A 278,108-nucleotide genomic window follows, 5' to 3' on the forward strand; every position below is an offset into this window, starting at 1 on the left:
TAGACCATAAAACACTTACAAGCATAATTAACTGCCAGTTAGTAGTGGCATCTGTTTAAATCTTTGCTTCTGCTTCCCATAGCATTATTGGAGGGTGTTTATAGGAAACTGCACTCCAAAGCAAGAATGGTCCAAATAAGCCATGCATGTGGTGTGATTTATGATGTGAAGGATGTAAACTGTAGTTCTGGGGTACTTGCTTGTCCCAAGTGGGATGTCTCATTCATAGTGTCAGTATCTGTGGGGCTCCCTGTCCTCCTCTACTATAGGAAGGAAAAGACAAATCCAGTGCATTCACTGAGAGCTACAATGCACGACTATTCTGTTACTTTAGAGTATGGTAAGGAGAAACAACCTCTTTTACAAACCTCATAGATCGGCTATCAAACTTTAGGATGCGCAAACTCTTCAGGGTCATAGATCAAAAGAAAGACATATGTGCTTTAATGCCCACTGTATGTTTTTTCCCAGCATTGTTGGCAGCTCTAATAAAATATATTAGCTCTTTTGTGTTTAGGGCAGAAAGAGCAGGATCCTGTCACAGTGATTAGGAGTGCACTTCATTAGTGGAAAGTTTATTAGTTGCCTCAGGAAGAAAGAAGTCTGAATTTTAATGACAGCCTTTATGTAATTTTCATTAGGGCTGGAGTGCAGAGGCTTAGGTCTGGAGGCATAAAGCTAATTTTGGGATTCAGCAAAGATAAGATGCAATTCTGTTGCAGAAATAATCTGGCTATGCCAGAGGCCAGCACTGTGGAAGGCAGTGAGGCACTTAGCAAGTGATTTGTGAGCACAGGACAAATTCCAGTTTGCCTGTAGCACCAGAGGGCTCTGGAGTTGTCCTGATTGTAGTGCCTGGTTCTGCTGGCTGTGGCATTAAGCAGGAGGAGTGGCAGAAGCAGGGCAGAGTCTGGAGTCTGGAGTCCTTGCTTGTATTCCCAGTTCTCCCTTCAACTTCCTGCATGATGAGGTACTTGATTTCCAGCATTAGATCAAGGAAATACATGTGTCCTGAGCTTTTGGAGGGCTCCTTTTATTAAAGCTTATATCTTGAAATCCTCAGATACAAATTGCTAGAGTACATCCAGTTGGTAAGTTACAGCTCCCCAATGTGAATCATAGAGTAACCTAACGTTGGTGCTTGTTTGACACTGAAATTTACTAGCATACAGCTAATGAGATGTTCAGAACCTATTGAAATGTGTAATCCAGGGCAAGTATTTTATGGTTTTTTTAGTTACAGTTTTTCTGCTGAAGAGTTTTCATATGATTCCAGAGATGATCAATGTCTTTGCTGCTGCAGCAATGCGTATAGCAGCAGTCATATGCATTTTACTGCAAGAGGCATGCTTGTTCTGCAAAGCATATTTGCTAAAATCAGGAAAATATTGAATAATATGACACTTTGGATTTTATCTAATGGGCTATTCCAGATGGTCAGGTGCACTGAATAACGTGTTATCAGCACTTAATGTTCATCCACACTGGAAAGGGTGTTTTCTTGCCTTTTTGTCCTTAAGTTTAATGCATTTTTGTTCCTCTTGTAGGTGACTTTGCACCCGGCTGTGAAGAAACATCTCACAGAGGGGATATATCACATCCTTGACCTTTGCATTGATCAGGACATCAAATTCTTAAATGCATCGCTACCAGCAGGTGTTAGGGAGGTCTTTAAGGATCTCTACAATGATTACAACCACTACCACAAAGCAAAAAAACAGGGGGAGAAAAAGTTCACTGCATGATTAATTCTATCCAGTGCCACGTAATCAGTTATGAAGTGATCTCACAGTGCACAGAAAATCCTGTTTTATGTGACCAACCTTTGTAAGTGGGATGGGGATGGAAAATAGTCCCGTTCTGTGCCATGAGTGGCTGAACTGCTGCACCTGTGCAGGCCCCAAATGAACCTGCTGGGAGCGTGCTGCAGTCTGGCAGCAGATGTCAGGTTTCAGGCTCTGGCACATCATGTTACTTTTCAGTGGAAGCAATAGTCTGGTGTAAAAGCCTACGAGGGCTATAACTCATATATACAGTAAACAGAATTAAAGCAGTTAGAATGCTTATTTTTATATGCTGTTGCTTTACACTTTTTTTACTGAAGAACTTTGTGAATGCTACACAGCTGTTGCAATACTGCAGAAATACATGTTTTTGAAATTCTTTACTGTATCTTCTTATGTGGTTGGTTTTGCTGTTGAGTCCAGCCCTGAGCAGTCCAGTCTGACCTATTGATATTCCTTCCCACCGGAATTACCTTGTGATCCTCCTGATAATCAGAAAGACCGACAACTTAAAGCTCTGGTCAAGTTACTGTCATAAAGCAATGAACAGTTAGTTACCTGGGCTGTGGAGGCCCTCACTGTGCATTTTTATCTCGTGAGATATCAAGACCTATCTGAGACCTCTTTGGCCTAAGCTGGGCCTTGTTGCTTTGCTTTCACTCAATGATAAGAGTGCTCTTATAATCCCTGGTGGATGTGCCCTGTGGTCATCTCTTGAGCCATGCCTCCTGCCAGCCCTGGGGCAGCTCTGACCCTTCCAGGTGCCTGCTACTGTTGGCTTATCCTGTGCCATTTCTGTGATTTATTTCAAAGCTGAAATGTTGCTGTGGGGCAGAGCTGGAAGGGCAGGTAGTGCTGCATTAAGCCCTTGGGGTTGTGGGACAGTACAGCGCCTGGTTGGTTCCAGAAGGGAAATGAGTGTGAGCTGCACTGATCTGAATGGGCTCTGAGGGAGGAGGGCTGCTGATAAAAGGAAGACGGTTATGGACAGTGGGAGAGGATCTGGAAAGAGCAGTGAAAAAAAGGAGAACTATGTTTAAAGCGGGGGAGGAAGGAAGTGAGGTAGTAGCTCTGGTTTGCAAGTGTCAGAGCTCCCTCGATGTAGCCATATGGTTGCAAGCCACACATGCAGCTTAAAAGCTCCTGAGTGCAGACCACAGAGTAAATAACATCTTACTCATCGCTGTACAGGAGGTAAACTACTTGACTTGGTATCAATTTTATTTCATCAATATTAACTCTTTAATTATTCTAAACATTATCTTGGCTTGGAAATGTGAATGTGTAACTGCCTTATGTGGGCACTGGTGACAGAAATAGCAGACTTGCAATAGAAAGGATTCAGGGCTTGAATGAATGCAAAATGAAAACCCTGCCACAATTAAAGCTTTATTTCCAGCTTGCTGTGTGATCACAGCTTATCCCGCAGTTCTCTTCCTTCTCCAGCCTGACCAGCAAAACTCTCAAACACAAAGCAGTGTTTCGGTGTAGAAGTTACAAAGGAGTTAAAGATAAGACAGTATTTCATTTGCCAATCCCCTCTCTTTGTCCAAGAGCTGCTCTGGGTTTTTCAGCTGGCATAAATTAAATCATTGGCATAGGACCACATGCTGAGAAAGCAGGCTTTGTTACCGAGTACATTCCCGTTGGGTGTAGTGTTCCTCTTTTGTCACACGATGGAGCCATCCTGCAGAGATACAAAGGCACCTCAGGAAATCTTAGTTTCCAAGTCATTTTCTAGGCTGCAAGCTCTGAGCACCAGGCAGCTGGAGGACTTGCAAGAAGCAAACTAAAGGATGAGATTTCATCCTTCCTTCCAGCCAAGCGTTAGTTGCATGTTCTTTGCAGTTACCTTGGATGGATTTCCAACTGTTGATGCAGTGCATCTTTTCCAACGGTGCTGCTGTGCTAACAGGAATCCCTCCCATAGGCAGGCTGGTACATCAGGTCCCAGTGACTGTGCCGCAGGCTCGGCGTGTGCCTTGGGTGTGGTGCTGGTCATTTTGGCCTGGGTTTGTCATTTATACCTGACCATTGCTCTGCTTTGCCAAAACAAACTCAAATGTGAAGTAAGAGACACGACGGGCAAGAATGACATTCGTGACTGGCAAAGATCATGTTGGTTGCATGTAGCCCTTATTTTTATGTAGCTGCTGTGAAAATCAGCATTTTCTGCTTATCAGAGGGTGGTGCTCGATGCTTAATGTATCTTACTATATAGGATAGAAATGCCAAAAGATGGTGCAAGATGGCAGAAATTATTCTGCTGGTTCAGAAAAAAAATGATTTTTTTCTTACCTTTTGAGAGGAGACAATGTTCTGAGTTCAAAACAGATCAGTAACTTTGGTTTATTTACCATTATGTGGGTATGTGGCTTGGCAAACAGAGGGCTCCTCCCAGAGCTTCCTTGTTGGCTGAAACATAATAGCGCAAGTAAAGGACTACCTTGAGAGATTCCCACATCATTATTATTGTACCACTGGATGTCTGCAGTGATAATTGCTGTACTGGGGCTGGACGGTCTTTTTGTGTTGCACTGACTTGTAGGTACACTTGCCTTGAGGTGCAGTAATTGCTTTTTTGCTTGAAACAGATTCTAGCTGTTTGGATGGAGAATTGTGTATTAAGCAGTATTTGCAACCAAGGGAATATATATATATATATATAATTTTCAGCAAAATAACTGCTTGATTTCTTTTTTTCCCCTAATAATACATGTAAAAGTGCCATTGTATTGCTTGTTGGCTGTTTTGCCACTGTAGGACAATTAGTGAAGTATTCTGCAAATGGTTAAGTCTTCCAAAAAGGACGATGCTTGTGTTGATGTATCTACACTGTAAGATTTGTCAGACATGAATAGAACTGAAACCTGACTTGCTAAGGAGTAACACTGATTTGTATTCAGTTTTTTAACGTACATTTTGAGGGGTGTTGGCAGTTTTAAAGCCTGGGAAATTTGTGAAAGAAAGTATGTCCTTATAACCTTCTCAGAGCTTTTAGTCTAGGAGAGCCCTCAAGCAAACCCTTAAACAGTTCTTCACGAGAATTTGGAGGAATGAATTATGGCACCCCAGGTGCTTAAGCTGTGCTTCTATCCCTTCCTTCCTGAAAAAGGATGCTGATTTTTTTGTCTACCTATTTCTAAAGATAGTGAGGAGTGAAGATGTCAAAATTCACTTTGTCTTTTGCAGGTAACTTCTAATCCAAGGCTGAAGGCAAGGGGTACAGGCATGCAACAGTTTGTCAGCAGCAGCTGCATCATCCTTGTTCAGTATAGTTTTTAGGTCAGAAAAACCTTATTCTGACACATAAGTTTGACATTTTTAAGTTTGGTGGAGATCAACATCTGCCCCAAAGCAGCTGGTGTTGTTTTGATTGCTTTCTGTTGCAGTTAGATTCACAACTGCTTCCTAGAGGGACTGTTCCGTGAATCTCTTGCCCTCAGCCAGACATCTCATGGCAGATGCCAAAGCGTTGGGGCCAGTGGAGAAGTCTCTGTAATGCCTTTTCAACTCTTCCCCGCTGCCAGAGGACAAGAATCTTTCAACTGATAGCTGTAGAGTGGATTTGGAAAGCAAGCAAAGAATAAAAGAAGGGAGGAGTCAAGGACATGTCCCTTGTTAGTTCATTAAGCAGCTGAGTTTTCTGTTAGGTTCAGGAACCCCTTGCTTTATTCCTGTAGCCCTCACTTGTGGGGTTGGTTTTTCAGGCTTTCACAGAGCTGTGTTGTGGCTTCTCAGAAAGAGGGACAGAACTGAACATCACTGTCCTGAGGATTGAGGGTCATTGGATGGCTGCTGTTGTGGGGAAGAAGGGAAGAAAGAGCAAAAGCTCTTGGAGTGCAGACATATTATTGCCAAAGTTCTTTGCTGTTGAGGTAACCTTGTAAATGATCTGATTTGGGGTAGGAATCAGCAGCTTAGAAGAATGAAAGAAGCTCCTGGTAGCTGAAAGCAGAGCAGCTTAGAAAATCAGGCTGCTTCTGCTTGTCAGCGCATCTTAAACTTCCTTTGCTTTTGCCTAGAATCCTCTTTTGATTGCAGGCAGTTTGTTGTGTGCTGCAGTGTGAACTGTGAGCAGGCACTCGCTGTCCTTACACACGACCAGGTGTGAGAGACAGAGGGTGGGAGAAGAAACAGTACTGCAGCGAGAAGTGACTGGTTTATGTTTAGTTTTTCATGCCAGTTTTAGAGCAGCGTGTGGGAGTTCCCTTCAGTAACCCCAGGGAGCAGCATTGCTGGCTTCAGCTTTTGTTAATTCTCCAAGAAACAGAGTGAAGAGTAAGTGCCCATGATACAAAACAATCACATTTTCATGTTGTGGCACAAACAGACAAATCCATAAAAACAAATTGGATCTGTTACTGCTGTTGGTGAATTACATGGCCCGCACAAACAAGGCCTCAGCTTTATCAGCTTGGGCATTAATTTGTGGGGGGGGGGGAAAGGCTGATTTATTACTCTTAGTGCACTCAATAATTGTCAGCCCATAATCCCCACAGGGAAAGTAACTGTCCATGCTTATCACCAGAGAAAAGACACGAGCAAACAGCTACTGATGTTAACCTTGTAAAGTTGGACACAGGCTGTCCAGACACCAGTAACTGCTGGTTGTTCCTGTCAATGGGTCACAGTGATGCAATGGATTTTCAGCACCCACTGTTAGGAATACTACGAGAGTGGTTAGGCCCTAGAACAGGCTGCCCAGGGAGGTTGTGGATGCCCCGTCCTTGGAGGTGTTCAAGACCAGGTTGGACGGGGCCCTGGGCAACCTGATCTAGTAAATGTGTATGTTTGGTGGCCCTGCCAGGCAGGGGGTTGGAACTACATGATCCTTGAGGTCCCTTCCAACCCGGGTCATTCCATGATTCTGTGAATTAAGCTCAGGGCTTTCGTTTGGCTTCTGGCCTAGGCCATGTTTTCTTTGGCCCTTGCACAGTTACGAGTCTTCCCTTGGTAGGACTTGTGAGGTTCACAGGTTGTGCGGTGCTCTGTGGGTACCTGGCTACGCTGAGGGTGTGAAGTAATAGAGCATCATTGCATTTATTCACAGAATCCTAAGTGATTGTTGGAAAACATGTAGACTGACAGCATAATTCCTGTCCCTTTTGTCCTCCCACTAGACATACATGAAACTTGCTGTTCTTTTAATGTGCATTTTACTTTCCTTTCTAAGACTTGTCAAGTCTGCTCAGTGTTTTCAGGAGACAGCTATGCAAATGTGTGCTTCTAGTACCTGATTTCTTCAGACTGACATTTTAAATTACGTTCATTAAAGTTTTCATAACCTAAGTCCATAACAGGGAGAGCTGAGAGTATGCACCTTCTGGTAACACCTCCAAAGGAAATGTGTGTCTAAGAAACCTGTTATTAGCAGCTCATATTTTGTTGTGCAGTGACAACTAGGAGACTTTCTAAGCTACTTATTTTCTCTTGCTGTAAAGGCAGGCTTCGTACTGCTACAAGGGGCAGACCTGTTCTTCAGATATCAACATGTGCTGCATTGTCTGGGTGAGGAGAAAACTGGGGAGGAGAAATACCTTTGTTCCTGAACCACGGAAATTTCACCAGCTGGAAATCTTTGACCCAAGAGTTCTTTCCATGCAATAACCATGGATTATCATCTGCTGTTCCATTGCCCTCACTTTTGCTCTAAGATGCTGCTACTGTAAGACCATCACCAGATCTTTTGCATCTCCTTTGTTAGAGAGGGTTTACGTTTGAGGGGAGACGGAACATAACTAGGAGTTGGAGAAAATCTGTTAGTGTGAATGGTAAGAGGTGGTGGTGTTAAACTTCCGATGCCTTGAAATTTCAATCCATTCTTCCTAGCTAAGTACAGTGGTATCACAGCTAGGCCATATATATGGGCAGCGTGGACAACTTGCATTAAGTGGTACTTCCTAGCACTCTTCTGTACCTGTTTTTGGAGAAGAATATGTAGCCATGTTGTCTTAACACAGAAGCAGTTTCTGAAAGACATAGGTGCAGGCATTGAGAAGACGTGTGTCTTTTTCCCTGCCACACTGCGGTAGTGGTAATGTTTAGAATGAACTCCCTCACACAATTCCTAGGGATTTCTAGGGGCAGAAGTGTGCCCTTGGAGCTCATGGCACTTCTCGTCTTCAAAGTGCATTATAATCATTAATACATTAATTAGGCATTCTCCGCTTCCTTCCTGCTAACAAGGTTTATTAAGCTGAATGTATTTATCTTTGCGCAGCTTCTGCAAGCAATTGAATGAATAATTTTCCTAATAACTTTAATAGCAAAGACTTGAAAGGGAATAGGGATAATGAGAAGAACAGGGTACAGAGGTAAATAAAGCAGCAGTATGAAAAGAGGAGCAATTTCATTCTGGGTGTAGTTCCACCTACCCCTGCAACTCCCACCTGGCATCTGTGTAGCCTTTGTTGCTTCTGTCTCCCCTAACCTACATGTCACCACACATCGACCCGACGTTTATGCTAGCACGGGCAATTGCAAAAAAGGAGGTCATGGTTGGCTGAGACCTGCAGCAGGAAAGGGGAATGTAAAAATAGCTTGCAATTGCAAGGTGAAGAAAAGCCTATTTGAAAGCTTGAATTTACATACACTTAGGATGACTTAGTTGCTTTTATGAGAACTGGCTTAATCTAGCACATCATTTCACAGTGGATGAGTTGCAGGACTCAGGAGGTGGACAAAGGTCATGAAAGATTCTGGCAGGAAGGCTCGGGCGTTGAAAACTTGCAAATAATCTAAACCAAATGTACTCTTGCTTTCCTGCTCCATCTTTATCCCTCAAACACTGTCTGTTATTCTCTCAAAGTGCACACAAGTATGCAGTAAATGGATGTTACCCATTGATTTAGTGGGTTGAGTGCTGCACTATCAGTTCAGCGATTTGCATATGGTGCAATGCTCTGCTGCTCGCTAAATGATTTCACCTCTGTCTCCTTCCTGCCCCGTTTATTTAGATTCACGGGTTTAGAAACAGGAGGGACTAGTAGATCATTGGACCAGACCTCCTTTGTATCACATTACAGACCATTGAGCTTGATGTAGTTGCTGCTGTAGGGAGCCCAGTAACCTCTGGGTGGCTGCAGCATGTCTTCCACAAAGCCAAATTGTTGACATTAAGGTCTTCAGGTCAGGAGGTGTGTGTTCTGTCTGTTTGTGAGTGGAGCTTCTCAGGAGTGCTATTAAACACCAACACCCAGAACGACAACAACAAGGGTGATAACAATAATGTTAATTAAGAATTCTATTAATATTTTATTGGGTTCACAGAGACTTTTAAACTGTGAATCCAGCTACTGTATGTGAGCTGTAGCCTTAGAATTATGAACTGAATTACTCAGTAAAGGGGATTGAGGGGAAAAAGAAAACAAAACAGAAACCCAACCAACTGACACATACAAACATAGCTAGGAGCTGTATTCCAGCAAATGCAAATCTGCAGTAAGGTGCAAATATCTATTGAGCTCTGTGAGGCAATAAAGGAATGAAATGCTACAGCAGGTGCCAACCAGGGTAAATGCCATCAGTCTGAAATGTAGATTTCATTAAACTACACAGATGATCAGCTTTATATATCTTAATTCCTAACTTAAGGGTCAAGTAGTCTGCCTGTGCTCCTCTGACAGAAAGTGGCAATAAAATAGAGCAATTGTGCTTTATGTTTATTTTTGTAATAATTCATTCAGCTAATGTGAATTTGCTACTTGAACTCCATCAGACCAAGAGGATGTTTGTCATCATCCTCTTTTGGTAAACTGGTCTGAAATCTGGGGAGGAAGAAAATACTGGCTTAAAATAGAAGCACTTGTGTCAGGATGGGAATGGAAGTGATCCTTTTTTACCACCTGCCTGGTTGTAACAGGAGCTCATCTCTTCCCTTATGCACTTTTGGCTGTGTAGTTTGCCATCTGTGAAAGGATCTGGGAAGACAAACAAGTACACAGAGAAGTAACCTGAGTTTATCTGCTACAATAGGAGCAGCACTCACTGCTGCTGCTGGCAGCAGCTTCTTATAGCCCTCTGATGGGGGACCATTTGCTTTCACTGGAGCACTTTTTGCTCTGAAGCCCCAGGATGCCACTCCAGGTGTGGCTCTGCTCTGTGCAGAACCTCCTGCCCTGCTTAGTGGCTGTGCTGCAGATGGAGGCACCCAGCACCAGCAGCTCTCACGTGCCTTCCAACAGGTGTAAGTGTTCCAAAATCAGCCCATTATCCTTTGGGTAGGGCTGTCCTCTTCCCTTTGGCCTTTATTGTTGTAGCTCCACAGGTGATGCTGTCAGAGCTCCCTTGATTAGAGCTGGCTCAAGAGCAGCTAGAAGTACTGTAGTCACACCACAGACCAAGCTTATGTTGATTTAAAGACCTTGCCTTAGGCTTCTGTATGAGAATGGATACTCTTGCAGCAGCAGCATGGGAGGATGAAGTTTATGGTTGTATGGCTTGTTACATAGTTTTCTCTCTGTAACAAGAACTGAGCTTTCAGCTCAGTGAATAAGAGGATGAGCCACCTTATGTAACGCTGTGCTTTTTGGGAACCAAGTAGGATGGGGAGGCTGTTCTTTCAAGACCATCTTAAAATGGAACATGCAGAGATCCAAATGCAGGTATGTTTCAAGAGTTGCTTCAAAGCTAGTAGGAAGTGTTCAAGTGGAAAGCATGCAGAGAGACAGCAGGAGCAGATATTCCCGAGGCAGTTTGGTTCAAAGCAAGGTCTGCTCTGATTTTCTATTTATAGGACTTTAAGAATGTGTTTATTTTGTTATTATGAGACAGCTGGAATGGGAGTTGCAATGTGGAATGGGACAGATTAAAACAAAGTAGTATTTCAGTAGTGGCCCCTTCTTGCTTTTTCTCTTAGAGCCAACATGGAACACAGGTGAGCAATGCCACAGAGACTAATTCCTTGCAGCTGACAGGTGTTAACTGGGGTTGTGTCTTCCAGAGCTTTGAAAAGTGGGTCTTGAAAACTGCATGACGTGCATTATAGTGTGGGTGGTTCCATTCCCCTTGCCTTGAATTCCCTCAAGATGCATTGCTCTTCCCCATCTAGAAGTTTAGCACTGCATGTGAGCTGTAGTCAACTGTGGGCTGTTAGTAACAGCAGTACAAGCTGGGATATGGTGAGTGTGGGCTCCTTGTGTTGTACTGTTACGTAAGGTAAAGCCTTCAGTGGCTCTTCAGTCAAAGTCTGAGATGGTTTTGTGCTCAGCTTTTCTGGGTATCTTGGCTTGTGAGCCATTGTCTTGTCTTGCTTCTATTCTTCAGTGCTGGGCATGGCCATCTCTGACAGGCTGCTTATCTTCCATGCTGAGCACAGTTTCCCAGTGTCTGCAGTATTTTGCCCTTCATGCTCTTCCTCTGTTTGCACAGTGATGGCAGAAGTATTTTTTTGCCTGCTGTACAGCATTCCTTGGGCTCCAGAAATGCAGGCTCTTGTGTTTGTTGAAGGAAAGCAAAGCTGTAGCTCACTGCTTGGTGTGAGATGTTCCTTAATCAGGCTTGCTAACTTTGTTGGTAACTCTCGGGCTTCTGAGATGTTAAACTGAGAGGTTAATATGGCACATCAGACTACTAGGGGGGAAGGCAGGCTGTATAGCAGACTGCTCAGCAGCTCAACCTGCTCTAAATGCACTGCCTTTTTCAACTGTATTCCCAATACACGCCTTCGTGTTCTCTCATTCCTCTCACAGTTTCTAGGGGTCTCCAGCAACAGCATGGGAAGCTGAAGCCCTGCTGCTTTCAGTCTGCTGAGTGTCACGTTCCAGCTGCCTGAAGCCATGTTGCTCCTCCTGCCTTGGGTTGGGTGTTTCTGCACGTAAGAAGTGAACAAATGCGCTAATCCACGTTTTGGAGGCCAAGAAAAGATTTTCGACATCTGCAAGAACCCTGCCCAATCCTTATGGGAAAGGATAATGGACCCCAATGGTTTGATGCCATATGGTTTTGGCTGATTTGTGTCTTTAATCATTTTCTTTTGGCAAGGGACTATCCAGCTCTGTGTGCTCTCCCTACAGGAACTGACTCTTGCAAATGGAGTTTTCCCCCAGTGTGCTGGGAGACGCATCTCTGTGTGTGAGCAAGCTTATTAGCTAATGTGCAGATGATGAAGATCCTAACTGTAGGGAAAACCCATATGTGGCTACTTTAAATGAAGCTCACTTAATGCATCAGCCAGTTGCAGGTTCATCTATTCTAAATCAGATATTTATTTGCCTCATTGCTCACAAATTGCATAGCTTGTGACCTGGATGCTGGTACTTCAGAGTTACCTTATGGCTGGTAGCGGGTAGAAGTGATCAGATACCATGATGATAACCTTAGTATATAAATACACACTGTCGGCTAGTGGTTCTGTCTGTGCAGGTCCCATGCCCTGTGCTGGTTAAACAACATGACCTTTGGCATTATCATGCCTAGGTTTGAACATGGGATTTATGAATCTAAAAGCACAATCCATTACAAGCTGGGGGCTCAGACAGGCAAGTGCATCATGACCAAATGCAAGGTAAAGCATATTTGCTTAAGCCTCAGTGAAAATGATTTAAGCAAATACGTTGTATCTTGCTTCTGTGATAGGCTAAGCGTGTATGCAGTCTGCTGCTGCAGCTCAGCAGATACGCAGTGTCTTTTGAGCTATAGCAACTCAAGTATCTGAACCCAAAGCTGAGGGGACCGTCTTAGTTACTGCCAGACTGTCTCCACACTGTGATCCAGCTTCAAGAGTGAGCCTTGCATAGAGTGTGAGCAGGTTGTGTTTGTGGGAAACAAGCTAATCATAAAAGAATCATAGGCTCATAGAATGGCTTGGGTTGGAAGGGACCTCAAAGACCATCTAGTTCTAGTCCCCTGCCAACCATAGCAGAGCTCTGTGTGGGTGCAGAGATTGATGTGTTTAGGGTCCTTATGGGATGAGTGTCTCTGGTGTGTCAGAAGTGTCTTTGCACAATGCCTGGTGACCCACCTGTGCCGTCAAAAAGCTCTTACTTTCTCTGTTCTGTTTGTTTTCCTCTGTTGTAGGATTAGGTGCGTCAAACAATGAGCGTTCTCAGTGTCCTCAGGAAGTTCTTTCCTACCTTTGAAGATTAATGTCATGGATTTTTTTTTTCTTTGATCTGCCTTTCACTGCCTGCCTCTCACTGGATCAACTCTATCTTCTTATTCCCAGGGCTGTGGCAGGAGATGTAGGGTTTCTTGCATCAAGATTTGAAGGAACAATATCACCGCTGCCCAGCTGTGGGGTGGTTGTGGATGGCCAGGCTTTAAAGCAGCGCTGCCTTTCCCCTGAGAACTGAAAGCCTCCTGTGTGTAGTTGTATTGTCTGCTGACCGGCCCGCAGATCCCTGGTTACAAAATGTTCCTGTTGTATGCGATATCTACGTAGCTACAGCCCTAAAAGTTTATCTGTGTGCTGTTGCACATCACCAGACTGTGCTGTGGCTAAATCCCCTGGCATAGCAGGGCATTAGCTGACAAGCAGGTGATAGGCAGAGAACAAATGGGGAGCACAGAGGGCATTTGTTAGGCTCCTAGGGCTGAAGAAATGCGAATCTGTGTTTAGGAGCAAAGATGATTTGCATTTAATTTCTCTGGGCTGCAGTACTGGCGACAGTGGTGGATGTTCATCTGCAGCATGAAACCGCTGTGTGGCCTGGGCTGAATGGCTGCTTTGTTTCGGGCTGCAGCAGCGCTGCAGGGCAGCACCCCAGCACTGTCACAAAGCTTTGCCACAAGGATAGGAGGGAAAATGTCTGCTGGTAAGGCCTCTTCATGTCTTCTGCAACCCAGAGGGTGTGCATGGTGGCTCTGGGGAGCCCTCGTCATCCTTGAGTGACTGCTGGGGCCTACCGTCAGTGGCCGCTATACTGGGGTGCTTCTGGCAGGCACTTGAGCTCAGACAGGGGTTACGTAGCGGCTTGTGTTCCTCTCTGAGCTTGGCTTGGGTCAGACCTACTTTCTTGCCCTCTAGGGAAAGGTGAGCTGCTTCTGCCTCACCTACCCCATTGTACTGCACTTACCCTGCCAGTCAAATTAGAAGTAGTGTTAATTGCACTCTGTGCTCCTAAGCTTCTTTCTGTGGCTTTCTAGAAGCTGATTAAGAAAGAGAAAGTAAAGTGGGGATTATTGGGATCCTGGTGGGTTAGTGGGGTGGGGGGAGAAAAGAAGGAAATTCCTTGGAGAGGAGAAAAGAGGGATTTGCGCAGCTGATGGCCTCTGCAAACAGATAGGGAGTGAGGCAGCAGATGGACTCATGCTCGCTGGGCTGCTGCCAACGCATCAGATTGATTTTAAAGATGAAGCATCCACTGCCTGGGAAAGAAAGCCAGTAGCCCTTTGAGTAGGAGCACTTCCTGGCAGCTGTTCAAACACCGACTGCTTTACAGTTCACTTTTGGTGCACCAGGTGCCAGTGAGAAGCACTCGGAGGCTTGGGATATGAAATATGACCAGTGGGGGAGTACAGACCAATAAAGAGGTTATTTTTTTGTATGGAAGACTGCACGGAAAATAATGTCTGTTTGCTCAGGAAAACCAGAAACTTGCAGTGCACAATTAAAGTAGCAGAAGAGAACGAAAGGCCATCAAGTTGAGCTCTTTGTCCACTAGCAGGATGAGTGCTGAACATTTCAAGCAAAGGTGTGGACTTCCTTGTGGTTCAATTCCAGAGGGAATTTTTTACTGGACTTTGGCTGTAGACTTTGCTGTAGTTGAGCTTATGTCCGAAGATATGACATTAACACTGTCATGGATGCCTGCTATAGTGTGTTTGAGCTGTGCTCACAGGACTGTGTATCCTGGCAATGGGTTTGGATACATCCCTTGACAAATACCTCCTTATCCCACCTCATCCATTTCCTTCTACAGAAACAACATGGGCTGGAGTTCTTTATTATTCCCTCCTGCATCTTTCTCAAATTGAAATGAAATATCCTCCGCTGATGAAGTAGGACTACTGAATAATAAAACACACGACGTCCATGTTCAGTAAAATAAGCATTTTCACAGCAGTTCATTCCATCACATTCTATATATGTATTTGCAGTATGGCCTGATGGTCTACCTAATTTATGGAGGCTATTCCTTCTTAATTTCCCATTATGTACAATTTGGTTCTCCATTAAATATGCCACACACTGTTTTTATGGTACCTGCAGTGCAGAGACACCAGCTCAGGCCCTCAACTGGTGCCAGCTCCCACATCTTGAGTTGCCCCTTGAACATAAGCTTACGTAAAAGTTAATCAGTTTTTGGGCCGACTGTACGACATGTGCAGTTATGATTAGAGTCTATATTTAAGACTTGGCTGCCAAAAAGACTTCAGCAATGGCAGGCTTGGAAGTCTTTCAGCAAAAAGCTCTTGCAAACAAGGGGTAGGCCAGGAGCGCCATGCAATTTAGGCTCTGCTGTGAGGAAATGACACCCCCAGCCAGGGTGCTTGTGTTGCTACTTCCTCCTCCTCCATCTTGGGATTTCTGATTCAATCGAACCCAGAGTGAAAAAACAAGTATGATGCAGTAGGCTTGGGGAAACACAGCTGTGACAAACGGCAAAAAAACAGCAGAGGTGTGATATTGAGGGATGATATCGAGGAAGTCATGGGTGGAGGTGGGGAAAAACTGAAGAAGGAGCTGTTGGCTCCCATCGGTGAGGAGTTCCCAGGTCCCTGTGCTGTGCTGACTTTCTGCCTGCAGGCAGGGAGGGCTGGAGGAACAAATGCTCAGATGTCACTAAGTGCTCGGATGTCACTAAGCACTCAGGTTGAGCTCTGTCTCTGTGTTGGAGCAGGGCCTTATGACATCTGAATAGCTGTGGCCTCACTGGAGCCAGAGAACCTGGCCGGAGAGGATTTTCAGTCAGATTGTCAGCTTGCAGTTGACTAAGAGTCTTATCTGCTTGCTTTGCTGTGACAACTGTCGGTGCAGGGCTGGGTGGCACGGTCTTTCCCTGCTGGGGCACTCACTCAGATGGGAGTGATGTGAGCGGTCTGACAGCACTGCCGGCTGCACGGCCACTGGTGCCTGGTGGAGAATAGATGTGGTGATCCATGGAGAGACAGCAGGAATTTGGCACGGGAACCGTGGATGAATGTCACTGAAGCATTAACTGAATGATGGTGTATCCAGATGTATCCAGCCCAATGAGAGATCCCTTTTCTGCCTCCCCAAAATAGCATTCCATTAACTACAGGCCTCTCTTCATCTGCTTTACTAAAAGACTGTAATTAAAATGTTAAAGCAAAAGTTCCTTCCTCCCGTCCCTCAGAGCGAGACTGTGCAGCCCTTACCAGGCTGAGCTGTTCTACCCAAAACACACAATCTGTTCCTTGGGCTCCCCTCAACTTACTGTTCCTGAATGTGGTGTTATCTCCTTGTTCTGCAGACAGCTTTAGCTGTGGCTGGTCCTTGTACCAAACACAGCACCTCAGCCTCGTCCTGTTGTGTCCCAGATGTGGCTTTGGCATGATCCCTTCCTGACTTCACTCTGAACTCCGTTTCTAACTCCAGTTGGGAAGATATGGGATCTGGAGGCAGGTTTTTGCCCTCTTGGTAGCATTATGTATGCTTCATCCCAGGCACCTGGGCCACCAGGATGCAAAGTCTGCACCGTGTCATTCAGGCAACCTGAAACAACTTGAAGGGGCCATGCACGCTGGGGTGTGTGTGATGTGAATGCAGTCCCCTGTTGTATCTCACCAGTTCTGTACCGCTGCCTTCAGCTAGGGGCAACATCAGTGTAGGACTGTGAGGGCATGGTGGCAAATTCAGTCCTGTGTTTGCTTCAGCAAACTCATTTAATGAGTTTCTAGAAGCAGGAGTGTCATGGTGACCGACGAGAAATATGTCAGGTAAGAAGTGCCAGGTGTCTGACTGATAGCCAGGCATGTTAAAGATATGGGTGTTTATTTCCAGGGAGAGTTACTGGGGCAAAATATTTTACGATTCAAGGAAAATAAATGTAAGCATATAATTATTTTGTTTTACTTTCTCCTCTCCTGGTCACCAAGGATGCTTGATTTAAAATGTTACCTACCTGCTTAGAGAGCACAAACATCTTCTGGGCAGATTCTGAGGTGCAGCACCGAAGTAAACCTGGAGTTGTGCCCCAGTGCTGTCTGTGGAGCTTCTTTGCCTTTACACCAATGTTGTGGATCGGCTTCTGGCTCACCAGAGCAATCAAAGCTAATCGACGTGGCTGGAATCAGAAATTTCAAATGCTTCCACTGAATGGTTCATGAGCAATCTACTGGCTAGGAATTATTTCCGGAAAGTATCCAGCAGTTAATTTCAAATCCCATATACATTTGAGATGTTCATAAGCTACTTGCAGACAATTTGCAAACAGGAAAAAAAAAAGAGGCTAAAATTCATCAAAATAAATGATCGGGCATGAATTATTCATTTGGCTCCCATCAATCATGCCCAACGTCTCCCTTGTTGTTAGTCTCTGCAAAGAGATCAGGGATTGAATTTAGCTTAGAGACAGAAGTCTGCTTTCACCCCTAGAGGTGCCTCTTCAAAGCAGACTAGCGGCATGTAGGTGATGAGAATAAGAAAGCTTCCACAGCACAGACCGTTCCTGCTCTGCAGATAAACAGCAGATTTTAGCCAGCAAGGCTGTCAGGCAGGCTGCTTCCACAAGGAACATTGCAGAAACAACAACAACAAAAAAGAATCAACCCAAAAAACCAAGCCCCGAACTTGAAAGGGTGGAAGAGAGATGTTGAGGTGTCTCTGAATGTGCTGTAGCTGGATGTTTGTTCTGAGCAGGACGGGTATCATTCAGCCCATCCTCGCAGCAGGCTGCGGGTAGCTCTGTGTTTGAAGGTAGAATGGAAGAGCACAGGTGAAGTGAAGGCTGGGTGACTGAGAAATCCAAGAGCAGACTTCAGAGACCATCAGGCACCAATACCACATCCCTTTCTTGTGTGAGCGATTGGGCTGTAGTCATGGGCATGCTGCAGCGTCAAGCAGAAGGTGGGCAGCTGGAGGTGGGTGAGTGGTGGCCATACAGCATCTGCAGAGAGGCTGTACAGAGGAAGGCTCTGCAGCTTGGTCAGCAGAGGGGAAACCATCACCAGGCAGCATTTATGGGAGCAGAGGTGGCTAATTAAAGAGAAAGGAACGGATTCACTGCTGTTTACTCAGGTTGACACCAGAGAAATACAGCTGACACCAGCTGCATTTCGATAGATGATGGTAGCATTAGCACAGATAAGAGCCCTAAGAATAAATAAGCTGTCTAATGTTGAAAAAAATCTGGATTTGATTCCAAGGCAATATGTATAGCAGTGTATGTCCTCAACAATTAAAGGATCCTCATATGAGGATCTCATAAGCTGGCTTTAGTTGCACATGCACGTATTAGCCCTGATTTTTGGATACAGGCATTGCTGTGGCTGCATGTGCAGTAACAAGTCAGACCCAGCTCTTCAAAGCCTCAGCCCATTGTCCGAGGTGCTAGGTTATAGCTTTTAAAAATTCAGAAAATGGAAATAAATAGAGTGTGATGGAATTTAGGGAACAAAAAATGCCACGTAGCTGAAAGACGGGCATCAAATAGTAAAACTAATCAGACTGTGTATTGAAGTAATCTCTTTGCAGTTCCATTGACATCTTGTTTTTCTTGCAGACTGGTGCTGCAGAGAAACGATGCTCATGTCTCTTGTGCTAGGCAAGCCCTGGTCTGGCTGTTGTTCCTTTCTGCAGCCACCTCCGTGCTCTGTGCACCTAAGAAGTCCCAAGAAGACTGCTGCCTTCCCTTTCCTGTTGCTGAGCCTCCTCTGTTCTAAAAGGCTTCCAAAAAGGTACAGGGCAGCTCTTTGAGCTAAACTGACTCCTTCTTGGTCCCCTCCCCACATTTGCTGTTTTCTGCCAGAAATGGTGCTGGTGGGGTGTCACTGATTCCCCAGGGGAGCCTATTACTCAGAGGTTGACCCAGTCCTAAGAGGGGCTGTGGGGACAGGTTTGAACTGCTGATTTGACACTCCCACTACGCATGGCACATGAGGAAGGCTTCTGTGGGCCTCCGGAGCTGTGTATTTTGGGAGGAGGGAGTGGGAATGGGGCAAGAATGGCTTTTTTTTCTGGCTGGAGGAGCAACTCCATACCTGACTCAGTGCTGGAGCCCGTCTGGGCCGGGCAAGGGCTGAGGGCTGGTGGCAGTGCTCTCGTATTGCATCTGCTGGGAAGGGCTGGGGACACAAGAGGCTTGGTAATACCAAATTACTTTGCCATTAGTGACACAAGCTCTGTTACCTCAGTTACCTCGTGTTTCATTTTAAATGCGTTTGCTTGCAGACAGCAGTTTTGCAGTCTCACTTACATTGCCATAGAAACAATCTTTTGCATTCCTGTATTTGTTGTGCATTTTTGTTAGAGGCTCTTTCTTCTTTACTTATCTGCTCCATCTTTTCATTTGCCGCTACTCTCTTCATTATGTCGTTCCAATTCCCTCACCTTCTATCTTAATGTGCTGCAGCTAAATATTTTCTCCACAAAGGTACTCGGCTGACAGCCCCTACCTGCCTAGTTGTAAAAACCCAGTGGTGATAAATCACACAGATAAGGAAATTGGGCTAAGTGAGTGCGTGTGTGAGAGTGAGTATGCATGTGTATGCACACCCACAAGTGGCAGGATGTAGAGAGGAGAGGGAGGTGGGAAGGAGCCTCATAATCTGGCATCAGGCTGTTTACCCTTGGCAGTAATGACACCAATTTAATTTCAGCTTTGTGACTAGAGAATGGGGCTGCCCATCAGATAAGGGCTGTGGGACTCCAAGGGATTCCTCGCCTGGTTTGCTTACACTGGAAAGGAGCTCAGCATACAATGTCTCTGCTCTACATAATTATAAGAAGACAAACATCTTGGGCACGCTGATTAAACATAGAGATCTGATGGTGAATCACTCTCCCTGGTGGATTGCAGTTAATTGTTTTAGAAAAGGAAGAGAAGGGGAAAGGACAATGTTTATGGCTTCTTTAATTGCAGAGGGTGACTTTTGCTAACACCTGGATTATATTTTATTCTTCTCCTCCTCTGCTCTAGTTGGCAGGAAGTACCCCAGAAGATATAAAAAGCCATTCACGAGACAAGAAAACAGCAAATGCATTCAGTAACTGATCACATGTAAACAAATATGGCTCTTTCCCCCTGGCTTACTCATGGGTGGCTGCTCTACTGCCAGCAGTACAGGCACCCAGATCACCTTGCACTGCAAGGGAGAGGCAGCAGCCAGCACTGGCTGTGTTGGGACACTGAAACCGCATCAAGTATCCATAACATTCTTGAGTCCTGAGTCTTGCTTGCCTGTGTGACAGAAGGGCAAATAAAACCAGAATTCCTCCTTTAAACAGGGCAGGAGAAGAAGAATAAACAGCTGTAACAGTGTTTAGATTCACCATCAGGAAGCCACGCACACAAGTTCTGTTCCTTCCTTCCCTTGCCTTTAGTGGATCCTTTAGGTGCAGCAATGACAGGGGTGGATAGAGACAGAAGGGGGTGAACGGGACAGGATTTAGCTTAGTTCTTCCCACCCATCAGAGTCTTCTCTCAAGAGTGTGCTCAGGGGAGCTTGGTTCCTGCTTTATACAGATACACTGAGCTTCTCTTTGTTTTACTTTTATTTTTGTTCGCATTTCCTCTTGAGGAAGCTCTGCACCAAAATCTGTTTATAGTATGTAGTTATTAAGACCAAATGTAACAGTAATAGTACATGGCAGTCTTCTCTTTTCTGAATCAATTTGTACCATGCATGAATCTTAGTCCTGTCAGATGAAGTGAAGTGTGACACCGTCTATCCATCTATCAGGACAAATTGAGCTCTACATACATTTACTCCCAAGGCAGCTTACTGCGCTTAAGATTTATCCCTATGGCAGAGTAGGGCCAAATGTAAGAACCGTGGAGTCAGTAGGTCTCTTCAAATTGAGAGAGCTGCATTGGCTGCTTTAGTGTTATCTTATTTGGCTTCCCTCCAGTGTTGCTTGCTCTTTCACTTTCTTTTTTTTCCTCTTTAATTTTATTTACAGGGACCTTTATTTACAGGACCAGCCATGTCTGGATGTCATTTGCACAAACTCCGAGTTGACCCACAAAGATGATTCAGACACTATTAGCTCATGGCAGCAATTAGTACTGCTGGGCTGCTTGTGTGGCAAGGCAGGGTTTGTGAGGATAAACACACACACAGATTTTCAGCCTGATAATGATGCAATAGATATTCATTGTTAAAAGTGAGTTATGGTACTGGAAAACTGTGAGAAGCCTGGGAACTTCATTGTGCTTGAAATGTGTATTAGCACAGGAGCAGAGCTGCTTTGCCCTCCCAGGAGAGCAGGGCCAGCCACTTTGTGCTGCTGCATGTGGTGAAATGTAAGTATTTCCCCAGCAGAATCCAGCGTTTCTGAGGTTATGTCCATAGCCTGACCCCCAGGATATGAATTCCTCTCTTGTACAGTTTCATTTGAAGTGGCAGGTACCATGATCTGACCCTTAGGTGTTGGTTCTTTTGTGTAAGAGTGTCTATTTCTCTATTAGAGAAGCTCATGGTGCTTGTTCCAGCATCCCAAATCCTTAAAACTCTTTAGCCTCTCAGCTGTGGCTATTGATACTTTTCTTAAGTTATTTTTTCTTATCTGTCTTCTCTGGGGGCTTAATTACACAAGAAACAGCTATAGAAGGGGTCCAGAAATGATGCAGAGTGAGCAGTGCTTCCAAGCCACAGCATAGTGGCTTCAGTGCTCCTTGGTGCTCCAACTGTAGGGGAGCATCCTGGCCAGCTCTGACCTCCATTTCTATCTGCACTGGCCTTCCATGAGCACAGTACCCTTGAATAGAGGTTTATTGATGTGGTGAACCGTGTTCTGCTTCTGCTCTGTACATCCTTTATTGGCATGGTGAACCGTGGCCTGCTCCTGCTTTATGCATCCTTTGTGGTGTGGCAGCAGTGAAAGGGCCCTATATTGAGATCCATCATGCCCAGTAAGATGATTAATGCTGTATACTAGAGAGGACACACAGTAGATTTCTAGATGAACATCAAATCATTTCAGTTGGAAGGGACCCTTTAAAGGTCATCTAGTCCAAAGGCTCTGCAATGAGTAGAGTCACCTACAGCTAGACCAGGTTGCTCAGAGCCCCATTCAGCCTGACCTTAAGTGTCTCTGGGGATGTGAGTAACTGGGACTGAGTAACCTGATCTACCTGTACAATGGCAATATTTGTTGCTATTTTTAAATTTATTATTATTGTTGTTGTTGTAAAAGAGGTTCCATTGCTCAGGCCGAAGACAGAGTGACTCCTTGACACAGCAGTGTTGCCTTGGCCAACACATTGCTGCCCTTGAAAGACCCAGCCCTGTGGCCTGAGACTTCTGATGGAAGCATGTACTTCCCTCTGCTGCCACGGTCCTCCTGGAGGCAGTAGCTGTGGCCTGGGCTTGTAGCTGGGTAATAAAGCAGAAGGCAGCAGACCCACAAAGTACTGTGGTGTGTAGAACGAGAGTATGGGCTCACTCTCTTACGCTCATTTACAACGTTCTGCACCACCCAAACTCAGCAGTGAGCCACGGTAAATCATCCTTTTATATCCTGACGCTTCAGTTAAAATGTTTCATTAAGCAGCTCAAGTTGAATGTCTGGAAAAGTTTACACCTCCCACAAATTCTCCTCCGCTAATGGAAAAGTCATGTAAACAAGTATCGCTTTATTATAGCCATTGTTCCAATAATGCCCCTTTCCAAGTGGGAAAGGCTTAAATCAAAACAATTTAGTCCTTGTTTCAATGTAGCTGCTCTTCTGGCCAGTTTTATTGGCGGAAGAAAAAAACAACAAACCAACAAACAACCACCCTGAAAACACATCCACAGTTGCATGTCAGTAGGGAAAAACCGTACCAGCTCACCCGCTGTGTGCTCTGGGGAAGCCTTCTGTACAACATGCTTAAACCCGGCTGCAGAGCACGCATCGCTCCCTGGGGTGCAGGCACCCGCAGGGCTCCCTGCCCTGCAGCTCTCAGCCAGGACACAGCACAGCCCAATCACTTCAGCTGGCTGCGGTCGATGCCAGGCGCTGAGTGAGGCAACATCAGCCCAGGTCGCCCACCAGCCTGCAGCAGGGCTGTTCCCACTGACCCTGCCTTCTGAGGCATGTGTTTAATGGGAGCCAAAGTTAACCCTGAAGGGTGAAATACACAGGGGCTCATCCTTGCATGAAAGCCGGTGGAGCTCCGTCTATTATAAATGCAAAAAATCACATCCATTGCATTCGTTCTTTCCCATCATTTCTGATGGATGTGTGCAGTGACCCTGCTCTCGCCCCACGTGCAGGGCTGGCTGCATATTCCCTGGGCTCTGTACGTGTCTGTGCTCGCCTTTAGATACTTTGGCCATGAGCTGCTCAAAGCCTTGCTGCTAACCAGCCCCTGCTTTTTGCTGCAGAGCTCTTGGTTGCGAGGTGAGATCAGGTCTCCAGCCCAGCTGCTGTCTCTGATGCTTTCCCTCCCACCTTCTCTTCAGAGCAGCCTTTGTATTTCTTGCACTGCCAGAGGGAATGCTCCAGCACATCTCCCTAGGAACTGCGCTGGGGCTGCAGGGCAGGACCGAAGGCACAGCTCCTTCCTCATGTGCCAAGGACGGGCTAAAGGCCCCAGCAAGCAACGCTTTCCTTTCAATTGTCTGAACCGTGAAGACTTGCAGGCAATTTCCCAGCGGGGGTTTGCACTCAGAGCTTTTAAACTCCATCCCCAGCTCTGCTCTTCAGTTTTCTCAGTGACCTTGCAAGGATCACTGTGCTTCCCAGGTCCTTCAGCAACCTTGCTGTGTGAGCAGCACCACGCTGACCCTGCTTGGCAGCCAGGAGGGAGACTGCAGGGTGCCTGGCCTCACGCACCTGATCGCTTCCTACAAATCACCATGCCAATCTATTGCAAAAGGCAGTGTTACTGCAGCCCCCCTTTCTGAGCCTTTGATCGCTTTCAGACATGAAAAAAGGAGAACCAGATGCTGTACTTTTATAGGATACTTTGAATTCCCTGCTCTGTTTTGGGGAGGGAAGGGGGAAAATAAGATCAAGACAGTTACTGGAAGGCAAGCCGTGTGCAGATGATAACTATGCTACATATAAAATATTTAATTCCACAGTATGAGTCACTCTGACTAGGCTGCTATTGACCTGGGTAACCTTAGTGAATATTGCATAAAAGGCCCTCTCGTTTTGTCACTATAAATAAAGTCTGTGATTATTCATGGGGAATGCTGGGTTTCTGTTACCATAAGCAGTTTCACAATGGCATTACACTTGAAGATCAGGTTGCATTCATAGAGCTGTGGGTCACCCAAAGCTGCCACTGTGAGTTGGAGCACTTCTGCCCTCAAGCATCTCAAGGAAGAGAGGGCTGTGCCCACCAAGAACCACCAACGCTGACAATATTCAGCTGCAAAGAAAGGGTGTGACGATGGAAAAGAAAGAACCTGAGGAAAAGAAAGGGAAAGGAACTAAATATAGGAAATGGGAAAAAGCAAAAGAAGTCAAAATATCTCCCTCCACATTCCCCATCACTGGGCTAAGTTTAATTACTGGCACAGTCTGTGTTCTGTGGCACAGTCACCTCCTGCTCCATGTGTTGTAATTGGACTGCCACTTGCTATATACACCCTAAGGGAAGGCAACAATTATCTGATGGATAACCATTAAGTCAGTGTGTTGGCTGGTGTTTGTGATGAGTCCTGTGTCACTACCTGGCCCTGTGGGTGGCTGGTTCTACACCAGACCTGTGATCCTGAGCGGTCTCATGCAGCTTCCTCCCCGCTCAGGGCATGGATGGGGATGTGCTTGTTGAGTGCTGGAGAGAGAGATTTCAGTGTGCCCAGCAATGCTGTGAGCTGTTGCTTGTGGTGGTAGTTGTACAGACCAGGTTCAGCAGCAGCCCCAGGCAGGACTGTGCCTGCATGAGCTCCTCAGCCCTAAAAGTGGATGAGACCTTGAACAGGGAGAGGGAAGAGCAGAGGGGCAAGGCAGCAAAGCAGGGAGCTGTTAGAGTACATCAGAGCTGCCCTTTCTTAGGTTTTTTTCCTGTATTTACAGATGATTAAACACTGTGGAATGAGAAGGCAATTAGGTACTTAGCATAAAGTATGGCCTCTTCATTTTTGTTTGAGCTGTGGCACTTGAAAGGAAGTCCTTAATTGCCTTTGTAATTGTCGGGAGAGCAACACAGGCCTGCACAGGAGACATCCCTGTCCTCCAACAAATGTTGGCAGAGAACAGCCATGGGCTGAGAGGTACCTGGCGGTTGTATCACAGTATTGCAGCTTGATCAGGGAATTTGAGATGGAGACGTGTTTTATGTTGGTGTGAGCTTCAGCAGTATTGGGATAGGGGAGTGACATGTCCATCAACATCAACTTTGAGTCTGCTTCCTTGTTGTGTGCCCTGACCTGGGCCTCTACAACATCAGGCCTTCTCCCCGTCCCTCCGGGCAGTGCTGCACAGGGGGCATCCCACCACCATACCCCATCCACCCCACATTCCTGTCCTGCACATCACAGCAATGTCCTATTCAGACCCAGTGCCTCCCAATAGTGGTTCATTCCCAGTTCCAGTGGTTCAAGGAATCACAGAATTGTGTTGGAAGGGACCTTACAGCCCACCCAGTCCCAACCCTCTGCTGTGAGCAGGGCTGACCCCCACCAGCTCAGGCTGCCCAGAGCCCCATCCAAATGGCCCTGAACACCTCCAGGGACGGGACATCATAGCTTCTCTGGGCAGCCTGTGCCAGAGCCTCGCTGCCCTCCAAGTAAAGGATTTCCCCCATATGTGTAACTTAAATCTACCCTCTTAAGTTAAAGCCATCCTAGCACTACCAGACTGTGTAAAAAGACAGACACCCTCCCGTTCATACCTGCCTTCCTCCGGTTGTCTTCACTAGCTGTGTAAATCACTCTGTCAGGTATCTCAGCTGCTCAATTTGGTCTTCACAATATGTCCCCACACAGATGGTGTACCTTGTGGCAGATGAAGGTCTTCTTTGTTAATTACTTAACTCTTCAAGCCCTTTGATGCAAACATCTCCATCCACAAGCCAGGTAAGTGGATGTCATTGGCTCATTTCATGGCACTGAAAATTAAATCCATGTAGTGATCAGCAGGATTTAAGTGGAAAGAGACATATGTTAAATGACTTTCCAAGAACATTAAAGAGCTCGTGTCCCCAGAGCCCTTGGCTTAGATTCACTAGCAGAGAACATTATTATAATAGAGTGGCAGTGGATTGCTTTAAAACTATTTTCATGTTTGAATTAAAAGACTTTACAGATAGAGCCTGAATATTCATCTGAGGGGATGGACGGGAGTGGGTGTGTGAGGGGGGGAGGATCATGACAAATACAAGCATGCAACTACCAGAGGATCACAGCATTGATCTGCAAAGCTTTTCTTCATGTTATTTACCAAAGGTGCTGGGACTGGGGCTAAAATACAAGCTAAACCCTTTGCAATTCTTTTTCTCATCTATACAAGTTTTCCTGTATGCATCAACTGCCACTCACCAACAGTTACTATTTTCCTGGAAAGCTGGAAATAATGTTAAGCACTGGGGCATGAGTAGCCAGTGGGAATTTGCTGGGGTGATGTGATACCACTACATGGACAGTTTTGCTGGGAGCTCAGATACAGCTGAAGTCTCCCTGCTGCTTGCACAGCCCCAGCTAAACTCTGCTGAATTAGCCTCTTCACCTGCAAAGCTCATCTGATGCATTTCTAACTCACCTTTGACTCCTAAATGTTTTTACACCAAATAAGCCACTCTACTCTGCAAGCATTTACACAGTGCCAATATTATTGGTACAGTGTACACATATATACAGAGGGACATGTTTTTGGAAAGTGTGTGTTTAAGGACAGAAGCAGCAGCATAAGATTAGCTGCAGTTTTAGGCATGAGAAGGCAGCAAAGCCAATGCAGCTCTGGGGTGGGGGGAGCAGAATAGATCAAGAGAGCAGGTTACTGATGCCAGCACCAACATGGCCCTGCTGGATGTAAACTAGCACTGGCACTTGGCCTGCTGACCCAGAAGGCTCTGAGGTCTTTGTCAAGAAGTCTCAAGTGCTATCTGAAATACTGTGTGCAGCTTGGCGCTCAGGAAACATGGAGATGTGGCACTGAGGGACAAGGTTAGTGGGCATGGTGGGGATGGGCTGACTGTTGGACTAGATGATCTTAATGGTCTTTTCCAACCGTAATGATTCTGTAATTCTATGAAAGACAAGCCCTGTTAATAAGCAGTACCTTGCTCCAAATGAAATCTTTTTGCCTTGCTCTTCTTTCTTTATTTTGGATGGTTATTTTAGAGATATTCCATCTTCACAGAAAGAACAAAAGCAAACTCTGTCCCTGAGCAAATATAAATTCATATTTCGACTGTATGTGCATACACTTACAGAAACATAGGAAAAAAAAAAACAAACTCATGGCTTTGCTGGGACTTATGTAGACAGTTTTGGCAGTCTGTTTTATTTATTGCACTTCTATTTTGAGAGGAAAATTGGATTTGGGGCGGTGTCTGTCTCTGGGAGTGCATTATTTGAGTCTGAATCTACATCAGGTTGTAACAAAGCGCACCCCATATCACAGCTTCTGCTGCATTTCATATGAATTCTGTATTTCAAGAATGTTTGTGTATGTAGAATTATTGAGTTTGGCGGCAGAAGTGTTGCATTTTCCTTTTTCTTTCCTTCTGTGGGGTATTACTACTTGTTACTGATTAAATTGATGTGGTATTCATGAAAACTCAACTTACAGAGTTGGTGGAAATATATATGTGGGTTGGTGAATGCTCGTTTTTAAAATTTAGCAAGAGTTAACTCTGCACCCCTTTTTCTGTGCTTGGGAAAGGCTACCAGGGTCTGAGAGAAGGAGCACAGGCTCTCACTCCAGATACTGAGTGGGGATGACCCCCCCATGGATGGGGATCCCCAGTGGTTTTCTTGCTGCAGCTGTATTGTTTTTTTTCTGGGTTACAAAACCATTGGTGCTCCTGACAGCTCTGACTAGTTTCTGTTAAGTTTTTGTAACGATGTTTTAGCAGAGAGCTTCCTGAAGGGAAGGGCAATAGAATCTATATTTCATACATTATTACGTCTTTATTTATCTGAAAAGGATCAGCCAGATTTCAACAAGGACTTGTCTAAAACTTCTATGCCCATCTGTGGTTGTGTACCTGAATTTTCCACCTGACTCTCCCCATACCCAGCTCCTGCAGATACCTCATACCATCCTAGACTAGGCATCCTAGTGCTACTGAGCTCTGTCAGATTCCCTTGGTGGCAACGTTTCTCCCTTGTGCCCTAGAAAGTTCTGTCAGCTGCTTTACTCTCATGACAGTACGGCTGCATTCCACTGCGAACGAGATGCTTTCTTAGCGGTGTGACTGTAAAATACTTTGAAACCCTGGTGGATGAATGATGTTGTATCATAAATATAAAATGAATATTGTTTTACGGTTCCTGAAATATTAATTGGTGCATGGAGCTACTCTTGGAATGTTTTTTTACTAAACGTAAAGATCCTTTTGAGTCCTGAATGTCCTTGCTTTGGTTTTTATTATTAATATTCCCTCCAGGAGACACTGACTTTCCCTTCCCCTAGACATGCTGACTCCTGTCTGCCAGAGTGATTCAGCAGCTTGCCACTCACTTTTACAGGAGGAAACTTTTCCCCTGGCTTTTCCTATTGGCCTGGTGTGACCATGGCTGGCTATCAAATGACATATTCCTGCGAGTGCTTGCCAGGCTGATGGCTCTGTCCTTTACTTGGAGGAGGAGAGCACTGCAGAGAGAACCAGGGTGGCCTCACAGCTGGATCTCTTCCAGTGATGTAACCAAAAGTTATTTATAATTGGGGTTGGCTGCTGACCGACACAGTCATGTGGGTGTAAAGGAAAGTCTTTAGAAAACGTTCAGTTGTTTAACTGCAATGAATGACCATAAAAAATTCAAGGCGCAGAGTATTATCAACATTCCATTTTCTATCTTTCCCGTGCACAAAAAAAAGATGGAGATAGATCATTGTTTTTGATTTAAGACGAGTAGAGGAACCGCACAATATTTTAATTAAGTTTTGATTTTCATTATAAAGTGTCAAACAACTGTCAGAGGCTAAAATGCAGAACCTAACATGAACCAAATCACAGCCACGGGTGTATATATCTGCCTTCATGCCAGCCGAGAGGGGTGTCTTGCTTTATTAAAGCATGGTATATGGAGCTACTTTATGTGCGCTTTACGGACCCCTAAATGACATGTTTTTATTGATCTCTTATCACTCTTAAAAATATATCACAGAGAAAAGGAATGTAGCCTTTGATACTGAGAAAGAAATTCAACTGCAGCACATAAAAGATCTGGGAAGCTATAATTCAACGTACAGGGCTGACACAAACCTCAGTGTAGCTGATTAGTCTTAAAATTTCCCCATCACTTGTCTTTAGGGACTGTGTAGGGGCACAAGGCTGCAGTCATTCAAGGGACAGCTCTCCCAGATGCCCTAAGGTATGTATTTCTTTGTGTAAAGCTTTTGTATCTTCCAAACCACCTAAGAAGCATGTCAGCCTCTGATCTGGGAAGCAGAGACATGGAGTTTGAGATCCAGGAGCAGTGAGAGCCAGCTTTATACAGCGGCATCCTTTTTGAAAGCCTGGCCTTTGCCTGGGTCCCAGCCTGGGAGGAAGAGTTGCATCTGCATGTGGACTGTGGTGCTTGGAGGCCCTTGCTCGTGCTGCAGGAAGAGCATGGATGAGAAAGGGGTAGGGTCAACAGAGTGTGGGAGGCTGTGCAGCACCAGGCTTGTTATCCTGTCAGTTTTTGATGTAAGACATTACCCTATCCCTGGAAGCACCCAAGGCCAGGGTGGATGGGGCCCTGGGCAGCCTGAACTGGTGGGTAGCAGCCCTGCCATGCCAGGGGAACTGGCTTTAGGGTCCCTTCCAATTCAAGCCATTCTGTGATTCCATGACTCTTTGCCCTCTTGTAGCAACCTCAGCCAGGATGGAAATAAACCCTGCTCACAGCAAATAGCAAAGGGCTGCAGGTGGAATGCAGGGCGATGCAATATGTCTTGTTTGCAGGGAGGAGGTGGGATGAAGGAGCAGTGTGTTGGTACTGTTGCACATGTGGAATCTGGCTGGCAGCTGTGGTGCGTCTATTCACCTCCACGGATCATTACCCCAGGCGAGGTATGAAGTGATTCTGAGCAATCATTTTTATATCTTCTCAGAAATTAGTCTGCTTCTCTAGTGGCCTCTTACTGTTGCAGGAATTCAGCTGCTCACCCCAGAACAGGCATCGCTGTTGATATTGTTTGATCTCATAATGTGAAGCAAACCAGATGCTCGTGTCTGATAGACCTGAACATAACCTCAGTGCTGTCTGTTCTTAAAACAGAGAAATGCCTTAATTTTACCTCTCTCCAAACCTGATTTTTTTTGTGTGTGTGTGCTGGAATAGAGACAAATGTGAAATATGTACTCATATCTCAGGAGTTGTTTCTGGTACTCAGCTACTAAAAATTCAGCTGTGGCCTTCATAAGTTATTACTAACGTTTGAAGTCGCTTTTTCACCTTATCTGTAAGGAGCACCTGCACCGTCATATTTACAGAGAGCATGAGTATTTCTTTTGTTTCTGCAGAGAGATTTAAAAGAAGGGATCGGGCCAGTTCATATGCTAATAGAGGTACAGGCAAAATGTTAATAGCGGAGACAAACAATAATGGAAAGCAAATGATTTCAGTGGGTAGTCTTAAGGCTGAAGGCTGGCTCTCTGGTTTTGAGGGCCTTTTCACCCCAACCTGCCTGTCTGACAGCCAGCTTTCATCCTAACACAGCTTCCAGTGAAGGGAAGGTATGGGTGTGGCTTGAACAGTCCATCTGCTTTGAAAGTCTATTGAAATTCAAGAATTCTGTATTCCAACAGCCCTTCCCCTGTGTTTTATGATTTGTGTCTCCAAACTGGATTGTTTGCAACAAACTGAGACACGAATGCACAACATTTGAAGCTTTCAGAGATGTGAGTGTTCTGTGCAAGCCTTGCTGTCGCTCTTATTGCTTTTCCAAGTACTCTGGCCCATGAGCAGGACGGTGTCCTCAGGACACCTGGTTCCCTCTGTCACCCACCCGTGCAGCCCACCCCTAATGAGGCTCCCACTCAATTCACATTCTACATCCATTTCTCCCTCACACTCTGGTGTGCAGGCTGTGGCTGCCCAGGTCTGCACAGGGGAACATGGACTCCCAGAGCAACCATCCCGCTGCAAGGCCCACCACCCCAATCCTGCTGGTGAGTCAGAGCCCCCAAGCTCAGTCCTGCCTCTGAGCCTTCCAGTGTGCCACACTGAACCCCCACACCGAGTCATTTCTTCCCAAAGAGATGATGTGGTGACACATGCCCGAGGCTGTCAGTGAACCTGGGAATGCTAACGAGAACCTGATCTTGCTGACAGGGTGGAAATGTGCCTGTGAAGGGCCTAGCACCTGGTGACTCATCCTGTCAGCCTTTGATGTAGGTAGGACTGTGCCTGGCAGGAGGGCTCTTCTGAGGACACGGCACATCAGCCAGCTGAACCAGGACAGGTAAATCCTTTTATCACTTGTTCCCTCCCCTCCCCTGGCCCCAAAGGAGGAGCATAGGATGTTTCTTCCAAGAGCTTTGAGGAGAGGGTAAGGCCTCGTGACAGTCTGAAATAACAGTGGTAGTTTTCCCAAATGGAGGGTGTGCTCGGGGGACAGTGTGAGAGATTCTGTGTGCCCAGGAGAGGAAAGTGGGGAGCCCACAGAAACCAGGAGTGGGATCAGCAGAGCATGTCTTCAGCAGTGCTTAGAAAGGTGCTGGGAGCCTGACAGTGAAAGAAATGCCCAAGGTAGGAGATCTTCTCAGTGATAGCTGTGGTGAGCAGGAGGTGATCTCCTCTTGTCTGAGTCTTACAGAGGCCAGGGATCTGGGTTTTTAGCAGATAAAGCAGGGATTTATCAAAGACACAATGGCTTGTCACTGCTTCCCAAAGAATGGAAACACCCTGCAGAGCCATGAGCTTTGTTGAGTTGCTCATGCTGGGAGTAATATCAGCAGCAGAGAACAAGAAGCACCAGATGCTGTTTTCTTCTCACTCTTGTTGTGGCATCAGAGAGGACATTGCTTCCTCCTTCCTTAGGCCAGCAGTTCTTCAGAGATTAGGGCATAAGTGAGGGCTGCCTCGGATACCAGCTGCAGAAACCAATGTCTCCATAGCACTCTCATATCGCACATGCCAGGAGATGTTCTCCCACCTGTGGGAAGAAGTCTGGCTAATGCTGACAAGCTCAAACCTCATGTATATGCAGGAGTGATGCATTTAACAGTGAGGGATGATGAGGTGATGAGTAGATGCTTTCTCATGCACAAGACAAACAGAGACACGCACCAATCTCTCTGTGCTGACTCCTCCTCTTTTCCCAGAAGCAGAAGGTGTGGGGTGACACTATGAGCTGACAGTGTAGGACAGGATCACTAGTTCAAGCCTGCCAAAACAAGTGCTGGAGACAGGCTTCTTCCAGGTAAATCTCCCCAGCAGCAACAGTAAAACCCCTGGGAATTTTGTTTATTGCCATAGGCATCTAGAAGCACTCCTTGTGGAGCAAAGCAAGAGTGAGGGCCTGTGAGTTGAGCCACTCCACACACACACCTGGATGGGAGGCAATGTATCTCACAGCAGCAGCCATACAGATCCTATCAGGGATGATATCCTCATGGAAGTTACTGGAGCAGATGCTGAGCCTGCATCTCACTTCTCCAGGGCAAAATTTCACCTGAAGGCCATTGCTGGGGATAGTGGTGGTGGACACAGTTGATTTGTTGGTGCTGACCCTGTCCTGGTGTGCCAATAAGAAACATCTCTTCTTCTGAAAATAAGATTGGTTGAGCAAAGCTCAAATGTTTTTCTGATATCTGCTAGGTGGGAGGATGTAGGAAGAGTTGTTCAGAAGGAATAAAAAGAATACTGAAGGGGAGCTGAAGAAGCAAGGATCCTTTAAGCAGCAGTGTTCAAAGCAAACGCATACTTATAAAAACACATTGCAAGTTACTTCATTATTATTGTAAAATCCACTGGGTGAAACCAGTTACAAGCAAGTGTAATTCAGGATGCTACACCAGAATCTTGCATCAACATGAGTTGACAGGAGGCATTAAAATCAAAGTGAAATTGTATTTGGATTCTGAACATGAACTCAGCCTATACCACTGGAGATAATATATACCCTCCCCATCATCCGCCTTCAAGGAGTTTACACCTCCCTCTGTCAGTCTAACTCCTACTTGGGCAGTGCATGAGATGCAGGTTCCCTTTGAAATAGTCTTTCCCAGTCAAAGGCCTTTGGAACAGGGCACTGTCTCTTTAGTCTGCAATTATGGCATTCATAGTAGCAAGTCTAAGGAATTTATGTTCAGAAACCATGCACTCTTCAGAAATGTTTCATGGAAATCAGATTGCAAAGGGCAAAAATAGCACAGAGACTGCAGAAGGTAGAGATCATTTGCTTCATCCATTTTCCCAGTAATTGATTTCTCCTCTGGCATAATTTGAGGCATATACTATCATCTTTCATTAATATACTGTCTGTCTGCTAAGGAACATTCTTTCAATGGACTTTTTAAAAGAATGCACAACTTTGATCAAGTGCTCACCATAGATCTGACTGAACAATTTAATACTGCTGAGCATTTTCCTTGTAGGACATTCGATAGTTTTTCACACGTAGTCAAATCCCAGTCTGGGGTAAGTTTCGTTTGGGTGAAGCTACTGGAATTGCATTCACTTCTACATGAGCTACATGACCATTTTTTTGCACAATGTAAGTTTCAGTGACTCATAATCAGATTGTATGTGACTAAACAATAATGCCTGTGGAAACATAATACAGAGTGTTTTAATCCTGGATGATAATAGCCGTTTTCCTACCAGACTTCTGTCACAGAAGCTGGTGAGTCTCTGCTGATTCAGGCCCTGAATGTTTCTGCCAGTCTTTTACCTCTAAAAGAGAGGAGAGAAAGACTGAACAGTCCAGACACGTTATTAATGTCAAAAATCAGCTGAAGCTTTTTCTGGACATAATGCTGTTAGATTTACACAGTCAGGCTCAACAGAGGTGAACAGGACAGAATCAACAGCCCAAAGTGTGTGAGGAGAGTGTCTCAAAGAGTCCCTTCCAACCTTATACTCCAGGAACTGATAGAAAACCACTTCCTTATTTTCCATAAGACTATGTAGGACATACCTTTGGCTCACCGTTTGGGCTTCAAAGCCATCAAGAAAGATACTTTGATGCAGATCTTTCTGTTTAAAACTCCTCCTTGTTCCTGAAGAAAACCCATTTCCTCAGAGTCTATTCGCTAGTGACAGCTCTGTGGGGAACTGTCCTTTGTTGTTAAAGACCAGTGCAAGGTCTTTCTGGCCTTTCCTGTTCTTTGCTTGACATAGTAATAACTGATGTCTCATCTCAACCACAAGTTTATGTAGTGAACTCAGACATATGCCACCACTTCTGTCTTGATATAAAATAGCAAGTCTGTTTTTTGAAAGAAATCATAACATCTTTATCTGTAGGTTGACTTTGTCCTCAAAGTTCAGCTGGTCAAATGCTGATTTTCATTGCATCCTTCACATTACCCATCTCACAAAGGACTGAGCCTGCAAGTTGCATGACAGCTGTTTACAACTTTTTCTCCTCGTAGAACTACATTTGGGGCCACGGTCTTCATTCAGATGGCACTTTCAGGCTCTTAGACTCAGGAAGAGTTGCAGCTCATTGCACAGGAGCCTCTGCTCAAGCAACAGACAGAGTCTTCTTCGTAAGCAGAAGTAAAGTGATAGATACTGAAGCCATTCAAATGGATTCTTTGGGCATCTACAGCTTCTGCGTGGGTGACACTCTTTTTTTCTTAATGTGAAAAAATAAATAAAACTAGTTGAGTCCAAATGGCCCATATGAGTCACGAAGAAAACATTCTTCCTCCCCCTGAGGCAGTTAGTCACCCTTTCCCTACCAGAAGGCGGAATTTGGGTAGTTGCATGTGTACAGGAGTGAAGATATGGAAATTGTTCTTAGATATAGACAACTATGTTTATTATGTCATGAGATGACCAGAATCACCTTTTGCATGAAGCTAGTACAGTGTTGCTAGAGAATGGCATTGCCTAATAGCTTTTGTTTTAACTGTATCTCTGAAAACTCTGATTTTTAGGTTATATTTTGAAGAACTGATGACATGGAAGATAGTGGAGTCTTTTATGTAGTCTTTATTGCACGCTCATACCTGAGAGTATGAGAATCCTGTCCAAATCCTACTTTTTCAATGGCTGTTGCTTCAAAGAAAACATTCAACACTTGCACCTCAGCATTCCAACTATGAAATGGGAATTGCAAGGGGAATTAGAACTGTCCTGTGCCACGGTGTTATTCTGTGGCTGAATTAGTCAGTGTTTGGAAATCACTTTCAAGCAATAAAGTGCAACCTTTTTAATAGCAAAGTTGCCCTTTTCCTCAGGAGCCGAATTCAGAACCTCTCAACCTTGACAATAAATTGAAATTGAAACCTTTTGAGTACTCACATGAATACATTATCTTAATTTTTTGAAGGGATAAGATTTTGTGCAGAAAGTGATTTTGAATACTTAGTAACACAACTTTAGCTAAAGCTTTTTCTCCCATAATTATGGTTTTTAATACAATTCTCTCAACTATTTTAGATTGAAAATGAGGAAATATCCTTTGTGCCCAGTCCTAAATTGCCTGTTTTTTGATATTGTTTCAAAGGATAAAGATCTAATTCTCTCTTACCCAGTATACTTTGTACTCATTTACACATGTAAAATGCTATCGTTCTCTCCTGGAAACATACATCAAAGTGCAAATTACTCTACTAGAGAAGCTAGCATCAAACTCAAGTACTCCAGAGGATAAGGGCAAATGAGCAGCCTAATGTGAACAATCCAGAGAGTGAGCTTAAAGCCAGTCAAGTACTAATCCATGGTCCTAATCCATGTTCACAACCTTACTCTATAGCAAAAGAAAGGTACCTGACCTGTGGAGGAAACTGAGCTAAATACCTCTTACTCAGTTCACTCAGTGCACACAAATGATTCTAAATGCACTTCTGATCTTATCATTTGGCAGTTCTTCTGTTGGTCCAGACCCTCAAACTAATCCACCGCAAATGTCTTTGAAATATAAAACTGCAACTTGCTGTGTAAACTCACTGCACACATGACCTTACGTATATCAAAAATCAAACAGTGGCTGGCACTCAGTTTAACAGGACTGGTTACTGAGCACACTTCAGCAGTGAGCAGAGCCAAAGACATGCTAAAAACAGGCTTGCATAGCTAGTCCTTGTTCCCACTTGCAGACTCTGCCTGGGCTGGCCAGAGGAGATGGGCTCAAGGAGCAGCTTACTGCTGCCTAACCAGAGCCCAAAGAAATGGGTTGGGTTTGGTGCCAGCCTTTACAGCTCCTGACCATGGCCCTTCTCCCGTTTGGCACTCCTCTAATTAAAAACCTGCACCTGGGGTTGAAGGATTGTAGGGTACAGATGTGCTCTGTCCCTTTCTGAATGTTTTCAAGAAGAGGATTAATATGACACTTAGGGACATAGGTTAGTGGGTATGATGGGAGAGGTTTGACATTGGACTAGGTGACTTCAATGATTTTTTCTAACCTTAACGATTCAATGATTATTTTGGGCAGTCAGGCTCCCCAGGTAGAGCTTTCAGTTGCAGGACAGGCCCAGGCCAGCTGGGCTTTATTTTCCTTTTAGAGCAAATACGTTAAACCCCAGCCCCCTGCTATACAGGGCTGTCAGAAAACATCAGCCAGATGGGCTTTTCTGCTCTCTGCCCACCACGTACTTCTCTCAGCCTGGGGCGATGAATGGACCAGAAGAAGCAATTTGGCATGAAAATGGGAAATAGACAAAGTGTCTTGTAAACCTGGCCTCTGAAAAAGAGATATGGAGAGAGAACAGAAAAGCAATTACTTCAGAAAGCCAGGTTTCTCCTTACTCCAAATTAGCAGAACTGCTCAGGAAAAAAAAAAACACAACCCAAACACAGATAAACCTTTTGTAGGTCAGCTGATGTCTTTGCTAAAGGTGCTCTGCTGCCAGTGAAGCAGCAGTTTCCTATGAACGTGCTTGGTCAGGTCTCAGTGCACAGGCCCAGGATCTGCGAGTAAATGACATGGGGCACCTTCCCAGTTTTAATGAGATCTTGGAAAGATTTGGGTGGGAAAGACACCCAAATCTGAAGGAGGCCACACTGGCACTTACTGAAATCCTCACTGGAGTGGGACAGCCATTTTCTGATCAGCCGCTTCAGAACCTGGTCAGGTCAAAACTTGGCCCTGCTGATATTTGACCCCATATCCAGGTACCCACACAATTGCCAGGCTTCCCAGGCAATGTAGCTAAGTCTCTGACCACCTATGCTTCTTCCTGAAGTTTGTGAAAGTTATTAGTTATCAACAGCTTTCAGGGCCAGGCTTGTGATCCTCACTCGAGCAGTGGTGGAGATATCTAGGAATAATTAATATATGTATCATAAATGCATTTGATCTTTTCTTGATGTATGTGCAAAGAAGTATTTTTGTGATGTGGCTCCTTGCCAGTGTTCCTGAGAAAGTCACAGATGCAATTTTCCATCTATAAGTTGATAAACCACTATAATTAGGTTCTGAAATATTTCTAAATCTTTCTTTTTTTTCTGTAGTAGTTAACTCCTATCTGTTAAGAAAAAGAGAAATAACCATATTTCCTCCTGAAGCCCCAGACAAATAGCTTGGTTCTCTGTCCCCATGACTGTGGTGCGTCATTAGGCACCAAAAGCTACGTGCCTTTTCCTCTCAGAGCTCTCGAATGACAAGTTTGGCAGAGGGACTTTGTCAGAGAGTTTCCTGACTTTCTTCCTGGCTTTCATTTTTGATTTTAGTGCTGTGCTAGAGCAAACGTTTTGCATTTAATAATAAAGTTTCTGGACTATTTCTGATCTCATTAGATTAATTCCGACTTTCTGCCCCTTGGTAGCTGGTTTGAGTGTAACAAATTAGGTTTGGTCTATTCTGGCAATTGGCCAAATCAGCCAGTATCCCTAATTTGCTACTTGTCCTGTCCATCTCTCGAAGAACAAATTAAAACACAACTGTCTCATATGTCAGTTGAGGTCTTCTATCTTTCCTTTTGCTCCTTTCTTAATTGATAGGATTTCTTTTTTCTGTGCTGTGCTTACGAAGGCCTCTAGATTTACTGCTCTTAAAGTCAACGTACTTTGTCTACAGATCAAGTACAGTAAAGACGGCAGCAGTTTTCAGATTACCCTGCCCATCTATCACAGTCCCGGAGGGGGCCAATTTATGAAATGAGAATTGGACATTCTCTGTGTCTGCCTCTTCTTCTGCTGAAGCTGCGGCCGGGGAACAAATCACTGGCTATTTCAGGGTCTAAGGGTGGCAGAATGAAAACCTGGACTTCAAAAAAGCAGATTTCAGCAATTTCAGAAGGCAGTTAGGCAGCATCTCTGGGGGAGAAATTCTGAGTGAAGAAGTGCAGAGAGCTGATGGCTGTATTACCAGCAAATTGGCCACTTGTCTTGCTGCAAAGGAGCAGTAGAGTTTGCAGTTAAACCTGTATAGCCGCATCAGGAGCACTTCATTACTTGAAATCAAAAAAAAAGGAGTTTTGCAAATAGCAAAACCCAAGCAACAAGGCAGCGTAAACAATATTTCTGAATGCTTAAGGAGCAGCAGTAAAGCAAAGAGAGATGAAACTCCATCACTTAATTGACACAGAGAACAAATAAAGTGTGACAAAGAGATGTTTGAAGTATTCAATGCTTTTTTAGTTGAATCTTCATTAGAAAAAAAAAAAATCACCCTGAAGTAGCATTCAAGTTATTGAAAAAATGCACTAACTGGCTCGCAGAGTGCTTGTGTCAAATTGAGAAGGCATTTCATGTCGGATTCTACAGGGGAATTTTTTCCTTGGGACTATTTCTGTTCACTGTCTTCATTATCTGGGTGGATGATGGAAAAGACTTCATAAGCAGCAGACACCAAGCTGGGAAGGAGCTATAATGAGTTTGGAGGACATAATCAGAAAAAGAGTGATCTTGATGAGATGGAGAATTGATCTGGGCTCAGCGAGATGGAATCGTTCTGGGACAAGTTGAAGGTATTACACATAGAAATCAAATGCGTACATACTGCTTGCACAAAAGCTGCTGAGACAGCAGCGCACGAGAAGGGGAGCAGGCAGTTTGGTGTGCTACAGTCTGAGTGAGCCAGTAATATGCTGCTGTTCTGATGAAGGTGGATCTTTGGGTAGGAGGTGTTAGCGGGCAGAGTGTATGAGAACTGCTGACATCCCACCCGGTACAACGTGTCTGGATTTGGATATCGTACCAGAGGCAATCAGGGCAAAGCAATAGGAAAAGAAAACTTTCAGGAAACATGAGATGACAGGGATTTTTGTTTTGTCTAGAAAATGGTTGACTGAGGGGAATCACTTTTTCTTTCCTCCTTGCCTCCTACAGGTGGGATGAGAAATAATTGGTTTAATGTATAGCAACATACCCTTAGAGTAGGTGTAACCAAAGATTGTAGGAGAGCCACGTGTCCTGGAAGGAACAAGGGAGGAGATTACAGCATTGCCTTCACTAAAAGCTTTTCAGAGCAGATGAGAGGGCATAGGCAATGGCCAAGCACCTCTCAGGATATCTCTGATCTATGGAACTGGGAAGATACTGACTGTATGGTCCATTCCTCTTCCCCAAAGTACACCTAATTGCAAAGCATTAATGTGTGTCAGGAAGCAATGCAATAACGATTAAAATAACTCCACAAAATAGGAAATAATAGTTCTCACTTCTATGAGTCATGGGAGGTTACAGCAGTACGGTGCTCTGTAGGTCAATGATTTGTCTGTATTAACCTGCAGCGAGGAGTCATACCAAAAGAGAAGAGAGAAGAAGAGTCAAGCTGGGATAAAACTGAATATGAGGAAAAGCTGTTTGCAGGAACAAGATGAGCCCTTTCCCCCTTCAGGAGATAAGCACTGGCCTGGGAATGAATATATGCCTTCCTGAGCTCCAGGTCTGATTTGTGGCAGACATCATGGAAGCTGGCAGGAGGTGAGGTTCAGCTTCAGAGTATGCTATGAAACTGAGAGAGATGCTGGAGGCCAGGGCAGCATCAATAGGTACTGTCACTGGAAACATGTGGAAGAGTGCACATACACATTGGAACTTGGTGGAACTTGGTCATGGCCTCAATAAATGCTAGAGACAGACACAGGGTGGATTTTGTCAGCAAGAAGGTGGTGAATGCAAAGGGCTTGTGTTTATTGACTGTGAGATGTAAACTGTTTGCTCTTGAGACAGAGGATGGTTCATTAGTTCCTGCAAACCTGGGTACAAGCAGAGCTGGAACATCCAGGGCAGGGCACAGGAAGGCTCAGTGGGGCAATGTGAACCTCTCTCACCAGGCGCAGGATGGAAGCTGGCCTCAGCCTCGTGTTCTTCATCACACTTGTTTCTCATGATCTGTGTTTGAAAAGAAAATAGATTTTATCTTAATGTACTGGCATGTATATTGCCCTAGAATTAATTATTCATATAGGATGGGGTGTGCAGAGTTACTCTGGAGAAGAGAGGAGTCCCAAGGAAACTTAAGCATGAGTTTCCAGCTTCTCAGTTTATCCCCACTTTGGCTGCAGTTATTCCCATATGGCAGTTATTGCTTTCAAAGCCAGTCCTGCTTTTCCCTGTGCCTGAAAGGCCACTCCCCCAGTCCTGTGTATGTGCACCAGCTGGCTCTTTTCCAGGCACTGCACAGTGAAGAAATGCCTGCTTGCGTACCTGCTGCAAGCTATTTACATCTCACTTTCATTGGCAATAAATTAGCTCTGCAGAAGAGCTCCAAGCAACAGTTGTTCTGAGCATGGAGGGAGTCTGGATTCTGTGATGGTGTTTAAACAGCCAGCCCTTATCATCGCAAATGGAGGAGCGCAGGGAGCTTGTTGATGCAAACCAACATCAACTGAACTATGGCTGCCAGCAGAACAGCTTCCCATGTGAAAACCCTGAGTGCCTTCTTCATGACAAGGCTGCAGCAAAGCCAAATCAAGGACAGTCTCTTTTTCCCCCCAAACCAGCTGTTAATGGAATAAGTAATTCTGCCTTTCACATCTCACTCACTTTATATGCATTCTAATTAATTCTGTCGGGGAAAATAATTGGCTCAGATCAGGTCGATCCAACTGAAGTTCTAAATAACTTTGGTTGAATGGTATTTATATTTCAGAAACTAGCTTGGGTGAAATGCTCACATGCTCGGCATACTGATCCTGTGCTAACTTGGCATAAAAATAGTGCTGTGGTCCATCAAGTGGCATTAAGTTCCATCTATAAAAAGACATCCAGCTGCCTCTGGAGTGCAGCTCTCTGAGGATGGAGAGGAGTAGGGCAACCTGTGTCAGTGCTGAGTGGTGGGTAGCACAGGCACATTGCCTGCCGGGGAGGTGGGATAGGAATTGCCCTGTGGAGACAGTGTGGAAACACAGGAGCTGGTGGGCAAAGAATTGGAGGATGTGGTCGCGTTGGGACAGTACCAAAGCAGAGATCAGGCAGTAGTGGGGAAGGACAAGGATTTCAGACAGAGCTGGGAGTTCTGATGTATGGGAGGTTGAAAGGGGAATTACATGCAAATAGAAAGCTAGGACTGCCCTCACCTGAGGGACAGAGATAGTCAGAGATGATGGACCCAGGTGCTGGCAGGGAGATGTCATTCTGTCAGCTGGACGGCCATGGTCAGTATGTGAATACACATCCCATGAAGTGGGATGCTCTTGTCCTTGATTATTTAAGGCATGAACATCTTGGCTTAAGAAACACGCAGATGGACAGCAGGTGTTGCTGTGCTGAAGGTCAGAGCTACACTAAAAGCACCTTCAGTTGTCTTCATCCTACAGTTTCTCTGTGAACATTTGGGCCAGCGTTTCTCTCCCTCTCCACCTGAGAAATTTCAGTTCTGAAGCTAGATCCTCACTCTGTAACTCAGCTTTCATCTCTGCTTGCCACAGCATCAGCCCACTCTCTTGGATCCTAGAAAAGCAAATTCATCTTTCCATCTGGTCCTCTTCATCTCCTTATTGAATAGGTAGCATTTGCCTCAGATGGCTCGCCCCGTACTGAAGAACAACATGTTTCACACTGCACGGAGAGTCGCAAAAGGCCTTATTTCCATCAGTGAATCATGTAAACTGGCTCTCCTGCTGCAAACCTACTCTGCTCGCCTGTGTTGGCTGCGGGGCTCCCCGGGGGAAGCCTGGGTAAATGAGCAAGTGTGAAGTGCAGTGCCACAGCCTTCTGCACTTCCTTTCTCCCAAGTGCTAAAAATAATATCTCATTTGTAAATAAAGCAGCTCCCAGACTATTTTTATAGTCCTTTGGAGATGCGTTGGATGAACAAGCCCACATCCTGCTTTCCTCCTGCACCCCAGGTCACACCCAGCACAGGCAGCTGCTGCACTAGCTGTGTCAGATCGCAGCATGCAGCCGGCATGTTTCCATCCTGCTCTGGAGCAGCCACCCTCTCTAATGAGAGCAGCTTTCATTCCAGCTGAGTTCCCAGTTTCTCTCCCACTACCAACAGGACCTGCATGCAAGCAGCTTCTGATCATCACAGAGAGGACACCCATCTGCAAGGGCTTGTTCCCAGGTAGGAGGCATAGAGCGTTTAAGCAACTGGCACTGTCACACTCTGAGCCAAAGCAAATGGCCAGCTGGCAAGGTTTGCCACCACCAGGGCAATTCTTGCTATTGCTAAAGAGCCTTTATCACGTTTCTCAGCCCTGCAAAGAGGCACACTGGCAGGAACGTTTCTTTCAGCTCCCGTGTTGACTCTGTGGTTAACTTCCCACAGGAGTCAACTGCTCTGAAATTGAATCAGCAAACAGAAACACGGGAGGTGAATGACGTAACATCCAGCCCACAGGCTACACCACGGGCTGTTCCTCTCTGTGTGCCTGCTGCAGGAGGTCAGGCTGTGAGGCGGCACAGAGAAAGGCTGCTCAGAGCTGGTGGTTGTTCCTTTTCCTTGCTAGACTAAAGGAGCAAAAGGGATTGTAATAAAGCTACTAGAGCTAATGAATGGTGATTGCAGCAGTCACAGGAGGAGTGGAGCTAGTCTTAATGTGGCTAATTTGTATACCGCTAGCAATAAAATCACGGCAGCTTAGTACCCAGGATGCAGTGTGGACAAAGCGCCTGAAGCTGTAGTACTGCATCCTGTAACACTGCCACTTCTGTACTTGAGTTAACTTTGCTGACTGTGTCTCAAGTGCATGCAAAGATGCCCATAGCTGGTTTGTCTGCAGTGAGAATGGGTCCAGCACCAAGAAAGCACTAAGGGACTAAGTTTCAGCCTTCCACAGGTCCTAGAGCCTTCAGGAACAAAAAGGAACCTGCCCTTCCTAAATTCACTGTGAAGTAATAGGTCAAAGAAAAAACCTCTGGTAATGATGTGAAAGGGATCCAAGCTGGTGGGAAGGCTCAGACACCCTGCCACCCTCCCCAGGACCCTTTCTACTCCCCCCAGCTCCAACGGCCGGAGCAAAGCTTGACCATGGTGCATTCACTGCCCACAGGATGAGTTGGATGAAATCCTATGACCTGTATTAGAAATCAGGCCCTTTCTGCCTTTAGTTTGAGTCCAGGAAAATAAGCCAGGATTAAAAATGACCTATCTCAGGAAATCTCAGTGAAAGCCCTACCTGTTTCTTACTTTCACTTAAGTGTTTTCACCCATCCATCCCTCCCTGTGCTCACTTAAAGATTTATTTGGTTTCTCCCTCTCTCCAGGCTCAATCTAATTAAATGCAGAAAAAAAAATTAACAAAAAAGAAAAAAAAAAAAAAAAAAAAAAAAAAAAAAAAAAAACCCCACAAAAAAACAAAGGATTGCTTCCTGCTTTCTTATTTAATCATTGTTTGTAACAATTTATCAACTAAAGAAAAAAAAAAAAAAGAGCTTTATTCATGTGAGTGTTCTGTGAACTTTACTCAGGAAAAGTGCTGAATACACCAGAAAACAGAACCATTTTTATGTGACTATGGTCTTTTTTTATGGGATTTGTTTCCTTCTTGCTCAGCAAAGCCCTTTTCAATAAAGAAACGGCTGAAACCCCATAGTTTGGTGCAGAAGATTCAAGCTCGATAAAATGACAAAAACATGAAATGTTATTTTATTGGTCGCTGAATTCCTTTTCCACACTGGGAGCATTTCCGTAGAAGTGATTAACAAAATAAAGCCCTGATCCCTTGAGTTTAAGGAGCTTTTAAAATTGCAAAATTAAGCTTTTAGACTATAAGTTAGGCATAGGATTGTCTGGCAAGGTCCACGTGACTTCCATTTCCATATGCATTATGATACCATCTTTCATCTTGAACCTATGTTCTTGTATAATAGCATTTCCTTGGGAACCTTTCCTACGTTCATCGTCCAAAATAAATGGTGATCTCACAGTCAGGTATTTCACACTTTCCGTCATTTCTCCTCATTATTCAGTGTGCATCTCATGCCTTATTTACAAGCTGTGATTAAAACTGTGCTGCGGAGGAAATGGGCTGCAATTTCCAGATTAATTTTGCTGCATAACGTTTTGTGGTAATGTCCATGTGCTTCCCAAGTCTTCATGGGTTTGTCTTTGTGAGGTCTTGTGTCTGCAGGGCTGCTGGAGGCAGTGGTGTTAGAGAGAGGGTTGGGAAACAGGAATGCTAAGAAAGGGCATTCCTAAGGCAGCGTGGAAAAGAAGAAGCGAGGCACAAATTAGTCACAGTGCTGAGAACAGAAGGGCAGGATAAAGGAGGGAGTCAAAAGGATGACAAGTGCTGGTGAACAGGGGCTCTGGGAGGGCATTCTGGGAGTGCTTGGTGGCTGCACAATGTTGTCTTTGAATGAGGAGACAGTGCTTTCCAACCCAATAAGTTGTTTGCCACACTGCAGTAGGTTTACAGGCACAACCACATCTCACTCGGTTCCTCCCATCTCACTCCTAGGGATTACAGTTGCACAGAATCACAGAATCATAGTATTTTAGGGGTTGGAAGGGACCTCTAGAGATCATCAAACCCAATCCCCTGCCAAAGCTGGCTCCCTACAGCAGGTACATCAGGTATCCCATCCTTCCCCTTCCACCCTCCAAACTCAACCATGTTTTTTCTTATACATTCATGGCTGTTCTGCTTAAAGCACACTTCAGCCAGCAAGTGAGAAGGAGGGGAACACCTCGGTGCTGGAAGAGGCAGGGGTTAGCAGGACGGTTTCTCGTTGCCTTTCTCATGCTGCTGCCAATTGCACTGCATATTTTGACACCTCTGGTGGTTAAAGCTGTGGATATGCTATTCCCCAGTGGAGGCTGTTTCTCAATTAAAAAGCCATCACATTTTGTTAAGATGAAAGAAAAGCACCTCTAAGTACTAATATTTGCAGAGCCACATAGGCAGATTGCAAATACAAGTTGAATGTTCTTTATCAAAGCACACTTTCAGTGTACCTTTATGTTTGTGCACTGGGCATGGGAGGTGCATGTATTTGTTTGCATTTTAAGGCAGGTAGGTAACTCTTACTGATAACAGAACGTGATCATTCCTGCTTTTCTGATTCTGTTATTCTACTGCTTTTCTAAATCCAGCGCCTTATGTTTTAACCCTGATATGAGGAAATACATTCAAGGTTGAACCTTAGGCAGCAAGCTGTCAAACAGCTGTATTTCAGCAGAATTAGTGTTATGCCTGGGTGACTGTGTCCCAGAGCTAAGCTCCCTGTCACTGCAATACTGTGGTAGAAAATGTCGTATTGGAAGTAAGGGTCGATGACGTAATTAACAAAGTGGCCTTATGCAGCGGGGAGTCAATGCATGATGATGCCCAAGGGTTTTCCTTAAGAGAAGGCTCTACGGTAATGACTGGTAATGAGGAGAACAACAGCATATTAAAAAGGATTTTTCCAGCAAGCCCACTGCGACTGAATTTCCAGGAACAAAAGAACTTGCCTCAAGCTCATGCCAGGGTTTGTGTCACCTAATACATGGGCAATATCAGGAGGCTGTTCTGACCCCATCAGCACAGATTCCCTTTCTCCTCTTGCTTCCCAGCAGGCTTATGGACAGTGTGAGCACTCCTGAAGACCAGGCAGTGAAAGGCAAACAGCAGGTCTGCAGAGGATTTGGCACAATGAAGCTGTGAGCAAGGCTTTACCACCAAGCCATAAACTGCTCCCACAGCATACCCTGGCTGTCTAATGGCGCACCTAATAGACTGAGTGAGTACACATGGATTCACTGACTTGAGAATCTCTGTCATTATTATGAATGCACCGAATGAGGTAGAAGCTCAGGCTCTGCAAGGCAAAGTAGATAAAATAACATTAAGATCTAATCTTCTCCAGATTCCTACAAGCCTCTGGGAGGATGTGGGATTCATGATGGGTTTTTATTTTCCGATACATTTCTAGTCATACTTCTGTTGTCTCCTATGACGCACATATATGATGTTTCTGCCTCCTCCACCATACAAAAAAAGAGAGAGAAAGAGAGTGAGAGAGAAAGTGAACTGGGGGGAGTCCAATTACTGGAACTTAATTAAAACAATTTAAAAATGACTTAAGCAATTATCTAACAAGTGATCTCTTTGGTAGCAGCTGTACACAGGCAATTTATTAGTTAGTGAGGCCAGCCCTGTTTTTTTTTAATACAAACAGACTAATTAATCGGTGGTTAACTCTTGTAATGACCAACTCTGGCATTTAATTATTGCTGCTGTCATCAAGCATAATCACTTCTTTCCCAGGGTTATTATACCAACTGCCAACAGTGACCAGTCCGTGTGAAGTTTAAAGTGCTTTCCCAAATTGTCTCTCATTTCCACATCCTCTGGACTTGTTTAGAGCACACGTTTTTCCCAGTGTGAAAGGTTCCACCCAGCTTTTTAGCTCGGTGCCAAATTTCCAGGAATGCTGAGAATTTTCTGGGAAGAAAATCTTCCCAGCTCTTCCATGCTTTAGTTGCTGGAGCGGGAAAGGAGAAGGAAAAAGTATTTATTTCCCACATTAGAAATCATACAATGATAGAACCATAGAAAGGCTGGAAGGTTAGAAGAGACCTCAAAGATCACCTTGTTCCATCCCCCTGCCATGGACAGGGCTGTCACCCATCAGATCAGGCTGCCCAGGGCCCCATCCAAACTGGGCTTGTACACCTTCAAGGATGGGGCATCCACAACCCTCCAAAGGAAGCACAAGCATTAGGTAAGGCACAACAAATCTCAGAGGTGAACCTGCTTGCCTAGAAGGCCCATCTGTGACCACTGAACAGGTGCAGAGTGCTGACCCAGTGTAAGCTGTGTGCTTACGCTGCGATTACCCAGTCCTGTGCACATTTCTGGGAGTTAAAGATTTTGTAACAGATTTAATAAACCTGAAATGCCCGGCAACAGATGCCAAATTTGATCATCTCGCCAGAGCTGACAATAAAGAGGTTCATACAAACTCAGTGGGAAAGCAAGCAGAGAGAGCAGAGGAACTATTAGCGATGGCGCTAGCATGAAGCAATTGCAAGCGGCAGTCAGTAGGGCAGTAAAAGCTAATAAAATCTTGATGTACAAACCAGACTAATCAAAGAGCAAGTCCCGTGTATGTCTCTTCAGTCTCCTTGGCCTTCACACTGCAGCCAGTGGGAATAGCTTGATTGCTTCTTTAGATAAATGGATCCCAAGAAAGCAATACCCGAGCATCTCTGTCAACCCACTGGACTGAAACAAGACTTCAAAACTGCTGAAATGAAGCAAACAGCTTCCTCGAGTTTTCAGGCTGTCAGCTCTCCACAGCCTAGTGATAGAAAAAGCCCTGGGTTGGCTTTGAAGGTCTGAGTCAGCATGGGGGAAGGGAGAGGCTGCCTTTTTCCAGAGCACGCCTTCTGCAAAGGGCAAACAAACAGCGCTGCGCTCTGCCCTGCAGAGCAGGGCAGGAGAGTGAGTCTGGATCCAGCTCTGGTCATGCAGACGCAGTGTGGAGCTACCAATGGGGACTTATGCCCAATATGCCCTGGGGAAAATGGGAGCTGACGTGGGACTCTTTTGCTCACATTTTCTATGACCAGACTTCTTCCCAAAGCCAGACTCCGGCTCTGACCATGCAGTGAGTAATAAGGGAACATTTTTGTGTGAAACCTCCCTTGCCTTGTGAATGGCAGACGTGGTCCTGCAGTGCTCCAAATGAGGAATACAAGCAGTGTCACATCAGTGCTGGTGAGACAAGAATTGGGTGATAAAGCTGTGATTTGCAAAGCACCGGCCTATTAGACAGCCTGCATTAATCTGATGAATGCAAAGGGAGAATAGGTAGGAGTTGCTGTAATAAACCTAAGCTAGTAAAGACCCTAAATCCCCATCTGCTGTAAGCACCTTTGTCTAATTCTTAGGCTGAAGACACCCAGTCCTCTTTCTCCATCAGATGAACTCCCCCATGTCTGCACTTGAGGGGAATTAGATCACATCTGGGGATCACATCTGGGTCTGCTTCCTCAGGGCTCTGATTACACATCAGCACTGGTCATGATGGGACTGAAACCTGATGTAGGCATCCAGCCCTGCTCCTCCACCAGCAAGGGCAGAACGGGCAACTTTAATGAGCACTTTGAACTGAGACTGTTATTCCTGGCATGGAAATGGTATTAAGTGGCTGAGCATCCAGACCTGGGGTTAATTCTGCTTCCATCTAACTTAAACAGCAAGCCCAAAAGGGAAATGAACATCAGCTTTTCTGGCTGAAAACACTGTTTTTGTTATTTTTTTGCTGGCTGGTCATATTGCAATAAAGCAGCATATGGCCTGACAGCACAGGCTTTACTACCCATCAGTGCATGCATACACAGCTGTAGGCAGGCTGCTTGCATGCCAGCATGTGCTCTCCTTGGTGGGGAAGAATCATAGACCAAACCTTTCTCTGGGGTCATGCTGTCACCAGGGGTGACAGAAGGTACTTTGCTGGCATCAGTGGCTTTCTGCAGGTGCAAAAGCAGCCTCCTTGTACAAAGGCAGAAATAACTCCTGCAGCAATGGATCAGGCACCTGAAATCTGAAATCTTCCAAGCACCACAGAACAGCAATGATGTGTGACCTACCCATGATCTCTGGGTTAGTCTGTGCACCAGGCAGGACAGCAGATGCATTTCTGGGCCTGATGACTAAGAAGTTCAGAGAGGAGAGGGCAATCATGGCATTATTTCTTGTTTCTGTGCCACAGGATGACTCTGGGAGCACAGGTGCTCTTGCGGCTCTTGATGTTGGTGGTGCAGAGATTAGTCTGACCTCAAACATCAGCTTTATGCTGAGCGCTGGGAGATACTGTTCCCTCCAGGTGCCAGCAGTGCCAAGAAGTTTTGTAAGCAGTGTTAGTATCTCCCAGCAGAAAGCGCACAGAAGTAGGGCAGCCATATATTTCCTCCAATTTGGCATTCAGCTACGGGCAGAGAACAAGCATCATTTCCATGCCAGGCTGGAGGTGTAATGGGAAAGCCATCCAAAGGTGAAAAATGAAGTGGCCCCTGACACATGCAGATACTCCCTCCCACCTACCGCATCCTTCCTCTGCTCCCTGGCATCTCTGTAATATAAACTGTGCTCATTTTGCAGGCTCACTGCAAGTTGAATAGCTGTTTATTGGCCCAGCCTGTTCTGCAAACACCTGCAGTCCTTCATCTCCAATGTGGGGCAGCGTTTCCCTACATGCTGCAATATCCAGGCTGCTTGCAAGCCAGCGTGAACTGCAGGTGCTGCAGAAGCACAGGCTTCAGTGCGGGCTGTCAAAGCATGATAGGGTTCTGGGTATATCCTGGTCAAATGAAAGCCAGGCTCCTTCAGTCCCACTGCTGTTGGCAGCTGAGCCAAGCAGCTCAGTCGTGCCTGTGCTCATCCTGGCCACGCTACTTGGCAGTGGATTGGATGTCCTGAAGATGCATTTGGAGGACAATCTTAGTGATGGCAACACAGTACTTGGTGGGCTGAGCTTTGAGCTAGCAGCATCCCTGGGGTATTGTCCATGAGGGAGCACTCCTGCAGAGCCTTCACCATCTTTGTAGCTCTTGTTTGGACACTCTCTAATAGCTTTGTGTCCTTCTTACATTGTGGTACCCAGTGCTTCACACAGTCCTTCAGATGAGGATGCACCAGCACAGTCCCTTCCCTCAACCATCAGTGCAAGCCTGGTGGAATCACTGTCTTTCTACAGTCAGCCACTTTCAGATATATCTCATCACCACCAGGGATGTGTTCCCTTGATCCTAAAATCATTTAAATGAGTTTCATTATCAAAAGAGTATCTGCTTTGAAAGAGGTTATTTTATTTAACACGTTACTCTTTGTAGTTGTCCTATCTTGGTACTACAGCCTTGTTTTTGTAATATTTAACTTCAGCCTGTGTGAGCTGCCTGTGCTCTTATTTTGTCTCCTGGTATGCCGCACTTCCTCACATGAGTATCAACTCACAGTGAGAGCAGTCTTATTTTTATATCTTGAGTATGTGCTGTTTTGATTGCATTAGTCCCTAGAAGGGCCCTGCTATTTTAGTAGCCGTGTAAGTAAACAGCAGTGGAAGCTGGGACAGGTACATTGGGAGGAATACAGTGATGTTGCTTGTCTGTGTGGAGATGGTGTCAAGAAGATCAAGGCTCAACTGAAATGGGATTTAGCGAGAGGTGCAAAGAAAAATAAGAAAGGCTTCTACAAGCACGGGACAGACCTTATATCAGGGTCTGTTTTGATAGGACAAGTGGAAAGGCTTCAAACTAAAAGAGAGGATATTTAATTTGGATATAATAATGAAGTTTTTTACAATAAGGTGGTGAGACTCTGGAATAGGTTATCCAGAGAGAAGGTGGATGCCCCATCTTTGAAGACACTCAAAGTCAGGCTGGAGAGGTCTCTGAGCAACCTAACCTATCTGTAGATGTCCCAGTTCATTGCAGGAGAGTTGGACTAGGTGACCTTTAAAAGTCCCTTCCGACTCAAATGATACTATGTTGATTCTTCGAATTTGTTCATCTTCAAAACAAAATGCATCCTTAGACCTAGACCAGCATAACTGATGAGCAAAGTGATGCTGTCACTGTGGCTTGATTTGACTTTACCATTTAATATAAATGCATCTGCTTTGGTGAGGCTTGCACAGTTTTTCTGCCGACTCCTTAGTAGCCATTACATGGTGGAGCTTGATTAAAGGAATGTGGATTTCAAAATCATGTTCGTACACACGTTCACTTCAGTTGAATGTGAAACATTTAAGTATGCCTGTCTGGATTGCCTTCATGCTAATCAGTCACCGAGGGGAGCTGACACATTATCTGTCCTCTAGCCAGCTAGGAAGCGTCACTCACACATTTTGAGTCCAGTATTGGGCGAGATGGCTGTCCATCAAATGTGAATAATAGATTGGAGGAGTTAATGGTCTGTTCCAAGATATTTTATGAACACAAAAAATGCCCTACATTTATAGAATCAATTATTCACTATGAGCAATTCTCCCCATTTTTCTCATTCAAAACACAAGGTAGTAAAATACATGCCATTATCCTCACTTTTCTAGATTCATGTATCAAAAGGCCAAGGGGGTAATTAAGATCATCTAGGTTGACCTCTAGCTTAATACAGGCTAAAAACTCTCTTCCGATTATTTCTGCATGGAGACCATCCTTTCTGCTTGAGCAACAGCACATCTTTTAAGAAGACAGCTAATTATGATTTGAAAGCATCATGTGCTATGGAATCTGGTACATCCCTTTAAGCTGTTTGTATAATTAGCCTCGTTGCCAACATTTTTATCTTGTTTCTAATCTGAATTTGTCCTGCTTCAGCTTTCAGCCACAGGATCTTATTAGATCCTTACATCACTAGATTAGAAACCCCTTTCATAATGGTGTTTGTGAGTCACCTTTTATCTGCTCTTGAATAAGCTAACAACATAAACTTCATTGGTCTTTTATTATACAGACAGTTATCTGATCTCAGATTATTCTTGCAGCTTCCATCTGAACATTTACTGGCCTTTGCTTTTATGAAGCAACAACAAAATTTCCTTAGAACTGCCAAGAACCATAGCTGGCAATTCCCTTTGTGGGGATGGCATCCAGCCTCGCGGAGTTCTGAACTAGACTTTAACTTGACAAGAAAAACTCTTTGGGTACGCAGCTGAAAACTGCTGGTTGCTGAAACTCGGGTGATGGTGGATTGAGAGTCTGCTATATTCAAAGTCAGCAACACGTAAATATTTCACAGCTTAGAAACCCAGTTTCATGAAGCTGCAAAAAAGTGCCAAATTATCTTGGAGAAAGAATTTAACAGGCAAGATATCATAATGGTACTAGCAGTTTTTGTTTCCTTACATCTTTAAAAGAGAATAAGGGAAGAAGAGAGGTTCAGCAAAGGACGAGAAAAGTGAGCACAAAAAAGGCCAAAATAATTTTGTTCAGCGAGCAATTAAATAGGCGAAACTGTGTCAGCTTGGAAAGCAGTTGATTGAGGAGCAAGCATTATGGAATACAACCAAAAATGATGCAAAAAAAGTGATTGGAAATGACTGCAAATGAGGATGAGGAGGCTCTTATAGTGCCTGTGCTGCTCTGTTGTACGCACCCCAGGCAAGCTGGCTGCTGCTGGAGGCTGGCTTAGTGGTCCTTTGATCATGCCTGGTCCAGCTGTTCTCGCCTTCCTAAAATGTGAAGTGTAATTGGGAATTTTATGCAATAGTTTATTACATGCCCCAAAGCCACACAGCTGCCCAAGTGAGAGAAAAAAACTTACACTGGTAAAAGGAAGCAAGCTAACTTGAAGTAAGCGAATGCAGATGAATACAAATGCACATACATACACACATAGGGGAAAAAGAGGTAGTAGTGAATACAAATTAGAAGGGTGGAAAATCAGAAGATGTCTTTGTGAAGTGACAGGACACAGGGAAAAAACCCAAGGCAAGAGAGCTAATGACTGTTAAACTAAGTTTTTAATATGCCTCTTAATACTACAATATCCTGACAATGATTCTAATCTGCACAAACATGTTTTTAATGTAGAAATGGCAGATAGATTCAATATATCTCGTTGCTCCAAATGTTTTTTGAGAAGTCTGCATGAAGAATTCACCAAGGGTGAAGATGAGATCTGTTCCCTTCCAACTTGGCAATGTGCTAAATGCACTAATAAGCTGGCTGTTTTTAACCAGTAGGGCTGGTTGCAACAGGAGTTTTAAAGGGGCTGTGTGAGGAGAGCTGCAGACTATTAAGCCAGTAAACCATGGGGACACTAGAAAAACTTGCTTGTCTGGCGATACAGAAGATAAAAATAGTGATAATTATAGGCACGCTGACATAAACAGTGATCGCCAGCAAAATAGTGCAATGTCATTAACAACAAGGCAAAAACAACAACAGCAACAACAGAAAGAAAAGAAAATGAAAGAACGGCCAAACAACTTTTTCTCAACAGTTATCAGCTTAGGCTCAAGGGAAACAAGTTGCTCAGTATCAGCGTAGTATCATATCTGTCTGATGATAGAAATGTTGGGAGCAATGTGTTTCTATTTCTCTCAGCCGTTTGTTGCAGTACTGGAAGACCTTTATTTATCAAGAACTACTCAAATGACCATGTCATGGTAAGTGAGACTAAAAATAATTGAGTAAACTAGGCTCAAAACACACTGTTAAATGTAGAGCTATCTTCAGTAGGCAGCCTGTGCTTTTCACAGGCCTTTTGCTACCTAAATGACCTAAAAGAAAATGTACAAATATTGCTGGAGGCTGAGGAGAAAGGATGGTGAAGAAGATATGCCACTGAGCTGAATTGCTTCTTAAAATGGGAACCTGCAAATATTCCACTGCAAACAAATTGAAGCAGTTTGCCCCAGGAGAATGCAAGTAGGCTGCACCTACAGAAAGGTGATACCCACTGCCTTGGGTATCAGTGGCCCTGGAGGGACTGGAGAGCTGGGGTGCAACGTCAGCTGAACACAAACCTCCACTTGCTTTTCTACAATGAAAACAGCTGTAGTCATCCTTGGCTATAAAAAAAAAGGCTTGCTTCTGCCAGCAACATCCAGTTCTCTTCATGTGCCTAGTTCTGGAAGTGTTAAAGGCATCGAGGAGATCTACGGTAGTAGACAGAATCACTAGAAGTGCTCCATGGACCAAAATTTTCCTAAGGAGACCAAACTGGGCAACTGGTTTCTACTGCATAAGGAGCCAATGTGTGCGAATGGCTCTGAGCTGGCCTCCCCCTCACTGCTTTGTACTGAAAACATCTTTGATGATTTTTATGATTTATTTCAGATGAAAATATGAAACAAGGATGGTTGCAGACCGATTATAATCAAAGAGCTTTATTGTCCAGTCTAATTCTAAGTCTAAGGGCACTAGCTGTTGGCTTGTGATTTTGAGCTCTCTTGCTGAGGTGGCAGGTGATCCATGGGAAGTCCTGAGCCTATGGAATGGGCACAGTGTGGTGTATTTGAAGTGCATGGGGGGCTGAAAATGAAAGCTGAAAGATAAACAAGCTGTAAGATTCGTTATGAATTTTCATAAATCCTTTCAATCGGTATTATCTTTTCATATCACTTCATAATTGTGTAAACCAGTAACTGAGACCTTCTTTCTCCAGCCATGGGATGACTTAATCTGAATTGATTTGATTTTTGTTTTCTCAGATAAGCCCTACAAGATTCCACAGTGATTGCTCAGAGGCGACTTCAGACAGGTGAGAAGAAATAACACTTCTTGAGCCCTTCTGGGCAGAGCGCTTAGGCTCGTTGTGAAAGGTGATGTAAATTAGCAATGTTTTTCCATTGGAAAGGACACATTTACTTTCAGACCCAGCATTTCTCTTTTACCAAACATGTTGAAGATGTGAATTTGAAATCTGTTTTCCTCATTTATAAACAATATAATTCCTATAATAGCATTTGCAAAGCTTATGACTATATCCATTTTATATGGGCTACGATCGTGATAAAGTGGGCCAAAGAAGGGCAAAGCACTCCCAGAAATGGATACAATATGAACGACCCTGCGTGGCCCACAGGAAAAATGTGGTTGACAAATTCTTTGCCTCCCGCGATGTTCCGGGTTCTTGGCTAACCTCAAGCACACATCCATTTCAGCTGCATGTGGAAGGCAGGATTTTGTTCACATCAGCACTGTCTGACCTCTCCCTTTCTGCTGAATATCTGTGTCCCCTACTGACTGCTCTCTCTGTAAAATAATCCTCCTTAAATTATTTAGTTGCATATTCTGCCTGCCCCTTGGCTTGTGTTCTAATTCTGGTGAGCAAAATGACCTCAATTAGAAATTCTTGCTTAAACATACAATATCATGGAGATGGTTTCAAGTTGTCTCGTCCCTTCTTCATTTTGTTCAAGCCTTGTTTTGTATGTTTTTGTTCATCTGCAACTCGTGAACTCCTGTCATTTCCTTGCCTTAAAACAAAACTTACTCAAAGATAATTATTTAATTTGCAGAAAGGAATTAAAAATACCATAATTAAGGTTGCAGTTTTCCTTTTTAGATCTTGAGGGGATAGTATCTGCACTAATTGTATAATCACACTAAACCAGGCTCCATATAAAGATACATGCATTTTTAATATCAAGATAATTTATTTGGTTTCATTAGAAATGCTTGTAATTTATGGTGGTAAAAATGAGAGTGGTATTAGGGCCATTCATTTTTTAACCTGGAGCCTTTTATTGTTGCTCAGGTTACTGCACTAATTGAGGCACACAGCACTGCATGTCTCTTAGCCACTCTGTTTTATTATTTCCATACTGTATTATATATATTATATTTCCAGATATGTTTTACATATTATTCTTATGTCAAAATCAGTAATAGAATCACTCCAGAAGCAGTTTATTTCCTGACAGCCAGAGAGAAAGGACTGCAGCTTACCAGTTCTTGAAAGAAAATCAAATTTCACTCCAGCATCCACTTACTTACACATTTTTTGAGTTACTTACAAATTATCTGGCACTTAACACTGAAATTAAATTCTATATCTCAGCAAATATCTTACCACACTTTTATCTTTTAATTCAGTGGCAGTAAGCTTCTGGTGCTGCTTCAGTCATTCTTTGCTGCCCCTGAGAAAACCAGGGTCCGTAGTACTGAGTTCTGACCTTAAAACAAACCATAACTGGACAGTAATTTTGTGGCAGCCCGTGGCCGTGACATCCACATGGTCTGGAGTTTATGTTAGGGGAGAATTTGGCTGAATTTTTACCTCATCTTTCCCAAAGACAGTAATTTTGTGGAGGAACCATGTCTGGCTGACATGATTTGCCTTTCAAACAACTCTCCTGACTCATGATTAATAAATAATTCTCTCAGAATGTACAGCTCGTGGTCCAACTGTTTGATCCCCAATCTCCAATATTAACTGTGAGTTAACTCATACTTGCCTGGTGTTTTCTGTCTATATCTTACACAAGAGGGTCTTTTGCATGTTCATTCATCTCCATAACCTCCAGTTCATGCTAGTTAGTACCCACACATTCTCTGCAGGCTGTTAATATGTTTTCCTAACAAATTCAGAGGCAAAGAAAACATTTAGCTCCGCTGTCACATTTTCCTTCCTAAAGCTCTATTTATTGACCCATTATTTTTCTGCAGTTTTCATTCCTCTGTTATATTGATGGTATTTCCCATTTTTAAATATTTATGTGCTTTCTTCTTGGTTTCTTTTTCTCCCACTTTTCTCTTCATGTTCTACAATTACTTATGTTTTTGCTCACAGACTCCTCAGATTGCTGCACTGCTTTTCTTTGGACCCACAGTTACACCATGGCTTCTTTACTGGAATACTCCACATATGGCCGAATTCCACCCCAACAGGATTTGTTGGATTTGGCAGATGAAAATCAAACAAACCACATCTGGCATCGGTTTAATACACCAATAGATCGCAAACTCATTCTTACATTCACGTCAGATATTTACTGACATCAAAGGATACCTTTCTTTTTCTTCTTTCCTTACCCCTCTCCTTTCTCCTGTAATACAAGAGCCCTATATACTCTATCTATCCTAAATCACTGCATGCTGAGCCCTGGACAGTGTTGTTGGCAGCACCTCTCACATCTTATTTGGGTGGCTTTCTTGCTCGTAATTCCAAATACACCTTCCTTGCTCCTGTTTAAGAAGGCTCTTCAGACACCAGGGTGACAAAAAGGCAGTGGGACCTGACATGGAGCTGCTTAGAATCATAGAATGATAAAATCATTAAGTTTGGAAAGACCACTAAGGTCATTTAGTCCAACCAGCAACCCATGCCTGTGACCATTCCAGACCATCTCTCTCAATGTTACATCTCCATATTTCTTCAGCTGATGCCAATATCTGACCACTCTTTATGAGAAGAAATTTTACACAATATCCAACCTGAATCTCTTCTGGCACAACTTAAATCTATTGCCTCTTGTTCTATTGCTATTTACCTAGGAGAAGAGGCCGATCATTGTCTCTGTAAAAAGGAAACAAGGCATTTTTTGACTCTGGAAACTGTTCAGATTTGAGTTTTTTCCTGTCTTTCACTTCTTCTCAGTGAAAATCTTAAAAAATTATCATTTAATGAGAAAAAGGGATTGATTAAATAAGGTTATTGTGGTAAAAATTCTGTAAAAAAATATATTTGCAGGAAAAAAAAAAAAAGGAAAAGAACTATTTCAAGCTCAGTGCAATGAAGATGACTTTTCTCTATTTTGTAAAGCAAAGTCTCTGATTTTCTATCATTTCTAGAAGCATTCAGGAAGAATGCTGATGGGAGAAGAGATTTATCATGGAGAAGTGTTCTCTATGGCCAAAAATATGGGTAAGCTTTCTTGCTGTCCACAAATGAAAGTTGTCTGAGATGACACAAGCCCAGCTGCCCGCAGCCTGTGGTGTATAACTACAGGAGAATTGCCTGGCAGGTTTGTTATCAGTGTAAACTTACCACCCAGATAAGTGTAGAAATAGTCGAACTTGTGCCTGGGTACACAAATGTTCAGGACCTTGGTATTCCCACTGCTGGTTACTGCATCCTGTACTTGTGAAATCTCCCACTTGCAACAGCATTTCCCATCAGTTTTCTCCACCTGTGGGAGAGCAGGAGTGACAAACCAGAGTGGGCTACTTACACCTACTGTCAGTTCTGGTGTACTTATGGTGTTCTGTCATTTTGATTAGTGACAGAACTTTGAGACTCCACTGTGTACTGAAGCCCCGCTGTGCTATATGCTGTGAAAGGACAAATCAAAAAGATAATCCTTGCCCTGAATAATTTACCTTTTTTTTTTCCCCTTCTTTTTTCCCTTCTTTTTTCTTTTCCTTTAATAAAAATCTTTCCAAAGAATATAATGAAGTAAAGGAAGAACAATCACCGGAGCAATGGTGAAGCTTGAGCTGATGGGATCAGGGTGCGGGTGTGCGCAGCAGTAGTCATTCAAAAGAACGAGGACAGGATTTCTTTAGTCAAGTCGTAGCTGTAGATGTTGCACCAACAGAGATGTGAGAAGATAAGGAACCAGATAAGATTATCACTGGGTGATTGCCTCATATTCTGTTAGATAAACTATGCAAAATGAATCTCCAAGTCTTTCATAAGCTGGTTATGTCAGAAGTGACTTGGGTAGATGTTACACTCGCAACAAGTTGAATCAGTAAGGTGGTCTGCACTGATTAAGCAAGGGATTTCTCAGGATGTTTAACAGAGTGGAGGACAGAAGAAGTATCTTATTTAGATGTCTGTGTGTTGAACTGACATCTGAAATGGAAAACTGGCCATGATTTTAGTCTGGACTTTAAGAGACAGAACTGGCATACCCAGTAGATGTGGGAATGATGAGGAATGTGAATTCTGCTTGCAAAAGGAACCACACAGAGACAGAATGAGAGAAGAGGGTGGGACAAAAGGTAGAGCCTTGAAACCAAAATAGCTGAAGGAAGGGCAAATCTTCCCACCTGAAGATGTGGGGAAAACACATGAAGGGAAGAGAAAGGTGTGGTTGCTGGTGTTGGGTGCGATGGGCAGGCCATGATAAAGGATGATGAGGAGGGTGGAGTCCTGCAGTCCAATACAGAACAGATCAACACTTACTTGTTGGTAAATACCTTTGCTTACCTCTGACCCTAGTGACACCTGTACAACAAAACAATGCAGTGTCCATGCCCTCAGTTGCCATGTGTGAGGCAAAGTAATATATTTACAGCTAGGTAGAATAAGCAGACATCAGTTGGCTTCAATTTGCTGTCTTCTCCAAGGAGGCTGTGCAGCACCAATTCTGGACAGAGATCTTGGCCAGAGGCAAAAGGCGCGTGACTGACATACAGCCAAAGGCTGTTTGCTATGATCTTGCTCTGTTAATTAACTACCTCTGCCCCAAAGCCCACGTGTGAAGCAGTCCACTTTCTAGCCATCGTATATGTTTTTAAACTTTCCACCAATTGCTATTTACACAGGCTTGGTGACATTTATATCCAGTTCTGTTTCTCTTCTCTGTTTCCTCAGATGTGGATTTACGCTGCTGCTCTGTGTTGTGTGAGGTGGGGAGAGACTTTATAAAATATATAGAAGACAATGTTTGTTAAGAAAGGGAGAAAAAATGGGAAGTGAATGATTTGGTACAGCAACTCAATAAGCCATGACATATTTTACAGAAAAACAATCGGCAGTCATGTAGTATAACATCACATGCTGAGTAGGATTCGTGGCTGTGCATAAGTTAGAGCAGTACATTGACAGATAAAAAGATTAATGAAACCTCCCTCCCTACTTGCAGGAAAAAAACAGTTCTCGCAGATTCCTTCGTATCTTCAGTCATTGCTGAACTCCCCTTTTCCTTCTCCGTGAACTCAAAAGCTGAGGGTGAGAAAGCTTAGAGGAATGTTGCCAACCTCCAGCTTCATATTTTCTGGCATCAACATGTAATTATCTCTGCAGGAATGTGGCAGGCAAATCTGTTGCTGTACAATTTTTATATACAGAGGATGAAATTTCTTGTGCTGATTAGAAGGTGACACCTGAGGTGAGATGAGGAGGTTCACTGACTTTTAAAATAATTATATGTGCATCAGCGGTAGCATGTAGGATGCTTAAGATAGGAAATAAAATCTAGCTCCTGGTGGCTACTTTGAGCCTTTGTGCTGGAACTGCGGGACCAAGAAGGAGCTTGTCCCAGGTAACTCTGGGAATCTCGGGGCTGGCCCTTGCCTCCTGGTGAGGACAGGTTTTAGATGCCTGCAGGTTTATGGGTTATGTGGGCCAGGTGGTGCTGAGCCAACAAGGTGGGCACTGAGCTGGCCCAGACGGTCCGGCTTTCCTCTGGCACTGCTTTCCACTTCCAGGCCACTATGATAACACGAAGGACAATGATGGGAAGAGATGAAATATGAACATGGCACCCATTGCTTTTCCCTGGGCAGGACCCAGCTGCTAGTTCTACCGGGTGCCCTGAGTTGCTTAAACCTTGTCCTCCTTCACAGCTGCCCTGTTTGCAGCTCTATGGACTGGCAATTGATTTACTTATGCTTTTTTTTTTTTTTTTTCTTTTCCCCCAATGCAAGAATAAAAATTGGAGTATTGAGCAGATCAGTTTTGTATTTACAAGAGATAGACGTGCCGGCAGAAGGAATAGCTACCAAGCCTGCACTGCCCTCCTTGAGCAGTGCCTTTTTGCCCCCACCCATCTCCCTCCCAGCCCAAGGTCTGTGCCATGCTGTCACTGTGCACACAGGAAGGCGGGGTGGGCTCTTCTGATCTTTGATGCACTTACCCAGAAGATGGAGCTGATGAATGGTCTTTTGGATACCACAAAGCAACATCTGCAGTGTGACACACAGTGTCAACATGGCTGGTGTCACACAGAGAAAAGTAGGTGTTCTTTGACAAACAAAACCCAAAAGAGGACAGAACTTCTGAAAGGGACTTTTGTCCAACTTTAGTTTTTGATGTTAAAACAATCCCTTTGGTTTATTTGGAAAGCTCTTCCCCTGGTAGACTTTATTTTCTTTTCCTTCTTGCACACACACACACACACACACACACACAAAAAAAAAAAAAAAAAAAAAAGGGGAAATAAAAATGTGAAAATATGGAATGATGTATTTTCCCTCATAGAACAAACCAGAACTGAATATTTTCAATCAATTCCCCTAACTCACAGAGAAGCAGAGACATGCATGGCTCTTTACAATGAGAAGAGAGTGTAAAAACGCTTAGCAAGCTCTTGCCTAGACAAATATAAAGCTCTGAGCCCAAATTTTCCATCCGGGTGGGTCATGCTGTTATTCTGGTGTTGGGGTGGGCTGAATGCCAGAACCATTTCTCTTCTACCTGACTGGATCTCCTGTCCATGCACAGCCTGCTGCTGTGAATCCCTGCATCGCCCCCCAGTTTACTGCACAAGCACAGGGTGTTTGTACTGTGTGCTGCCTGAGGAAGGTGCCAAGGCACCAACCTCAGGTTTTCTATGAGCACACTGGGTAAACATCTGACAGGACAGCATTGGGAAGGCTCAGAGTATGCTGAGACTTAACAGACTTCATGATTTGCTGGGTCCCCACAGCCTTGTGGTTATGTGCGCTCTCCATGATACTCTTGCCATTCTGGGAGGCCACAGGAGGTGGCCATTGCCAGGACAGTCAATGCTGCCTGGTCCCCACAATCTTCTTTCTGAGATGTGCCTCCAGACCAACTGCAATGTGCTGCCTATTGTAGCTGGCCCGAACAACTCATTCTTGATCATTGTAGTCATTCTCAAGAGAAGAGGTACTGGGAGAAGGCTGTGGGCTGGGTGAAAAGTCCCAATGGTTTGTGTTTGGTCTAAATATGAACTGTCCGTTTGGTTTGCAAGATGTGGGTGCCTCAGAACCTCTCCAGGTGACACACAAAGGTCAAATCAGGAGTAATGCAGAGTAATAAGAGTGGAAGAGACCCACAGTTATAACTGTCTTGCGTAAGCCTCACTTCATGAGCCACTTGATCTAAGATTTTGATGGTGGATTTGGGGATTTTGTTGCCATTTCTCTAAGGAGTTAGTTGAATAAATATACAGTGAGGAAGCTGTCCCTGAGGCGGGAGGTGACAGGATGGATGGCACTAAACTGGAGTGGCCAGTAGCATGCAAGTTTTCTCTTGGAAGAACAGGAAGGGCAAGAGTAGATGAGGGATGGGGTCAGAGGTATGAGGAAGGGCAGTGACAGTGCATAACAAGGGTTAGGATGTGCTATAGAAAAGGGAGAAAGCTGGTACATAAGATCCAGACCTGTAGAGGAGAAGGGAGGGTTAGATTGTCAGGAAAGGAAGGTATCCATTAGAGTGACTTATGTGTGTGGTGGCTTGGGGAAGGATTATGATTGTTCTATGGAGATGGGGATGAGGTGACAGTAACAGCCTAGAAAGTGTTTGGCCCAGTATGAAATTGCAAGCTGTGTCCATAAGTTTTAATCACTCTGGGAAACATCTGGCTGTGATTAGCATGTCTATGGCCAGAGTAGCTCCATTAGCCATCCCTTCAGGGAGGGAGAGCCAGCTGGGTGGCCATGGGTGGCACAAAGGGAAAGGAAGGGATAAAGGCTGAAGCTCATAACACAGAGCGAGGCTTCCGCCAGGACCTCCAGGCAGCAGAGTTGTTGGATGCTGTTGCCACTGCCACATCAATGCCTGAAAGTCTTACTTTTCTTAAGGGTTTGTTCACCTACACGGTCTGCAGTGAAAGGGTGACACAAGCAGCAGCAGCACGTTGATTGACCCCAGTGTGATCTGAACAGTACTCGAATTTTCAGGGCGCTTGGTGATTGCATGTAGTGGAAACCAGCAAATGGTTTCCATATGCTATTCATGTTCTTACTGTTCATCTGTCAGGTGATACCTTTTTTCCATTGAAATGGTATCCCCTCATCATCGAGCTGTGGGTCTGTGAGGGGAAGATGTGGTCTGTTCCAGTTAATTCTGTAATTACAATCTAACTGCTGACAGAAAGCGTTTGGAAAGCTTCTTAAGCAATCCTAATGGTTTTACATTGTGTACACCTAGAAGAGCACTCAGCCTTTCCAGCTCCATTGGTGCGTTAACATGTCATGTAATGAAACCATTCAGCTGAGATTAGAGGGAAGCTGGAAGAGCAGGCAGTGGGGGAATTGGTTAGATGCTTGGCTGTGTCTTCCTGACACATGTATTACCAGGGTCACTGACACAGGTAGAGTGGATCATGAAATGAGTACATTGCTGTTAATTTGTTAAACAAAACAAGTTGATATTAAGCTGTCAAAAGGAGAGTACCTTCATCCAAAAAACAGCTGTTGCAGCACCACCCGCATATATACCTATACAGAGGTTTTTGCCCCAGGATCTTGAAGCACACCTTGCCTTAAACACTGCAGCTCTCAGTTTGCAGATGGGGGTCAGGATATCAGGTTTCAGTTGTCCACTGCTGATCCACAACCTGAGAGCAATACTGGGTTTCTGTGCAGGGTCTCTGTGCTGTTTCAGTGCTGAAACTCATTGGTCACACTACTTCACTTGCTATATAAATGAGCAACAAATCACATACCTAAAAAACACCCCTCTTGTTTAGTGATGACTGTTCATTTCAGACAAGTATTAGAATTTCTGCATGACAGCCACCAAAGATGCCTATAGATCATTAAACTGCAGTGGAATTAGATGGCAGTTTTTGCTCCCCAACAGAAGCCTCCCCCACGTCCCATTATTAATAGATTTCAAATGTTGAAGTTAAGTCAACAAAAATGCAATTGTTTTCCCTCAAATCTTCCAGCCAAGGGAGGGAGGATTTACACAGATATTGCTTGGACTATTTGAGAAAATATTTGTTTGTGGTTTTCAATACAGGACAGCAGAGCAGTCCTGGGTTATTTCACAGTCCTGTGCATTGGGAATTTGGCCACAATGGAAGACGAGGGCAACCATCTGCAGCCTCACAAATACTTTTGCTCCCATGAGTCTCTCCCAGTGGATTCAGGGGACCAAATGTGTGAGCACCACTAAATACTCGCATGGATTTCAGTATTTTCTATGGACAATCTGGAAGGGAAAATTCATAGAGAATGGAGTGGTTTCTGTGAACAGAAGAAAATGTTTCTCTTTTGTCCATTCATTCATTCAGTCATTCATTCTCTTCCTTCCTGCCTTTTCACCCTCCTTCACTTCCTTTCGCTTCTTTCCCTCTCTTCTTCAATGCAGAAAAATGAAAATCTGTCACTTTGGAGTTGCTTTGTCCCTTCAGAAGGTTCTGAGCAGTGATTCCAAAATGGCCCTGTCTGCTCTTTTAGTCCATAGTTCATCATCCTAATTATTGCTTCCTCGCTGCAACCCAGATACTCAGATGCAGCATTAAGGAGAAGAAATCAAGAAAATGTAAAAGGAACAAAAGGAAAGGTGGGAAACCATCAGGGTATATTAGAAATAATAATAATGATAATAATGATCCAGAAGTCTCCTCAGTTCTCATGCAGGTGTTCGCTTGCACACCTTACACCCTGGCATAGGAGTTTGCATTGCTATGTGATGAACGCTCGCAGAATTAAGCTATTCTCAGCACTGAGTGCCTGCTGTGGCATTACACCTTAAGCCATGAGTCAATGGGCGGAATAATGTGAAGACAGAACTAAGAAAGACACTAGAGATGGAGTTTTGCAGTTGCAACCTCTAATCTGCCTTTAACTTTAGTTGGATTCAACACTGGAAGTTGCAGCCTAGCATAAGCTCCTCTCTGTACTCTGCACCAACTCCAGCATCAGGGGAGAGGGCTTGGGTGGAGTTATGAGGGGAGACAGCTAGAAAGCCAAACAGGCAAGAAAGAATCCTGAGAGATGGAATAATTGCATTAATATGTACAGGTCTGACTGCCTGCTCCTGCTCCCTTTGACGTGAGTGGAGAATTTTACTGTGACTTCAGGAGAAACAGGATCAAGGATGAGCAGATCAGGACAGGGTACAGAAAGCCTGGAAATGTGATATGAATTCTGCTTGTTTCTGATAGGCCCATGCAAGGATGTCTGAGTGATTACATTAGAAGACAAGATTTTCAGGTCTCCTTGGCAAGAGAAATGAAACAGAGAAAGCCATGGGGTTAGGAAATGTAGTGATTATTCATTCATCCTGCCTATTCCCTTATGCGTATGGTGCTCAGATTGGTGTTGTGCTTTATATAAACTGGTTTTAGTTAGTCTTGATGCTCTAAATACTGCCAGCAAAAAGAAATAAAGACAGTAGCACACTGACAGCCTTTTAAAGGCTTGCTCAGCTGTGAGAAAGAGGGGTTAAGTCCTTGAAGTCCTTGATCCAATAAAGTGTTTGAACATACACCCTTATTTTAAGCACGTGAGAGGGCCCTTTGATTTACACTCAGTAGTCCTGGGCCCCTGGCTGGGAAGTGTAGCCGTGCACATGTTTGGCTTTCCACTTGTGCAGTCCTGTGACTTTCCTAAGGAAACTCATGTGTTCAGCAGGGCTGGGCCAAAGGGGTTCTCTGGGAGGTGCTCAGTGCTGCACTGGAGCCAGGGCTGGAAGGAAAAATGTCTCTGCTCTGCGTCTCTGGCTCAGCCATCACTTCTCTTCTGGCTGTTGAACTCTGTTCAACTACTCGTAGCTTTGGGATAAACAATAACCATTGAGAGAGTTCCTTAGGAAAAAGAAACACAAATTTTTACTCAACATTTTGGCACTCAACAGTTCTGGCCTTCAGCAGGCATGGAAAAGAGAAGATGAAGCCAAGAAGTTTAGAGTCTTGAAGGAAAAGATACTATAAAAGTGGCTTTAATCAGGCAGGGGTGTTTCAGGAAGCAGAGAGGAAACAACAATTTGGGTCTAATTCTGCTCCTTCTGGCAGAATAGCCTCCCCTCTGCATGAGATCACTGGTATGGCTCCTCTTCAAGCTGATAACAGCAGTGCCTGCCTTGTACGCCTTGTTCACATGCTCAGATGAACAAACTGTCAGATTTGGAGCCAGGAGGGAATTTCCCCTCAGGTCAGGCGTGCTGACTTGGTTTACCCCTCCCCTGCTCCTTCAGAATCAGGGTGCTCCGCCAGCTGTCTTCCTGGGGCCATTTGTGGGAATAGCTTTTAGGCTTTTACTGCAGAACTGAAGCTTATAATAGGATTTTGGGAAGATCCACAGGGTGGGGTGGGCCATCCTCCTGCGTTGAACCTCACAGGACATTGCCTGGGAGGCCAGGGGCCTGGGCTCAGCAGTTCCAAGATGGACCCTTCCCACCATAGGCTTCTAACATCTAACTAGGCCTAGATCTTAGTGGCAGGGAGTAAGGCCTGCTAGAGAGAGTAGCTGCTGGGTGTCTGAGGGTAAATAATACCATAGGAAGGGGACAAGCTGAATACACAGCACGTGTTTCGTTGAGTCATTTTGACAAGTGAAATATCTTCAGATTTGCTGCTCATGCACGAGCGGAGCTTTCCTTTCAAAGCAAGAGCCAAGTATCTGCACAAGGCAAGTCACCACCTCTTTGGTGGGAGCCAAGAGTGAGTGCTTTGAGCAACCCACATGGGGAAGATGGATCTGCCAGCAGGAGGAGTCAGGGGTGCTAGGGATGGAGGACGGTGGAGCTGTCTGCAATCCCATTTCCTTGGGCCTTGCCCAGGCCTCTGCAGTTTGTTTATACTGTAGTAATCCCAAGCACTTCACGTGACAACTCCCCGGTGATACATTTTAGAGGAGTTAGGTTGATTTACACTGCTGGAGACCTTGGCCCATATTTTCCAAAGGATTTTCCAAAATTTTCTAATGAAAAATACCAGAGTGGTCTAATCAGCAGAGGGCTGGATTACCATGGTCCCTGGCGTTGGATGTGCAGAGACCCTCTTCCCCTGGCCTCCCCTGGGACAGCCCCAGCCCCAGCATGCTGAGTGTACAGACTAGGTCTGTGGGCACCAGGGCCACATCTGAGGGGTCTCGCCCCATCTGTGATGCTCCCATTTGAAAAGCTGTGGTGAACCTCTTGGCAGGCACCAGGTGTAAACATCTTGACGTTAATTAACTCCTTCAGCATCCCTCACCACTCTCCATCTCCTTGCCCAGGGCTTGCTATCTAGACAGGAGAAATGCAGTTCTCTCGTTTCTGTGGAGAAGGGTTGCAGGAGTGGAGAAGGGCTGATGAATAAATAGAGTATAATCTGAACCATACTGTTCATCAGGATTCTGAACTCTGTCTAAAGTTATTATTAATACCTTGCAAGGCTTGCTTATTTTTCTGTCTTCCTGTTACAGGATTGCAAAAATCTTTTCCAAACAGATTTCTTTCTTTCCTGTTATTAAAAGCAACAGAAGTTATTTATATGTACATTAGAGAAGTTGGGGTCATACAAAGAGAAAAAACAGCTGTCCTCTCCTGCACCTGTATATGAACTTCCTCTCCCTTCTGTATTCTTCCCTGGAGGTCAGACACACAGTGAGGTTGCTGTGGATTTTGGTCCTGCTGTCATAACTTAAGAGCATGCATGGACCCAAGAGGAGCCATGATTTGCCTTGTTTAAGGCAAAAGCCCTCTCTTTTTACTTTGCTAGCTGGGAAAGGCTGAAATGCTGAGTTAGAAATATTACTTGCCTACATGCAGTGAGGTTCAGTTTAAAATTCACTCCACTCCCTTGTCCTTGAAGACAGATTCCCAGAGGCTTTTGTTGACTAACTCCCTGAAGAGCTGGAAGTTGGCTTTCTTAAAATTTGCCACCCTGATTTTACTTTTTGCCTGTCTGATATCCCTCAAGAGTGTGAAACACAGCATTGCATGGTCAGTACAGCCCAGGCAGCCCCCAGTACTGATGTCACCAATCAGTTCACTCAAGTTGGTAAGCTACAGGTCCAGCACTGCATATTCCTGATGGAGTTGTCTATTACCTGGCTCAAGAATTTATTCTCCTGGATTGCCTATAACTCCCCATGCTACTTTTCCAGCAAATATGAGAGTGATTGAATTCCCCCAGCAGGACAAGAGCCTGCAATCATGACACCTCCTGTAGCTGAAGGAAGAAGGCTTCATCAACAGGCTCCACTTGATCAGCAACCTGTATTAGATATGAACCACAAGTCTCCCTTTGTTGCCTTGGTCTCTCTTGTGGGACTCTCACCCACAGACTTTAGTCTCACAACCATTATTTAGGGACAGCACTTTACACTCTGTTCCTTTCTTGACACAAAGAGCAACTTACGTAGAAGTGTACAGCCACTTCAGATGGGCTGCCAGCCTTGTTGCTTTCTTGGAGGATACCTCCTTATTTCCTTTGAAGTACTTTGAAACTGCTGAGTTTCTTGGTTCCCTTATCCTATTACCTCAACATCCCTAGGCTCATTGTCCTAAGATTTCTCAGGGCAGTGGGTTGAAGGCCTTTACAAGCACCCTATCCCTCTAATCTAGCTATGCTGGTTAGACACACCTTTTCATGGACAGGTTCTTTAGGGATCCCTTGTCCCCTTCAAACCTAGTTTAAAGCCCTGCCTATGAGCCCTGCCAGTATTTTCCTGGGCCTGATGAAGCTTGCAAGTCAAGAACAGCACATTCCTGAAGTGGAAGCTCAATCAAAAACTGCCTCTGTATCTCTGTTCTGTATTCTCATCTTCTGTCTGAACCAGATAGTGATTCACCAGCAGACCGAGGTCTGGTGTTGGCTACTGCAGACCACAACCAGGGGCATGAACCTACAGACCCTGTGTGGTGACCTGGGGCTCTGCTCACCACTTGCACTGTGTCCATGTGGTGGGAGACAGGTCAGACTTGACTGAAGCGGAATTCCTGAGGTGAAAGGAGTGCCCAGGGAAGGGATTTGTCAGGCTGGAGCAGAAGTTAACAACAGATGCTGTACCTAATGTGGGTGGGAGGATTTTCTATCTGAGGTTGGCAAGGGTACGCTAATGAGTATCATCAGAATTAGGTAACAGCGCGCTTCCATGTAGGGTTGCCTAACTCTCTTGCTGTGCTTTCAAGCTGAACATATGTTTTCAATTATTAACGTGATTAATGGGAATGAGGTGACTTGAATCCCAATGAGTTCTATCTTGCCATCGCATCCAGAGCCAGCAATATGATAACAGTTACGCAGTGTGGAAATGTGTAATTTCTTTCATTGAAAGGGGTCTTCTGAGTTCTGGGTGCCTAAGTCTTAGCAATTTTAAAATTTCTCTATTAAAGCCACTTGCTATATAAATCCCTGGGAGGCTCTTTGGTACTGTGACCTGCAGACAACCAATACCCAGATGGCTCCCACTTCTGCCTCTCCAGGAGTACAGGATTTGGAAATGGCTGTGTACGAGCCAGTTCACACAGCACTGTCCCAGCCTGGTGTGGTTTTTGGTCCCATCAGAAGGACTGGGAAACGTGAAACTGTCTTCCATCATCATCTGAGACAGATTCCAGGATTCATAAACCTCTGGTTTAGGTAAGTCTCTCCCACCATTTTGTGTGGGCTCTAAACCACCCTGTCTGCTCTTGATGGGCAAGTGTTCTAAGGTGTACATCATTTTCACTACACCCTGTGTCTTTGGGAAGGGAATAAATAAGGCTCAGAATGGGGAGCAAAAAGAAAACAGACTTGGAAATTCTTGTATTGCTTAATACCTCTCCAGCTGCAAAACTCAGAAGTCATAATTGCACTTGGACCATTTTTCTCCCATCAGTTAAGTCCTGGTCTAATTTTTTCTGACATAAATAAGTACATCACTCACTCTAAGTATGAAATTCTCTCTGAAAGGGAGTCATTCAACCCCTCACAAGCAGAAAAATGTTGGGTATAAGAAGTATTGTACAAGATGAGCTTGTTTGCTGAATGTCCAAGCCAGAAATTGACAAAGAAACACTGTTCAGAAAGACAGAACAAAGCTGAGTTTTGAATGCTGGAACTGATAAAGCCAGTAGTCCCGGTGTCTTGTGTCTGGAGGTTAAGGAGAACCTTAAACTTCCCTAAGATTGCTAGAGTTTTAAATTTGCTTTATCTTGCAAATTCTGTTGGTTAAGATGAAGGTAGTTCATATTGTATCTTTTACATCGGGCATGATGTATGTTGGGGCTTTCTCTTGTCCAGATGCCTAATTTTATGGATTCTGTAGGAAACACATTATCTCCAGGTGTGGTTGATGCTGTTAAAAAGGTTTGGAATTTCAAGGAGAGTAAGCAGGCAGGATGAAGGATGATTTCATAAATCATAATTTCCATGGGAAATGTGACTAAATATTGCTATACAGTGCAAGCACAGATGGTTTTTGCAGTACCAGCAACATATGCACATGTGTGTGTGCAGATATACAGCGTCAGTCACCATCAAGAAGCTGTGTGACTGAATCTCCTTTTCAGTTTTGAAATATTCTCTCTATATATGTGCATATGGGCATATGCACTTACATATAAATGTTTTATCCTTGTCTGTCTCTATGCATACATGTGTGTACGTGTGTTTTTCAATTAGAGCACTCCATATATATTTAGACAGAGTGCATAGCAAAGTTGGCTGGTGTGTGATTATTTGTCCCACTGTGATTCGGATATGGGCCTGTTCTTTTCTGATTAATCAAATAGGTTGCATGTAAGGACCCTTAAATTCAACAAAAGAGGAGTGTGTGCATGCTAGAGCATGTGAGTGTGTGTGTGACAGGCAACGAGTGGCCATACAAAGGTTGCAGGAATTTACATGGGAGACAGAGACATAAGGAAAAGCAATAAGGCCATCCCAGGTGAGCACCTATGGCCACAGCACTGACCACAATCTGAATACCGGTATGCTAAGGGAAACTCCACAGTAACCTGTACATTTTTTGTCCTTCTGTGAGTAAATTTTACTATTAGCAAGCCCAAAAACTGTGGTTAGGGGAATGATCTGAGAGTGCTTACAAGTGGAATTTCCATGTGTGACTGTAGCTGTGATAATACAAATAAAAACTTGCCTAACAATAACCTATGAGTTCCCAAACTGTAAAATACTTAAAACTGAATCTGCAGTTGCTGCTGCTGTGCTTCGGCAAGCTGATGTGGAGGAGACTGGAGAAACGCTGGTTTAGCAATGGCACATTAGCAGGGAATGCACTCCCTGCCACCACTGATCATTGTGTGCAATCACACAGACATTACTGTCAAACAGTACCAATTTTTGATAATTGCCAAGCATGGTGAGAGGCAGCAACACCCTATATTCCATTACCCACCATCTGAGACGTCCAGTTTTGCTGAGGAAGGGATTTTTCAAAACTGTTTTTAAGGTCAATTGGAGCCTGAAGAGATTCCTGTTTTCTGAAGCTGCATAATGCACAGCATCTGTGAAAGGCGAGGTGGGGGATCTGCTCCTGCACTGCACTGCGGGCAGGGGAGGCTCTGCAGGTGAGAAGAGACAGAGACCTCCACGTACTGGAGCCAGCTCTCTGCATAACCAAGGTGCAGCGCTGGGGCAGTGCCCTTACCTACCTCATGCACTTCTGCCCACATTTGGCACCCATCCCCAGATCCCCCAGCAGTGTGAGTTACAAACCTCTGTGGGTGCAATTATAACAAGGTGCATATTTTTGACCAGTAAGTTTTCACTCAGTAACTCATGGAACGTGTGGAAGAGAACCAAACTATTCCTGAATTTCAGTCAAATCCATCCATCAAATCCCAAGATTTCAAAATAGTTTGTGTTCCTAGTTTGAATTTGAATGTTTTGTTTGGGGAAATCTCATGGAAACCTTTATTATTATTGTTATTATTATTACTACTAAAGGGTAACATAATTTGAGACAGAAACAAAATATTTCAAGTGAAGCAAAACATTTCTGGGGATGATATTTGCCTCACAAAAGTTCTGATTCATTCTGATTTGCTTAGATCTGACCTCAGATTTTGCACCACACCAAAAAACCAGGCACAGCAAGCACACATCTTTCAGCTCTGTTTCCCCAGTTTGTACAGCCCTCCATGAATCCTGACACAGCTGGGGCAGACCCTAAAGGAAAAGGACTCACCTCTGATAGGCGGGTTTTGTCTGACACCTGTTCTTCTAGTGCACAGCCTCTTTGGAAGGAGCCTATGGTCTTCCTACAGGAGATCCTAAGTTCACTCTCATGCCCAAATTTTGGCCTAGGAGCTGTTGTCACCTGGTGGAAGCAGTTTTGGGGATCCTTATTATCTGGTCATCCAGTGAGCAGGGCAGGAAAGTCAGGAATCATCCAAAGGAAATTCTGTGTTGGAAATGGTGTGGGGGGATAAACATTCCTCTCTGCAGAGGGATGGAAGACAAGACCCTATAGCAAGTGCTTTTCCAAGAGATGACTTCTGCACTTTCTTTCCTTCCTGCGTTTGTTTAGCTTGGAGAAGAGAAAGCTATGGACAAACCTCATTGTGGCCTTCCAGTACTTGAAAGGAGCCCACAAGCAGGAGGGTGACCAACTTTTTATGTGATCTGATAGTAATAGAACAATGGGGAATGGCTAGAAACTAAATAAGAGAGATTCAGATTAGATTTGAGGCAGAAATTCTTTACTCAGAGGATGATGAGGCCCTGGCACAGGCTGCCCAGAGAAGCTGTGGATGCCCCATCCCTGGAGGCGTTCATCACCAGGTTGGATGAGGCCCTGGGCAGCCTGATCTGGTGAGTGGTGTCCCTGCCCATGGCAGGGGTTGGGGCTGGGTGAGCTTTAAGGTTCCTTAGAGCACAAAGCATTCTGTGATTTTATGATTCTACCAGTCTTATGATTCTATCATTCTATGATTTTTTTGTTCTGTCACATGCAGAATAAATTTCTCCATCTGATTCATAGAAGCACTACTCTGTCTTCTGCAAATCTCACTTCAGTTGTGAAGCGCAGTCAACTGTTCTGAGTAAAGTAAAGGGCCACAGAGATGATAAAGGGCCTGGAGCATCTTTTGTATGAGGAAAGGCTGAGTGACCTGGGTGTATGGTTACTGCTGAGTCATGGCCTGAACCACTGATTGAGCACCTGGGGAAAGGACCTGCTCAGCCATCGGAGCACAGGTGAAGGCAATTCAGCTGTGAGTGGAAGGGGTGGAGCCCGGCTGAATTTAAGACCTCATTTAAAGGCTGACAGCCACTGGGTAAGGGTCTTCTTCTGGAGATCTCCTTTTGGTGAAGTTTTTCCCTGTGAACCTAGACTTTTCTGATATGGGTGAGCAATCTTCTCTTCATTTGCAGCACCTTTCTACATTGATGGTCCTTCTGTTACTACACCTTTGTTGTAATGCCTTTCCCTTTATGTTGCTCTGTCCTGTTGCTACACCTGGGTCTGTTCAGCCTGGGGAAAAGAAAATGGAGTGGGGGGTCTGATTAATATTTATAAATATCTAAAGGGGAGTAGGAGATGAAAGGAGGAGGCCAGGCTCTTCTCAGTGCTGTATAGCAATAGTATAAGGAAAAGTGGCCTAAAACCTGGACATAGGAAGTTCCATGTGAACATAAATAAGAACTTCTTTATGATGAGGGTGACAGAACACTGGTGTAGGCTGCCTGGAGAGGTTGTGGGGTCTCCTTCTATGGAGGCATTCAAGATTCATCTGGATGCCTACCTGTGTGACTTACTGTAGAAGACTTGCTTTAACAGGGAGCTTTGACTTGATGATATCAAGGCCCCTTCCAACCCTGGCAATTTTGTGATTCTGTATAGTTAATACCAGCTTGCTCCAACTGGAGCTCACCTGCTTGGCCATAACCCTGGATTATTTATCTCGCCCATTAAACTTATTGATAGAATTTTGTCTTTTGTGGTTTGCATTCACTTTCAAAAGAGGAGTACCAATCCATAGAAAAATCTCTTATGTCAGTATCCTGTGACTAGAAATCCCTTGCTTCACTGCAGCATTTTGGAAGAAACAGGGTAGAAAGGATAATTTCTGAGATGGATGTTGTTCCATCAAGGCCTTTGTGCCTTCTTACTCATACAGCCTTTTTATTTTCTCCCAGACCTCTCTCACAAATAACAAGCAATACACTGTAAGCAAGCCTGGCAGATCACCAAGACGCGAAGGTTGGGCTGTATGTTAAGGGAAGAATTCAGATATCTGTAATGCTTCACTCATTATCTCTAGAACATCTTCTGTTTGCTTCACAGACCTGCACTATAATCTGCCTGATGACTTATTGACTATTTGACCCACCATAGCCTCAAATTATTGTTCTTACTGACTTAGAATAATAGGTATGAAGTAACAATTGCCTTACTATAAGCCTACAATGGAAGTGTATTTAACTGTGCTGAAGGCAAAGAGTTGTATCTAAGGGAGTCTCATGCACAAGTTATTTCTGTGTATCTCATGCACAGATCACTTCCATGTATCCTTCTGGTTATTCTTCAGATTTTGTTATCATTTATTTATTGAGCACAGCCAATGTGCACAGTTTCCTACACTGTGTAGGAACAGTGTTCAGTGTTTGACTCTCTGCCAAATTAAACTAGAGTGTTGTGCTCTGGTGAGTTTGAATATCGCTCCCTTATCTTCAGGGCTTACCATCAAAAGGTTTTGTACAGCTGTATTAAGTACCAACCTCGTCTTTGTTTCATGTGCTAGTTCTACATTCAAATACCTTTGGGAATCTGGCCCTGCTGAGAAACTGGGACTTAAATCAGCATCAGTGGAAACTCCAGGACTTCATTCCTAAACCACACTGGCCTGGTTTTTCTGTTATTTTTCTCTTTCATGTTTTTTTTTTTTTAATTTTTTTTTTTTAATTCCCTTTCTTGTGTGTTGTATGTTATGAGAATTAAATGACACAAGGCTTCTCTTATTCTTATGAACACAAAAGCAAAATCCTCGTGGGCACAACTATCACGTGATCAGCTTTTGGAGATGAGAGCTGTTACTCAAAAAGTCAATCTTCATTACTCTCTTTCTGCCTGGACCCTTGAACATTGCTCACTGTGGGCTGTGGAAGGTCCCGGTCTGCCTTGGGGAAGGTTGTTTCTTTATGAGCTCTGTAGGGAGCAATCATAAGTCTGTGAGACCAATGCCCTGTACTCCCAGGCATCTGGGGAGCTTTCAGCAAGGATGTGCTTGGTCACCAGTGAGCTGGTAAAAGGGTGCATTGGGAAAGGAGTGCACTCCCTCTGCCATCGCTTTTAGGCAGGATCATTTCTTCTGGATGCATTACACTTGGACTGCATTCCAGCTGGGCTGCTTCATTACTTGGAGTGTTCTGGAGCAAGATGTGATGGGAGAAAATGAAGGTATCTAAAAGCTGCCATGATCCAGTCATTACTTTGGGACCCATGCTGCTTCTGTCAGTTGTTTTACTGCGTAATTATGGCTCGTTTGGGCCTTGAGCAGCTGTTGTAGCACGAAGGTGAACTACCATTAAGCCCCCGTGCATTTATTAGGATCTTAGGAGGATCTTGCAGTCTGTACTACACCCTTCAGAGCTCTGGTCCCACTGTTAAAACTGAGCTGACTGAAGTCTGGGTGTCAGGGTCAGCTGCAGCTGTGGTATGCCCATAGCCAGGGGGAAACTTCCTCCAGCTGCAGGGATGCGAGCCAAATCTGGGAGCTGATGGGAAATGTGAGGGCTTCTGTGAGGACAACAGCCAAAAGCAGTAAATATATAAGTAAATAAATCAGTAAGTGGCTGAGGAAATGTATCCCTGGGTGTAGTAACTAAAGGAAGTGGAAGAAAGGATAGACTTAAAGAATAGGGCTAGAAGAGAAGTGAAAGAGATTGCATGTGTGGGGGGGAGTGAAATTGATTGAGTTCATCTTTCTTAAGGGAGGCTGGGAGGGGAAATTAGGGAATGGGTAGAAAGAAGCTAGGGAGAAAAAAGCTATTAAAGGAAGGAGGAAAAAAAGATACTGAAGGGGGCAGAAGGGAGGATATTCTCCAGCCATAGCAGAAGCCCTGTGGGGTGATGCAAGCAGTTCTCCTGTCTGTTTACCTGGGTTGGCTGTGCTCCCAAGGCTGCTATCCAGCTTTATGCTCTGTGCTAATTGCATTGCTGGGGTTTTTAGGGTTGTGAACAAAATTATTTGTAAAAGCTACCGTGAAGCAGGGCAGATCAGCCTGCATGGTCCTCCTTCAGCTGAACTGTTTCTCATAATTTAAAGTTATCTCACATGCAGTGATGCAGCACCACAGGCTACAGCACATGGCAGAGCAGATCCAGGCAGTGGCTCATGATCAATGCAGCACCTGCACTGCATCCAACAGGTCAGGCTGTGAGGCAGCAGCATTTTGGGGGCTCAGGCTTTGCATTCAGTAGGGTGGAGATTGGGGCCTGAGGGTCTCCATGGGCAGCTGAGCCCTAAATAAACCTTCTCTACTTTCCACTTTCAGGATGACCTGGAAGCTATTACAGGTAGAGTCCCAGCTCGGAACAATATCTGAGTGTTTGGAAAGGAATTAGGTGTGATCACTCAATTGTAGCCATGCCGTATAGCTGGTAGCTGGACATACAGTGCACTGGGGAAAGAAGAGGGGTGGAATGCAAGCCCCCGCAGCTCTCACTGCTGGGAAACCAATGTATGCAAGCAAGGAGCAGAGCAAGATGATAGGAGTGCTTCTTGCTCACCTAGAGCACAAGAAAGGAAAGGTGTCTGATTCCATATTCATAACTGCCGAAGAATTGAAGAGACAGAAAAGCACCTGCAGCTGAACTTTAGCTGTATGCAGCTGCAAATAAAAGCTATTGGATGGAGCTGCTGATGAGTTTGAGAAAGCTGAGGTGCTGGATGAGTGCACTGAGCCCATGTCTCTGCTCCAAGGGGGATTGAATACACCTTTAGTACTGACAGATCTTCTCCTAAAGTCCTCCACTAGCAGGGAGTCCCTAGCCTCTTCCAGAAGATTTTTATGTGATGCTATATTTCCTATGTAGGGTTGTTTTCATGTCTGCAAATCCCATGAGCTGAGTAATTCCCAAGGATTATTAAGCAGCCTTGGATTTTCTGCCAGTATCTGACTTAAATGTGTTATTTTGTAGGATCTAGTTGATTCATTCCTGAAAACTAGGCAAAGGGTGTAAGTGGTGGTTGTCCCCACTTGAACAGTTTTTCACATACTGGTAAATTATTATCCAACATCCCTTTAGAGCTTCTGGAAGAATCAACCTAATTATCTGAGCCGTTTCTGACTGATCGCATTCTCTAAGTCCCTTATATTCTTGTTGCTCTTTTTCAGGCTTTGCAGAACTAGATCTAGTTCTCCAGCTGTGTGAGGACCAGTGCCCTGCAGAGCTGAATAATCCTGTTGCATACGATGCTCATGTAATAATATATCAGTATGAGATTTGCCTTTCAGGAGATTTTTCTGCTTTGCTCATATTTGCTTTGAGTCCTACCTGTAGCTCTCACATCCTCTTTTTTTTTTTGGCAGTCTTTTCACCTCTTCCGTGATTCTGCATTTTGTATTTGTGCATTTGATCTTTCATTTTCTGCGTGCGGTGCTTTGTATGGCTTGTTACTGAATCCCATCTTGCTCATTTTGGGCTATTTCTCTAATGTCTTGAGATCATTCTGAATTCTGATCCCATCTTCTGAAGTGCTTGCATCCACTCCCACCTTCATGTCATCCACAAATTTTATAAGTGCACTCTCCACTCCATCATCTCTGAAGATGGTGTGAAGATATTGAGCTAGGTAATAAGGCATCCTTTTTTTAAAAAAAAAATCTTGCTAAGATAAATAGTGAGTTACACTCTGATAAAGAACATTTGAGGGTAAAAGAAAAGCTGTGGGTATATCTTAGTTCTATGACTTTTAATCCCTGCTTGTGTGGGCAGTTCACGGGTGCTACATCCACCACTGGAGACTGGAAAAGCAACCCTAATTTTTTTGAGAGGCTTTCATCCCTTTCTAGCATGAGTGCAAGTGAAAAGGAATACTGACAAACAAAAGCATAAAAGGAGCCATATTGTACAGCACAAGGCAGTCCTAGAAAGAAGTTTAGTATTCTGGGAATATATGGCACTAAAGTACTTGTCAGTGTTGCGGTATTTTGACACATAAGTGGGACACATCTGAAACCTTATCTTTGCCCTCCACTGCCTAGTGCAAAGAATTGGCACAGTGACAGAATTCATCTCGCTCAGGAGTCAAGATGTTACAAGAACCATCTTTAGAAGGGGAAAAAAGGAGAGGGAAAATAAAGAAAAGACAGAAGTATCACTTTTTTTTTTTTTTTTTTGAGTCTTACAGCCCTGGGTTGGCAATTGCCGCTTCTATACTTGTGACAAGCCTGAGAGATTTTTGTCTCAACTCAAAAAACGTACAATTTGTGACCTTCCTCTCTGGGGAAATGTCAAGAAGCTCTGAATGAAGAGGATACTTTCATTAGCCTTTGGGACGTCGCCAGCGCTCCCAAACTGTTGTCAGCTTTGCCACTGCTCATAAGATTTTCCCATCTGTGTAATCAGTTGTCAAGATGCATCTTTTTGCTTCCAGAAGGTATTTGTTCTGCCTATACCTGATTGCTATTTTTCCTGTGTGGGGTTGTTTTCATGCCTGAAGTTCCAGAGGAAATAATGAGCTGAAAATGCAGTAAATTCCAGTTGCATCTGTTTTGTTATTGTTAATGGTGCTTTTTTTTTTTCTATTGGTCCTACTTAAATCAGTGTTTCTGAATGATGCTGTGTTAACAGCCTCTATACTGATGTCTTTCTTTTCAGTAGAGCAGATACAGGATCTGTGTAGGCTTTATTAAAGGTCTCAGCAAGACTGAGAGCAGAATACACCCTTGGTTGTATTCTTGCAACAACTAACAGTGAAGGAGGCTATTTATTACAAGTGCAAACATTGTTCATAACATGTATTGTAGGCTCTGATCCACCACAAATGGCCCAACAGAAGCCCATTTCACAGCTCTTCCAACAGCAGAATGGGGGTCCATTTGTGGCTGGAGCTCTGAGTGCTTCATAGGGAAGTCATAGGGAAGTCTTAGCAGGAAGACTTAAATGAGATGACAGTGGCTGGTTGTGTATTATAGAGAGGCCTTGACCCAGCTAACTGATTTATTCAGACTTACCTCAGCTCTTGGTAATGTCACTTTCCACAGGGAAAGTGACACTTTCCAAAATCCACTACTACGGCTGTGCTTCTATCTCACATTGGAGAGGTCTCTGTATGAAGAGTTCATTCCTCTGGAATCAACACAAGTCTAGAAGAAACTCCTGCATGTGATGAATCTCAGTGCAGACCTCTCGTGTCTGTATAAGTGTGAGCCCTTTTTGCATTTCTTCGGCTGTCAGGAGTGTAGTGACTTATCTCAGACGTTTATTAGGTACTGCCTTCAGTTCCCACTGGGACAGTGGGCCTGAGGAGCCAGAGAATTGCAGGATCACAGAGTGGTTAAGGTTGCAAGGGGCCTCTGTAGGTGATCTGGTCCAACTGTTTGACCAAGGATACTCAGAGCAGACTGCCCAGTTCCAAGTCCAGGTGGCTTTTGAAGACCTCTGTGGAGGTGACTCCACAGCTTCTCTCTCCATAGCAACCTGTGCCAATGCTGTTACCCGCATCCTAAAGAATCTTGTCGGACTTCTGGTATTTTATTTCAAGCCTTCTTTTCTGTGCAGTATCTTTGTGCAGTTTTTCAATAACTGAAAGAATGACATGTGCAGACTGACCACGATGAGCATTCGAGATCTGAATCCGTTCATGTCTTCCAAATGCAGACATCTTTCCTCTCTCTCATTGCCAGCAATTATATGAGCTCATTGCTGATCAAATCCAGCAAGTAAAATACCAGTGGGACTCTGAACTAATTTGGTGTCTCAAAAAATTCTTTGATATAGCTGTACAACAGCTCAATGTTTTAGTGAGTAGAGGTTAAAAAACAAAACAGAAAGCCACCAAACAGCAACCTGCTCTCCTGGGTGTGTTGGGCCTGCTGATGTTTTCTTGGCTTTTAGAACAGAAGATCTAACTAAAATAATAACCATGTGAACTACCTCATTCTTTCCTATTTATTGTTACTCAAGCACATGGCATGCCTTAAGGTAAGCTAGCCAAGAAAGCAGTGTAGACAAACTGAGAGCAAGCAAGTGCTATGGAGAAGCCAGCGTAGAGCATCATGATCCAACCCGGGGAAACTCCAGCTGCTGGGTTAATTATTGTTATTTAGTCACATGCCAGAAAGCATGTGATTAATTGCAGAGAAAAAATGCACCGTCCTTCATTGACTTTAAAAGAATTCTGCCTGCCAAGGAGAAAAATGAAATCTGTGAAGTTAATAAGCTGAAACATTAAAAAGGAAGAGAGAGATAGAAGTTGATAGTGGTTCTGCAGCAGGTGAGGCTTCCCAATTGCATCCAGCCCTGCCAAGATCCCATTAGGGAGCAGGAAAACCCTGGCACCCAAGCACAGGGAATATTGCTTTTGTTCTGGCTGAAGTCTTCTGACAGAGTTTTGCAGAAGTGTGGGAGTGCAGGGAGTTATTTCTGAAGCAGAGGGTTTGTCAGTGGTGTGTAGATGTGTTCCTGGCTAGAATGCTGTGATATGAGCTTCTTCCTGATGGGATCTTTGCCTTCAGGTGTGGCAGTGCACACAGTTTCCTGCTGCCAGCTGCTCTGCTCTCTCGTCAGCAGGAGCCCCAGGTCTGACCTGCTCCGTGGCACTTTGCAAGCGTGATGCTGAAAGGGCAGATGACTCATATCGTGGTTTGAGTAAGGTGCTGCTCAGCTTGGCGGAGATTCTGCTGTTTAGAGGTAGAGTTTCAACTATACTCCGTGTGGCATGCGGCTGCCAAGGTCAATATTGTATGTGTGCATTTGTCTCTGCTCTGTCCTACTGCACCTCTGCAGGCACAAGTGTCTAGTGAGCTCTTCTGTAGCAAGGACACGTAGAATTTCTGGTTTTATACTGTGCAATGCAGCCAAAGATGTTTGTTCCTGTAACATTATCCTGGGACACTCATATGGAAGGTATCACTCAGGTAAGGCAATTGAGAAGTAAGCATACAGCAGAAATGCTGCTTACAAAGCTGGGGAATCAGAAACAGCAGTTTTCTTGTTCAGTATCTCAGCATTCCCAATTCCCAGCATTGTAGTAGAGAGTGCTTCCTAGAATGTGGGATTTTCTCCTTCACCAGCCAGCGATGGTGGAAGGCTGCAGCGTGTAGACAGGTCTCTTGTGGTGGGCTGTCCTAACACAGTCAGGATATGTTAGCATGTGCCCAAGAAGAGGGCATGTCCTCTCTTTTCTGATGCTCTCACTAAGAAAGCTGCTTAATCTTCTCTACTTACACCACTTCCATCCTGTTGCAGAGAAGTGGCCTTCTGTAGAGTTGGTGCCCAGTTTACATCAGTGCGTGTGAGATGACAGCTAGAGCAGGTATCTCTCTCAGACTTGTAGAAGGAATAACCTTGTTGGAGAGTTTGACTGCAAAAATATGATTTCAGCTGAGAAGGCCTCATTTACACCCATATGGGCAGGAAGAATCTAATTTACAAGTAAAAGTCAAATCATTATCTGGCCATCTCTCCATGTGGTTCACGTCTCTCTCAGTTCAGCAGAGTTTTGAAAGCCAGATAAAACAGCGCACGGTGCTGCAGTAGAATGAGAAAGGAAAAAAGATGTAGCATCAGTTCACAGACCTGCAGTTCTTCAGCTCATAAAAACATGATGGAATGGTCTTTTATTTTCTGTTTGTCTTCTTGGAAGAAAACACTTGCTACCCTACCTGAAACTCTTGAAAGACCAAAGGGCATGGAAAATACATGGTCTCTGTGGGGCAATCCTTGTTTCTCTTTTGAATTATGTTGTGTGGTAGATGCTGGGGCCAAGTTCATCGTGGTTCAGAAGTGTTACACGGAGGGTGGATCTGGCTATTGCCACGGGAAGGGGAACACTGTAGAAGTGATTTCTCATGATTTGCTGGTTTCAGCCCTGTTTTCAGAAACAACCTCTTTTGTGATTTCAACAGATGATGATAAAGGTTTGAAGCCAAAAGGGGTCACAAAGGCTACAAAGGGGAGGGTCAATTTCCATCCCCTGTGGTGAGCGAGCCTATTTACTGTCTGTTCCAAGGTACTGAAAGATTAAATTTGGGAAAGATCAATATATGACTTCTACAGAGTATGTGAACTGAAGCAGCTATGAGCATCTCTTCTGCCTTACACAAAATATGCTCTTAAGCGTGATACAGAAGACCCATGTAATTTGTTATAAAGACTGTGAGATCTAAACACCGTGTTTTATGAACTGGCAAGTATGCAAAAGACCAGGATAAAATGGCATGTTTGTTTTTAATGTGCTGTGGGAAGAGACTTTTAATTGCACAATGCAAAATCATCTTGAGCAATATCTGGGAGTACAATCTAGAGTATCGATAAAAATGAATCACTGGGATTTATTCGTTTGGCTGTGCTTGTAAAGGGAAAAGCAGGCATGGTGCTACGGCAGGTGAGTCTCACTTGTCAAACATGGAGGAGTCTTTGGGAATGTGCACCCCTTCTGACCATCTGAGCTCTATTCAGCCTGTCTGCTATGGCACCTCTGGAATTACCTTGTCATTGTCAGCAATTAGGGTGCTTCTCTAGGAAGCGGGAGACCTGCTTTCAGTGGCTCTGGCTGAAATCACTTTTTTAATGCCTACCATAAGGGAAGTGAGGACAAAGAAAGGAGGTATTTTCCACTATCCCAATGGAACTGAAATATTATATAGAAAGAAAAGGTTTGCTCTCCCTACTCTGCTGAAATGTGTACAGTCACTGAAGAGAAGCATTTACGGCACCTATATTAGGTAGTTGATAAGCATCATCCTCTCTCTGTTGTCTATGTGAGAAGGCAGGGTCTGACATCCTGGGAAGCAGGCCATCTGAATCACCATTCACCCCACTACAGATGCTGCAGGCAGATAGTGTGAATACAGCCCTGTGATTTTGAAAGGGAAGGCCTTCCATGGCTTCCTTGTGCACTGAGCTCCCTTCCTACCTGTCTTCCTTCATTCCTCTTTCTGTTTAGTCTTCTTCATTCTCTTGTATCTCATGTGGTGAGCTGGTGTCAGTGCAATTAGCTAGGAAAGATTTAGTTAAAGAGATGAGAAAAGCTGCTTCTGGCAGAATGCTTTGAGTTGGGGAAACCTCTTTCCTGTTCTCCAGGAATTTTGCTGTCAGCTGATTTAGCAGAAGTTTCTGTGCTTTTTCTGTATCATGGGTAGCCTCACGTTGATCTGGGTGATAAGTTTGAACAAATAAAACACCAGCTGAGGTTACAGAGACATTGTGTGTAGAGTTCACATCCATTTTTGTTGCTCAAAACCAGACTGCTGTATGCATTAGCACTCTGTGTTCACCCCTAGCCTCAGGTGCTAGTATATAGTGCTATGGCTGCATCCCACTGTGACACAAGTGCTTGGGAAGAGAGGAATTTCCTGGTGATCTACAGTATGAGGCAGGGCAGTCTTCACAGTCCCTGGCAGCAATGAGGAATCCAGCATGACCCTGAGAATTCAGATAAATGCAATGAATGGGGTTCAAATTACCCCAATCAAAGGTGAGGTCATTGCTTCAGCAAGTCTCTCTCCACAGCTGATTGTCACCCACCTATCATCACTCTCCTGTGAGAGATGCTTCTGAGCCATATCACATTTGGAAATCTGATCACCAGCCTCCAGAATGCTGCAAGAGGGGTTTTGTGTGTGTGTGTGTGTGCTGCTGAAGTTCAGTCCGACTCACTAAGTGACTCAGCTCAGGAAGAATAGTTGGCAGTGTATCTGTAGTTTGTACTGGTTGCTGCCATCCTTAGCAGGAGGCCTACGGAAGGCTGAGTTGTTCTTTCTTTGTCTTGTTGTGGTTTAACCTGGCAGACAGCTTAGCACCATGGTGCTGTTTGCTGTGTCCTCCCACCGCAGTTTGGGGGAAGAGAAGTAGAAAAATAGTGAAACTAGTGGATTGTTAGAAAGACCGTTTAAGAGGACATAGAAGGAAAGGGTGATGATAATAATGACAGAAGAATATGCAAGACAAGTGATGCACACAACAATTGCTCACCATGCTTTCACTCTGCCCACTTGGTTCCTCAGTAGTGGCAGCTCTCTTAGCCAGCTCCCCCAGTTTTATTGTACTACATCACCCTGTATAATATGGGACATCCCTTTGGCCAGTTTGGGGCAGCTGTCCTGACTCTGTCCCACCCCCTGTCTCTATGTGTGTTCCCAGCCCATTGCTGGCAGCCCAGAACCAGAAGCTGAAATGTCCACAGCTTAGCGTAAGCACAGTTTAACAACTTAAGTATGGTTGTTAGCAACACGTACTTAAAACCTAAATCCAAAACATAGCACTGAACCATCTACTAGAAAGAAAGTTAACTCTGTCTCAGCCAAAACCAGTTTAGCCTTCACCACCCACAGGGGAAAAGTCCATTTCCTCTGTTCATAAAACAAACAAACAAAAAACCTTCAAGGAATGTTGAACTTTCAAATTTAATAGAGAGGAAGAACTTCCAGATTTGGATTATTTGCCTCGGAAGCACATGAGCTTAAGGTGATGCTGTAAACCTTTGCGAGAAAATACAGCATTTGCTTTACCTACATCTCATGATGGAATGCATGGTTTGTTCTCTAGTGAGGAAACAGCATAAAAAAACCCTGCTTCCAGGGGAAATAGTGATTGCTTCATGCTTTAAAAGCAAAGATACTGCCTTATTGATGTTAAAGTCTGCAGTGAGAGAGAATTTCAGCTCTAATGGACCTGAAAGTACTCCGGCTTTGCAGGGCGTACTCTGTGGTCAGGCAGGATGACACGCTGTTCTCGAGGTAAAACTTGCGTGATACAATATTTGCTTCTTGGGGTTTTAACAGCTCCAACAGCGTTCTTGGAGGGTAACAAGATTTTCTGGAAGTGAGCCACTCCAGAAGCCTGTTGCCAGCACGTCTGCCTACTCTGGGTAGCATCAGAAACTGCATTGAAAAATTAAACAAACACAGTTCTTGTCATCTTAACAGATGGGAAAGGACACGTTGACTCCCATGTCTTTTACTAAGGAGGTAGGCTGTGTCTCATTGTTACCACTGTGCAGTGAGGAATTGCAAAACACCCACATAGATTTTCAGACCTGTTAGCTGCACTTAACCTTTAATCCTGCAAGTACTCAGCCATGAGCGTATAATTTTAAACATCTGAGTAGTCTGACTGACTCCGGTGGGAATATGTGCTGAATGAAGTTAAACATTTGCATAAACGTTTGCAGGTTCAGGATCTTTCACTACAAACACGATTCTCTCACTACAAACACAAACTCGGAGCGGGCTGAGTATTCAGCTCAAGCTCTCTATGTATTAATAAACCTTTATCCCTGCAGATGTATTTTACATCTCGTGTTAATATGCGGTTTCTGTGTTATAGCACGTCTTACATCAGGCTAACGAGTAACCATTTTCTTGAGGGAGAGGGAATAATACACCTTCTGACATAACTGTATGGCTTTGAAACAATATAATCTGAAATGGATCAACTATGTGCGTTAGCTTCTGTATACCAAAAAGGTTCAGGTAGCTTGGTCAGAATCTGGGCCTTTTAAAGCGTTTAAAGCCTATTTTCTGGGTTTTAGACCTGATCTGATACTCTTCACTCCCATCTTTCCAGGGGCAAGATTGTGTGCATGAGTAAGGGACGGACTTGCTTATTCCTAGAGAGTAGGACTGCTTTCTGTTCTCGCTGCTGGAGGATTCATTTACCTCAGGCTAGGTCATTTCACTCCAGAAAAGGATGAGCAATGTTTGTGGTCTTTAGTTACAAGAAGGTGAATGCTGACACCCTGAATTAACCTCTGATCTCACTTGTGTCTGTTTCCATACCTGCTCTCAAGTGCATGTGGCAGAATAACCTCTGGTTTACGCCCTAGCTAAGCAGAGCAGGATTCGGCCCATTGAATCTAGGTGCCGCATTACAGATCAAAGGAAAAGTTTTGATGACTCCTTCTGCAAATTTCACCCCTATTTGTACTCTCACATGATTGATCTCCCTTTTGTTTAAAGCACCGCGGTTGATACAGAAGCATTTGGATTCAGTGAATCACTCTAGCAATGCTGCTCTTGAAATATGCTAATATTTTCTTTTGAAACGAGCTAGAAAAAAAATCAGTTTTAAATGTCTTACATTTTTTGTCTCCGATTCCTTCCTTTAATTGAAGGTTGCTTTTTTGTGTGTCTTTTTGTTTCTTCTTTTGTGTGTGTCTGATTTGCTTTGCTGACTAAACACGCCAGGACTTCTGAGGCAAAGAGGTATGTGCATGCAAACGTGTCGTAATACAACAGGCAGCTTTTCCTAGACTTAAAGCTATATAACATTTCCCACCCCAAACCTCTGTGTTTCCTGTGGTCACTGAAATACAAGTACTTCAGAAGGAAATCTTCCGGCTTTTTGGGCTTTTTTCCAAATGTGAGTAATTTGGAAGGATTTGAACAGAACTGGTTCAGCCAGTTCAGAATATCAGGAGGGGGTGGGGGTGAATTTACACCCAGGAGGGGAGTAAACTCTTCAAAAGGGCTGACAACAGCAGGACACAGGGAAATGTTTTAAGTTAAAAGAGGGAAGATTTAGGTTGGATGTTAGGGGGAAGTTCTTCACTAGGAGAGTGGTTAGGCCCTGGAACAGGCTGCCCAGGGAGGTTGTGGGTGCCCCGTCCTTGGAGGTGTTCAAGACCAGGTTGGACGGGGCCCTGGGCAACCTGATCTAGTAAATGTGTATGTTTGGTGGCCCTGCCAGGCAGGGGGGTTGGAACTACATGATCCTTGAGGTCCCTTCCAACCCGGGTCATTCTGTGATTCTGTGAGGGGGAAGTTTCTTGAGCTAAGTAGATCCTTACAGCATTTCTTGAGCTTTATCAGTAGAAGGCTGAGAAGTGAACTCTGACATGGAAGTAGCCTTCCTTTAAGTAGATGTGCCTTTGCTTGTTCAAGAGGAAATTAGTTTTGATTTGGCTGAGTTATAAGCCTTTGAAAACCACGACTGGGCATGTGCAGTGGATTATTGCAGTAAGCTTGTGAAGTGTGCAGCCACAGAAGGATTTTCTGTACATGCTTGGCTGGCTAATTTTGCTGGAAAGGGAAAAAAGTCTATCTAAGCACATTGCTAAAGTCAGTGAAATTACCTGAGGCTTCAGGAGGACCTTTGAAGGCCGTCTCAACATCTTTTAGACTATGAAAAGGGCAAAAAAAGATTCCATAGGCTTTGCAAGGCATTTGAAGAGTAAGTGGCCTGCAGAATGTGTAAGGTTAAATGGGATTACGGCTCCAGAATCGAGTACTTGACACATCCGCGTGCGATGCTTTCTGTGCAGAGCCATAGAAGGAACAGTGCACATCTGGCCGGTGAAGGAGTCCCCACGCAGCAGGGGAACTGCTTCACCATCTCACCTCCAGCCGATGACACAGCTGGAGTTTATCAGCACGTTGACAGCCTTGGGCTGCCGATACCGCTGTGAATTACACTGCTCCATGCCCGGCTGTGCCCGCCATGCGCGGCGCTCTCCTCCTCAGGCTGGGGGCGTCGCGGCGTGCCGCAACCATGGCGACGCTGCCGGCTCCTCCCTTCCCCGCCCCCCGCGGGGCCGGGCGGTGCGGGATTGGCGGCGGGGCGGGCGCTCGCCCTCTGCCCCCTGACCCTGCGCGGCGGCGGCGGCGGGCGCGGCGGCTGCTGCTGCTGCTGCTGCTGGCCGTTTCCTGGTGGCCTGGCGGCGGCGCGGGGGACGATGCGGCGCAGGTCCCGGCTGCTCCTGTGCTTCGCCTTCCTCTGGGTGCTGGGCATCGCTTACTACATGTACTCGGGCGGCAGCGCCGCGCTGGCCGGCGGCGGAGGCGGCAGGAAGGTGAGCGCGAGGCGCCGTGCCCGGCTGCGAGCCCCCGGCGGGATAAGGGGCACCGCGGCGTGCGGCTGGGGGGGGAGCGCCCTCCCGCGCCGCTTCTCCGCACCCTTTCCCCTTTATTTGTACGTTTCTCCTCCCGCCCCCGTTGCGTTCCGCGGGGCGGGCGGCTGCTCGGTGGACTTGAGACCGGCTCCCGCCCAACCGCGCCGAGCCACGTCGCGGGCCGGGGGGCAGCGGGGCGGCGTTCTCAGCCCGGGGATCTCCTGCTGGCCGCCGGAGAGCCGGGCTCATCGTGGGCCGGGGCTGCGGCGGGCTTTCCTCCCCCCCCCTCGTTGTGTTTTAATTGTTTTAATTATCATTTCCCCCGGCGTTGTTCCGGGAGAGCGTTTGGAGGTGCTGCGATGGTCCGTCGTTGAGGGAAAGAAAGGGAAACCGAACGTTCCGCCGTTCCCATCTGCGCGGGTCAGAGCGGTGTTATGTGGCACGGCGAGGTGTGAGGCAGCGCCATCGCCCCATAACTCCTTCACTTCGTGACTGTGAATCCGTGGATTTGCATGTGCCTCCCCTAAGTCAGGAGCTTCCAGAAGCTGTGTGGCAAAGCCTCTGGGAAGTGAGATTTATCGTAAAAGATCCCCCCAGATCAACCCAGAGATGGGCAGAGGGTGAGGAGCTGGGCGCTGGGCGGCTGAGCTGCGCTGCTTGCTTAAAAATGGCACTGTGCTGTTGGGTGAGCGGAGTCGTGCTCCTCCATCCGCACAGCCACCGGGATCTCGGTACAGTTACTTTGATGCTCATTGGTGTGCGTGTTCCGAGTGAAAATCTGGCTGGCTCCTGTGCGAGCTGTGGGAGCAGAGCTTGCATGCTGACTTAAGGAGTTACTGAGGTGAGCGGGGATCTGGGGAGTTGACTGCTCTCTGGCTACCTCCACGCTCTGTCTTGTCCTCTTCTTTGCCCCCTATGGCCTCAGGACTGTGGCTGTCGACACAGTATGTTCAAGTATAAAGCATGTATCCTACGTACAGGCTCTCGGAGCAGATACAGTAGCGGAAATAGATGAAGCGTGAGATAAAAAGTAAGGCAGTACCCTAAAGCCTCTCTTGAGGAACCACCAGAGTGTGTTTAGAAACTAAAAGCAATCTTAGGCTGCTGCTGATGCATAATGGGATAAAGCAAAGCTATCAAAGGCGCATATATCTGCAGATAGGGAAATAGATTTTTAACTCCCGGTATGTCTCTTTTTGAGTTCCCAGTCAGATTTGCAGTTGAGCTCAATTCATTTTTACTGCTGGGGAAACGGCAGCGTGGGGATGGTGATTTGCACAAGGTCACCTAGAAGATCAGGTGAGAATAAAACAGAACAGAAACCAGTTTTTCTGAGAGCAACTCTGGTGCTTAATCTACTAGAACCTGCTGCTGTTCCTTATTGGTAGTAGTACAACTTGCTGTGGTGGGCTGACGAGATCTATGATCTTGAGATGCTTGCTTCAGCCTTATAACTTGTCATTGTTCTGCTAGAAGTTTAATATACCTCACCGATCTGGGCAATTGGAGAGTTTTAGCAAAGATGAGTTAAAGTAAATGAGATATTCTGCATGTGTGAGCCGAAGCTCAACGCTGGGTTTAAAAATGTGGAAGCTTAAACTAAGGTTGTGGTAAGGAACAAAATAGGTACTGTGACCATGAGAAACAAGTGGGGAAATTAACAATTATGTGTGGATTGGTGATTGAGGATTCTATTTTCTGTCAGCGAAGCGTAAAATTTAATCCTGGGCCTCAGAGTAGGTTAGCAAATGTAAGTATGGGAAGATGTGTGTAATGTAATAGCTTTTGAATCTCAATAAAAGCCTTATTAACTTAGTGTCAGACCCTGGTACGATGCAACAGTGCAAACTGCCTTAAACTTATGAACAGAAACCCTGCTGTAGTAAATTTCTTGGTTTGTATGACTTCGTGTAGTTTTCATTGCTTTCCCACTATTTCAGTGCAATGAAAACAGGGTTGCTTACAGAAGAGCATCGCTTCTTATAAACTGAAGTCTATGCCTTGTTGAGTCTCTACAATTACAGAAGCCAGAAGGGGATCATTCTTCATTTGTGTGAATAACTAATTTGCATGTTAATTACAGATCTAGCTAGACAAACAGAATGGTTTTTCCATAAGGGTGTTTTTTTTTTTTTCCATGTTCAGACCTGATGTATTATCTGGACACCCCAGACTTGTTTGGTACGACACCCTGTGCTGTGATGGACATCATCAATTCCCATTTCTTTTAGAAGAGGTGAAAGTATTTGCCCTTTTCCAGGATTGCACCTGAGAAAGATAGATGAATGCTTTATTTTTTTTTTCTTAGTAGAGGAGTGTCAAGTTGATATCAACTTCTTCATATTTTGGTTCTTCATTTATAACATTTCAAGCCATTTGGATGCTCCAGCATGCAGTATCCTTGCCCAAGCATTCGGCCTCTGTCAGCAGTGGTGGGAGCCACAGCCCTGTGTGCGCTGCTCTGGTTAGGTAGGCAGTGGGAGCTGAGTGTGCACAAATGGAGCTAAAGCACGCAAAGTAAGAGCTGTCTCATTAATAAATATGTGGATAATAATAATAACACGCAGGAGAGATGTTTCATGTTTTGGAACGAGGCACAAAGCTGTAGTAGGATGAAATTACTTCTTCCACTTCTGGAATTTAAGGTATGAGAGCACTTTTTTCTTCTTTTCTTAAAAGGAAGAGGAGGGGCAGAGTTGAAGTTTTTTATTCAAAGGTACTTAGAGGTGACAGAATCACTTCTCCTTCATATTCTTTTTCATCTCCAGTGAGAGTGACTGTAAGTATGAGAACCAGGGGTTCAGCTTGCTCCTTGTCCAGCCAGGTCACTGGGTTGTAGATTGGAAAGAGTAAGTCTGTCTCACTTGTTTAATGGTTAGTGAAATAGTTTCCTCAGACAGAGTCTGTGACATAGAAGCAAGCAAGTTGCCAGCCCAGCAGTTGTGAGACTGAGAAAAACGTGGGTTGCTCTTGTGCTCATTAATTGTACTTAATATTAAACAGCCTTTGGAGTGGAGACTGGAACTTTCCTTCTTGTGGGCAAATGTCTTAACCCATAGCAAATGGGTTTGTTTGTGCTCTGTGTCCTGGAACAAAGTAGAGTGGCTTCTTCAGCGTGGTTAGAAGTGATGTGTGCCCTCCCAAGCTGGAGTCATCCCGGTGATATCCCACAGTTATATCGCCCCAATCTTCAAGGAGTGGCGTGAATCAAAACCCGTGTATTTGGAAATCATTTAACTTGTTTCAGATTTTGTTTTGAGTCCTTTAACAACTAAGTTGTTCCACAAATGAGCGACGACTGGGTATGAAACGACAAAACAGCTTGTCCTTCCAAGCATTACAGCAGTAGGCCTGCTGAATGGAGCCCTTCAGGCAGGACACAGGAAAGCACCAAACACCTCACTGCTGCCAAGAGTGAAATCCTCATAGGCGTAGCCTGGAGGAGACCCGTAGGCACTGTGTGTTGTAAGCAGAGGCATCAAGAGGAGATGCCTGCTAGGTAAAGCTTCAGCCGAAGCCAATGTTTGGTGTCTCCTGGATCACACTGATGAGCTTTGGTTTTTGTTTCTATGTGAAGGTGGTGGTTTTGGGTTGTTGTTGTAGTTTTTTAATGTAGACCTCTTCTGCTTCCTTCATTGCTGTGCCTCCTCTCTTCCTCTCCATGCACTTTAGAGAAAGAGAGTAAAACAGTTATTAGGTAATCAGAGCTGGATAACTTCTGCCATGTTTAAAATTAGAAACTGCTTTTTCATTATATCTCCTTTTCCAAAACCAAACAAAAACGGAGAAAAAGGAAAAACAAACCCAGCTCTGTAATGCTTAGGACTAAAGGTCCATTAAGCTTCTGGCTTGTCGGATTTTTTGGGTGCAGTGGAATGAGTTGCAGGAATTGATTTTAGCTGTGCCACAGGGAGGCAGACTGCTCCTGCAGAACTGGTTACGACCCAGTGTGTTGTGCTGCTCTGGGGTTTTTCCTTCAGTTCCCTGACTTTGTGTGTTTTTGGGGCAGGGAGGGAGCAGAAGTGCTTTGTTTTTTTTTTCCTTTTTTTTTCTTCTGTCAGCTTTTGATAGTGGCCGTACCATGAAGTTAAGGCGGAAGAAATTCAAAGGTCAACTATGATATGTGGAGTACAATGATTGACTAAAAGTAACTCAGTCATTTGGGGAGAGTAGGGGGAAAATGAAGGCAGCTGCTTTCTTCGGGATTTTACAAGGATACAATTTTTTAACAACTCCTTCCATCCTTCTCTTCCTCTTTTCTCCATTTGGAACACACAAACTATTTCGGTTAGCATTAAGCGAGGCTCTTAGGTGTACCATTATGTGTGTATAATGACAGGAGGAGAGCAAAGGGAGCTGCGTGTTTGACAGACTTAGTGCACTTGAGCTTCTTTCTGAAGGTTAAGGTAGGAGGGAAAAGAAAGTGTGTTTTAACTGTAGGTGCATTAGCCAGTTTTTGTCAGAGAGTGGAACAGTGGAGTGCAAATTCGATTGTTTTTCCTCACGGCAGGAGAACTCCTTTTTGGAAGGGGACTGAAAGTAACGTCAAATCTGTTGTCTCCTTTTGTCTAAGGAAGATGTTGCCAGTTTTAATGGCTAAGTACTGAAAGTTTAGTTTATTGCATCCTTAAGGGTAACTGCAGTGCCTTATAATGATGCCACATTGGATAGGATTTCCAATATCTCGATCTTTAGACAAATGAAGACATGCTGTCACGTGGATTTGCTTCCTAGGAGGAGCAAGAAGACAGAAAAGGATGTTCTGCTGTTTAGCGGGTAGCTATTTGCTGTCCCAAAGGTGTTTTTCTGCTATAAATAAGTCTATAACAACTGAATGAAATGCCTTGGCACTTTGATAAAGCTGTCCTCCTCTTGCTGGAATGTGAAGTCTCCGAAGTTTGTCGTGTCTATGCTTTCTTCATTTCAAATATCACTTGGAGAAATTACTGCCTTGTCTTTGTGGATTGTTTCTTTCATGAATTTGAGTTGTGAGAAGGCAGCCACCTGCAAACTGTGTGCAGCTTCTCTAGGTCTGTGGTTGTGTGAGGCTCTTCCTCTCCTCGCCCATGCAATCTGAAATGCTTCCAAGTCGAGGTTTTTATGTTTTTTTTCTTAGACATGAGAGTGCTGTGTCATCCCCCACAACCCACCCATCGGTGTATCATCACTGATGACTCTGGCTTTGGTTTGGATGCTATTGCTCTTGAACAGTTGAATCTATTTTTGCTGCTTAAACAGAAGGGGAGCACGACTGTAGGGATGATGGAAGGGACTGAGGAAACAAGAACGACTTACTCTTAATGGAGTAGTTAAGCTGCTTTTCCACTTTTCCTACTGTTGTAATAGTTAGCTGTGCTTCTCTGTGTTATTCCACTGCTGTAGTTTGTTTCTTAGTGTGATCTCAGCGTACAAAACTTTGTAAATTCTAATAATGATGTCCTTTGAGAGATGTAGGTTAAAAAATTAAGTAGAAAGTGAACAGAGTGCCACGTATTCTACCTGTTTTTGTCTTGTCAGTCATGCAGTTTGAAATGTGTTGTAAACAAATGTCAGTCATTTTTTCAGTGTATTCCAGCTGCTTCCAAAAATACAACTTAAAATGTAATATAATGACACTGTTTTTTTTCCTAATTTAGAAAAAGCACAATATGACTTCATGTTAAGAAAAAGAATGTTCAATATCTATCTCAGTTGTGACTAACAAAATAGTCATGGCTTGGTCCTGAGACCAGCCTAGAAAAGTAGAACATTGATACGTGATGGAGAACTTCAATCCCTATCTTCAACATTACATGATTATTTCATTTTGTTTTTCTCTTCTCTTGTCCACTCTTTTGCTTTCCTGCGTGACGTGATATCTAAGCGCTTGTGCGTAACTGATGCTGTTTATCAGGTGATGAGAGGTCAGATAAGAGATGGGATATGATCCGCTAGAAAGCCTGCTCACAATGCTGCTCTGTTGCAGAGAAGAGATGCCTTTGTGTCTGTACTGGCTGTGATGAGAGGGTAACCCTAGTTGCATGTCTGGAAACTGTTTCAGCAATAAGACCTATGCATGGCCTAGAAAATGTGGTTTTACTTGATTTTTTTGCAACTACTTATATTTCTGTGAAGAAATATAGGGTAAAAGTTTATCTATTTGGAAACAAAATGTTAAGCTGCAACTGATCCTGTGCAGCTCAGGTGATGAATTCAAGCTGCTCAGGTAGTCGTTGCCAATGATAAATATTCGCTTGTGTTTTGAAGTTGGTTTGGGCCATTTAAATCTTTTCTTAAATAACCTTCTCAGGTGGCTGTTTAAGTTGTAATGGCACCCATCAGCGTGTAGCCAGGTGGTGTACAAATGTTCCTTCAATGGACTGGGCATTGATAGCTTGTTAGTAAAAGTGATTTTTAGTAGGAGCTATTGGAGGAGCAGTGCACTGCCAGTACGTTGGCAATGCCATGTGTTGGCAATAGACTTGGATTCTAAAAATGAATCTGCAGGAAGTAGTGAGACACTCTCATCTTTTTTTTTCTCCTTCAGTAATAAGGAGTTGAATGTCACTGCCTGCATATATTGGGGTGGGGGGAAGCCGGATATCAGAGTGGGTGTTGCATAAGGTCGTTGTGTTGTCATCATGTAATTCAAAGCGGTGGCATCTTTGGCTACATGAATTTTAAAATCTGAGTGTGTTCTCTTATGCTGCTTGTTTTGAAGTGAGTGTGAGCTCATCTGCTTTTCCCTTTGCTTCTAAAGAAGTAGGGGATGAATTGAGGAGGGAAGATAAATCACTGTGTGACTGGTGCACACTGAGTGCACGCTTACCTGTCATTCCTAAGAGTTCCTTTGCCAAACAATCTTACCATGAATGAAGCAGGAGTACTTACTGAATGCTGCAGCAGTTATTAATAATCATGAAAGCGAAAAATTCAACATCTGTTTTCTTTCTTATAGCTGTAACTTATGCTTCCCCTGTTGGAATATAGTGCGTTTTCTTTGCGGATTCACGGTAGGTTTTGTAGGAGGGGCTTCTCAGTGTATTAACTTGTTTGGTAACAGTTTGTTCGTATGATAGCAATTTTCAGAGGCTGTGTTTAAAGCCTGTCAGTGCTTTATTTTTCCACATGTTTAAACTGTTTACTTTCACCACTTTTTTAAACATTGGGTTTGTTAATTGGCTGGGGTACGTTTATTGTCATCTGAGTGAGTTAAAATACTAACTTGAATCCCTGAACAACCTGACGGAGCAGAGTCTATCTGAAGGGGCCATCTATATGAAGAGACCATCCCCACCCATAATAGTTCTGAGCTCTGCTTATGAAACTCAAATGGAAAAAGGAATGAGATAATAAAAGAACACAGTCTGAATTTTAGAGCATTCCGTATATCCACAGAAATTACTATGTACTATACATCAAAAGCAATCATTTGGATTCGTCATCTTTATAGCTGTGATCTCTTATGGAAGGAAGAGCCTATTGAAAAGTTTACAGATTCAACTATTGAATAACTTTTAGAAGTAGTAAAGTAACCACATAATGTGGGCGCTTGCTTTAAGGAAAACAGAATCACAGAATGACCCAGGTTGGAAGGGACCTTCCAGACAGCACCCAGAGATTCTACTGTGTTTTGGCATTAGCAAACTGTAATAGATTGTCCATACTGAGTAAAGGAGCTGTTTGAAACAAAAAGAACTTAGTTAGGGAAAGATCTGACAAAAAGTTGGCGCTGAGCTAATGCTATTGTGAACAAATCCTCCAAGAGCCATGACTTGATGAGAAGAAAATGTTTCCTCGTCGTATGAAGTTTCAAAAGTTTAACCACCCTGAAAACAATCTGTGCAGCTGAAATTACTTTTGGTTACTAAAATAATTTGCTTTTGCTGCCCTGTTGGTTTAAGGACGGTCAGTGTGTGGGAATGGGTACGTTTTAGTGAGGTGAAATACTAGTTTTTATATAGCTTGACTTTTTTTTCCTCTTCTTTTTTTTCCTTTTCTTAAATGGAAAAGTCTGCTCACTCAAATACATCCAGGTTCTCTTAAGACCTCAGTAAGGAAAATGTCCGTATTTCATTTGGTAGCTAGCTGCTACCAGCTAATGGTGGATTGGCCTCTGTGATTACTGGTCTTTGTCCAAGCACTGGGGAATGTCCCTCTCACAAAACCAGTACTGTGGGAGGCAGACCTATCAAAAGTGTGGGGGCGATTGGATTACAGTATTTTCTGCTGGAGTATTCCATGAAATGAGGAGTGCATATGTTGTCCAGACAGTGTATTAACTCCTTGTTACGGTGCTCTCCTGTTACAGTGTGTTACAGTGGAATGCTTCAGACTGTAGCAGACCGTCCATTAACAGCAAGTCTGCTCGCTTTCTCCTGCATTACCTACTTGGGAACAACATGTATTCTTTAATCCTCTGACCTGTGCTCGCACAACACAGCATACGTTGGGTTCTTGCCCTGTTGCTTTGCCAATAAAACACCACTGACAGAAAAATGAGCCGTGTCATTTAGACTTAACAAATGGGTAACTGGTGTTCTAGTGTGTAGAATAGTTATTACCCAGATACATGGTCGGTTGGTGCTTTTTCAAGTGTTAATTTAGAAATGTTGTTTGTTTTGTTCAACTGATGGCAGCATCTAGATTTCATTCAGTGTCTTGTAGGAGATGATGAGGAATAGTAATGGTAGCAAATGTAGTGAGAGAGCTGGAGCTTGGTTCTCTTCCTACACTCTCAAGAGCTGTTCTTAATACCTTTTAAATGGGTAGATGCCTGTGAAAGACAACCTCTGCCCCATTTGCTTAGCTGTGTCAGGTTGGTTAATGAGCACATCATATGTTGCAGGTCTTGCTAGTTATATTAAAAAGGCATTTAGAACCAGAGAGAAGCGTTTCAACTGAAAGTAGTTGGCAGCAGCCAAGCAAACAGTAGCACTTGTTTGTCTCTTTAGGTTTTGTACTGAAGCTGATGTGTGAAAAGTGAGGGGAGAGGGAGCTGAGTAGAAGTGTTGGTGCTTCTGCTGTGTGACTGTGAGTTAGAAACACATCAGGACAAATAAACCTCTACTGATCGAGGGAGGGGAAAAAGAATTCAAGGACTCATCTGCAGTGACTGTCAGGGTTGTGAGAGATGTCGCAGTGGTGCATTTCCTTTGGTTAAGGTGCAGTTGTTCAGTTATTCCCAGTACATACTGAACATTCTCTAGTATATATATAAAAAAGAAAAGGCAAGAGATTGATCTTAATGCTCACGTTAGCCTGGGCATGAAGTACCTGACTTGATATACAGTGAAAGCTGTTTGCTTAAAAATCCATTTTGGTTACCTACTGTGGTAACTAATGCAAATTATAGTGGTGTTCCAGGAAAACACTACTTGCATCCTGGGAACAATAGCTAGAAAGGCAAGGTAACCTCATTCTGCTCGCACTTAGTTCTCTCTCCTATCTGCTTGCCATCACAAGAGCAAGAGACTTAGGCAGATCCTGTTTTTATATACATGCATGGCCTTGGGGTGTGAGTTGTTTTTTTTCTTTTTTAATCTTTTAATCTTTCCTTCATGGTTGTAAATGTTTCATATGAGACCATAATCGTGTCTTCATGTAATAATGTGTTAAAATAGTTTTTTTTTTTCTTTAATGAAGCATGCAGCAGCTATTTTTGATTTCAAGAAGTGGATTCTGCTAAGTTGTCCGTGTGTAAGTAGTGATTTTTTTTTTTTTAACAGCTCAGCTGTTGCAAACAGTCTCTGACAATATTGGAAAGATTGGTGAAATTCAGGAGTATTTTGAGTGTTGTTTGCCTTATAGCACTGTCTGGAGTCCTAGTTCTGTTGTGCGAAGGATTGAGTGGTCTTGACAGGCTCTTTCTACGGTGTGAGTTTAGAAAAGGGCTTTTTCCTAATGGTTATTTAGATATGGGAGTGAAGCTGTGGTCTTACAGTCAAAATTCTCTTGTGGTTGTCTTTTAGGGGCTGTCTTTGGTTCCAAACCACCCTCTTTGTCCATGTATTTCTCAATGAGGTGTAGTTGAGGGTTGGCTTGAGTGGGTTAAAGCTCAGTAATGGAATGGACTCCAACAAATGATAATGTCCCAGTTTGTACTCAAATGAAAAAGGATAACTCAAGCCTTTCAGGCTTTGGTATTGAAGTGTGATGTGACCTAGCATTGCTAAGCTTTGAGGAAAACAAGACTGGACTGTATTGTGGATCTGGGTACAATACTGTGGGCGGCAAGCTGTGCAGACAGCCATGGATAGTGCCTAATCTTACGTAGCTGATGTTCACCACTTCTGAAACCTTCAGTTCATGCATGTTCAGTTTTGTTTAGGATTGTGATATTTCAATGTTTATTTCAAAGAGCAGCTACGGCTCAGATGCAGGCGATGGTTTCGAAATCTTTTGGCATTTGTTCTGATTAACCGTGACTGTGGTTGTCCTTTCACAAAAGTGTTGTCTCAGAAAGTTTCCAGTGACTGATTTGGATAAATATGCAACAGAATTGCTGAGTTTTGTGCATCTTATAATGACTCCCCACCTTACATAATAGAAATGCTCTTGGTGTTCCAAAAGTTATTTAAAAACAGCCACGCAAAAAACAAGAGGCAATTTAGGTAAGTTGTTAGATAATTCTTGTAGTATGAGAGTACTTTAGATGTTACTTTCTTTGAGTACTTCACAATGCCTGAACCAATTGCTCTTCAGTTGTATATTATTTTGAAGACTTTTTTTTTTGGTGAATTCCTGCTTGAGTGACTTTGTTAAGTCATGTGAACACTGATGAAACCACGTGGAAAAAAAACAACACAGAACAGCTTTAGTAATGAATGAAGTTTGTAATGAAAGCCAGTTCCTAATGATGAGTAATCGAGGTGTTGGTTGGATGGGTGTTAGTGGGAGTATGATCTTAATAATATTATTATCATTTTTTTGAAAGGTATGACTAGCATAGACTAAAGGAAATACCTTGTGCTTAAAATAACCATTTCTGTGGATTATGAGGAATCATTCAAGTACAGAAATTACATCTTAACCTCCAACCCACCTTCACACCCCCCAAAACAAACCGACAAAAAACCTGTGAGCATTCATTTGTATAAGCAAAACAGCTAAAAAGTGTCTGCAGTTTTGCTTCCATTATTAATAGTTTTCTGTTTTGAGTGTCACACACCGTGTTCTTACTTCAGGTCCATCGCTAATTTCCAGTAACTATATAACTGTTTCGCTTTATTCTATTAGAGTCACGATTCATTGTGAGAACATCATGACACAAGGTAGATTTTATCCTAAAACACACTGTCTTAGTGAAAACAGGTTTTTAAGTAGAGATTGTATTTTAGTACACAAATGAGGATAGATGTAAAAATGGTTTTGCCAATTTTTTCTTTTTTCTAGAGAACAAATTATTTTTTTATGCAGTGTAGATACTTCACTGCTGTTTCTTGTACAGTATTAGAACAAGGTGACTTCGTTCTTTTTGCCTGCTTTTATAGGTTAAGTGGTGCTTCTCTTTATGGAGGTGGAAGAAGGAGCGTTGAATGATAAGTGTGGAAGATGTATTTTTTCTTAGGAATCTACCAGAATTACTGTGGGCATTTAGTTAAAATTCTTTTGTTTTTAGTATGATCAGTTAGTGCTTGTGGATATCAGTTTTCTAGCACCAAATGTGTTTAGCTGACTCTTCTGCCAGCTGAAGGAAGAGGAGTCTCCAATGGGAGAGATTTTGGAAGTACAGCAGCGTAACTCTGCTCCTGGCAACTGTGCTGTGTTTTCATCTAGGCTATTCTCATGTTCCTACTGGCAGTAGACAGCAGCAGCTGGGATATCAGGATGTTTGCTTTCTTGTGATGTAGTTTATTCTTCTTTTTCAGGCGTATCAGTTTAAGATAATAATTTTAGTAATTTTTTCTTTATTTGAATAGCCTTTTGCTATTATACAAATAAGAAAAAAAAGGCAATGGAATGGAGGAAGTGCTTGTGTTTCCTTTCTAGTTTTGGAAGCTACGGTAGCTATTGAACTTCAGAGTGCTATTTCTTGCCTGTAGTTTGATGATCAAGCTGTTGATTTTCTCCTTCCCTTTCTGAATACTGCATTTTGGTAGAAAAATAAAACTATCTTCTTCCGAGTTCTATCAGTAAACATCAGTGCTTGCCAATTGTTGCAGTGATTTTAGTATGGGTAAGAACTTCAGATGGATGGGAGCTGTCCCAGTCAGACTGTATCAGCTCATACGAACATGGTATGGGCTGTGTTTTCTGCAGCTCCTTTGGGTTCCGCTGTGCTCAGGTACATGGCCTTAGTTTGCCCATGTTAACTTCAAGATTACTTCTCTGAATACTGAATCCAAGAGTATTTTTGTTTGTGTTGGGGAAGTAGCAATTATTGGCTCATGCCCATTAGAGATGCAGGTGCCTTTTAGCATCTTATAGTTTGAGTAATTAATCCTTACCATGGTACTTGTAGTCAGTCAAAGTCTAGGATGTGATGGTGGTCGGCTGGAGAGAAACAAAGTGCATCTTGTGTGAACATTCAATGGAACTGTTTTCTCATTCACTGGGGCTTTGTTGCAGCAAATAGTTGCAACAGTAGGAACAGGCTACTTCCAATTCTGTCCAAAACAAGGCAGTTTCCTTGGAGGAAAAAGGGCTACAAGAATCTAATCATTTTAATAGTATCTGGAATGCACCAACACACATCTCATTTGTGTTCTGCAACAGAAACAGGAAAGAGGGTGATATAGGCTGCTTCTTTGTTTTTGAAAGCATAGTGTCTGCTGTACGTAATTATTTCATCAGTTGCTAACAATGCATCCCGTGTAAGAAAATAAAGGAATGGGGGCAGATAAGCAGGAGGTCAAAAAGGGGAGAAAGATATCCTAGAGAAGCTCAGCCTTTTGCTTCCCATCTCTTTGTCTCTGAAAATCATCCCATGCCCTAAGAGAATAAGTGCACTTCATTCTACCCTTACCATTAGCATTGCAGGCTGCCTGTGTTACTTGTTTTCTGCGTGGAAGTCATAACTGGTTCAACTGAAGAAAGTCTGCAGAGAATACCATGCTGCAGATTAGTTTGTTTGCTTGTTTGTACTGGCAGCAGTGTATACTTTCAGTTATCCTATTAAATTTGCTTAGCTTTGAGGTTTATAAAACAATAAATAGTCTTTCTGTGAAGAGCAGCAATGCACTTTTAGAATAAGCTGTTCAGTATGCCCGTTTAGGAAGTTCACTTGCAGACAAATACAAATATTTCCCATTAAGAACAAATACGAGTAGAAAACTGTTCTTTTCATGTTTATATGTTGTTGTTTATGCTGTTTTATTCCTTTTCATACTGTTTGCTCTCTACTTGACAGCTTGACTCTGATTTATTTCTTTTTCAGTTATGTTTGGATTTGAGGATTTGAGTGGTGACAATTACATTTTATTTTGTCGGCTTTGAATACCAAGGACATGGAATCTTTCAGCTGCCTTAGATTAGCATGAGTAGAGGAAGAAGCTTTTAGAAGCAGAAACCACCTCCATATTAATATTTCAGAGTCTTCTTGCAAATATAAGATGTGGTGTATAGAGAGGTTAAATATGTGGTACCCAGATATACAAAACTGAGGAAGAAAGATATTGGCTGGTCATGTTTCTCCATCTAGGATGCTGTGCGCTCTGTGCTATACCGCTTCTGGGGCTCAGCTTTCAGAAAACTTTCAAGCTTTAATGATCTGTGAAAGTCAGAGTTTTATGTAGCCACCAATCACGCTTCAAAATCACTACAAAGACTGAGTTAAGTAGGAGAACTTGCAAGCCAAGTTATGGCATGAACTACAGCAAAACCATATAGTAGGGAGAACCCTCGAAGAGAACTTGCAAGCCAAGTTATGGCATGAACTACAGCAAAACCATATAGTAGGGAGAACCCTCGAAGAGAAGGGTCGATTTCTTCTGTAACCATCACTGGGACTCTAGTCACTGAAACAGCGAATTTAGATCGTCTTTAAAGGTAGAATATGTATCTGAAAACTAAAAGTATGCCACTTGTTTTTCCATTGATGACTTAAGAATTTGTAGTAACTTAACAGACCAAGTCTACTATTTAAGTGAAGTTGTATTTCTTAAGACAGTACGCATTTACCAAGGTTCTGCTTTCCAGCTGCTTTGCTAGTGATGAGGTAATTCTGAGTGTGTTACGTGTTCATCATCCCTTGTCATCCACCTTTATTATTTAGAACAAAACCTGTTTTGTCACATCGTTGTAAAATAAACTAGAATGGAGATTTCTACTATCAGGACAAGCAATAAACACCATTTGTTCTGAAATACTCTTAACATTCGATGTAAGCTCTTGATTTTACTTATAAACACTGTGTGGAGTGAATGTGGAAAGTATTATGTCCTTTATTATGTCCTTTAAGAGCAGATTAGCTTTTCTTTGTTTTTTGCGAGTGTGCTGTTTTACAGGATTCAAGGCCTAAAAATACTGGAGCTTGTTCCTTTTTGAGGTTGGCAAAATGTCCTATTCCCTCTTTCACATCACCATATACTTTATGCTACTGTTTGAAGCAACAGCAGGGTGGTGTCAGAGCTTTCAGTTCTCTATGCGTGCCTGTAGATCACCATCTCATTTTCTAGATCTCAGGCTATGAGATGGCTGTGGTTGAACATGTTTCCCCAAACAGGGAAATGCTGACCTGAAGCATTGTGAAGATATGGCCATAGAAGTAATTTCTTCCATGAAGGACTGACAAAATTAAATCTGCTTGAAAACAGGTTTTTGTACTTTATTTTTGTACATAGGCAAAAAATACTTTTATGGATTATCTTACGGTGTGGTCAAATGGCCATGATTTATGCACAAATAGACATAATTAAAATTACTGATAACATTTTCATTTCTTTTTGCTTGCCTTCCTAGTTGTGAAGTGCAAACTAATAGGAATAAACGTCAATCATCTAAATACCTGCAGGTTTTCTTTGAGCGTTAAGAGAAAACAGGAGTCTTTGGGAGTCCTAAAAGAAGCCTGCTGTTCTTCACAACTACATGGGTCACTCAAAGTAATGCCTCCTATTTATTTCTACAGAAACTACAACAGATAGTCTGCAATAACACTATTTGATAGAGCAAATTCTTAGCTACAAAATGCTGTTTTTAACACAGTCATCGTCAAGTTGAAACAGATGTTCATTTTCAAGCTGTTCCTTAAATCAACCCTCTGTTCAGAGGGTCATTGCTCTCCTAAGGAGCACGGTCAGCTCTGTTCTAGGAAAGGGATTTCAGTTTGGTCTGTAAGGATCACTGAGTAGCAGCTTCGGTCCTCACTACTTGCTTTGCATCCAATAGTTGTGTTGTCTCTCTGACTTCTGTTTTCTTCCATCTATCTGAAACCTCTCTTTTGCAAACAAGAAGCTGTGTCGTTTCTGTCCTCACAAGTTTTTTCTTTCTGTGTCTTTGCACAGAGCTATACTGTTTTGTTGTACCTGGCTTTTCAGGCATAGAGCTGCCAATGGAATTATTGTGGACTGTCTATTTTATGGTAGTGCTTTTTTCTGATGCAAGCCATGCATTTAATCTCTGATTTCACAGTGGAGTTATGGCTGTTGAATTTTGTTGGATGGTGGTGCAGTCAGCTACCCTCTGTATTTCTGAGGGGAGAAGTTGAGTAATAAGTATTATTGTAATTAAACAAGAATAATTTGTCTTCTTGCTTAGAGAATTCTCAAATCAGCATGAAAGGGGGAAGTTCAGAAACAAAGAGAAAGAAATAACACGCTTGTTTTCCTGCTGGAGGGAAAGCGTGACATAGTGCTATGCTGATGGTAATCAGATCCTGAGTAAATAAATGGTCTTACAGAAAAGTAGCTCTTCAGACTGTGGGTTTTAGGGGGAAAGTGATGAAGCTTCCGTCTACTCTGTCAGACAAACCAACACAACTTCAGTATGGATTTATCAAGGAGGCCTTTTTTCTCTTTTTAATTGAACGAGGGAGTGGGGGGGTTAACTTAAAAATGGCTTCACAGTTTCTGCCAAATGTGAACTTGTAGTCATTGTGGGCTTTCTTTTTCCAAAGGAATCTGTTCTAGTAGCATTCTTGGAGTCTGTGTTTGGTGTGGCGGAACTCCAAAGCGTTGGGAATGCATTTCTGAAGAGTGGTGATGTAGCTATTTCTTTATTCTAATCGCATACAAAATCAACCGTCTTTGTTCTGCTTATTCTAATATATTCATTCCATAAAATAGATATAACCCTCAGTATTTTTCCTTGAAGCTTCTCTTTTCTTTGTGACATTTTCAATTGCTTGACTTGAAAGGAAGGGCTGGCTTTCAAACCCAGAGATTTATATTTACTGGATATAAAACTACATTTCTGCTTCTCCTATCTGAGATTGGTCCGTGGAAGGTACTGGCAACAAGAATATAGTATGTGAACAGAAGAGTAATATGCTCCGTTAGCATAGATTATCAACAAAGTAAATGTATTAGTAGAAATTATCACAGTGCAGAACGTCCCCCCTCTCTAATTTAGCCTCTGGCGACGAAGCTGTACATCAGCAGCTGGATGCAGGAGCTGAAACATCGCCTGGTGTTTAGAAGCAGTTGAGAACAGCTTCTGGATTGTAACATCTTATTTTAACATCTTTGACTTTAAGCAAAACCTTTGTCGCGTGTCTGTTCAGTGTAGCCAGTGTAAGCATTCGTCTGAGGTGAGCAAAGAGCAATCCATTCAGTGTCTTACGAAAAAATAAAGACAGCAGCACGCAAGGATTCTTCCCTCCATTATTTTCTGTCTATCCAGACAGCTGTTCTGAAAGATTTTTGACAACCTAATGCAGTTTTTTCAGTGGAGAGGTCAAATCTTTCAAGCAGTCCCTCCTCGCCATTGCCATAATGGTGGTATCCCTTTGCTGTGCCATGCTGAGTTACTTGCTGTCTGATCAGAAAGCAAGTCATCACGGCGTGGCTGCTTACTGGTACAGTGCTGAATAAGTGGCCTCAATTTGCACAGAGGGTAAGTAACTGTCAATCGTTGTGTTCATAGGCAGATTACAAATATTCCTAATTTGCTGTGATTATCAATGGGCTGGTTCAGTAACTGGCTGCTTCTCCAGGATGTGCAGCCAGTGGCCTTAGCCTGCTGGGGAGTGCTCCTTGCCTGGAATTCTTGGGAAATGTTACACCATTTATCAAGCAGCCACTGACTCTTAGGGTAATCACACTGGAAAATAAGCGCTTCTAAACCAAGAGCTTTCTAAATTGTCATGAACTATCATATATGTTTTTGTAAAGGGGAAGAAACCAAAACTTTTCCTTACCCGGAATTTAATTTCTTAGGAAATGTGTGCATTGGGGGCAGTGAATTTCTGAAGCTGAATCACAGTATTGATGTTCCTGTGTTCTTAAATGGTTTTGGGTAGTTTTAACTATTGCTGTGCTTCTGGTGAATGTGTCTGGAACAGCTGAAGAATCTTTCACGATTGTTACAAGACTGAGAATTTTCACTACGTTTGAACTTCTCGTTACTCCATATCCTCTTTTAAGAGAGAGTGAGAGCAACTGTTCATCTGTACAGGAAATGTCTGAATGAAGCTTTTTCTTTTGAGCAACCGTATTGAGCCCATCGCATTCTTCTTCCCACACATCTCCTTCCTCTCTTATTTGAGGTGGATTGAATTGATCACTTTTAAGCAGATTTTAAGATACGGATCTTTGTATTTTGCTGTGGAAAAGAGAATATCAGGAGAGCTGAAGAGTATTATTAAGTACAAGGGGACGTCTTGTGTGTTAAACTTACTGTATTTTCTTGGTGTGTCTTGCTCAGACAGCTGTGCTTGATGGAATATGTTTTTACAAGCAACTATGAAGTACTCATTCTTTGAGGGGAGGGTTGGTGAGAGGCTTCATGGTTGCATGTATTCTTTTCAGCAGAAGAGCGTATGTGTGTATATATAGATCAACATGTCTTCAAAGTTCAGGGAATAAATCTGTCATCTAATACTGGAGGCATTTTGACACTTCTGAGGTTTCCTCCTTGGTGATCTAGATTTTCTTTCCCCTCCCATTTTGGGGGTATGCAGTATGATTGGTAGCATCCCTGGTTAGATTCTAACAAGCAAGTCCATGAGCAGTTTCACAAATAGTGTGATTTTTGTATTATGTTGGAAGGCCTTTTGCTTTGACTCTAAAGGCAAATGTAGAAGGAAGTTTTAAAACCAAGCATGCAAATTTATTTTTTTCTTTGGTTTTGCTTTATTGCATTGTAATATGCTTAATCTATAGAAAGTATCTCTTATTTTTTAAGCTCCTACTTTTAGTTTTTCAGTAATGTGATGATTTTCCATTTTCCTGTGTATGCTCTGATATGGAGAGACCATGAACTCTCGCTTCCTCGTATCTGTAACGGTCCTGGTATGTGCCATTGAAAAAGGCTATTGTGGTTTACACTGGCAGGTGGCTTAGCACCACTCAGTTGTTTACTCACCCTTTGTTGGAAGAGGAAGATTAATTCTTACCCTCTCTAAAACTCCTTCTGCTTGATGTCATATAGTGGGGAATATCACTTTGGCTGGCCTAGTTCTATTCCCTTCCATCTCCTTGGGCCCTTTGCTGAGAATGGCCTTGGCTCTGTACAGCACTGCTTATTAGCAACTATATTCATCAATGTATTATCAACACCGTTCTTCTCCTAGAACCAAAACTTAGCATACCAGTCACTGAAGGAAAATCCATCTCAGCTGAAACTAAGACAAAGGCTGTTATAGGTGGGAATATGTCACAGTCATTGCTGTTGCTTGTTGATTTGGCTGTGGTTTGTGTGAGAATTAATTGTGGAGGACAAAACTGCAGGACCACTGCAGCAGATCCGGTGAAGGTCTTGGACACCTAACAGCACATCTGTCTTACAGTGGAGGTTAGTGCTGCTCTTCCTGTTTATGAATGACTGAATGCTGTTGTCCTTGGCTCTCTGAGGTGAGTGGGATATATATTTTGCTGTTCTTTACCTCATTGAGATGGATCAGGAATAGGTTTTTAGGATGTGGCTCACAAGGTCAAACAAAAGACTGCATTTGGATGTGAGAGTGCTGCAGAATAAAGTTATGTGGGGTAGAAAGGAGATTCTAGAAGCAAGCATGTTTGAGGACTATTCATTTGTGGATGAAGTGAATGAATATCACTGTTCGTTCAGCTGTGCTCTGCAAGTAGGAAAATGTCTACATACGTTGTATTTTGTATTGCCATGCCGTTAAAGCTTTGTTGCTGTGCAGCCTGTGCCGCTAAAGTTTGTATGGTTTTCCAAGAATTTTGAGCCAGTCCTTTTATCTTTGTCTATAAATTCTGGTGAGGCAACACAATTTGGAAGCAAAGCAATAGTGATAAGGAAGCAATTTTCTTTTTTACCTTGACTGTCAGACTCTGTAAATGCAGTTTAGCTCAGGTGAGTGCCCTGTGTTTTTTGTTGTTAGATTCAGCTGCAGCCCTAAAGCAGAGAGGGAGGAAAGTCAGAGTTGGCGAGGGGGTGAAAAAGAGGGCTCAGAAAAGACAGTAAGGTTGAAGAAGGGCAAAAGAGGAAAATAGGAAAGAATGTATGCCAGTTGAGTGTCATCAACACAGCACAGTCAGAAAGGCTGCTCTGCTTTAGGAGAAGAGTTGGCAGAGCGCAGGGAGTGGGCACTGTAGAGATGAAGGAGCAGATGGGTCTTGGTGAAAAGCGGGTAGAACATAGAATGAATGTGAGCGTGTTATTTTTGATCTTGTGCCTTTAAAGTGGCAGTGGGCAGACCAACCACCTGTTCTTTATCATCACTTCTTAGAAAATGTAAATAAGCCTAAATGTTAATTCACTACTGAAATTTCATGTCAGCTCACTTATAGAATATTTGCTGGTGTGTTTGCTTCACACGCAGATGGAGAGTTTTGAGGAAAAACTAGAGGTTTCTGTGAAGACGAGCCTGCTGACAACTTGCTGTGATATGGGATAAATTAAGTATTAGTTAAGAACCCATCTAGGTATTGGCATATGTGTAGCTCTGATGTAATAAACGGGTTGGGTGCAGGTCCTTTTGATTTATGTGGTGAAGAGTCTTGACTGCTGTGTTCTGTTGTGATTCTGGGTTTTTGTGTTCACTCTGCATTTTTCCTCTTAGTGAAGTTTGCACTAGCTATCAGTTCTAGGAGTGCACTCCTAGGGTGATCTTGCATCTTTGTTACAAGTGGGGTCCTGCACGTAGTGGGTGGTGGGACTTGAACTTTGTTTTCATTCAGAGGGAGAATGATTCAAGCATACTCAATTTGTTCCTTAGTAGGGACAGCAAAACTCCAAATACAGACATGAAGTAAGCTTGCACCAAGGAGTACCTCTTTGACATGCTGAATCACTGTTGCTGATGCAGCTGGCGTGAGCTATATCTGCTATTTAAGTGTTAATGTTTTCAACCAGCTGTAATCTGCCTACTGAATACTACACTTGTTCCAGATAAGCAAAGCAGGAACATGGGGGACCCTTGGGAAGAGTAGAAGCTGTTGAGACACTAACTTTACAGGGTCAGATGTGACATGTTTCGAAGCTAAGTGAGGTTGAGATTGTTGGGACCTCCCTTAGAGTTCTTCCCCTGCAAAAAGTTGATGCCAAAACAGTGTTGCTAGTTAGGCTTAATAGTTGCTTCTGTCCTATAGAAATACAGGGGGTTCAAGTTCAACATTCACTATTGATCAGATGGGAAATCTGTCTGCATTTATTATGTCATTACATCTCTCTAAACCTTATTACTGAATTTTCTTGTGGAAAGGGAATTGCATGACATAAATTTATTCAAGTCTTGGGGCATATGTTTTGCTTGGTTTCTGATCAGGAGTAAGGGGCATAGTTGAGAACATGAATCCAGTCTGAACTCACGTATGTTCTTAAACACCAAAGCACTCTTTTTCTTAAAAAGAAAAGGGTTGCTGAAGTTAAATCAGAAAACTTAAAATGCAAATACAATGGCAAACACATTCCCTGAATGTCGGCTTTGTATGTTGTTTGGTGCCTTTTTTTGTTTGCATCTGTATGTTCTTTCGTTAGCAATCAGTATATATACTTAAGCATAAACCTTATGGATTTACATGAAGGAACAAGTATCACCTGCACTTGATCATTTGCATCTTCAGAAACTTCTAACTCTAAATTGTTGTGTTAATTTCTGTAAAATTAGGGCTCTGAGGTGTCTGTAAGGTACTTCTAGTGTTAAGCTGTGCAACTTGAAGTCGCAATTTTTCCAATCATCCCTGATTACATCTTCGTTTCTTGCATAGCAGGAATAATTAAATGTTGACTGACTATAGTACTTCAGATTTTGCTACCAAAATCTGTTCTCGAAAGTGCAAATTTCTGTTCCAGTTAAGTCTTCCAACCTATATTTTAACACAAAATTATCACTTGCAGAGTTGATGTCAAAGCAAAAATGAAAGCATCAAATTTTGCATGCGTGTCGGCAATCTGAGATGCAGTGAAACTGTCTGTCCCCTAACTACAGTAAGCTATAGAACTAGCTGCCCTCAAATGGTGGTACTCATTGGGCACAGCTTTCTGTACAGTACTTCTTTTTATACTTGTCAGTTGCTTTCTGGGTGTCAGGGGAAAGTTCTTCATAGAGATGGTGGTGAGGTGCTGGAACAGGCTGCCCACAGAGGCTGTGGATGCCCTGTACTTGCAGGTGTTCAAGTTGATGGGACCTTGAGCATCCTGCTCTAGTACCAGATATGGAGGCTGGTGACCCTGCCTACAGCAGGGGGGTTGGAACTTGATGGTTCTTGGGGTCCCTTCCAACCCATGTGATTCTACTTTGCTATCCTAGATTTGGCATAAGAAAAGGATCAGGCCAAAGCAAGGAGGTTTTAATTTTCACCAGTGGAATGTGGAGTGTTGTCTAAGTGGGAGAGCTGGGTGAGATGGTGGGGGTGTCCCTGTTGCCTTTCAGTAGTTTCACAATGTTATTCTCTGTCCCCTGCCGTCTCCAAATACTAGACATACCTTTCCTACATTTCTTAGTGCTATTAAGAGACATAAAAAGACTGAAGTTCTAGATGTACTTCTTTTTGAGGAATCTGACTGCTACAGTTGAGTGTTTTCTGCAGGGAGCTTAATGGCTGAATTCAAGTGATGGAACGTTCAGTTATGTTTCATGAAACAGCAAGTGAATTTGTGCCGTGCAGCAGCCATAAATCATGTGTCTACTTGCAACTTAGTGAGGAAACACTGTGCTTTATTGTGCACAGCAGCTGCCTGTGGAAACTAGTAAACTGGTTAGTGCTTAAGGACATCTATTAGAAATACAGGATGAGCTTATTGTGAAGCTCCTCAGCATCATAAAGAGTAACGCTTCCTTTTTGGTATGCAAGTTGGCTTTAAAAAAACCCTGAAGTTTTGAATAACTTGAATAACCTGAAGATGAATTTCTAGACGAGTAGGTGAGTTTTGGGTGAGTTCATACCGCTCTTGTTGATGTGCTTCTGTAACGTTCTCTTCATTAACGTGGCACATGCTTTCAGGAGTTAAGGCAGACACTTAAAACATGTCTTTAGTTCCCATAAACTAAAAGCTGTATGAAAATGCAGTTGTCAGTATCTTCTGCAGAATGTAGTGAGTTACCAGAGTTAGAATCATTTTTTAAGTACAAACTCACAATCTCATAGTATTTCAGTAATGATTTCTAAAAAGTTGTATCGTATATAGTCTTACAGAAAAAATGGCTTCTCTTACTGTGAATATATAGGGTTCTAATTTTAGGTAAAGGAACATACTCTTGACGCTTGTGATAATGCATCTTTGGTTGACTCAGAAGAGAGAGATTGCAGTGATTTCACTGCAGAACAACTGCAGAAAAGTTATTCTTAGTACTGAATCAGATTTGAGTGTCAACTTTTTGTTTTGCTGTAGGATGTGCTCACAAGAAGTTGTAAAAATAAAGCTTGACTTATCTAGCCATACTGTTGTGTTAGAGGAGTATTGATTGTTCTTTAATTGATTTATAGACACAGCTTGCTGTGTGCCTCTGTGATGACTACATACAATCTGTAGGTCTGTTCCAAATGTTTTTCAGTGTTTGTATCACAGACTCCCAATTGTTTGAATGATGTTGCTGTTCGTGTCCTGCCCAGAAAATGGGCAGTGCTATGTGCCAGCTGAAGGACTGATACAACATCCCCCCTCTTGAGAGTGGGATTTTCAAAGCAACTTCTAATGCTTCTGTACTAGGCTCTGAAAGCATCTTACTGCCATCATAAATGCCTCCCTATTCCTTAGCAGTCCGCTTGTAAAATAGTATCAATAACATTTTCCTTGTCGAATCTTATGCTAAGCAGATCAGTTATCTTGTTCCTGCAGTTTCAGAGCTGCGCTTTGTCTTCAACTAATAAACAGGAGAGACACTTGCACACAAGTCTGCCCTTTTCTCAAGATTGTTTTGACAATTACATTTTGATCTCTGTCTCTGAAGTCAAATGCTGTGCTTTTTGTTCTGTGCTAATATCTCTTGAGTGATAAGCTTCGAGAACTTTACTGTTTGTTAAAGTAAAAGCCAAGTCCAAGTACTGTGGGTGGGAATACAGTGGAGCCTTTTTGGTATGTTTTGGTTGGGTTCTCTGAACTTGGTGGCTTTTAACTGCAAGATTACAGTTGGCTCTATGTACTCCAACTTGCTGTCCTGTCATTAACATCCTGCTTGCTTATATTCTGCTTTATTTTTCATCTTCATTCTCATCCTTAATCACATTATTCCCTTCTCTCTGTCCTTTTCCTGCAAGAAGAAGGCCTGGTAGTTGTGTATGGACCACATATACTTTGCTCTACCCTCTCTTTACAGATTTTGTTGGCACTTTCCATACTGGGTGTAGAAGTACCTGTGTTTAGCCAGGCTCCTAATACTGCCCCCCAGCTTCATTGGATCTTTAACAGATCTTTATGATTTTTAAGACTTCTCTCCCTTTTCCAACTTCTGATCAAACCATTGGAAGTGGTTTTTAATCTGGGGAGAAATGGGTTCTTCCATCACCTGCCTGCTGGCTTTCAGGAGGGTTTTTCAGTTACAGCACTTCTTCCAGGTTCTGGGGGCAGCTGTGACATCCATCTGAACTCCACTCCGTCTGAACAGTGAATGTGAGTGTTTTCTTCAAGGCTACTAGGAAAAGGTCTCTAGTCTGAAAAGCTGTCATTGGTTTTAATAACTGCTTTGGAGCTAGCTAGTGGCCAGATTTTTTGTAGGTTGCACAGTTTCCCAGATGACTAATGACAACATCTTTCAAGTCAGTAAATTTGTATTTCTCTAGTGATTCTGGCAAGTTTTGAGTGACAATATTGAAATTTGAGCAGGGATGCTTCACTGTGAATTTGCATTCTATTAATGCCTAAAAGACTACAGGTAGGAAACAACCACTCTGTAATGAGCAATCCTCTGAAAGGAAGTCAAGACTTGTCCTGAGTCCCTTTGCCTTTGTTTTCTGTTATACTTCTGATTCTAACAGCCTTTTGTTAGGAATTGTTAGGAATAATGTTAAAGATATTTTGGGAACTTGTAATCTTTTGAAGCTGTGATATCTACAGTGGTTTGGATTCTTGGTTGAGAAAGCATTTGTTCAGTGCCTCACTGGTAAATTAAGACAAAGCTTCCTCCTTTGGCTTGAGCAGGAAAGGAATGTTGTTACTTGTGAGGACTCAGTGGTGAGGTTAGCTGGCCTAAAATGTGTCTCCAGGAATGCTTGTTAACTTCTTTGCAAGACTTTTTAAGAATGCATGGTATTATATACCTTTAAAGATAGTTAATCTGTATCTTCCTGGAGTTTAAACAATTTAATTGTTCAGCGTTTATGAACTGTAAATTTATGTCTAACTCTTACATGTATGCTTATAAATCTCTGTGGTTAACTTGCCAGCTTGTATATTAGGCTGTGCCTTCTACGAATCCTCTGCCTGATTTCCATATTTCCTTCTTTGTTAGATGAATTTGAGTTACTCTGAAGACAGAGCAGAGAGGTCAGGTTTTCCCTAAGGCAACTCTGCAGAACTGCAAGCTATTAGGAATGCCATAGTACTAATCTTCAGTATTGCTTCAGCAATTAGGTGGGTCTTAAGTGCCCAAAATCCCTTTGCTGGTTAATGAGGACAGACTTGTAACAATGTACATCTCTGAAGGGAGTTTTAGGCTAAGGGCCTACTTTTTACTTGACAAATGACTTCCAACATACTTGCAGAATTGGTTTTGGGGTGTAATAATTTATATTAAAAGTTGAGGATAAACTTACACCAAATAGACCTAGTATAAACAGTATTTAAGTTTTGCTTATATCTATCGTTTATTTCCATTAATTACCAGGCTACAAGTATCTTAACTTTGGCACTGATAAGGCTCATTTACATTTGTATTTTGGGTGGGTATGTATGTACCAGATATTCTCTACTTCCATTCCCCCCATATTTCTCAGGATTAGCACTTAATTTTTAAATATAAATAAATTAAATTCTGCCTTTCACCTTTGCCTCCTTCCTGAATCACTTATTTCCACTAAGAGCTCTGCTGTAGCAAATCTCTATAGGCTTTATTCCTTAGACACCTCTCTTATTGAATTTCACCTGACTTGAAGTTCAGCGTATTACATCATACGGAGAGTAATTAATCTTTTCTGACTTCAAACTTCTTTCTGAGTTCTGTTCTTCTGCAGCTCAGTGTGGAAACACTGCTATGAATTCTGCCCAAAACACAATTTTCAGGATTAAGAGGAAATTGAGCTTTTTCATGTCTGTGTTTGTGCTGGCAGACTGGTTAACAACTTAATTCAGCTCTTGCTCTTCACTTAGCTCTTAAGATAAATACAAATTGTGTTGCAGTACCTTGCTGTTGTGCCCTCGTTCTGAAGTCTCTACTCTCCATGTAAATTTGGGCAATAAAAAGAATTGGGAAAATTCTAGTATTAAAATGTGTATGTAAAAAATTCAGTGTTGGTAACTTGCTTACGTCCTCGACTCAGTGCCAGGGTAGTCAGAGAGGTAGCCTGTATTAAGTGCAGCTTTATCTCATGAGCAGTTGGAGCAGTGTCTGCAGCACGCCTTCCTGCCAGTGTCCTTCTCTTCAGTCACCTTCTCAAGATGGAAAGAACCACTGCCTAGATAAAATTGCTATGTATGAATTAGATGACTCTAACAGACTAACCAAGTTAACTTTTTCATTGATGAAACAGAATTGTCATAGTAGGCAATGCCCTAATCCATAAACCAAGAGGTGCGTAGCTAGTGAACAAATGAATCTGTAGTTTAATAGAGCATTTTTCAGAATTGGAATCTTGTCAAACCACAGATATTCATGCACACGGAAACGAGGGTTAGCAAGTGGCTTTTTTCCTATCTTAGTTTGATAAAGCGCTCTTTTCTTGTTTACGTCTCTATAAATTTTATCGGTAATGTAATTAAAAAGTCATTTCAGGGATGAAATTTTTTCTTTGCATGTGAGTCATTGGAAAGCTAATACAAGACCATGATAAGATCATTAAGTAGGAGTAAGAGGAAGCCAAACTTGGTTTTCTTGTGCTGCAGCAAAGCTTGGCAGCCTGAGAATTCTAGACTTTGCATTCCTCTATTAATATATTTCTCATAATGGATGACATGCAGAATGTTCCTTCAAGGATAAGAGAAGTATTGATTGCCAGCACTATTTCACTTTATTCTCTCTTGTAATTCTTTCTTCCTGTGAAAGGAATAGATTTCATTACAGTTTTCTGGTTGTGCATCACAAAAAGATGTTCATCTGATCTTTTGTTGTTGTTGTTGACCAGGGATTTTTTTTAGACTTCTGCTGTGGCATTTGGCTTTATCGTAGTAGCATGTGGGACCAACTTTATTCATCAGATTTGACCAGTGTGATTTGTTAGTGTTGCAGTATGACATTGAGAATTAATTCTTATAAATTAATTCTTATACCCTGTATTAACTTCTGGAAAGGAAGTCTGAGAAGGAACCAATTTCTTCTTTCACTATTTTTATTTTCTTGTTTGTTTGCTTTTTTACTTTTAAACAGGGATGTTATGATGGAAATTAATTAAACACATTCTTTTCCTAACAATTTTACAAGATTTAAGTATAATTTCTAGAAAGTTCGGAGCCCTGTAGTTTGCACTGGTACCCTCAAAAAAAGACTTCATTAGGGATGCAGTCCTCCTCCTTTTAAGGAGATGAAAATGTAGGAACTCAGCTATGCAAAAAAAGAAATAACCAACTGGTATTTTATTTTGTCTCTGAAGGAATGATTTCATTAAGAGAACAAGTATTTATTTTCTGTAATCCGGAATATATATTATTCATACCACTTTACTGTCTACTTTTTTTGGATATGATTAAGATTTGTGTTGGGCTTCAGAAGTTCTTTTTTTTCTTGGTAGTTTGTTTCTACTGGTACAGAACTCTAAGTTCCTTTCCTTTTTGCTGAAGCATGATCTCTGCTGCTTTCCAAAAGCAGAAATAATTTCAAGATGTGTTTATTTTCCATAATTAAACCTGAGGGTAGAACTTCTTATTCGTCCTTTGGTGTATGAATCCAGGGTTTGTGTAAACTGTATTTTATCTCTTCCTTCTCCCAACCTTATCTTCTCTCTAGTGTGTTCTAGATGAGGCCCTTCTGGATAATCTCAACAGCATACATCAGTTCTGTAAAGGATGTGTTTTTTGCCTCACAAATTCTTTCATTTTCACTGTCACTATAGACTATTCTAGAGCTAGACAGGTAAAACGAGACATGAAGGACTAATTTGGATTAAAAAGCAAGAAACAAGTTTTTGTCAGAAAACCCCCTCCCCCTTTCCCCCCACCCTTTAGTTTAAAACCATTCCCACTTGTCCTATCACTATCCTTTAAAAAGTCGGCATCCCTCTCATTTATAAACTCCCTTTAAATACTGGAAGTCCAGAAGCAGGTTTACCTGCAGCATCTTTTTCTCTAGGCTGAGCAAACTGAGCTCCTTCATAGCATAGATGCTCCAGCCCTTTGAGCATCTGCACGGCCCTCCTCTGGACCCTTTCTAAAAGCTCCATATCTTTCCTGTTCTGGGAGTCCCAGACCTGGATTCCAGATAGGCCTCATGAAAGCAGAGTAGAGAGGAACCTACTGGCCATCCCTCTTCTAATGGACTCAGATTACAGTTGGCCTTCAGGGCTGCAAGTGCACGCTGCTTACTTATGCTAAAGGAAGCCAAGAAGTACAAGGTGCTCTTCCTTATTCAGAAGGCTCTCAGTGAGGTTGCCAGAGAACTAGTTCCAAATGCTGAAATCACTTAGACAAGACTTGAATAATTGCAATGCTTCAGACTCAGAAAGTCAACTTTGCTCCTTACTTGCAATGTTGTCAAGCCCATAAATATAGTTTTACTGTTTGTTAAAACATTTCTGGAGAACAGTGCAAAAGAATACATGAAAGTCTAAAAACAAAATTGCCTTGTTTGTATTCAGTAATGCTAGCAGCAGTCATTCATAGGTAGGGAAATAAAATGGTATTTATTGACAGTCAATACCTTCTCTTGAAGTGACGTGAACTGCAGTATACAAATTTTGGTGTATATTCCTTTGCCTCAAGTTGATTTCTTAAATACGCGATCTTCCTGTGTCTATAACTAGTCAATAAACCTATATTAATTGCTTTGCACAGTAACCATCTGGTGAACCAAGGTTATTCTCAAGGTTATTATTTATTGTTTTGTGTTTAATAAGGCATTCTTACTATCGATTCTGAAATGCATTTAAACTAATAACCTGATTAAAAAAAATAATTAAAAAACCACTTGATTAAAATGGTGTTCAGTAACAGAAAACCTGTTGTAGGTTATCAATTTAACATATTAAATATTTAAATCATTTCCACCTACCCAACTCCATTTGATAAAAAATAATTCCCTTAGTAGTAATGAAAGCAGCTGATAATGAAATAAACCCAATAATAACGTTGTACAACAGGTGTTCAAAAGCAGCTTAGAATTCTTGCCCTTATGAAGGGAAGCTGTTGTCCAAGAAGTGTACCACATGCTTTAATCAGGAGCATTTCTTCTTGTATGAGAAGACTTAGAGGCTAAATATGTTTTAGATCAACTCAGCATTGTCTCTAAGTCTGCGACGCTGGAATTGAAGGTTAGCATTGGGCGTGTAGCTGATAAAGGACTCGAGTCCTCTGCCTTTAGTGTGGATGGTAAAGGAGTCACCAGCACAAGAAATAGCAACATGGTGCTTTTTTTTAGAGCCATGGCCTCAATATGTTGGTTTTTCAGGTGGTTCATCCTCTTAGAGGGGGTGTGTGTGTGTTTGCATGTTTGACTGAAAAGAATGAAAAATGGAGAAAAACCTGCATCCCACAAAGAAAATGTATTTTGGCTTTTGGAAGTTAGCATTCAACAGCTGGAGAAATTAACATGGTAGATCAAGTCCCGTGTTCACACATTCCCCTCATCCCTCTTTTTTTTTTTAATAATTTTATGAATGTCTCTGTAAAATTTTGTGTAAATATAAGGGATTTTAACTCAGAATTTTCTGTAGCTCTTCTTTTTTTTTTTTCCCAACTTTAATCTAAGCACGTGAAGACTATCCATCAGCAGAATGGCACATGCTTTAAGAGCAGGTGACCTAATCTATGTCCCTGTCCCTTATCAGAGTTTTCCTGCAAGTGTAAAATAAATGAGTTTTCAAGGGGTCTATCTTTTCAATAATAAACCTTTTAAAGTCATTTTTATCTGAAAGGTGTGCATCTAGTAGGGAGAATTAAATGTCAAAGAAATATTTGCTTTGAATTGTTGCTTGGTGGTTCTGAAACTTCTGTTTATTTCTCTAGGGGCTCTTCTGCATCTGTGTGTATTTGGGTATTTATTAGCCTACTCTTCTTCCTTCAAGAAAAGTCCTTTAATGGACTCTTTCTTTCCTTCCTTGTTATTCTTTCTCCAACCATTTTTAAATCTATTGTTCAATTCAGAATCAGCTTCAATATTCTATCCTGTCCGGTTGCAAAGAGCTTGACAGGGGTTGCAGATAATTGCAAATGGGATTATGACTTTTCCAAAGGAACAGCTGTATGGTGAACCAAAATATTTATAACTCCTTATGGGCTAATACTGCAGAGCCCTGTTTCTTATGGCCTCAGCACTATAAAATGCTGACACTTGTGTAGTTTTTTTTCTGTTCTAGTCCAATAGCAGAAATAGAAGTAAAGTTGCCTTTTAGACTGTATCTCAACTATTTATCTATCAATGTGAATCAGAATTTAAGAAATGTTGACAGATTGGATTTACTCATTAGTTTAGAAGTTGCTTTTGAATTATTGGTGGGGGTTAATGAGAAGCATGGCTGTACTATCCCTCTGATACCCAACTTCATTTTGTGTGCTGTGACTTTGTTGTGCTATTTTCAGATGCAAACGTGTTTGTTCGCTTTTAAGAGCGGTATGTGTTGGTTTTAAATCTGGCCTAAAAATTGAAGCCACTTAACTCTACCTTCTTAATTTCTCTGCACTATCCGAAACAATTCATCAGGAAGATAGGGCTGTGTCTGAGAATTTCTGACTCATGCAGTTCTATTCAGCCTGAGTTTGATGAACAACTTGTTTCTTGTTCTATCTTCTAAATCTTTCAGGTGAAACAAACTGTTCTAGGACTTGGGAAATATCCAGAAGAGATTGACGATTTCAAGAATGTTATCAGTTGGCCTTGAAGTGAAAGAACTGGCGCATCAAAGCTATCACTTCAAAGGCCTCATTGTGATGAGGAGGAGTTACAGATGATTCAAAAGAACAACAGACAAAGTAGATTAAAAAGTAAATGAAGCAAATGTCTCTCAATATCTACATCTGTTATCTAACGTTACTACCTGTTCCCTTTATTCTCCTCTAGTCTTAACTGCTGGAGCTGAACAGCTGCTCTGTGTGTTTGTAAAGAATGAGCCTGCTTAAAAAGCTACGTACAGTGAGTTTCTGTATAAAACAGATTAAACTATACAATCAATAAAAGTGGAAAAATACTGCCATATCAATCTGACTGCACGATCTAGTGTTTAAAATCATTTCTTGTTCGATTTTTATTTTTTTCTGATGAGCTGTATTTGATGAAGTGCCGCTGTGTTGACTCAATTTACAGTGGAGAGACTTCTTTAAATACAAGCAGTCACCTTTTTAGTCAGAAAGAAGGTTGCTGTCCAATGGAGATGATGATATAGTTGGATAGCAATTGGGAAAGACCACATGAGTGAGATTTCTGGTTACAATGAAGTTACTGCTGTGCAAAACTGAGGACTGTGTCTGCAGTTAGTGGAGGCATAAATAAAACCCACTTCAGACTAATGCAAGGAAAGAAAACATCACCGCTAGAATCATGTTTTTATTGAGTGTTCTTTGGTATTAGCAATACTAAAATAACCCCTACTCCTTTTCTGGCACACCAGCTATTTCATTCTGCCAGTTGCCGTACTGCTTTAACTTACAGAAATTAAGTGAAAAAGCAGTGAAAAATATGGAATCTGCTATTAGTGAAACATGAATTCCTTATCATCATGAGAGCTGTGCTGCTTTTAAAAAATGATTTGTAATGTTAGATACTTATTGCATTACTTGGTTGTATATGTACTTGGTTGACTAATAGCATATGAATAAATTAGTAAGTCGATGCTATTTCACATGTTCATGGTAGCAGAGCTGCAGCACTGCAGTGATCTTTCTAGAATATGAAACCTTCTGTTCAGTGGAAGCATCGAATTGATGACTGTATTTTTACTGGAGCTGATTTATTTGGAGCTGTTTTCTAGTGTAAAAAACATAGTTTTTCTTAAGTATGATGCAGTCCTTACTCCCTCATTATTTATATATTTATTTTTAATAAGCACTTTTCTAAACCCTTATTACAGTGTATTATTTTTGGTAGCTGATGACACTCTTGTTTTATTGGCTAAATTTGAAAACAGTACTGTTGTTTAGTTCAAGACAGTTGATATTATCTTGAATTTTTTCCTTTTTTCTTTTTTCTTTGGTGAGATCTTGCTTTACTCTTATTTTTGTTTTTATATTAGAGAAGTGTCTCTTAATTTTGTTACTATTTTCCTATGGTTAGGTTTTCAACTTCTATCTCACGTCCAGACAGTAAGTGCTTTTGTATTCTGGTGGTAGTTCAAGTTACTCTTCAGGATTTCTGTTGCAATTTTAAAGGTGTGCTTTGTGTATAGGCATGAATGCATATGGAGTTAAGGACTGCTTCTCCTGAAGGCTTGTATTTATAATTTTGGGATGCCTTCTATCTCAAATTTCAATGTAAATACATACCAGATAAGAGAGTGCGGAGAGCTTGTTACAGAATTCAATGTGGTTTTACTATTATGGAAATAGAAGATCAATTTGATGTTTGTTTTTTGTTATCTTTTTTTGTACCAGTCATGAGTTCCAAAACAGATGATAGCTTTGACTTCATCTTATGGCATTTACAATATTAAGACTAATATTCTGTTTCTAGTTTGGTAGTAGAAAAACATTTGAGGTAATGAAGCTTAGAACATGGTAACTCATAAAACCCTGCAGTAAGATTTAAATGTCAACTTTGAAAACTTTCTAGTAGTTTGAGCAGTTGTTCAGCAGCCTTAGAGTAGAATCTGCGTGTATGAACTTTTTCTGTTGCAATCTTTTGAGTTGTTAAATTCCAGGACACTTGTTATTGACGGATTTGAGAGCGGCACAAAAGCTTTTCTGTGTTGCACCTGGTTTATCCGTCATGCTTGGATCAGTCTTTAGTTCTGTTTTATTTCCTTCTTAGGTCAGTTTCTATTATAAAGCTTCTTTTGTGGGGTTGGTGTGTGATTTCATTGAAGAGTGCGGGGTTGGTGACCTCTCCTGAGGGATTTTGGATGAATAGGTCTTAACTTGCGCAGACTTGAGCTCCCATCTTCTTGCTAGGCCTTAGCATTCAGGAGGTTTCTAACCACTTTTTAGAGCCAGATTAACTTTAGCATGAGTACGTAGTTTGAAGCTGGCTTCCAACTTGACGCTTTCAAATGAGCGGGATTCTTGGGATGCTTCAGGAAAGGGCTGGGATTGTTTCTGAACACCTTCCTGCCTGTCCCAAAAAACTTGTTTGGCTATGAACTGGTTTGTGTGCTTGTAGCTGCCTGTGGCACTAGGAGCTTATGTTCTTGCAGGCCTTAGAGATGCATTATATATACTGTGAGATTTTGCACACAGACCTAAACCATTTCTGAAGGGCTTCCTTTATAGAGTTCCTATTGAACTTAGCTGCTTCTCTGCATTGTGCCTCACTGTTTGTGCCGGACTGAGCAAATGGGGCTGGGGCTCCATCTGCAGGAAGTGCACCTTCTCAGAAACTGGGGGCAAACTAGTGAAGCAAAGCTCAGTGGAAAAGCAGCACAGAGTGCTAAGAGCAGAAACTACAGCAGTTATCTGAAGTAAGTGGTTTCCTGCCTTAAAGGTGTGGGTCTGTATGTGCTTTACATTTCACTTAATGGTGATCTGTGAGTTTCTTAGAACAGTTCACACCCTTTGAAAGTTCAACAAAGTTCAACAACTTTGCCTACATCTGGCAAAACTGAGAGACGTTACTGACAGCTTTGCATGAAATTCATACTATGGAGCCTTCAGTGTTTAACTGAGTTGGTGGATATTGCTTATTGACTGGAATTATTGTCAGAATTCTGGAACTATACTAACACTGAATGTTGGCATTGTTTTTCATTTCTAATTTTTTAATTAGTATCTGAACTGCGGATTCTTAATAGTGATATTGTGTGTACTACATCATGTGTCCAGTGTTGCAGAGTTGTTTGTAAAGACTAATGTTGGAATGGAAGGGGAAAATGTAGAGAACTGCTGAAGGCAGAAGCTGTCTGTCAAACTTAGCTTGTTATAAATTGATTTCGTTAAAGGAGTTATGAAGGTCTACAGATAAAACTTTTCCTATCTGTGTTCAAAAGACGTCCTTGAAAGCGGTAGAAAGAAATGGCTCCCATGTTCTTCAAAGGCTCATTTCCTGAACAACCTGAAAATGAGCTTTTCCCGTTCTTTTAAAGTCCCCTTACTTTTTGCTTTCCAGTTGCTGTTTTTTTTTCCCAAGGCACTGCAAAAGTACTTTTGCATGCTATACAAAGGATTTAAGACTGGTTGAGACAAGGCAATTAAAGCTGCTATCTACAATTTGTTTCTGTACCTGTTTTAACCTTCGGTTAGGTCTGAGGAAATAGTGGTATAAAGTTTTGTTCTTCATTGTATCATAATGCTGCAGTTCCAATCCAGCAAAGCACTCAAACTGTCAAATGCATTTTTTTTTCCTTCCTCTCTACCTCCCCCTCATGGAGTAGCTCTCTTGGATCCTATTTCTGTGTTGGTTTGTTGCAGTAAGTCACCTTGCTCCCTTTACTAACGAACCATGGATGTGACTGCAATAACAGTTCTGCCTTTAGATATACTTGTATATCTAATAAATGCATGTATCCTTTTGATCTCCATTTTGTTTGCAGGCTTAAATATTTATAAAACAAAATTAAGCTGAAAAGTGTATAGTTCTGATTGCGCTCCTTGTTTGTTTTAACTTCAAGATGTGTGAAAGGCATGATAATTTTTCTTCCATTCTTATTTTCTGCCCAGCTGTTTTCTGTGTTGCTGATGAGGAATTGCTTTCTGCCTCCTTCAGAAGTATACAGAAGGGAAATTGGAAATACTTGGGTTATTGAAATAATTGTTATTGGATTCGCACTCTATAAATTGAGATCTACCTGCTTATTCAGTCCTTAGCTTACTACCTGGGAGCTCAGAAAAACTGGAGTTATTAACTGGAAGAAAAAGAGGCTTTCTCATGTGTAATAAATCAAAACACCACACCCGTTGCTTTCTGTGCTCAGAGAAACCTTTTTTCTCCCTTCCCCCCCCCACTTCTTTGAAGAAGTTAGTCTTGTAGGTAAGAACAAGCAGTGATTATTTGTATTCAAAGAGGATTAGAGACAGGACTTTGAAATGCAGGCTAATTTATTGGGCATTTCTGATATTGTAGAATTAACAAGGTTTGGCATTAAATCGTGCCTGAACGTTTGTTGGAGTAATTGTATATTTTTCTGCTTGAAAGCAGACGGTGGTTTTGAGTGATAGGGTCGTTTAATGTTGTAGCTAAACTTTTAATTCTTTACTTGTGCTGAAAAGGCTTTTCCCATTGCCCTTTTCTCATCTACCCTGCATACTCTGCACACCTTCAGCTGCTGCCCTTCATCAAATCACATAACTGCGGTTGATACGGTGGTTTAAAAAAAGCCCAGCCATTGAAGTGGTAGGTACACATGTACTTCTCTGCTCTGGTTCCAAAGCTCACTGTTCACTGCTGAAGGAGGCCAGTCAACAAAGCTAAGAGCAGCAGCGTCTGTAAGGGGAGAAGTGGGGACCATCAGCAGTTGGTGCAGGGATGTGATGAATGGCTGTCAGAGAGAGCTGCCCCAGCCACACGCTCGCTGTGCAGAGCAGGGCGGCTGCTGGAGGCTGTATTGTCATTGGATTTCTTCCTCTTACTGGTCTGCTTGTTCCATGGGATCTCTTTGATCTGTGGGACAAGCAAATCAAACAGGGGTTCTGGCATACCTGTTATCCCTTGGATCTAAATTAAAACAGGTGTACTTGTGTTAAGCTACTTGAATGTTTGGATTTCACCTCTTGCAAAGCTCTACGGTGAGAAGCAGAACGTGTGCAGTAACGCTCAAATGAGAATGATGGACTTGGGAAGCAGCCTTTTAATGCTTCCTCTGTAGCGTTTCCACTGCATTTATGGTCTTTCTGGTGTATGAGGCCTTCCCCTCACTTCAGCTTTCTAGGGAGAGGTAACTGTCCCAACCATAAGTTAGAATGAGACTGATTAGCTTTCTTGTCCTTGGGCACTTCACAGCAAGTGTCATTTGTGTATTAGGCTGTGCTGAGCCTTTTGCTTGGTTGGTCAGACAGCTTTAGGCAGGGTAGTAGATTAAGGTTAGCTGATATTATTAGAAGTAGCCTCTGATAAGAAGGCGCGTTCCTACCTACAGTTAGTTTAAATGAGCAAGTATGTTAATATTATTGCCCTTACAGGACTTCTTCATCTGCAGAGTGAAAAAAGTTAGGGTTTGTTGTGGTCATTGACTTGTGTTTTTGTGTGTTTGTTTTGTTTTCATTTTGTCATATACTAGCTTGCCAATTTTGGAAGGCAGGCAGTACTTAATTTTCTTCTGATAGATGATAAGGTTGACCACTTAGTTAAGGCTCTTGATGAAATCTCTGTGCAAGAGAATATAACTTATCAGAAAATCAACATCTTGTGATGTCAGATGCTTATGGAAGAATTTACCATTTGTTGTCATGTATTGCAATACAATAAAAAACTGCATAGCATTTACATACTATTCAATCAACCCAATGCATATTAAACCAATGCGGGGATTTGAGGCTTAAAACACACTTTTCATTTCAGGCTATCTTCAAATTCATTTCCCCCCCACCCTCAAAAACAAATATACAGGAATGCAAATCTTTGTATTAAAACAGTTTACTCATATCTAAAATGCTACTCTGCCCTGACCTGAGGCTTTTCTGTACCTGTTGTCACTTTTCAGTGGAATAAGTTTATAATGTCCAGGAATCTCAAATTAAGCTTAACCAGATCTTCCAGTTTTTGCCACTTGCTGTACAAATAAGTTTTTCTCTGCAATGTTGGATCAGGCTTTCCTCAGAGAATGTGGTTGTATATGCCAGAAACTTTAGAGAAAGCATTATTTTTGTCTAACTTGATCTAAGTTTATGAAATGTCATGTCAGGTTTTATAGTTGTTCTGACACTTCAAATAGTGCCTGTAAGCACTAAAATATGTGCTTTGTCCTGACTAAAGGTAAACTTTACAGATAAGTGGGACTCAAAGGGACTTTGTTTTACAGTCTCGAGACTGCAGGTTATAGTAGCAGGCACTATCAAAATGCTTCGTGTGTATTCACTGAGCCTGGATCTAAACATGTGGAACTATCAAATTATAGTTTTCATATTTCATAAGGATCTGAAATTGCCTTCTTGTATGCTTGTGTGGTGATCGTGTGTGGTTTTGTTCTCTCGTAGAGGAAGCTTCTATTTTACTTAAGGTATTCAGGCGTATGAAAAGAATGTACCTTTGGCAGTCATTTAAGTAAAGAAGGAATTAAGAGGAAAAATAAGTTTTGCTGTAATAATATCAGACTGCTTCTTACAAATATGTAATCAAATTTTGCAAGGTGTTTTCAGTGCTTGTTGGGTTTCTTACATTATGCTTCTTGATTTACTTGGAAATGTTTTACTAATGCTAAGTAACTTGGCATCCGCATGAAGTCAGCATTTGTTTATGGGATATTTCCTGTCTGTTTCGCTTGTAAGAATCACCATTCTAGGCATTATTGAAGTATGCTTTGTCTGCTTCATACAAAATGTTTTTGCTGACAAGGGAAGACACGGATGCTCCTTAATGTAATTAAATGAAATTGCTAGAGTACTTGTCTGGCATGTAGGAAAACTAGGCTCATTTACTACAGGAAGAGACTTGAAGCCTTATTTCTTGAGACATCCTCTTAGATGGCAGCAAATCAGAAAGCAAGCAGATGAATTTGATTCTCCTTGCTTAAGTTTCTGTAGGACTAGGAGTGGCTGGTGCTTCAGAGCCTGAGTAGCTATTCTATGTGCATCTCATGTGATGTCTGTTAGTAAGCTTGTAAACTGGGTTGGGGGGAAAAAAAGTAGCAATCAAGATTGGACTTTTGCTGCATCCATGTATAGCCAGCTTTGAATCCTTTCTCAGGTATCAAGCTTCTGCAAGGAGCCTTGGTCCTTGGTGGGGATCTGAATCCTAGCAGGTGCTGAACTGTTGCAGTGCCAAGTACTGAGCTATGCGTAACATCAAGGTGCTTATGCATGTATGGTTCCAATGCACCACTAGAGCAGAAGTATATGGAGTGCTGGGAGAAGTGTCTGCTTCAGTGAGAGCACCTATTCCAAAATCAAGTAAATTCTATTCTGCATTGAGCAACATTGAAATGTTGTGTTGCTGCACAGTGATGAGCTAGGGTGGTCTTTTCCACATTTGACATGCATCTAAGGTGGCTGGATGGCATTAGGCCATGGGGTAGTGCTGTGTGTTTATCCATGTGATGATTTTTTTCTGTGTTGCTGCCATTTCCATCTAGGAGACAGTGAGCGGCTGTCTTAGTAGTGTGTGGTGCAGTCACAACTCCCAAACATCTCCTGTGCCTTAACGCTGTGTAGTGTTCAGCATCAGGGTCCGCAGTGGTAAGAAAGACTGGAGTTGGATGCATGCTGAGCTTCCAGTTGATATTTTTAACCACAGGAGTTTTTCTGTTGTTTGTGTGGACTTGTCACTTATAAGACGTGTGAGATCTTGACGTATCTAGCAACTTTACATGTTGGAAAATTGTTTTCTTGGCGATGGGAAGTCAGTGTAGGATAGAAATCCTATAATGAAGTCTAATATATCACAGTTAAATGTCAGATCTGTGGCACTTGAAATGTGAGTTTAAAGAAAAAAAAGACATAAATAGGAAAAACAGTAGTACAGCTATAGAACAGCAATACCTAGAGATTTGGATTAGTTTAATGTCTTTTTTGTGCCAAGTGAAATAACAATTGGCGATACACTAATTGCTTTGAAACACTTCTAAGGAATGTAGCAGTAGATGCAAATAAATATACCCAAACCAGAAGGGGAAGCAGTCTGGATGATCTAAGTAATGCTAATGAAATGATCCAATAACGTATGTCTCTGTGTAATTACAGCTTTCTAAACTGAAACGGCACTTATCTTACTTTTCTTGCTGCAGATGATGACATCTTGCAGTAGATGTGTAAAAACGCTGTAAAAATGAGTTTGAATCTTCCTTAGAATTTTTACTAAGTGCCTCATCCTCCTTTCCCACCCACCACTCAATGAAGTCTTAATTTGTAACTAATCATTTGACGAAGCTTTTTTTTTGATCTTCGTAGAAATGAGCTGAGCGTCTGAACCCTGAGGCTGAAATCTACTACTGCGCCATTTTTCGTATTACAGATTGAATGTACCACGTTGTGTTAATGGACTGGATGAGTTGAGCAGGAAAAGGGGCAGTGGCAAGGCTTATGAACTAATGTATGCTTTTTCAGGTGTTAGGGACATTTTAACTTATTCTGAATCAAAAAGTTGCTGTACTTTATTGATTAATCAGCCTTAAACATAATTAAAACAATAAGTGTGTCATTGTGTTACTCCATGAAGAAAAAATGGCACCCACTGGCATTCATGGATGCATGTTGAGTGTTTCTGGAGACCACAGAGCAAATGTGATCATGGTGAGGCTGTGGGTGGTGTGCTTCAGCAGTGGTGACAGGGGTTCACATCCACTGTTGCAGACTGTTAGGAGCACAGCATGCAGGCTTTGGTGAAAATGCACAGCTACTGGTGGTGACTATGTTAGAATCACAGAACAGAGTCATAGAATCACTCAGGTTGGAACAGACCTTAAAGATCATTGAGTCCAACTGTGACCTAACCATACTACCATAACTAACAGCCCTCTGCTAAATCACGTCCCTGAGCTCCACATCCAAAGGGTTTTTAAACACATTCAGGGTTGGTGACTCAACCACCTCCCTGGGGAGCCTATTCCAGTGCTTAACAACCCTTTCTGTAAAGGGATATCCAACCTAAACCTCCCCTGGCACAACTTGAGGCCATTTCCCCTTGTCCTGTCACCAGCAAGAAGAGACCAACCCCGCTCTCGCTGTAAGCACCTTTCAGATATTGGAAGAGAGCAATAAGGTCTCATCTCAGCCTCCTTTTCCCCAGACTAAACAGCCCCAGTTCCTTCAGTCTCTACTTGTACAGAATATTCTCTAAGACCTTCACAAGCCTTGTTGCCCTTCTTTGGACCTGTTCCAGCACCTCAATGTCCTTTCTGTACTGAGGTGCCCAAAACTGAACACAGTACTCGAGGTGAAGAATGCAATGCTTTTCTGTGATGACAACATAGGAATGAAATCTGACCATATGTTTCATTTGTGTTGCATCGAATTAACACTGTGAAACAATTTACAGTTAGAGATCCAAAGAAACTGGTTGATCCTGGTATATTTATATCTATGGAATTAATGTCTGCTTTCTTTCCTTTTCATGCGCTTTGAGCTCTCTAAAGGACATAATGTATTCTTTTTCCCCTTTAAAGGCATTGGATGTCTACAGTTATCTTCAAAATGCTTTATTGGTTGAAAGTTTGTGGTTAAAATAGAACATCATTAAAATAGACTTTTTTTTGGAGAGGAAAAATACCACAAAGCCTTAATTAAAGGCACGAAGGTTAGAGGTCAATATTCCATACTCTGCCATCCCTGTTCTGTTCGATAGCGAGACTGAATACCCAGCAATCTGTGTTAGGAACTTCCATCCTTTCAGTGTAGCTTACCTGAGAATATCTGTAGGCTGTACCGAAATAGTTGGGTAGAAGTCTCTTATTCATAAGTATTCAAAATTGCATTCAACTTTTCTAAGTCTAACTTTTGTCCTTTGTAGTTTAATTGGGGAGGTGGTTGGGGAAACAAGGGAAAAGAGCTTAATATATAATCGTGCCTAATGACATATGTTCCTATGCTGTTAAGCTCAGTAGGAATGGCAGAACTTTTTCCTAAAGACTTTAAAGGTGTGAGGGTGGAAGAAAAAAGAACGAGAAGGCACTCAATGCCTTTCCTTAACTTAATGAGAAATCCCTCCAGTTTCTTTTGGATGCTTAATTGATGTTCAGCTTTTATTTTTCAATTAATGTATTTTTTGTCTTGGTCTCATGGGGCAATGAAGAGCCGAGTAGAATTTCTGCAGAACTTGACGTTCTTGTGCTGGGAAGATTTTCTACCACCTACAGTTGATATTTGTAGTTATTCATAAAGTGTTTCCGTAGTGCTGCCGTCTTTAAAAATGGCATGGAAAATCAAATAGCTACTAAAATCCAGATATTCTAGAACCAAAGAAAGCTTTTCATTCGGCGTGCTGCTGGGGCTTAAAGCACACTGAGGTGTACTTTCATTCACCTACATGAGCAGTGATAATTCTCTTGACATGTGTTTTCTTATTGTCTTAAAGTTTTTTTTTTTCTTTTTACTGACATCCACAGGGCCTTGTAGCTTGAAACACAGACTGCATGGCAAATCTAGTATAAGGACCTGAACAAATTCCTTCTCTGATATCCTCGATTCACGATTCTGTGAAAAACATGCATTGATTGCACTTCATTTTTAACTTCAGTGTTTATATAGCTGCTTCTCTAGAAATGATTACTAGCAATAAAACATCAACGTTGAGTTTTGCATTTTGGTGTTTTAGAAATATGAGACATTACATTCAAATCTCCAGTTATTAGTTCTTACTTAATGTAGACAGTTAAGCTGAGTTTACATTGGGAAGTTCAGCGTTTGTGCCTGGGGACATGCTGAAAAGCTGTCATTTCTGGTTTAAATGTTCTCCAAGCTGAATTTGGCTCATTCCAACTACTTATTATTCTAAAGACGTACCAGATTCAGCTTAGGAATTACAGTGGTTGAGACCGCTCACAGTAGGCAGCTTGCATACCATCACCTTATTCTGGAGGCTTGGGCGGATTACTAGAAGAGGTGCAAACAATTCTGCTGTTCATAGTGAAGATGCTGCCTTTAGCGCGGTTGCCCCCCAAAAAACAAAGCTTATAATTAGAAGTTCTTTGATGGAGAATATAGAAAGGGTAATAAAATTTCTTTTAAGTGTCTGAGAGAAATAAAAGCATCTGGCTCTGAAATCAGTTGGCTTAGTGTGCAGATCAGCATACCATTCCTAATTATCTTCTTTTTCTAAAATTTACACTGTTATCCAAGTATGTAATATAATATGAACCTGAATTCCACATTCACGTTTTGTTTTTACAGTAAGGAAATAAGAGTATGAGGTCATGGTTTTTTTCCCCCTATTGAAAGGAAAATGAGACTTTGAGAATAAATGTTGGAATTTGGAGAGGGAGGAGGAGAAAAATCTTAGTGTTTTTTGTTTCCTCAGTCTCTCTAAATGGGTATTATCCATATTCCTTTAGTAACATATCCATCAGAGTTGCCTATAGTAACCTATACCTAGAATAATCTTGAAAGAACATGAAAATTATACTTTGTGAATAACTACTTGGGAGGCTTTCCAGTCAATCAGAAAACTGCCACTTGGGATATTACTGCTAGATAAACTGACTTCTTTTTGAGGCAACTTTCATGGTTGTGTTATTCCTTATTGGAGGAGTACTTGATTGCCTGCCTTGCACATATTTCTGGTCAAAATGTTGTTGTTCTATTTTTACTTCTTAATTCTTACTTCCTCTGGGCAAGCATTGTTATATATTAAATGCAGAAGTCTGCCTCGATATTTTGTTGATTTCTTCATTTTTTTTCAGCAGTAGAGGAAATGATCATCTTTTATCTTCCAAATTCTAAAGCTGGCTCTCTTGGACTACTAAATACACTTAAAATGCAGAAGCTTAGATATTGCTGTGTACTTTGAAAACACAAAATTAAATAATCTCTAAAATAATATTCCTGACTGGTATACTTTATTTTTCAGGAGGACCCAAATGACATAGATGCCAAAAGGAAAGATGTGCACATCAGCGATGGGGAGGACAAAGCACAAAGTATGGAGACATTACCTCCAGGTATTGCAGTAAAGTTTTTGATGAAAGATCCATAGGCATAACGTGCAGCTACTTGATAGCCATAAAGCAAACCAGTTCTTCTGGTTCTAATCATTCTTTGTAGTTTGGAAGTGATAGGTTTAGTATGTACCTCTGTTCTTAAGGCGTCAGCTTCCTTAAATCTTCTTACTTGCTTCACTATTCCTTTGGGCTTAAAATCATAGGAAGAAAATTACTCTTTGCTGGTACGTTTTTGTCATCTTGCAATAGGTTTAAGTTGCTGTTAAAGCATCTAGCAGAAAAGTTGTCCATTTCTCTGTGGACGGTGCTGTCAGGAAACAGGCAAGACACCTTGGATCTATGCTTCTGACTGAAGATTCAACCAAGGTTCTGGCTTATTTATCTATTTATTTATTTTTGCTTCATGTAGCTTTTGTGACAAAGGTATGATGTAGTAGGTGTTTTCTTTTTTGAGCATGATGATGATTAGCCTTATTTTCCCTTATTTTTCCTGAGTGTTCTTCACATATTCACAAAGAAACAGTGCTGTATGACTAGATATTTGAAAGAAGTCATAACTTGAATATGAGATGGGATAGTTAAATGTTACAGAACCTTCACTTGATGCGATTGCCATAAAATTTCTTCTGCTGCTTAACTGCTTCACATCAATGAGATTTAACGTATTGCTGTAGCTAGGAGTGCAGAAGGGCTGCAATGGATTTAAATGTTTTACACTGTATTAAAGTGCTTTACAAAAATGACACCTGAACAGATTGCTTCATAACATTTTCTTTTTTTACTCTTTCAATTAATCCTTTTTTTTTTTTTTTACCCCTAAATAAGCCAAGCATTTGAATTTGTTTGAAATCTTGAGGAAGGTCCTGACTAAAGTAAACTTCCTTTTAAGCAACTGGAAACTTCCACACTCAATCATATGACTTGTGATTCTTGTTATACAGTGATAAAACCCTTTCACTGGATAAGCTGTTTAAAATTCATGGCGTTTTTATTCCTGCAGCCTTTGGATTGCCTCGTCTGTTGCTTTCTGGAGAGGGGAAATGAGGCTCTGGTTATGTATATGTGCTTTTTGGCCTTTTTTTTCCAGCCCCACTTGGTTTCTGGCAGACTTTTCTAAATACTTTGTCTTGAACAGAAATCTCTGCAAATTGAAGGAATATTTTTTCCTGAAACTGGGATTACAGGTTATCCAGTGCACATCTTCCAACTAGAGTTCTTCTTTCCACTAATATTAATGTGGAAAATAAGACTTAAAAAATCATAAATGTTGAATATTTGTGTATTTTGAGCCAAACCCCATCCATGCCTTTGAAGATCTTCTTTTTCTATGTTGCTCAAATTAGCTGTTTGAGTATTAAGAGATGGGAAGTATTATAGGTCAAGAGGGAGAGAGATCAGAACCTGGTAGGTTAGAAGCAGAATTAGATGTAAAGTAGGACAGGTCAGGACTCCTTTTTAATCCATTGATTAGCAGTCTCTTTAAGTCTTGATTTAACAGGCTGGATAATCGTTATTGCAAGGTAGCATGAATCTCAAGTCAGACATCAAAGGCTACTCAGAATTTTGCACTCTGGAGTCACAATTTTGTTCATTTTCAATTTGAGTAGGTGACTTTTGAATTCATACTTCTGCAGATACTTTTGGGGTGTTTCAGAATGAAATGAATCAAATTTTAGGAGTGATTTGGTTCAAAACCGTCTTGCGTTTTCCACTGAGGTTAGGAGACACGTTATTTAGGTTTCACCACTATGCACTATAGTGTCTTTCAGAATCTATACAGAGTATTTGCTATTCTTTAAAATTACTTACAAAAACAGTAGTTAAATCTTTCATACAACCTTCCATGCAACCAAGTATATAAATCTTTTGTCATTGTATGACCTATTCGTGTTGCAAAACTGTATTTCTTGATTTGTACAAATAGTGGTGTCAGCTTCTGTAGTAAGAGTGTCTGACCCTGAGCTCTCTGGATGAGTAACAAAAGCAAAACTATATAACCCGTTCTTCTTAAATCGTTTTTTTTCAGCCTTGAACAAGCAATGACAGGAGTTTCAGCAGCTAATCAGCTAGCTGCTTCTGTTAGTTAACAAATCTCTTTATGTCTGTAAGTCAAAATGATCATATTCATATTAGGTATCCTACTGCTTTTAAGCTCCTCTCATTCAGGAAGAGGGAGCATAAGCTATTTGTAGAATTTTGTGTCTATCCATTCCTACACTTTGAGGCCTGCTGCTTGGTTGCACACTAATTTATCTGCTGTGTTTTTTTCCCCTCTGTCTGACTTCAAGCTGCTTTTACTGTTATCTGAGTTTTTCTTAATGGATCTGATATGTAATATATATTCCATGCAGTTGACAGGATCTTCTGTAGGAGCCAGAGTTCTAATGATATTCCTTCTGTGTGTATCAGTGTACCGTAGGATATGCCTGAACTTCAGTATTTGCCTATAAGGTGATCCTAAGTATATTATATTAGAATATGAACTCTGCTTTTTTTTTTTTTTTTTTTTACAGATGGTATAAATTTGCTGTAGGTAACAAAAGTTTGACTGTTAGTACAAAATAAAAAAGAAGTTTAATCAAAAGTAAGAAATAAGATCTTTGATGCATTTAATATTAAACTGTTTTACAGCTGAAGGTGAATATTATGAAATTTTGATACAAAGGAATGAGTGTTAATATAACTTCCAATTTTAGGTATATAAGTCCGAGTGCCACAGTCAGTTACGTAAATAATACCCTCTTTTTTAAAGAGTAATTAATCTCTGATTTGTTCTTAATGTAAAGAAGGTTGCATTTATGTCATGTAACTCATATTGAACAGCTATGTGGTTCTCTGCCTACCTGACATGCTAGCTTTTAAGAATAATCTTAGAATCATAGAATGGCCTGGGTAGGAAAGGACTACAGTGGTCATCTAGTTTCAACCCCCCTGCTATGTGCAGGGTCACCAGCCACCAGACCAGGCTTCCCAGAGCCACATCCAGCTTATGTCTTCTTACACTTCTAAAAGCCTTGGTTTTTGAATGGTTTGTTTGCTGTTTGAATAATGTGACAGTAGTAAATTAAATTAGAATGTCTTTGAAGCCTGGACCTTTAAAAAGATCTACTGTCTTAAAGTGTATGAATATTCAGAATGCATTAAATTATATTTTAAATTGAAGTTGTGGTTGTAGGGGCAAAACCAACAAAATAGTGGATAAGATGATGCGCGGCCATCTGATGATTAGTTGTGTGAGCTGAGAGCTGTGAAATGGTTCGATTTTATTAATTCACTGGGCGTTCTGGAGCAAGTTAATGTGCAAAAGTGAGTGTGACACTACAGTGTTAAAAATACTGTTGGGGATTAATTACTTCATTGCAAAATAAGATCAGTTATATTTGGATTTCTGAACTCTCTTGACGTTGCAGAGGTTAAGCTGAATATTTTCCTGTTTTTCTCTTATAGGCAAAGTTCGGTGGCAAGACTTTGATCAAGATGCTTATGTTAGCGCTACCATGGTGCGATCTGGTCAGGATCCATATGCTCGCAATAAGTTCAATCAGGTAGAAAGTGACAAACTACGAATGGACCGAAACATTCCTGACACGAGGCACGATCAGTAAGTTCCCAACTGAGCTGTGTTTGGCTTGGATTAGCCTTTTTGTTTGCATATTTTGAGCAGAGAACTGTATTCCTGTAGCAGAAGTTCTCCAGCTTTCAGGATGTAAGGAACAGTAAACTGTGCTGTAATCCTTAAACAGTAAAGAACAATACATCTTGTTCAAGTTTTTCCTGTTTCCAGAACTTCCATCAGTGTGCATTTGGTATCAGGACTCATTTTGTCCCTGTTTATCTGATGACTTTTCTTGGTTTCTATATTTGTAAAGGATTATGTCTTAGCTTCACTCCAGTGACTGACATCTCAACAAACACAGCTCTGATCAGTATCCCTGCAGTAAAATGCTAACATTATTTCTGGTCTCTAGAGACGTGTGGCGCAGTTCTTTACGTGGAGTTGGCTTGCAGATCTTTCCCACACAGCTGGGCTGATTGCTGAGCCACTTTCCCATTTCTAAGGGAAACCGCAGGCAAGTTGTTGCTGAGCATATGCTATTAAAATAATTACTTCAAAGTCAGGTGGATCTGACATGTTCTTCTAGTATATAAACTGTCTTGTGTTTATGGCTTCAGAATTCATACCAGTGGTTGAATTGTTGTGTAGCTTGGGAATTGTGCTGGATTGATTGCTCAGTGATGACAAATTTGTTTCCCCGGGTTGCAGGATTCACCATTCTATATTTGTGGTGATGTTTTCCTCTTGCTGTAGGAGCAAGGTAGGCAGTTGTTGAATGTGGTATTCCATCTATTAGACCACATATATGTAAACAGAAGGATGCTTTCTTCTTTCCCCAACCACGAAGTTCATCTTACCTGCTTCTGAGAGGGTATGGAAGCTTGCTGTGTGCTAGTGTGGCTTTGTGGATTCTCTGAACCTATGGAGTGGAATAAGCAAGTACAGAAGCTACTTCTGAGGGTGACCAATGTGGAGCAGGAGTCAATACAGGGTCCAATACCGCTTAATATTTTCATTAATAACATAGATGGTATGGCAGAATGCAATCTCAGTAAGTTTTCAGATGACGCAAAGCTGAGAGAGAGTGACAGGTATACAGGAAGCACAGAGTCCTTAGGAAGAGATAACCTCATGCACGAGTACCATCTGGGGTCCAAACCTCAGATGCTTGAAAGCTGTTTCCATATCTCTCTGCACATAATACTTCCTGAATCAGCACACTTCAGAGCAAGATAAAAATGTTTTTCTCATCTGGAGGAAATAAAGGAAATAAAGTCATTTGGACCAACCTTGTTTAAGCAGATTTGATTAATATCAAAATGACGGATGATCATTATGACGTCAGTAACTTGAAAAAAGAGTTGGATTTGATAATTACAAATATTAATATTTTCTTTTAAAAACAAGGCAAGTACAGCCTCAAAGCATGAAATTAACCAGCTGTGTGTAGCTGAATTGCCTAAGTAATTCTGCAGCTAGGATGAGTGTACATTCACAGCTGTGTGTAGATGAAGCTAGAGGAGATGCCAGAGAGAGAAAAGGAAGGTGGCATTTTTCTTCATAATGCTCTCTTGTATGCGGTGGTACAGCAGAGGGGTATTTAGAAAAACATAGATATTCATTATGTAATGTTAAATGCCTTGTAATAGCGTGGTTTTAGGCTCCCTTTGAACATGCAATATTGCAGATGGCATAAAGCAAGTCTTGTACAGTCTGGCATTGGTTAACCTGGAAAGTAAGAAGAATCCTGTGTTTTATTTGTTGCCATGAGAGCACATGAAAATATGATGCTCACTGAGTAGTAAAGGTTTTTTTTATTATTATTAATTACTTCATAATTGTCTTTATTAAATATACATTGTTTTTTGCACAAGAAAACCATTCAAACTGGTTTTAGATCAGTGTGGTTTCCCCCCTCCCCTTGCTGGTAGGGAAGCTCAGCTGTTAGCATCCTGAAACTCTCATAATTTAGGCTGTGTTTGGAAATTTCATAGATATTTAATTAGATATTAAATATTCTCTAAGGGGGCTCTAACAGACAAATGCTATCCTTTGTTGAGAAGAGCTTAGATATGAGAGATGACAGGAGACAAATTATATTACAGTAGCTGTGGTTGTTGTGACTTTGTGATGTGGCTTCCTTATTTTTAATTTTTAGTTTATTCTTTTTAAATGATCCTAGAAAAGAGCCTTGCAAAGAGGTTCCAGGGGAAAGGCTGCATCTGCGCTGAGCTTATTAGACTTTGCTATGAAGCAGATTTAAGTGCCCATCAATCTGTAAATAGTCATCTTTTTAAAGAAAAGAAAATTACTCGAGCAGTAATTCCTGCAAATTGTTCGTGGTGCTTTCCTTGCTGTCTTGCAATTAATTTTCCTTCTATTTTGGCAAGGACGGTAACTGCAGAAGCTGAAAACACTGCATTAAATACTGGTTTGAGATCTGTCTAATGGAAAGTGCAAGAGTAATAGCCATGGAAGGAAGAATATGTTAAAGAACCTAGCATTTGACACTTGGAAGCATGTTATTTTCAGTAAAAGCTGAAGGCAACTGTGGTATTTCCTTTGGAATTGCTACAAGATTTTTCTTCAGGAAAGCTGAGGAAATATTTGTTTCTATATATGCAGCTTAACTAATTGACGACTGTAAAGGCTATTTGACTTTAAAGTAGCTACATAATAATGTCTTTATAAGAGCTGAAATTGTCAAGGCTGTTTAGAAGATGTTGAATGTGTAAATACATTTCTTTTTTTGTACTATATTGTTTAGGCTTTTCTGGATCTGAAAAATTTTTACTAGCATCAAGACAGGTTTTCTAATTGATAATTCTGTGAAAGCTTGTCAGCAGTACTGGAAAACACTTTGGTTTGCTCCTTTAAGCTGCTTGCCATTGTTTAAGTAAAAGGGAAAAGTGAGAAACAGACAGATTCATCATCTGAAAAGTGAGGTCTGGAGGAATGTGAGATGATGCTCGTGGCACTACCACTTTCAACAGGTTTGAGAAAGCTCTGGGTTTCTTCTGTTGCTGTCTGTTTATAACATGTCTCAGGCTGAGAACTGACCTGATTGTGGTAGAATTTGGAGACCCAGAAGGCGATTGTCACAATCATAATCAGAAATCTCCAAAGCCATCCTTTTGTCAGTGTAAAATAGCCTTCCAAGTAGGAGCTGGGTGGAATACTCAATGCTTTTGGGTCTTCTGAGGACCAGTACCTTCCCACAATACAGATCAGTGTTTTTTGGTAATGTCTCTCACCTCGTATCTTGACATGATTCTTCATCAATTACTGGCAGATGCTTTATTTGGATTAAACTTCTTTTTCCTGGACTCTACAAGTATTAGCAGGCTCTGAACTCGTGTCCAAATTTTCATTTTAAATAGACAAGAAGCAAACTTTGCTATCTCATTAGTACCTAGATACCATCTATTGTAGTGAATGTGTCCTTGGTTAAAGCAAATTTTTCTACCAAAAAGTAATTTCAACAAAGTTCAGAGATTTCAAACATTTGGCTAATGATATGAGCTAGCTCTGACTCAAATTTATGGGGAAAAATATATATATACTTTATGTATCTCATTAATTTTAATAATATTTTCTAAGCATTGAAGGTGTAATATGATATTTTCAGTTCAAGTTTTATTTTATCAAGGTAATCACTGCGAGTTGAGGGAAGAAATTCTGCATCCCAAAACTGATAATGCTGTTTCTTTGGTTTGCTGAGTTTAACTGCGGCATTATTGACACCAGCATAAAAGGAAGAGAAGTGCTTAATTGAAGCATTCCTCCCATTTTATTTCAAAGTCTAAAAATCTTTTCTTCCTCTGAAATACGTAGTACTGTTGTTCTCCTGAGGTTGTTTTTTAAATAAAAGGCTTCATTGCCATGAGTAATTACCTCTTTAGATGTGCTCTTTTATGCAAAGAGAACAGTATAACTATTATTATTATTATTATTATTCTAATGCATTTAATTTAGCATTATGACTTGCTTGCAATAGACTTGAACTAAATTTACTCACTTTCCTGACCTTATTCTAAATTGGTTTGATACAGTATTCAATTAATTCTTGTCATGCTAAATTGTGATCTTCTAGGGTCGCTTTGAATTACTGAGCGTGACTTATGATGCAAGTTTCAGTGGAACATTTCAGCAGATTAAAATTTCAAGTTTGGATTCTGAGTGCTCATCTGCAAAGCACCAACCTTCTTGATCTGTGCTGTGGCTTCGTGGAATAACTGTGTGCACAGCAGGCTTGTCTTCTGTGGGCAGTTTGGAAGATGCCAGAAAACAGGATAGTTCTTTTAGCATTGTAGGCTTTTGTGTATGATAGCTGAATTTCTTTCAGCTGTTTAGATGAATTGCCGAAATCTCATGGGAGAGGAGAGGTTTTAATTCTTTACTTTCCGTGTATGTTTGTGATATATTGCTACAACTTGGGTGCTTGTGGAAATGCTGTCTTGTACACCCACCACTGGAGGAACAAAGCTAGATAAAGCCTTGCTAATCTGACATAGAGCAGTTGTAGGTTTGGCACAAGCTTTGTTTTTCTTCAGGGCAGTGAGATCACAGTGGCACAATAGCATTTTGTTTCACTACCAGTGCAAACATTTGTGTGACCTTATGGACCTGTTGCATTGAGAGCGCTGTACTTCCTTGCGATTCTGGAACATGGATGAGGAGAAGGAGCAGACTGCACACTTTAATTCCTTGAAGCTAAAGGTTGTGTGATTTATGATTTGTAACAGGTGTTTCATCAGATCTTTTATAGAAACATTTGGCTCGTTTTAGAAACTTGGGTAGTAATACAACTTTTTCTCTCTTCCCATCTTCCCTTGATAGCTAGTTTGATTCTTACTGCATAGATCACAGTTCCTTAGTGACCTTGCCACAAGTGTTCGCTAATTCAACTGGGATTGTTCCCTCTGAAGGTGTTTAGGCCTGTTGGAATTCTGCCCCAAGTGTTCGATAAAGCATGTGTGAAGAAATACATCATTCGTGTTACTGCATGAATGAAGATTATGAACTTGGCTTGTCAGACAGCAATGATTTTAACACAAAAAAACTACTGTTTTTTAGTATGCTATTCTCATTGTGTGAGAAAGAGTCCTTTCTTAGGTTTATTGTAAAGATATTCATGTAGCTTAATTTTATGTAGATGTAGAAAAGTTAGTGTGTTTTTAGAATTGTGGGGTTTTATTGCTTATATTATTTAAAGAGAAAAATGAGTTAGCATAGATGGACTATTGAAAGTCTCAGTCTTAAGCTAATGAGAAATCACATACACAAGCAAGACTAGGATGCAGTATTAAAAATAAAGGGAAAGTGGATGAGTGCTTTTCTAAAGGAGATATGTACAGCTTGTGAACCTCTGCTTTTTTTATTAATGTGCTCATTTACTTAGACGTATGAATTGGTCTTGAAGTGAAATAGAACTCTGGTTTCATACTCAGTTGGATGAAAGGTACGTACAATAAACTACAGTGATTGTAGTATGGTGACACTTATCTACCCAAATCTCACACTGGCTTAGTTTGTTGTATACAAAGACAAATAAGAGTGGTAAAAGAGGAGCTGATTATAAGTCATCACATTTGAAAACAAGATACATTGTTCTTTCTAGGTAGATACAAATGTGTACACAGCTTAGGAAATAGCTGCTTTTTGATGAAGACTGTTAAGACTGTATTGTAAATATTAGATTGAAATGGCAGGTTATGTCTTTCAGGTGTCAACGGAAACAATGGCGGATAGATTTGCCAGCCACTAGTGTGGTGATCACCTTTCATAATGAGGCAAGATCTGCTTTGCTTCGAACTGTTGTCAGGTATGCCTGGGAGGCGGTCCTTGATTTTTATTTTATTTATTTTTTCCCCACAAAAAGCAGTTTGTGCCAGAATAGCTTTTGGTAAAGAGAAATAGCAAATCCCTTATCCAAAGCAATCTGTTATGTTTTTCTGTACCAGTTGCAATGGGTAAGGCTGGATCGTAATTTCATTGATGCCTCCAGTTCTTATATCCTGAAATAATGATCTTAAACAAACATATATGAAAGTGTGAGATTAATTGCAAGAAGGTATTTTGAAATTGGTTGTATAAATGGTTTCCAGAAAAATATGGGGAAGATGGATTTTCATGGGCTACTTTATCTGAGGATATCTGCAAAGCTTCCATTTTCCAAGTTGTCTAATTTGCTGATTTCTGGAGGCTGGAAATCTGAGGGAGAAACAGCTCCGTGTCCCTTTTTTCACAAACTCTTTACTGAATAAGCCAGTAGCTGTTGTAGATAGGATCTTGGACTAGATTAAACTGTAGTAAGTTCTTTACTAGAAGAGTGGTTAGGTCCTGGAACAGGCTGCCGCAGTGGAGGTTGTGGATGCCCCGTCCTTGGAGGTGTTCAAGACCAGGTTGGACGGGGCCTGGGCAACCTGATCTAGTAAATGTGTATGTTTGTGGCCCTGCTAGGCAGGGGGGTTGGAACTTACATGATCCTTGAGGTCCCTTCCAACCCGGGTAATTCTGTGATTCTGTGATTCTGTGATAGTTTAACAAATAATGTCAATAAACACTGCTTATGGGAGTGGAAACTGCTTTGTATTGAATGCTTTTTTATCTGTTTCAGTGTCCTTAAAAAAAGCCCATCACATCTTATTAAGGAAATCATACTAGTGGATGACTACAGTAATGATCGTAAGTACTTTTATAGTGTCCAAACGTTAGTTTGTTTATTTTTGCTGAGACTTTCCGTAAATGAAAGTAGGTGACTCAGTTGGAAGTTAGTCATATGAATGGGAAATCTGCATGTCTGGTACTAAACCAGCTCTTAATTCTTTTGTGTTTGTCATTGTGGAAGCATGAAGAGTTCTAAAAATACTTCGATATATTTTATTACTTCCTGTTAGCGGAAGAAGCAGAGTTTAGAGTTGAAAACAGCCTTCCTTAGTACATAGTAATGTAAAAATAGAGCCCATGCATTGGCTTTGCACTAAATATTTCTTTGCAGTTTTGCTGCTCTCCGTCACTTTTGGAAAATTTCTTAGTGAATAAAGAAAGTCAAGATTTTAAAACTTTAAGGATATCGTAATGGTAATTTGAGCAGTGAACCTCTGAGTAGCACTTTAATGGAAGTCAAGGTCTACCTTTGCAATGCTGATTGATACTTTAGGTTAGTTTAAGCTTTAATGTAACTTAAAAACTTACATATAAGCAAAGAAGACACAAATTATATATATGATCTTTTTTTCTTAACAAATGTAGAACTACTCAAGGTAAGCAAAAAGAGCATTGATTGAAAACAATACGAGTGTAAAATAAAATTAGTTTAAAATAATATAATAATGGTTGTATTTCTTAGCCTGGTCACTTTATTTTCTGAGAAACAAACAGGCATTTTGTGAGCATAACCTTGTAACCATTTGTAGCCATGATGACTTTCCACTATGAAATTTTTGTTCTGTTTTTGAAGCAAAACATACTTGGTGGTAAATGGGACTGTTTTTGATCACTTTATTTTATTATTTTTTTAAGCTGATGATGGTGCGCTATTGGGAAAAATTGAGAAAGTGCGGGTTCTTCGAAATGATCGTCGAGAAGGTAGGCTTGATTTGGGCAAAGGAAGATGCAAATTCCACCCTGTTTCCTTATCTGCTGATCTACATCAAGTCTTCTAAAGGAATGTTCTGTATTGGAAGGGAGGTTTTTCACTTCATAAATCACCGTACAAGTGGAAGGAATAAAAGCTGTTGTATTTGTGTGATTAAAAATAGTAATTCTAATTAACTTGCTGTTGTTGTGTGCATTTGCACAACATGACGACTTGATACTTTGCCTCTTATCCTCAGCCTCTTGTTTTTCTCACTCCAGTAAATCCTCTGTTAAGCTGCTCCAACTGTATGCAAGGTCTCACTGTAAGTTGTATGCAAGTCTGCAAAGATCCAGCTTAAAAATATCCCTCTTCTGCTGGTTCCCTATGAGAGGTGGTTTTAAGGATTCACTTGACGGACAGCCTGTCAGACTGTTGGGCAAACTTGAGTTTAAGCAGCCAGGAGGGCCGGGGCCACGTATGCCGCTTTTCTTGCTCTTCTTCCTTTTTATTGCTTTGCACATTACAGCCTCATATCACTGAGCCCTTCAGTCACAGCTTCCTGGCTGTGTAGCTTAAAGTATTAGAGGCAACTGTTATTCTACAGCTGTTTGAAATAGCAACTAAGATCTGACGGTTGAAATAGCTGACTGAGTTAGCAGATACGTGCTGTTTGTTTTATAGGCACTGCGTCTTCTAGGCTGACGGGGAGAGGACAGCTAGAATGATTAGATTGTCAGAATGTGGAAGTAGCATGCACAAACCCTGTGTTATCCTATAATTAATGACTTACTGGGGATTCTTAGTATTTAAGCATTTGTTTGGAATATGCTGGTAAACAAAGGCTTGTTAGGAAAGCAGGCCTTTTGACTTACCGTGGTTTCGGGGTTTCTGAGAGAGCTGATCTCAGCTTTCTAACCAAAGCAGTGTTTAAAGCCTGTGATAGCAGTAATGGAAAAACTGACTGAAATAACACTTTGATTTTTTTTTTTTTCCCCTGTACTATAAATATTCTGTACAGTAGATACAGAGTTTTCATTCATACTTCAAATAAGCACTAGGATGTGTGGAAAGAATACAGTTTGACCAGTCTTCCACTGTCAGAATTGAAGGTGCAGTGCTAGTTTACTTGGTGTTTATATGAGCACTGGAGTTGAAGTTATTAGCCATGAAAGCTACTGCACTGTTTAGGAAGTTTTTCCTAGATGTGAGTTTATGCAGCCAGGTAATTTTCTTTAATGAAAATATTTTCTGATTACATTTGATTTCTACACTGTTGTGATGGAGCTTAATGTTAAGTTTGCCTGTTGTTTTCGTATGAAGACTTTTACTGGTATCTCAGGCAGGGATGCCACTGGCTACTTATCTTTCAGAAACAGGGGATAGTAGCTTTAGATTTCATATGTAGGACCAATTTGCTATGGGAACAAATACATCTTGGGGTGTCTGGTATGACTGAATGATCAGGGGAACCTTTTGGACTCTTGCTGCTTTATGGCTCCTTGCGATTGTAGAGGACTTGATGACCCAAATGGTAACTTCCACGTTCTCCAATGTAGAACAAGAGATTGGCTTCTATAAAAACAAAAGCTAGAAATAAGAAACTCTGAAAGGAGGAATTGCAGAGCAAACATAAACAGTGTGCTTGGGGAATGGTTTGTGAAGTAACTGCATGGAAAAGTGCTAGGGTTGGGCCTGAGGAGAGAACGTAAGTGTATCTGATTAGCTGCAAATGTACAACAGGTAAAATAAAAAGCACTGACATGGAGCATAACCACAGAGCGTATCTACAGTACCAAAGTTCTCTTATGATAAGAGAGCACGAGGATCTTCATAAAGCTGTTTAGTTGCTGAATGTTGGGCAGAGCAAGCTAGTTCAATAGCTATTTACTCTTAAGCTTTTGTTCTCTTTGGCAGTGGTATTTTGCAAGTTTATTTTGTGAAGAGGGTGAAAAGAAATGGTCAGTAGTTTCTCATTTGGTTGTTCAGTTTGTTTTTTCTTAATTGAATCAGTTCTTAAAAAAAAAAAGAAGCAATCAGTGTATTTTGAAGAGTAATAGAGGAAAAACAGGTAGCAAATTTGTGAAGGGGTGAGGGCATGCTCACTTCATGACTGAAGAACACAGTGGGTTGTTCTAGGTATGCGTGTGAATGTTACAAGGGAGTTGAAGGAATGGTGAGGTCGTTCAGTGAGCAAATAATAAGGGTGAAAGCAAGAAAGAAATAGGGTGAATCAGTAAAGGGATCTATGTAAGTGAGGTGCTGAGAAGAAGTAGACAAAAGAATGGACAGACTGTTCCTGAGAGCTGTTGAAACAGGAATGGAGGGGGTGCGGAAAGATAGGTAGGATCTTCCGTTCTACTATACTGCCATAGAGGTAGGGCTTTTTCATTCACTCAGCACTAATCCTTCAATTGTGCTACTAAAATCAGGTGGTGCTGTATCCTATTGTAGATATTCAACCAATAATAATAATAACTTTCTGTATTGATGTTAAGTAACATTTCTCACTATCAGTGACATCGGCTGTATTGTGTTACTTTTTTTTGTTTTAAAAGCACTTCAATTCTTCGGTTTAAATAAGATTAGAACTTGTAAAATTGGTTGCAGTAGTTAAAGATGAAGGCTTTTTTATTGGGAATTGTTAAACAGCATCTTTTCTTAAATGGAACTTGTGTGTTTATGTCCTGAGTTAGAGTAATTAAATTCATTACTATCTTGGAATGCAATCATTTGTCTCACTGCTGTTGATTGTTTTCTTCCAGAACTTACTTCAACTGTTGTTTTTTTTTCCTTCTCAGGCTTGATGCGCTCCCGGGTCAGAGGGGCAGATGCAGCACAGGCGAAAGTACTTACTTTCCTGGATAGTCACTGTGAATGCAATGAACATTGGCTGGAGCCGCTTTTGGAAAGAGTAGCTGAGGTTAGTAAAGAGTTCTCCTGAAGTAATTTCCTGAAGGAGTAGCTTTTAAATTTTAAAGCCATCTGGTTTATACTACATTAATTTTATGCATTTTTTCTAAAGAAGCTTTTTCTCTGAAGTGAGATGATGGAGGTGATCAGAATACTCCATGATTAAAACTCGCTTTTTGTTCATTTAATCTGTGAACACAGGAACATAAAATGTGAATATTTATTATTACCTTCAAAAATAATTCAAATATATGCTTCTTTGGTTCTTTAGGGACCTCCTCGGTAATCTTCAGAGCAAAACATGCTTCCCTTCAACCAATATCGTTTCAGTGTAATTCAGTTTACCCTGAATATTTATGCCTCGTTAACATTCAGTGTGATAATGGGAGAGAGGTTGAGCTGTAAAACCAAAATTCTCATGGAAATTAACAGGGACCGTGGGCTCTCAGCTTCTGTGAAAATGATGTTTTTCCTGTGTCCCAGAAAAGCTAGTGACAGGGCTGAGAGTTATATGTTTTTTTCCGTGCTCTGGAGGAACTCAGGTGAAGTAGACAGTGAATCACATGTAATCACGGAGTGCTCAAAACAACAGGGCTATTTCCATAATTGCATTTTCTTTCAGGTGAACGCACTTTCTGATTTAACATATGTTAGTCTGGAAAATCTTTCCTTCAAAGTCTTCCTGGTCAGAATGGTTTTACTCTGTACAGTTAGTGCCCAATTTCTTGCTTATCCTCCATATGCTTTCCTTTGCATTTCCTCCAAAAGAGAGGGGGAGGATGAAGTCATATCCTCAGTATGCCAGGAAGAAAACCAGTCATCACTGTCAACTGGGAAACTTCTCTTACTCTTTTTGGTCCTGCAATGTTTTATCGTGTATTCCAAAATGCTGTAAATTGTCTAAGGCACATCAGCATTTAAAATACTATTTTAGGGGAGAAATAACTATAATGAGTTTAAACCTGAATACTTTTAAAGTATTTGGAGGCCTCACGAGCAACATAATGCTTTGCAGTCTTTGCATTATTTTTTTTTTGGCCGATATAGTGTTGCAGCCTTAGAAAGGGTAGATCCTATATAATTATTAACCAGGAGAATAAACTCGAAGGCATTAAATACATTTCAGATTGTTTTGACTCTAGGATGCGGGATGTGTTTTCAAGTGTAATTTGTTTGAACCATCCACTTCTTTGAGAAAATAGAAGACAGTGATAGTTTTGGCCAATAAAGCCTTGCATTTAGCAGGACAAATATTTTACTGCTTGTCCTTTTTTTTTTTTCCCCTTTTCCTCTTGGCGTACTTACTCAGCTTTCTGAAACCGATCTGGGATGTGAAAGTGTTCATCATATCAGAATCTAAAACTTATTCAATTGCTGCCAGATTAATAAAGATATGGCATTATGAGTGGTATAACTGAAAGGAGAAATTGGTGCATGGGGCTTTTGGTTTTTTTTTTTTTTTTTTTTTTTTTTTTTTTTTTTTTTTTTTTTTGCTGTTTTTGTACCAGCCACTTTTAGAAGGAATTATTAGATCTTTTAAAACTTGCTCCTCACAATTGCCATGGTGATAAACACTGGTTGTGAGCCATTCCTCATCGTTGTTAAATTAATGATACGGTTTTCCAGTTTGCTTTTACCTGGGAAGGTTCCCAACCAGCAGTTATGAAGTTTGAACAAGCAGAAAGCTTTTGAAGTACCTTTAACAAATCATTAGTGTATCTATAGTGCTTGCACATAGCCTGTGATAGTTCCTTCTTATTTTAAGTGGATTAATTTTGCTCACAGTGCAGATGGTATGTTACTTGATATTAATCAGCAGCATTTTCTTAATGGTCTTGATGACAAGAAGCTGAATAGATACGAACTCCTTACCTAACTTTGAGGCTGAGGAGTATTTTCATGTCAGGACTACTAAATATTTATGCAGGGTTCTCTAATGCTCTGCTGCATCTGTTCTCTGTGTGTAGCAGAAAGGTTACCTTTTCCTTCAATTTCAGAATTGCCCTCTTGGCATTTAATTCTATGTGAGTTTTAGGAGTTTTATTAAGTGTTTTACAGTATAAAAATGTAGATCTGCCAGAAGCAGTCTTGACTGGAATCCATTCTGCAGTATGCTAGCTGATGTGCTGTGTGTTTCACTTCTCATGTGATCACCTGAGGCACTGAGATCTCTTCAGTTGAAGAATGATCCATCTCAGAGCATACTTCTTGAACTAGTTTCCTAGTTAAAACGTCCTTGATCATTGTCCATTCTTGCTTGCCATTCCTGGAGGGGAATCTCCTTCTAGGAATCTAGAAGGATTCTCCTGCTAGGAATCTCCTTCAGCAGTTTGAACAAAAGCCTAAAGCAACAACAACATAAATACAAGGTGAAAATTTTAGCACTCAGGATGGACAGATATCTGTTCAAACTGTAGCTGGTATGCCTTCTTCCACTTTGTTCCCTACTGCAGAGACGTTTTCTGCCTACTTGCACAGGGCTACCTTTTGTATGTTCTAGGTGTGTGCGGGTATTAGGGGAGATAAAACACACAGTCTTGAACACGTTGGTTTATTTCATGAACATTTTTCTACTTGGCTTTTTCCACTTCCTATTTCTAATCACTTTGTTCTATTCTTACAGCATATTGACTACAGAAAAATAGAAATTGGAAGGTTCCGATGCAGAACTGAACTCATCAGTTTTCATGGCATAACTATAAATCGTCTATCACTTATGATGATATTCTTAAGCAAAAACATCTTGAAGAAAGAACTAGGATTAAGAAATGATATGTGAATTCTTTTCTCGTATCTCTTAGATTCTGTGACCTTGAGCGAATTAATTCCAACTGCTGCATTGATGAAAGGAAAATATTTGTATTTTCTGTGAAGAGTTTTGTTAAGTTTAATCTTTGAAGTGCTTTGTGATTTTTGGATACTAGATTGGGGGTAGAACAGTGTATTCAAAATCCTGAGAATAATTTCAAATTGTTTATGAGAAAAACGAGTAGTAGTAGTTTAACCCTCTAGAGAATGTATAACCTCCTTATGAAATATTAAAATGAAGGTCTGCTACACAATTCCGGTTGCTAGAGACCTGCAGTGTTGACAGGCTATTTCTTTCCATTGGTATCACTGAAAAGCACAAGGTTTCCCAATGCTGTGTTCTATTATGGACATGGTTTAGTGGGAGCTATTGGTAATAGGTGAACGGTTGGACTGGATGATCTTTTAGGTCTTTTCCAATCTTGGTGATTCTATGATTATAAGTTATAGTATGAAACCTTCAGAACAAAATGATAAAGGGAGTTTGTTTTTGCTTTTATTTTTTCCAAAGCACGTGTCAGGTTTCTGCTGTAATGACTATGTGGACTAATAGCCATTGTGCTTGAGAACAATTTAAGAAGAGCAGGGTTTTGGTATTTTAAGTAAATGGTTTTGAACTCCATCTGCCTTAGAGACCCACTGGCTGTTTTAGTAGTCTTTACATTAACAATTCTGCAGCGCCCTGCAATGTGTCATCTTAGGGACATGTAAGTGAGATTTGTCTGCTTTGCTGCTGAACAAAGGTATTGCTTTGAAGCATGGAGGGGGCAACATGTTTCCAAGGCCAAGAAAGTGGCAGTTGTACATCAGACTGAGTGGCTGCAGGCTTAGGTATTTGTCTGGCAGAGAAATAACGAAGTTATTTGCCTAAGTAACACATTAAGTGTTGCAAATGGTGCTAGTTTGCCATTGCGCTGATATTGACAGAATTAATCAGACCGACAGCGATGACCTGAGGAAATCCTGAACGTGTGGGGACTGTGCTGCCTGCTTATTCAGTGTTGTGGGGATGTAGTGGAGATAAGCTGTAGCCTCACTGAAGCTCTCCCTAATGTGACAGACGATAGGCAGTCTTTACCACCACATTTAGCTGTATCGAATATAATCATTTGAGAAAACACAGATTTTTGCTGGAGGAGATTTTTCTAGATGGGCATGGATATGTATAAGCCAGCTCAGTTTCAGCTGAGGAAGGAAGAAGAGAGAAAGGGTTGTTTCATATTCATTTCTGTTTCATGCTGATGGGTGTATTGTGAATACTGGGTAGGCTGGGTATCTTTAGCCCTTAAATAAAGGAATTTTCTAGTTTTGACACTGCATATGGATATCTAGAACAGGGCCATGGGTGCACCTGAATTGTTTTAGTGTTGTAGGAAGGCACAGCAGGAATCTGTGTGTTTTGCAGTTCAGATGCAGTCGATCATAATTGCCTCCCAAGTGAAGCGCTGCTAGTAAAACCATATCCTCGCATTACGAACACGTAGACTTGGGTCTACAGCTAACATAAACGTGAGCTGAAGATGTAATCAATGGCAGGATAGGACAGGATAGTCTTTTATTTTTGTTTCTAATTTGGTTTAGGCCAAGATAATTAGTATCTATGAAAGGCATGATCACATCTTGCATTATATCCTTCATAAAGTGTCACGTGGTATAGCTCAAGCTCTGCTTAGAAGTAATGTAGAAGCAGTAACAAGTTGCCAGCTTTTAGCTCAGTCTTCAGCTTTTAGCAGGAGACACAACTCAGGTTTTTCATCTGGCTAATACAGGGGGAAAGTGACCTTTTGTTTACTGATGTAGAATGATGCAGTGTATGTCAGCTATTTGATTTAGGTTTACTAAAATCTGTACAGATTGAGTAATTAAGATAAGTAAACGAGAATGGGAGTTTTTAATGTCCTTTTTGGACCAACATTTGACTAAAAGAACTGCTTTCAAGCCTCCTGTTGTAAGTTCACACTATATTCTCCTGGTAGTTCAGTACCAGCCTGTTCTGTATAATACAGCTGTAGCAATGAGGATGCACTGTTGAACCCATTTAGAATATTTGTATTGCTGTTTGGAGCCATACTTTACAAATAGGTTCTTATAGTGGAGACATTGAGGTTAGTATATATTTTTTAATCATAAGAAAAGTTTCTCTGTCAAGTAGTTACCAAAATATCCTGTCTGTTTAAAGCATTTTTATATTCGCAAAGTTGGTATTCTACTGTTCTGAAGTTGCCTATGCTCTGCTGCTAAATCACGGTGTTTAAAGTTCTACTTTGAACACAAACTACCATAGAAGTTAAACTTTAGTTTGTAAATGCATCTTTTTCCTTTCTTTTCTTTTTTTCCCTCAGGAGATACCTCATGGAGAAGAACTGGTTTAACCACGATACTGTGTTTCTAATATTAGATGATTCTCTTTTAGAGTACAGATGTCTTATACCAGTAGATGATGCATGTGGAGTTGCTGGAAAGACTTTTTTTTTGTAACTTAAAAGCTATTTTGACAAACACATGAGCTAAGGTAATTAGTGGTGCTCAGAATAGCATACGAGACCAAGTTCAGACAGAGGAATGCAGAATCCATGCCACTGGAATTTTGGCTGCCAGAGGTTAATAGCATTCATTAGTTTAAGACAATTTTTCCTTTTTTTCTTTTTTCCTATTTTGTATTTGATTGTGGAGTGTGATTCTTCTCATGTGACATCTGCTATCATTAACCTGAGACTTTTTTGATTGTAGAAAGGCCAAAATGTCCCTTCAAGGTTAGAGTAAATAGGACCACAGTACATTATGGGCTAGGAATTTGCTGTGAAAATAAGAATTATCCACATGGTTCTTTTCTTTGCACTGGTTTGAAAAGTAAGACTGAAAGTGCTGTTTGTTTGTCTGCCTTTTGAAATACAAGCTTGCTGCCTTCTTCACAACTAAACCAGAAGAGGCTTACCTATGTATAAGGTAGCCTGGAATATAAAGGGTATTCTTAGCTATATTACGTGGTTTCTGCTCTCTGAATGGAGTGGTGATGAGCAGTGCTACTCAGAGCCAGAAGCTGAAGCAGGGGAAAAGCTGGGGGAACAGTATTCATGAAATCCTGCTGAACTCCCCAACATCTCATCCTGTCTGAATCTTTACATGTTGATTTCGTTATTTCAATATCACTTTCTAATATTTATTTTAGGACAAGACCAGAGTTGTGTCTCCTATTATTGATGTAATTAATATGGACAACTTCCAGTACGTGGGAGCGTCAGCTGATTTAAAAGGCGGTATGTACCTCTGCTGGAGTACAAATATAATGAGAAGCATCACAAGCCAAAGCTCATAGTCACAGCAGTTGTGGAATGGGCAGTTAACACACTGCTCTTCTTTTTTGCATATCTAGCTTAATTTCTACATATCAACTGTTTCTAGGCTTAGATTTTAATTGCATTCTACTTCACAACAGTTTGTCTTTATTATACCAATTCTTATTGGTTTATGCTGCTTTTTACCAGTATGCATGAGTCACTCCAGTGTTTGCAACATGCTGTAAGTGTTAGAAGCAGCTTATGGTCAGAGCTTACAATTGCCTTTTTACAGAAGACAATTTAATTGCTCTCTTGTTCAGAAGTCCGTCAGCACTGCAGTGCCTATGAGTATTTTTTAAGATGCTGGTTTGCTTAAAAATAAATCTCCTGTGAAAAAGCAGAAACCTCAGGAATGTTTGTTTCTTTAAAAAAGGAAAGGTGTTTTGTTACCCGTGATCTGTAATTGTGAGGAGAATAAAACATAACCTTGGTGTTTTTAGTGTTTATATCTTTACTGTTAGAAAACTTCCTCTTAAATTCAGTTTAGAAATGACACATTCTCATTATCTGGTTAATGCAAACTCTTAAAAGCAAATAGTAAAAAGCCTTGTGAAACCCTTCAGAAATGATTATTTCCCTCCTTTTCCAAAAGAGGAAGGACAGCTTTGCAGTAAAATTCTTATATATAAAGTTTTTATATTTAATATCACTATTAGCAGGTGTCTAGCATTTAGAATAGCTGTCCCATAACCACTCCACAATATCTGTTCCCACAACCCTCGAAACTGCGCTGTCTGTATAGCAGATGTAAGATAAGCCACAGTATTGAAATTATGCGGTACTGTTTCCACAGTATTTCGGCTTATTTTGAATGGGCTCTCTCAAACTATGTAGGAGAAAGCAGTTTTAAGCTCCTTCAGTATGTGAAATCCTAGTTCATAACTGGCCACCAAGTGTTTGTTCCAGTAAACTGAAGTAATATTTGCATAATTTTGCATGTCCTTCAAGTTCCAGTCATGATCTGGAGGTGAAAGTTTATGTATCCTTTTAATTAGTGTTCTGAAAGAATGTCTGCCATGGATATATTCACAATATGCTAATACATAATACTGTGCTATTATCTGTCTGCTAGCTTTATTAAAACCTTAAGGCTTTTGCCCAATCTATTCATTTTGTAGCAACTATGGAAATCTTTATACCATTATGTAGTTCTTATTGTTGTCTGCAGTGGGAGGAGGAGTTTGCATTGAAACCTTAGATTGGTTCCTGTGGGGTTCATGCTCTTTAGTTCTTTCCAACTGAACTGGGAGAGGATTGAGCGATCATTCTACTTGTTACTGCTTTTCATGCTTCATCTATGAAACTATGTTTCCCAATTTTTTTTCTCCTTTTAGTGCTCATTTTCTCTTATACACAATAGATTCTTTAAAGCGCATTGAGCCTCTGTACTTCTGGACTGAGAAGTGAGAAGCTGCCTTTTTAACAATAGAAATTTTTCACATAGCAATGTCTAAATGCTATTTCGTGGCATGTTCAAATGTGAATAATATATTCCCATTCAGCTCCCAAAGGACGGATTAGCACATTAGGGGCACTACAGCATTTGGCATCACGGGACACTTTCATTATGGCCAAGTCTAAACATGGAAATCAAACCGTGCTTTCAACCTTAGATATAGTGTCTATGTGGCTGAAGCATGGAGAGTTGAGACAGCTGAGACAGTATTTGTGCCTGCTCTGCTTTGCAAGACTTAATCACCCAAGGCAAGCAATCTAGCAAATTCTACAGACTAAAAAGTGGACAGGACTGAAATAATTCCCATGTCTGGCCACTATTAAATCCATGCACTTCACATTACAATTTTTTTTTGGAAGAGAGGAGGTTTACAAAACCATTTACATCCTGAGTAACATTTTAATTACTGGAATAAATTGTAGTTAATGGAGATCTAATAACTTAAGTTATGCCTATTATGAAGTTTGCGCATGATAGAATTTCATACTGGATATGCACTTGTGTTTAAAAATATTCCTTTTACAAAGTTACTGATACTATCTCATTGAGTGCAGTCTTTTTCCCAGACTCAGTGAAAATGGAGACAGAAGAACGGGTTTTTTTATGAGTAGACAATTTATACACTTGTTCTGAGTTTGCAATGCAGTGCTGTGTTCCAAAAGAGACCCCTTGTGTTCACTATGGTGTACGTAACTCTATCTCTACCACTTGTGCTGGGGAACAGTGGGTTTTTTCAGTTCTTCCCACATGTAAGTAATTTTGCTGGGGATATATGATGAAATGAGATTTCTTCTTTTTTTTTTTTTTTTAACTACATGGAAATATTGGAGTTGGTTTTACTTCTCATGCTGGAGGCTTTGCAGTTCTATCAGCTGTGGCCATTTTAATGCTTTGAAACTTGGAGTTTTAGAGCATTTAGATGGTCTTTTGTTTTTTATGGTGTAACTCTGTGCAGTTTTGCAGCTCAGACCTGCAGAGAAAGAGTTGCCATGCATGTTGTAGAGACTGTTCAAGATAACTTCTGTGAGATAGACATATCTTGGGAGTTAAAAACGAAGCCATTTTCATTTTAGCTTTTCACATCAATCTGTACCATGCGCATTTATAGATCCAGACAAACAGTCTGTTGCCTGCTTAGCTTAATTTTTTTCCCCACTTTCCCCAGAAAGTGAAGCTTTATCTTCATACTGCAGAGAGAAAACTATTGACATCTGCGCAACAGAAATCTGGAAATCGTTTATTACATGACCTCATAGGATCTAAATTCTTTTGGCAGCCTGCAGTCTTTGGAAGGCTGGTTCGCTATGCGTACTGGGAGAGCACTGTACAGCCCGTGGAGCTGTTTCAACAGAGGTTCATACCTAAAGGCGTAACACAGCTCAAAACCAGTTAGTGTTTCCTATAGGAAGTTTATCTTGCACCTGCTGTGTTGGTTTTTTTTGGTATTGGTGCCTAAAGGAAGGCAGTTCAAAATGTTGTCAGGTAGAAGGCTGCTGGAAGTGACTCACTGGCCTTGCCTGTTCTGGTGATCTTTGTGCTTCTGTATTTAACTTGCAAAAGAACCAATCTCTTGTGTGCATGCAGACACACGTATGTACATGTTTAGAAGATGAGTAAGCTTTTTGTCTCTGTAGCACTGATCTGGATTTAAAAAATCTTGCACGTAGAAGCATGCAGTAGGAAGGGATGCAGTTATATGGATGTTAATGAGAAGTGGGAACTATGTAACCTGCTGTACACTAGAGATAGGTAGTGTGTGATTGAGAACTGATGCTGAAAGAGTAGAGCAGTGGGTGCTGTATAAAGTTTCTGTAGTCCTAAGCATGATCACACGATAACATCTGAGATGTGACAGTACAGTAAGAACTATTAAGGGCAATTCTAAAGGGATGAAGATCTTCACATGATGTTTGATATGACTTACGCATGAATCCATCATTTCATGTATTTACAGCTTATGCTTTCTCATCTGTTGGCTGGGTTTCTTACAATTGTGCAATAGATATCAACAAGAAAAATCAATATTTTTTTAGATTACTTTTTCTATTGTCCTGTTCAAGTTTTTTCTTTCAGGCTTCTCCTCATTTCTTTTCTACCTAATAGATTCTACAAGTTTAGATTTCCTTCCCAGTGATTTTTGTTTGATATTACGTTACTACAACTTGAACAATTACCACAATCTTAACATCCTACTCTGTTTTCTTCTTAAAGGCTTTGACTGGAACCTGGTATTCAAATGGGATTACATGACACCAGAGCAAAGAAGAGCACGGCAAGGAAACCCAGTTGCTCCCATAAAGTATGTCTACATCACTGATTCTTCATTTGATAGATAATGCTTTTTTTTTTTTTTTTTAATTAAAAAATGTATCGATTCATCTGCATAGGACTCTGTTCCCGTCAGATATCTTCAGTGCAAATAGATTAGCATTGGCTGGTTTATCTGATTTAAATGCATAATAGAACAGGCTAAGTGTAATATTTCTATAGGACATGATGAGAGTATAGCTTGAAGCAAAGTCTACCACTAATACTGTTCTGTTTTTTAACTTGGGAGTGTGTGGCTTAGTTTTGTGCATGTCACTGTCTCAGAAACTAAAACTGATATTACCAGTTGGGAAAATTCAAATGGAGACAGTTAGTGCAGATAGTCTCTATTTTTCAAGATTAGAGTTTATAATAAGCAAAGTAGTACAGAATTTGCATCCTTTCTGTTGTTGCTTAAGGGAATTTCATTTAGGCTTTTTTTTCCTATCTGTAGCATATTTTCATATTTCATATTTTACTGTAAATGACATGCATTGAAATGTAGCAACTGTATATTTACAGTTAGACTTGACATATATAAAACAGAAATGAATCCAGGACCAAGTAGCTTAGGACTTAGCAGAGGTCATTTTATCAGTCTGGAAATGAACCTCAGCTTTCAGGAATGTGGTAACTTCATTCACGTTTGTGTGGCCTTATGATACTCTCAGAAACAGAGTGTTTAGAAAAAGCAATACAAAAAAAGAAAACAACAAAAATCCCATCCAGCTTTAAAGTTCCCCTGTAGGTTATTTAACCTTAAAAAAAAAACAACAACATGTCATTTTTGTGTTAAAATTTGATGTTTTATATGTTTTGACAGCTAAAAATACAACAAAAAAGTTTTTACCATTTTACTGCTGACACAAGTTCCTGTCTTTCAAATAAGGGACTTGGGAGCCAAATGGGGATGTGGAAATTAGTTTCTGAGGCAGTGGGTGATTATAATGCTGTACACGCCATAGAAATGTTGCATGATGATGTGCAGACAGGCTTTGATGTGATGGATGTAAACTTAGTTGCCTTTGAAAACACTACAGCTTTTTTTCAAGGAGATATTAACCTTGACATGCAAATCGGTTACCTCCCAGTTCATGGTTCTGTAGGTGTTTAATTTAATTTTTCTTGTCTGCTTAGGACACCCATGATAGCTGGTGGGTTATTTGTGATGGACAAATCTTATTTTGAAGAACTGGGGAAGTATGACATGATGATGGATGTATGGGGTGGAGAAAACTTAGGTAAGTGCATGGTTTAAGTTCAGATCAGTTTTGAAAGAAAAGCAGGTTTCAGCTTTGCTTTTACTTTCATGGTTTCATGGTCTTCATGGTTTTGTGCAAAGAGGATTAAAGAACAATCAAAGCTTCAGGTGCGTTATTGGCAAAATCCAGAAGGTTTCAGTGTGTAAGAATTAACATTTAGCAGTTTTATCCTATGAGGAAACAGAAGTATTTGCTTACCGTGCAGTTAAGGAACATGACAGGTAAAATGAAATAAACTATGGATGCAGATAGGAAGTTCTCTTCAAAAATGATACCTTATTTGAAAGCTATATCATCCTCTAATGTTATTGATTAAAATACCATGTTTAAGTGCTGACAATTTAAGGCAGGTTTTAAAATGTTGGTGAAATTTAGTGACAAAAATCAGAGCACGGGAGTTCATGAGTTTAATGTTCTTAGATGCTCTATAAGAAATCAATCAAAACATCTGTCCAAAAAATAATCTTTTTACCATTAATCCCATTATACTGCCTGGCTTCTAAACTTAGGGTTTTTATTTTATACCCATTTTATAGCTCAACAAGATAATTATGCTTGGAAAGGCATTTTTTGTTGGAATTCCTTATAGTCAGATGCTTAAGTGGGATTTGAGGAAGAAGGATGAGGGACCAGGAACTTGCACTTTAGCCATTACTTTGACCTTGTGGTTAGATTTGACATTTGGCTCTTTGCATTGCAGTATTATCCCTCAGCTAAGACTAGTGTATTTGTAGTCAATGAAATATTTGGGTGAACTCTGCGATTGCTCGTGAGTTACAGTATGTCATTAATTTAGTTTTTCAAGGTAGAGATCATCTCAGGCATTCTAAATGGTGTGTTTAGGAGCAGTTCTGAGGATTAAAATGCCTCTATTGCTGTGCTAGTTGTGAAATCCTAAAATACCTTGAACTTGTAAAAACCTCATGAGTGTTTTTAGCTGCTGAAATATCTGCATTAGGCACATGTTGCCTACAAGAAAGTGTCTGTTTTATCTGGTACACCTATAAATACAGAGAGGTATTTGCTTAACGCTCACATAAGGAACAGGAATGGTGGACATTCATCCTTACAGTGTCCTTTGTCTTTCCTGTGCAGAGCTCACTGTTATGTATTCTGAGCAATTACTTTCTCTGGATTTTACTCCCCTTGCTATTTGGCTGCATGTGGCTAAATTGTATTAATTTCGAACATCATCATTGTTTTTCATGTTTTAAAATGTTCTGGAAAGTCATTGAATAAATTTACTGCAGCAATACTTTTATCCTCTGAGAACCTCTTCTGACACCACAGCACTTAAATATCTGATTAGCTGTAAGCATGTACTTGAATCGCTCTTTTTTTTCCCCCTGTAAACTTAGCAACTGCTCGTATGCTTTGATAATTGAGGATTTTATAGTAATAAATGGCACAAGCAACAGCTCATTACTCAGTGTGAAAAGATGGCAAGCAAAAAGCTTTTTGTTTCCTCTGTTGCTTTCAGTTTTCTCTTTTCCGCAGAGGGAGGGAGGGGAGATGGAGCCTTTGGGGTGCATCTTCTCTGCTCCCTGAAAATGCAAGGTCTATCAGAGCAGACAGCTAATTATTTGTTCATAGCTGCCAGGTTAACTGGAAATGAATAAGAATTGCATGGCATATGATTTAATTACTGATAGATCACATGCACCGGATAGTGGAAATCTGTGATGTGTGGTTCAAAAATCTAATATGCGTATTTGTACAGCCTCTTTATTCTCAGGCATATCGCTCCATCAGTCAGTTGATGTTACATGCAAATAATCTTCTAGGTGGAATTGTAAAATAGATCTAAACATACTTCATTTAAATTTGCATTTTCTTGTGGGCGTGTACAGAGCAGTTCTTCACATCAGTACAGGTTCAACTATACTCATATAATAGGTGCATCTGCTTGCAGTATTGTGCCTAATGTAAATCCTGTAGTGTAAATCCTGAGCTCTTGCAGGCTCTCCTCAAGAGAGAGATGCTCCAGTCCCTCCATCCCTTTGTTAGATTCTTGAAGTTACATCCATGTCTCTTTTACTGGCTGGCCCAGAACTCTTTACAGTATTCTAGGTGTGGCATTGCCAATCTTAAGTAGAGGGGACAGGTCACTGCTCTCAAGTTGTTGGTGGTGATTTGCCTAAGGAAGCTCAGAATACTATTAGCCTTACTAGGAGCAAGAGCATGCCTCTGCCTTGTGTTCACCTTGATATCCACCAGAACCCCCAGGTCCTATTTTATAGATCCTGCTTTCCAGCTGGGTGGCCCCCAGCATGTACTGGTGCCTGGGGTTGTTCCTTCCCAGGTGCAGGACTCTGCACTTGTCCTCATTGAACTTTGTGTGATACTTTTCCAGCCTGTCAAGGTCCCTCCGAATCAGACGCTCACTCCAGTTTCATGTCATCTGCAAATCTAAGGATGCACTGTACACCATCATCCAGATCATTAATGAAGATGGTATTGATGTTTTGGATGTAGCATTCAAAATCCATCATTTTAACAAAAGCACTACATAACAGCACTTTTTTTTTTTGCTAGTTTAATAGAGACACTGAACAGTCATTTATTGTAGTGCCCAATTTTTGTCGTTCTTAGCACAAAATAAGAGATAAGAATCAAGTCAGTGCTGTGAAAAATGTGTGGTGAGAATGCCATGTTCAGTTGCTTTTAAAAGTCATTTGCCTATCCTCCCATGTTAATTTAGCTGTAATATCAAGGCCATACGTTACTGCCAGAGATAGTGCTGTTGTCATTAATATTTTTTTTTTTAAGACTGAATGTCTGCAGATTGGACTGTGTTGATTATCTAGACTTCATGAATATGACTAACTGGCCTTGATTCAACAGAAATTTTTACTGAAGTAAAATTAGAAAGAATTCTTGCAAAGAGCAAAGATCATCCAGAAGAAAAGCAGTTAACTTGCCTTGTCTTAGTCTGAAATGACAGTGCCTATTCTTCCTCTGGTCAGACCAGTCAAAAGGGAGCTACAGGGAAGAAGGGGACAGACTCTTTATCAGAGTCTGTGGTGTCTCTTTATCAGAGTCTGTGGTGATAGAACAAGGGGAAGTGGTTTCAGGCTTAAAAGAGGGCAGATTTAGGTTAGGTATAAGGAAAAGTTATTTTACACCGAGGCACTGGCTCCAGTTGCTTAGAGAGGTAGTGGATGCCCCATACCTGGAGACTTTACAGGCAAGGCTGGATCAGGCCCTGGGCAACCTGATCTGGCTGTGCATCTCCCTGTTCATTGCAGGGGAGCTGGACTAGATGGCCTTTAGAGGTCTCTTCCAAATCTAAGGATTCTATGATTGAGAGGACATGCTTGCTGCTAACCTTTAGGTTTTCCTGCTTTAAGTTTTGAAATAATGACGTTTGAAGCCTTTTTATTTATATATGTAAGAGGAGGGCTTTTGGAAGAAGAATAGCACTTAGTATTGTTTGAAAAGTAGAATGTGACTTTGCATTACAGTTGCTTATTTTTTTATCTTTAATCTATGGAAAGATACTGAATGATGATGAGCAGCCTAAGGGTAGGAGATGGTGACCTGTTGCAGCTGCTAGACTAAAAAAGGGAAATACATCAATGTTTAAACATTGTTTAAACACTGCAAGCACCCTTGTACTTACTTCTCATGAATGAAGACAAGTTCTAGGTCTTGCACTGGGTGACTTCTGCTGTCAGAGGTCTAAGCTGAGAAACATGCAGTAGATATCTAGACCTTATCTTCACTACCGCAGTTAGCTTGCTAGATTGGTTTAGAGGAGTAGTGTCCATAGCCATTGGTTTATATAAGCTGATACTCTACTCTGTGTTCAGATTGAGATTGGCTTGGCATAACTCTTTTCACTACCAGTACTTCAAGCCAGGAGCTCAAATCTGTTATTTTATCTTACCTTGAATTTGCTTGGCATTCTTATTAATCTTCAGCTGATTTTTTTTTTAAATTATAGATTAGATAATTTATGCTAAATTAATCTACTGTTATTTATCATTTAGATAAATCACAGCAATAGAACACACAAAGTTTACTTATTCTGGCAAATTTCAGCATCATTTGTGAGTATTGCTCAGATGAGAGAAGGCGTGCAGTTTTGCTTCTAAGCTAATGCAGTCATTTCTTCTGAGTTTGGAGAATAATAAACTAAAATATGCCTTGGTTTTATCCCAGATTTTCTCAGAAATCGATCTTATTGATCTTCTCAACAATTACCGGTTTCTTTGTTTAAAAACAATCGTACACAATTACAGTATTTTGTGACGTATTTTTGATGTTGGTCTTTTATGTTTTCACTGCAGAGATCTCATTCCGAGTTTGGCAATGTGGTGGGAGCCTAGAAATCATCCCTTGCAGCAGGGTGGGTCACGTATTCCGCAAGCAACATCCGTACACGTTTCCTGGTGGGAGTGGTACTGTATTTGCAAGGTAACTCTTAAGCTGATCTTCAGCTAAATAGTGATATTTTGAATTTCTTCAAATGATCAGCAGGTGGCAGTAATTTAATTTTAGGGACCTTTTCTTTAAAAGAAGCACCCACACAGTCCCTTACATCTTCATTTTTTTAGAAACAATTTCGTTATTCTCTAAGACCCAGAATACAGTACGTTAGGAATTCGCTTTATTTTTGTCCTTACAGAACCAGTATGAGATATACAAGTGATCCTGTAGGCTAATTCTGGCATTTATACCAGGCTGTTGGATGCTTAATTCTTCATTGTATCTTCTTTTCTCATAACGTGATTAAAATGCTTTTTGTGTAAACCTAAGAAACAGCACTAGTAAGAGTTCTTCCGCATAAGTTATGCCAGCAATGCCACACTAATCAATTTAGTAGCCTGGTAAAATAAAGTCACTGTCGTTGCTTCTTCTAGTAGTCATAGTAGAGATTTTCTTGGTACCCTATGATTTGAATTCTATGTGTTCAGTAAAAATGAACAAAAACTAATAATGAAGTACCCTCTCTTAAGATGCTACATCTCTATACTAATAGAGAATCCTAGAATATCCCAAGCTGAAAGGGACTCACAAGGATTGTTGAGTCCCAGCTTCCAGCTCCACTTAAAACTACCCAAAACTCAAACCATATTTCTAAGCATCATCCATATGCTTCTTGAACTCCAGCAGGATTGGGACTGTGACCTTTTCCTTACACCCAACCTGAACCTCTTCTATTTATGTATGTCAGTAGGGTAGAAGGAACAACTGAACTATTACATAAGTCTAGGAAGAGACAGTATTATAACAGAATTACATAGGTTATGATTATTATAAATATTATTACATTATTATATTACAATATTATGATTTCACAACCAGGATTGCGCTCAATAAATAAATCAAGTTGTGCATTTTTCCTAATTCTCTGCAGCTTTTCTGTCAGTCTGTTGACAAGATGCCTCTTTTCTTGTGCTATTAAGTAGGTACTTACACATAACTCATCTGAAGAGCAAGAAAAGGGGCTGGCTTTGCACATGCTAGATTAGAGCATGCATCACAAATGTATCATTTACAGTGGTTGAAGATTCTGCATTTATATTGGGATGGCAGCTTTTAGATTTTGTTGTTATTAAGTCAAATAATCGCTGTGATTTAATCACTCAAATTTCCCGTCAGCTACTGTGACAGATTTTTTTTGGATACGTTTTGTTTTCCTGTTATTTGTGTTCAAAATGACTTTGAAAAGAGATACCACCTGCACCTGAATGATGAGGACAAGTAAAGCCTGTGAACTTTCATCTTGGGCACTTGCATCCCCTCTATCCAGATCTATCTTTCTCTGCAAGTGGTTTATTGCCATTGTCCTTGACTGTCCAGCTGTCTCAAATTCTGATACGCCATTAAAGTTCTTTGTTTCATTGGAATTATTTTTCAATTGACCTAGAAAACTTATATATCGTTTTACAGCAACTTGCCAACCTTGATTTTAGTTGAAGGTTGTTTCTTTCTCAGACAGCTGCCTTGTGTGTCAAACTAATATAACAAAATTCCCTTAAAAAAAAAATATGTATTTTTAGCAATGAGAGAATATGAAACCCAAGGTAACAGGATACCCTCATAGTGCAGACATTATCAAATATGTGGAGCCATGGTGCCAAAAAAATTTGGTGCGTGGAATCAGTGCTTGTGCAGTTGGGACTCATTAGCTTATACAATCATCTGTCCCTTGACTGTATGTAATTTGTTCTGGAGTGCTGTGGGTAAGCATCCTATTTTTAGCTGACTAGCCAGTATGCCCTGCCTTTGGGCAGCCAAAACAAATCGATCCTGGATGAGAGACTGGGAGTCGTGTGGCACAAGAGGAGAAAAGGGGTGACATCCTGGCTGTGTGGTGTGGGCAGATGCAGTTTGCTTCTAGCAGGATGTATTAGATTAGGTTTGCTTTGCAAATATATATGCTTTACTGCTTGAAGGCCATCTGCTTTAAAACACAATTTCATCTGAGTTAATAAACCTTACAGAACCTAGTCTGGTGTGTGCAAAACTATCTCTGATGGCATGATGCGAAGTTTCATCATTTGTGGTTTAATCTAAGTGCTGAGTGTTCCCTACCCTGTGTTCCTCAGTACTCTGGCTGCTTTGGGGTCTTACAGATTTGAGCAGTTCTCAGCATCTATACTGTTTCCATATCCATACTGCACTGTGTCTGAGTTCTTAATCTTTGGTTGTGTAAAAGTGTGATGCAGAGATGCATACTGGCCTTGGAAGTGCCTTTTGAGTTGTTAAACCCCCTGGAAAACCAATTAGTACCTCTCCCACCACCAAAACTGGTTTAGCCTGTGAATAGATAGCCAAGCTGACTGCTGAGTGACAGTCATTAAGGCCTGACAGACTCCAAATGAATTTGAACTGAAATAGTCTGATCTGGATTGAATGGGCTTTTGCTTACCAAAAAAACACAAACCACAAACAAAGGAATCTTTGCAAGGAAAATATTGGTCCTCAAACAGCAAATGATTGAAGTCTGCCTTGTGTTTTTTTGTTTTTATTTTTTTTCTCTTTCCCCATCTCCTCCTCTCAGCAACTTGCAAGAAGAACTGAAATTGTCCTGCCTATTTCTGCCTTCTAATTTGGAAAGAATCATACCAAGAAGTTGCTGGCTGACTGCATTTACTCTGGCTGCTTAAGACTGAACTTACTGCCAAATGTAAAATAAGCTTTAGAGCATGACAGTTGCAAGGGAAGTAATTCAATGAAATTACAAACAATAGAAGGAGATGAGTTTTACATGGAAGCCAGGAGACGGGGAAAAAAACACCTTATAATCTCACAGTCCAAAGGGAGCTGTAAACACATGGGTTGCCTAAATGCAGAAATTTTAGTCAGCCATTTGATTTGAGGCAAATAATCCTGCTTAGCTTTTTTTTTCCCTTTACATTTACTGCAGTAATTGATCTCTGAATCTTCAAGTATTGAAACATTTTCTAAGCACTGCCTCCTCTGTTATGGTAGACTTGTTTGCTTCATAGCTTTGAATGTCACGACAGCTTATGTCTTCTTGGAATGTTGAGTGCTATGCTGGTAATAGTAAGATGCGGGCTGAAAATGTGTTGCTGAAGTTAGCATATCTGTTTTCAGCAAGGTGAAATACATCATTAAATATTGCCAATTGTTGAGATTTCGTGTTTCCAATTAGTTTGCTTATTCAGGTGAAGACTCACTGAATTTGGTCTGTCAAATTGTATTAAACAGCAAAACCAACAACGTTCCCTGAAGCTTACAGAAAGAATTTCAGGACGTATATTAAATTCCAGATGAAAATATGAAGCAGCAAAGAGTGTGGGAAAGGCATTAGTTCTAAATTTATTGATTTCAGTCATGTGATTTTTTTTCTAATGATTTTCTGTTACTTGGGCCTTTAATAGGAAATCTTCTGCCTGGCTTGAGGCAGCTGATGATGTAGTACTAAGAAGGATTAAAATCAAACCAAGAATAAATTACATTGTTTAATTGCAGTTGGGGGAAAATATAACTTTTTTTTTCTTTTCATATGATTGTCCCTAGAAATACACGCAGGGCAGCAGAAGTCTGGATGGATGAGTACAAGAATTTCTATTATGCAGCAGTGCCTTCAGCCAGGAATGTACCTTATGGCAAGTAAGTCACAATTACTTCTTCCTCCTCCTTCAAAAAACAGTGGCTTCTGAGGTGTAAGTAGTGATGACACTTATCTCCTTAAGATGTAGATCCTCTGAGAAACCTGGGTTTTGTTTATATTCATTAATGCATACAAATACGGCATCCAGACCTTGAAAATCATTCTTCATTTCCCCTTTCTAGTATTCAAAGCCGAATGGAACTCAGAAAAAGACTCAGCTGTAAACCCTTCAAGTGGTATCTTGAAAATGTTTATCCTGAGTTACGGTGAGTTTCATCTGAATCGGGGATGATGTGGAGTTTTGGTTTGTCTTCTGAAATCACTGGTTTATCTTTCCCCTCTCTTGGAAGTAAAATATAATTGTGGCTTTATTTGCTTTTGATATTGTTTTGTTCTAATTCCTAAAAATCCATTTTATTTAGGTGGTCTTCTTTTCCACTTACATGGAATTGCAGCTGTAGTTGCAGTATTTCAGAGAACAGCATCCAAAGCCCTGGACTCATTTGAGCCTGAAGCTGGTCTTCTACATTGGCTTTTTTTGCTTGAGGGTGCATTGTTCTCTATCCTGTTGTCTTCCCTTTTGGAGTTTTGCCTTCACCAAGGCATATGACTAGCTGAGTGAGAAAGTGCTTACAGCACTGACATAATACATGATAGAAAGGGATAATTTTTGCTGTAGAATGCATTCCAACTGATGAAAAATCCTCAAAGAAGCATTTTTAGCACTTCTTAAATGATAAGATTTGTGTTCAGTAATTTGTTAGTAGGTATGTCTATTGGGTCACAAAATCACAGTGTCTTGAGTTAAAAGGGATGTGAAAGACCTTCTAGTTCCAACCCTGCTGCTTTGGTATCTGACTCTGTAAGCTACTTTGTCTTCTGTTGACATAATATTGGTTGCACAATCGTGAGATACTGTGTGTGTGATTCATAGGAATACTTGCTGAGGACACTGCGTCAATGAAGTTGTGTTGTTAGTAATGGAATACAGGCTTGGAATGCAAGAGCATCAGCCATTTCAGCCTTGATATATGTTGTACAAAACCACATGTGCTAAAGAGTCTCATGAACCAGGGTAGTGCTGAGGAGGAAAGTTATTCTGTATTTCTCTTATTAAAAGTGCCAGAGGGTATTTATTTATGTTTAATTTATCAGAAGAAATATGGCTTGCAATTTTTCTTGGGAAATATGCTACAATAAGCATTACTGGGGTGTAATGTTATCTTATACTGTGTCACCTCCCTTGTGCTCATTCTGCTGGGTTGAATTATTATGTTCTTATTATAGTCAAGTTTTAAAAGGAGTTTGTGTGCCCTTGCTTTTCTGTTTAATATGAACTTATGGTCTTTCTGCCCTACAAGGGTACTCTGAATGTGTTTGCCCATGTTCTTCCAGACTATATGAATTTCACTTTATTTGCAACTGTTTAAAAATAAGTATGAGTAAAACACTTTTTTTTTTTTCTCCTTCAACCCCAATTACTAACATTTCAGTAAAAAGCAGTTTGGGACAAAAGTAGAACATTTCTGATGGCTTGCCTGGAAAAAAAACAAGGTTTGCTTATCTGAACTGATAGCATGAAGATATGAGTGACCTCAAATAATGATGTTGTCACCTTTAATTTGGTCGTTATGCTGAGTTTGTAGGTTCATCCTTGTTTCCTATTTTTGTCCTAAGCTTGCAGGTTTGTGTTTGATCAGTTACTGATCAGAAATTTGTCTTCTATCTTCAAAAGATGATTGGAATTTCCAAAGAGTAGTTATCACTCATATCTCTCATCTTAAAAATACTTGGTGAGGAGCTAAAAGAAATATCAAAGATAAACTGATTGAGGTAGATATTTCTGGTTTTATTTTAGGGTACCTGATCATCAGGATATAGCTTTTGGGGCTTTGCAGCAGGGTACCAATTGCCTTGATACGTTGGGCCATTTTGCAGATGGTGTTGTTGGAGTTTATGAATGTCATAATGCCGGAGGAAACCAGGTCTGTATGATTTTTGTTTGTTTTTTTCCCCAACATATGTGGTCTTAGTATTTAAAAATAAATTGAAACTAACTCAACCATTTACTGTGTGATGGCGATAGCTATGCAAACTCAGATGAACAAATCACTTATTTAGGCAGTNTTTCTCCCTCAAAGGCAGTTTTGCATTTTCAGGGTTAGAATCTGAGCAGAGAGGTTTGTTCAGTACAATCAGGTTACCTTCTCCTTTTTGTCTATTAGTATTTATTTTTATTCTAGAGGCCAGTAATCTTTCCCAGGAGTTTTAGGCTTTCATAAAAAACTTTAATCCGTTAATTGGTACATTTGATTTTGGAGGAAGTTTTCCTAAGCAAAGATATGGATTGTTGAGCATGTGGCCTAAGGTCAGCAAAATCAGAAGAGCGCTTTACTGTGATGCCGTATTAAGTAATTTCCAGTTTGTGGTAGTGGCATGTAAAAAAAGGCTCAGATTTCTGTTCAGCTCTTCCAGAAAACAGAGGTGTCTAAACTTTGTCTCCTATTTGCTCCCAGTAAAGGCAGTGTTCCAACAAAATGTATCTGATCCTACTTTTACTTGGAAATATGTCACATCTGTAGATGGCGACATTATTGTAAAGAACCTAATTATGCAGTTATTGACAAAGTATGTGCGTATGTACTCACTGTTTTGTGTGGTTACTAAACATTTCAGAATGAACGTGATTATAAATGTAATAAATTTAAAGCTAATAATCAAATGTACATGTTAAATCAGAAGCCTGACCAACTGCAGATCTACTATTGAAAGAATGATTGTATCAGGATTTTATGCTCTGATTTAGATTAGAAGGGGAAAACCCTATAATCAGATAAAGCCTAACATAAGTAAGTTATTTCAGGCAGTGTATGATGTTGATTTGAATTGCCATTGTACATCTGAGATGTGTCTTCCATATCATTAAAGGGAATATAATTGGGAAGGCATTTTATCTTTCTGAAAATGAATGTGTCTTCAGAACAGCACAGGGTTTTATTTTATTGTATTTTTTCAGAAGAAAGGATAACTGTGCCAAAGAATTGCCTTGGTGCAGAAGTTTTGGTATTTTCTGGTTATCCTGTATATTCTTTATAGATACGTGCAGGCTTCGTTCAGTCCTTCTATCGTCCAAATCTGAAGCACCTGTACATTCTGTTTTACACTATGAAGGGCCTTCACATAGATATTTCCAGCTGCAGAGCCTGGAAGTTGTGTGAAGCTGTAGCTTTTGCTTTTAGATGAGCTGGTGGCTGGTTTGTCTGGGCCTCTTCGTGTCTTCTTATGGAAGGATAAGGATGTAAAAATCGGTATCTTCAAGGCTTTGACTTCCTTTTGCAGCCATGCCTGCTGCCCTGGGCAGCCCATTCCATGCCCACCGCCTGCTGGTGCAGAACCTTTTCCTAGTATCCAGTCTGAATGTAGTGAAAAAAAAGATGCACTGAGAGCAAAAGGAAAAGCTTTCAGCTTTTTGTTTTGGAAGGCAAAAAAAGGGATATGCAGATTTGTTTTTCTTTTTTGTTTTGCATAGTCAGTTGTTATTATTTTAGTGGTTGCATAATATGGTGTCCATCTAATGATGTGCTACCGGGCTCGCTTCCTGTACGATGGTGATTACTGGTAATCACATTGGAGAGAAGTTCTAATTGTTTCCTGAGCATCTGCTCTCAAAGGAATTTAATCACTGTTAAATCTACTGGGTTTAAGTGATCGTGCAAGCTGAACATCAGTTACAGTACCAGAAAATAAGCTGAAAAATTGGATGGGACTAGGCATCTAATTTCTTTCTGAAACTCTCACTGCTTACAAAATAACACTAAATATAGCCAGACTTGAGCTAGTATATCTAGGTTCTTGTGTTACACAACCCTGATTCCTTTGAGCTCACTGGAGTGAAGTTAATTTTTCCTTTTTAAGTAGCAATGAGTAAGAGTTAGACAGTGTGGATCTAGTGAGAAAGGAGATAAACTTCTTTTCTCAAGGGATAATGAGACACACAGAGACCAATCTGGATCCTGGATACCAAACTTTAGGGTGACAGGCGTGCAGTCTGAACATTAGGGCAGGATCAGGTAGGAGGACACTGAGGTAAAACCAGCTGGGCAGTGGTGCGTACAGAACAGCTTTTCTTTGCTCATCATTTAAGAAACTGCTTGCTTATATGCATTTAAAGAAAATTCTATTGTACACTTCAGGATGAAAGTCTCATTCTCCCGTTATCTCTGAGCTTGGCTGCCTTGTGTTCTGCTTTCTGGTGACCTCTATCATTAGGAACTGTTTTCCCTAACGACACGCGTGCATTACCTAGTGTGTGGATAGGGTGACTGGTGGCATTGCAGACCAAGCTTGCTTTTTTTCATATATGTAATGCAAAAGTTATGTATAACCTACATAGCTATAGGTAGATACATAAAAAATGTAGCTTATTAGATAACTTGCCTTAAAGGCTGACCCTAAACTTGCGGAACTGTGACTTCCCGTTGTACCTCAATAAAGACAGTAGAGGGAGCAGTCAGCCAGCCCAGCCTGGCGTCAATTTGGGGCCACTGGATAAATGAAATTACTGTTTGAAATGTACCATTTTTCTCATCCCCTTCTCTGTCGGAAAACAATAAATTGTTCTAATGCTCTTACTGAGCCATTCACAGGAGTTTAACCTGTGTTATGGATGCAGACATGGCAGGTGCACCTCGTGCATAGCTAAGTATGACTGGTTTTGTATACTGCTCTTATATTTTACTTCCTTTTCCTAGGAGTGGGCCTTAACAAAGGACAAGTCGGTGAAACATATGGATTTGTGCCTTACTGTTGTGGACAGAGCGCCTGGTTCACTAATAAAACTTCAGGGCTGCAGGGAGAATGACAGCAGACAGGTCAGTATGTCCTGAGTGCACTCTATGGATAGTGGGAAAACAAGGGTTGTGAGTGAGAGCGCAAGAGCCCACACTGGTGTCTGTATTCTGTTCTAAAGACTGTACTCTTTGCTCTGCATCATTCTTTGCATACATAAAATTTGGATACGCGACATCCTGCAGAGCAGCAAGAATAATCTTGTATATTGACCTTTCCTTTTTATAAACCAGTGACAATCGTAGAATAACGTATAGAGCTGTTATCTCCAAATTGGCCTGATATAAAGGCTTCACCCAGCAGCACTGATGTGTGGCAGTCTTCAACCATCTCGTCCATTTTCTGAAATAAAATATGTGTTTCATGATGTGTATTTGAAAGGCCTTCAGCGAAGTTTGAAGATAATGTAGTCGGTCTCAGGAGGGTGGGTTAGCTTTCCTTTCTTCTTTTCAGCCGTGACCTGTTTATAACAGTACTAGACTCCATTGCTAGGCTCCTTATTAATGCAGCAGTGCTACTTCATCCATCCCCCACGCCTGAGGAAAATCGTGTTTGCAGACTTATATCATCTTTTTGTTGTTGTCAGTTGTCATGTAACTGATCTGTTTCTGCTAAGTCATCGGTTCTGATTTTTTTTTGTTCCCTTCCTTGTTTCCGTATTTCAGTATTTGCAAATATTTGCCTAAGATGTTGATGTCTTGATGAAGAAAAATCATTCTTGCCGCTTTTCAGATAAAGAAACCAAGGAGGTGATATTTTCCTGATAAGGCTTAAAGGCAGAATTCAAAGGAAATACAGCAGAAAGTCTTTTCACATCTTATGTTTTGTATTTACTCTGCCTGTCCTTGGCATCACCTTGGGCAACAGTGCTTCTGGCAGCACAGACCAACCAGTTGGTGTCTTTGTAACTGAAAGGCATCTGGCTGATTTCTAGATTCCTCCAAGCTCACCTTTGGTGACTGTACTTCTCATTTCTTTATGTTCTGAACTGTAGTAGTAGTGGTGATATTGTGGATGGGTTCTGTGACTTACTTTCTTCCTCAAACTGAAGGCATTGGAAAGTCAAATATGGTGTGACAGCATATTTGAGAAGTGCTGAAGCAGAGGAAAATGGTTTGGTGTATTCTATATCTCGTGCAGTGCATTAGCTGAAAGAAAGGTTGCTTTGGCAAGGCTTTCTATAATGTACATACCCTTAATCAAGGATTGTCTAAGCTGCATTACTGCAGTATACGCATCTCTCCTAAGCACAAGCCAGGAAAGCACATGAAGATTTCAATTTATGGGATATAGAATGCAAATTTTTCTTTATTTTTAAGGCTTAATAACTTTATTCTCTCTTCCAGAAATGGGAACAAATTGAAAGCAACTCTAAACTGAGGCACGTTGGCAGCAACCTCTGTCTAGACAGCCGAAACGCCAAAAATGGTGGTCTCACTGTTGAGATTTGCAGTCCTTCCTTATCACAACAGTGGAAATTCACACTTAATCTGCAGCAGTAGAACTTATGAGCAAAAATGCTGTTTCAACTCATAGACATCGGGCAAAGTTTTGATTGAATTACTGATGTATTTCTTAAAACTTTCCACGGAACTTATATACCTCAGTATTCCATCTTTATCTGAAAGTAGGAGAGTGCTGAAGCGGACGCCAGGGAACCGGTGGACTCGGAGCACTGCAAAGATTTCACTGAGCTTGGCTGCAGCACAGCTCCTTCTCGGTGTGAAGACTTTAACAGTTCCTTTCTGTCTTCAGTTACGTACTTGCACAGCAGATAACTTTAACTCTAGGAACAACCGATGTATGATAGCAAACGGATCTTGAAAAACGCCTGTGGGGAACAGGGTCTGGGAGGGAGGGTGGGAAAATTGCCAGGAGAAGGTCATTTGAAATCTCCATTTACATAGAAATGCATTGTTTGTTGTTTCCAAAAACAGAAGTGTCATTTTGAACGTTTTTTGTTGGTTTTTGTTTTATTTTTTTTTTCCTGTGTGTACTTGGTAATTTGAATATGAACTTTTCTATGATGGACTCTAAATATAAATATATAAAACATATATATTGCCAGCTCCCAATGATTTATATCAATTTTCATCGCCCTATAATTATCAACGAAGTCGTTGACGTATGTTTAACCAGAAATTGGATCGGAATGCTAGGAGAGTGAATCTTAATGAAGGTGTGGATTTTGTGCTGCCGAGTATGATGTCCGTGCTAACACTGGATGCTTTTGCTTTGCAAACTGGATCTACTTCTTGAAGCTTCACCCTCACTGGAGATCATGAAACTCAGGAGGAGAAAGAAAATAGCAGAATAAGCCAATGCATCTGCACAGATGATTGCTCGGATTGTTTCTTCCAGCTTGGAAATTCATTACATGTGCTCTGGATATCGTTAATCTTGTACTTGATATTTGTGTTGATGATTTCTGTAACATTATGTCCTGAAATATTCCTCTTCATTACCAGATTGTACAAACGGTGCAGATCTTGCACAGATGCAGCCATGTGGGTTCAGCACAATGTTATTCTGGGCCTTCATCACAAAAAATTCCCTCGTCTCAAACTCCCCTTGAGTTCTGAGAGTAAAATGGAAGGGGGCGTCACTGTTGACAGCACGAGGTCTGAATTTTGATTTGCAAGGATGAGCAGTTAGGTAATATCTCTGAATTGCACTTACTTAATTTATAGGCCTGCTACTGGGGAATTTTCTTGCTTTCATTTGTTTCGTTTCATTATACGGGGCTTTTGGGTGGATTCAGGTTCGGCTCTGGGAATCAGTCTGGATACCAGCAGATCCTATGTGGTGTTTTTCACCATAGAGCCCATGAGTTTTACAGCTTCAATTCAGCTGATGTCATTTTTATATTAAAACAACACTGTCAAAGTTAAATCAACTTTGACCTGTACTTTCTTATGTTTGCATAGACTATGTACTTTTTTTTTAAATTAAAATAAATAAATGCTTGAATGACCTTTTAAAATGAAAAGTGAGTAGTTTCAGCACTGATAAGTGACACAGCATTTGTGGGAGGTGAAAAAAAGAAATAGTGCAGGCATGCAGTGCCAGGAAGTGGTTTTGGTAAGATATGGATCTTGGGGAGAAATGTAAGTGTTGGTTGCAAGGAGATGAAAAGCATCTGCTGTACTGTACAACTCCAGTACAGTCCCCTTTCTTTATTTCTGGAGGTAGAGTAGCTCCTTATTCTTCTGCTTCCTTTGGCTGCATCTATACGTTAGGTATAGGGGTGGTATCTGGTCAAAATGGCTCTAATTATGTCAGTGTGCCACAAATATCTTGTGTCTCTGAAGCTATGACCTGCAAGTATCTGCGTAACTTTTGGATGTAGACATTAAATCCAACTTCTCTCATCCATCTGACTTTTTGTTTTTTAATATGTGGGTAATTAATGTTTTTTTCTTTCTTTTTTTTGGTTGTTAACAGTCTATTTTGTCCAAATCTAGCCTGTTTTAGAGGCCATGCAGGAGGTAAACTAGTTTCCATCTTTTTGTCTCTCCCCACCTGTAGCCTTTTAACCTAGCTGAGAACTTGAAGAACATGACTCATAACATAGAAGTAGGTTTCTGATTATTCAGGAGAATAAAAGCTGAAATGTGGGCTCAGCAGCAAACCAGTTCTTGAAGTTTTGGGGAAGCAGAATTTAGGAGAAAGCACTCGGCTTCTACCATGGTTATTTCCACTTGTAACTTCGATCATAGTAAACAGTGCTCAACTGAGATCAGAAGTTGCAGCTCTGAGCATTGACCTCTTAAGTCTGAGGTAGAATTGGAAGGGGAAAAAAAAAATCTGTATTCCACCTCTTAAGTCTTTAATGCCAACTGGTATCATATAAAGTAGGAATCTTTTCACTAACTCCCCGTGGATGCTGTGCATAGGGGCTTTAGTAGAGGAGCTGTATGTTAAAAGACAGCGTTACTTTTCTTTGAGAGAACAGACAGAAGAAGTGTTATCCTTTTGTTATGTTTACATGACGGTGTGCCAAAGGTAATGACTGTGATTTTAAAATGCTTAAAAGATTTTAGGAAATCGGCCCATGCGAAAGGTAAATTAAGAGCCCTCGAAGCAAATTGTGTTGGAGTCTTCTGAGAACTTTTCTTACCGTCTTCAGAGCGAGAATGGTGATATTGTTTGTTTTGCAGATTTTCAAAACTTAGTTTGGAAACTGTTTTTTGTTTTTCAGTTGGTTTAAAAAGTCTGCTGTACAGAGCTTGTACTTTGTTCATTTTATAGATGGAAACCATCCTTGAAAAATTGTTTAACTTAAATAAAGAAGAATGCTTTATAGACGTTTGTGTGGTGGTTGATGCAATTAAGCAAAACCAAAGGATCTGCCTGAAGCTTGGTTGGTTTGTAATTGTTCCTGTTATAAAAGCGCGTGTACATGAATGTGTATTTGTATTTAAGAAAAGAGAATCTGTATTTAATATGATAGCTTTGAGGAAATCCTTATTTTCAAAGCTGTTTTCCATTGGGTGAGTTTACTCTGGCAATAGTTACCTGAAAATACGTGGTTAAGGCACGTCCCCTACCATGACCCAGTTAGATCTGATCTTCTCCAGACTAATGCTGTCCCTGTTTCCACTTCCAGAAAGTGCTGTTCCAAGCACGGCAGGGCTTGCTTCAGCCTGGTTGGACTTAAGGAAGATGATTGCAACAATGGCTCTTGTAGTTGATTGGCGTGCCTGTCCTCATCTGCTCACACCGTGAAGTGTACCCAAAGAAGGGCAGCAAAGATGGTGAGGGGTCTTATGGGGAGTGGCTGAGAGATCTGGGATTATTTAATCTGGAGAAGAAGAGACTCAGGGGAGACCTTATTGCTCTCTACAACTCCCTGAAAGGAAGCTGTGGTGAGGTGGAGGTCAGCCTTTTCTCCCGGGTAACAATGATAGGATGAGAGGTAACAGCCTCAAGTTGAGACGGTAGAGGTTTGGGTTGGATATTAATTAAAATTTATTCTCTGGGATAGTGGTGAGGCATTGGCACAGGCTGCCCAGGGAGACAGTGCAGTCACCACCCCTAGATGTGTTCAAGAACCGTGTGGATGTGGCACTGAGGGATGTGGTTAGTGGGCATGGTGGGGATGGGCTGACAGTCGGACTAAATGATCTTAAAGGTATTCTCCGATCTTAATGATTCTGTGATTCTACATTTCTCTCTGTGCTTAATCAGAGATTTCTTCTTTTGTATGCTGGGTGGTAATTCAGGTGTCTGTGGTGGTCTTGAAGCAAGATCTGAAATGTGGTCAGAAACAAAACTAAAAAAGACTCCTTTATAAAAAAGAATTTTTCCTCACAGGTGTAGTTTAGAGAGCTTTCAAATGAAGTGTCACAATGGCCCAATTGCTTTAATTGTACCAACGGGGGAGGATTTTTGCCTATCAAGCTGTATGGAAGGAAAGGAGAATTGTTTGGTGTAAGCTCTCTGCGTGCTGGAGGTAGGTGACTGGTTGGCACCTCTGAGAAAGTTTAAATGAAACCTAAATTGAATTTTCTATCAAGAAAATAGACCACTGATTAATATTTATGGTTGGAGAAAATAAAATTGCCCTGTCAAACTACAGTAAACAGAAGAAAACATCTTGTATTTACAGATTGTATTTGAGAATTCAAATGAGGGTTCTCCATCTTAAATGCCTTTTGACACCTCTGAGCTGACAGGTAATGCTAAGAAGCAGTTATGGTTCTGAGGGTAGTACCTTTGCAATCTAATCCAGTGATAAATGCGGAAGTCTGTCTCATGTCTCTGTAGAGCCTTAAGCTTTTTCTGTGGGTGCTTTTCCTAGTAAGTTGCTTAATGTAAGAATATGAACTGTCCAGCAATTTCTGCGTTTCTTCTGACTAAAACGTCATTGTTTCCTTTGCCTTATTTCCAAATATATATCAAAGTTTCTCATCTGCTGTAACTTCCTGTCTGGAATGTCAGGTCATGCTTTTTCACCTGTCTGTATGCATGGATTTTCTGTTTGCCTATCACTGTGCTCACAGGCAGATATTTATACCGTTTTTACAAGGGGACGTTACATCTTTTTTTCTTCATGTTTAAATAAAGTGTATTTTAAATACATGATTTTCAAGGGGATCCCTGACTGTATGTAGCTGCCCTGTCCTTGGAGGTGTTCAAGACCAGGTTGGACGGGGCCCTGGGCAACCTGATCTAGTAAATGTGTATGTTTGGTGGCCCTGCCAGGCAGGGGGGTTGGAGCTTCATGATCCTTGAGGTCCTTTCCAACCTTGGTCATTCTGTGATCTGTGAGAGATTATAATGCTAAACCGCTTGAGATAAGGGTGGTTGTCTTAGTTGAGGTGGATCCTGTAAATTGCTGTCCAAATCCTGCCTGAAATAGGACAGCCATAACCTTAGTTAATTTTAAGTTACATTTTTATATGTGGATAAAGTCTACACTGCTCTACTTGTATTTATATTAAACATAGATATGCTATAGATTAGCGTGATCCAGTTGCATGCATCGCTCTCATCCAAACTGAACTACAGTGAAATATTTCATACCAATAATTACAGACTGCTCTAACGAGAGGCTTATTCCTGTACAGAATGACTTCAAGTGAATAGAAGCCACTAAAAAATACAGTCTGGGATAATAGGCTGTGATTACAGAATGAGCAGAAATGTTGGAGTTGTATCTCTTGTTAGACTGCACATTTTATTTACAACTTATCATCCAGCAGCTATTTTAAGCTCTGCCAGTAATCAAGCTGAAAAATTGGGAATTAAGTCAGTGCACAGATGTTCTCTCTGTACGCCCCTCCAAGAGGTTGTTGGATGAATGGGTGCAAAATACCCTTTGAACTGGATTTGATTTCTTGCATAGAGAGCAATAATATGCTCCCCTGCTGCAGGAAGAGGGGCCTGTTTGATTTCAGTTGGTTATTTCTACCCAGCAGATGCATGACGTTGTTTTAATTAAAAGAGATCTTGAAGTAGGAAACACCTATGTTTACTGCCATGCTCACGTTATTTAAAGGAAACGAGGGTCCAAGTTTCTTCTGTCTGCACCCAAACTACTCCGTTGTATTGGAGCTTCTGGAGTCTGATCCTGTCATCTCTCAGCTCATGCCCTTACAGGCAGAGCCCAGCAGCAAACAGGCTTTGCAGGTCATGATGTTTTGCTCCAGCTGCTGTTCTCTGTGCAGATGGAGGGGTGATGAGGAATGACTGTCCTCCTGCTCCAGCAGAAGTAGAATTAGATCCTTACAGCTGTTACCTGTCAGATGCCCACCAATGCTGACCACTCATGTTGTACTTTGGAATTGGTAATAGAGACAGAGGGTTTTAGTGTGTTCTGAGAAGCTCTGAATCAATGATACTAAGGGGATGGCAGAACTTCCTTGACTTCCAGAAATCCAGCACAGTGGTATAAATCAATGTTCCACCTTCAGGCAATAGGGCAGGTTTGTGTGTGCATGTGCAAGCAATAACCAAAATGCTATTGTGTCACAGCTGGACAAATGTGTGGATGCACAGAGAGCAGCATGTGAGTGCATCTCCAGGAACGGGCAGGGTGGCTGTGCTGATCGAACAGAGGAATAAGAACTGAGCAGCTGGTATCTAACGTGCTCTGTAGAGCATCCCATCTCCAGCTCTTGTTTCACATAGCTTTCTTTTGCCACAGTTTACCTGCAAAGTCATCTGTTTAACATCATGCATAAAATGCGAGAGAGGGAAGGCAGCATTTTCAATAGCATCTTGGGTAGACAGTATCTTTGACATTCAGGTGTCTCCTCATTGCACAGTCCCAGAGGATCGGTTTCTGAAGAAAACAAAGTTTTATGGACTACTGAAAACATGCCATGGAATTTTCCACTAGCATGAATGCAATGATCTTTGCTGTGCATCTGAATTTGGACCTTTATCAGCAGTGCTTGGAGAGAGGCTTGTATGCATTTCTCGATATCCTTACCTGGAACAAAAAGGGAGTCTTGGCTGAAGATAGGTTAGTGGTAGGATAGGATGAGAGGTAATGGCTTTAAATTGTGCCAGAGGAAGTTCATGTTGGATATTAGGGAAAATTTCTTCTCAGAAAGATTGGTGAGGCTCAGGAATGGGCTGCAAGGGGAGGTGGTGGGGCAAAATTAGAGCTAATTTCACAGGGTGACACAGGGATGTGTCCAAGCCCAGGTGAAAGCTGACTGCTGGGCCCCCCGAGGCAGCTCGCTGTGCTCTGACTGTGCCTGAACCTTTGGCCCCTCTCACGGGGAGGACTTTGTTGTGCCCAGGCAGCTCAGCTCTCTGAGTCAGCGCCTGGAGCACGAGCTTCCTGAGGAAAGCCAGAGATGGCAGCAGGACAAGTTCCCTGCTGCTTCCCGTGTTCCGGTTTCCTCCTCTTGGCAGAACAGAATTTGATTTTTCTCACCACGATTATGGGCTGCGAAGAACAGCTCTTAAATTAGCCCTGAGGAGGTGGAAAGGTAGAAGCGAGCTCACCACGGGGAGCTGGGTTTGACGCATGCACCAGGCACACGTTCTACCTGACCTGACTGATGAGCTGTGCTGCATGCAGGCTCCTCTCCTTGGTTTGTTTTTGTTGTTTTAATTAACTTCTGGCCTCTGTGCCAAATGCTTGTCCTGTATCTTTCCAGCTGCTGCTGTGCAGTTAGTGGCGATCCTCAGCCAGATCCCAGCTCAGGTGGCACGGCTCCATTTTGGGAGCACCCCATGGATCTCAAGGCCTGTGTGAAGGCACACAGCAGCCAGCACTTGCCAGATGTCTCCTGGGGACCCAGACAGGGCTGATGAGCTGAGCCTGTGTGCAGACAAGGGGCTGATAAGGGCCTGGTACGTGAGGTGGTACTCTGATGCCCCCCCCTGCACCGGGTAGAGACTGGGCCTTCCTCAGCAGAGCTCTGGTATTGCTCCGGAGGGAGAGATGCCCTCTGGGGTGCTTCAGCCTTTGTGCAGGGCCACACAGCACAGCAACAGCAGCAAATCAGTGTTGGTTTTTGTTAACGAAATGAGAAACTGGGTTAAGTACCTCAGGCAATGCAGTCCCAGGGGCTGCTGTGAGGCTGTCGTTGCCGGAGAGCCTGTCAGCTGCAAAAGGGCACTGCTGCCTTGAAACAACCAACCTAACAACATTATAAATAAATCCTTGTTACTAGAAAATAAATGGCAAGGTAAAAATTCTGTTCTAGTTTTCTTCCTTTGGGGGCAGCAACAGAGCAATTTGGCTATTCTTTGCAGAGGCCAAAAGTAGCAAAAGGGATAGGCAACAGTCAGGGCATGTAGGAGAGTTGCACAAGCAATAGAAAGCTGGTGCTGGCTCCTGCTGCATCCTCTGAGGTGCCTACATTCAGGATGGACGCAGTTCCTCCAGGACAAGTTGAGGGCAGGTGTACTTTATGCAATGTGAAAGCAGCTTCTAAAACTACTGTAGTGCACAACGGCTTGAAACTGACTGCTGTCACCACAGTCAAGAGAGAGTGCTGCTGGATATGTGCGACATGTAACTAACTGCCTGGTAGCTGCTTACTGTGCTAGCCCTGACCCTAAAGGGAATATGAAGGTTTAGTGACTGGTCTGAGTCCAACTGGAGTGCCTTTCAGATGCATCAGAGATGCTTTTGTCCAGCTCCTGGCTACAGCAACACATTTTCTTGATTAAAAGTGCTAGAGCCTCTCATATTTTAATCTGTTTGTTGAACCTGACTTGCAGTTATTTAATGGCTCTGGCTGTGGGTCACCATCTGTATTTGATTTAGAAAATGCTTGATGTTATCTGTTGTCTGCAAGGATAGTAACTGTGGGTTTCTGCTGTGAGTGGCATCTTTGAAAGTGCTTTTTTGAGCAGAGCCCTGTCTGCCCTACATTAATAGTAGAATAGGAATTGGGATGTCAAGTGACGATGCATGTACAGGTACATTAATTCCTGTTTGACTTTATCTCCAGCAGTTTGTGTTAAAAGGCTTTAGGGTATAGACAAACTAACAGGCAACGCACCTCTCCAGCTTGTGAAATTATTCTGGCATGGCTGGCTGCAGATGTTGCAGCAAATTAAAGGAAGGTTTCCCACCTCCCTGTATTCCCTCACAGACAGAGTGTTATTTGGAAACTCTGTCTGGCTGCTGGAAGCTTGACAACTTTTTCTTGTTATTTATTTTAAATATTGTGTTTCTGTCTAAAAGAGATCAGTGTTTTCCTTCACTCTTTCCTCAAATGACAATGACATGCTGTGATTCTGCCTTGTTCTTCTTGGCCAGTTCCAATCTGGCAGAAGGAATATCTAACTCTTCATTTAAGCTTGAAATCCAGCCCCCCAAGAATTGAAAATATAAATGAGAAAAATTGTGAAGGTAGGGATGCTGGAATACACTGGGGCAAAGATAGGCAGAGGTGCCCCCATAAGGGCCCTCCTGTGTTGGAACTGTTTTTTTTCATGCTGACCCCAGGGTCTCACATCACTGAGCTCCTCAATTTTCATCACCCTTTTCCTTTCTTAAACCCTCATTGCCAAAGATGAAACTGTTGCTGGCTGTGCATCTGTCCTGCTCTGTAATCAGAGGAAACCAGAACATGGAGATGGGCTGTGCAGAACGGGGATGACTTTGCTTTGTAGGGGTCTGATGAGATGCAGTTCATTAATGCATGTCAAGTGATTTTCTGAGCCTTGGATGAAGGGGCTGTAGCGGTGCCTGGGCAATATGCAATGCCTGTGACTTGGCACCTCTTTCACTCTGCATCTCTCTGGGGATACAGGGGCAAGTTGAGCAGGGTATTAGAAAGCACTGCAAAATGGAATGCTAAGTTTGGCTTAATTAAGAAAGACTATGTTGCTGGAATTACTAATTGCAAATTCCGCTGAGAATAATTTAATGGGAGATTGAGTTACTGCAAGGCCTTGGCCTGATCTGAATGGGTGCCATTGTTTTAAGTGACAGCGCTGAGGTTACACATGTGTATGTGTCTCGGTGTTAATCAGATCCTGGGTTTCATAATTCCACAAATTAAATTCCCTGTGTCATTCAATTAGCGTGCTGAAGATGACTCGTGCTGCTGCTCGCGGCTCCGATGACAGCCTGATTACACACAGCGTCAGCTCAGGTCACGGCGCATCCAGGGACCGGTGAGCACAGTGCTGGGAGCACTTCTACCACAAGAGCTGCTGAGCACACCAGACTCTCTTCCCCTTCCCTTATTGATAGTAGGGGGAACAACTTGAGAAAAACAGCCACATAATAGAGGCTGGGTCCATGGTGATGTTAAGTAGCTAAGGTCAAGGCATGCACTGCCAGTTGCCTTTGGTCATGTTCTACGTTCACTAAAAATCCGTATTTTTCTTTGGACAATTTAGATGCAAACTAAACTTCTTCCCATGGAAAATACTGGTTGCTTGGAAGAAATGCACCATGAGCAAGCTGAAAGGTACAGCAGGCACCTGATACATCCCAGCAAGAGGTGAGTGCTGAGCCACACACACTAGACAGCCTGGTCCTTGTGGGGGACACAGGCACATGGCATGGGGGAAATCTCATCTTCAGTTGCTAGCAAAGAGATACTGTGGCCTCACTGAAGTTTTCTCTTGCATGGTTTCTGCTTCCTTTGTGGATTGGGGTATCAACCATGTGATGTGCGTTTAGCTTTTTCTGCAAGTGCCACACACTTGGCATGTGGGTGATGGTTCCAGTGGGTACTACTGGTGGTGCAGATAAAGATTGGCAAGGCAGGGTCACAGCAGCAAGAGGCAATGCCCAGGGTGTTGAGGGCAGCAGGGCCGCTCCCTTTCTGTGTGCAGCCTGTGCTGGGGGCCTGGGGCTCTGTCTACACTCAGTTCTTTCAGAAGAACATGTATTTGTACTCAGTGTCTGGGTAAAGGTGTCAGGTTTTCAGTCTATAACAGTCTGAGAGTGAGGATGCGTAATTTATCTGTGGGTATTTTCCCCAGGTCCTTTCACCTACACAAATTGCCAAAGCTATTCTAGAAAAGAACGAGGCAGAAAAGCAATGGGTAATATATTCTGACTGTATTTCAAAGTTGCTGATTGTAAACAAACATCGTTGAAGAAATAAATTCACATGACAAGATATCAGAGTGATACTATAAATCCATTTTGTTATTGTTGCCACACTTCACATTTTGTTTTTGGAACTCAGAATTTAGCTCATGGTGTACAAAACTTGTAAAAATTTATTGCAAGCGTGCCTTTGTGTAGAACAAAACTGGTGTCACAAAAGTAGTTCCCTGTCCCCATGCAGAAACACAGCTGTGGATGGCTCTGCGAAGAGCTCACACACATGCATTTCCCCGAAAGACGTGGCTGTTAGAAAACTGCTCGGAGAAATGAAAAAAGGAAAGAAAGCGATTGCAGCGTATGCTTCACCTCTGGAATTTACATCTGCAGCAGAAATCTCTGGAATTGTTAGGAATATGGACCTTTGCAACAGAATTGCGATCGCTGATGTGAGCGCAGCCCGAAGGAGCTGTTTTGAAAGCGTTCTGACCGCTGAGGCCAACCTTTGCGTTTGGTGCAGTTGCCGCAATAGATGGAACGTCGCTTTAACATTTTAAATAGAAATTAGAATGAGATGGGGATGGGGAGATTCCTTTTCCAGAATTCCCATTGCTCCCATCTCTTCCTACAGCACCCCCTCAGCCTCCCTCCCTCACACTCCTTGCTCTGTGACTACCGATGTGCACAGTGTAAGCAAAGGCGTGGAGTGGCTGTGCAGAGTGGTCGTATCAAACATCAGCCTTTTCTTTTGGACTCAGGGCAGCAGGGGAAGGGGAGTGCACATGCTGACAGATAAGTTAGAAGGGATCACCTGGCTCCTCTCTGCATGCCCACCTCTTCTATTCCCTCTGCCTCTTCATTGCACTAATTAGCCTCACCTGTGGCAAAAATCTTTGGTTGCCCCTGATCTCTCTTCAGAACACAGGGTGAAGTTATTTTTAACTTCTGTACTGAAATGCCAGGCAAACATTTGGCTTATAAACAGAGGAAAAATCCAGGCTGCGAAAGTAAGTGTGAGACCTGTAATTTGTTTTCTATCAACTGAGTAACTTGGTTTCACAAAGAGATGCAAACAGTTCAACACGCTTTGCACACACCTTGGCACAGATTAATTGAAGAAAAAGGACTACATCGTGACTTTGACACCGAGAGGGTTGAGGCTCTGGACAGATGAACCTACAGTGTACTGGGCTCTTCTTCATTGTTTCTAGGTTTTTTTGGTAATAAGTGAAATTGAGCGCTCTGTTTGAAATCCAGAGCATTCTTTAATTCTTGAAGAGTAGAAGTATTTGCAGGCTTTTTGATTCTAATGAACAGAGATGTTTGGGCACTCATTTTGCCTCTCTCTGCTTATCCTATTGGATCCTGAATGTCCCAGCCCTACAGCACGGTGCCATGGTCCCTTCCCATTAGGTTCTCCATCCAGATTCCCCAAGCGTTCCAGGATTGTTGCAGTTACATCAAATGAGCACTTTTGCAGAGTAATGTTTTCACGGATAGAATTTTTGCATTACACATGGCGTGGACCACTTTGACATCTAATGCTAGCAGTCATTACTTCAGAAGAGTGATACAAAAGGGATTTACCACGTAAGGCCTTTCAGTGATACCTAACAGCTGCTCACCAGCCCTATCAGACTGGTAAGTATGAAGGGTTTAAATAAAAGGTGAGGGGGAAAAAAAAAAGAGAGAAAGGAAAAAGAAAACCAAACCACTGACAAGAAAAACAAAACGTAATATCTTGGACAGTGCTGAGAGCTGTCACAGCCATTCCAATGGGAGCAGTGGGGAGGTGATGCCGAAATCTCTTGGGCCCACGTGAAACCTGGTGGGGCAGCACTAATGGGGCAAAACAGGAACACCTTCACAGTGACTAAATGACTAAATTTAGCAATTACTAAAGGCTTCAGAAACGATACCCTGTTCCATCTGTGATTTTCAGAATGTCAGGAAGGATCAGTTGAAGCAATACTACAGAAGGAAATGGAAAGGCCAACTCTGTGTTGTCACTTCTTCTAGGTGGTGAACTGACCAAGAGCTGGGGGCATGATTGAGATGAGCTCCAAAGGCATTGTTGGCCAGGGAAGTCCTTCAGGGCTAAATTGTGGAAGAATTTAGAGTTTTTGTGTGGAAGCGTGGATATTTCTCAGCTGTTCCCCAACAGTGAAATGACCACATAAGGGCCGTTCCAGTTTGAGTTCGTGATGCTTCTGGAAAGCAAGGCAGGTTTGGGAAGAGCCTTTACAAGAGGAAATATATACTGAGTAGCATTGGCAACAGGCTTACAGCCGAGATGGATTCTTGCTCTGTGCAAAATAGCCTAGTTAATATGAAGGCCAAATACATAAATGTTTTGAAGCTGAAGTTTCTCACCTTTCAAAACATTAGGAACGTTTTTTTGACACTTACATGCTTTTCTCAACCGGACTGAGATGTATTCATGTTTAACAGACAATCTCACACCAATCATAGCAATCAGAAATTGCTGTGGTAAATTCCACAGCAGGGATGGATGGAAGACTTTGTACTTTCCTCAAGACTGCCTCAGTAATTATTTCTCTGAATTTTGCACTGATGTCTGGTCTACAGCAGAGCTTTGGATTCTGTGTTTATTTCCCTGCTTCCTGCTCCCCTTGCAGGTTGGGCTGCTCTGTTTTATTGAGCTTTCTCTTACCTTCAGCACAATTTGGTTTTGACTCATATAGGCCTATATATACAAAGAACTAGTGCTGTGCTCCCACAGCTCTTGCTGCAGAGCAGGATGATGTCTGTCCTGCTCCCAGTTTTAGTCTGGAAAAGCAGATCTGACAAAGAATGAAGTTGCTGAAAATGCAGAACATGGACTTAATCAGCAAGAGTGCAAGCCCTGTTTTACAGTTTCATCACGCATTTATCTCTGCTGTGCCTCACTGATTATGAAGGGGAAAGCTCCTATAAGAAGGGATAATGGTGTCTGATGACTACCGCCGTCGTAAGAGCACTTTCCAAGAGGTAGGCACACAGAGCTATCACTGCAGCATAAACCTCTGCTCATCACTGAAATCAGCCACAGGGCCAGTGGATACCGAGACATGCAAGACACAAAGCCGGTCGAGGACTTACCCACCAGCTCAAGGCAGTCTGCTAAATGCTAGAAGGAAAAATATATATATATCCCTTCAGCAAAAATAAAAAGCCACAACCACAGAAGCACAGCTGAAGGTGATGAAAGGGCTTGGAGTTGCTCTCTTTCATGCCAGTCTGGAAATGGGTAAATGTATTTTTCTGAAGAAAACAAAGTTGTACCCTATTAGTGGCACTGGGATGTCACTGTAAATGAAGAAGAGCTGGGGCCAGAGAAAAGAAGTTGAAAACAGCAAAGAGGTGACTTTAAATTGTGCCATAGTGTCAAGTGCACAAATGGGCTGAAGTAAAAAATGGCAGAGTTTCTGCAAGCCCTTGGAGCGTTTTTCAACTAAGACAACAGCAGTGGAAACCGTTTCATGGTGGCTTCTGAGCTCTTGTCATATTGTTATATTATGCACTAGGAAAGAAATGCTTTCCAAGTATGGATCGTGGCAGGACAGAGATTTCTCGAAAGAAGCACTGTGCATAGAAGGTGGTCAGTATGTCTCACTGATGGTCTTCGTACTCTGGAACAGAGTTTGCATACCATACTTAAATCATGTTCAGAAGTCCATGCGAATTAACATTCAGTTCAGCAGGAGAGACACGAGCCTTCCTGCTCCCGCGTCTACTTCAGCTTCAAACCCTCTTTCCTAGAAAAATGTACAGAAGTTCCTCTGCGACCTGGTTGGCATTTCAACTGTATTTAGCCACTGCTGTAAGAGACCTTAAGAGACCTTCTCACCTGAAAGGTCTCTTACCCAGATTGTCTCAAGGATACAAAAAAAACCAAGACAGAAAAACGTGGTGTCATTTCACAAGCCGTTGCACAATTAACATACACGCGCACAGTACAACTAGCATCCTTGCACTACTTTGAGACTAAACCATTTTTTTTCCCCTTTACCTAGGGAGAAGCTTTAGTGTTACAGGTAGGTGGGAAAACCAAATCTGAGTCAGCCAGTTTGCAGTAAAGGAAATGCTACAGATTCTAAGCTGCGAGAAGCAAACTTTTACTTTATAATCTCATTCAATTTCTTCCTTAATTACTTTGCTGTTTTTTGTTTTGTTTTTAATAGTAACTTAAAGAAAGTGCAAGATGCTTTTTCAACAAGGAGAAATCCTAACTTCCCTCAACCCTATCCACTCCAAGTCAGCAGATGGAGGAGATAAGGTGGAACAGTTATCCGTGGGTATAAACTATGCTTTGGTGGGTTCTGCTTGTTGGCTTTCAGAGCCAAAATTCAAACATTTTGTACATATAAATATATATAAATATTTTTGCTTACTTATGGAATGTTTGTGCATGCTTTGGGCACCAGTTCAAAATGATGAAAGATGATTAAGGCTAAGAAAATGAAATTCATTGCAAAGCTATAATTTTGTTTAAATTTTTCTCCTTTGCAAAAGGAGACTAAAGCATCTTCCCTGTAATAGTCAGCCACTGTGTAATCCCCCATCAACACCAATTCTAGGGAAAACTACTCAGGACCCAGTCCCTGAGGCAAAAAGCGAGGACCTCGTCATTTTAGCTCAAGTAATCCACATAATTAACAACGTAAATTAGTAGAAAAACTCAATGTTCCAAAGCCTTGGACCTACTGACACCTGAAAAAGAAAAGGCATTTTCTAAATGGGAAGGCATAGATCCAGGCCTTCAAGCATACACGGAAATGATGTAACAATTTGCAAAGAGCTCCAGCTCTAGCTGAAGGGGCTTAGGACATAGCTGGAGAGTGCTGCGCTTGCTCCTCGGACACACAAAGCAGCTCCTAGGAAGCCCTGCCAGCCTCTCTGTTGCTGCTGGGGGCATCAGCATCTTGCAAATGCTCTGGTCTAGCAGGGGAATGAAAGGAAGCTGGGCTCACAGCAGCTACTGTTCATGCAACATTTGACCTGCAGAGTTCCTGCCACACCTTTCCCTTATGATCCTAACTCTGACTGCCATATAAACTTACAGGGCATAATGGAGTTGTCACCATGCATCCTGTCACAATGAAAGCTGGCATTGCCTGAGCAAAGAGCTTGCAACAATAACGCTGTTTGCCTTCAGGTATCTCTGTGGAGTCTCTTAAGAAATGGAAACTGAGGGCTGGACGTTTGTTTTCTATGTTTTGTGTTAGCCTCACCCCCGCCAGGATATTAAGACTGGAAAGACCCAGCCACGCCACACATTCAGTCTGCAGAAGGATCATCTCCATTCCCTGCTGGGACAAGGAGATTTGAACTCATCCTCAGGGTCCTCCATAGCCCAGCATTACCAAGGACTTACAGTGGTACAAACCCTCCCCTTCCTCTTGAGCCTCTGAGGCTTCCAGTTGTAACCTACACAGTTGTAACCTCCACTATTCTCTTTTCCAGGATGGAGATGCTGTGGACTGAGAAGTGAAAACAGGCGCTTAATAAACCTGCAGTTTGTCACTCATCTTGAGGCTGGCAGGCAGAGCAGGACAGGTGGGGTAGTTTCCAGGTTGTACTGCAAGCAGAACCACCGAAGTGTTGGCTGTCCCTTTACTTTCCCTGCAACCAGGTGAGATCTGTCTAAGCTTACTCCAAAAATCAAGGTGTTGGTGGAAACAGAAAGCTGTCAGTGCATGGATTCTCTTTGGGCCAGTCAGTGATTTACCAGCCCCTGCTGATTTGCACATTGGGCATTTGCAGTGCTCTGGCATCTCTGATGGTCACAGCAATTGAAATCAGAGAGCTCTGAAATTCATGTTCATGACCCTTTATATAAACTGGTGAGGTTTATACTGATCATTACATCAATCGATTGCTCCATTCCTCTTAAATCAGCCCAAGTCATTCTTTCGTAAAACTTCTCAGGAAATGCTAAGCTTGGAGACCAAAAATCAGTCGGTCCCTAAAGCAATGTGGTTTATGTCCTGTAGGTTAATACAATCCTGTCTGTTTCCATCACTGCTAACCTTTAGAATACAGAAGGGTTTTTTGGTGATTGAGTTCTGGACTGAAATCAATAACGTGTAGAGAGCAGGGCAGTATTTCACCTCCATATCAATTCTCTCCTGTTTCAGCCAAGTTTCCCTCTCTCTCCACTGCTTCCCAAAGCTTTACTGCCTTCAGATTCCACCAACGCCAAACTGCAGCCACTCAGCCACAGGCACCAGCATGTGACAATGCTTGTCCTCTACAGTGTGACTCAGACCAGGTGAACTCATTGGGCTTGCTCTGTTTTAGTGATGTTTAACTTCTGTCTGTAACTGGACTTCTTTCTTTTTGCAAAACACAACACTATGTTATTTTGACAAACAAGTAATCTGCTTAATTACAGCTACTGCAACAAGCCCTTTGTTCTAGTGAGAAGAATTCCTACAGAACATCCCGCAGTGATAATGCGAAACACACAGCTATTTGTGGATTATTTTCTTCCTGCCAACTGTGTGCCAAAATGAAGTTCCAAAATGGACTGAAAAGCCTTGACACTTATGAAAGGAAATTAAACAAATTGTTTTTGTTATCCACTTAACAGTCCATTAGGTTAGACTTTAAAGCAACATACAAGACAGCTGAAATCAAGAAAAAATATGACTTATGTTCTTATTTCTGACCTGTATACCAACTGTGGCAGTTGAGATGTGAGGCAGTAGTAATTCACTCACTGTTCATGTATAAAATGTTTCATCTTAGTTTAAAAAAAATGAATCTATCATGTTTTTCTATTTTAAATGTACTCATGTATTTGGTTTCTTCTAATCTTGCTGTGTTCTATGGGGGATCAAATTGCCTTATGCTTTGGAAAGAAAAAAGAGAAAGAAAATAGTCTTGACCAATTCTCAGTTCCTGGCTGCCTGCCTTAAAGTTTTTGTTTGTCAACATGCCTATATGGGGTTCATGTCTTGGAACTGCTTCTTTTAGCACACTGTGAGGACAGCAGCGATTCCTACAAGGTGGTTGGCACTCTCAACCACAGCCCACGGTACAGACTTAACACTACTTGTACCAGAATTGAGTAACTCCAAATAAGGTACAGAGTTCTATGCAATGCCCACCTGGGCCTGCTGAGCTATCTCAGCTCGTGGCAAGCACTGAGCCCAAGCAGGACTTCACAAGATGACCCTGTTTAATGAATAGCATTGAGAGACAACTAATTTAAGTTCATTTCTGGTGTACAGATACCCACAGGGCATTCGCATATGCAATTCTGTGTCAGCGTTTCTTGTGGCACTTTCTGCGGAACGTTTACACATCCAGCTGCTACTAGGAACAAAGTTTCCACCTCTCTAGTGGCATCACTTGGTGTTTTTGGATAAGGACAGCACTGGTGGTGTCAGAAGTTCCTTCCTTTGCTGTTCCAGGTGTGGTATTTTCTTCCGCTTACCTTCTACCTCTTGCCTATGCCACCAAGAACATTACATCAATGGGAGGGTGAGGTGTCTTCCAAGCCCAGAAGCTCCTTTACAAGTCTTTCACCAAACTGTGCGCGGCTATACCTCGTCACGTGGTAGGCCTCTGACATTTTGTAGAGGATGTAGGCATTGTTTATAGCAATGCTGATGGCAAACCAGAATACTTGCTGCCAGGTCTTGTTCGGCTTGTGGGAAATAAAATACCTACGAAGCCAAGAGAAAAGGCAACAAACAAATAAATGAACAGTATTCAGCCATCACTTTCATCTGAAAGGCAAGAAATAACCCTAGGAGAGGATTATGCAAAATGGAAGCAGGACCAGTACTTACTGCCAAGTGCAAGTATGATCTTCAAGAATTCTGTACTTTGTATTTGAAATCATTTACAGTTAGTTTCCTGTCTCTTTCTATTAGAAATAAAACTTAGCGGCATTCACCTCTGCACACAGCAAAAAAAACTGATGCTATACTCCTAGAGCTTGCATGTGATAAACGCCCAAGTGCTGGAAGCCACTGGTCTAAATCCCTTAAGACTGTAACTAAAAGAAAAGACTCAGGCCTGTTAGAATCATAGAATTACCCAGGTTGGAAAAGGCCTTAAAGATCATCAAGTCCAACCACAGCTTAACCATAGTACCCTAACTCTAACAACCTTCTGCTAAATCATATCCCTGAGCACCACATCCAAACAGCTCTTAAACACATCCAGGGATGGCGATTCAACCACCTCCCTGGGCAGCCTATTCCAGTACCTAACTACCCTTTCTGTAAAGAAGTGTTTCCTAAAGTCCAACCTAAACTTACCTTGGCACAACTTGAGGCCATTTCCCCTCTTCCTGTCACCTGTCACCAGTTTAGGGAAGACTGCTGATGCCTCTCCTCTCAGTTATTTCAATTGTAAGAGAAAAATTATTTCAGCTGTTGTCAACAGTATGTGGGAGGATATGGAGGCAGAGACAGAGCACCTCCTCTCCATAAGGCGAGAGAACTAGGACAGACTGACAACCTTATATTTAGGTTCTGACTAATTCTAGGACTACCAGAACATTCTCTTCAGTCATAAGATTTTCCAGTTTTCCATTTTCTTTATTTTTTTTTTTTAAATCTACTACCTCATCTCTTTCTTTGTGCTGCTTTCCACACACCAAATTCTTGCTACTTCCCTCAGATTAACTTAGAAAATCTCTGCTGCTTTTTCTCCTCAGTATTTAGCTCATGAAATCATCTGCACCTCACTGCTACTCCCACTGCCAAGCTTCCCTGCTGCTGTTCTTATCTGTCTTTGTTTCTCTGTTCCACTAAGAGCTAGCAATGAGCACACCAAAAGGAATCCAGGAGCACAAACACCTGTACTCTGCTCTCCCAGTTCACCTGGATTGGCTCTGTATTCACAGCTCAGCATCTTTTGGCTCAGGGTGGCTCAAGTATCACCAAGACAGATCATCACCTCCTGTTGATAGGAGTGGAGAGCTGGGATGTCCTGAGAGACTTGGAGACCTTTGCTGAATTCTCAATTTAGCCTTGAATTTGATGTGGCCGAGAACATCATCAGCCTCTTGGCTCATCTTCCCAGCTCCTCTTACAAGTCATTTTCAAGAAGCTAAGAACACGAGACTCATAATTTTCTTTTTTTGGACTGGTAGGTATGTGGGTAGAGCCAAAAGGAGACTAGCAGGCCTTACGAGATTATTCAGAAGGTGAAAGGAAGCGGTAAAAAAATGCAATGTGCTTAATGATGAGTGCTCATTCATCTCTGTATTCCTGCAGAGATTCCCTACAGCATGGCTAGCAATGCAGCTCTCACCACTGTGCAGAGGCAGATTCTGATCTCTGACTGGAACAAGAGTTTTGACAGAAATGAATTAAGTCAAAGCAGGAGTGTGCTCTCAGCTGCAGTTCCACATGGAGAACTCAGTCCAGCCATGGGGAAGGATTGGAAGAAATAAACTCCCTCACACCCAACCCATTCTCACTTACTTGCTGTATTTGTCGTCGTATTTGCAGATATAGCTAAGGTGAGCAGCAAATGCTTCAACAGCCAAAGGGCATGGAATTTCTCCGCTTTTTCTCTTAATTATAACCCCTGCATCAATTAGAAACATAACAGTTTTAAATCCACGATAGGTGTGGCCATTGAAAGATACAGTTTACATACACTGAGCATCATAAAATAAAATTTTGCTAGTTTCTGTCCCAAAACCAGGAGGTGGCCCCTCTGTTACCTGGAACACAGATGATAATTTGACCAATTTTTTTCATTGATAATACATTGAACAAGGGAAAAAGGAAGATGAATCAATATTTAATTGGAGGTGACAAGGTGTTAGGGAGACAAATGTTCTCACCGCATTTCAGGTAAAAACCCACTACCTTAGTCACATAGCAGCCCGCTACCAATAGTGTATCAGTCTCTCTCCTGTAAGTTCACCGTGAGTTGTGGTCAGCTCTAGAGCTGTGACTTGATATTTCCTGCTTTGAGCTCTAACAGTCCTAAACAGTGAAATGCATCCCTTCTTCAGATCTGCCCCTGAATACCAAGAGCAACAGGGTGTCCCCACTCCAGTGGGTGCTACTTGGCAAAAAAACCCCACAAACTAAACCAAACCAAACACAAGAACTGCCTCAGTTTATTCAGTGTGTCTTTCTCCTGGCTTCTTCCAGTGCTACCACAGTATTTACAAGCCCAATGCTCTCATAAGAAACTGACCCAGCTCTTTGCTTTGTTACTCCAGTCTATAGAAGGGAAGGATGAATGGGGTAAACTTGTAGTACCTTATTAAGTCTGTTCCCTCATTTCCTCATTTTTGGCTTCAGGTTCCTTCAGCATTTGATAGTCAGGTCTACAAGGCGTGGGCCACCTCTTCCTCCATGACTACAGCTGTCTAGGGATGATCCCTACTCCCTGCTGGGCATAAGAGTGTTTTTCTCCAACTCTAGAGATGCAAAGGCTTGGCTGCATTCTTTCTCAGCAGTGTTTCAGTACAGATATGATCCTGGGCTGCTTCTTTCTTCAAACTCCCATTTCCTTCCTTCCGCCAACTCTTTTACAGCCATCCCTAAAATGCTCCTCACGTTTTTGACTGCAGACTTTACCATTTCATTCCTTCAGCTGGAAGTCTCATTCCATCTATAATCTCTGTCAAACCCCCCGTGCTGTCCTAGCTGGCAGGCTCTATTTTGAAGCAAGACTTGTCACACATACAAAATGTCACATTACTGCTGAGCCATGCAGCAATTTATCTGTGGTTTTTAAATTCTGATTTTTCAGGAATCCAAAACAATATCACCTTTAAGACATTCAACACTCTCACCTCTTCTCCTCCAGAACAGGGTGTAAATGTCCCCTCTCTTCTCCCCCTCCTCTCTTCCTTTGGAGAATTTCTGTTTCCTTTGCAATTTGCTTTGTATTCACAATCCTTAACAATGCATTGTGACGGCAGCTATGTGGGCACCACACACTCCCTCTCACTTTCTATTATGTTCTGCACAACGTTCCTCAGTACTGAGAACATTAAGTAGCTTCATATGCACATTATTTTTACGTCCTTCTCCAGGCAGCCACAGGGCTGCCCCTCCAGGGAGGCAACTGCTGGAGTTGGGTCATTCCTAGCTGAAAGTCTCTGTGGCAGGAGGCCCTAAGCAAGCTGACTCACCTGCACCTCCAATGAGTTATTTCCCCTCCTGGTCCTCCCTCAGTATCATTGTGCTCAGTCCTTGGCAGCCTCCCAGGGGAGCACACTGCCTGCGCTGCAGCCGGCGCCTGCCCTGCTGCTCTGGTGCAAGCTGCTGGAGTCAGCTTTAGGTTTGGATTGTTTCACATTCCAAGTGCCACACGACTTTTGATCTGGATGTAAATTTGTTACGGCGCTTTCTCAGAGCTGCAGACAGGAAGCTTCGCACGAGGCTTAATTTAAGTTCAAGGGGTTGCCCTCGTTCCATCTATCCCTCTCACCAGACCTGAATACAACCCCATGATTTCAATCTCACAAAGGATATGTGTAAATTTAAGGTTATAATCCTAGAGCTTCCCTGTCCTGAAGCATATTTTTAAGCATTCAGCATGCTATCAACGCCCTATGATTTATTTTCATGGTCTCCAGCAGGCTGGGAACACCACACAGCACCAGGGACCCTGAGGCTCCCCATTCCCTCCACAGGCCAGAAATTCCAGGATTCCCTGAGTTCCTGGTCATCCTGCTGTGCAGCAAGTGAGGTTGCTGCCTTCACTGTTTTGCTTTGTTAAAATAAATAAATAAATAAATAAATAAATAATAGGAAAGGATTTTTGTTATTTCTAGAACACAGCCCTTAAGATGCGTGGAAAGCAGGATCCAGATAACTGTAACAAGAGTAACTGTGACAAGAGTAACTGCTCTCCCATTGCCTCTGGCTTAGGTGGGATTTGCCCTCAAGGTATATGCAAGGTTTACCTTCCCTGCTTTCCTTTAAATTGCAATACATAGCTCACTATTAGCTCCACTCACCTCTATTCTCATGCTAGGTTTTGCTCTGTCCATCTCATTTTTTATGTTTTCTTTTCATGGCCTCTCCACTCCCACTAATGTTTATGCTCAGTGTGGAAATGCAGTTTACTGTCAATTAATCCCGCAGGCTCCAGTCTCTATCCGACTGCTTCATGTAGGTTTCACTCCCATTTACTCCTTACTCCTCTCCCATTTAACACACTTGCTCAGGAGGTCTGTGCTTCAGGCTTACCTCAAGGAACACAGATTTCTTCCTCCTCTGTGTTTCCATCATTTAGAAGAGACTATGGTGGTCAAGTTGCCTTCATCCACTCTTACTGCACTGACTTCAGAGATGCCAAATTAGAGGCAAGCAATCTGGTCTCATACCCTCCTGCTGAACCTCCATCTGTTCTCAGATCTTCACCGGAGACTCTCTTCTCCCCAGCATAGCTCTGAAAAGCCCTCTCGGTTTTCTGCTCTGATTCACCCTGAACTATCTTGGCTGTCCCAGCAGGCGTTTGGTGAGCACTGTATGGTGCAGGTCTTGCCCAACACATGCACAAGTCCTAACCAAAGAGCCTTAAACCACCTTGCACGTGCAACCTACAATACTGCTCATGCTACAATCTGCCCAAAGTCATTAACAGACAGAACTACTCACACTGCTGTGTGCTGCCTGGGAGGGCCACCACCAACTCCAGCCTGCTCATGGCCCCTCTCTGAAAGTGGCAATTAGAACTGACCTTCACAAAGAGAACAGTTTTCTAATGAGCTCTTGTCAGCACCATTTATGCATTACAACTGCAAGCTCCACGCTAGCACAGACTATTTGACATTTAGTGATAACTCTTACACATCTAGCACACTTGACAAAGTGCATGCAGGAGGCAGCACAAATCCTGACTGTGTCTGCTCTCATGGGGCAGCACTGTTCCAGAGACTGGCTCTGGAAGCATTGCTGAAGTGTCGCTTCTTATTGTTTCTAAATGGTCTTTAAAGTATTTATGTATTTCTGAAATGGAAAAGATTTTAGTCATCAAGAAGCTTTTTTGTCATCGTTTGAACCGTTCAAGTTACCTGTTTTTGTTTCTTTTCATCAACTGCTAAAATCAATTTAACATAACAATTAGCCTTAATTTGCTTCTGGCATTTGTGACTGTGTTTTTACTGGATAAGATACATTAATTGTAGGACCTACTCAGTTCTAAGTACATCATGTCATTTATTAATTTTTCTACAACAGCAATCCCATGACATGTTGCAAATGCGACTAGTATAGCACCATACAACAACACACCCCTTCTCTGACCACCAGCACAGATATCATCTTTATACCTAAAAGGATGCAGTCTTTACCAGTACAGTCAAAGGATGCTGCATTAGCAGTAAGCTTTTAACCTTTGAATAGGAAAATATAATAGCTGTAAGAAGACACAAAAGGGCAGTCATCACTATTGCAATCATTTCTCTAGGATATTATGATCAAGCTCTTTGTTCAGGCTTATAATCAAACTCCATGACTCATTTTGCCTCGTCACTTAAAGCATGTGCACTTTCCACATGAGCAGCAGGAATATTGCTTACCTTGTTGAACCGGTGAATAGGCGTTAGTCAGAAAACGGAAGTGCCCTTTGTTGTACCAGCAGATCAAGGACATGTTTCCCTTCATTCTTATTCTGTATTGTCCTCTGGACTGGGGAGTGTCGGGGTTGTTCAGCATGGATGGAGGTAGGCCTGTACAGTCGCTCTTCCTGGCGCTCAGCAACCCACAACAGTAAATCTCTGCATATGAAAAAAGCAAGACATCGCATGGACCCAAAAAGAAGGAGCAGAAGAGCAAGTCCAACTGACTCGACTACAAAACAGCTTATCCTACAGTGCTGTAGTCCAACAAACACATCAGCCAATTGGCCTCTGCCTGCAGTACCTAACATTTGAGTCCATTCTGAATGGCTCTGGAAACTGAGATGAGTACAGAAAGCCTGCTTTTAAGATGAAATGTACTGACATTTCCTGCACAGACACAGTGCAGTGACACGGAGAAGAATGCAGGGTGTCTTCTCAACAATGACATCCATAAGCCGTGTAATATTCTTCACAACATGTTTTAAATTGGACTGCAAAATATAAGCAGTGATATGTATTATGGATCAGAATTTATGATCCAAGAGAGTCTTCGATTTTTAACTGAGAGAATAAATCGTGGAGCAAGGAAGGAAAGAAAGCTGTAACATCCTTGCCGTTAACTGAAATTAATTCTCCTACATTGCTCCTATTATACTTTTCATAATATACGCAGCTGACAAACTCTGGTTTCATCTGCTGTTTCACTGTGCCATCCAGTTCTAGTTCTTTATCTTGGCATTTCTTGTACCTGCATAATCTAGTTTGTTAAAGAAATCATGGATAAGCAATTAAGAACTACTGAAACCATGGGTCAATTAAAAAAAGTACGCACACTCTAAATGATGGAGAAGATGGAAGCACAAGGTTTCACGAGAACAGCTTTTAGGGAAAGGAGATAAAAACCCTGTAGTAGGTTTTGTTTGGTTGGTCATCAGGTTCCCACCAAGCCTCACACTCACTCTCCTCCTCAGCAGGAGAGGGCGAAAACATACAGTGGACAAGCTTATGAGTTGAGATAAGCACAGGTAGGTCATTCATCAGTTACTGTCAAGGACAAAACAGACTTAGCCTGGGAAAGATTAATTTGACAAATGGTAACAGAGTACAATTGTGAGAACTAAAACCAAACTATAAGCTCTCCCTACAGCCCTTATTCCCAGGCTCATCATAGCTCTCATTTCTCCTCCTGAATAGCATCCAATGCCACAAAGTATATCTCAGTCGCAGACAGGTAGGAACAGACAAGATTTTGAATCTCCATTAGTAATGAAAATGCTTGAACTTTTCACTAGGTCATGAAATAGTAATGGTCTGCTTTCAAGGAGAAGGAGATCTTCTCAAGCAAGTTAATTAAACTCGAGGAAATTCTGGATGGAAATTTCCTCAGTGTCCCTAGGCTTTGCTTTAACCCGCCTGCGTGGAGAAAATGGATGGGCATGGAAGCAGGTGGCATCTGTGCACATCATTCATATGGCAGCTGAGGTCTGAAACTAATGCGTCAGCTAAGACTGTTTAATCAATTTTCTCATCACGCTTAATTTTCCACAGTGGATAATTGGATATCCTTAAAGGGGAAATGCTGTGACAGATTAGAGTTTCAGGATCCCAAAGAGAACATTACCTGCTGGATTTCCACTTACACGACCCTTCGGCTTCTGTCTGTCTGTAACGATGTAAGTTCTTGAGGGCAGCAGGTGTAGCTTTTGCCCTTGGTTCATATAGAGCTTGGCATTCTAAGCATACTCAGTAGATAGGTTCACAAACATTATAGGAATACTGATACAGTAACAGCAAATACTCAAGGATTCATCTAGCTTTTGTGGGCACACCTATGAGAATCTAAGACTCTTCCATCCAAAGAGTAAGACACTCACGTCAGAAGAAGGTCAACCAACACAGCACTGGGGCTGCTTTATTCTGAAAGAGGAAGACCTGATTGGTTATTCCTAAGGAAATTAATCAATCCTTGGAAATCTATAATTTCCCCGTACAAAAGACAAGAAAAGCCTCATGGCAACAGGCCTAGAATCAATACAGGAGGAATTGCACCTGCTTTTTTTAAAAATTATTTATTTCTTATCTTGCTATAAGTTACGCAAATACTGTAGAGGTCATGTTCCTGCAGCCATAGGTGTTAACATACTGAATTTTTATAAAGCTTTCTTCTAGCCAATAGTAAGACTTTCCTGCTCTAATAATGCATCAGCCTGAGATGTTTCCTGAGCTGCCTAAGGTTTATGACTCACTGAAGGGGTGATACTAACTCTCTCCAGGAGACTGCAGCAGTATAAAATCGAGCCAATAACTACATTATTGTGCTAGAGCTTCAAAATAGTAACAGACATCTCAGAAATCCCATAATAATTAATTGCAGCTTTCCCTTTAGCTCAGGCAGTAAGCCTGGAGAAAACCTTCAGCAGATATTTCAGTCCCCACACAGAATAATGGGAACCATTTCCTCTCTCAGAAGCACACGGCATAACCTCCCTGCTATGCAGCAAAGAAAGGCCCAACACTTCTGCAGGTTTACTGGTGTCTCTCATCATGGATGACACCCTTTATCTATAGAGTTTTTAAAAAACACTCAGTTATTATAGCAATAGAAACAAGAAAAATTAAGCCCATCTGGATTCATTTGCAGAGGTGCCCAGGCTGAAATCAGTTGAAGCAAAAGTACACATTTTTCAGTCACATATCTTGCATCCAGTAGTGGGTCATGTTAGAGTCAGGGAAACTGAAGGGCCTGTTGCAACAAGGAGATGTGAGCTTGCTTTAGTCCACGTGCTTGGAGTTAAAGAATCCTGCAACGATTCTGTAAGCACCAAGGTCACCCAGGCTGGCTGCTCCTGCAGCTTGAGTACAGAACCAGCTGCTCCTGCTGGTTTAGAAAGCACAACAGGGACTTTTAGGGTTCATATCCTCAAGGGAAACATGGGACTTTGGGATACGCTATCCTCTGTAGGGAATAACACTTTTGCTTTGAGGAGTGAAAAGGAATATGCACTATGAATGACTGTCACAGCAAATAACAGCAGTTGTCTGCTCAAAGAACAGCGAATTTGGGGCATTTCAGTGCAGGTTTCCAGTTCTATTCAGAAGCCAGAAAAAGAAACGTTTTGAATGTTCCTTGAAAAAGAAAATGAATCTATTCAGGTTTTAGATTTTCAAATAGATCAAAGTTCCTAGTCTTATTTTCCAAAGCTTTTTCATCTCTTGCTATCTCCAAAGACCTCAACATTATATTCACTGATAGCCCTTTATATTACTAGATGCATATTCTGTATTGTGGTACAGAGAAGGTACTACATAGCAGGCTTTCTAAAAAGAACACCATGATTTTTGCAGTAATGCATGGGTGGCATAGGAAAAGCTAACAATAGTTACAGTTCCACAAAAGTCTTCATAGGCTCCCGATAGATTATAGGATAATTCAGGTTGGAAGGCAACTCAGGAGACCTCCAATCCAAACCCCTACTAAAAGTAGGGTCGACTCTGAGGGCAAACAGGACTGCTTTCTCTCATCTAAGAGACAAAGCAAGTGCAAGGTGCTGCACTTGGGCTGAGGCAATACCAGTTACAAATACAGACTGGGAGAATTCATTGAGAGCAGTCCTGCAGAGAAGGACTTGGGGGTCCTCACAGATGAAAAGCCAGACATGAACCAGCGGTGTATGCTTGCAGCCCAGAAGGCCAACTGTACCCAGGGCTACTTCAAAAGAGGGGGGGGCCAGAAGGGCAAGGGAGGGGATTGTCCACTTCTGCTTTTCCCTTGTGAAGCCCTGTTTGAGAACTGTGTAAAGGCCTGAGGCCCCAGAAGGATGCAGAGCTGCTGGAGTGCATCCAGAGGAGGGCTACAAAGACGATCAAAGGGCTGGAGTACTTCTCCTAGGTTGGTTAAGGGAGTTGGGCAAAGCTTGGAGAAGACAAGGCTATGGGCAGACCTCACAAGCAGTTTTAGGTTAGATGTTAAGAATAAATCTTTTACTCAGGGGATGGTGAGGAGCTGGAACAGGTTACCCAGATAGGATATAGACGCCCCTCCTCTGAAGGTATTCAAGGCAGGTTTGGATGAGGCCCTGGTCAGCCTGATTCGATGGTTGACAGCCCTGCCTAAGTCAGGAGGTTTGGAACTAGATGATATTTAAGGGCAGCTCCAACCTAAGCCATTTCATGATTCTATAATATAGGAACTCCAAGTCGTTTTTCAGAGCCAGCAAGGAAAGTGATAGAGTGTACCAGATCAGAACTTTAATTTTGCAAGCAGCTGTCAAATATTGGAAATGTCTCATGAAGCAATATAACAAATCATGAGTCAAACTGAAATCAATATAGTAATAGAATATTGAATCAGATAGTAAGCCCAAATTGCATGTGGTAAGAACATTATTACTGAATGTTCTACCTGCTAGAAATTGTTAATTAGAATCATCTGCTCAGTGTAAGACCCATGAGTAATTTACCTCTAAAAACAGTGTGAATTATCAAGGCAAGGTAGCAGGCAGACATTTCACATAAGGTGAAGAGGCATTTGACAGAAAAGATGTCCTGAGGTTACTCTCTGCACTAGCAAGATACGGGCAGGAAGAGCCACGCTGGTGTAACAAAGGGCATTCTGACAAATGCAGAGTTTTATTATGCTTTCCAACTACCAACTTTCCTACCAAGGCTTATTTGTACTAGCAAAAAGCCGAACTATGCCAGAGTTTTTGCAATGATATAAAACCATCACCCAAAGAAGTCACATCTAAGTGATACTAAACCAGTAACGACTTCTAAAGACACGCCTTTAAGGATTCACTGCATCCCTGGTCTTTTAGCAACAAGAACAGAAAAATCACAGGTAGATAGGGAAATGCCTTTGAAAGTCCCTAGGTCATATAGAAGATCAGACCTCACATTTCTAAGGCAAAGAGCAAAAGTCAGAACTTTTAAATACCCTCATTTTAGCTCAGAAGATTTAAAGAGCATAGATGGAACTTAAAAAGTACTTTTCATAGTACCATTCCATGAATGAGATCTCTTCCTAGGGTTAATCAACTTATCCAAACATGGAATTGAGATCTCACTGAAGCCTTTTGCAAGGTTCTTTTTAATTCAGTGGCAGGAGGCCCCTAGGCCTGTCATCATTAAAACCCAGTGAGTCACTCAATACACACCTTGCTTCTCAAATTCTTCAAAGAGATTGAGGCTGGTAATGCTTGGGCCAGTGAAGATAATATAGTTCTTTCCAGAGGCATTCTGACAAAGGCTTTTGGCCACCATACTGTGCAGCTGTGGTTTGTTCTTCAAAGCATCCAGCCCATCAGCAGCACTGCCTTCTTTGAGATGGACGTAAATCTTAAAGGAGAAACAGAGAGAAAGGTCAAAAGATTATAATGAATCCAGAGGAAGCAGATGCAATGGCCAGCGCATCTGCTCAAAGGGAGACAATGTGAAGATGAAGGCAGCAGATACTCTTACTAATCTGCAGTTATCTAAAGCACAGTTGTCCAGTCTTTGGACTTACCTGAGTCACACTGATTGAAGAGGAATTGTCTCAGGTCATATATAAAACATGCAATATAATTAGCATATATAAATAACAAAACTTTTATTATTTTTTAAATTTTTTAATTAAAATACTAAAAAACAAGAACAATAAAAAAATAAAACCAGGATGGGCATGAATGATCTAAAGGCTCTTTGGAGGAGCTGTTACTTCAAAACTAGCCCAGTTTAGCTTTCATAGCTACCAATAAGCAGTGTCAGCTTAAGGGCTTCCTGAGGTCCCTGTCACTGTTGAGCAGTTTGAGGACCATTTGCTTGCCAGGAAAAAAAATCTCAAGTCATATAAAAGATTACGTGTTCTACTGAGTCTGCATAGGCTTTATTGCTGCCAGCAAAAAGACAGCACAGAAACTTCATTCCAAAAAAGGCCCCTACAAGATGACCAAAAGGAAATGGCCCATGAGCTTCTCTGCGGTAATGTTCTGATTTATTTCTGTTGGCAGCAGTCACTTAGGCTGCAATACAAGTGTCTGTGCACCCCCACAAGCGAGAGGAGCCAGCAATGTACGTACTTAACCAGCCAGAACATCCTAATCAAACTCTCCAGGCACAGCACTAACTCAGATCCTTTTAGATCAGGATTTGGAGACAACCCACCAAAACTGACTGAACCAAAAAGCAGAGTATGGTGCAATATGCTGCTTTTAATAATGAGATGTCTGGCTCATTTGCAGCAGGCTGCAGTCGCTTCAGCATGTGTTCTGCTGCTGTGCAATTCACACAGCTACGCATTTCAAGAGAGCTGCCACCATCACCTGCAGGTGGACATGCATGTTAGAGAGCAGGAACATTTATCCCTCAGTGACTGAACACAGCAAAGTTAGTATACTCACAGCAACTGTAAGAGCACTGAAGTAAAGCTCTTCTTTTGTTCCTATAAATGACCCTGCTAGAAGAGGAGACTTCTGCATTGCTGTGCTTTCTGCCTCTGCATTGCCCTCCCTTTGTACAGAAGCTTTTGATTTTATTCCACTGACTGTATTTCACAAGTGGAACTTTCACCGAAGTTCAACATCTATCAGAATCAGCTACCTGTCTGACCTTCCCCTTGTTGTGAAATTCAGGAGAAATAACTTGCTGGAAAGAAGAATGAGAAGAAGCAGGCCCTGCATTCAGTCATTCAAACAGTGCCATAACTCCAAGCTACTCTCAAATGTTTGTTTTCTGACCAAGCTGTCCAGGTACATCTTCGTGACTTTGGCTCTGAAACATTCATAGAATCACAGAATGGCTTCTGTTGGAAGGGACCCCCAAGGACCACCCAGTTCCAACCCCCTGCTACAAGCAGGGCCTCCAACCTCCTTATCTGGTACTAGTCCAGGCTGCCCAGAGCCCCATTCAACCCAGCCTTTAACACCTCCAGGGATGGGGCATCCACAGCCTCTCTGAGCAGCCTGTGCCAGCACCTCACCACTCTCTCTGTGAAGAACTTTCCCTGACATCTTTTAGGAATTCCAGAAGATTTCAGGAATTATTCATTCATCATGAAATAGACCCCGGAGGAGCATGTTATGTATGAAACCTTTGTGAAACAATACATTTTGAAGTAAACAGTGTGTTAAAGAACAGAGCAGTGCCAGGATAAACACACACTAATTACGAAAGTGTAAAGCATACCTTAAAAGAAAGCCTTAACTACACATTATTTACATATAAATAAGCATAAATAAACCTTCTTTTGATAAAAATAGTTCTTAGATGAGGACACACGCAGAAATGTTCATAGATTCTCTCATCATCCTCCATTCACTTCTGAAAGCTGTCAAATTTGTGCTTTCCTCAATGCTAAGCACTCAGGACTAGTTAATTACAGTAAGTTATTTAGATTATTAAATAGGACTCAAGAGAGCAACTTAACAGTGGAACGCATACAAAGGGCAGATTGTTCCAAATTTACAGCAAAGGTTGTGCATGATTATTGGCATCAAAATTAAGATCAGGTTAGTAGTGTGACAGCAGAGAGACCGCACAAATAGCCCTTAAAAATCTACAGACAAGGAGGTGAAGAGGACACAAAAAAGTTGCAAAGAGACTAGTTCTGACCTTGACTTAGCAGCTGAGCTGAAAGCAAAGTGAAAACAAAGCAGGCATCTCTAAGCCTAGGAAAATGCCCTGCATTTTCCCTGCCCTACTGCAGGAAGTCCAAACCACCCAAGAGACTCTGCAACTCCATGCACACATTGTGTTCCCTGCAGAGGCCCATGCCAAGGGATGAGACAATCTGCTGGCACCGGTGGGTGCCCCAACTGATCCCTCATTATGGGCTGGTTTGGGTTTGCAAGCAGCTTCCCTGAAGAGCCCCCACTCACCATTTTCATACCTGGATGATACATATTCCATATGTTCTATAAGCAGAGCTAACATCTGGCACCCTCCCTTGGCACTCCCATCTGTCTCAAGGGTCCTTGTAATGGCCTTTTCCCAAACATCCACATTTACTGCTGAACATTCCCTCCCCCTCCAATGTCAAAATGTGTACTCCTTTTTTCTCCTCGGGCATTTCTTTGTGTACACAAGCACAGCCTTTGTTCCAGGTGCAATTTTTCTTGTTTTGGAGAATCATCATTCAAAGCTTTGCTGTGTTCAGCTCTACTGGGAGGATGGGTGACAGCAGCATAATGTTGGAAGGCATTAAGGCTGCTGCGAAGCTGTGGCTGGGTACAGACAACTGGCAAAGGCATACCTTCAAATATCCTTCCAAGTATCTAGGATTCCATATGGCCTTTATTTTTCTTCTTCTCATCTTCCCATCCAGCTTATTCTATTCTACCTTAAATCACGCTGACCCTTACCACTGAAGCCCAAAGCATTCCCCTCACCTTCTGTAATTAATTACTTGTGTTATTTAACAGTTAGTACTCTGCTGACAAAACACAGAATTGCCCAAAATTGATTGCAAGACCTTCACAGGCACAGTCAGAAGCTGCCCCCAAAATGTTTGTTAAACCATTCACTAGAGCTGCTGGTTTGCCTTGGGACAGAATCAGAGCTTTGTGCCTCTTGATGTGCTTTAGCAGGAAAGCATCATCAGAAGTACAGGCTTGACAACTGCTGCTGGACAGCAGATGGAGATGTTGGCAGTAACACCCTCTGCTTCTGCAGGTGACAGTCAAAGCAATATTTCTCAAATGTCTGCAGAGATCACATTTTCTGTGTAGCTCCTTCTAGTTGATAGCGATCCAGTCAGTCTACAACAGCAAATGGGATAATTTCTACAGATATAACATGATTTCTCTTAAGGACAAATACAGGCTTAAGTTCTTTATCCTGCTGTGATGATAGAACAGAAAAGGAGCTTTCTCTAGCCATCCTTCAGTTCTCTTTATTGGAAGACTTTAAGTTCTGCCATCATTTTATCTGCTGCACCAGATACTTCTTAATCCAGTATACCTTAATCCCATGTGCACAATGCCAGCTCTGCCTTCTCACACCCTTTAACTCATCCCTCAAAACCTCCTCTCTTCTGTCTTCAGTGTCCATGCACCATCCTAACAGTCCTAAAAGCCTTCACAGCCACTGGCTCATCTTCCCATCCACTACAACTTATTCTGGATCACAGAGGCAAAAGTAGGTATCGCTTAATATACTTCGATGACGGAGTGACAGAGTGTTAACACCGTGCTTAGCTCTTACAGAACAAGAAAGACACCACAAACTGTTTTCTTGAAGAATCCACTTATCTACACAAAAGCATTCAGAGAACACATCACATTTCTGAGCAGGAGATTCTACATGTTGTCGGATAAGAGGCAAATCAAGCACCTGTCATTCAGAAACATAAAATGTTTGGCTACAGAAGAAGTTTGCTACAAAAAGCACTACCAGAGAATGGAAGATCTCAGAGCAGACACCCATGCTACAAGCCACCAAGGCTTTCCATCCTTTCTGTTGACAGTTTACTCTATGGAAAAGTCACATGGAAGGTTCATAAGGTCTTGCTAGAAACAAGGTAAAAGCCAATAGTTAGGGACAGAATCTTACACTTGGCTGTACACTTTAAAGTGCCCTGGAAACTAAAATGTTGAGTATGCTGTTAATATTCATAGCTCAGATAGCAGATTGAATAGCACATCCCAAATACTTTGCATTCATATATAACTAAAGCACCTCAGGGTACAATTCTCAAATGAAAAAGGGTGACATTTGGAAGAAAAGGGAGGTGAATAGTAATACACAGGAGGAAGATTTTGAAGGCTACATTATCTAATAAAGCGTAGACAGTAAACAGTGATAAAACAGAAGGCAAATTTACAGATAACACTTATAAATGCAAGAGAACAAATGGTACTGTTAGACTCGTTGGATCCTAAATTGCTATTGAAAAGATAACTTCATTTTTCTGTAGTTTTTTCCAGCCAAATACTCACTTGCACTGCCCTCTAGATCCTGCCTCACTCTGTCTTCCCAACTTATCCTAAACCTACCTCTAGCTGTTACTGTTTTCATCACCCCTAGGAGATCCTCCCCTCCAATCCCACCACAAACTCTACAGTCCATGTTCTCCTCTTCTTTAATGCCCTCTTACCAGCCAGCTCTTAGTTCTAGATCTTCCTCAGCAGCTGTTGGTTGCTGGTGTACTGATGGTGCTCTTACTGATAATGGAACTTTTCAATGGTTTTAGGTAAAAACACTCTAACACCTTGTAACCATTAAGGGGATAATATTTAGTAGCTCAAGGGGGAAATATTTACATAAAAAGCATAAAATCTTAAGAAAAAAACCCAGAAGATGACAAAACAGTTCCAGAAAGGACCCAACTCGTTTCCAAGGAGCAACAAGGCTGATGTCTGTGGACTTACTGGGTGCTGTCGCTGCCAAGCAGCACGTTAGCCCTAGCTGCCTACAACCTGTATTAGCCAGCAATTAACATTGTGTGTATCTTGCCTGCAGACTCTGGGCAACTTGAAAGGCACCTAAACAAATCTGATGAGCTGAGGGTGGCTTACACCTCCACCTTGTGCTTAGATGTTGAACTTGCCAAGGGAGAGATTATCTTTCTGTTCTGCCTACAGTCCTGGCACATGGGGTAGGATGTGTCAGGGAACCTCCTGTGGCAATACTATTAACTGTGGGAAGCCCCATAGTTTTTATCCTCCTTTCTGAGGCAGAGTTGCAGTGACTGAGTACAGCTGCAGAAAGAAGACTACAGCACTGACCTGCTAGTTGTGAACAGTATTGTTAAATCCCCAAGCACTACAGACTGGAACTACTTAACAACATTCCCTCCCAGTGGAAAACTGACACTGTGACCATAGGCCAACACTGGGGGGAATCTTTGCATTAGGTCATATTTAAATGTTTGTTTTTCCCATTCATACAGAAGGACAGTAAGCTTTTGAGCTCCAGAGAAATAAATGGGGCTGACCCACCACACATCTGCAGAACTACCTTCGTGCATAACACTGCAGAGTAAGAGGATTAGAGACTTCTAATTGAGATCTGGGATTCTCAGATGCTGACAACACAGAATCACATGCATTAAAAAGACAGAGCCTGATGGGAGCCAAAGGGAGAAAGCAGATAGGATTTTCCAGCCGAGAGTGACTGGTAAATGAAGGCGATCAGATTTCTTGGGATTCCCTCCCAGACAAAGCCTGACCTTCAGAACCTGTTCAAAGCAGCCACTACATCTGTGCACATTAGATACAACTATTTTAGAGACAGAGAAATTATCAGGGTGCTGTTTAAAGAAACCCCTTGGCTCAGGCTAATCTCAAAACATAACTTAAATAGGCTGAAACACCAACATTTCTGGGCAGCTTTGCTAAACAAATGCACAGATGGCTAATGCTCCCACAATTCTGACCTTGAGAACGGCATTAATCCCAGGCATATTTACTCTCTGCTTTTCCCTTTCAAAAGGAAATGGGTAAAAACAATTATAGCTTAACAGAGACTGAATTCACTTATGTAATATGTTGCAAAATAGTAAATTGTTTGGGAGTACCTTCTTAGTTCCCCTAAATTCTGGGAGTTCTTACCCCGTGAAATCAGCAGGGCTAGGAAATACTCTAGTAACTGTACCCTCCCTATTTGGCATCAAGAATGAACTACTGCATATATTAAAAAACTGCGATATTTGCTTTGTTTTCATTTTTCTGCTGCAACTGAACAATGCAGTAAAGAAATAATGACATGCTGAAGTAGAAAAAAGCAGCAAAAGGCAACAGATGTGGCACTGCAGCCTGAGTCAGGAGAGCTGAGGTTTATTCCCAGCCCTGCCACTGGTCTGTTGAGCACCTTCAGGCAGCACAGTGCAGCTCTTTGGGGAGTCATTTCTTATGTCTCAAGCAGGGGCCAGCCCAGACTGGTGTACACTCATTAAATACTGCAATGTGGGAAGACTTGAGCAGCAGAGATGCACACAGTTCTTTTTCTGAATCTGCTCTGATTCATCCCTTCCTTGGGATGAACAGAGGAAGGTGGAAACTTAAGTTCAGCCCCTAAAGGTTCTAAAGAACTTCATAAATCTGAGAAAGATGCTTCACAGCACTATTAGTGAAAATGAAATGCATTACTTCTGGAACTTTTTGCCAGCGAACAGAACCAAGTGCAGAACCTGTAGAGTGGAGGCAGGATGGAAGAAGGGAAGATCGCCCAGAATAGCCTCAGAGAACAAATTTCATCACAAGGAACAAGAAACACACATCCAAAATGTCATCTCTTCTCACCTTTTCTCTTAATATCATAGTTTTCTAAGTAAATAATTAGGTTGATGAGCTAATTCCATTACCACCTATCATAGAGATTAATATTGCCCAACCAACCCTTTGCAGTGCTCTCTACTGTCTACATATTGCCTTCATTTCATTGATTGATGATGCTCTAGGCTGGAGACTGCCTTTTCAGTTGTCCTTGTGCCATGAGTCTGTGGTACTTGCAATAGGCTCTAACACAATACTTTACCCAGCCCAGCTCTATGGTGTTCTCTTTAAGGCACCAGCTGCTAATGCTTCCTTCTCCATCTACAAGACCAGAAAATACTCTTGTCTGTTCCTTATGTGCCACACACACACAAGCAGGAACTGGATATTTGGGAAAATTTCTTCTCAGAAAAGAGTGGTGGGACCTTGGAACAGGCTGCCCAGGGAGCGCTGTGGACTCCACCGGCTCAGGTGAAGTCACATTTCCTGGAGGTGCTCAAAAAACTTGTGGATGTATCACTGAGGGACATGGTTAGTGCACACAGTGGGGATGGGTTGACAGCTGGACTTGATCTTAGTGGTCTTTTCCAACCTTAATGATTCTATGACTTTAGGACAAAGAAAACATGATGTGTCAGCACAAAATGACTGACCCTGAATATCTGGGAACTCTCATCATTTTTTTATAAGCTCTATTGCTACACATATATAAGAGAGACCCACCAGTCAAATTACAAATGTCTTTTACAAATAAGTGTTCCAGACTTCTTGAGAGAAGAAGAAAAGCTGACACATCTACAGCTTTGGTTTAAAGATGAAGACTTACTCAGCAAATACACTGAAAAGGAAAACACTCCTTAGCTACTGCAGACATTTAAATTGGAACTGGGATATCAAAATATCAGTCTGCCAGTATCATAGTGATATGTAGAGAAAGAAAGCAATTTGACCCTTCAGTATATATGCGTGTATTGGATCTACCTGAGTTGTCCTGAAAAACATAACACAAGAGCTACTGCTACCAAGCATAGCATTCTCAAGAGAGAATGAGTAGCTTAAGTATGTGTCTTCAAAGCAGTGATACCAATTTTACATTAAGAAAAACAAACTCACTCTTTACACAGTAGGAAAATCAGATTGTGGGGACAACTAGATTTTCCTTAATGGAGGTTTTTATCACTAATCACTTAGGTTTAGAAGACCTTGGCCAGGAGTGTCATGAACCTCTTGAGATTGTTTTCACCCCCAAGAAATAGTCATACATTCAGCTCCCTCTTCTGCCAGGGCTGCCTCACCAATTCATAGCTATGCATTTTTCAGACTTCTGAAATTGAGTTAACCTAATATATAAAGTATTTGGTGTTATATTTTATCCCAAATAACATGACTCCTGATGTCACTCTGAAGAAAGGATGAGGGGAGAAATTCATCCAGAGCATTAAAAGATGTCTACATATTTCCAAGTGGCTTCAAATTCTTTGACTGCAGAAAAGTGACAAACCAGTCAGTCCTTAAACACTGACTGGATTATCTTCTTGATTAGATCAATTCTCTCAATATTTTCAACAAATAAAAAGCTCTTTTTAACAAAGCAAAAAATCCAACCACCAAACAAGCACTTTAGATGCCTTATGACCTTTTGTAATAGAGATATGTAACTGAACACAGTATTTTAAGTGTATACCAGTTGAAGACCTTCCTCCTCCTCAGACCAGATATTTCCCTTTTAGAAGGAATGTTCATGTTCCTGAGTATTCTTTTTCATACTTCTCTAAGGTCTCTCTCACCCAATCATTTTATCACTGTGATAATCGGAGCCAAATCATGGAATGAAAATAGGAGGCTGTTAAGAAAATCCTGGACGTCATTTGGATGCAAGTGAAGCGTAAGTATCTATTTCATTAATGGAGCAAGAGGATTAGGGTGATGCTGAGCATCTATTCTGTTTCAATGGCATTTTATTAATTTACTCTCTCAAAGGACAGGAAGGGAGATGCAACGTAATTACAGCTCAGCATCTGATATCTCTGGCGTATCTGAAGACTTATTTGTTCGGTAGTGATTGGCTGTGGAAAACACGGCAAGAGAGATCAGCAAATTTTGTGCTCACTGTTCAACACTGCATTCACCATTACACTCCATGGTGATAAGCTGTGTCTGGGACAGGTGGAGTTCACTTTGGAGATTAAGGACATTACCTCTGTAGAGCAAATGACTTTCTGAAAGACTTGAGAGTGGAAATTTCCAAGGATGCTTCACAGCATTAACCTATTTTGTGTTGGACAAAATAATTGTTTTAAAACCTGGACAGAAGATGTATTATCCACATTTTCCTCCTGAAGTGAAGAACGCTGCTGGAAGCTCAAACATCTGTTCCCAGATAGATTTCTCCTCTCCTACACTGCTACTCAAACAGTTGTAGTGATTCACAGGCTCTACAGCACTGACATGCATTCAAATCTGAGCAGTCTGTGTGTAAGCTCTATTAGCACCTCAGCATAGCCGCCCTGGAGCATGCAGGACACCAGAAGCACTTGGGAAAAAGAAATATCAGAAACTACCTGCCCCCTCACCTCTAGGTATCAAAATAAGCGGGCAGATTTTGATGAGTGCTTAAAAACACACCAGCAACTGAGGAATCTAAGAATTTGAGAAGCTGTCCCCAGTGCTTTGCAGTGCTGAATACAAATCCCTTACCGCATCTTCCACTGAAGCTCATATTTCATCTTGAGGTCACATGTGATTTAATTTCTTTGGTTGAGAAGTAGAGGTATAAAAAGAGATGTAAAAGGAAACCCTTTTAATAAGTTTATCAAGGAAAAAATAGACATCTTTATATCATCCTGACTTAGTCTTTCAGGCATGGCTGGCTATCACAGACAGTATTAATGTGAAGAGGAAGCTGGTCCCATTAAAAAGGACAAGAGTCACAGTACCTAGACCTTTCATAAAACTTAGGATGTACAAACAGACAGAGCCTTTAGTTCCTTTTCAATTTAATTAGCTTAGGGCTGGCAGCCAGTCAGATCGCGTTACAGACAGGAACCCTCAGTTAAATCATCAAGCAATCAGAGCATCAGGAACTTGTCGTCAGCCTCCATGGGATCAAGTATCTGAGAACAAGAAGCTCTGCTATACTCTGACTGTAGCCCATGGCATGGCTATGGATAGAAGCATCTGTCACCACTGGTCTTGCAGTGCATTTGAGGGCTAGCTAGGAACCAAATCAAAAGATTTGCAGAAGTGAAACCCACCTGACAAATGAAACCAGTGGATGAGCACTGCCGAACCCAGAGGCTGAATTTCCTCTTTTTCCTCTTACGCAGCTCCCTCTCTGTGCACGTGGCAATGAAAACAGGATCCTCATCAATCAGAGGCTCATGTAGAACCTGCAATTAGACAGAAAAGAAGGTTAAAAAAAAAGGAAACAGAAAACAGTGTCAACGTTTGTTGGGGAACTGTCAGTGTCATACTTCTCCAAGCTTCATCATCAGCTTAATCTTGTTTGGCAGAACTTGTTCCAACCAAACACCTCCTGCAATTTGTTGTAAGGTACTCTCCTTGCTTACAGCAAATAGAAAGCACACAGCAAAGAGTGACAAAAGTAAAGGGAGAAAAAGGTATTTGCTGCCTCTTGTGGATGTGGTGAAGAGATAGAAAATATTTTTCCTGATGGCAGCAGCTTCAGGGAAGGCTCTCTTGCCTCAGGAGCTGAAAAATTTGACAGTGATGGATACGTAAAAAACTACAGAGAGGAAAAGAAAAAGACAGGATAGACTGGAGGTAGCAATGAAAAGTGGTGAAAGTGAAGCCATTTTTGCATTCCACATCCTCTCACTTACAGCTGTTTTACTGCATTTCTTGCCATTAATTCTGTACCACAGTGATTAAGTTTTATGCTATGGAGCCCACCTATAGAAAAGTACTGTTACTTCCTTGCAGCTCAAGGGTAGCTACATATACATTCCTGACTATGCAGTATATGAACTGCCTATCAAGGCACTTCCAAGACATATTCTGAAGCTGCTGAAAGGTCTCAGCTGAGGAAAGCAGACAACTGTATCTGAATCATAGCACTGGAGGCTCCCTACCTAGTACTATAGGGGAAAGCATCCCAGAAGAACATAATTCATATTATCTCAAAGACTGATGTAAAATAAGTCAGATACGTACTGCTCATCTTTGTGTTATGCCCAAAGGAGCCCATTTTTCATTTTTCCCAGTAAACATCACCACACAGAGATAGGACCTGGATACAAACATCCACAAGGCAGAGGCTGTTACCCTTAGATGGGCCCTTTCCATATGTGCACGTGTTTCTTTCATGAACACTTGTGTTCATCTGGTGGTGAAAACGAGCAGAATGCTGCATTAAATCTGGGAATTAAATCTGTGCAGAAGTGGTACATAAGCAGTTAAGCACCACTGATGAGCAGCTGCTGCCCTTTTGAATGCAAGATGCTTGTTGAACATTACTCTGGCAGCCCAAAATAGGCATCCGAGCCCTCTCTGCGCAGCAGTGGCACACTTTCATTTATACACACTCCACTTCTTAACGGCTCATAAAACATTCACAGGACCATCTGAAATCACTCTTGTGAAATGTTCAAATTGTACACCAAAATGCAGATGCAAGCAAGGAGTGTTACAGACAAAGATATTTGTCCTGAAAGCTTCAGCTTCCCCATTACCTCACTGGAGCAAAATCCCATTCCTCTCTCAAGATCCACAAGAACTATCGCTCTTCCTTCCTGAATGCCACCTGGGATGTTTCATACTTTCACCTCAAGGAATTCAGACAGTGTTTTGCAAATGTTATCCATGTCCTTATTCCTTTTGTTTGGCTCTCTGTCTCTTCTGAGCAGAGAGGAGGACTGCATGCATTGGGATGGGGTTGGATACATTGGTAGAAATCTGTCAGCTTCTGGAAAGCCCCTCTTACCTGCCAGGTGTGTGGTTTGACTGCTGTTATATCTGATTCTGTGGGATGGCAAGCAGCAGAAAGAACAGGCTCCTTTAAGGGTCATTTGAAGACATTTTGCTTCCTCTGACACGAGACAGGCTTCCCCCCTGCATGACAGCATCAGTTCTCCTCATAGCACTCTACTGCATTCTATTTACATCCTGATCCCCACCTCTCTTTCAAAGGGGTCAGCTCATTGCTTCTGGCACTGGAATACTTCCCTTTTGAGACAAAGTTATTTCTGTTGCCCTTGGTCAACCCTGTTAGTTTATCTTCCCTCCTCCAACTCAAACCATGCTTTGCCAGATCTTCACACAAAGTAATATTTCCCCATTCCTTTTCCACATTCTTGCTGTCTCTGCAATGCCCGCTTTTCCAAAAGCAGGCTTGCTGCCCCCATGACATACTCTTCCCTGTTTCTCATCTTCCTAGATAAAATCTACTTTCAGGCTTAATTGACTCCCACACACGTTCCTGGCAGCCTTTTCATCATCTTTGACTCACTCTCCAAGCTCTATCTTCTTCCTACTCTGGCTTCTACTGATGCAAGATATCTTGTGGATTTCTTCACAGAAATGTCTCCCATTTTCTTCTCTCAAATCCTATTTTGTTAAGGAGCTTCTCATCTGGCTGTTTCACTCCCTTTTCAGCTATCCATTGTTTTTTTTTTTATTTTGTTTATAGCCATCTTCATCATTGCCAGGTCTACTTGCTAAGATTTCACTCTTCATTTTCCTCTCCATAAGTTCCTTCCACTCCGTAGGGCTGCTTACCACGGCCCAAACAGCCTGTAGTCAAAGAGCCACTAACTCTACTGTTGTCAGACTTATTGGACTCTTACAGCCTTGGATATGTCCTTTATAGGTCATCTTCCCTTATCTCCATAGCTGTCCCCTACCACAGGCTGTCTCTTCAGTCTGTCCCCTGGAGGAACTGCCTCAGCTTGCCTTGACTCTGACTTTTGGTTCGTACCATCCAGCTGTGAACAGAGTCCCCTGGGGAACTGCACCTGTATATTCAGATTCAGCTATTGTTTCTGCATCAATACCTTGCATTCCTGCTTCTTTGCTCTAGAGTTCCTCCCGTCTAAAGTAAATCCTCTGCTAGCATCTGACATCTCTGCTTGAATATCTGTCAGTTCTAGTTTTGTTATGCTACATTTGAGATCACCTCCTTCCCCTTAAGATCCTTGCTACCTTCTTTTTTTGGTCTTAGCAGCCATCTCCCTTCTCCTGCAGTAGATCTCACTGGCCTGTGCATGTGAATGCCAGTCTTCACCTCCAGCCCCTTGCATGATGCTCTGAGTTAGGCAATGCCTCCATTTTTTCCCATGCTTTCTTAGTAGAAGTTCTGCAATGCATAGTTTTTTCAACTCACCCACTTCATACAAGGCCAGAGCAACAGTTTGGCCTCAACATAAGGCAATCCTGCTCTAATGATTCCTGCTGGGAAGCCATTCTGCAAGGCCGTCACACTAGGCAGTCTCTCTTCTCTGTATTTCTCTCTAATGGCTCTCTTTCTTTGGTATTACAGAAAACATCACTCACTTTCCAAGTCCTGTTCAACCTTTCCATATTTCACTGATCTTCTTTGCCTCTGTTTACATGTTAACTGCCACCTCCAATGGAGCCACGATTTCAAGATCTTCTCAAAATGTTCTGCCTGTTTGCACAGTCTTCATTCGACTTTCTCAATATAAACAAATAAAAATCACTTCTTAAAGCACTCCATTGCCAGGAGGTCATTTAAAAATAGCTACAAAGCTTCATCAATTTCTGCTATCAAACTCTCCCTAAATTCTGGCTTCAAAGGAGAATCAACTGGCCAAGATCTATATCAGAAGTTTACCTTGCTATCTAATATTCTAATTGCTACTTCGACTGTTTTTGTCTTGCTCCATGTATTGGCTGACATCATCTGAACATTTAGGATCACTGCGTTATGCACACAGAACCCCTAAAACAGAGCAGTCCTGGTCTGCAACCAGGATCATTATGCACAAAGGATCTTTTCTAAATGGGTACACTGAGACATGGACACATCATTGCATCCTTTCAGTACCGGAGGGGAGTTTGCAAGGAGGGGAACTGACTTTTCACATGGTCTGATAGTGATAAGACAAGTGGGAATGGCTTTTAACTAAATAGAATCATAGAATTCTATCATAGAAATCACAAGGTTGGAAGGGACCTACCACCAAGAATGAAAATCAACAAACCCCTGAGTAACCAGCCAAATCAGAGTGGCACTGCCTCTGGAGCATGAGGTTAGAGTTGCATCTGTTTTTGCCAGGGAGCTCATTCCTGCCTGGAGTAAGGATTTTAGTCAGTGGCACAAATGTGCTTAACTGCTCCCAGCTGGTTTCACTGGGTGGATGCAGAAGCGTCTGGTTCCAAGATGCCAAGGAGAGGGAGAAGGAGAGTGCACAGAGTTGTGCTCCTGACCTCTCCCATGCCGGTCAGGAGACAGCAATCTTGTCTAGCCACATCCCACTGACAGGCATATAAATACTCAGCAGGCACAGAAGGATATTTCAGCAGCAATGTTATTTTTCCAAGCTCCTCTGCTTTCTGGAATTCAGCCTATACCCTTGGTAGGTGAGTACCCTTGAATTTGTTGCAGTATACTATCCAAGCTCGCTCTGGGCATCTTCTCTGTTCTCAGGTTTTCACTTTGTAGCCTAGCTGCAAATCAGCAAGGAGATGAAACCAGTTCCAGGAATTGAACCCCTAACTTCACCTCTTGTTGTTCAGGTACAGGCAGCAGTGATTTATACATGAATTATCAGGGAGGGATAGGATGCACAGATTATTCCCATCATTCTTCTACAATCTAGGTCAGAACACTGTTTCTTTAATTTCCAAAACTGAAGCTTGCATTGCTGATATACAATTAAAATGTTCTGGACTTTCAGTGCATTCATAGGCTAGAAAGTAATTATTTCCTTCTGTTTGCTCAGTATATTTAGCAAAATAATTATAACTCACTAGATGTTTTTCTTTGTTTTGGTATATTGGCATAGATATTTCTCTCCTCTCAGTTTCCTTTCATAAAAAGCTCAGTGTCATTTTTGCATGCACATTTTTTGGAGGGTTGTCTGTTAGAAAAAAACCAAACAACAAAATATTTTCTGAGATAAAAACTCCATTTCAAGTGCCATTTCTATCCCTCCAAAACGAGAAGATCAAAGCTATAGAAGAAATAACAATGATGGCGGATGCCACACTGCCTGCCTGACACCAAGACTGCCAATGATGTCTGCAGGAGTGTGTTAAGCATGGCATCTTCCCAACTCACACTGCTAGCAGAAGAAAGTCAGTAAAAACACTCCCCAGAAGCACAAACAGCCTCAGTGCATTCAGCAGCATGGAGCCCAAGCCATTCCTCTGCTTGATGACACTAGCCTAAAGCCTGAGAACAGGGCCTAGAGCCCTGGCACAAACCATCTGGATACCAAAAGTCTCATGTTTAAAACACAGGTGTCCCTTAAAGCTATAGATGCATTTTGAATTTGAGAATCCATGTATTACTGACTACAGAAATCCGGGCACCTCTTGCCAAAACACTTTCAGAGGCAGCACGTCCAAAAGCCCATCTGCATGGCCCTTCCCCTTGCATTTTCCCTTTGTTTTTGTGAAGCTGAATTATTTCTAACCTCAGTGAGTCTGTCATTCTGGGATTGATGGTTATTGCTGTCTGCTAATCTGCGCTCAGGATCTAATTTCCAGGGCCTCTACTGCAGTTCTGAGCAGATGGGGTCCACATCTCTTGAGACAGGGTGTGCGCAGTTCCTCCTTACAACACCACAGAGGGCATCCGGAACAAGGCTCCTTCTGGAAGGAGGCCTGGAACATCCCCCAGTAGGCTACTGAAGCTACACCAGACTATTTTTAACAACAAATTCAAAACCTTTTTCTTTCTCTGAGTTATTTTTGAAGTGGTATTTTAGTGCTTTTTGTTCCACTCAATAACACCGACACACGCTGTATAGAAATCACTGACGTAAACACTGAAAAGGGGGCACAGAAGTGGAAGGGAGGGAAGAGAATTCTTTCTTCCTTTCTTCTTAAAGTAGCGTCTCCTTACCAAGCCTAATACAAGCACATATTTTGCTTGTGGAAATTTAGAGGTTTTATCACTGCAAACGAGACTCATCAATTCAGTTCTCAAACCTTGTCTGGGAGAGGGGAAGGGAGAAAGGATATACATGCAAATCAAATTTTATCCCTTAATGGATTTGCACTCTCACCATGTCCCACAGCACCATTATAAGCATTTGCAATTAGACACTGTGATCACATTTCTGAATCCTTTATCTTATGCCCATTGTAGTTAGTGCCCATAAGGATTAGATTTCATATCTTAATGAGAGTTTCATCCCAACAATACCATGTCTCTAACTGCTTGTTTTGTCTTAATGGAAATGCACCTTGCTAGCATGGCTTAGCAAAACCACTTCTGCTTCCCTTCTCTACATTTATTGCTTTTCAGGCAGTTGAGTTATCTTGGATTATAGAGATATGGTTTTTATTTTCTGTAAAATAGAAAAAAAAAACATTTGATTACTCCCTGGTTACTCCTAATCATATTTTTAGACATAGTTCCATTGCTATGATGTATCTATGTCTATATATTCTTCATTCTCATTCAACTATATTCAACTATTCTTCATTTTTCAACTATATGCTGCAGTCAGACAACTTCTAGCTCCATAAGTTTCTATCTTCAGCTCCTTACATTGTTTGCCCAGTCTCCAGAGCAGTCTCCTTCCAAAATGGCTTTCTGCTGTGCTCATGCTAATATCTAGAAATGAATATTCATTATAGACCTGTTTACTTTATTTCTGGTAGTCTAGAAATATTTCCAGTTCACTGACACTTTGGTTGGAAACATACACAGCAATAAATTCTTCCTCGGGAGCATCACCTATAATCAAAATACAGGACCAGCACAAGGCACAGGCAGCATCGTTGAGGGCAGCTGACAGCAGCAGTAAGCAAAGACACCAATCCTCTGCTTGTTTTCTCTTTGCCCACTTGAGGGGAGATAGCTGTACTGCTGCTACTTCCCAAGAGGGCCTGGACCATATGGCAAGCACTTACCAGAGAGGTCAGGGCTGGTCACTCCTAGCAGTCCCTAAGAGCATGAATTCCTAGTTCTTTCCACAGGCAGCCAAACTTTGCATTTTCAGACACAGCAACACAACCCAGAGAACGTAGGTTATGTTCCTCACAAAGAGATTAACTCTTACCTGGGCTTGTGAAGGTCTAAAAGCAGAGTCAAAGCCATTCTGCAGAGAGTCCAGGAAAGGCTGGATTTTGTAGAGTCCATGCGTTGTCTGGCTTGAGCGGAAGGCCACAATGTGGAAGTACTTCAGGATCTTCTCAAACCTTGATTGTGTCATGATAAGTGCAATGCTCTTGTTGCTATAGAAGCCGCTGCTCCATATGCTGAGAACAGACTCACAGTGGTGGATGCTGGTCGATATCATATAGCCTAGGAAAGCCTTCATTTCTGTCAAGGTGACGTCAATCCAGGTATCGTCACTACCAAATCTCTCCTGGTACTTCTTGGCATACATGTTGGTTTGTACCACCATGTTCTTTAGTACATTGTCAGGGACAAAGAGTTGAAAAAAGTCCATGGCACTGGCAGTCAAGGGCATTTTTCGTGTTGGACCTAGAAGAAAAGCAGAAAGGGAAGGCAAGCTCACAAGGCATGTTCAGCCAACATCAGCAGTTTAAAGCAGGACTAACCTGAGTGCTTGATAAGAATTACCATAGAGTGATGTGAATTAACTCCCTACCCTCAGTTGTAATGGAAATCCACAGAGCTCAGTCATGACTACTTCAGGTCAATATGCTGGTTTGGACACCATAAGAAAATGAATTTGTGTAAATACAACCATGATAGGTAAAGCAATGGCTATTCAGACAGGACACTTGGAGAACAAGGCCAAACTGATGGCATGACAGCTAATTCCTTTAGAAGAACGTCCACTGACAGCTTTCAGGAATCTTCACCCCTATATTCATTGCCTTTCTCTAGGTGGCTGGTTTCACCATTCCATGACACATGGAATACTACTAAGCATTACAGTACGCATCCTGGGGCACCTTCCTCACATAATGCAATAAGCTGTGCAGTCCCATGCGGTAATTACTCCAGCTCTTAAATGATCTTGCACTTTTGCTGCAAGTTTCAAGAATTTATTTTATTCCTTAAGTAGTGGGGGTGGGAAGGAGGCAGTAAGGGTTGGCAGCCCTGTAACAACGTAACGAGGTTATCCAGCCAGACACTAGATTACATTAAGCCGAATTAGGACCATCAAGCTTGCAACACCAGGGATGCAGACACCAATCCTTACAGCCCTCTCTCCTGTAATCCTTTCCATAAGTTAATTAAGCTCAATTTTAAAAGTAGTGTTTTTCATGCCCCACAATGGCAGTGCTTGAGTCACCAGGTAATGGCTATAGGGATAGGGATGTTTCCTGTTCTCTTAAGAAAGCTGAGCAACTGCCAGACATAAAATCAATGCATCTGAGAGGGGCAGCACGGGCAAACCTAAGCACAGGGCAACGCAAAGAGCAGCTCTACATCCCTGTGCAAAAGATATATGGTGTTTATGACCATGACATTAATAGCTGGATTCAGTAAATACTGTGCCTTAGTTTAACTGATAAGCTTAAGACAGCCTGAACAGCGCTCTTTCTGATCAAAAGCAGAGAGCACACAGATTCTACTTAATACAAAAGAGTCTTCCTTGTACTGCATGGCTCCTTGGGTCTCAGCATCAGCTGAATCCAGAGCAAAATATTTGCCATTCTGTCCTCTAGAGCTTCGGAGATACACTAATGTGTTGGTTAGGTCGCACTCTTCTGTACACCTGTATCTCAGTTTACATTCTTAGTTACAGCAACAGTTATGGATTACAGAAATATTGCATGGTTCGGTACTGCATAGGAACCGCACAAACTCTGTGGCTGAACTTGCTCTCAAAAGCTAGTTAATGTCTAAATGTTTGGCTACAAGCTGATGATCTCAGCCTACTAGAAGCAGAGCAGAAATGACACCAAAACCTTCAGGTTGAAGGGAATGAAGAAAAAAAAAAAAGAAAAAGAAAAGAGATAAGAGAAAAAAAACAAAAACATAACAAAGTGGGTTCTTTCTCCCCAACTACAATGGGGAAATAAACATATTTAAAGATTTCTTTCCAATTTTTATTTGCAAGATTGGGAAACTAAATTAAATACTTCAGCTGAAAGAACAAGACTAAAAGAACTCCCCACAAATCATGGCATAATAAAGACACAGCAGAAAATTTCAGCTTAAATGATAAAAAGTTTTCATTATCAACTGGAAACTGTGGGGATAGGATAAATATACTTGTTTAACCTAAACTGCTACTGCAATAGTAAAGTATATTATATAATAGAGTTATTTTCTTTTGATCAGGAGATTTATATTCTGCTAGCACACACTAGACTGTTATAGTTGACATAAAATGCTCTACAAATGATTGTGCATGAATGACTTATAGTACATCACTTCCTCCCTCCCCACAACTTAATCAAGTTTTCATATCCTATAGGAGATAAAGCTTTCTGATAACAACACACTGTGGATTCCCAGTTATATACAAGGCCTTGAGTAGCTGTCCGAATTCACTTCCAGTGCCCATGCAATCCTCCCAGGTAGTACATGAAGGTAGCTTTTAAGTTTTAAGAAGCAGAAGGTGGGATTGGATGGTAACATTTCAAATCTTGCCTACAGCAACCAAAATGCATTCATAAATCAGTAGGTCTTATGATGTAAAATACGCTGATCTTGAGGCAGGTGCATACAGACAACATGTCTGTGCTGGACCCCAATTTTAGGAAGTCAAGCACAGACAGAAGTACAAAAAAAAGTAACTCTGTACATTATTAAATCTTCAGAAGTTGCACAAGTTTACCTTGAAAAGTGATTATGGCAAATTGCCAGGTAAACTGGATAGGATGCTTTATTTCTTACCCAGCAGATCTGCTCCACCTGCACACATCTCCTGTCTGCTCTCTTAGAAATGAATGTACAAGACTGGTAACCTGTTTGCCTCGCAGAACCCACACAGCTCTAGAAACAAGCTGAATCACTTTCTGACTCAATCATCAACCTAATTGTTGACTAAAAATAATTCTGAAAGCCACGGCATAATTTTATTGTCTTTTAAAAAAGCCTTTATTGGCAAAGTGAGAACATTCGATTCATAATTTACTGATATGTATTAAAGCAAGAGTGACACTGAGTTTCTGTAAGGAGAAAACTGAATTTTTAACATGAATTGGGTTTTGCATAGCTAATGACTACTTTAAGATACATTATTTAAATATGATACTCTATCTAAGTTCACAAATATATCCCATATACAGAGCAAACTTTGTAAGAAACCTAAATATTGCATTTGAACTTTTTAAGCACTTCTACACTGACTTAGAACCATAGAATGGTTTGGGGTGGAAACATTAACATTATCCCTTAACATCATCCAGTTCCAAACCCCTGCTATGGGCAAGAACACTTCAACGGCAATTACACAATCTACCCATGTTACAATCCAACATGTAAACGCACTTTCCTCCTTCCTTCTCACCTTGACTACCAGGGAGAACTGGCATGTGCAATCAGCAGCAGTCACCTTGCAAGTCATTGCTGTCATGCAATCCAATTTTGACCAGATTGGTTCCATTTTCTGTTTTGCACACAAAACTAACTTCACTGCCAAAGCCAACCAGCAGGGAAATCACTATTTAAATCATCAGAACAGACTCTAAGTAAATGGAGATGCTGAGCAGGGAATGCCATTTGTGATACAACCTGGAGGCGCAACTGGATTGGAGACTGGAGCCCTGCCTCAACAGTGCACTGCTTGTGCACTCCTAGCTTGTATCAGAAATAGTGCTGCCAGCAGGAGCAGGAACATGATTATTCCCTTGTACTTGGCTCTGGTGAGGCTGTACCTCAAGTACTGCGCTCAGTTTCAGGCCCCTCACTATAAGAAAGACCATGAGGCCATGGAGAGTGTCCAGAGAAGGGCAATGAAGCTGTGAAGGATCAGGAGAGCAAGTCTTACAGGGATCAGTCGAGGGAACTGAGATTGTTCAGTCTGGAGATGAGGAAGGCTCAGGGGAGATCTTATGGCTCTCAACAAGAAAAGAAAAAGAGGTTGATGCAAGGTGAGGGTGGCCTTTTCTCCTGCATAACTAGCAATAGGACTAGAGGGAATGGCCTCAAGTTGCACCAGGGGAGGTTCAGTTTGGATATTAGGAACAACTTCCCCTCAGAAAGCGTGGAGAGGCCCTGGAACAGGCTGCCCATGGAAGTTGTTGAGTGACTGTCCCTGTCACTGAGGTTCATCATAAAATATCTCATTGCCTTGACAGACCCAAGTATGAACATTAAGGTGCATTATATACAGGTATATATCTAAGAAGGAAATGTAACCTGATTCTCTTAGTTTCTGGCAACTGTGAAGTATTTTCTCTTCTGACATACGGCGCTGCTTTCAAAGAACAAGGTTTGAAAACCCAATTAATTCCGTCATCCTAAATCCAAGCAAGAAAAGACTGTTTTGTATGCCTGGGAAGCTCCCTTTCCAAAAGTACACAACAAGATTTTGAAGTCTTATTTAGAAAAAGTCAAAAAATGCTGATAGAAGATTTCTGTCAGAAAATAAACATTTGTCAAAAAAAATAAAACGTGATGCTTTCATAACAAATGTCAATGGATAAAATATAGCAGACAGTCTAAACAATTTTTCCAGCTTTCTCAAAGAATACAGAGCAACAAAAAGAACCGGGGGGAAAATAGATATCTATATAACTAAAAACAATGTCTTATTATTTCCCAAAATAATTTTTTTCAAGACTGGTTTCACTCTATGCTCCCTCACCTAAGCTTTGGAAGCACTGGAGCTTATCCAGCCTACTGGAAAAGTCAGTTTTTGTATTAACTCTGTTCTTAATGGTCTGTAAGAAATGTGCATCAGATCATCTTCAAACCACCGCCAGTCTGACAGCCTCATGACAAGCCTGTCAAGGAAGCTTAAAGTGAGTGCATATAACAATTCTCTTTTGCAGTTTATACCAGATACTGTCCTCCTGCAGGAACTGGGCAGCAAAGCATTCAAGTCTGTAATGCAGCACATTATGCTGCATGTATTTCATTCAGTTTATTAAAAAATAGCAAACAAACCCCCAGTGACAATCTCTGCAGGATATCTGCAGGATAGCAGGAACCTTGAGAGCTAAGTCTGGCACATCAACCTAGTGTAGTTCCCTTGTTCCTATCCAGCACAAGATGGTCACCTGCTCCTTGTGATGGTGCTGTGTGCCAGCTGGGAGGGTAGCCCCAGACGGCCCAGAATAATACCAGTGGGACAAGCCAAGAGTAAAGGATTTTGGCTGTAATTCAGCAGGTTACCATGTGGGATCAGACACCACATAAAAACAGGTAAATCTTCATGGGCATCTTCAGGGTTCCAAGCAGCCAGGTCTTGTGCCCTACCCACTGACTGTTCCATCAGCAGCACTGGGCTGAAAATAAGCACGTGTGAAAGGTTGTGGCAACCTTCCATGAAGTTCAGCTTGTTGGGGATTTACACCACAGTGAAAAAAAATTCCACACGTTTAATTGAAAGTATTTGTTTACCATCTTTTAGAGCCTTCAAGCTGCAGCAAGTGAATGAGAGGCTAAAAAGCCCACTGCAGGCAGAGCTGAAACTCATAATTATATACTTCATTTCCATGGTGAGATCTTATAATCTACCAGCCAGCATTATCAGAACTCAACAGAACTTCCCAAAAACTGGTACAAGGTTTTATAGCTAAAATCATTAAAAACAACATCAACAAAAACCCCGTAAATCAGCAGACACGTGCTAAAACAGTACCATACAGTGCCAGCTCACACAGCTCATTATTCATTTGGCTGTGGGACTGAACACACTTGTTCCTTTCTCAGGAATTCCCTCTTCAGCAGCTTCCCTTGCACTTGCAGTTTTGTGTTAATTCTATTAATATGTTTTACCACCCTCAAACATCAGAGCAGATTGGCTGCTCCTGGCAGTCCAGCTGACACTGCGCATACCCAGCAGGTTGGAAACAACCATTAACATGGTGGCTTCATTCATCATCTGTAATATGGGCTGTACACATCTGGCTGTAGGCACAGCTGTTAGTATTTGCCCTAGATAACTTCACAGAGTAGCATGGATAGATTTATGTCAGCACAACTTCCATTACTAGCAGAGTGATCCCCAGAGCTAAAACCAAGAAGGCTGTTCTGGGATAGCCCCATGGGAGGAACCTGAGCTAGGAACTCTTGCTGATGCAATCTGCCTTCACATCTTTCTCTCCAGGGCTTTTGGCCAGTTCAAGTGCATGTCCACAAACAGCATTCATCACCCACAAGCAACTTGCTCCTTGTCAGTAACTTCCAGCATTAGGAGAATTTGGTGTCAGAACCCTCCCTTTGTAAGGGGAGAAATTTTGTGTTTGAAGAAGGGAAAATAGCCCAGTATGTTTTCCATTAAAATCATCAAGATATTTAATCTATTTTCTGTAATTAAAAGTCAATAAGCTAATGAGATGCTGAAAGTCTCCACGTCAAATCCAGCACTAACACACAAAACACACATATGGCCCTGGAAAACTGACCATTTGATTTTGAGCAATTCTCAGGAGGAAATTTTTTTCTGCTTTGTCAAAAAAAAATTTTTTTTAAAGGACCAAGTGTAAATAAGAAAAAATAATAATTAAAAAAAATAATTAAAAAAGCAATAAAAAATAATACCAACTGGAAATCCAGACAGCTCAGCAAAGCATTAGAGACAATCTTTTCATGCAAAGACCTTCATTTCAGTGATTCATCTGCATCCCATATGTGCTAATATAGCTACAGAACTGGGGCTATAAAACTGTGCCCCAGCAGCTATAGCTGCTTTCTGGAAAAGAACTGCCAGGACATGCCTGTTGTCCATAAAGCATCAGATGCTGCTTCCCATGCACAGAAGGAAGCTCCTGCCTTGACATCCACTTGGGAAAGGGTGACAAGGCCACAGCATGACTCTGCATCCGAGTCACAATGCATGGAGCTGGGGCTCCTGCTGCAGTCAGTCCAGCTAGGACTTAAAAACTAGAAGCTGGCCAAGGAGCTTAGTGCCAGGGGCTACATGGGAATGATATTCAGGCTCTTCTTCTACATTGGCTTCCCTGGGATTTCACTGGTCTCCGTAGTAGTGTGCACATGCATCCCTAGGTAACTTCACAAGCTGCTCAAACTAGTTTTCCCTGCTGTACAGGCCCCAAACAGGGAAGCAAAGGAAGTCTCATCACTTTGGAGACTAAAAGAGTAAGTCAATGCTACAGTCACTGGGACTCTTGTTTAAGGACTACACCATCTCCATCAGTGAGCATCATAACACCTCTTCACTTACACACTGCTTTTAAATTTGCAAGGTTACCCCTTTTAATTCCCCACATTCCAACCCCAAACCCTCCAAAGTGTCAGGACAAACACTTACAAACCATGTGCCTTGCCAACAAAGAGAGGGTGAATTAGGTTTAGGGGCAAATGAAGGTCTATTTTCTTAGAACAGTTAGGAGGATGCACACAGCAGTTGTTCTCTTACACCTGTCTCTCTGTCAGATTCTCTTTTTCCATCCTTGCTCTAAAACCTCCCCTTAGAAGTGACATACAGGTCACACTGCAGGGTGCCTGAACATCTCAACTAAGAATAGCCACATGGCTGGCAGCTTTGATGAATGACTTCTGTACATCACACACACCAGCATCCCTAATCCTCTTAGCTCACGCGGGACGCATGACACACATCTCATAGCACTCAAGCTGCTTCCTAATAACTCTTATAAACCCACAACTTCTCACTTTTAAGAAACCAGAGCATTTCTTCAACAATAAAGTGTGAAAAACAAGAAAGCAATCATCCATACGAAAAGGTGGATTTAACCACTCGTACTGCCTGTTATCTCTTGGCTGATGCACATGCTTACCAACCCCTGTGCCCCAGGGAAGGCCTTTGGAGAGCTGTAATTGCAGACAGATCCAGAAACACAATTCAGAGCTAAACACAGAGCAGAACCTTGAAGTAGCAGTCCATCAGCAACACAGCATCGCTCCTGCAACCTCCTCCCAGCTACTCTGAGTTGCAAGCAGAACTGGTGAGCACCTGGCCTCCAACTTTCCCCATTGCCAGCGACGGGCTGCATAGCAGCCTGGCACAAATGCAGCAGGAACAGGTCATGGAGAGAAGGACTGCAGAGAAGAGCATCACATGCTCCTCCATAGCTTTTCAGGACAGGCAGGACATGTCTCTGGAGCCAAAGTTTGTCTCCTCAAATACAGACTCACTCTTTATTCTGTTGTGCCCTGAATTCAGGAAGGGAAAAAGTCTGAGCTTGCCAAGCAGGCAACACTTCCCACTAGCCATCCCCATCACACTAAATACCAACTCTGCATTGGAGAAGGTTCCCAGCTGACAAACCTGGAAACCAAATCATTCCTGGCTGGGTAACTCAAGAGCAAGCTTCCCCTTCCTTCCAACTCCCTCACCATCCTGCAATTTAATGCACTTCAAGGTTATAGAATCACCTAATACATATGAACACAAATATACTTGAGCTCATCTTTTCCATGTTTCTTGGAACAAATAAACAAATAAATGCCAAAAGACCCTGCAGGATTTAATTACTGTAAGAATACACTTCAACTCATAAAAAGAAGTAGCTTGCATCTCTTGTTCTGGACCAAGTAGCAATAGTGATTTAATACAATAGGGATTTCCAAAGAACTTCATTATGTGCTCACATAAAATAATAATAAAAAAAAAAAAAAAAAGCCATAGTGATGAGATTAAGTAGTGGGATGGAAGACAAAGTCAATAAATTTTATTGGTGTATAAAAATCAGGCCCACACATGAGTTCCTTAAATTTGCATGTAATTATGCAGGAGGCACCTGCAAGGTAAATTTAAATTAGCAACATGGGAACAACCACTGCAAAACACAGCCTTCTGTTTGTAAAGTACCAAGCACTTTCCACTAAGTATTCCTACAGAGGCTTCTGGGCATTATCAGAACAGAAATAATAGCTTCCCCTTCTGTAACCACAGACATTTATAGCTGCAGATTCCACAAGCTCACATTTGCTAGCTGTGTTCTTCCTCTTACTTAATGTTTTAATTACATAGGGGGTAAGAAAGTTTCTGAGTGCGTTTTTGCTCTGTAGACTTGGCCCCCTATCTCATCCTACATGCTGTTGTCTATTTAAATACTGATTTTCTTAAAGAGTAAAAAAAAGATCCTGTTTCTGTGTAAAGCTGGTTAATGATTTCATTATATGATGGAAAGGAGTGTATTTACTCAGTGACAAGTAACTGGAAAAGTTCCCACTCAAACAAGGGCTGTGAATTTTGACTACTGCTCAACAACAGCAGTTCTTCCTTTCTAAACTGCCTGCTCACTAAGCCAGAGATAATATGTTCCCTGAGTTATGAAACTGGGAGTCAGCCTCCCTGCATGCTTTCCTCTGTTACTGATATGCTATGCGTTCATCTGCGCTCCTGCTTCACAATGCCTCAGGCTGACAGTGGGATTTGTGTCCTGTTTTCATTTGTTCCCTTCTGTAAGTTTCCATCCTTCCCCAGGCTGCTGGGCTCACTCTGACCTCCCCCCGGATCTACACACTCTCCCCCTTTCCTCCTGCATTTCTAAGATGCTGATGTTCCTCAAAGCTTCCTTTTCTGTTGACATTTTTGCTGAAGGGACAGGATGAGGTGAGGCTTCTGCTAGCAGAAATCCTGTAAAGTGCATGCTCACTGTTTCTAAGGATATATGTTTTAAAACAAGGATTAGCTGCTGGATATAACAGGTGGTCATCTGGCTAGGTGTTGGTCAGGAGTATGTCCAATTGCACATTATTCTCTTATAAACTATAGAATAAAGATCTGCACCTGTGCCTGGTCTGCCAAGAATAACAGAAACTGAAGTCCAAAATCCCCTTTTGGTTCTTGCTCATACCTCCTCTGGCCCTCAAGCACAGTACTAACACCTGCAGTCACAAGTTCACACATCCATTTTCTACTAACCCCTCTCTGGCAAGGAGCACCTAACTAGCAGGTAAACGCAAATCAAATTCTGCAATTACAGGTCAAGGAGGCCTGCAACTGGAGGCTTCTCTCTTTCAATTTGAAGTCAATGCTATTTTACATTCATAGAATCATAATCATTTGAGTTGGAAGGGACCTTAACAGCCATCTAGCTCAGCTCCCCTGCAGTGACCAGGGACACCTACAGCTGAATAAGGGTGCTCAGAGGCCCATCCACCCTGACTCTGAATACTGAAAGCCATAACCTCTGCCTCTTTTCCTGTAATTCTCAGGTATAAGCATGCTGTACCTACACCCTCCTCAACCATCAACGTAGTGAAAGAAGCATTCAAAATCTAAAGCGCAGACTCAAATTCTGATGGCTTAGAAACAATACACCAAAAGGTTTAAGTGAATATTTCTACAAGTGAACAAATGCAGAGATTCATTCTTCTGTACAGTCCATCCACCCACACCACAAAAATCAACGTAATTTCATGGCATATGGTGGCATACCTCACACAGAGCTGCTGTTCTAAGTCCCTTTCTTCAACTTTGCCAGTCCTTGCCAGCAAAGAAGAGCCCCAGTTCTGTGTGAGGATTACACAACAGTCTTCATCTAGCACCACAACATTTCCTACAAGGAACACTCAACCCCTTAGGTGCTGTGCAGCCTCCACTTAAACAACAAATGACTGAGGATTATTTAAGGAAGTCTCTGCTCCCAAACAGCAAAAGCTGTCTCTTCCTCATGGCTGATACCCAAGTTTTTCTTCCTCTTTACTACTGCTTTTCATATAGTGCTGAGACCTCCCTCCATGCCCTTGCTGCAGCACTATCTCAGTCAGTGTCTGCTTGTCAGAATCCCTGGTGTTGGCTCACGCCTCCTGGAGAGATCAGCCCATGCTGCTGCTCCAGACAGAACAAAAGAATCACAGCTTCAGTGTCAGGATGAATGTCATCTATTTCCAGACCTCCTTTCATTTTTTATTTGTTTTTTTGTTTGTTTGTTCTTCAGCACTCTTTGAATACAGAGTCCCACAGTAAAATGAGTATCTGAAAACCTCCCTTTTTGACTGCTAAGTCTCTCCCTGCTCTCTTGGCTCCGTGTGCAGGAATAGGAAGGCAAACAAAGAAAAGAATCTGTCTCCACAGGGAGCATCCTGCTTCCTAAGCTTTCCAGACTTCACTGCCACAGCTGTTTATATATTAAAGACAGATTTCCTCCTTTGTATAGCCCTTCCATTTCTTCAGCTGCTTGTTGCTGTGTTCACAAAAGTCTCACGTTTAAGCTATGTTTCTCTCCATTCATACTTTATTTATAATAGTTGACTGTCTCAAAATAAAGTTAAGAAAGTAACAGGCATGCTGTGTCTCATTCAATCCCATCAGCTTCTTCCATAAACTGATGTAGTTCCTTCTTCCTCATCACGAATTGCCCTGAATACACAGCATTTTCCCTTTCACATCAGGAACTATGTTCCTCCCTCAGGGCCAAGTTGTACTAGATCTTAAGTGCTATAACCCCCCCATCAATGTTTTAGTGGAAAATAAATAAATAAAAGCTTTCAGATTATTAGCAAGGCCTGAACTTTTTTTTATAACCTAGTGTTATCAGAGCCTCAGGCACCCCAGGCAAGCTAGAACGTTACTTGTCTGGGGAGGAGGGAGAGAGCGATGAACATATTACTTTGCATCACTGCTAAATACCAGATCTCATAGTACTCACTCAAACCCTCACTTCAGCAGAGTGAGGAGCACGCACTTGAATTCTATCAGTCCCAGAAAGGCCTGATCTACCAATAGGTTTTATACCAGTATATCCAGTTTGCTCTGAAACGGAGTTGGTTCCATTTCTGACCCCCATAATACTGTTTTTCTTGTAAGAACAAGGCAGCAGTGGTACTGGACAGAGGCACTTTTGCATCAGTATAACAGCTCCAATGTTAGTCTGCTTATAGTATGTTACTGTATTATCATTAAAGTAGCATTGCATTCACATACAGAAAAGCTTAGGATTTAAGCATGAGTTTATGGTCTTTCCTAGATTCAAAGTATAACATGTTTTTTTTTAACATCCCTTGACACTCAACTTTGACTTTCAATTTGCATTGCTGATGAATCAAAAGGATGTTTAACAGCCTTGTGTTGTTCTCTAAAGGAAATAAACTTCCAGAGCACAAACTTGCTGTGCAGTCAGCCATTGAAATTATTAATCCTATAAGCAAGACTGAGCCTGCAATATGCATAGTGGTATGAAAGGAGGGAAACCATCTTTCTACCACACAAATCCTCTGTAGTCATTCCCACAGCCTTCTCATCATCCCTTTAGGGCCTTATGACTGTGATTCAATAGGCAGTGATGACTTCTCAAGCCTTGGCAAGCAGATTACAACTCCCTCTTGATCATGGGTCTTACTTAACATTAGTTTCTACCACTTAGACACAGACCTGATACCAAATTGACTGCTGCTGTTTTTATAAGAATGCCGTTTTTAAAGGAGCAATTCAGTCACGCATTCAATGGCAAGCTGTGTAACATCAGGGCTCTAAGCTCCTCATACAGTCAAAGCAAACAGGTCATGCCTTTTGATAAACACACTAAAGGAATTGCCTTTAGTGGGGGAAAAAAATATATAAATATATATGTTCCCCTCTATCATTTGAGTGGCCAAACTCCTCATATACTACAAAAGAGTAGGTAGAATGACTTCACATTTGAAGTTGCTTTACTTAACCTGTGATTCCTCTTAAATCCGCCTTTATTCATCACAAGAGAACAGGGCCAAGGAAATAACAAGAGAAAAGCTATGGCTTCTGTGTCCTGTGGATTGGGAAAAGTCAAGTGAAATTCTCCCTGGTGACAAGGGAACACTTGTGTTTGTGCACATTTAACACTTCTTACTCCTAAAGCTCAACTAAGGAACAAAAAAGCAGCCGATATTTCATGAGATTTTCTTTTGAGTGACAACAAATAGGGCTGGCAGTAGGAGTATGTGACTGTTGTTTAAAAGAAAGCTCCAGACTCCAGAACTACACTGAAAGCTTTTTGCTCATAAGTAGTAAATAGAGTTGCTTTACAGAGCTAAACAGTTTTTCCTTGGTGATTATTCATTTGGTCTTGCTTTATCCTTGTTATATTTCACTTTAATTATCTTGATAGTTTTGATCAATTCCTGCTGATTAGCTGACAACACTTCTCTCCTTTCGGGTCTCAGGCTTCTGTCTAGCAGAGACCATTTGAGGCAGGTAATCACAATGGCTTGAAGTCAAGCAAGTTGTTCTTGGGCACCAGCCCCACTACCAAAGCCACAGAAAAGTACCACACCAATTAGATACGACACTCCAATTTTGCTGAGCTGTGTGAAGTGTTAACAAGCTGGAAGGAATGCTAAGTTTAATGCTGTGGTGGGTGTGACAGTTGTTCACATATTGCAACTCCCACACTGAGATCTCAAACATCAGCTGTAGCAAGTGTCAGCGAGCAATGCGGTCTAGGAGCATCTGGCCATACTGCAGAATGCTAGAAGTACCAGCTGCCATCTTTATGTGGCACTATGGACACATGAACAGGCAGAGGCTGCTTTCACATGACTTCATTACAACATCAACTGGATTTTTCACAGAATCATTAAGGCTAGGAAAGACCACAAAGATCATCAAGTCCAACCATCAACCCATCACTACTATGCCCACTGATCGTGTCCCTCAGCACCACGTATCGGCTGCAGGACAGGCTCTTCTCACTACAAATTTGCTGTCTAATAAGGATCGAATTTGAACAAACTATCACTAAGCAGGTGCATTTCAAAGTGCTCTCACCCCTCATTGACTATTTTTGCTTGAGGTAGGTGAGAACTCAGTATCTGGAAGACCTTCGCCTCCTCCTCCCATAGAAAAAAAAGCCTGAATTACTAAGAAGCAAAATGTGAACAACGAATTCCTGCTCCAGACTACCTGCAGTTTTAACATGGACAGCAAATACATGGAATCCAGCAGAGCTCAGAATAACAAAAAAAGGCAGTTCATAATGACTAAAAATACAATGATAAAATGTGAAGGATTAGTAAAATCTATATTAAGGTGCAGGAGAAATGGTCGTTTTTATGACAGCAAAGGATTTTCTAGAAAGAGAAACAGAGAAACTAAATGCTGTAGCAGAGAAGAGAAGGTTAGGAAAAGGTTATAGTACAGATTAAAAGGATTCACTAGCAATGGAAAGTTTCAAAGTAAAGTTTTGAACAGCTTTTGTTATACTTGTTTCCTAGCTCCTTTTCTGATTAAAGCACTGTGCTAAAGCATTCTCCCTTTAGCTGCCCATTTCAGCCTGAAAAGAAAAAAAAAATCCCATCTCCCTTTTATCTTAGGAAGAAAGCTGACATTAGAACAATTGGCAGCACACAGCTCAATGTCAAGCTGCTCCAGGTCAATACTGGGACCCTTTTTCTCCCTTTTGAGCCAGCAAAAGATGGAAAGAGGAGGCATCATTTGTATTTTAAAATTTAACTTTTTGTCTTCTGTATCTGCTCATAAAATGCTATCAAATGGTTCTTCTTCAGCATATAACACAAATAGGTGCTTTCAGGAAAAAAAAAAAGCTTATTCAGTTCTTCGCCATTGATTCAATGTGTGACATTCAACAGTTAAAAGAACAGAAGAAAGACTGAACACTGATATAATCTCACCAGCAGCATCACCAGCGTAAGTACATTTTAAATTCCTAGAATCTTTCATTTTTGATGCCCAGTTTTACAGCACCATTTAAAAAATATCCATAGCTGAATATTTCACACCCACCATCTGCCCCAGAAAGCAAGTAGTTTTCAGATTTGCACTCACAGAGCTCAAAGTGGTTCGTATTTATCCCAGTCTAGTGGAATTAGGGAATTAGATACTTCTGGCTGTATTACTGCACTTCCTAATCAGAAACAGCTGTGTCTCATACAGAAAAAGCTAAAAGGCTCTTTTGCAAAATAAAATGGAGAGAAAGAGAGATGAAGAAATAAGCAAGGTCAGTGAATTTTTCAGGAGGCAAATTCATGATAAGCTAGGTGCAATTCAGCTGTCAAGGCAAGGATTTTGCTTTGGTTTTCAAGACAACTAATGAGGTTTATCAGAGTATAAATTTCATGAGTCTGAGGATAGGATAACATAAGCTATAATGCCTGTAGCAAAAACAAAAACATAAATAATTAAAATGTTGCAAGTTCGTTAACTTTTTTCCTCTAATTCCTCAAATACTAGTAGCCTCATAACAAGATCCAGAGTGAATCCAAGTTCAAGGTAACAGCCTAAGCTAAAAAAAACAAACAATAAAAAACCAACAAAACCCAACAAGTACAAGAGGAAATCTGACTTTAAGCTTCTTACTTGTATCCTAACATTTCTTCAAGACTGAACAGATCTGAGTGGAAAGAATAACAACCACAGGCACTGAGACAAATTCAGAGCAGTATTAGTTACTTGTATCATAGACAGGATACCCTACAATCAGACTTGAGGTATATATCGGGAAAAGAGACAAGCTAAGCACAATAATATTCTTCCCAAGATGAAACAACCTTGCAAAGCTCACAGAGAAGTGAGGAAACAACCTTCTGAGAAACAAACACATTCTGTTGTCTTCCCTTGTCAAGACACCTATTTGATAGTCATCAATTACGGCAGGTGACTGGATAAAGACTTAATTGGGCCTATTGCAGACTTGTGCCTGTCTTCCTCCTCCACATCTGTTCTCACACTTTACAGTAGTGTTCTCAGTATTTACTTGCAAGGAGGGTCTTCATACCTCAAGAGAGTTATAGACGAAAGCAACTACAGACTTACACTACTGGATAATACAATAACTAAAAGTTTCCCAGGTGCTGTGAGGATAACAATTAAAGTATTTGGGTAGTACTGTATCCAAAAATTAGTTTTTAAACACACAAAATGAGGCCTAGAATTAATCACTTGAGTAGAGATACATCATCACTGACATACAACTAATTACCCTAGCATGTGATAGAGACAGAAACACTCTGAGTAACAGCCATGTAAGCCTGGACCACTGTACCATAGTAAGAGGAAAGGGAGAGTTTCACCCTAACAGATGAGAAGGCCTTCTGTGAGCACACAGTTTCTTCCATCAAGATACACAGCTTCACCCCATGCCCAAAGCTGAGGCAGATGAAGCATGCAGCAAGTCTTTTCCTAGCACTCCAACATACAACTTACCACTGAGCAGCTTTCCTAGTGTATACATCTATCTTAACCATTTGTAAAACAGCAGAAAAAAGCACTGGCAAGGGAAACGAGAAGTCATTTAATACAAGTCTCAACCAGAGGCTGGTGTACATACTGGGTGTCAATCTATTACAATAGGTTAGTAAAGCTTGTTCTTAGGTTTCCAGAGACAAACCAAGTCTGCCACGGTATTACACTGGCTGAGAGCTTCTATCATGATTCATTTAATTCTCCATCAATTCAGCTTAAGCCTGTTATTCCTTGTATTCAATTTCCATAGCAGATAAGGCAGATAATGCCCTTTTCTACAATAGCCTTTACTTATCCACATGGCCACTTAGTTTATAAACAGAATACTGAAACATGGTCCAGTTGGTACATTTTCTCCTTCTTGATCCTCTCTCCCTCAACTGTTTACCTCCCACCTAAGGTGGTGACCCAGACTTACTATCTCCCAAACAGCAGGTCAGGTCATCACAAATCTTGTAAGCTTCTCTGTTTAAATACTTGAAGAGGATGTTTTTCTTTTCACAAAAATGAGACACTGAGTCACATTCATCTTGAGCTCAGCTTCATCCTCCTGTTCCCTTTCTATCTAAACGCTTCTTCCTTTTCCCCTCCATCTTGCAATTCCACTGTTAATCACTGCTGCCTTCACACTATGTGTTTCTCACTTGTGCTCTACCCTTTCATTCCCCTGGGCTATTTCAGGCTGTCAAGAACTGCATGAGTTCTGAGACTGTCTTCTGGTATACATGGAGCCCTTCCCAGATTTGTTTTATCTAAAACTTTAATGAACAAGTTCAGTAAGTTTCAAGTTTTTGGTAAACCAAAAATAATTTTTCCATCATAATCCCTAAGCTTTAGCCAGATCTTCACACCACATTTTCAGAGATACTAACCAAGACAAGAGACATTCCAGCAAAAGCGAAGACTTTATATTTAGAGTTTGTTTCAAGGAACTACCCTGGAGGCACTGACAGACCTATCTGAGGCCCAGGCCCTGAGGTCATCCCCGAGCACCATAATCCTCAGCCCCAGCACAGCTGGATATAACTCATTTTTGCCAGGCCACTGCAGCAAGGAAAGATATAACATCCACCACGTTGACCTCTGGAGAAAACTGCCCATCTCTTGCCTTGCAATACCAATCAAGTTAAGCTGTTCCACCCCAGTACTGACAGAACAAGTGATCCCAGACCCCAATTACCACAAACCATATTCATAAAAGCATAGATGATTTCAATACGTGTAACTCCTTCAGGGTAATTTTTCAAGGCATTAACTGACAAGATTACCATTGCCTAAACCCAACATGAACAGGCTGCATCCTGCAAGCAGAGAGCATTGTAACAATGAGAACAGCTACACGTCCACAGCAACACACAGATCTCTGACTGCACAGCTCCAGATGCTTCCCAGTGGGATGTCAGCCAGCATTTACCACTCAAAAAAAAAAAAGATGACTCCACACACTGGATAGACAAATTTTCCACAGCACTGAATTTCATAAGTAACTTAGAAAAAAGAAAAATACTCTCTTTTCATGCTGCAATTTAATCTATTTCATACACACCCACCTCTCCGCCATATGTAATCACAAATGAATCACAGTTATAGCAGCATCTGCTTTAAATCTGTTTTATGTTCTTTCTCCCCTTCCTCTCCCCAGCAACAAAAACCAACCAAAACCATTTGTACCTGCTGACTGGCCCACTGTATCTTTTATCTCAGTCCACTAATCTTTTTGTTCAAAATGACTTTCCCCCACCCATACAGGCATAAGATACTCTTTGCTTCAGTGGCTCCTATTTATCCTTCTGTGACAAGATTTTTGCATCTCTACAGTGTGATACATCAACAACATTGCAGTTTTACCAGTTCTCAACTGCACAGCTACAGCCTTGTATTGCTGGCTCTATAGAAGCTCCATGCGTTTGTTGTTTATCCTTCTTTAAAAAAAGTTTGTCAGTACAAATCACATGAATCCATATAATGTCCAGGAGAACAAAACTGAAAGCAAGTTTTCTATCAGGTGCCATTAATATCAGTCACCTTCACAGAAAATCAGGGCTGATAATTCAGAAATATTTTTATAAGGCCAAAACAAGCTAAAGAACCCTCTAAAACTGTTTCCCTGCAGTCCCTCGCTCTTGAAGCTATAGCTTCATTTTTACAAGACCCACTGAGTTACATATCTGTTCATTTTCAGATCAAGACAGTGACTGATTAACATCCTGTTTAAAGTGGGAGCTTGGATAAGTTCCTAGAAAGGATGCCTTGCCACAAAGAAGTGAGATGTCAAATGGCAGCGTTCTCATGCATCTGTCTTATGTATTCCTTTGGAGTCCATCTGTTCTATTTTCTAATATGATGCAGAAATTTCAGCAGTATTAAGAAGTATAAGGTATTCTAGGGACTATATTCCTTTGACTTCTAGATAAGACATTGAACTGCATCTATTATCTTCCCTTTGGGAAGCACTTTTTATTTTCAAACTGGTAAATCCATCCACTCCCAAGTTTTTGGAAGACAAGCATGGGAGGAAAACTAAACAAAATACCTTAACAAACAAGTACAAATTTCCCACTTCTACAGCAACCAGGACAGCTCTTGTGGCCCAGTCTATACATAATTAGCATGTCAACTTAGCTATTAGCTTCCTTATTAGGCACAGGAGAGAGGCCAATTTCCTCTCCAGGTTGACTTGGAGGTAAGCAGACAAGGGAAGCTGTCAACGTCACAAAAACAGTACAGCACAAGTGGACGTGAGTATTTGTAGGAAGTAATCTATTTCTTTGAGATGACCCCATAAATAACTACAAGTGGAAAATATTTGCTTGATTCAGTACAAAATCAAGCAGTAAATAAGTTTTTTCTCTGTAGAATTTCAGTCAGTGTCTATAGAGAAGACCTTAATTTGCAGTATTTATAGATCTAAGTGTCTCAAGTACTGACCAGAACTGGCTCTCTGTATAAAATCAGAGAAGAATCGGTACTTCTTTGAAATATCAACAGTGTTATTCACAATCACAGAGCTGCACAAAAAGGATGGGAACACAGCTAAACTGCAGGAAACTTTAGAATTAAGAAGGCTGTCATGAACCTGTATTACAGTGATGATGGAAGCAGGAAAGCGTGTTCTAAAACCATACAGAAAGCATATTTAGGTTTCATAAGAGGTATGATGTATTAAGCCCTTGCATAATTCACATCTTTAGCAAAACATTAAACCTTTAAGTCACCCAATAGATGATCTGGAAAACTGCATATATTAATTGTATAAATACATCTTTCTGATGTGTTTATCATAAAACATAGCAGCATCACAAAACATCCAGGAAGCTATAAATAACTTAGAATGCAAGAACAACTCATACAGATATGCCATTTTCCATGGTTAAGCAAGTCAAAAGCAGCTAATTCTGATGACAGAAGTAAGCAATAACGGGACACATCAGAGGCACTTTACCAACTTGCAGTCAGAAAATCTGGCCCAGATATTTCTCAAATAGAATACTTCACAAGCAACTCAGTAGCTTTTACAGGTTTTCTTATAACTCTGCAATCATTAAGTATTGTCCTGAATTGACTAAGACAAAAGCCTACAGGATTCAGTTCAGGACTTGAACCAAGATGATCAGTGTTGTTAGATGGCAGCCTGTATGTGGCCCTCTTTCAGGGCCCAGCCTGATCCAAGAACTCTTCATCCTGTTTGCCTGCTGCTGGAATAGTGTCTTCTCATCTGCCTTCCCACACAAGTCTTCTATTCTTGGGAAAAGCATACACACTGCATCTCATGTGCGAGCCATCATAGAATAAATGACTATTTCCCACCACGTGATCCTTTTGGAAAAAAACTGCTCTCCTAAAAGTATATTAAGAATTACTTCAGATATTAATTTAAACCTCTTCTAGGTAACAAGGGGAGCCTGTCTGCCAGGCACGGACTATGCAACTTCTTGAGTGCAAGCTGTTCTACTGGAGTGTGTTCTCCAAAGATATCTTACAGCACATTCTGTGTTTGACAAATACTCTGAAGGCCCATAAATTGCTATCTATGCTCTCCAAATGCAACCTGCTGAGGAGGAGCTGTCTCAAACTGCCAGTAAGGAACAGCCTTTACATTTTGTCCTTGGGTTTAGGTCTAAGAACAGATTTCCAAGAACACAGAAATGAAGAAAACTGATTGGCTGTAACTTCAAGGACTTCAGCAATAATTTTTAATCAGTCTTCCCCCATACTGCTGCCACCCTAAAACATGATCTCTAACAACCGGATGGCTTTTACATCTAGAATCCAATTTTCTAATCACTGGATACAGAGATATGGTAAGCATTAGACTCTAGGGGGACAATATCAACTACCCAGTTCAGGAACATCCCGATGCAGTAATACAAGGATATTCACCTTGCTAAGACCCTCCAAGAAGAAAGACCAAAAGCAATAGCACCCGTGTTTCACAAGAAGTTTCCTGGGCAGATTTCTAGGCAAACAGAGGAAAGCACTACTCAAAGCCACCCAACTCCTTTCACCTCTATACTTCCATTTCTCTCATCACTGAAGGGTGTTCACTCCGTGGCTTTCAGAGCTACAGAGAAGAGCACTATCACTATAGCTCCTGTTAGGGATAGGTAACCTTAGTAGGTGGTGATTTAGGGTGATGGCAGCAAGCCTGCTGGAGCTCAAGATGCATTTGGACAATGCTGTCATAAACAGGATCTGAACTTTGGGCGCTCCAAAAGTTAGACTGAATGATCTTTCTGATTCCCTTCCAACCTAGGGCATTCTGTGAAGAAACAGCAGACACTTTAAAATTAGTTTAAGGCAGGAGGAACCAGAAATCAAGGTTTTGTACTGAGTTGCTAGCATTTGCTAGCCTACAACTGAAGTAATAATAGTTGCTTTCTCCCCATTTCAATTCTAATTCCCTTATCGCAGCAGCATTTCCACAGCTCACCTTCATGACAGTGAGAAGGGATATTATACACACACATATATATGTGTGTGTGTGTGTGTATATATATATATATACACATATATATATATATACATACACACACACACACGCTGAGATCCAACATTTCCTCGAGAATGTCATCATCCTTTTAAATACACATACTGACCTACCCACAGACCTGCTGGAGCACTCTTTCTCAAGGGAAAGCATTTCAGCACCTCCTATACAGTTTATAACGCAGTACTTCAGAACTCACATCATTACTCTGAACTCTGTGGCGAGCAACTGAGCTCCCTTGTTTCCTCAACCTATTTTGATCAGAGCTGCATAGTGCTACTATTTATCAGTTTAAAAATCAGGGCATCACAGTATGACTCGTATTTTTCCCAGCAACTAAAGAGAATGATTTTGCAGAATAGCTTAACTAAAAATAACACAAAGAGCCAACAAACCATCTGTTCTAACCTCAGAGTTAACAGCTACCTTGGATTCCCACAAAGGAAGTCAGATAAAGCTATTCATGTTTTTGTTATTTCTTTCATAGAATCATTACGGTTGGAAAAGGCCTAAGATTGAGCCAACCATCAGCCCATCCTCCACCATGCTCACTAACCATATCCCTCCATGCCACATTCACACATTTCTTGAGCACCTCCAGGACCAGTCCCATCTCCCTGGGCAGCCTCTTCTAATGCTCGACTACTCTTTCAGAGAATAAATTTTTCCTTATATCCAACCAGAAACTCCCAAGCACAAAAAAGACTCCAAGCACCCACTATTTTTATTAAATTGAACAAGAAAAAAAAAAAAAACAAAACAACAAAGCAAACAAAACATGCATTCTGAGATTCTTATTAAGAATCTTGAGTATTTTGTGTTCCATACCTTCTCTTACCTATCAGGGCTGTCTCCCAGACCAAACAGCTTGACACTAGTTTGATCCTGGTCTGACTCAAAGATTTATTTCAAGAACTGATGCAGCTGATGTTTTATGAGACTTCAGTTCATAAGTACATCAGTTCTTCTGGTTGAAATCTCAGTGCAAGTATAGCAATGGAAGCACTTTGCATCATCTGTAGCCAGAAGGCCATACTGAGAAGTTTTTATGCTAATTTAATTTTTACCTCATTCAAAACTCCTTTTTAAGATCAGAATCTGGAAAGAAAAGATTCTTTCATCCAAAACGAGTCCAACTTTTCAGTGGTAACTGCCTCAGTCTCCTGGGTCAGAACACTGTCCAGTGAAGTGCCAGCAGCGACAGTACAAATATGCTTAGCATGGACCTAATAATGAGACATGCATTGACCAAAGCCAGTTGATCTACAGACTAGAATTACAAGAGTTTAGTTGTACAACGCAGTAGTTTCTGTAGTCTGGAATTAGAGTAGTCAATAAATAAATAAGTAATCAGAGTGTACATGCTTCAGAGACATCAAAGCACTACACGATTTGAACTTTCGCCAAACCAAATCACCATGCTATGAGCAGCATGCAGCATCTATTATCATCATTAAGATCAACAGAGTGAAAGGGCAGCAGCAAGCTCTACTCCATCTATCACTAGGAAGAAATATTCACAGCAATACCCATAGGCCTATCTCAAGAGGCTTCTGCATCTATTTCTGACATCCACAGATCAGACTCTTTCATTTCAAAGGAAACTTGAATTCTACAGTTAACAGGTCAACTTAATTTTCTTTCCCAAATCAACAGGAAAATGTGAATCCCAGTTCTATTTGTTAGAATGCATACTGCTATAAAGTAATGATATGAAGAAATAAGCCAGTGGAGGCAGAGAAATTAAATGATAATTAATGACAAAATAGCTTCACACCATGGAGCCTATGGTCCAGAACATGACTAAGTGAGAATCAAAACTTCAAGAGTTCTTTAAAGAGGCAGATCAGATTGATGGTTAAGGATATTACAGTGTCCAGAGGCTTCTAGAGTTAGGGAGAAATGGCAACTTTTTTTTTCCACCCTTGTCTGAAGCACCACAGAACTCTGAGCTCCAGTGCCAGCTCCAGCTTGCTCACTCATCCCTCAGGTAGGTTTCTACCTGCCCCACTGCACAAATTCCAGCACACTACACCAAGTGTAGAAGCACTCACCTGCACTTACCTTCCAATAGCAAAGTCAATGAATTAAACACTGTAAAAAAACAACAGTGAAGACAAGCAACTCTAGGCCAGACAAGCCATCCATCAGCTTAGCAGAGACAGGCAGTAATCCTCACATACCCTTCTGAGACGCAAGCGCTTCACTCAGCACCTCACCCCTTTGTACCCAGTGGCCTGTTTTCACCAAGCTCAGCCCTACTGACAGATGTGTTGTGTCACCTCACTGAGTCCAGCGGTGCAACTCTCTACGCAAGTCATCCCACCCTCGGCGGGCAGCAGGTCAACCCAGCCGCTCGTTTCCACGCGTGTCCCCACCTGTGGGCACGGCCCTCACAAGCGCAGATCTCTGCCCCGTTGTGAGCCCTTGTGCTGTCCCTCAGCACCCCGCTGCTGGCCGCGCTCTGCGCCTCGAGGAAGGATGCTTGTGACTAAGCACGCAGGCGGCCCGCACCCCACACGGCCGCCTAACGGCCGGGCCGCCCTCTGGAGGCACCCGCACCCCCGAGGCCCGGAGCCGGCTGATCGCGGCCGTACCACCGCCCAGGCCTCGCCGCCCGCCCCCGCTCCCCGCGTACCGCTGCTATCCTTGAAGCGAGGCGGCGGGACGTCTCGCAGCGACCGCGTCCAGCCGCCCGTCTCCGCGTCCTCCTCCTCCTCCCCTTCCTCCATCGGGCCCGGGCCGCCCGGCACCGCTCCTCCGCCGCCGGCCTGCCGCTGTTGCTGCCGCCTTCGCTCCGCCGGGGCCGCCGCCGACCTGGGGACGCGACGCCTCGACGCCCTGCTCCGCGGGCACGGCCCCTCCGGGCGCCCCTCGCCCTCTTCATCGTCCTCCTCGTCCTGGGAAGAGGCGGCGGAGCGGGAGTCGGCCGACGTGCTGTAGAACGGGTTCCCGCTGCTGTCCTGGCCCGACTCCCCGAACACGTCGTCGGAGATCTGCAGGCTCTCGTAGCGGGAGCGGGCCGCCTCCAGCAGCGACAGCGCCTTCCGCCGCGCCGGCCCGCCGCCGCCCTCCGCCATCATCTCGGCCGCCGCCAGCAGCCGCCCGCGCTCCCCTCGGGCCGGCTCGGCCGGGTCCTGCGGCCGCAGGCAGCAGCCCAGCAGCAGGAGCGGCTCGGGCACGGCGGCGGGCAGACAGGCGGATGGGTGAGCCCCGCCACCGCCGGGGCTGAGCCCTGCCTCCCGCTCCCGCCCGCACCACCCGCCCCTGTGTGTGTGCAGGGACATGGGGGGAAGGAGCCAGCTCAACATCTCCAAGTACCACATCCAGCCAATTACCGCGGCACTCCTAGCCCGGGAGGTGGGGTTATATGGGAGCCGCGGGCCGGCGCCGACCGCCTACCGGCCGTCCCTCCGCCCGCCGCCGCTCCGCCCATTTAAAACCACAGCGCCGGCTTACGGGGCTGCCGTCTCTCTGCACCGTCGCCGGAAGGGGGGGACCCTCCGCCTTGCCGCCCCCGGCACAGCCCCATCACCCGCTGCACGGACTCGGTCCCCGGTACGAGCCCGCCGCCACGCCGCCACGCCGCCACGCCGCCATGCCGCCCGCAACGGGGCTGGTCCGGGATGGAGCTGTCCGTCCGCCTCGGTGCTGAAGGCGGTGCGGTGACATTTGTTGCGCACCTGTGACTGATGGAAAAGCAACATGGTGGCGCAAGGAGAACGGGGAAGGGAAAGTCAGCGTGTCTTGAGTGGGTTAAAGACAGCTCAGAAGTATCCCCAGAGCGATCTAAGGGTTTCATAAGGCAGCTGAAGTCTCTAGTTATGCACAAATAATATTCTGTCTGACATTACTGCAGTGTTTGAAATCACTGATCAAGGTTTATGATGGTTACCATTGGCACCGCATTGTGCTGCTTACTGTACAAGCACACATTACAAAGACATTCCCTGCCTTCCTTCTCATCAATGACAGTAACTATCAAGCCTATCCTCACATCAATGCCTTCAAAATGAATCAGTTGCTGTGGTATGCTTATATGCAATTCAGGCAGAGGGTAACACACATAATTTGTATTTTTGTATGCAATCATTTGGTGTAGGTTAATCTTAAGTTCTGTTACTATGACAAACTTCACACGTTTTATAATAGTGAATGTTTCTGTCTTTTAAAAATGGAGTTTAATGTCCTTCCAATGATTTTCAAGGACTTCTGGACAACATGGAATATAATAAAAGCTGGAATGTATAAGTATTTAGAAGTTTAATCTTATGTTCTATTCAGATATTTTTAAAATGCAATGACTTCATTAAAACTTTAAGATTACGTAGCACGCATTCAGCCAAGTCCTGAGAAAAGAATCCATCTCCTATGTGTCCTCAAGCAAACAGAAAAGCCCGATGCAATTTGAGGGGAGAGATTTAAGCCATTCTTCTATTATGAAAAATCTCATAAGTGTCCTATTGATTATATTAAAAATTACTAAGTTTCTGTACAAATGGATTTTTCTCCTTTTTTCATTCTTTTTTATTTTATTTTATTTTATTTTCCCCTGCAAGTTCTGCCAGCTTAGCCTGTAATGTGGGAATCACACTGAGTTCTTCTCATCTCACTGCTCACCAGAAATCACAGCTCTGTAGGCCAGAGTGCCCTTTTAATCACATCCATGCTAGCCTGCTGTCTTCAGAGTACACTCACCTGTAATAGATGGTCATTTGAAAACAATAAAATGCAAAGCTGCCTTTGGATGTATAACTGGACTTGAAGAATTTTTCTTGCTGGTATCAATGAGTGACCGGCTTGAGCCCCATGGGCACTCATTAAACAAAACATTGTGCAGCCTTGTGATGACCTTCACACACAATGTTTTTTAAGACTGAAAAATTGCTTTAAAGATGCTGACAGATTATTTGTATTAGAAACACTGAAATCAACTTTTGGTTTGTGGTTGGATGTAGCTGTCCATCCAGGTGAATTCATCTCAGCATGCAGGTCCTATGAGTGTGTCCCGTGGACTCTGAAATGTCTCCATACTTTCCATTTTTCAGTAAAACACAACAACAGGAAGGACTGCTCTGAAAACCAGGATAGAAAAAGGCTCGTGAAAATGAGTTCCAAGTGAAAACATTAATGGAAGCATTTCAGAGTCCGAAGAAACACACACATGTGCAGCTTTTGTTGATGGAACTATCCTCTGTTTCAGGCCAGTCTGTAAAAAGATAAGTAGCTATTCTTCCTGTCCCACAAATAAAGAGATTGCTTTGAGTTCGTTGTGTGTGCATGTAAGAGTAAGATCACTTTTGTGAGATGGGACTCTAGAGGCTCCCATGTAGGACTGCATGCTTAGGATTTTATCTTGTAGTAAGCAGTCTAACTCAGAATTGTTCATATAAACTACTGGTTGGATTACTATAACCTGAAATACGGGTTCTGGATTGTAAAAGTCACCCCATATTAAATGCTAGTAGTCATTTGTTCACAAATGGTCGAGGAGAAGCCACAACAGGAAAGGTAGTTCTAACAGTGGTCTCATCATGCTGCAAGTTTTTTCTGAACAGCTGAGAAAACAGTCATCAGTAGAGGCTTGCAGTTGAAAAAATCTAATTATACAAACCTAATGGAACATAATAAACATCAGTGTGTTTTCTTCTTAATCACTGGTGTTTAGTTTCTAGAAAACACTGCTAGAGTAAGCTGACTTTTGTATCCACGGCAACCTGTGGGTCAACTTTTAATTTGTCTTTGGAGAAAATGTTGGGATTTTTTTCTTCCTTGACATTTTCTATTTTTATTGCAAAAATAGTGCTGCCTCCCGTATGCTCTTCTGATCAGGCAAATATTCAAGGGTAAGACTATAATGGGCCTCAGCCACTCATCATGTACAGAAGGTCATCAAAGTCTTTAACACTTTCCTTGGAGATCCACTGGCCAGCTGCCCATAGCTGATTCCTGAAGTCATCTATATATTATAAAGTACTTTGAGGAAGAAGAATGACATTCCACATCATGCATAGGGAAGCACACTGTCAGCACAAGTTGTCAGATGGCCCCTTGTATTCACTTTGCACAGTTTCAAATTTTGTCCTGCTTTCACTGCAGACAAAGATAGAATAATCCCATTGCCTTTATCAATATGGGCCTCTCTGGAAGTGAGATTAGGCCCTAATTTCTCTCCTTAGTTAGACTGCAGGGGAGGAACACTTCATTTAGTATTTGTCTGCTGTAGTAGATTTGTAGGTCCTGCCAATTGAATGTGGGCTGTCTAAAGAGCTTTAGCTGAGAAACTGAACTACTGAAAGATGGCAAATCATGGGTTTCTAATTCTCCTCTTCAAACTACTTCCCTTTATAGTGTTTAAAGACAGAAATATTCCCAAGGGTTTTTTTTTTTTGTACTGCTATTCCATGTGCATCAGAAGGCAACAATCTCTTGTTGAAAACCAACATGCTACACGGAAAGGATTGTGAGTTCTTATGAATGGGTCTGTTAAACCCAATATTGTGAGTTTTAAAACTTAATAGGATGAGAAATGTGATGCCTTGAGCTGGTAGTAGGAAGTCCTGTATTTCTCACTTCTTGATAATTTGCTTTTCACAGTTAGACTTCAAGCTCTTTGAGGAAGAGTCTTGTGCTGTGTTTGCACACTACTTTATGCTGTCAAACCTTGGCTCAGACTCAACAAAACATTGACATTTCTGCCTGCTATCTAAGCTTTCTTACTTCCTATTGATTTCATGGTTTGCAGACCTAAGTCCTGGTGTGTGCATGGTCCTTTCGCAGCACAAATTCATCAAGTTGGAATGATATTTATTCAGTTTACAAAGTTACTCTTTTCCAACTTGTGTTCTTCAACTGCAGCCCAGAATCTGAATTTCAAACCATCTTCCATCTCATTGTCTTCCTTAAAGAAGTTTGCACAATCAGAGTTGATTTCTTAATTAAGTATCAGGTGAAGTTGACTCAGCTTCTCTCTTCTGTTGCTGTACAACCTGAGGTGAGCAGAAAAAAAGCAAGAAAAAACTACATAAGCACTGAAAACGGTGATAACCTGGTGGAAAAGGAAAAGAGACAGCATCGTGCATCAGGCTGTTTCTCAGCACATAACTATGTGATGTCTGGTTTACCCCCCACCTCACAAGGCAGAAATCTATACAATCAGTGGTGTCACATCACTCTCAGTTCTCCACTACAAAGTCTTCTGGTACATGCCTGGCTTCTTGGCAGGGGGAGGAGCAACTCTACAGGGACTGGTTTGCCTCTGTGCTGCTCTCCATAATACACACTCTCCATCTTTTGCCTCCTCCTTACGATTCTCCTATGTGAAATAACACTAGGAAAAAAAGAAAGGGGGGGAGGGAGGGGTAACATTTATTTTGCTTTTGAACCTCTCAGGCAGTTGTAGCATAGGTGATGCTGGCAGCAATAACAATGCATGTCTAGATATTTCCTTTTCACACTTAAGTTTCCAACTTCTTAGTAGTGTTTGAACCTTCCTTTTCTTTGACTGATATTTTACATTGTCCAAATATGATGTTAACTTGAAGCTCACAGAAATAAAGCAAGTTACTGTTTTAAAGGGAACACATGTATTTTTCCTATCACACAAAAGGAAGAGGTGAACTTTGACAGTTCTACCACTGAAATGTGCGGGCTGAAATTCAAAATTTAGCAGAGAAATTTGAGTGTTTCAATGATAAATACTTTTGATTTGCTGGTCTTAGGAGCCTTTTAAATCCCCATTTTGTGCACGGATGTGACATTTTTAGCTAAAGCTATTTCATAAACAACTCTCACCTAAGCTCCAAAGGGAAAGATAAGGTGTGTTGCTCAGGCATGCATGGAAGATTAGCTGTTTCATCAATAATTTATAGAGGGTCCGCAGAGTATGCGGCAACTGTCTGCAGAAGCCCTGTCTTATTCTCCTTGCTCTCTGGTGCGTGAGTGGAGCAGAAACTATATCCAGTAGGCCCAAAGCACAGAAGTGTGCTGACTTTAAAAAAAATCAAACAGAGTGCTCTAATGCACTTATTTTTTCCACTGAATACCACATCATTTTGAAATGCACTTTTGAAGGGCTGACCCCCTGCTCACACTTCAAAGTAAGCAGATCCAGGAAGGCAGAGCTTCACGTGAGCACTGTTAACGGCTGAAGTCATTAAGCCAATGCTTTATGACAATCTGTGTGGAAATCATGTCCAGCCTTTGATCAAGGTGGGAACAGAACCTAGAAAGTGACTGGGATCAGGAGCATCTGTATTTATCTGGTGAATTTTATTATAATGCACAACAGAATCATTAATTTGTTAGAGTATGAAGCCCAGTGTTAGTGACAGATACTTTCTTCTCAGAATCTGCAGCTCACAGTCTGTGACAACACGGTTATTCGTTAACATGCAAGTAATATATCAAAACATACCTGTATTTCTACCACCTACAACAACTTTAGCTGCAAGTGATAATTTCAGATCTCATCCTATTTGTCCAGCTAGCTCATTTTTTCCACCTATCAGACTGTAGATTTACCTTTCTAAGACAGAATAAGAGTGATAGAATCATTAGATATCAAGTAGACTAAGAATTGATAATAATTAAATGATTAATTAATAATTGCCTTATCAATATATAAGCAAACCATTAAGATCTATAATATCATAGAATAAGAAATTGAATAGTCAATTCAAAGTTTTCCTAACATTATGAATGTTATTGGAGGTAAGAAACATAGCCTGTAAGAGGGTAGAAGACCATAATACCCAAAAAACAGTTCTTCAAGCTATCTGTCCCCTGTGACTACCTTCCTTTGGTCCGCTGAAATGCATTCTGTTTTTTACTACTTTTTTCTAAGACATCTTTTGAAACTACCACAAAATAAAAAGAATTCCATCTGTGTAGTAGCTGTCGTTCCTCACGCCTACTACAACACATCTGGTAGTTGCCAGGATGTATTGTTTAGCGTTATCTAAACAGGCACCAATCCATCAACAGTTTATGCTAAACCTTCTTATAAGACAGAATCTCCATTTGCTGTTGTTTTTTTCTGCAGTAACTTATTCAACAATTATAATCCTATTAAAGTTGGTTGTCCTTGCAAAGCAGAGTAAGTTAACAAAATATATTTAGACTGAAACTCTATTGCATTTGATCAGATATGAAACTGATTATGTTCTGCATTTTTAATAGGGTTCAGTTTCTCTCCAGAGAAGAAAAAAAGAAGCTGAAAAAGCAAAATATCTTCTGAGTAGGGAGGTTTGAATTGCTTAAGGATATAAAATGGAATCACATCTTCCCACAAAAATGGAATAGTGTTAGAGCTATTACTCTAGCAATAGAGTATGGCAGATGGCTGTTAGTCACCACTGGATTTAGGGTGTTTACCCATTCTGTTCAATATTGTCATGAGGGAGACCAGTTCCCAATTAGCTCCTGCAATAGAAGTTCTTTAGAAGTCAAAATTGGATCATAAAACGAAGCTATACTGAAAATGTGAGAGAGGAGAAGGTAAAAGAAAGACAGACTATTTTAATTAAGAAAAATAATTGTTAATCTCAAAAATACCTTCTGTTTGATAACTGTTACTCTGTAGGAGGCAATTTCTTTTTCCGTGCAAAGGCTGAAAGTTCAACCATCACGATATAAGTAGTCTTGGCTCTTAAGGGTAATTGAACATCTGCAGCAGTGAATGAAATGCAGAAACACTTCCCAGCTCTCAGGATTTGGCCTATCAACTGATCCTTTTTGGGCATGTCAATGACTGTTAGCTCAACACATTTCAAATTTCTATTCAGAGATGCACCACTGGAAGCTACCAATTCCAGAAGCTGTAGTCTCTAAACACCCTGTAATATTGTTAGAAATAGGATATTTAAAATACCTCTGGAAAAAAACGTTCATCATTCTCTGTCACAAAGGGTTGATTCACATGCCAGCTTTTCTCCAAATACACACTCTGGATTCAAAAGAGGAACATTTCCAAAGTACGTTGTCAAAATAAAAATCAGACTTCTTGATACTGTGAAATGGAAAAAAATGATCAACTGAAATGCATTTATTAGAAGTTCCCTCTATGTGTTGTTGAACATAAAGTTACAGAAAAGAAAAAATAAACGCCAATCAGATTTTTTGCTCTTTTTCCCCCTTTGTTTATTTGTTTGCTTGTTTTGCCTTTGTGTAGCTTAAATAATTTTGTTATTGCTTGTTACTTTCATTCAAATCGGCATTCACTTACAAACCCTCATACTTTTCCCCAATTTCATGGTCTTGTGTGATGAAATGATCTCATTTCAGGGCAAGCTTAACATTTTCTTTTAAAAGCCAGTTTCCACTCTCTTAAGTAAATGAGTGAAAACATTCCTACATGATTAAGCCATACTCCAGTTTTGCCCCAATTACTTCCATTGTCTTCCTCCTGACAATACCAAACTGTTAGTTAAATCTAACATAGGAGTCATAAGGCCAGTTCCTTGTTGTGCCTCAGTTTATTGTAGCATATTTTCCCATGGTACAGAACTGCTCACTGGAACTTCATAGTAGAGAATTCCGGTCCTTGGAGCTTGCAACATTTCCTAATGGCTTTGCTTGCAGATTGCTGTACTCAAATTGGCACAGGTTGGTTGTGGGGATCACTTTGTACTTATTCAATCACTGGTCAGATTCTCAAGCTGTAGTTTCTCTGGGGTACCAGAAGTGTGTTTCAGTCAGAACATCAGCCAGCTACCAGAGCTCTACAATGATGAGGCAACAACTCATTGACCTGGACTTGAGCAGATCCCTTCCCTGATATCAGGATCTCAGCCTTCTCTGTTGTCTGCTTTCTTAAAAAAAAAAGGAAAAAGAAACCTATTTTTCTCATATTTATATAATTTAATCCTGCTAAATGAGCCTTGCCTTGCTGAGAATGGTCTTTGATTGTTGATTTTTGCAGTAATTTTGCTTCTGTTTGCAAAAGAAAAAAAGCCCAACCCAACCCAAACAAAAAAACAAAAAAACCCACAAAGCTACATATGCTGAAAACAGCAGAACGTTCTTGTTCTTGGAAATTCAGACACTGTTATAAGTCTGACAGTGCTTCACATGTTGTGTCTTAGTCTGCTCACTTTCATGAAGGAAATGGGAAAACACAATGGATACAGGCACTTGATCGTTAAACTCTGGAGCAACTTTGATATTTGCAAATACTAAACTATTAGTCCTTCAAAGTTGCACAGTAAGACAGAGTCAAGTAAATAAGAAAGAGAAAGAAGAGAAAGTTTTATGAATACTAGCTTAGTTGCTGAGGCTTAAAATAGACATTATGCAAAACATTCTGTCTGCATGCTGTAAAACCACTCATTTCATTTACTTTTCCTCACTTGGGTCACTCGCCTTTTCAAAGCTCTTTATGTGTAACATTAGTCCCTGGAGGAGATTACGCAAATAACCCTTGAAAATACAGCGATGATCTGCTTTGAACAACATCTGCATCCTTCTTCATTTCCCCCAACTGTAAATAGCTGTTACTTGCTCCTCTGGGAAGTCTGCCATCAATGGAAAGCAGCCTTCACAGTCTTTGAGCTGAAGAACACACTGCTTGCCCAGATTTCCATGACACCCAACCCTAAATCAGCTTCTCTGTTCTCTGTCTTCTCCAGGAAAACTTCTCAACCTCTTTTGCATCCTGGCCATATTCAACAGCATCAACTACCATAAGGAAGTTTGCACCTCAGGCAAATATACCCTGCTCCCAAAGACTATTAGTCTTTGCAGTATTTAAAGATTGGTGTGTAAATTACATTTCTCTAGAGCCTTGAACTTCTTAGTAGAACAGACATTTGCTGCAGGCAGCTGCAGCACAAGTCAAACCAATTTATTTAGTGTAGATTAATAATTTGATACAACTATTTTCCAAGGACAATTATGAGGGTTATTTTTGAATGTTCAGTCATTTCACAGTCTTAAATGTGCTCTATGATGAGTACAGCTGGATTTATACTTCTAAGTCATCTTTGTTTCATTTCAACTCTTTTTTTCCCAAGCAGATGCTCTATGAAGATGAGCAGAGGTCAAATCATCAGCTGTTGGCTATAGTGCTGTCCCCTTTTAACTAATTCAGTGAGCTCCAATCCCATAAATTTTGTTGATTTTGGAATACAGAAACGCAGACTGAAATCTAAAAGAAAAACTTGAGTACTCAGCTGCCTCAGAAATGTCTTCCCAAATATATAGTCTGCACGATTTATTCTGTGGATCTTGTTAAACAGATCTGTTCAGTATTAGGCATCTTTTGTTTGGTAGTATAAGTAAAGAGATATTGATTCCGCTGAGAGAAAATAATAAGTAGAAGCTACAGATAAAATGCATTACCGTATATTTGCCCTTCTTCAGAAGTAAGAGCATGTACCTGGATTTATATAGTAGTGGAAAATGCACTCACGTTTTAAAGAAATCTGAATACTCCATCATCACATTTGCAATGTTAATGGATGATTGCTTGTTCATGAGGATTTTTGTTTGTGGCAGCTACTTAGTGACATCAGTCAACAGGTTAGGCCAGGTAATCCGGAGCTGTAACCGTTTCACTCAATAATAATCAGCCTTACTAGCCTTATTTGGCCATCAGATGTATACTGGACATGTTTAGGAAGCTTCTTATTTGTGCTTGAGTCTGCAGTTTCTTCACCCATCCATCTTGTGCACTGAATCAGAAGCCTTGAAATGCAGGCCTGCACTCTGTCCAGCCACAGCCCGCATCCAGAGAGCACAAACAAGATCTGTCTTACCTGCACTGTATTTTTCCTTCAAAAAACCTCAGAAAGATCCTCAGACACAACAGAGAGCCAGCTGCTGGCTGGATGACTTGTGCCAACAGTGCCAGGTAGCTTCAAGTGACTGGATTTATGCCCATCATGTTAATCAAGAGATCAACATCACTGTGTGACAAGTAAGCTTGACAGAGTGACAGATGCCATGCCCACTGCCACATGTGAGTCCAGTCATAAGACAAGAAGTGGGCCATATCTGTGGCTTCCATGGGAAGCATTTTCCTCTGGCATGAGCACAGAGCCTCCTTTCCATGACAGCTCTGCTGGGAAAGATTACAGGTGTTTTCAGCACTGTCTTAACTTTTTCTGCATCACCTCAGAAGCAGAACTCATTCCCTTGATCAATGCTGAATACAGAGTACATCCATCCATTTCTTTTTCTGTCTCTTAATTTAGGTTTACTATTGATCTCTGCAACCACAAGGAAATCTGTGAGATGTGGACACTGTATTACGAAGCTGGAAGATACAGTGGCACTTTTTGTCCCAAGGGCATTCTCAGCAATCTGCAAATGTTAAAAAAGGATGACACCTTCCAAAATCAGTTTATCTTTCAGATCAGCTTATGACACACATTGTCAAGGTATAAGGTTAATCATCACATCTTTCCATGATGATTCAGAATCCAAGAATTCTTGTGAAAGAGGTAAAGCATATGCAAAACTTAATGTAGGAAAGATGACCTGTTGGAGGAAAAGATCAAAAGATAAAGGAATCTACCAAGATGGAAGGAAATGAACAAGAATGCTAATGCTAACAATAATGCTAACAATAATGCTAAAGCACATGAAACAGCTCTCATACCTACAGCCTCTTCTTGTTAAGGACTATAAGCAGAGGCTTGGAAAAGCCTAATGACACAGCACTCTGATGCGAAGCCAGTGAGACCCTGGCCTTGTCTTGTCTGCTTACCAGCTTTCAGAGATGGATGTTATAACTACAGTATCTCTGTCTAATGGCCTTGGTAGGCTTTATTTCCAGTCATTTTTTCTAACTGCTTTTTGAGCAGACTCATTCTTCTGGTTTTCTCAGCACCCTTCACAAGTTGTGGCAATCAGTCCCAGTTTAAGAGCAGTATGTAAAGTATTTCCTATTTATTAACCTGCCACTTGATCATTTCATGTCTGTCATTTCTCACCCATTCATTTTCTCTGTGGCATCCATGATTTAATGTTTTTTTGTACCTTTTCTACTTTTACTGTTTAACTCTGATTAATCAGAACCACATGAAGGTTTCAATGTGTGTGTTGCATACTTTTGCAATGACCTATTCACGTTTTCTTCTTCTTTTCCCTTTTTCTTCCATCTTCCCCTCTTACTAATTTTCAACCTTCTATTATCCTTTTTCACTGATGTGGAATATTGAACTGATATTCTCAAGAATTATCCAGAACAAGAAATCCAGTTTCTCTTTCATGAATAATTATTGCTGACTGGAACATAATAAGATGGTGTATAATTTCAGGATTGAGGTGGTTTGACTGAATGTAAAAACAGAGACAAAGACATGGAAAAGAAAATAAGCATGCATACATTCGTACAGATTTGACTCATGCAGACCATCCCCAGGCCATCTTCATAAAGAACAGAGGGTTGGATGACAGGAAACTGCAGAGAAGCAAATTACAGTGTCAGGGGTAAGAGGTGACCAAGACATCGACCATATAACCTCACTTGTCACATTTGGATGAAGTAGGTATTATCCACAAGGAATAGCAGATCGTAGTGTAATATCTAATGAGGACAGACGCTAAAATTGAGATAACAGTGGAATTTCAGTGGAGACAGAAGGAGAAGAAAAGGTTACAGAAGGAATGATGTAGCTGTTTGGCACTCAACTACACTGGGGACCACTTGTCAGAGGGGCCCAGGTGCAGACTAGAAAGACAAGGGAGGCAATGGCTGAGTGTCAGCAGCTGGCAGGATATACGACTTCATTTCAGCTGCTGTAATGCTGCCTGTATTAAGTGCGTAATACTGTCGAATAGAAATGCAAAACTGGAAGATTAGTCCTAACTTCCCTTTCTGTTTTTTTTTTTAGTTTTTTTAATTGAGAGAAGATGAGATGAGTGAATGAAAATATACATTTTGGTAAGCGTGTTCTACACATCTAGCGACAGCAAGTTCTTTACGTGTAATGCATTGTCTCTGTTAATGAATTACATATGATTTTACAGCCATTACTGCCTTAGGCTTCCAGCAGTTATCTCCTAGAATATTTCATGTGAAAATTCATGTGCTCCAAGCACTATTACTCTTTACTGCACCTATGGGATTATGGTGCACATATGTTGGCTTTATCTATCCAAATAATTTAATTGTTTCAGTCTCTTGCAATATGACCATCAGTCAAAGTGATTTTTATACTTTTCTATTGACACCACAAATGTCTGTGTGATTAAATTAACCTGATTTTCTCCAGAGAAATGTTACTCGCTTGTCTCGGAGCAGGATGGAGACTAGAAATTTTCCCTATATTTACAGTTTAAAATCTAATTTTTTCCCCATTTATTATTTTTGAGTGACTAATTGATTTGACTTCAAAATTGACTGGGATAATTTGAATTCTAAGAAAAAATAATTCCAGAAAGTCTGGAGAAAATCAGTTATGTGAGTAAATGTCTTCTTTTTCCATCTATCTCTGATTGAAAACAATTGTTTATTGTAACATGGGGTAATTTCCCATGCTGCAGCAGAGCCACACTCAGGGAGCTGCTGGGTGAACTGGGCTCAGCTCTGATGGTGCTGACACCACCCAGTCCATCTGAAAAAGGTGCTGGGTACAGGCTGAAGCATCCAGAAAGCCTCCGTGTTTCTCCTTCCCTTGTACAGTGCCCTGTCAGAGGTGGTATCTGTATGTTCACGTATATATCCCCAGGGTGGATGAGTCTGGTCTGGAAACCAAGTTAACCTCTGTGTTTAACTGATGCCGCAGGTGGAGTCTTTGTTATCTTGGAACGTTAGTCACATGCACACTGTCATGAATGGCAGTGAAACAGCACAGAAATCTGCCTCCATCTCCTCCAGTGCCTGAGGTCAGTCTGTCCGTGTCCAGAACAAGCAGTTGTTGCGCCTTGTAAAAGCTCTGCCAGTTGAGCAGAGGCCCTGGAGAAATTATGAAGTCTCTTGGACATCCACGCTTTGGAGTGCACAACATAAAATGCTCGGTAAAGACTGGAGTTCAAAGCCTTTTTTTCCTCATGACAGCTCTGTTTCCACTTCGCTTACTGTTTGAATTCACGCCTCGACTACTTTTAACATCACCTCTTGCAAAGCAGCCTCTTCTCATATTTGGATTTCAGTCATCCTCCAAAGTAACTAGAAGCTGGAGGCAGCTGGTTCAGGAACCCACAGTCCTAATTGCTGTCCCTGATAGACAGGAGTTTGCCTTTTTTATTCCACGTGGATGCACCTGGAAATCACAGTAGATCTCTCAGAAAGTCATGTCAAAGACTTAATCAGGATAAGAAATCACATCATCTGGAACTGCTTTTCAATGGGCTGAAGTTTCCCCTACACCAACCCAGGGAAAAGCGTCAAACTAGACAAGAACTGCATTAATCTTATTTGGCACACTGACAGCTCTGGCCTCATGTGTGTAATTGAATAGCTATTTACTTCACAGATCCAAAAGATATGAGCCAAATGATCACCGATGTTAGTTCACTGAAATAAATGGAATTAAAGCAGGATGAATCGTCTACAAGAGCCTAAACATAATTCATTAATTTGAATTATTTTTCTCAGTCATTTGGTTGCAATGATCAATATACTTTGGATGGGTTTTTCTGATTTGAGGGGATGGGGTGAAGTTTGGAGAAACTGAGCAGTAATTCCAGGTGACGGCGTAGAAATGAACACAAACTTTTCTGGCTGCCAAGCCAGGAGTTTAATTAGACTTATTAGGCTGAACGAAAGGATTAAAGGAGTATTAGAGCATGGTAGGAATTACAGTCTGAACAATGTAGGACAGATCTGCCCTGGGATTATAATTGCTAAATCTCTGGGATTCCAAATGATAACTTGAGTTTCTCATCTGGTGCAATCCTGGGGGCCAGTGTTGAAGGCCCTCTTCAGCCCTCATGCTTTGTGACAGCCCAGTGGCACAACAGCAAAGCTCAAACAGCAGCTTGTGTAGCTCAAAGGAAAAGCTACAGACTTGAGTCAGCAGTGTCAGAGGGATAACATCAAGCACAGGGATCTCTGAAGGACAAGATTAGGTACAGAGACAGCTGCATAATGAGGGACCTGTCCTGATTTGGTCCCTTGACCAACCTGAGACAGAAGAGGTGATCCAGTCCAGGAAGTGCAGGTCTTTTTTGCTCTGTCCCCACTCCTCGTCTTCCTCCCCACCACCCAGCAGCTCATGGCAGGCTGCAGGGGCTGCTTGAGAGCAGTGGGAGGGAGCAGCAGATCCACTCCTCGGGCAGGCTTGCTGTGCTGGCACACCAAATGACTTGTCAGACATAAAGACACAAGAAGATAGCAGCGGCTCAGGAGAGTGATTGCACTTGACATCCTTTTTTCATGTCCTAAATATTGTTAGAGCTAGGGAAAAGGGCTTAGTAGAATCAGTGCAAAGTATTTAAACATGTTTAAATTTCCCTAAATTCTGAATTCAAATTCGTATTATTATTCAGCATTCAGGACTATCAGCTGCTGGGAAGCCTTGAAGTCACTTACAACAAAAGTTTAGGATGTTTTTGTTGTTATTGATTTCTGACCTCTTTAACTTGCGCATAGTTCATTTTGGAGTCTGGGCTCAGAAACATGGAATAATAGAGAGAGATATAATCATCTACAACTACAGCTGTTTCTCTCCCTCATCAGCAATGGTGATGTTTTCCACATTCCAAAAGTTCCCAAATGCCACACAAGAAAATGTCAGAATTTCAGTCCCTGGAGACACCTCACATTCTCAGCCAGTCCAATTTATTTAATCAACTATTTATACTTCTATTGAATCCATTTCAAATTTCACTACACCCAGGCCCTCTCCTCTCCTCTCCTCTCCTCTCCTCTCCTCTCCTTTCTTCCTTCCTTTTCTATGCCTATAATTGAAAAATCAGAATTCCTCTCTTCTCCACTCAGTTGCAAGAGAGCGTGAAGGCTGAAGCGTGGAAAAATGGAAAATGAACTGCAAAGAAATGTCTGTATGTGGTTACCTTATTTAACAGAGGTTTAGCTTTTTAATAATCCATCACGTGATGACAGAATTAAAGACCGAGGAAAATCTGAAAAAGCAAACAAAAATGATAGAGACCAATTACTAAAATGAAACAGACTAATGCACAGTAGGATAAATGATGCTTGCTTTAAAATAATATCTCATTGAATCAGACATAACTTTTTCTAAACTGGAAACTGAAGGAATTACAGTGATTATGCTGGGATGATGCCAGAAGGCAGCCTAGCTGCATTTTTAAGCTCGAATGAATCAGCTTTGACTATGAAATGCATTGCAAAATAGGCAAGGACAGCAGCAAATTATAGAAAGTGAGGGAGAATGGAGGACATTTTATCACTGGATGGCATGCATGTAAGCACTGATCATCTGTCTTGCTGAGGACAGCCCAGGGAGGTGGGGAAATACCTGCATTGTCAGGAAACAAAATCAAATCTTGGTGCGTGGCTGCTGTGAAAGGACCGTATCCGTTGGCATTTCAGCTTTCCTGTTTCCATGATGCTAACGGCACTGCTCTGTTTTAACTAAAATTAGCTCATATGCCAAGCAGAAATGAATACTGCCTTGCAGTACACAGGAACAATGTGAGCCTGTCACATATGTGTCTGTCTTAAAACAAGTGTTCTCAGTTGCTGAACCAGTAACAGTGGAAGAATACATTCTAGAAGACTTCTATAAGACAGGTGCACAGAAACAAACTGGGTGATCTTGTGGGTCTTTTCCAACCTTGGTGATTCTGTGAGAAGGAAGGAGGGAAGGAAGGAGGGAAGGAAGGAGGGAAGGAGGGAGGGAGGGAAGGAAGGAGGCGAGGGAGGGAGGGGGGGAGGGAGGGAGGGAGGGGGGAGGGAGGAAGAAGGACAGAAGAAAGGAAGGAAGGAAGGAAGAGAAGGAAGAGAAGGAAGGAGGAGAGGGAGGAAGGAAGGAAGAGAAGGAAGGAAGGAAGGAAGGAAGGAAGGAAGGAAGAAGGAAGGAAGGAGGAAGGAAGGAAGGAAGGAGAAGGCAGGAAAGGACGGGAGAGGAAGAGAGCGAAGGAAAGGAAGAAGGAAAGGAAGAGGAGAGGAAGGAAGACAGGAAGGAAGGAGAAAGGGAGGACAGGAAGTAAGAAGGAAGGTAAGGAAGAAGGAAGAAGACATACGACAAAGACATAGACAAAGAGGTGAAATCGTGGTTTTTGTGGTTGCTGGTTGCTTTTTTGATTGTTTAATAAATCAAGAAATAATTTAATTCTGAGAATTATCTTACTCTAACTACAGATTATCTTTCTTCATGAAGGAGTCCTCTGAAACCAATGAAATATGCTGAAATTGAATACTTAGCAATGCTGAAGGGAAAGAAGACCCAGAGCTGGTTTTCTACTAATAAGTTTATTAAACTTGAAAAGCTGTGTTGTTTTTTTCTGTTTTCCAGATAAGTCACAGAATCACAGAATTATCAAGGTTGGAAAAGACCTAGAAGATCATCCAGTCCAACCATTAGCAATACTTCCCAACTAAATCATATCCCTTAACACAACATTCAAACGTTTCTTGAGCACGTTTCCTGAGGTCACTTTATGAAGACTTATTAAACATTTAGAGTTCACCCAACTGAGACACTGCTATACATTCAATGTTTTATTAAAGAACCATATAATCATTTAGGTTGGAAGTGGCCTCTCAGATCACCTAGTAAAGCCACCAGCCCACCCCCATCATGCCCACTTACCACATCTCTCAGTGCCACATCCACACAGTTCTTGAATACCCCCAGGGACAGTGACCCCATTACTTACCTGGGCAGCCTGTGCCACTGCCTCACTATCTTTCTGAGAAGAAATGTTTCATAATGTCCAGCTCAGTATCCAAACTCCAGATAAAGTCTGCTGCAGAGTAAAATGATCTCTATCAAGGACGATATTTTTCTTTTTTTTATATTACATATCATTAATATTTTTTATCTCAAAATCAAGAAGAATATTACTTTCATTTAGCACTCCAGGGGAATTTATTGGTAGCGTTCTTCAAATTACATATCTAAAAGTGGAACATTTTAAACTCAACAACCAGAACTTTTCTTATCTGGATTCTTCTTGCTTCCCCTGAGGGGTACACACATTGCATACTGTGAGTGCTAAGTCAGAGCTCACTGGCAGTGTAAATCTGTAACATTGGCTCATGCATTGCTCAAGCATGTGTGGGAACAAGCATTGTCCACATCCCATAAGTGAAATAAACAGTGACATCTTTGGGTTATGATGACATCTGAAGATGTAGCTCATTGTTTTTGAACTAAATGCCTAAGAACAGGGAGCTCTGCATTCCTGATTTCTCACCCTTTATGTTCTTTATCATCTGCTGTAATTGGCTGCTGTCCTGTCTACATCCAAAATATGTGTTGAAGCGCCAAAGATACTCAGTACAGGTCAAGCACAAAAAGGACTCCTTCAAGTCAGCTTAAGATGAGAAATGTGTGCCTGCCTTTAAGAAGCAGCACAGAGAGGCAAAGCTGGATTCACCTCGGTTTTATGTTGGGCATGTCTGACATCCCTGTTAAAAGCACCTGTCATATTGCATTACCTTGGACTAAATTTGCTCCTTCAACCTCTCCCTTATTTTAACATGTTTAGGGAGGACATGGAGGAAAATGTCAGTTCACCAGGGCATCTGAGTGCTTTGCTTCTTAAGGTATTCCGAGGGCTGCATGCTAGGGAAGCAAACAGATCAAGCAGAGCTATAGATCTATTGGGATTTTTTCATCTAGAAAACCAAGAAAAGATGTTCACACCAAAAGCCTCTTTGGAAAAAAAAAGAAAAAACATCACTGCAGCAACTGTTTGGCATCTGCCTGAAAAGATACTGCTATGGTGAATGGATGAAAGGCATGGTAGCATGAGGTGCACACCAGGTTCATTTGTACCGCATAACTTAAAGCTGTTTGTCTATAATTTCCTGCATGACAGAGATAATACTACAAACCATTAGGAGCAGTGTCACCTTTGTCTGCTGCACACAGAGGCAGCACAGACATTTTTGCTGCAAGCAAGAATGTGGAGCTGTTGCTCCCCGTCAGTCTGCTGACCTGATATGACTTATGCTTCAGATCAGCTCAAGCACAGTGAAGAAAAAGCTTCAGTGAGCACCCAGCTGTAACACTGATGTCTGGGCAGTACAGCACGCGATCATAATAGGGAAGTGGTAGTCTCGGGACAGGCTGAAAATGTCCGTGTTTGTAGGCAGAGCTCAGTCCTGTTGTCATTGGGCATCCCAAGGTCTCCCCAGGCAAAGTCACTGTTGAAGACAGTGGATGGAATGGGCTGCCCAGGAAGGTTGTGGAGTCATTTCCCTGGAGGCGTTCAAAGAACATTTAGATGTTGTGTTGAGTGACATGGCTTAGTGAGAACTACTAGTGATAGATGGAATGCTGGACTGGATGGTCTTGTAGGTCTTTCCCAACCTTGGTGATTCTATGGTTTTATGATTCTACGATTTCTCTGTTGCTGATGTGGCCATAGGTGAGCTGGAACATAGGAGGTTCCCTATGAACACCAGAAGTACTTCTGCACTTTGCAGTTAGCGGGGCACTGGCACAGGATGCCCAGAGGTAGTGCAGTCCATGAAAACCTTCAATCATGCCATCGGGGCACAGTCCTGGACACCCTGCTCTGGGTGTCTCTGCTGGGGCAGGGGCTGGAGCAGATGGACCCAGAGGTCCCTGCCAGCCTCAGCTACCCCATAATCCTGTGATTTGAAGCTCAGCCTCACATACAATTCAGAGCAGCTCATGGGCTGCCCTATGTTTCGGCATCTTTGGATCATCCCAGTTCTCCCACAGACACTGCTCCTTCTCCAGCTGGCCCTGGCAAAGGCATCCCCAGATGATGGCAACCCCCAGGAAGAACCAGGAGACCAGCATGGCCCCCTCCAGCCCTCATGACAGTTCCCATCTAGGCAGAGCACAGCCAGAGGGTGAACCCTGTCACCAGTAGGCCATTACAGGCCTGTCCGTCATGTTGCCATTAGTGTGATGGAGAGGAACGGCTCTAGCCAGGAAAAGGCATTAGCTGAGGTCATTAATGAAAGGTTCTGGGTATTCTTAGAAAATCGCAGCATTAGTGAGATGATTTGAAATATTTATTAACGTGGGGAATCGTGGCCGTTTGCAGATTTCTCTCATTACCCTACTTTTATTTTTTTTGGCTTGTTGAAGGCTGCAAAGCAGGCCTGTGAGGAGAGGAACCCAGCAGTGGTCTCTTCAATCACAGAAAGTGCTTTTAGAAAACATTATGGTAATGCTCAGCACTAAAAACTGTTTCTCCCTGGAAAAAAAAGAAAAAAAAAAAAAAGAAAGAAAAGAACAAGAAAAGGAAAAGAAAAAGAAAAGAAAAGAAAAGAAAAGAAAAGAAAAGAAAAGAAAAGAAAAGAAAAGAAAAGAAAAGAAAAGAAAAGAAAAGAAAAGAAAAGAAAAATCATTGTGAGAAAATAAGAAAATACTACAGAGAAAAGAGTGTTCCCTGTTGGAAAACAGCTTCTTCATCTGCAGATGTTTCTAGAAAGCAAAACCAAGATGGTTTCAAGCAAGGAAATTCAGATGGTGAATGGTAACGAGGTTTGAATACAAGTCATGTCCTACTCAATGAAGAAGTCAAAATCATTGTTTCCATCACCAGATTTCCTTTTACTTGCCATCAGTGTTTATGACCCAAAAGAAAGTATGCAAGCATGGTAAACAAACAGGCATTTGGGGCAAATTTTGAGCTAGTTTTTAAAATGACTATCAAATACACATTTGGAGGTCCTTTGTAGGTACTTGCAAGTCTGGATGCCACAAACTCTGAACTTTCTCCTTAAAGATAGCTTCCAAATGCCCACTGTAACTACTTGCTTTTGCAACTGTCAGAGTAACAACACTTGGAAGGGGATTTCAAAATCGTTCTTAAAGCCTATGTGGCATCAGACTCACACAGATGAAAACACTTCTAGAAAAGTCCTCTTTGAAACTTATTCCTATGCACATCTCCAGCTGAGCACGGGCACTCACTCAAAGTGAGTGTGAGCGCAGGCAGGAGAGGCTGCTTGTTCCACTTGCTGTTGCAGCAGTGGAGGGGTTGAGTGTTATCTAGTGAAAGTTAAAAAATGATGATAGCTTTTGTATTTGTGAAAATTTAGGTGACTGTCACAAATAAGAGACAGAGTGTTTGTCTTTTGTGTAGGAAGCCGGGCAGAAATGGCTGTGTGGGTGTGGAGCTGTGTGCGTGTTTGTTGTGGTTGATTTAGCTCGAGTCAATAATTCTGCTGAGATAAGTAACTGAAGTGCCAGAGGCAAATGAAGGCAGTGAAAGGCACCTATGAACTTCTCTGGAATCTAAAATCAAGTGTAATACCTCCACAATTGCAATACCTATCTAAAAGACATTGTCAGGTCAGTTCTGGGCAGAAACTGAGTTAGACTGGAAAGCTTTCAAAATACAAGAATTTACTACACAAGAAAAACTAGCAAGTGATTCTGTTGCTGGTGTTGTTTTTAGTAATCACTGTAATGATTAACCATCTACCTTCTCCATATTTAAATAATCATATCAGCATAGGTTTCATAAATTTCTAGCAAACCTACCACATCTGTTCTTCTTGTCAGTGGGAGAACACATTGAAGAAAGAAGCACAGTATGTCATTTATCATTTTTTAAATGTAAATGAAGGAGCATAGAACATATAACATACACTGACTCTCTGAGCCATTAAGTGAAATCTGCAGGGCTCAAAGTCAGAGAGAAAATACCGACTTAGGATTACACCATGCAAATCTGATAGCACATGGCAGTTTCCCACTAATGCAAAAGAAAGCATTTCATTATTGATAAGTAGAATGCATTTGGTATGTAAGTAGCTGGAGTCAACACAAGTGCTAAGAAGCATATATATTTACCATGCACAGCCTGAAAGTGGGTCAGAACACTGGAAGGTGACTTTAAAATCTTCACTTAAAATCTTTAAAATCTTCATTTCAGACACTGTTTACAGACCTGGATGTGCAGCTTGTATACACCTTGGTTATCCAGCCCCTTCTTTTAGAGAAGGGACAAAGATGGCATTGGTCATATTCTCAAAGTTACAGGTAACTGTCTATGAAATTCTTTGCTATTCTCTCTGTTTTTATTGCTGTTGCTGTTACTAAAAATACCCTCCAGAAAGTCTCCTTCAAGTGTGTTCTTGCACAAGGAAATTCCTACACTTTTACATGATTAATTCTTTCAAGATGGAAATTTTTATGGAGTTGTCCCACTACAGATTTTCATCTTCTGTAAGGCGTGAAGGAATTAGGGAGGCTGTAAAGCCTTTAGAAAGATCATTCCTCAGGGTGACCTCTAGGAACAACAGAGGAGATCAACTGTCTAAATGGAGTTCAACTGAAATTCATCTTCAAAATGCCTTTAACTTGCACTGAAAAATAATGTCTCCCCCATTAATTTAAAATGCTACAGAAAATACATCAACCCCTCTGAAAAAAAAAAAAGCCAGTGCACTCCCACCTTAAATGGCTTGAAGGCAAGAATGAAAAATCATCTATGTTAATAATTTCTGAAGCTCTGAATTGCAGTAATGCCATCTGAGAACCTGTCAGCAGTTGCAAATATGAAGGTACTCCCTGACCAGTTTGGGGTTCTATGCTGCAGGATGTCCTAAAAATAGCTGCCATCCCTGCTGCTTTCATACATAGACGGTGATGGCCCCCACAGCTTTCCATAACAGATCAGTGAGATGCCAGTGGCACGGGAGGTCATGGTTCCTGGAGCCCCAGTAGGAGAGAAGAGACTTACAGCTGTGCTCATGAAATGAAACTGCCACTGAGATGAGAGAAGTTTGCTGAAAAAATGAAGAGAAGTTGTAAGCCCTCGGAAACTCACTGACAGGGCAGCCAACTTCATTCACTGATGCATGGGCATAAAATGAAACTGCTTTCTCATCATGAAAATACTGAGGGTTTTTTTAGTACCTTTCTTCTGGGTCTTCATTCCTTTCATTATTCCTCTGTAGTCTTTCCGTTTCTTTTTGTCTGAACAATGCATTTCCTTTTCTCTTTTTCTCTCTCAAGTTTTTAAACTTGTGCTTTTTCTTTCCTTTCAGTAGCTCCACAGATACTCACTGATTCCAGTATGTCACTTAACCTCTCTATACACCACTGATACACCCACACAAACACATAGCTATTGTTTTTTTTCTTTTCTCCTGAGAAGTCCAAGTGAATGTGAAGACAATTGTTTGCCTTCAGCTTCAGCCATCTTGGAGTGTAGTTCCAAATGAAAAGTGATCAGCAGAATATGTTGCAAGAAAGGCAGAGAAGATGTCAAGGAGGTTTCTGAAGGTTCTTTTACTAATCTGGAAAGTTTGGGACAACAGTGCTCTCGACAAAAGTTTTGCCTAGAAATACAACATCTTCAGCTGAAAGCATGCTTAGTATTGATGATCTTGCTTCACTGGAAAGTGTTTTCAACCGACTTGACACTATGTGGGAAGTTGGAGTACAACGTGCTCCCTGAAATCTGAGATTGATTTGTTTGATCTCCATTCACCCAGCAGGGCAGACTCTGACCACACAGCAAAGCAACAAGGAGCTGCTCCTCCTGCCTATCCCACCAAGTCTTAGGCAGTGGGGATTTATCTTTGGAAGATGTCTGTTTTTGTCAGTCTGCCTGTACTGGCGACCAGATGAGGACTGGGGTACCCAGGAGCTGTCTGCATGAGCAGTTAATTTGGGGTGAGTGAAGTTGATCAGGTCCCAAGGTCCAGTAGCTGTTACAGAACTTGAAGTTTCCTATTAGGGGTGAGAAAGCATTTGGTGCACGGCTGGAGCAGAGTTTCCAGTTTAGCAAACCTAGCTGCTCTGCACAGACACCACTTGCTAAATCAAACCAGGAGATGGTAAGTGGAGACAATCAAGGAATTCTTTTTTAAAGACCTCACTACTTGGACAAAACGAAGGGTCACTGAGATATAGGCCGTGAAGACAACAGCTGAGAGTCACGGCTTCATGTGTCTAACTTCTCAAACTAATAACCCTCTGGGAGAATTCTCGGTAGTCTGAAAAGAAGAGGGGCACAATGTACTATCACTGACATGGAATTTTTGATATGTGAAATTTAAATTGAAGTCATCCAGACTGAAAGAGTTTTTGGCCTTGTGCACCAAAATAGCAAAAGTCACCACTAGTGCAGCACAACAATACATCATAATGAACAGTTCCTTTTCATGCAGTAAAAACATTTCTTCAATGATAAACCAGGTGCAAGTCTGTGATGAAAAATGAGAACACTCTACAAAGAAATATTCACTCCTTTCTGTGTCATTCTGTTGGTCACATTAAACCACAGATGGAAGAAATTTTCTCATAAGTGATCAGAACCCTGTCTCAGTCAACTAAAACAATACAATTTTATATTAGCTAAAATTCCATCTCAACCATTACTTTGTTTCAAATAGATCATTAGGTATTTTTATTTCCTTGCTTTTAAAAATATTAACACTTGAGAAATAGCAGTTTGAGTGAATGCAAGTGTAGGGAATAAAAATAAATTCAATTAAATACCGCATATTTTTAATTAAGTAGGACAATTTGGTGGCAGCGGGGTCCACTAACTCTCACAAAGATGGATGGTGCACGTTGCATATTCAAAAAGCCAAAGCTAGAGAATGAAAACTCCAAATATTTTCGAAAACAATTTTCACCCTCTCTGAGAACGATGAATCATTTATAAATCAAATGGATCAGAGGTTAGCGATAGAATAAAGAGAAAACAGGATAGGTGGGATGAAAGACCTCACCCACCTAGAACTGTATGTCTTCAATCATTAGTCATCAGAAATGAACCTGCTGGGAGGTGAGAATGCGGTATTTCCTCCAGCCTACCTCATCAGTCTTTGGCATCTCTGCTGGCACCCTTCATCACTAACAGGCTGACGAGAAACCAAGCTCTTGGCTCTGACCTATCAATATTTGTTGTGGGAGAAACTAAGATACCCACCTTCACTGCGTCTGAAGAGCTGTACCCACTCTGAATTCATTCCCAGTTTCTAATATGACATTTTAGGACCAAGGGTCATCCGTACATATTAAGAGGTCTGATCGTGAGAACTAGACCAGGGTGGAGCAGACATACAAGGAAAATTCCTTTGTCTCTATTTGAATTACAAGAGCTTGCAGACATAATCATACTGTATGAAGATGGGCCACATGATACTAGTAAGTCTTGGGCAATACAGCTCTGATCTGGATTTAAACTGACAGTTGGAGAGGAATGAGATATGGAGCCTCTACCTCAAGTCATCTAATCCTTTTTCTGTGATGTAATTTTAATATAATTCTTTGCATTCACATAGCATGGCTTAAACTGAATTAGCTTTCTGAGCAAGATCAGCCATGAGCTGATCATTTAGCCCCTCCAACCTGTTTTGTCTCAGCCAGTCCTAATTTTAGGTCTCCTCAATGTTTTCTCCAGCTGTTTTGTCATGACCTTCAGTAGCTCCAGCTTCCCTCCAGCTGACCCAGATACTTTGCTGCTGTAATCTGAATCCCTAGCTCTCAAAGGTCAAAACTCCTTCCTAAGCTTTCAGTTAGCTCTTTCACAGCAAGCATTAAAAGGAATACAGTCATCATGACATGGTAAGAGAAGGGGCTCTTGTCATTAAAAACTGCTTATGATGTAAGAGAGAAAATAGGAACAAATGATTGCTTTTAATAATGAAAGGAAATTACTAACAAGAATCCAAGAGATAACAGGAGGGTATGAATGCTTAGATGACAAAGTTTTTGTGGACAATATAATTTAGAAAATGAGTCCTAAAGCAATTAAAAATAATAATAATCTCAGATTACCAGATGTCCACAGCTGAAGCTACAAGAAATGGAAGACAGATTGTTTTATATTTGCCCTTTTTCTTACTATCTTTTTCTAAGCATCTAATTTGCCAGTATCAGAGACAGGATGCTGAGCTGTAGGAGTTGTTCGCTCTCTATATGGGCATCATCTTGCAATGAAGGAGGAAGGACTGGACAAAAACTTTCTACCAGAAGTGCCTTCGTGCACTGAATGAAGAACAGCAAGTGCAGAAGTGATTACACAGATGATAATAATATTTGGAATGCAGAAAATTGCTTCCAGTGCAGAATCATCTCAAGAAAATTCTAGCCAAGGAAGATTCTTCTTCATATATTGTGTTGCCTAGATCTTTGGATGCAGTGTTAACATAGTGCCTGTGCAAGCTATCCTGCTCAAGGGAATTTTGTGAACCACATGATAAATTATTCTGCTGCACAAGGAGCAAGCTGATGATGATCTCAAGTGAGCTATAAATAAAATGGAAAACATTAAATAAACAAGTCACATGATAGATGTCACTGCAATTAGCTATTATGAGGAATAATAACAACTTCTTGTGGGGAAAAAAAAAAGAGCATACACACTAATGGCTTTGCTAATAGGGTGGGCTTTGTGTCAGGTGTAGAAGGCAGACAGGAAATATGAGCTACGTGCATTTGTTGTCATGGGCGTGCTCTGAATGCAGCAAGCCAAAAGCCAACATAAGGGACCGGCCAAAAGCTGTTTAAACATCTATAAGGGGAAGAAAAAAGGAAGGAAGAGATGATCCAAACAGGATCCTGTATTTCAGGACATAAGGTGGGAAGTGTTAGTCACAGTATCAGGCATGCACTTCTTTCACCCAGTGTGAGGAACCGTCTGTTTGAAAGCTTTGGCTCTACTTTCCAAAGCTATCTGGTACAGTGTGTTTTCAGAGGATGTAGTGAAAGGCCATGGAATGAGGCTTTGAATGGTGGAACATGTCTTGATAGATGGGAAAGTTAATCTACTCCTTTGTTACTGAATCTCAATGATCAGCCTCTCTAAAGCACTGCAAAGAATGGAAATGTCATCAACAGCCTGTAAAAACAACATTCAGTTCACTTCCAGCCATCCAAAGAGTTAAGAAGCCGCAACTTTTGCTGGAAGCAGTGCTGGCAGAAGATGGAAATTAATGAGGATTCTGAGCTCCCAGTAACAAACAAAAGTCTGAGAAAATGCAAAAGTAGGTGAAAAAGTAAATTCAAACAATCAGGTGAATGTTTTTAAGCCACCTACTTTAATACTTTCATTTCCCAAAGTTCAGTATCAAATTAAAATATGAAGGCAAAAGCTACAAAACTATTAAAAAGTGGGTAACTCTACACTCCCGTCAACTGCAGAAATTACACTTCAGGGTGTATGTATAGAACTACATTCTCAATCCAGCTCTGACTGACGAATTTTTCAGTTTTATTTAGCTGACATATTTTCACAGCTGTGTGTCATGTTAAAAATGTGACATTGATCAGGATATCAGAACTCAAAAAGAAAGTGCTTTTTATATCACACAAGGACAGACCAAATATATCTTGGCTTATAGTTGTTGCAGAGGAATTCCCCAGTACAAGTACAAGAAGAAAAAGTTCAGCACCTCTTTACTTTCAGAAGTCATACCCAGTGAGTTCTACTGTATCATGATTTATTTCTTCCACTTTCAACAATATCAAGGTGTGAGCTTGTCTCACAAAGGCAGTGTTTCCCTTATACACCTACACAACCCACAAACACTCCAGAGAACTGAAGTCTATTCAGTTCTATCTATAAGGCTGCTGCGGCTTATCCAGTAACCACATACACCAGAAAGAACTGAGGATTCTTTTCTGGAGAGTTCTGTTTCATAGGATTGCAGTCTGGAATTGCCAGATGGTGAATACCATGAAAAGCTTCCCCATGATTTCTTTTCTGTCACTGAGTATTTACTTGGCATTAAGAGAAATAACAAAAATAAATAAATAAAACCTAACAACAATTCATGACAGACACCCAGCAAGGCAAGTTCTGTCCTAAGCAGCTATAGAGTTATAGAATTACAGTCAAAGAAAGTAGTCCTACCTGGGACTTACCTCCAGTCAGTGATATGAACTTGGTCTGGCTTTTCATGTTTCTTCTCCTTGTTCTTGGTTCCTCTGGGTAACTTTGTGCCCTGTTTTTCACTGGTTGTATTGGCCCAGTATTCGTTTTCTGCAAAATCAATGGGGGCAGTAAATTAAAAAATACAGATTAAAAGGAAAAAGAAGGTTTTTGCCAACCTAATATTAATGACTTGTCAAGACAGCTAAGTTTGGCATATGAAGGCAGCTTTCTTTGGATACCCAAAATAATTTCTGTCATAATTGGCTTCTTTCTCATATTTTTGAAGGATGTGTCTCCAGCACAGAACCATGCAACTGACAATTTATGCTTCTTGTCAGACTAAAGAAACTACAGAAAAAATAGTGCCTAAGCCATTGCAGGGAAACAAGTGGCCATAGGTTTAGTACTAGAACTTTCTTAAGCCACTTGATTAATAATTTAATAGTGAGGATACTGCAAGGAATCATTTAAATCAGTAAAGCTCGGGGTTCTCACAAACTGCAAAGTCATTGCAATATTATATTCAGTGACTGGAGAAGTTATTTCCCCAGATGATTGTTAAATAAATTCTATAAAACAACCTGCAGCTACTGTGGAGGCAATGATTTTACCAGTTCTATTGTCCTACAGTGACACCAAGGAGCAGCAGCTCTGGATTTGGGCATACCACCCAGTTGTTTTGGGCTTATGTGTGCACTGACCTTGAATGTGATGTTCTGTCTTCAAGGAGTGGGAAATGGTGACAACCAGAACTGGGTTGAGAACTGGGTTCATAATCTCTACTTGCTGGTAGCCACAAGGGATTGATCAGTTTGGTAGAGGCAGAGCATAGAAAACAGAGTATTTCTGTTACCAGAGAGTCACCTGTTTTATCTGCAGCCTCTACACACCTTCATTGGCAAGTCCAGGGTAATGGAGTATCCCCTCATGGCAGAACCCTCTGTGCACTCAAAAGCCCATACCTCAGTGGCCGCTTTTCCCATGTAAGGAGAGGAACTTAGCAGACACTGGGAAACAGAAGGACTATAATGTGAGGAATCAAACAACTTTCCCTCTCTGTGAAAAAAAATAAGGCTGGACTGTTCTAGTCTGGTGGTCAAGGATATTCCTGTGAGGCCTGATAGCTAACACACAGAGTCTGTGTCTTAGTCAAGAACCGTTCACCTATTACCAATAGCTCCCAAGAAGGCAGGGAAAGGCTGGAGGTGGGCCATGGACACTCCCAATAGTGATCTTGGTGAAGCTTCCTTATGTTGGTAATAAGGTAGAACCTCTATTCCTCTTACTCCTGCGGTGTTGCTACAACTTGTGTTGGTGCCACTGAGTAGAACCCTCTGATGTTCTGCTGCTGGCAGAATTCTACAGAGTGGACTGAGATCCCCATAGCTTTTTGACTGGCTTCCCCTTTGAGCTCTGTGCAGCTTAATCAAACTCTGCCAGATACTAATGCGGATGCTAATGAACTAATTAACATTTATCAGTAGCTGTGCTTCCTGGGAATGCTATGGGAGCTGCTCTTCACATGTCACTAGAACAGCCTCTGTTCCTAGCTTAATCAGAGATTTCCATCCGTTGTTGTTTTTCTACATTGTTTGGCAAACCTTGATGGAATAGAAGGATAATGTGAACCAAAGATGGTATAAAAGTTATACAGCACAGTCATTGTCACTTCACAGATCCCCAGAAGGTGCATCCATCAATGGGAAAGGCAGTGATGAGAAGAGAAATAAAGGTTCAGCCACCTGAGAGTAGTCTTGAAAACCCCATAGATCAGCCTAAGAAGCTGGGCTTGATCTTTGTGGTAGCATGCCGTAGAGGAATGTTGTGTTTTCCAGGTCTATTTGATACAGCAAGAATGAAGAATTAAAGGCTTCATATATAAATACGATAGACCAATTAACTGAAAATAAAAGGACATCTTCAAAAAATGATTCCAGGTTTTAGGCAAGGCAGAGCTTGTCAAAGAAAGTTAAAACAAAAAACCCAAACTATTGGGTATCGTCTTCAAGGAAATACTGATGTTGCTACAATATGAAACATTTATAAGGAAGTCCGTGTGTTCAAATTAAAAGAGATGTGGTTAATTGAGAAATGGGGAAGCATGCACAAAAGCTACCAAAGGACTGGATCTGTGCAAAGGGAAAAAACATAACATATGGGACAGATTTGCCAAATTCCCATGTGTGATCTGTTCTTCAGAAGAAGACACCAAATAGGCCAAACTCCAGTTCTTGTTACGCTATTTTTGTCCATAGCTGAAATAGATTTTTCTTGGTTAAAATGAATTTTAAATCTGAACTGGTACTCACATGGATCCATCGGAATATCTGGGCTACTCTTGCAAGCAGATGAAAGTGAAGAATTGGAATGAAAGAGAGGAGAGAGTAAGAGAGCAAAAACTGTAACAGACAAGAGGTGGGAGGGAAGAGAACACGAAGGAATGTCTTTCAGAAAGTGTATGTAGGTAAGAGAGACACTACAGAAAAAACAGTGAGAAAGACAACATAGCACAAAAAATGAATCTTTCTACCAGATTTCTCTGCTTTCTGAAAATGTCAGAGGGATAAGGCACTAAAACTGTTTTACAATTGTGGGATGGAAGCATCTTGATGCATTTAGAACAGTCAAAGGATGACTATATAAGTTCCGGGAGGTTTGAAAGAATGATGGTTTGATAGCAAGTACTGGAGACATCCGTCCAGCTATGTATTACCTTTCAGGGCACTGCAGACAGAAATAAAGCTGATAAGTTTTGGTGCAGTTGCCACTTCTTCTGAGTGTCATGCAGTTCTGATCCTAAGATGGGGTTGCAATTTGTTAAAAACATGCTTCTGTCTCCACTATGGCAGTGTCCTATTAATCACTGAGGCAGTGTTAAGGCTCGTGTGAGCAGGTACAATGGTGCCTTGTTATAGGGCGTACGACTTTGAGGAAAGGGCAGTCTCAAAGCAGAGACATTTTTAAGGATTTCATAAATAATCTTCCAGAGTCTTTACCTTAAAATCAACCTTATTTATTTGCAAAGAATAAAATGAATATAGTAAAAAATATTTTAAGTAGTGTATTTCAGTTTTACTAAATAAAACTCTACTTTTTTTTTTCCTATGTCACACTAGCCTGCAACATGCCAGTTGATGCTGTGTGGGCAGCTGATATCCCTTCACCTGCACTGATAAATCTGTGTTTTATCACTCTGTGTTAGAGCCATGGAGAGGCAGAAATAGCTGGGGCAAAGTTCTAAGGGCAGGTTCTCATAGCTTTTATTCCCTTGATGTGTAATGTGCTATGTGAGTGTCTGAAATACAAAGTGAAGACTTATCTTGAATTTAATGATGCAATTGCCCCATTCCATAGCAAACTGCAGGAATCACTAATTACATCTCTTAGAGGCCAAGCTACTGAGCGTACATCAAATGAGAGGCTAGAAAAAAATAATCACTGTTAACAAGTGAACTGAAACTATTATGCAGTCTTCCCTGGTGCGCAGAAGCTGCAAGCCATAATCTGAATGAGATGGAGGATAATAAACAGCAAATGTTGTTAGAGCACATGGAATACCTTGTGTCCGCTCTTAAAAAAAATTAAAATATAACCATCTGAGAGGTTAATGCAAAAAAACAGACCATCACAGATTTCTGCCCTAGATTCAGAATGACAAACCAAGACTGCTGTCTGCAGAGCTTTCTGAGCTGAAGGAACAAATTACATTATTGCCACCAACCAGACCAGTGAAGACCAGTTGAAAATCCCCCTTCCCTTTCACACCCTCTCTGATTCCAGCTGGTCCTGTCAGCTCAGATGTTGTGAAGAAAACTCTTCTTCTCTGGTGAGGAGTGAATGTGTGCTGTAAAGATTGGCTTGAAATAAAACTGGGCCAGCAGCCAAGCTTGGATTCAGTAGCTCTAAGTCAATTTACCTTCTCCACGGGGATGAGTGTCTACCCCACGGCTGTTCTCACCATTCCTACCTCTCCCACCCTCTCTCTGCTCACCTCCATTGCTCACTTCTGTCTGCACCCTACCTTCCCAAGTCTCTGCAGAGCTTTTGTGGGCAGCACAGGTCGTGGCATCATTCACCCTTTGCATGGGGTGCTGCAGAAGAGGCCTGGGAGCTGCAAACGCACTACCTCCCACCAGAATGCATCCACCACTCCCACATCACCATTCCTTGTGCCAAAGGGACATTAAGCTATTTCTCCTCCAAGGAGAAAGAGGCATCAAATTATCCTGAATTAAAGCCTGCACACAAGTAGTTGCTGCAGAGAGTTTGCCTGATGGGATGCAGGACTGGGCAGAGTAGCATGTGATCATAGCAGTGATTGGTTCTTACTGTGTATGAACAAGCGTTGGTCTTTTGTTTCATTAATGGGGACATTGCAATCACTGTTTGTGTCAAAAATAGGTTGGTTTTGGTTTTTTTGTGTTTTTTTTTGACATCCCATGTCGTGATTTTGCTTTGAGGCATCTACGTGCTTTCAGGAATTAGCAAGGGAGAAATTTCAGTAGAATATCTTTCAGAGGTTCAATAAATATCCTTGTTTTTAGATACCATCAAAGACAGAATGTGGGGCCAGCTGAGCTGTCAGTCAGAGTTTCTGTAGCAACTGCTACAGAATGATATATATAAAGAAAAGAAGAACTCAAAAGCTGAACTGGAAACATTTTAAATTTACAAATAGGAATAGAGAAAACACTTTAGGAAAGGGACGTTGCAGCCCAGGAAAGAGCAGGGAGAACAAATTGGAACTGAAACCTCCCATGCCATACTTTGTGAGACAAGGACAGAAAACAGCAGTGAGTTATATTCATAGCAAGGTGACCCCATGCGCTTTCATGGCTGAACTAACCACCTGCACAAAATAGTCATGGTTTAGGGCCTGTGAGACAGAAATATATTTTAAACTTGCATTTTCTACACTGCAAGCAGTATTCCTTTCTTCCTTCTGCATTCTCCTGTCCTTGCTGAGTGTGACACTCAAAGCCTGGGATCTTGGGGACTGTTAGAGAAGAAAAGCAGATACAATGATGGTTTTAGTTTACAGCTACTCTAAGTGCACCTCAACCTTGAAAATTCCTCCAAGCTTTTCTCTTCCTTTTTCAAACAATATTGTTATTGTTTTTATGCAAGTGGTAACATGCTCAACTGGGCACCACTTAGTATAGCCATGTAAAATGCAGCTTACGATGCTTCAGATGGATACAAAAGCAAAGGATAGATGAAGAGAGGATCTACCTGGCCAAGGTGGAATCCAGCTGTAATTAGCAAGGAAAGGGTCATTGCATAGCACCATACAGCTCAGCTACCAAGAATTCTGATGGCAACAACTTAGAAGCGGGCTTCAGGAAGGCTTAGAGTATAATAGACTTGTTTTCACCATAACTCAGACAGGGGCTATCCCTTCTCTTGTCTTCGATCTACTTTTTTTTCAGTATTCCCAAATATCCCATAACTCTTCCATGTTTCTTTCCTGTGATTTCTTCAAATAATTCACACAGCACTCTTGGACATCTCAGCAGCATCTGCATATAGGTTTGCTGGGTACGTTCAGAGTTCTCCAATATCTTTCTTCCTCTGATTCTGTCCTCTTGCTCTCAGCTAAGAGCTCTGTGTGGGCTTCCTCAGTCCTACAGCTTTTTAAACAGTAACTATGAGTGCCTGTCAAAAACACCAGTCAGTCTTGCTCTGGGTGGCATCCATGTCTGGGAGGTGTGAAGCTCTGTTTTAAGGCTGAGAAGTGCTCCTAAATTCTCCAATCATCCATTAAATGCCTTCCCATTGGCCCCTGTACACGCCAGCAAGGATTCACCAGCTACTGAAAAGCAGCTGTTGTTCATCTGGGTATGGGAAAGGAAAGTGAAATAGGAATGGAAGCACCAAGTGGTGCACTGTATGACTTACAGCGAGGATCATCAGCAAGCAGTGGGAGTGGGAACACTGAAAGCAGCTGACACGGATGCCTCCCCGCACCTCAGGTGCTGTCAGCCTGCTAGTTCAGCAAGTAGGGACCACAGGCACTGCCTCTGCACCCTGCACTCTGCCCTCCACCTTTCCATTCCAAGGAGGAGCAAGAACCCCAGCAGAGTACACTCAGTGTCATTCATGCAAGGACAGCCCATGTGCGCTCCAAAAGTGGAGAATGACCCTCACTGATCAGTGAGCGAGGACTAGGAGATATTCTTCACAGCAAATGAATATTTAGCATGACAGTCTGTTATCAGTCTCCATAGCATAATTTTCCCATTTCTCACAGGAGCCTCACACTCACAGACAGCAGAAAAGACAAAACCATGGTTTTTGCTTTTCAGAGACTATCAAAGGTGGGCACTGTCATCTTGGCACAATGATTTTTATACCACACATTGACCATTCATCAAAACAAGTCTCTATAAAAAGAAGTAATATCAGCCTTCTGTAGAAGAAATGAAAGCTTATTTCAGCTATTTGTGCTCTGCATTGCATAGAAATTATCCTGCTGCAAAGGGACAGACTTAATGACCAAATAGGTCATTTCTATTGCTAATTTCTTTGCTTATATCTCAGGAGGTTGCACACTAAAAATTCTTCTTCATAAGAAGAGCTTTCTTATCCTAGTGTACATAATTACACCTCTGGTAAAGCACAGACTTGTTCTACTTTTTTTATGACTCATGATTTTTCCTGCCTCGCCTTCAGATGCTGAATGCAATCCATCTCGAAAGGATCTGATTCTTAAGAACCTTCTGAATATGTGGTCTCTTCAAAGTGTTATAGCCTATGTAAGCCAAAAGCACTACACAACTAATTGCTTGAAAATTTCATTACAATATCTTTCTACACTGTAGCTGAGGTCAGAGGGAACTTCTTTTAAGAAAGGTACTTGGCTGCAGAAGCGTCCCATTGAGAGCCATTTGTTCTATTTAGACTGTGGAGGACAAGCTGAAAATGACAGATTCGAGAGAAAATGTGAAGTCATGTCTGATCGCTTATTGCCAGGTGTAAATTAGTTGGTAGCCTAAGTGAGACCTGACAACGATGGCCTAAGGACAGAATGAGGACTGCAAATCATAACCTTGTTGCTTTGGGTTTTGTTTTTTTTCCCCAGCTCTAACCATACAGCATTAGATGACAGTGACTCAGCCTGCATCTCATCTGCTATATGTCTCAAATATGGTCTTTTCCCACTTAAAAAGTTTTCCTGGGCAGAATGAGAGGATTTTTCACATTTGCCTGTGAATTCTGGGCAGATGGCAGTATTTCTCGCTAGCTCCAGCCATGTATGTCTGGAAAGCGGGGGCATTTCCTCAGAGCACCAACAGATGAGCTGAACAGTGCTCAAGATGCAGGACCAACACATGAGCACAAGGCTGTGCCCATAAATCCTGCACTCCTCGGGAGCATCCACTGGTTAGGATATGTAGCTGATGCATCCACAGGCAGGTGAGTGCAGCACTGAACAGTCTGTATTGCTCACTGCAGTCAGCTCAGTCTCACAACTTACTGTGCATTATATGTGTTAGTTTGACACATCCAGCACTGAGCTAGTACTATTTTCTGGGCAGATATAAAAGGTTGGTCTCTGGTGATTAATAATGCCAAGACTCACCTACCAGTGTGCTGACTGGAAACAATAGCATAACAAATACAGAAAAAGGAATGACACATACAACGTTTCTATGAGGAGTTCTTGAAACTGTCAAGATGGGCACATTTTTTTTTTCCAGAAATATTTGTATGAAGAGGAGAAAGATTGTTCCTCTGGCAGCGAATCAAATTCAAGGCCTTTATCTACAAGTATATTTTTGGTGATTTCAAGGAAAGGATAAGGTTTCCTTATACAGCTGCATCAGAAGGGTGCTTTAAATGACACTGAAGACTGTGAATTTCTGTCTTCTGAGTGTGTATGCGTGTGTGATAGGTGCAGAACTTGAGCTAACAGCTGCCCAAACCTGGTCAATACCTCATGGATGTTATAGACAGAGAGTGCTGCTCAGGCACCAGGTAAAACACTGGGAAAAAAATAAAATAAAATAAAATAAAATAAAATAAAATAAAATAAAATAAAATAAAATAAAATAAAATAAAATAAAATAAAATAAAATAAAGATTATTCTCTTTCAAAAACACCTTACATGGAATAGTGCCATGCCAAGTGAATAACAAGTATCTATCCACACACTTGCTGTCCTAAAGGCATTTGGACATGCTGTATTGTGAAGCAATTCGGGGTGAAGCAGGGACGGACCAAACTCAATTCTATGAGTTCTATGATTCTAGAGAGGGAGGCTGATGGCTGCCCAGAGAGGCAAACAGTAAAGACGATGGGAGGGATGGGATGGATGGGATTGGGATGGATGGGATGGGATGGGATGGGATGGAATGGGATGGGATGGGATGGGGGAAGCCATATTGCATCATGGTGCCTTGGCTGGCCCTCTGCCCCAGCAGCTCACTGCCCAGTGGCAGGTCTGCTATTAAAGCTTCTTTCATCTGGTAAGCAGCCCTTTCCTGCTGATCCTATTTACTTTTAGGGATGGCTCCCAGCACCGAGCAGCTGAGAGAGGTTGCCAACATTTGATCACAGAATCACAGAATCTACAGAAATTGTAGGGTGGAAAGGACCTCGTTGAGCATCATCAATCCAACCCCCCTGGCCAAGGCAGGCTCCCAATACACCTCAGGTCAAACAGGTAGTGGCATCCAGGCAGGTCTTAAATATCTCCGAGAAGGAGACGTCGCACGCAGGCGTTCCCTGGGCTCGGAGGCTGGTTCCTGGGTGCTCCGTCACACTCACATGTTAAGAAGTTCTTAGCTGCAGCATTCGTGGAATGCGGGTAGATGGGTCTGGTATGTGGTGTGACGTTGTGAGGTGGCCAGAAGTGTCATCGCGCTGGGGGTGCGCGTGTCCCAGCATTAGCTGGAGAAGGAGGAGACTGCCTGTCGGGACAGCGGGTGTGGGGGGGTCCGGTCACACCGTTAGCAGGTATGTTGAGTAAACGCTGGAGTCAGTTGCGGCCGCTCGCGCTCTTTGGGCTTTCGAATAGCGAAAACGGAAAAATGCGTAAGACGGGCCAGTGTCGCCTGAAGTCGGGTCTCGCTGCACGGTGTAGGGGAGAGGGATTGGCTCAGGACCCTTCAGCTCATCGTTTGTGGGGCCCTCGTGGGCTGCTGTTTGACTGGCTGGTTCAAGAGGTCCCGTCTTTTTTGTACTGGGGAGCCAGTAACTGGAGCACTAATAGTTCGATGATGCCTTAGATCGTGTAGAAGAGAGAGGCACTTGCACGAGCAGTGGTATGTGATCGATGGGAGGACCGTGTTATTGAGAAGCAAGACTCATGCGATTGTCTACAAAGAAGAAAGGTGGTGGCGCCAAAGAGGTTTCGCTAGGGGGCCAAGGCAGGACCATTAGCTCTGAGCATGTCTCTTAAGTCGGGGGCCGGCGCTCAATCATGATGTGCGGTCAGTGATGACTTGAGTGGGACTGCAAGGTGTTCAGTCGGAGCATAGGCGAAGCAGAAGGCTGGGGTGCTGGACTAGCTACCATCCGTTGATCTGGACTGAGACTTGTACGGGGGGCTGAGGATGAGCTTTGCTGGGCTGCTGTAGCTGCCATGCCGTTGTGTGGGAGAGGTGCGAACATGGCAAGTAGCGGGTGGCCCTCGTGCAGTGACGCTGCCGTGGTTGGAGTAATTGATCTGGGGGCAGGTTGTTTCCCACTTGCTTAACTCATTGCGTGTGTGTGATAGAGACGAAGCGTGGCAGAAGGTCTTGGCTTTTCGTGTGCTAGCGTGTGTTGTTTTAGAAGTGAGGTGAGGACTAAGACAGGGCAGAAATGGTTGCTTCTGCTATTTCCGCAGTCTATGTCGGTTGTCAGTCGAATGGGGAGCAGATAATAGACCGCGCTTCAGGGTATGCGGCCGTCGGTAGGCGGGTGTTGTGAGAGCTTGAGTGGGCAGGAGAAGTGCCTGCTGCGTTACTGTGCGCGAGGTGGCTGTCATGTGGAGTGAGTTGACGGAGGGAGGCGAGTGTGTGCCGAGTGCTGCTCAGTCTGTGTTGGGAGAGACCAGAGGACGGAGCGAAGTGGGGATCCACTGAAGTGTTTCCATTTGGGTGTTAGGGGGAGTGGCACAAATATAGGGCAGAAGATTGCGCTTGCTTGACTGGCAGTCGGGATGGTGGTAGTTGTCAGGTGAAATGGGGGCGAAATACTGGCCGGCTTCAGGTTTAGTATTGCGGGGTAGTCATTAGAGAGATGGAGTGGAGGCAGAAGTTGCCTCTGCCTACTCAAGCTGTATTGGAGTGATTCGATCGGCCCGGCAGGTGTTCCCACTGCTGCTGTCATCTCTGTCGAGAGACCAAGGTGCGGCTGAATGCCGTGCTCCTGCATCGGTGTCTAGAGGGACCAAAACAGGCAGACATTGCCGCTGCCCTCACCATCTACGTAGTTGTGCACATCAAATGGAAGGCATAACTGCCGCTTCCAGTGCTCACCACAGCGTGTTGGAGAGACTGGAGTGGCGGCAGAAGTTGGCCTCTGCTACTTCATCTGTGTGGATCATCAAACGAGGCAAAACTGCCATGCTTTCTCCCTGTGGTTGGATCTCCCT

General features: G+C 41.9%; 3 protein-coding genes and 2 long non-coding RNA genes across 5 annotated transcripts in view; 3 read left to right on the forward strand and 2 right to left on the reverse strand.

Moving 5' to 3' along the window:
* The window catches only part of URB2 (URB2 ribosome biogenesis homolog), a 17,715-nt gene extending 15,543 nt beyond the window's left edge, over positions 1–2,172 (forward strand). The window contains 1 exon segment of the mRNA XM_015857915.2: positions 1,548–2,172. Coding sequence (XP_015713401.1) covers positions 1,548–1,745 — 198 coding nt within the window. The 3' untranslated portion in view covers positions 1,746–2,172.
* A 38,003-nt stretch (positions 2,173–40,175) lies between these two features.
* LOC107311431 lies at positions 40,176–47,819 on the reverse strand. Its single transcript, XR_001554064.2, has 2 exons — positions 47,518–47,819; positions 40,176–40,397 (listed from the first exon to the last, which is right to left on the reverse strand). It is a non-coding gene; the product is annotated as an uncharacterized LOC107311431 (long non-coding RNA).
* A 39,624-nt stretch (positions 47,820–87,443) lies between these two features.
* On the forward strand, positions 87,444–172,822 carry GALNT2 (polypeptide N-acetylgalactosaminyltransferase 2). Its single transcript, XM_015857914.1, has 16 exons — positions 87,444–87,652; positions 130,269–130,359; positions 133,807–133,960; positions 139,641–139,739; positions 140,535–140,602; positions 141,440–141,505; positions 144,296–144,417; positions 150,385–150,472; positions 154,221–154,308; positions 155,454–155,557; positions 159,871–159,997; positions 163,574–163,666; positions 163,850–163,933; positions 165,526–165,652; positions 168,419–168,538; positions 169,862–172,822. Exons 1-16 carry the CDS (start codon positions 87,536–87,538, stop codon positions 170,015–170,017), a joined length of 1,704 nt encoding a protein of 567 aa, XP_015713400.1. The 5' UTR covers positions 87,444–87,535; the 3' UTR covers positions 170,018–172,822.
* A 514-nt stretch (positions 172,823–173,336) lies between these two features.
* LOC116653107 lies at positions 173,337–187,253 on the forward strand. The gene is made up of 2 exons (XR_004306469.1): positions 173,337–173,970; positions 179,841–187,253. It is a non-coding gene; the product is annotated as an uncharacterized LOC116653107 (long non-coding RNA).
* PGBD5 (piggyBac transposable element derived 5) lies at positions 184,663–240,971 on the reverse strand. Its single transcript, XM_015857913.2, has 7 exons — positions 240,239–240,971; positions 216,468–216,895; positions 209,508–209,642; positions 199,219–199,399; positions 194,021–194,218; positions 189,948–190,053; positions 184,663–188,174 (listed from the first exon to the last, which is right to left on the reverse strand). Exons 1-7 carry the CDS (start codon positions 240,924–240,926, stop codon positions 187,979–187,981), a joined length of 1,932 nt encoding a protein of 643 aa, XP_015713399.1. The 5' UTR covers positions 240,927–240,971; the 3' UTR covers positions 184,663–187,978.
* Positions 240,972–278,108: the final 37,137 nt, after the last annotated feature.

The sequence above is a fragment of the Coturnix japonica genome, chromosome 3 (genome assembly GCF_001577835.2).
Source record: "Coturnix japonica isolate 7356 chromosome 3, Coturnix japonica 2.1, whole genome shotgun sequence".
In the NCBI taxonomy this organism is placed as follows: domain Eukaryota; kingdom Metazoa; phylum Chordata; class Aves; order Galliformes; family Phasianidae; genus Coturnix; species Coturnix japonica.

What these genes read in the sequence shown, in the direction of transcription:
- PGBD5 (XM_015857913.2), bottom strand. Translation starts at nt 240,926, where the DNA reads ATGTGGTACTTGGAGATGTTGAGCTGGCTCCTTCCCCCCATGTCCCTG. An exon ending in CTATTCACCGGTTCAACAAG is followed by an intron (nt 190,054 to 194,020) that starts GTAAGCAATATT and finishes TAATTGATGCAG; the next exon opens with GGGTTATAATTAAGAGAAAA. An exon ending in TACGACGACAAATACAGCAA is followed by an intron (nt 188,175 to 189,947) that starts GTAAGTGAGAAT and finishes TTGGCTTCGTAG; the next exon opens with GTATTTTATTTCCCACAAGC.
- GALNT2 (XM_015857914.1), top strand. Translation starts at nt 87,536, where the DNA reads ATGCGGCGCAGGTCCCGGCTGCTCCTGTGCTTCGCCTTCCTCTGGGTG. An exon ending in GTCAGCTGATTTAAAAGGCG is followed by an intron (nt 150,473 to 154,220) that starts GTATGTACCTCT and finishes TTCTTCTTAAAG; the next exon opens with GCTTTGACTGGAACCTGGTA. An exon ending in ATGGGGTGGAGAAAACTTAG is followed by an intron (nt 155,558 to 159,870) that starts GTAAGTGCATGG and finishes TTTTCACTGCAG; the next exon opens with AGATCTCATTCCGAGTTTGG.